General features: G+C 44.4%; 3 protein-coding genes and 1 non-coding gene across 4 annotated transcripts; 3 read left to right on the top strand and 1 right to left on the bottom strand.

Moving 5' to 3' along the window:
• The first annotated feature begins 55,985 nt into the window (after positions 1 to 55,985).
• CHD6 (chromodomain helicase DNA binding protein 6) lies at positions 55,986 to 232,616 on the top strand. Its single transcript, XM_090286413.1, has 37 exons — positions 55,986 to 56,059; positions 103,816 to 103,871; positions 110,220 to 110,740; positions 127,151 to 127,298; positions 129,094 to 129,243; positions 137,233 to 137,295; positions 138,069 to 138,127; positions 138,729 to 138,846; positions 143,022 to 143,108; positions 143,307 to 143,441; positions 143,992 to 144,113; positions 145,323 to 145,566; positions 146,718 to 146,894; positions 147,502 to 147,645; positions 150,537 to 150,792; positions 151,550 to 151,760; positions 162,796 to 162,991; positions 176,128 to 176,292; positions 177,579 to 177,758; positions 178,771 to 178,881; positions 180,600 to 180,802; positions 181,499 to 181,698; positions 182,392 to 182,551; positions 187,150 to 187,239; positions 189,323 to 189,426; positions 193,077 to 193,206; positions 194,755 to 194,815; positions 207,477 to 207,537; positions 208,227 to 208,443; positions 209,882 to 210,090; positions 214,284 to 215,867; positions 217,886 to 218,037; positions 218,425 to 218,634; positions 219,632 to 220,084; positions 221,719 to 221,910; positions 222,868 to 222,987; positions 229,307 to 232,616. The coding sequence occupies exons 2-37, from the start codon at positions 103,839 to 103,841 to the stop codon at positions 230,201 to 230,203; spliced, it is 8,163 nt and encodes a 2,720-aa protein (XP_090142539.1). The 5' UTR covers positions 55,986 to 56,059; positions 103,816 to 103,838; the 3' UTR covers positions 230,204 to 232,616.
• On the top strand, positions 228,852 to 228,960 carry LOC150003581 (U6 spliceosomal RNA). The gene has a single exon (XR_016512835.1). It is a non-coding gene; the product is annotated as a U6 spliceosomal RNA (small nuclear RNA).
• A 27,754-nt stretch (positions 232,617 to 260,370) lies between the features above and the next one.
• On the top strand, positions 260,371 to 266,549 carry EMILIN3 (elastin microfibril interfacer 3). The gene is made up of 4 exons (XM_090286411.1): positions 260,371 to 260,558; positions 261,809 to 261,931; positions 263,108 to 263,331; positions 263,605 to 266,549. The coding sequence occupies exons 1-4, from the start codon at positions 260,392 to 260,394 to the stop codon at positions 265,389 to 265,391; spliced, it is 2,301 nt and encodes a 766-aa protein (XP_090142537.1). The 5' UTR covers positions 260,371 to 260,391; the 3' UTR covers positions 265,392 to 266,549.
• LPIN3 (lipin 3) lies at positions 265,954 to 282,184 on the bottom strand. The gene is made up of 21 exons (XM_090286410.1): positions 282,036 to 282,184; positions 278,363 to 278,514; positions 278,068 to 278,267; positions 276,841 to 276,936; positions 275,640 to 275,905; positions 275,340 to 275,423; positions 274,704 to 274,824; positions 274,255 to 274,531; positions 273,460 to 273,559; positions 273,173 to 273,336; positions 272,740 to 272,833; positions 272,569 to 272,638; positions 270,969 to 271,061; positions 270,848 to 270,891; positions 269,999 to 270,137; positions 268,899 to 269,047; positions 268,635 to 268,721; positions 267,985 to 268,137; positions 267,720 to 267,834; positions 267,540 to 267,643; positions 265,954 to 267,353 (listed from the first exon to the last, which is right to left on the bottom strand). Exons 3-21 carry the CDS (start codon positions 278,257 to 278,259, stop codon positions 267,209 to 267,211), a joined length of 2,493 nt encoding a protein of 830 aa, XP_090142536.1. The 5' UTR covers positions 278,260 to 278,267; positions 278,363 to 278,514; positions 282,036 to 282,184; the 3' UTR covers positions 265,954 to 267,208.
• Between the last annotated feature and the right edge of the window lie 6,174 nt (positions 282,185 to 288,358).

Here is a 288,358-nt window from a genome sequence, read left to right as displayed (position 1 = left end):
CCAAAAAATCATAAAGAACTTGCAAATGAGGAGGACACCGGCAGTGGAAGAGTTAAGTGAAAGGTGTTAGAAAAACCAAACAATGAAAATAGACCATATTCAAACAAATGATCACTTGAAAGGTACTTAATGTGTTTTGATTGCAGATGTGACCAGCCTTTTTTTAAGCATTTACATTACCTGAGGAAGAAGCTTAGAGTCTAATGTTTTTTGTTTTACTCAGGAGAAAACAGGGGCTCAAAGGCACTGAACACCATGTCCAAGGTCATACAGCCTGTTAGTCAGAGGTTCAGGGTGACTCTAAGACGAGTCCTCTTTCCCAGAACTGCGTTGCCTCAAATCATATGTAACAGATGCTCATTTTGGGCTTTTAGTTTGCACACAGGGTTTCAAAATAAAAATCCGATTATCACATAAAAGGGCTGGATCCAGTATGTTTCCAAGGAATTATTACTCTCTGGTTCTGCAGCTGTCCCTTGGCACACCCCCAAAGGGTCAGGATGGAGGAGGTGCTTATGAAGTGCTGGTTTCATTAATCTCCAATGGATGGCTTAAGCTATTAGTCCACAATAAAAAGGAGGGATTCTAGATGCCAGTCACAGTAGCTGAGGAAGCCCTAGCCTGGGGAAGAGAAGGTAAATTCATTCATCCACAGTGTTAACATAGCACCTGCTCTGGGCCAAGCTCCCGGCAGGATGCTGGGCCAGCAAGCCCTACAATGCACTAGTCATATCCAGGAGCCATATACATTCCATCTGTCTGCGCCCTGATGTGTTTGGGGGCAGAGCTTGAGCTACTGTTTGGATCTGCAGGACCTGAAGAGCTAGCCCAGAGGTCTGTAGTCTCAGGATGAGCAGTCTTGGAAACAGCCTGTAATCAGGGACCACTGGGGTGGGGTGGGTGGGGCTACTGTCTAAGCAGAACTTGAGACATATTGAACAGCACAGATACAGGAGTAGAACCATTTCGTTAATCATCTCAGAGAGTTTTTGGACAGCATGAGCCAAGAGTGCCCTTTCTTGGATTTTCTGCTTCTCTGAGTCTTACTGGTTCTTCCAGGCCCTTCAAATACAGACGTTAGCAGAGAGCGACGTGAGTCACTGGTTTCTGGAAGGGGCAGAGCTCCAGTATAATGACTGTTGAAGATCTGATGTACAGAAGTACAAATGACCTACCTAAAATGGACAACATCTGGAGTTGAGTTCCTTAAACTTTTCAGGATCCTATGTTCATAAAAGGTCCAGAATAGGGGCAAGGGGAGCAGAGTGTTGATGGCCTCAACTTTTGACGTGAGAAAGACATAGGTCCCTATCCCAAGTTCCCCATTACCAGTTGGGCAAGCCTTTGGGCAGCAGCTTTCTTGCCAGCAAAAAGAAGCTGAGTCCCACAGTTGTTATGAGGATTACATGAGACAGTGGAAGAGACAGTGCCTGGCTCATGGTAAGTGCAGATTTCTTATTCACCTCTTCTTGCCCTTCCTGATGCTGATCTTCACTCTGCCGTGGATAGAAGCCCAGGTCACTTTCTCCTTGGGTACAAGGTGGAGGCCAGAGATGGCTAGCTATTCCACTCATTTTCTCAATGGATATTTGTTATGAAAACACCAATTGCCTGGCCTCACATTCCGCAGTTCTGCATCATACAGAGCTAGAAAACAAAGCCCTGGGAGGAGGAAGAACTCATTGTCTCATGGGAGAGATTAGTAGGCAAGCCAATAATTACATAGCCAGGGAACCAGAAGTCGAGAGTAACTGGGGGAAGAGCACAGAGGAGAAAATAGTAAGGTTGGGACAGGAAGGGGGAATAAATTTTGCCTGCTCAGCAAACCAAGGAGAGGTAACAGCACATGGAAAAGGGGAACTTCAGGTGCTGGAAAGCAAGATAAACCTAATTATGAAGGTCCTTGAGCACTGGGCCAAAGACTCTGGCTTGTAGGTGACACAAAGCCTCCAAAACAGAGTAAGGTCATCATCATATTTGAGTTTTGAAAAGATTTCTCTAGTACCAGTGCAGGGTGGTTTAGAAGAGGAAAGACTGGAGAAAGGGGAGCCAGTCTCAATTTGGTACACCCTCTCCCAACCTCACTATGCACCAGCCCAAGGGACCTCTCAGTTCTTTGAGTCACATAATACTAAGCTCTCACCAGCTGCAGGGCCTTTGCACTTGATGTTCCCTCTGCCTGGATCGCTCTCCTCTTTGCTGTTACAGAGCTTCCTTTCTCTCTGCCTTCAGGTCTCAGATCAAGGATGGCTTCCTTTCCTTAACCTCCCTATCTAATTTACAACTCCCTCCATTATTCCTTCTTGTAGCAGCACCCTGTTTCTTTTCTCTACTTATCACAGCTTCAAATGCTATTCTTGTGTGTCCTAGGTAATCAATGGCCGCCTTCCTCCCTATTAGATTATAAACTCCGTGAGGGTCAGGCCGTGTCTACCCGGTTCAACACCGTGTCCCCAGCACCCAGCACAACACCTGGCACTTAGCACACTCTCAGTAAATACTGGATGGATGAAACAGAATAGCCAGGGTGTTCGTGGCTTAAATTAGAGCAGTAGCGGCAGAAATGAGAAGAGGAAACGAACGCCACGCGAAGTGGGCAGCAGAGGCTCGAGACCATCAGCATCCGGTCCGAGTGTACGGAGTTCTGACTATACAAACTGTCTGCATAACCCGGGCAGGTCAACAACCCTTTATCCACCACAACCTCAGTCTTCCCCTCCGTGAAATGAGAACGCCGCCTCCGAGCTGGGCAGAACAAATGTCCTCCGAGGCAGAAATGAGCCTTGGGCCGGGGCGGAGGGTCGTGGCGGCTCACGTGGGGCCAGTTACCCGGTCGAGAACACCTGCCAGAACTCCGGACGCCGCTGGCGGGCGGAAGCAACTGCGTGTGAAAGTCCTGACATAAAATAGATCCCCCATATGCGCGGCGCCACGGTTCTCTGTACCCTCGTAAAGCGTCCGATGAGCAGCAGAGGAGGAAGCTAATTTACGGTCGTTATCTTTTGTTTCTTTAAAAAATATTTTCCCCCATTTCTCAGCAGCTCTCTCTAAAAACCGCTTCATCGAAATCTAATGAATTCTCAGGACCGTAGGATAGAAGGGAGAGTCTAGCATGGGATAAGCAGGGGGTGGACGGGTAGATCCTCATGCACGGCGCCCCCTGGTGGGGTGGAGAGGTCAATGCCCTCCTCTTCCCCACCGATCCCACCCCACCCGCGACCCCCAGAGCCGGGGGAAACGCGAGCGCCTGCTAGACCCGGAGACCTCCCTGTTACTACATTTCCCACAGGTCTCTGCGGAAAAGTAGGAGACGAGCCACGGCTCGCTTCCCTCGCCTCCAGAGTGCGGGATGTTTTCATTTGCACCAGCTTGTCCAGTTCCCCACGGATTTGGGGCAAACCCAGCACCGCCCCCATCTAATCAAACAGGAAGAAATAAGCGCCGCAAGACCCTCTGGGAAATGTAGTTTCCCAGGTGACTTCTGGGCAACAGAGGAAGGCAGCGAGCTTTTGCAGCGCACTAGAGCCGGGATCGGTCACGGTTCTGGGGTTTGGCCTTTGCTTGCGCTGCGGTGAGGAGGGATTCCAAGCTATGGGTAGTAGCTGCTGCCACCGTCTGGACTCAACTTGAGGACTGGCCTGCTTAGGCCTTGAGCCGTCCCTGTTGGCCAGCGCTGAGCGTATAATTTACATGTACTTAAACTTACAGCTTCTCTGACCTCGAGTTAACTTGCAGGGTCTTGTAGACCCTCACAATGCTCTTCCACTACCTCGGCCCGTGCAGCAGCCAAACCACTCGAATTGCTTTGAAGCTTTACTAAATAAACCAATAATCAATTATTGTGTTGCCTCATCTTTGGGGACCTTTCCAACTACTGTTCATGCTACACCACCTTGTCCACACCCAGGAGGAGACCCACGCTGTGTCTCCTTGGAAACTTAAGTCCCGGGACCCCTCTCCTTTCTCGCTATCAGCCCCCTCCTAGTTTCATTTCTTTCCGTATCCAGCCTGGTTCCTAAGAATCCTGTCCTGCCTCACCTGCTTCTGTAACAACCCCAAAACGTAGGTAAATACGGTTATGTCCTGTGGGTTTGTTAGGTGCTCCTGGAGGGGGGATATACAACACCTACCTATACACAGGTTGGTGCCACTAGAATCAAAGTCTCAGGAGGATAATAAATGCAGGCAGAGAGTCTGCTGCCAAGCCCTCTGGAAGGAGTACAAGGCTTTGAAAGGGCTATCTTTGTTGCCTTACACCCCATGTTTTTCTGTAAGCATCAGAATGAAATGTAGAGCAACGAAAAAATATTAGTTATGAGAATACCCTCGAATGGCACGTTGGTAAGAAAGTAGAGAATCCTGTAAAGATGCAAACAGAAAAGTTAAGTGACATATAAACAATGAAATGAGAAATAGCAAGAAAGCATAGCAAAGACGCTAAATAGTTATGTTGAAAGAGTTACATTAGCCCAGAAAGCAAATGACAAAGTCCTTTAAAAAACATTATGCTGGAAAGAGATTGGGTGTTTCTGATGGAAAGCCAGGCATAGGCAATGTTTTGTGAGCTTTCCAGAAAGATTTAAAGATTATACAAAAAAAGAAAAAGAAAAAAATCCCTTGACAAGTGGCAGGTGTAAGAGGACTTGGAAATCGGTAACTAATCTAGCTTGAAAATATTTTTTTAAGATATTTTTTGGGCTTAAATAAATGCTTATTTTTAATAATAATTTTAATGGGTCTTTACTTGAGGAAAAAAGATCTAAAAGCAGATATGTTTGGACATTTTAGAGTTCAGAGGAAGAATCTCATGTAGACTGGGCTCCTGCTGTCACATGGACCATTAAACATGCTTTGGAGTCCCCAGGTGGAGACCACACACAATCTGTGACTTCTCAGGAAGATTGCTACCAAGCACTAGAGAAGAGGTTTGGTTTGATTTTGTTCTTTTAACAATGATAATGTTTTATTAATTTATATATTTCGTTCCTCTATGGCATGAAGTCCATTTGTCATGCAAAGTAAGTCCATGACCTTAAAGTATATCTGCAGAGTTTTCACATACCATGTGAACATGGACAACAGTGTGGTGACTGCAGTGAGGAGAGGGGTATAACGGGACTACATGATAATGGGGAAAAATACAATAAAAAAGTAATGAAAAAGGAAAGAAAAGAAGCAGAGTGGTGAGTTAACAGTTAACTGGAAAAGGTATTGTTTTGAAAGCAATCCAATTTATTACACTTCTACATATCAACCTTGCCACCTGATTCTAAATTTACAGACTTGCTGTTTATTACCAAGCAGGAAATTACCGCTACATTGACATGGGTCTCTGGGGGAAATGCATTCAGAGACTAGCCACATCTTTGTATGCAAGGCAGATATCCAGAACCAAATAAAACGATTCTGGAATCCCACACAGGACATTAATATTTTAGGAGTAGAACACAAGATCCCAATGAACAAGAATCACGAAGATATCAATTTTCATTAAGTAGAGCAATGTGTCTCCAACTACTTGTGCACAACCAGTTTGTTTATTTGTTTGTTTTTAATTCACTGCACACCAATACTTTTGTAATATAAAAGTTTATTTCTATAAAAAAATGAAATTATAAATGAATTATAAAATACAAGACCATATCTTTTACTTACTAGATTCAACATATTACATAAAATCACTCTAAAATTTCTCTAAAAGTTCCCAAATACTTAGGCTCGATTTCTTATTTTGTACATGGCAGACCAGATCACCAATCCATACTTGTCTAAGGACTATATTTTGAGTAGCACTGAGATAGAGCATCTAAAAATGGAGATCATCCAGAAACGTATCACATAGTACTGCTTGGCTCAAACTTGCATTATTTTTATAATATTGACTTTTATTTGAGTCATCATTATGTATAGTTGAAAGTCAGCCATAAAAGCAAAGTGTTTGTTCTTTTTTCCTTGTTTGTTTGTTTGGTTGGTTGGTTTCTTTAAATTTTTTATTTATTGATTTTAGAGAGAGACACACACAGAGAAAGAAACATCAATTTGTTGTTCCATTCCTATACCACTTATTTATGCATTCATTGGTAACTTTTTGTATATGTCCTGACCAGGGATTGAACACTCAACCCTGGTGTATCGGGGTGGTGCTCTAATCAACTAAGCTTCCTGGCCAGGTCCAGAAGAAGTGCAAAGTTTTTAAAAAACAAGAATTCTCTGCACCTTCCTTTACCACCCCACTCACTTTTTTCTTTTGCACTTCCCTTTCCTTCCATGTTTCTGAGCAACAAGCATATAATGCTAAGTGACATATTTCATTCTAAGGTACAAATAATAATAAATATCTATCACCCATCTTAAAAAATAAAGAATTACATTTATAGCTGAAACTCTGTATTATCCTCCCTGATTTTATTCCCCCTACCCAAAGTAAACCACATTTGGGTTTTTATTGGTGTTTATTATTCCCATGCATGTCATTTTATGCTTTTACTACATATGTCTATATTTCCAAATCAAGTATGGGTTGTTTTTTCGTGTTGTTTTAGAAAAATAGTATAATACTTTCTGAAACCCCTTTTTTCCCTTAACATGATGTTTCTGAGAATTATCCACAATGATATATGTAGCTGTGGTTCATTAATTTCCTCTGTTGTGTAGTATCTCATTATATGAATATACCACAATTTATTTACCCATTCTCTGTTGATGGACATTTGTATTGCTTCCCCTTTTTTGATTATTGCAACATTGTTTGTAATAATAAACAATGTGTCCTCATGCACAACTGCAAGAACCTAGGGCATATATACCCTTGTGATTCATACATCCATGAGGGAAATTGCTGGGTTCAAGGGTATATGCATCCTCATACACCTTCCCCTTGAGATATTGCCTACTTGGTCTCCAAAATGCTTGAACCAGTTTACACTTACTTCAGCAGTGTGGGTGAGTCCCATTTCTCCATAGGACAAAAAAATGTGAAATTCTCAAGCCCTTTAATTTTCCCAAGCCGATGGATACCAAATGGTACCTCATTGTGGCTTAATTTGCATTCCCCTGATTAATAATGAGATCAAGCATCTTTTCATAGATTTATTAGCCATTCTCACTTCTTATTCAGTGATTTACCTCTTTATCTTTTACTCATTTCTCTATTGAGCTTTTGTAAGTATTGATTTGTGAGTTATTTGTGTATTCTGGGTTTGAGTCCTTTGCCAGTTCTCCCATCGAAGTACTAACCAATCCCAACCCTGCTTAGCTTCCAAGATCAGGCAAGATTGGGCGAGTTCAGGGTGATGTGGCTGTAGACTCCTTTGCCAGTTCTGTATGTTGCAAATATTTTCCCAGTCGGTAGTTTGTCTTTTCACCTTTTTAATGATGTCTTTGGATACTCAAGCCTTTTTTATTTAAATGATGTTAACGTTATCAGCTTTTTTCCTTATGGGTTGTGCTTTCTGTATTTTTATTAAATCTTTGCTCTAATGAAAGATCATAAGACATGCTCTCATATTTTCTTCTAAAAGCTTTTTCTTACTCGGTTCTTGAATTCCACTTAGATTTTTATATTTGGTCTGAGTAAGAGTTTGTATTTTATTTTATTTTTTTCCTATAGAATAACAAATTACTCATCAGTTTTTGAAAATCTATCCTTTCTCCACTGATCTCCAATGCCACTCTCCTACATATATCGCATTCCATCTATAGGTGTGTTTCTGGGCTCTGTATCCTGTTCTGGTGATCCAGTTATCTATCCCTGTTCCAGTGCCACACTGCCTTAATTGTCATATTTTATAATAAGCCTTTTTGTGTGCTGAGGTGAAACTAGCATCCTCTGCTTCTTCATGTATGGCTTACCTATTCTTGTACATTTTCATGAACATTTTTGAATCAGCTTGTTAAGTTCCCAAAGAAACGCATCTGGATTTTTATTGGAATTGTGATAAAATCTATATATTTCTACAGAAAATGACACCTTTATCATATTAAGTTTTAGGGTCCATGTTCATAATGCGTTTTTCGCTTTGAGTCATCTTTAAGATTTTGTGTCATTTTTTGTAATTTTCTTTATAAAGGTTTTAAGAATCTTTTATTTGATTTATGATGAGGTACTTTATAATTTCTTAATGTGGCAAATGACATCTTTTTGACTGTATTTATCAACTCTCTGTCTGAACTATAGGAAAGCAATTGAATCACCTTGCTAAACACTCTTATTAATTCTAATAAACTGTTTGTAAATTATCTTGGTCCTTTCTATGTAAATAATCATATAACCTATGAATGACTGCATGGAAGTGATAGGTAACAGATTGACTAATGCCTTCCCCCAAACATGTACACATCCCAATCTCTAAAACCTGTGACTGTGTTAACTTACATGACAAAATGAATTTTGTAGATGTGACTCAGTTAAGGGTTTTAAGATGGGGAGATTTTCCCAGATTATCCAGAAGGGACCAATACAATCAATCACAGGGGTCCTTTTAAGAGAGAGACAGAAGGATCAGAGACAGTGGAGGTAATATGTTGACAGTATCACAGAGAGATGATGTGATGATGGAAGCGAAGATTCGAGTGCTGTACTTTATTACAGAAGAAGGGGCCACAGCCAAGGATTGGAGGCAGCCTCTAGAAGCTGAAAAAGACAGAACATTCTCTCCCAGAGCCTCCAGCAAAAGCACAGTACTGCTGACACCTAGATTTTAGACCCATGGACTAGACTAATGTCAGACCTCCAGAACTGTAAGAGAATAAATTTGTGTTCTTTTAAGACACTAAATTTATGGTACTCTGTTATAGCAGCAATGAGAAACTAATATGGAGTGCATGTAAGATACACATTTTGAGACGTATCTTATGCGAGCTTGTCTTAATTCTGCTCTCTCCTCTGCAAGTTTTGTGGCTCTAGAATTCTAGATTGGAATCTTGTTCTCAGAACCCCAGGCGTTTTTTTCTTTCTTTACAATTTTCGTATTATTTATTTATTTTTCTTGCCTTACTATGCAGATTCTCCAAGTACAATGTCATCTTCCTGACTGTAAAGGAAATGTTGCTAATACTTAATACTTCACCATTTGAGTATTCTATTTGCTACAAATTATTGGTAAAGAGTTTTCATCATGCTAAAGAAATTCCCTTATTTTCCTAGTTGGCTAATTTTTTTTAAACACAAATGAGTACTGATTTTTATCAAATGCTTTTTCTATGCCTATCGAGATGATCATGTAGATCCTCTCCATTAATCTATTATAATGATTTATATTAATACTTTTTTTTTAAGTTAGACCAACTTTGTATTGCTGCAATATGACCTGCTTGGTTCTGCTACATTCCCCTTGCTAACATTTTAATTAAAACTTTCACAAACGTGCTTATGAATGAAACTGGCTGTAAGTTCCTATCCTCTGCTGTCCTCATCTAGTTTTGGTTCAGGTTTATATAGCCTCACAAATTGAGATGGGGACTGTTCCTTATCTTCTTGTTTTGGTTGGTTCTTTTCATTTTAGAAATTAATCATTTACTTATAGCTACAGAATATACAGATACGATGCTCTTAATTTCACACACTCAGACCCACAAACATATTTCCACTGCCTTCACTCATTTTATATAGTTATATATTACTTTTTGGTTCAGTCAATATTCCGCATTACCTAGATTAAGTAAATATGATATAGTATGAGTCATACAGTATATTACTTTACATATCCTTTTCTGTACTTTGTTTTTTCCCTGCAATAAATAAATGGCCTCTTTTTGTTGGGTTGGTCGTTTGGACTTAGTTTTCTATGTGCCAATCAGTAAATCTTCCTGAAACTCTTGCACAGAACTATAAGTCAATTCACTTAAATATTAGATAACTGGTATTGTGTTTTATGAAGAAATCTCTCCTGGAGTTTTCTTGTTCTCTTGCTCCAAACTGGATTGTGCTGTGCCTGCTTCCTGCTATTTTGGGGTTATTCCCCTCAATGAACATCTTTAATATTCCTTTTGCCTCTTTTCTGTATTGGAATCCCTGAGTCCTTGTTTCCAGGGTTTTCTCTTTCTTGATTTACTGGTTCCCTTTGGTGGAACACATTCTCTCACTCTGAGAAGGGGTGATTGGGAGATAACATTTTTGAGGCCTACCTGCTCTGAGTTTACCTTCATTCTGTTTTCTCATGTGCTACTTTGATAGGGCAAGAATTCTAGATAGGAATTTTGTTTTTTCATAATCTAAAGGCAGGTTGTCTCCTATTTCCAGTCTTGCCAGTGAGAGACCAACATTGTTCTGATTCTCAGTTTTTGCATGTGAGATATTTTTCCTCTCTTCTTGCTTCTATAATATTCTTTTGATCTTTTATCTCTGATGTTCTGAAATTTCATAAGGATATATTTTGGTGATTTTTTAACCGCTCATTGCATTGGACTTTTAATCCAGAAATGCATATCCTCAATTCACAGAAATTTTATTATATTATTTCTGTGTGACTGTGCGTGTGTGTGTGTGTGCATGAGAGAGAGAGAGAAGAGAGAAACATCTCACGTATGTAAAAGAATATAAATAAGTTATGAAACATAGTTGTAAAAAAACACCTATAAACCCACCACCCAACTTAGGAAATAGGATATTATCAGTACCTTAACCTTCCCTATATGCTCTTTCTGGTCTCATTCCCTGCCTTCCAGAGCTGCCCCTCATACTCTTCCCCTCCACCACCCACATGACCGCTGTCCTGGCTTTTTTCCAATGTGCTTGCTATGTTTTATTGTTTTACTACACATGCATGTGTTACTAAACTACACCTTGTTTACTTGTGTTTGCATTGAACATCATCAAAATAGCATCAGATGAAGAAACAGCATTCTTCTGTAGCTTGTATTTCACTTGTTTAGAAGAGTTATCTATGTGCATAGCTATAGTTCATTAACTTTTTTTTTTTTTTTCAGATTTAATGTGTTTTATTGATTAAAATATTACATTTGTGCCACTTTCCCTTCCCTCTGCTCCCCTCCACCCGGTGGCCCCCTCCCTCCAGTTGTCCCCCCCTTTTAGATTATGTCCATTAGTTGTGCATACAGTTCCTCCCAACCTCTCTCCGTCTATTCCATTCCCTCCTACCATGATCCCCAATTCCTATATCATCTCCCTCCCTCTCCCCACTCCCCCTCCCTGTTGACCTCCCCCCACTATGCTTCCCTTACCCACAGTTCCTTTTCCACTCTCGTTGCCTGTTTCGTTTGCCTTTGTTTCATCTCCCTAGCTTCTGTTTTTTAAACCAGTCCCTTTAACTTCTCATATAACAGTGGTTTGGATCTAATGAACTCTTTCAGTTTTATTTTGTCCTGGAAACACTTTCTCTGTCCTTCTATTCTGAATGACAATTTCGCTGGATAGAGTATTCGTGGTTGTAGGTTTTGGATTTTCATTACTTTGAATATTTCTTGCCAGTCCCTTCTTGCTTGTAGGGTTTCCCTTGAGAAGTCAGCTGATAGTCTAATTGGGACCCCTTTGTACATAATTCTTTTCTTCTCTCTTGCTGCTTTTAAGATTCTCTCTTTATCTTTAATTTTTGACATTTTGATTATAATGTGTCTTGGAGTGGTTCTCCCTGGGTCCAGTCTCTTGGGAACTCTCCTTGCTTCCTGGACCTGCAAGTCTATTCCCTTCCCCAAGTCTGGGAAGTTCTCCTTTATTATATTTTCACTCAATTTTTCAAGTTCTAGTTCATCTTCCTCATTCTCTGGCAAACCAATGATTCTTATGTTGGGCCTTTTATAGCTGTCCCAGAGGTTTCTGATCCTCTCATTGTTGCTTCCCATTTCCTCTCGCTGCATTGGTTGACTGCTTGTTCCTTCTCCATATTCCAGTTTGTTGAAATGGACTCTGGATTCCTCACCATCTGTCTTGTATGTGGTTTTGTTCCTTTCGTTATGAAAGTTTTTCGCTTCTTTCATATCTTTTTCCTGCTCTTTTGTGAATTCTGTAAGCCACCTGATAACAATGGCCCAGAACTGAGCCTCTGACAGGTTTCTTATCTGTTCATCTGTCAGGTTCTCTATCTGCTGCCTGGTGAGCTGCACCACCGGGATCTCTATATTTGTCTGCCACATTTTGACAGATGCGTTTTGTTTTCCTGGGCTGGCTGTCGGGGGCGGTGCCTGTGTAAGCGTCACAAATCAGCGACCTGCCGGCGCCTGCCTGTCCGCGACCTATTTCGCAGCCCTGTGGTGCTTTCTGTGAGGGCGGGGGTCCAAGATGGATTCACACAGTTATTCAGCTAGGAGACCGGGATCCGTCCTCCCGCCCCCCTGGGCCTCACTGTTCAAGGCGATGCTGCGGCTGCTCCCCAGCGCCCGAGTCGCGCACGCCAGGGGCTTGATTGGAGTCGAGCACGCCAGGGGCTTGATTGCCTCTGGGCTTTTTCGCCGCCCGGCCCCGCCGCTCCGCAAACAGCTTTGCCTTCTTTAACTCTTACCTGCCCAAATGGCACCGCTGGTTTATAACTTCATATGTTGGGCTTCCGTGTAGCTTTATTTTCTGGAATTTCTAGTTATCCTTTGTTTTGAAGTAGTTGTATTCCTCTCTGGTTGTAGAGGGAGACCTAGCGTGTCCGTCTAAGCCTCCATCTTGGCCGGAAGTCCAGTTCATTAACTTTTCATTGCAGTATAGCATTCTGTTGTGTGAAGATACTACAATTTCTTTATTCTCCCAATAACAGGCATTTTGTTATTTCCTTTTATCATGTCTACTAGTATGATCGTTTCTTTTCCTCATTTTCTTTCCTTTTCTCTCCTGTTTGTATTTTTCTTCTACTATCTCAGAGAATTTCTCAAATTATATTCTAATGCATCTATTGCATTTTTTAATTTCTGCGATCATATTTTGAATTTTTAAAAGCTCTTCATCTGTTGGTGTTTCTTATTCTAGCTTACTGTTCTTTTTTGTTTGTTTGTTTTTTTACAGCAAAAGCAGTTTTTGTTTTTGCATGGTTTTTTTTGTTTTTTTGTTTGGTTGGTTTTTTTAGAGAGAGGGGAAGGTAGGGAGACTGGTTGCCTCTCACATGCCCCCAACTGGGGACCTGGCCTATAACCGAGGCATGTGCCCCAATCAGGAAGGAACTAGCAACCTTTCAGTTCACAGGCCAGTGCTCAATCCACTGAGCCACAGCAGCCAGGGCTACTGTTCTGTTTTCATAGTTTTCATAGATACAAAGAAGGCTGAGGATTTTCTTGCCATTTTACTTTGCTTTCTGCATTCTCTGCTTTCCCCTAGGATGGTTGGGTGGGTAGGTGGTAGATTTATGTCTCTGTCTTCCACGTTAGAAGTCAAGGAATGCTTAGCTATCTGCTCAGATGTAACAGCAAAGGCACCAAAATGCTGATTGGGTGCATGAGTGGGGCATGCCTGCCAGTGGGCTTCCCAATGGGGTGATTAGAGACCCAGCTCTTTCATTGAGTGGACACCACATGCCGGTAGGCGTTTCCTCTTGGCCTGGTCAGTTCTCCAGAGAGGAATCTTCCCTTCTTCCTCCCAGCGGATGTAAGCTTGTCTACCACCATTCTGGCTGCTCTGAAGGAAGAGTGAGAGAGTGAGTGAGTCAGAGTGTGTGTCTGTGTGTGTGTGTGTGTGTGTGTGTGTGTGTGTGTAGGGGCGGGGGTGGGTAGACTTTCACTTAATGCCCCTTTTCAGTACAGTTCTCTGTTCTCATCTGGTTATGCAGGGTGGGAGTGGAGATCTGGGTGTCTCACTGCTGCGCAAACACACAGCCAAGACGTATCAACCTATTTTCAGCCCCACCCCTCCTCCCCACCTCTAGCAGATATTTCAATTAGCGTCCCTGCAGGAAAGGAATCCACTTGCTTCTTAGTGTGCACCACCTTCCATTCCAGGTTTACATTTCAGCTCTCTCTGCTTTTCTGAGTCAGTTACCACTGACTTTCCGGCTTCCAAACGTTCCTGGACATCTGTCCTCTGTTCCTGCATTCTCTCCAATTCACGTTGTCCTTGCCTTTTTGTTATTGTCATTTCTCTCCTCTTGTTTTGAGGCTTTGGGGAGGAGGTGGAAATAAATGCACATGTTTTCAATGTCATTATCCCACAATGCAGAGACGTTAGACTGTGGGCAAGTCTCTGAGGGGAGGAGCACTGGAAACTGCAGGAAGCTGGCAGGGCCCCGCTTGGATGTCTGCGGCAGCTTCTGGGTTTCAGAGGCCTCGGTATGCTGGCCCACTGCCTGGCTCGGTATTCAGTTATGTGGTGAATAGAGGGGAATTCTCCGGGTATGTGTGGAAACCAGTGATGCATTTGCAAAGAGCAGCAGAGGGCAGTGCTATTGAACTGAGGAAAGAGAATCAGGCTCAATTATTACCGGAAAGGGACTGGGCCCAGAGCAGGTCTGCTTCGGGCTGGCCTGTAGTATGTGGGTTTTTGACTTCGTGCAGGGAAGATTTCACAACACAAGTCCAAGGGATTATGTTTATTAAAGCTGGGGACAGTGAAACAAGGAAGGGCTTAGGACAGAAGAAGCAACAGGAGAGAGCCTGAGCAAGGCTGCTTTGGCTTCACTGGAAAGTCAGAGAAAAGGGAGCCTTCCAGACAGGTTCAGGGGGTTAGCCTGGGATGAGCTGCCACTGCCCACTGCTCCCCTGGTTGCAAGTCTCATGGGGACCCTTAGCGTCCAGGAGATGCAGTCCTGTGGGAGAAGAAGGGGAAGGGAAAGGCACAGGCCCATGCTGGGGAGGGAGAGCATACACTGGGTCCTTCATCTTAAGGGTTGTAGAAGCTGGGAGTTTAGGGGAGGTTTTAGGGATGCTCTTAGGGAAGGATCTCAATAGACTATTCATCAGTTTTATCGGCTGTAGGCTTTTAGGGTCATGGTCTTTACTGATGGGTTGGCAGCAGGGCAGGGGGTCATTAGTCACTGAAGCTGGTCCTGGTGTTGCCCACCTGGTTTTGCTGCTTTTCTGGGCCAGGAGCTGAAATACAACTGAGGTTTCTAGGGAGGAAAGGTGAGGGGAAGGGTTTAACCTGAATGACCAGCGACATGAAAGGTCAGAGGGGCTGAGCTGCATGACCAGCAAGCGATATGCTAGGGGAGGAAAGGCCACCCTGGGGGTGAGGCCTGGCACCAGTTTTGCTTGTTGCTAGGCACCCAGGACTTTCCACCCTGGTTACCTTCTGTATCTGGCTGTAAATTGCTCTGCCAGTTTGTTCAGCTACCTGTCTGTTTCCCCATTCCACTTGTCAACAAATTTTCCTTGTTTCTTACTATCCTGCCTCAGTTGGAGCAAACAAAAGTCTATAAGAAGAGCCTTAATGGCTAAGATCCAGATGAATTTCACCCACCCCATCCTCCCTTTAAAAGACTTCATTCGGCGGGAGGCAACATCAGGTGCTCTTGAGGAGCAGCCCAGAGTGGCAGAGTTCACCAGCAGCCAGCCCCCTGTTCAGACTCCAGGAGTCGATAAACATATGGGGAAAACAGCAGGTTTCTCACCCTCAGTCAGAAGACCCTCGCCACCCCCACTCCTGTCCTCCCCGAAAAACCAGGACTTGGATTGCACTGGCTACCTGGCTTCCACTGTGGGCCAGATAGCCACAAACAGGAGAGCTGGGTCTCAGACAGGATACTAACTTCTCCCTCCTGTAACAGAACCCCTGGGCTGCTCCGATTGAAACAGAACCCACGGGCTGTTTAGTCAGGGGTCCGATTGCCCGCCGCCAGAATCATAATTCTGAATACCAGAGTTTGGTGAAAAGGAAAAGAATTGTTTATTTACACAAAGCCCTGCCTCCCCCTCCCAGACCTGGCCAGTCTTAGGAAAGTCAGAAACACCGTTTCCCTACTTCCTAGGCACAGGTCAGCTTTACCAGTAGCTGCCAATCACTCAGTTCTGATTGGGGAGGTCCTTTCTGTGCTGTGGTGCCCTCCAGCTCTCAATGCAGGACCGCCTGGATTCTCAGCCTCCTTGTAAACTGCCTTCTTCCTACAAACCGCATGGATCTCCTCTCCTTCTCAAAGTAGTCTGGCAAGAGCCTCTTCTTAAAGCCGCCTGGAGACCCCTGCTCCAAGCCAGATGGAGGGAGCCCACAAGAGCCAGAGAGTGAGGGCGTGAGGGCCAGAGAGAGCCTGAGAGAGAGAGCCTCCTAGAGCCAGAGCCAGCCCAAAATGTCCGCAGCTGCCCTCTCTCTTCCTCCCTGCCTCCTCTCTCCCCCTGCGTCCTCTCACGCAGTCGGTGTTGCAAACAGTTCTGACCATTCACAGAACCCTACGTAGGCTATTGTCTGCTTCTTCCCTACCAGCCCACAGTCCAAGATCCCTCACATCTTCCTGAGTCTAGGAAGTAAAGCTGATCTTTGCAACAATGTATCCAGCCACTAGCTCCAGGCATGCAAGGGCATCCTGAAAGCTGCTTCCTGCTGCCTATCTCCCAGCCGCAAGCTCTGGGGTTTGTTTTTGGACTCTCCTGTTTCTGTAACACTCCCACCTAGCAAACCAAAGTCAGACAGGGAGGTTCTGAAAGGGGACAGTGCAGTCTTCACCTATGGCTCCAGGGTGCTGTCCCGGACAGACAGCCCACAGCCCTGTTTGATTTCTAAGAGGCAGAGGTAAGTGTTGTTGACCTGAAGAACCGTACAAACCTGAAGACAATTTTTGTGAGTTTATATAAGCCAAAGCTGGCGATAGTTGCTGGAAAGCATGATCTAAAATGCTCCAGAGGTTAACAGTTATGCAGTTTCTTCTATGCATTTGAGATTAAAGAGGGAAAAAGTAAAGATTACCTAAGAGGGGGAGAAAGCCAGGCAGGGATCGGGTTACTGATTAGGTGCTTTCCGAAGAGTGGATACGCATCTGTGGGGTATTGCTTCTGGCATCTCACAGGTGTGTTAACCTAGATGCACAAGAAAAACGGCCAGAGCTGGCTTAAAACCTTTCACTAAAGAAGATACGGGCCTGGGGCATGACTACCCACCCTCACCTGCCCAGTTAGGTATTTATGACTTATTACAGCATCCCTTTTCCAGTCCACAGTACTTACCCCTAACTCCTGATTGTGAGCATCCTGCCGTCATTCGAAGAAGATAAGACAGGCCTGAGAGGAGTGGGAAAATGGGAGAAGAGCCTGGAAGGAAAGCTTCTGCCCTGGAGGGTAAGCAGGCTCTGGACTGTTTTCAACATCACCTAGTCATTCCCCACAGATACTGACGAGTATATGCCGATCTGATACAATTTAACTCAAATCTGACACCATCTACCTAGAGGTAGCCCCAGATTCCACAGGTTCTGGGTTCAGTCCCACAAGACTGCCCCCACTTCAGGTCCAGGCCTAAATCCGGGTTGGCACCTGTACGTCTCATTCATAGGCTGTAAATTGGATGTTACCAACACCCCTCCCGCCCCCCCCCCCAAACACCAGGTTCGATCATTTATTGGAATTCAAAAGCTCAGGGAAACATTTACTTATATTTACCAGTTTATTGTAAAGTTTATTATTATAAATGATCCAGAAGGACAGGCAAATAAAGAGATAGAAAGGGCAAGGTCGGGAAGGGTCCTGAGCTCAGGAGCTCTGTTCCCCATGGATCTGGGGTGCACCAGCCCCTCCCAGTACGTGGATGCCTTCATCCACCCCGAAGCTTATCAAATCTCCTTGTTCAAGAGTTTGTATAGAACTTAAGCTGCAGCACCCAAGCACCCACCCTACGCTTTCCTTAGATTGGTGAGTGGGGCTGAAAGTTCCAATCCTGTAATCACTTGGTCTTTCTGGGGTGACCAGGCCCATCCTGAGACTATGTAGGGACACCACCCTGAGTCACCTCATTAGCATAAACTCAGGGGTGACTGAAAGATCTTGTTATGAATAACAAAAGATACTCCTATCATTTAGGAAATTACATGGGTTTTAGGAGCTTGGTGCCAGGAACCAAAGATGGAAACCAAATATATTTCTTCTTACACCACAGGTGCCAACAGCTATGCTCAATGACAGTTGCTTCTGCTTTCTCCTGGGTGGCGTTACTCACCTCCACACAGCTCCCTGCACCTCACAGAGGGGTTACAGGCAGCGGAGACGGAAAGACTGCAGCAGATGTTGTTGGGAGCCAGCCCATAGCCCCCAAGGATCCCTGGACTGGTTTGTGACCACACCCACTCTCCATGTGATTACACTCCAAACTGCCTGCACCTGCATCTCCTGGTAGAGAGCCTGGGAATTTATGTCCCCTTGTTAGAAACAAGGACATAGTGACTCCCAAACCAGTAAAAAGTCATTAATAACAAAGGGCAAATGTAATTAAAGGGTCTTAAGGGCAAGTGTAATTAGAGGGTCTCTGAGAAGGGAGCTGACATCACTGGCATATCTACAAACCACAGAAGGGGCATTTAGATAACCGTATTAGATTGTAACTCCGGAGTAACCAGTAATGGAGAACCGGGGAAGAAGGAGAGGGGAGGGGGAGTGCTCTCACTTCAGGGCGAAGAGGCTGGTCAATTTCGCTTCGCCTAGGCAATTTCAGGGTGGGGAAGCTAAGACTATAAAACCTGTTTCCTTTGTCTACTTGGCGCGCACATTCTCCTGACTGTGAGGGTGCACCTGGCTCTGCAGACTTGTGAATAAAGGCCTCATTTTACTGCTCAAGTCCTGTGTCCCAGTTTTTATCGTGAGCGTTTCTCACACCCTTAGGGCCAGCCCCTGAGCAAATGACTGACAAGCGTGAGGATACAGTGCTCCAGCTCTCTTGCTTCCTCTTGGGAGCAGTTGTAAGGTGTCTGCCACATTCTTCCGAGCGATTAAGCCATATCGTCCTCTTTGGGACTCCGCTTGATGTCATATCGTCGAATCTTTGCTTGGCCTCATTTTTCCAGGCCCCTCTTCCGCGCCTAACCCCTAAACATTTTTTTCTGGGAACACTTCTTTAAAAAAAATTTTTTTTTACATGACTCCTCTTTTCCAAATCTGCTTCTGGAAACTCAACCTAAGGCAACCTCATACTTTAAAGTCCTTACTAGTGCTTTGCTACTAAAGATAGAAAGACTGGATAGCCATTTGCAGTATAAGGAAGCTGCAGGTGTGAAACGTGTGGACCCTGAGATGAGAAAAGACTGGAGACTTAAATTGTTTCTTTAAACTAAAGGGAGGGGGTTGGGCTTCTGAAGGAACCTGGAGTGGGGAGAGAGGAGGAAGCTGGGAGCTTGGGGTGCAGGAGGGGCTTAGCAGCATGGCGGGATGCAACCTCTCTTCGGGGCCAAGCCTTGGGTCAAGACTGCTGCTCACACAAACACTGTGTGGGTGTGATGTTTGGGGTGAGGGGAAGCCAATGAAAAGGCTGCTTGGGATGCGATGCTGCAGTGCAGGTCAGAGGACATGGAGGTCCTGGAACTGAGCTCGTGCAATGGAAGCAGGAACTCTGAGCCAGAGAAGAGTAAGGATCATAAGCCAGCACACATGCGCCCCCCCACACACAGACACAACATGAGAACTCACCAGGAGGTGGAAAAGGATCGAATACTTCCTCTGGGATCTGAGTTATACACGAAATGACAAACTAGAAACAATTGGAGGATACATTCTAAAATCATCCCGAAGAGGCCCAAAGGCGTCTACAACATCAGAACAGCATTTCTCAATTAAAATCTGTTAGTTGACTCCTGCAGCAAACAGGAGTCTGCTGGAAGGTAGGGGGTACACTTAGAAAGGACAAGCTAAGGCCATGTCATCCAATGGGGGTCTTAGAACATGGCATTTCTCTCCCCACTCCCAGAGGACCTCAGCCCTTTCCTACCCCTCCCTGCCCACGGCAGAGCCAAGGCAGCCCTGAGACGCCCTCCTTCTGCCCTGCTCCCCCTGGGTTTTTAGAAGCCTGTGCTATAGCCCTGCCCCTTCCTCACCCTATCTCTCCCCTCCCCACTGCTGCCAGCCTCCTCCCTGTGTGCCAGCGTCCTCAGGGTGAATAAGGTCGTCTGCAGCCAGGGAGCTGGGGAGATGCCTCTGGATCCACTCCTACCTCTGACTCTTTCTCCTTTCAAGTCTTTATTCCGCAAATGTTTCTTCACTGCATGCTGCTCACCAGGAACTGATATCTTTGTTCTGCCTCCATTCTTGTTTCTGTTTCTCTCTCTCTCTCTCTCCCTGACTCCATTCTTGCCTCTTTCCTCTTCCTTCTCCCTCTTTCTCTCTCTTGACCCGTCACCCTCCCTCTCTCTATCCCTTTTCCCAGTTCTGGTGTCTTTAAGGTAAATTGGCCTAAATCGCTGAAGACAGATGACACAGCAAATTTGACAGTGCCCACGGATACTGACATGTCACAAGGCAGTTGGTGCCACCAAGTTCATTATTTGTGGCTATGAAGAATAACCAGGTAATTCCTCCTTTCCTTTCGGGTGGCGGTTATTTCTTGGTCTCCCCATTTTAGGTAAGTGAAATAAGCCAGGCGGCGAAAGACAAACACCATATGATCTCACCTGTAAGTGGAACCTAATGAACAAAACAAACAAACAAGCAAAATAGAACCACAGACATGGAAATAAGGAACAAACTGACAGCAACCAGAGGGGAGGGGGGAAGGGGAGAAGTGGGGAAAAAAGAGGAAGGGACTAGTCAAGGAAGAAGTATAAAGGACCCAGGGACATGGACAACAGGGTGGGGATCAACTGTGAGAAGGGGGGCTGTGAGGGAGGGTGGGAAGTAGGACAGGGAACAGCAATGCGGGGAAAAATTGGGGCAATTGCAATTGAACAACAATAAAAAATAATTTCAGATCATTTCCAAAGGGGGAAAAAAAAAAAGAATAACCAGGTAACAAACACAATTTTAGATCTTTTTCTGCCTCTCTGATTTATTACTTCAGAACAGCTCCCTAGGGATCATATTTTTAGGTCCAAGGGTATAGACATTTTTAAGGTTTGTGGTTTATTTGGAAAATTATTTCCACAGCAATGTTGTACATGTAGCTAGACTTATTTAAGTTCATACCAGCTTCATATTTAAGATGGGGTCACACATGTTTTCCCAGGACTCTTGAAGACACCCATGTTCTATAATATCTCTGCAGATGGGTTGGTTTGTAGAGAACATGCCTAATCCCCTTTCTGAATACTTGTTCATTGATTTGTTCAATACACACCTATATCAAGCATGTGTCAAGTAAGGAGCCTGGACAAGACCCCAGTGATTTAGAGCCTTGCTAAAATCATAGGTAACTCCTTCTTTCAGATTAGGGTCAATTTTGGCATTTGGTATTTTAAAAATCAAGAATAAGATGGGAGTTTTCTCGCGACAAGAGACAAGAGTGCCATTGAAGGTCATTCTACCACCCATGCATTCCCTACCCAGACAACAGTAAACAACTATCAGCTCTCACCCACACCGCCTTCAGTCTCTGTTGATTGAGGTGCCTCCTTTTTTCAAACATCTGAACAGCTTTGATGTCCTGTAATTTTTAGTCACAGCTTGTTCTAGACTGAATGCTTGTATTCCTCCAAAATTCATATGTTGAAACCTAATCCCCGATGTGATAGTATTTGGAAGTGGGGCCTTTGTGAGGTGATTAGGTCATGAAGGTGGAGCCCTCGTGAGTGTGATTAGTGCCCTTATAAAAACACCCCATAATTCCCTCACCCCTTCTACCATGTGAGGACACAATGAAAAGGTTGTCTATGAACCAGGAAGCTGGTCCTCACCAGGCACCAAATCTACCAACACCTTGATCTTGGAGTTCCCAGCCTCTATAACGGTGAGAAATAAATATATGTTGTTTATAAGCCACCCAGTCAATGGTAATTTTTTATGTCAGCCCAAACAGACTAAGACACTGCTTCAAAGGAGGGAGGTGTTTTAACTCCTTTTATTTCCTCCCCAATGGCTGAATTCCTGGGCCATTGTATATGCATGTATTCTTTTACCTCATTTGAGGGTCCATTGGGCTTGTCTTTCTCTCTGTTACCCATCAGGTACATGAAAATGCCAAGCATCATATTTTTCAGTTGTTGTAATATACGCTCACAGATGTTGGTATAATTTGCTCACTAATCACAATTTTTAGCTGTTAGGTGAGTTTTAAGGGGTGATTCCAGGTCTCCAAAGAGTAATCTAATTAAAGGTCACCCAGAACATTTAGGTACACTTAGAAGCTCATGTTGCATGTTAATCAGATAATCACAATACAGTATGATAAAGGTTTCTCTGAAGTTGTAGTATAGGGAAAGCAGGATTTGAGGGGAACCCAGAGGAGAAGTCCCTAACACAACAAGCAAGGGCAAGAGACCTTATTAACTATGTATCAGTCAGCTACTGCTACATAACAAACACTGCAATAATTTTAGTCTCACAACAACAATTCATATTTGCAATTATTTTTTACTCAGATGACTAGAAGTTTGCTAGGTGTTGACCTTGATTTTGTCTGGGCTTAGATGGGCTTGGCTCAAGGCCATGGATTTGGTTCAAGTTCATTACATGCATTTTGGAGCTCCTTGCACCAGTGGCTACCTGGTTATCATGACAAGACAGGCAAACAAGAGACCAAGCCAAACAGGCAAGCACATTTTAAGCCTCTGCTCATATCATGAGTATTAATATCTCATTGGCCAAAGTAGGTCATATGGCAAAGCCCAAAATGAAGGTGCAAGAAGTACATTCCTCCCATAGAGCTGTAGTGAGAGGTAGTGAATATTTGTTGACTAATCATCTAATCTACCACAAGCTGGATCTTGAAGAATCAAGGGACATTGTCCTAGGGAGCAGTGGGAGGAATGCGTGTTCCATAGAAGAACAAGGGAAGGCTTGGAGGTACAGGATGTCTGGCGCATATAGGGAATTGTGGGTGGTTTGAAGGACAGCATCTTGGGGCACTTGTGAGAGATGTTGAGTATGTATAGGAAACTGAGTCAGCAGAAGGAGCCAGGAGCCAGTATCTTAGGGTTGGAGGAAACCCAAAAGACCTGGACAGACTGGAGCAAGGCAAGAGGCCTATCCTCCCCGTTGGATCTTCAGGGGACTCTTGCCCTGTTCTTGGAGTAGGGGAGCTTCCATCAAAGCCTCTGTGCTCTCTAGGCAATGAATATTACCTTCTCTTCACCATCCAAGGAAAGAACTACACTAACTCTCCCTTTCTTTAACACCTCCATGTCCAGCATAGAATCAAATAAATGTTTATTGTGTGTACCCCAATGTGTCAACAACTGAGAGTTATTTTTTCAAAATTATTATTTTTTGGTCAGGCCTACTTATCAAAAGAATGGCACAAAATGATGACTATGAAAGATATACTGCCTGTGGGCAGAAATAACCAACCTTCACACTTTGATCAATAGCCTTCCGGATTACATGCAATGTGATTACATAACAAGAACCATATTCTATTATGTTTAACAAGCTTTTTTATATCAACTCAAGAAATAAACCCATCACATCCTTTTTCATGGCTGAATTGTATTTTATCATGTGGCTGAGGCATCATTTATTCACGCTCTTAATTTGCATCACTAGAAATAATACTGTGAAGAATAGCCTTATAAATATATTTGCCTAGCGGTCTAGTTATTCGTCTAAGAATAAATTGTTGGAACTAGCATAGTTTGTTCCAATGCATACCCACTTAACCTTTCATACATATTATCAAATACCCTGCCAGGATACTCCTACTAGTGGAATCTGAAAGGTCTTTTCCTCACCCAGTTGATGACACTGGGTATTTTACACATAATATGAACAATTTTGTCTCGTTATAATGAAGCAATGACATTTTTATTTCTTTGAGAAAAAAAATGTTTGAACGAGAATTCTCACAGCAGAACTATCAGCCAATGTGAAGATAGAACACAGATATTATAGGAGAGGGAAACTATTAAGGACAGAAGCAGAAATTCATAAATTAGAAAACAAAAAAATAGATAAACAGACCTGATAAATAAAACTAAGAGATATTTCTTTTTAAAAAGAAGGAGGATGGGGGAGAAGAAAAGAAAAATCTACTATCAGGCATAAGCAAAAAAGAAAAAAGAGAGAGAGAGAAAGAGACAGAGAAAAGAAAAAATGCAGTGCCAGGTTTAAGGAATAGGGTCTGTACTCCCTAAAGAACTAAAAATTATTAGAAAATTCTATGTGAATGTTTATGTTAATACACCTGAAATTTTATTTGAAATGATGGGTTTCCCTTGAAAATGTAAGTTCCTAAAACTGATTCTACAGAAGCTATATACCAGACTATACCAAAATTCATTGGCGAAATGGAAAAGGTCGTAAATAATTTATGCCCCCAAGTGACAGCACCCCAGATGGTTTTATGAATGGGTTCTAGGAAATTTCATTTTAAAATACCATTTCTCTGTGTTATTTAAACTAGATATTTAAACTAGCATGGGAAAAGATGTAATTTATAATACAAAATTACAATGCATTTTATAATACAAAAGTCTAACCAGGCACTTACAGATATGAAAGTCTTAAATAATATATTAGTAAGTTATACCCAGCAGTGTATTAAAAGAACTGTGCACCATGATCAAGTAGTGTTTATTCCGGGAAGAATGATCAGTTCAACATTAAGAAATCTGTGTTGAATCTAGCATTCTGTAATACATCAGATTGAATCTAGCATTCTGTAATACATCAGATGGTGAAAGAAAAAAGCATATCACCATTTCAATATATGCCAGAAATTCATTAATTAAAGTGTAACATTAATTTCAGATAATGATGATAGTGACAGTGATGACGACAATGATGATAATTATATTAATAAGTAAATAACAGAAAGGCCAAGGATACTTTTTGGTTTTTTTTAATCAGAAGCCACGAGCAGCAAATTTAATGCTAAAACAAACATTGGAAGTGATTCCACTAAATGAGATACTCACTATTATTGTTATCAATCAAAATGTTTCTGAAGTTTCAGAACAATGCCATTAGTTAAGAAAAGGAAAAACAAAGGGATAGATATGAAAAGAAATGGCAAGTTATCTTTATTACCTGATTATATTATTTTCTTCCTAGAAAATCCATGAAAACCAACTGAAAATATTATTGAAACTAATAAGAGAGATCATTGAAATGGTCCAGTATAAGAAACACATAGACATACCTATGATGTTCTTATATATTAGCAATAAGCAGTGAGTAAATATAAAAAAAAGGAGATTCCATTCATAATTGCAACAACTGTAGAATACCTGTACCTGACTGACCAAAAATATATGACTTATATGAATATAATTATAAAATAGTTCTAAAGAAAAAAAAACTTGTTGGAGATACCACATTTCATGGTATAAAGATATTTGTTTTCCCTGAATTATTTTATGAATTTAATACAGTTCTAAGCAAAATCCATCCCTATGGGATTATTTTTAAAACTTGAAAGATGGGTTCTAACATGATCTGGAAGAAGGTATGTATAAAGCCAAGAAATTTTGGATGGGCGCATAGCCTCACAGAACAAAGACTATGTTTCCCATCTTTTCCTGCATCTAGACGCGTTCAATGTGACTGAGTTTTGACCAATGTAAGTGTTTTGTTGCTGCATCTAGAAACCTTTTTTAAGAAACGGTTTACCTGCATCATTTCCCCTTCTCTCACCCCTTTATCCATCCTGCTGCTTGGAATATGAAGTCTGAGGATAAGGATGTGTAGGCTGGACTTTAAGGAGGAAGGTCACATTCTAGTACTGGCAGAGCAGAAAGCTGGAAGAAACATGGTTTCCAATTAATCAATACCTGGTTTCATGAAACAGAGAAACCACATCAGTTTCAGATGACTTACATCTGGACCTAAACATGAGGGAGAACAAGAACAAAACTATCTTATTTAAGCCACAGATATTTTAGGTTTTCTTCATCCATAGATGAGTCTAATCTTATTATAAAAGACTTTCATATTTTCCCCAAGCCTATATAGGTATCTTCAGACCTATTTAACACACACATGTTTTATATAGTTCTGTCATTGAGGGAGGAAGAACTATCTTCATCTTGTTTTCCTCAGCCCATACAACCTTGTGGAATGTTATCCCTGTCACTTGGTGCAGCTCTACCTCTTTTTTTTTTTTTTTTTTTTTCAAATTAATAAGAGAAAGTTTATTTAGAAAGTTTTAGAGGTAAGAGAAGTGAGCCAGCTGGGCTGCTTAAGCTTCAGGGGAAAAGTTACAGAAGCAAAAGAAGTCCCCTTGGAGTTTAGGAGAAAGGCAAAGGTCACGCCCCGGGGGGGGGGGGTGGGGAGGGGGAAGAGGGGAAAAGGAAAGGTGCAGGCTTGCTCCTGATGACTTTAAGAAAGGGCCAGAATTTATTCCCCCATCCTCCCACTACTGGGTATTTGCTTTGTTCCCGATTTTTCTCTCACAATTAACAATGAAGTAATAAAAATATGCTTTTGTGTACCAGTGTTCTTGTGTCTAAGGGATAGAATCCTAGGAATAAGCTAGCTGGGAGAAGGGTGTATGTGTTTTAAATTTTAATAAATGGTACGATAGTGCTTTCCAGAAAACCTGCACCACTTATATTTCCATCAGCAGTGTATGAGAGCACCATTTCTCCACATCCCCACCAGCAATAGCTCCTTTTTATTTTTACTTTTTAGCTCTCCTAGTGGATATATAATGTTAGCTCAAGTTGCTTTTCCCAGACTATTAATCATACCTGGTAGCATAAGATTCCTATCTCTTCTTTTCATAGTTAGTTTTCAGGCATTGGTTCTTTCATACCAGATCACTTTATTCAATTCAAACAACACTTGGTGGGATTCTAAATGGAATTACAATAAACTGATACATAAATTTTGAGAAAATTAAAATTTTTTTATTAAGCCTTCCCACCCAAGACATGAGAACTTTCTATTGGTTCAGTTCTTTTATGCCTTTCAATAAACTTGATAGGTTTTTTTAATATAGCTTTCTATGCCTTTCTTGTTAAATTTATTCTCAAATATTCTGTAGTTTTTGAAGCTATTATAAATAAATATTTTCTCATTTTTATTTCTAGGTATTTATTGATTATATAGAGAAACATTATGGATTTTTTGTGTGTATTTATCTTATAACAAGACACCTTATCAAATTATCTTATTCATATAATCATTTTTTTTACTGGAACTGTTTGTATTTTCTTGTTAAATATTAACACCAGAAAAAAAGAGATAGTTCTAGCTCTTTATTTCCAGAGCTTATGCTTGTTACTTCATTTTGGGATTTTTTTTTCCCTTGGCATTTTTGAGAACCTCCAAGACTATGATTAATAATAACAGGCCTAGTTTGTTGGTTTTTAAATTCCTCTTCTTCAACTGCTAGTGTTCCTCCACTTCTAACCTTGGTTGGACCCCTTAACTTCCTATTTGAGGGCAAGAATAATGTCTGATTTTTCCCAACACTCTATCCCTAGCACCCAGAATAGGGCCAGACACATACTATAAAAATGAAAAAAATATACTTATTTATTTCAAGAAGGAGGAAGTAGCCAAATGTTGAGTTCACTAAGTTCAAATAAGAATTCAAAACGTACTTTAGATCAAATAAGAATTCAAAACGTACTTTAGATTTAACAACAGGAAGTCCATTGATGAATTTAGTGATGATATTTTAATGTTGAGAACAGAAGCCACAGGACAGAAACTTTGTAAGTAAGGCACACCAGGCATGAGGGAACATTTTGTACCAACACTGGGGGTCTGAGCTGCCCTAATGCTTATGGGACACTGAAAACATTTCAGGACAGCAGAGTGTGTGGTGCACAAGGAGAGCTAAGAGATGAGCGTGAGCCACACTGAGGACTTTGAAGGCCACGCTTCAGCTTGAGGGCTGTGCATAGCTGTGGAAGAACTTTAAAGAGTCATAACATCAGACTTGCTTTTTAGAAAGATCACTCTTTCTAGAGAAAATGGAGTGCTATTATTTTTGAAGTCACCCATTTCTCTTCATTGTTATTTGCATGACCTCTTCTTGGATCACCCTCCCCACCCCTCCCCACTGGTTGACTGCTGCAACAACTATCTGGTCTCATTCCATTCATTCTTGCTCTTCATCAACTCATTCTTCACATCAGCTTCCAAGGGAATCCTTTTGGTTTGGTTTTCAGAGTAATCTTTTCTAGATTACAAATTTAATCATGCCATACTTCTGCTTAAAATACATTATTGGGAGTTGTAAAGCACCACCTTGGTTTTTATGGGATCCAGCCTTCCCAGGTAAGCTTCGGAGGGTATTAACATCCATCCTTTGGTGGGTAGAATCTTTATCTGAGACATGATCAATTCTTGGGGTTCTTACAGAGAAAGTCAGTTTCCACTCTAGGGAAACAAAACTCAATGAGGATCTAGTGACCATCCTTTGAGATATTGGGTGGAGTGCAGATTTCTTCAAACCTATTTATTCTACCACGATAGAGCCAGTTCAAATTGTGCTAAAGGCTCAAATTATCCCATTGTTCTGCTGAGTATTGCCTATAGGAGGTCCTGATGCCCTTATATCTAATGAGATGGGAGACTGAGTTCTCCGGAAACAGTCTGCTCTGTAGATCTGTGTGTGAGGAGAGAACCAGGAGGATTTGGATGGGGTTTGGGGGAAAGTTCTTCTTGGAAGACTTCACATTTAAACCAGTTCAACACTAGGATCCAGTAATAATAATGAAGATGACAATGTGGCAGGATGGCTGAGCTGCCATATCTTTGCACCTTCTCTTCAAAGCCTGGCATCTCCTGAGGCCCAGATAGTAGGGTAATGAGATGTGATCACATTCTGAATACCTCATGAAGACAGAGCTGATGGGATTTGTTGACAAACTGAATGCAGGTGGGAGAAAAAGAGATGGATGAGGGATGAAAATTTTTAAAAAATGACTTCAAGGTCTTTAGCTTGGGCAATTGGAAACATGGAGTTGCTACTTATTGACATGGAGGAAACTAAAAGATGAGAAAGTTTTGAAGAGATCTGGAATTTAATTTTAGACATGTTATATTTGAGATACTATTAGACAACTAAAGGAGGATATTAAGCAGGTAGTTGAATATACAAGCCAAGGCCTAGGTTAAATTTGGGAGTATTTAAAGCCATGAGACCGGATGAGGTCACCAAGAAGTAAGTGGAACTAAAGAAGAGGATCAAGGACTGAGTCTGGGGAAATCCAGCATTTAGATGGGGAAATGAAGACGAACCAACAAAAAAGACTAAGAAAGGGCAGTCATTGAAGTAAAAGAAAAACAAGGAGAATGGGATGTCATGGAAGCTAAGCACAGAAAGTGTTTCCAGGAGCAGAGAATCATCAACTGTGCCAAATGCTGCAGACAGATTGTATTCGTCCAATAGAACGAGCTGCTATAATAGAGACATCCCCATGTATAAGGGGCATCAGCAGTATAAGTTTATTTCTCACTCATGTAAAGCACATTCAGCAGCAGAGAAAGAATAAAAGGAGACAAGAAGCAGTTCTCTGCTCCATGGTGATACTCAGGGTCCCATGTTGACAGAAGCTGAGTCATTTCCAATGTGTGGCTTCCAAGGTCACCCAGGGTATCACTCTCCCCCTCCCCCAAGTAAATGGGGGTGAGATGTAAGGATGATTCATGGTAAATGTATTGGTAAGAATCTGGCAAGAAATAGAGGGTACACTCAAGCTGGGTAATTTGAGAAAGGTTTGACAAAGAGACTATCTATAAAGGTGTGAGCAGGAACAAGAAAACTATCAAGGGAGTTTTATAACCTTGAAACTGTTGATAGTAGGAGCTGTTACTACCCCAGATCTGAAGAAAAAGGAGAAAATAATGGTTAGTGGAATTGGGAGAGAGAAAGAACTGTGTGGGGAGGCATGCCTGAGTGAATCTTTTAGAATAAAACAGCCAACTCAAAGCTACCTCAGAGGAAGGAGCCAGAGGAGCAGACACCCTGACCTCACTCTTCTCCCTGCCCCTGGTCTCTTACAGGTCTCTCCCACGGACTCAACCCAGCCAAAATCCAGAAGTCTCACTGATCAAGTCCCTAATAGTTAGGCTCCCAAGGCACAGAACAGGGTGGAGAAAGGTGAAGAGTGGATCTGAAGAAGCAGATACAGCAGTCCCTCTCTATATCGCTGTTCACTTATCGCAGCCTCACTGCATCGCGGGACGTTTTAAAATATTATATTTAATTATTTATTGCAGATTTTTCACTATATCGCAGGATTTTGCGGTACTGTATACGTATGTTGTTAAAGTTGCATATGTTTAAGAGTGTAGAATATGTTTAAGAACATAAGTAGTGTTTATAAAAGTGCGGAAAAGGTTAATAAGGGAGTGGGAAAGGTTAATATGGGACTGGGAACAGTTTATAAGTGTGTGGGAAGGGTTTATAAAGCCTTAAAATATATATAAATGCTAAAATAAATGTAAGGTTCCTACCTGGCGGATTTTCACCTATCGCAGGGGTGTCTAGCACGTAATACCCACGATAAGTGAGGGAATACTGTATCTAGCACAAGACATTTCTGTGAATCAGGCTGGGGAGTTGCACACATCTCTTCTACTCACATTCCATTGCCCAGACCTGAGTTATACAGTCACACTTAACTACAAATAAATTTGCGGGATGCTGTCCAGCTGGTGCCCAAGTGGGAGAAGAGAGAGATTTGCTGAACAGTTAACCTCTCTCTGCCTCATTCATGGTCAAGCAGGATAACTGAGAATTGATAGTGGATTTAGCAAATACGGAGGCAATTGATGATCATGATAATCCAATCTTGGTAGAGTGGTGGACGTGAAAGCCTTATTGGAGTGGATTCAAGAGAAAATGGGAGGAGGATAATTGGAGCAATTGTTAAAACAACGACTTCTTTCAGTAAGGTTGCTGTAAAGGGAAGACGAGCAAAAAGGCTGGAAGGCTGTGAGACCCAGTGGGTTTTGCTTTGTTTTTTACAATGAAGAGCTGCAAGCATGTTTTTATGCTGATGGGAATGTTCCAGTGGAGAGAAAAAAAATGATGATGCAGGAAAGAGAGGGAATGTTGCTGGAGGGATGTCCTTGAATAAGCAAGAAAGGATGGAATCTAGCAATAAGCAGAAGGGTCAAACTTGGAAAGGAATACAGGCTGTTCTTCTATAGTAACTGAGGAAAGCAGAATCTATGGAGAGAGTCCTGGTAGGAAGGAAATTCAGTGGAGGGAGTTTGTTGAAACTATTTTCCAATTACCTGTAGTTTCTCAGTGAAACAACAAGCAAGATTATCAGCTGACAGTGAGTCTGGAGGAAGAACAGGGGGGTTCAGCAGAAATGAGACAGTATGGCATAGCTACCTAAGAGAATGTGAGAAATTACACCCAGAAGTTAACCTTCCCAATGGAAACGGCCCGATTGTGTCTGAGATGTTCTCTGCGTTCACACCCAGGTGAAATCTTCGGGCCCTGCCTTGCTCCACTCTTCGCCCTAATCCACTATCAGAACTGGTTAATAGGAATAGATAATGCTCTTTGAGTTCTTACAAGGTCCAAGCACTGCTCTAAACACATGTGTTTAGTCATAATAACTCTAAGTAGGTACTACTATTTTTTATTTTATTTATTTTTATTGAATTTTTAGGGAGTATTGGCTAACACTGGTTAATAAAATTACATGGGTTTCAAGTGCACAATTCTATGATACATCATCTGTATATTGCTTTGTGTGCCCACCACCCAAAGTCAGATCTTTTTCTGCTACCATAAGTAGATACTACCGTCATCAACCCCATTTTTTAATGAGGAAACTGAAGCACAAGGTAGTTAACATAGCAGAAGTGTGAACTGAATTCACACTCAGGCAGTTTGGCTCCAAGACCCTTGCTCTTGACTCCTACGTATCTATCTGTACATATTAGAAGTCTCAGAGTGAGAAGCTCTTGTAGGGTCTAGGCTTGGGGAAGTAAAGGAAATTGTAAAAACTCAAGGGGCTATGGGTGTATGTGTGAGGATGAGATGCTGCGCTTCAGGAGAGAATTGGTAGGACTTTTGGGGGCGGGGGGCGGAGCACACGGTAACTCTGAGAACCTAGGACCAAGAGGCAGAGCCAATATCAGGAGCACAGGGACAAGTTGAGTAGGCTGGAGTAGACTCTGGCTCTGCATCAATCACCAAATCATGCTTGATTTAATCTTGATTTAACATATGCCTGGCTCCCATGCGTGTTTCACTGGCTGAGAGAATCAGTTCTGTTTCCACGATAGGGACACATGGTGCCGTGATGGTAGCAATAATAATGATGATATGGTAAAATAGCTCCCGATCACTGAACCCTTCATCAGTGCACAATGTACTTCATGAAGAATTTTATCAATGAAAAATCCATCAATAAGCCAAGAAGCAAGCATTTCTTGCCATTATATAATTCAATGCTTATAATACCCCTGTGATGGACACACCATTACTCTCACTTTCAGGTGAGGAGACTCAGAGAGGTTGTATCACATGTTTGAGGTCACTAGGTAATAGGTGGTGGAGCTAGGGCTTGAGCCCCAGCTTGTGAGAGTCGGAAGCCTGCCCTGGCTACACTGTTTTGGAATGAAGCACCAGGAGCATTAAGGAACGCTACGGGGCCCTGGGTGAGGAGGACTCCCTTTAATGAAGGCAATTGAGAGACAATCCTCCTCTTTATTTGCTTGTAACAGGGGCTCAGAAAAGCTAATTATCTTCCTGTGAACCAGTTAACTATTCAATTTTCTCCATTTGGGTAATTAATTATCAGAGTCAAATGCAGGATCCAGCTAATTTTAGGAAGATGCAGCTGTAGGGTCATCTGGGGAACAAGCTCAGCTGAGGAAGGCGGAAGCGCGGGCACCGGTCTCTGCGGTGGCGTGGAGCGAGCGGGGAGAGTTGGGAGGCCTTGGGCTGGCTGGAGCAGAGGGCAAGGAGAAGCAGGCAGAAGGCAGGTTGGGTGGGATTCCCTCAGCTCCACAGAGCAGCGGAGTCAGAGTCCTGGGTCCCAGGGAGCAAAGCTGCCGTTGCAGTTGCCAGCAGCACTTGAGGCCAGAGATGGGGACACTTCAAACACCAGCTGCTTTAACCGCCTCTTCTCGCCCTTTGAGGATCAGTGGGAATCCGCCATCCCCTTGGTCCTGTCTCTGGCTATCAACACATATTAACATTGCTAATAAATATCAAAAGCCAGACATATCTCCTAACAAGGAGGTCAATTTCTATCACTTTTCTGTACTACAGGTGAGAAAATTGAGGCTCAGGGAGGTGATGCATCTTATTGAAGATCTCGTGATCAGGACGTGGCAGAAGCTGCTATTTGAACTCGACTCCACGCTCTTGCTGCCTCTGGAAGTGACATGGGGCTTGTGCAATTTTCTGGGCAGCACCAAGGTGAAGAATTGGGATATCCGGGGCAGCGAGGGTTGGAGGAGAACTTGGTTTGCTAAACAAAGTTAACTGGTCAAGGATATTCAAACTCTCAACAAGCTCCCCAGGGGAAGGGGGCATGTTCCTTCCATCTGCAAAAGCAGAAGGTCTAGGAAGGATTCTTGCCACTGTCTACTCCCATGTGTTCTGGGGGCATCAAGAAAGATTGGAGAAGGCTTGCCACAGAGTCTGTCTTCTGCAGTTGCTGGGGTTAAGGGTTGGGTGGGGATCATGATGATGATAGTTTTGCTGAGCACTTACTATATGCCACGAAGTGTGATAATCACTTTTACATGTGTTAACTCATTTAATCCTTACGATGACCCATGTGGTGGTCCTTCTTATCATTCTTATGGAACACATAAGCTGAAACACAAATTTTAGCCCCTTGTCCTTGGGTAAGGAAGCTGAATTCAAACCTCAGTAGTTTGACCCCAAGCTTACCTCCCTGGCAGAGGGTCAGAGAGAGAGCTGGTGAGGAGTCCACCCAAAAATCATGGATAGCAGGTTCCAGAGGCTGGTTTGTTGTATCTCCTGACCACCACCAATGTCCACCTATTGTGAAGAGCTCTGCTTTCTTGCAGAGAGAAATTCTCCTTGGACTGACTCCCAGGGACCAGATGCTCTGACTTGATTCAAGTCCTGAGAAGTCCTGTGGAGTTGGGTCCTAAGCCAGGACACTTCTCAGAAGACCCTCCTCCAGAGACCCATCTCTCCGAACTCTGGTCTGGCCCTGTTCTTCCTACATCTACCATTACTTCCTAAGCCCGTTACTGTGGGCCCTGCCCAAATTAGGTCTTCCTCCTTTTGCCAGTCCTGAAGGGGGTTTCCAAGTTCAAAGCCAGGCTCCTTGGTCCAAGCTTCGGGCTCAGAGCCCCAGCAGGTGCAGCATAGTTGCTAAGCAACATCTCCAGATCTCTGTGTGTTCCTGTCACATGGTTATTGTTGCTAAGGAAACAAGTCCTCTGGCATCCCAGGACACAGAAAGGCCTAGGCAGTGGTGTGTTACCTGAGGCCTAACAAAAATCTTCCTGTCCCACGCTCCTGTTGAGTTGTGAGTCCCTAACTGCTATAAGGGACTATCAGGTTGGTCCTTGTCTTTTATCCTGGCACTGGCTCTTAGCAGAGGGTGCCTATACTGGAGTCTTGGTCACTCACTAGGCATTCCTAGAGTCTAGTTCTTTGGGGGTGGTCAGTAGTAAGAGGGGCTACAGAAGGATGTATTAATATGACAGGGATCAGAAGATAATCTTATATTCCCCAATTCTTCCACTCTTTCTTCACAGGCTCAGCGTAGAGGCAGGATGGGAAATATTTGGATTGGAGGGTGGGAAAACCGACGAGGGGCTGTGGACAAGAGGGTTATAGCAGAGTCCCAGTACTATACCAGCAAGAGAGCCACACAGGGAATTGCCCCTGATATATCACCCCTCTCACCCACAGCGCAAACATTGCAGGAAGATGGATGCTACATCAGGGGATGTTAGTCTCCCAGAAGGACTGAGCTCCTTGGATTCTCCAATCCAGACTTTTCAGGGTTCCCTACACAGGACTGACCTAGAAATGAGGTGAAGGGTAAAATGATAAAGAGATGAACAATATGAACAATAGGAAAGGAAATATGAGAGAATTCTAGCACTAATGAGATGGAATAATTGAATAATATGAATTCCAAAAATAAAGAATGGAGAGAACAGATGGAAGTCAATTATAAAACAAATAATAAAACTAGAATAAAAATAACTGAAATATCCCAGGAAGGATAGGCATGAGTTTCTAGGTTCAAGACCCCAAAGAGTGGCCTAAATAAATATTGAAAATATTTCTACCCTAAATCACATCTTTGGGAAGTATCAGATCTCTGGGGGCAAAGAGGAGACCCTAAAACTTCCAGAGAATCCTTTTTTGTTTTTCAAATATCATATTGGCATCAGACTTTGCAAGATGAAGATGGAAGACCATGCAACAGTACCTTCTAAATATCCAAGGAAAATAATTTCATCCTTTCTATTATAGCTGTTTCCACTTCCAAGACTTGTTTATTGGTTTAATGGACCCCAATTTATAACACTGTTAGGTTTTCATGGGTGGAGTATCTAATCTTCCCTCGATGTCATCTCAAATTCCTTCAAATTACACCTGTTAGTGTGTGTCTCTATTTTTCACAACAGAGGCTTTCCTCAAATGTTTGAGGATGTTTAGTGGTTGCTTGGATGTTTAGCTTAGGTTTCGGTTTAGAAATTTAGATGGCCTGATCACACCTCAGAGTAAAATACCAAAAACTGATCAGAAGCTCTTTGCACTTGGCTTGGGCATGTAGTTTGTGAACTTCACTGTAAGGTGATCCCCCAGGATCTGTTTGTCGGATCTTTCTTCTTCGGCTGCCTAGACTCCCCAGGGAAAAGTGTTGCCCACTCCCCTACCTAGAGGGAACGATCCTGGCTACCAGCATTCAAGCGTGGGTGAGAGAAGAAAATGGTGGGAGTTTTAACTTTCAGTGCGCAAACTTACACCCAATTCCCCTATTTTCATCAATTGTATCTGGCATCCCCCAATCCAGAAAGCCCTCTTTTACCTTCTCCAGAAAATAAACCTTCAATCTTCTGCTGGGGTTGTGGAGAATTGGGGGTTCTGCATCCTAGACTTGTGGACCCTGAGAAAGAAGATACCTACTACAAAGGGCTACCAGTGGCTAACTGGCCTCAAATTAAAAAAGCAAACCAACAAAGAAACAAACAAACCACACAGGACCTAGCAGCTATTTCTACACAGATACCTCTCCTGCAGACTACACTGAACTGCCTACCTGCACTGTGTTTCCGCCATCTGACTCCTTACAAAGGGGTTCCTGGAATCCTATTTCAACCAATAGGACTGAGGCTTTCCCCATCCAATCAGAGCAGGGTAGCTATAGTCTCATCAGCTTCCTCACCAACCAAACAAAGCAGCTCCATTCTGGACAATCAGGATAATGCCTTTTGGACCAATCAAATTTCAAGAATTTGGAGTCTTCATTTGCATTAGGATGGGCCAATCAGGGACCATGGGTGGGGAGTTCTGTATTTGTAAGTCAGCTCACGTGTGGCTATGGGAGCACACTTTCCCTTTCCACCACAGACTGCAAAGTCTGCTGGTTTGGGTCAGAGCTGCCCAGCCAGAGGTGGAGCATGGCAGCCTCACAACCGTGCTGTTTTCACAGCCATGACAGTTGAGCTGTTTTGCACTGAATAAAGTTTCGTTTTTAGCCACACTCCAGATTGGGGATTCCTGTTGGTGTTCAATTGACACTGATGACCATACGTTGACAACTTTAAACGATCTTCCTGTTTTAGCCCCATCCAAAGGTGCTACCAATCCCTGAGCTTTAGGAGTTTCTGCTGTGAAAACAGATTGTTCATGGCTTTTTTCACAGCCAGTCTAGGATTCAGCTTTCTGGGTCTCCTAAATCAGTCATCATTCATTCATCTGTCTTCCAGCTTCTAGTATTTTATTGCTGCGTGGGGATATTGTCTCTTTTCCCACCCTCACAGATTAAACTTTAAAAATTCCTGCGCTATTATTTTAGTAGGACTTTGGGAAAGAAGCTTAGTAATCAATTGCGTGTATTCAATCTTCCATCTAGAACTGGAAGTCTTTTTGCTGATTTATAACCAGGACTACAATGTGCATTCAGACTGCCTGGGTCCGAATGCTGGCTTTAGCATCCTGGCTCTAGCACATAACAACTGCTCAACCATGGGTAAGATACTCTATGCCTCAGTTTCCTCATCTAAGACAGGGATAATAGTACATATTTCGCTTGATTACTACAAGCTCTTAGAATAGTACCTAGCACACGGGAAACCATTCTATCAGAGTTGTTGGTATTATTATCATTATAATGTGTTTACTGTGTGTCAGCACCTGTGGCAAAAAGAGTGGGTCTGGTGAAACCAAGAACATTCCATGTAAAAGTCTATTCTTTCCAGCCCCAAACTGGTATGACCAGTTTTCCCACTCTGGTCTATACCATGTAAATACAGTATGTGCCCTAAGTAAATTACAAGCAGGTGAAAGTTCTGGTTGTGCAAATATATCTGGTAACAATGTAAATATTCAAACGAATTGGAGGCCAGCGACACAGAGCAGTTGTTTTCAAATATGGTTGAATTTTTTCTATTTAAGTAAAATGTTACAAGCATCATTTTCCAAATTACTGACTCACACATTTATTTCTGAGCATTCAAATCATGTTGTCTGTTACTTGTTTTGCAGGGCAAATGGCACCATCTGGACAATGGAAACAGCACATGCTTAGGGCAGTGTCCCCCTCCCACCCCAGAGGCTTCAACAAAGTCTCCTCCTCCTTCCAGTGAGCTCTCCCCATGTTTCCTTTCTTCCTGTCGGCCTGGCTTTTCATCTTGCTCCCTCCTTTCTCTGCCCCGCTGAGCAGACAGCAAACCTGCAGGTTTTGTGATCCTGCTGCTCAGCTTTATAACCAAAACAAAATTTTTAAAAAAACCAAAAAAACAACTGTTGCAATTTGTGAACTTCCCTTCCTGGAAGGCATAAGCCATCAGCCTTTGTGAAAGTCCCTACTACGAGGTCTTGAAATTGTGGAGGAAAAGATTGAAGAGGGAAAGAGAAACAGCGAGAGAAGGAAGGAGGGAGAGAGAGAGACAGAGGGGGGAGGCCAGCCAGCCAGCCCCCAGGTGGAACCGTGTACGCAGCCTTTAAGAAACAGGGCTTCTCTAACTTGGATGCACATACCAGCCAAAGTATTTCCACTGCAGATTCAGTACCAAGCTGAAGATGACTAGCCATTTTTAAAGGGATAGCAGCTGGGCCAGCCCTCGAAGATGCCATGATTCAGGTTATTATTGTCTCCACGCCTCCCACTCCCTCTGCTTGGAATGCCCTCCCAGCTTTAAATACAAAATCCCCACTTCCAGGGAAGAATCTCACACCAGATCCCGCAGGGGCCCAGGAGTGTTCTTACACGTATTGACAAGCTTGGGACATCTGCAGGTACAGCCTTCTTTGGCTCCTGCCACCTCCCGTGGGTACAACTACATCGCTGGGCAATGCTCCCCTCCTGCAGACACTGTCGCTGGTGCTGAGATGCACTCTTGTGCGTGGGAATGGACAGAGGACCAATAGCTGTACTGTGCTTAAGGACAGGGCTTTACAAAGTCTCTAGTTAGGAAGTAGAAAACATCTACCGTCTGCTTTCACTTTACAGAGTTCTGTATTTCCCTCTCTCTATCTCCCCTCGCCCCACCTTAGCATTCAGACACGTCCCCATTGGACACAAATGTAAGTAGAAGCCACCTCTCTGAACTCAGAATTACCCAAGATGAGGGCCTCACTCACGATGTCATCTTGTTCTTGGGCTTCCTCTTTGCTCATGGTGTGTTTTCTCCCAGGAAACTCTTCATACCCTCAGGCCAAGAGATATCTGTTGCTAAACTCAGCAGTTTTCCTGAGACCTAACCCCATGCATGGACACAGCCCAGGCCAAGTCCAGCTGGCTTTCCCAATTCCCTGTTGATTCCAGTAAATCTTTAGTCCCTTTCATGAGCCTCTGCTTTCACCCACCAATAGCTCCTTAAAGAGTGAAGATATGATGATTCTGCTATTAAGTAGGATGCTTTAAGTGCTTCTTCAGGGCTTAGCTTCCAGGGACAAGGATACCTCATACTAAATAACTCTGTGCTAAGCTCTAAGTACAAACAGTAGCTGTTCTAACATACCCTTGGAATAAAGTAAGTGGGCTGTATTCCTGTCCTGTGCTGTGGCTACCTGTACCCACCTCCAGAAGCAATTGGTTTGAGGATCACCCTGCCAGGCCCTGAGTTACATGGAAGCAGGTAGCTATCTTTGGCCCAAAGGTGGAAGGAAGCAAATCCATAAGGATCATCCAGTCCCCAGCCAGTGTCTCTAGCTACAGCCATTCTCAAGATTGGCCTCCATATGGTTCTTGGTCAGTTTCTTGGCTGGTGAAAAAGATTCTCCTTTTTCCTTTCGGGGTCACTTCTTCATGCTTTATTCTTTATTTTTACTGTGGACCCAGGGTGCAAATAACACAGCTTTCCTCCTGCTCTCTCTTTAAAGGGAAACTGCATTGCATTTGGCCTTGGAGTTCTGCTCTCCTTGGGGAAAGTTGAGACTTAAGTCATGATGAGCCATTTGGACCCTTTCCCTCCCTCCCTGGATTTTGAATCTTGAACAGGATGATCCAAGGACAAAGCTACTCCAATCAAGCTTTTTAGAAAGATGGCTAATTTCTGCTCCCTAGATCCTGGAGCTGTCCTTGTTCCTATTCTTTCCAAAAGCTGACTCTTCTGCTTTATTTACAATTCTGGGACTTTTCCTAGTCTTCCACTAAATCCCTTTCATCCTCAAGTTAGCCCAACTCTGTACCTGTTGCTGATTCCACAGGGACAGCCCTCTCTCCATCAACCACTGTCACCTGGGTGCCCTTACCCTGAACCCATTCATTGCAGGACTGGGGAAGCCCAGGCTCATCCCCTGACCACATGCCCACAACTTCTGCTTCTGGTTCTTCGTTACCTTCTTTCAGAAAATGGCCATCCTCAGTTTAAAACACAAACATGGTCCATCCATGATTCCTCTCCATGAGCATTACATTTAGCAGATAATGCTCAACCAGGAAAACAGAACCACACTAAGGATTTAAAGGAGAAGGAAGTCAACTCAGAGAATTGGTTGTGTAAGTGATGGAAGAATCGATAAGCCAAAGAGAGGATGAAGCAGCAACACAGAGCTTAGCAACGATAGGAAGGCACTCCCTCGCCTAAGCTGGAGAGACAAAAGAAGGAGGTGACCATACGGGAGCAGGGTCACTGGGGGAAGCTGGGGCCATGACGGGCACGCCTGATGAGAGCTGGCATCACAGAAAAGACAGCTGCTGCTGAAAATGCTGCCCGTGGCGGAGAGGGAAAGAAACACCCTGGGTTCTCCCTTTCTCCTGCTCTCCAAGCTCCTGTCAGTGACGCCCATGCTCAGCCAGCTGTAACCCAGCTGGCAGAGGTGCCTGAGAAAGGAGTCTGCAGGGTCAGCCCTGCTGTGACACACAGCAAAGCAGGGGAAGGACCAGGGATGGATCTGAGAGCAAACAGACCTCGGACAGCACGCGTTTCCGTATTTGAATTACATTTGTTAGAGTGTTATTTAATTTTTAGCAGTAAATTAATTTAGCATTTAAATAGCACTTAATAAGTATATATCTACGTTCCAAATGTATGCACTGTTTTAATTCCTTATTAAGTACAGTTATTATCACACAAAGCAAGAAAGTCTTTTGTTTTTAATGGGGAGACATGGTATCATTATAGATGATAGTTCTCTTCAAATCGTTCTACAGAGTCAACACAATCCCAATCAAAATCTCAGCCTAAATTTGTGCATAAATTGACAACCAAACTCTGAAAGGTATGCAGAAACACAAATGATCGTATAAAGAAATAGGAAAGTCTCTTCTACTAGAAAAAGTTCTGTATCTTGACTGCGCTCTTGACATAATCAATGAAACTGTTCTTTTCTTTGCTGTTCATATTGACAACACTTTCTCTGACTCGTGAGTCTGTAGGGTAAAGGGACGCAGTAATCCCTGCACAGCAGTGTCACTGGCAGAAGCAGCGTCCCAGAGTCCTCATACCTCCAGGCCCTGGAGAAGCAGAGAACAGGGCAGTGACCACTTGGCAACTTAGTAACACAAATCGCTGGGTTGCTCCCCGCCCTCCCCTGCCTTCTCCACACTTACTTCCAGCTCCCCATGACTGGGAGAAAGACTGGCCTCACATCAGAGCCTGCAGACACGGAAGTGGCACAATGACAATCACAGCACAATGGCAAGACTGGATTTTTTTTTTTCCTATATACCTAAGGAGTTGTTAGACTATGTACAAACATTTTATTAAGGGATTTGTCTTAATTTAGTTTTCAATTTTAACTATGAAAGCAATACAAGTACTATGTGATTTGAGCACTCCATCGTACCGGTCGGTGCTGGATGAAATTGAGGCTCCAGCATTCCGTAGCAGCTTACATAACTCTGAGACAGAGGTTCTGGTGCAGTATTTAGCCTCGGTCTCCCTACGAGCACTGCTGGCCTGCCTTCCTGCAGTTGTAACAAAACAGTGAGTCTGGGGATGGGAGAGAGAAGGGGAGACATCAGGCCAGGACACAAAGTAGGCCCTTAATGTTTATTACATACATGGTTAATGGCAGAGACAGGGCCAGAGTCTGTGATGTGGGGCTTCCCAGAGTCCCAGCATCCAGGGCTCCAGTTTCTCAGCGGGCACTGACCCGGCACTGCTCTCCAGAGGGAGTGCTAAATTTCTACCTATATTCCATCTGGGTGTAGGTGGTTTCTCCTGTGACCTCTCTTGTAATGAACTTCCCAGTGGAAATCTCCACCTGACGGTTCCTGAGATGCCTAAAACAATTTGTTGACACACAAATGTGTTCATCTCTCCCCCAGACCTATTTCTCTGGTGTTTCCTTTCTCAGGTGGTGGTACCCCTAGCCATTCATCTGTCTATGAAAGCACCCAGAATATTGTCCTTGATACCTTGCTTCCCCTGCCAGCATCTCTACAACCCAAGCAGCATCTAATTTATTCTGTCACCCAAACATCCCATGAATCTGACCACTTCCTGCCATCCGCACAGCCATCACTACAGTTCAGGCCACCTTTTAGTTAACATTTGGACCACCTAGTCACCTCCTAACTGATGATTTTCCACAAAGTGGTTATTCATGCATTCATTCATTCATTTACAGCTGTTTACCAAGCACCTACTATGTTTTTGGTGCTGGTCATGTACTGGTAAGCAAAACAAAGTTCTCATCCTCATGGAGCTAACTTCTTACAGAAGTCAGTTGTCCTTCCTAAAGGACAAATATTGTCTGTCGTGCCTGTCCCCAAATAAAAAACTATCAATGGCACCGCACTGCCCTCAGCATGAAATTCAGTCCCTGTACTATTCCTTCTGCCATAGCTCATCTCACCCCACCATTCCCCTTGCTTATCTTCCCAGCCACGTGGGATCAATTTCAGTTACTTAAATGCATCAAGGCTTTGCACATCCTGGAATAAGCCTTTGCCTATCCCTCCCCCATCTCCTACTCACCCCTCGGGTCTCAGCTTAGAGCTCTGAACTGCTAACTGTAATGAGTTAAGTCACATTGGGGATAACAGAATTTGGAGGGTGCCCATGATTTTCTGAGAGCTGGGGCCATCCTGCCATAACTACTTCTGCCCACCCCTTCTCCCCAAGTCTTTGAAAGAGAACAAGGTCAGAAATTCTTTCTCTGAGGTTGTGGCCTTCTGTTGTGCTGGGATGAACAACGTGAGGAATTCTTTTACCTGGGCTGGAGGGAGAACAAACTGACCTGAGAGGAGGACATTTACCATTTTTGGCTGCTCAGCATCTAAGCACCCATTCTATTTGGAGGAAACCAGAGCCCAGCACAATGGAGGTATTTTTCCAGTGGCAGCAGAACTGGCAGAAATGACCTAACTAGACTGTCCCTGTAGTAGGGACTTACCTGGCTTTTCTGAAGCCAGTTTTCCAGCCTTTCTATCAGTTCTATGAGCTGCTGAAGATTCTGCCAATAAATCCCTTTCTCTTTAGGATCACTGGTTATGGCTCTATTGTTGGAAACCAGAGACCCCAAATGGTTCGATATCATTACTTTTCTATTCCCACCATGAACCCCTACTCACTCCCCACTCCACTGGTACAAAGTGACAAGCCCAAGGACAAATATACTGAACAAAATTGAGATTTTAAGTTCCATAGCAGAGCCCTGGCTGGTGTGGCTCAGTGGATTGAGTGCTGACCTGCGAACTTAAAGGTCGCTGGTTCAATTCCCAGTCAGGGCACATGCCTGGGTTATGGGCCAGGTCACTGGTTGGAGACGTGCGAGAGACAACTGATCAATGTATCTCTCACACTTTGCTGTTTCTCTCCCTCTCTTGTTCCCTCCCTTCCCCTCTCTAACAATAAATAAAGAAATATAATCTTAAAAAATAAAAAGTTCCATAGCACATCTTCACTTATCTGCCCACTCCAGATTTACCTTGATGGGCTGGAAACACAGATCTTAAGTAGGAACAGACTCAGGCCATTTCCCGTCTCACCCTTATGAGACAAAAAAAGAGAGAATTTCAAAAACAAGCTCATTGTAAAAGAGGGAAATTAACCCTTAGCCATGTAGCCCCTTTAGTATCCTGGCCCTGGGCATATCGTTAGTGGCATGCTCCCTGCTCAGAGGCAGAGTCAAGGGGAGAGAAGCTGCACCTTTCCCTGGAGCCCAGCAGCCATGGACCAACGAAAAATGCTTGTTGTTTTTCCTGGCATCCCGTGGGCCCCTGAGAAATGGGCACCATTCCTCTCGGCCTTTGTCACTTCACCATGCTCATGACTTCATGCCTTTCTATCTCAACTTCGAGTTCATGGCTTCTCCTTCTGGTGGGTGTATTGATTTCTCTTCCCCCTCTCAGTCATTTACTCTCAAAGGGTCATAGCTTCTTGCCAGGCTCCTTCTGTCTGCCTCATGGTTTCTTCGGCCTGGTGACTTTGCTACCCCGCTTTTTCTGCTCACTGCCATTTCTTGGTGGTTCTCAAAACTTGAAGCCACTCTGCTGTTTAAGTTGATCTCTTAGGTCCCAACGTCCCAAAAGAAGGTGTGATTAGATCTGTTGATCATGATGGATAGAGTTCTGCCCAAGGCGTAGGGTCTATGGCCATTTTTCTCAGAAAGGCTAAAGGTGTGGCAAGCATGAAGAGCTCATGAATTCCACTCTGATCCAGCATTTAAGACTCCCCTTGGACAAACCTAGGATATCCCCTGCACTCCTAGGTGTGTTCTTTCTCCTGTGTTCCTGAACTCAGTGATTGTTCTGCTGTTCTGCTATAGAAACCTGGTCTTCAAAATGAAGTCCTCTTCTGTAATCTACCTTTCCAGCTTCATCTCCCTTCACAACCTCTGTACCACAATCATCTGAACTTCTCAGTAGGTAATTCTTAAAGTGAAGTCTGCTCTCCCAACCCTCTGGCTAATGCTCTCTCCTCTCAACCACACTCCACACAAGGGAGCTTTGTTTGGACTTCTTTGTCTCTACTTGTATTTTCTTTGCTCTACAAGAGCCCAATCTGGAATGCTTTAACATCCTCATCTGCTGGACCATGAACCCTGCCGGGTGAGAATGATGACAGTAATCTTTGGGGCTGGTCTAGAATGGGGGTGGGGGTCAGTGAGTATTTAAAGATCAACTCAGTGATGATCCTCAAACATCTTACCCCTAGAGCTCAGTACACACATCCCTTATTGTCTGGTTCAGCAGCTCATCTTGAGGAGGTGTGCAAAAATGAGGGTCCTGGAGATAGCTCAGTGGGGTCTCCTGGTCCTTCCCCTGAGCCAGAGACTGTTTGTGTGTGGATGGGTCTGTGGGATTGGTGCTGAGAGCACTTCTCTCCAAAGAGTAGCAACAGCTAAGCGGACACAGTTGAGATCTAGGCGGTCCTTTGCCTGGTCTGCCTGGGACTGTAAGCTCCCTGGATGCTCTAAGTGCCTCTCTGTGGAATAAGCTAATTTCCTCCTATTCTATTGATTTTGCTCATGATGGTGATGCCTCAGGAACCCTGGCTCAGGAGTGGCTCAGTTGATTTGCCTTCTGACATGTTTGAAGTGGTGTAGGAGGGGGGCAGAATGGTAGGAGGTCAAGTTGGGACCAAAGTTTGAGTCTTATGGTCATGAGGACACCTGGCCTTATGTTCATAGGACCATGGAGATGGCCAGAGGATTAGGACCATGAGAGTATGGCTGGATTGGGGAAACTCTGCCAACTCAGGTAGGATTTAAGAGGATGCAGTGTTCAGAGTAAAGTCCAGGCTCTGAGACTCTCCCACCAACCAGCCAGATGTAGTGGTGGGGATCCAGCTGGCAGGTGATGCAACACAAGAGTTGTATCAGGCCCTCATAGCAAATTTGAAATGGAAGCAAATCACTCAAAGAAATGAATGCAAGTGAGAGCTAAAGCAAGACCCAGCCCTGTGAGGATCGGTATGGGCTGCATGGGGAGAAGAGACCACTGGTTCAGAAACACTGTCATTCATTCATCACCCTGTGCTGGGCCCTGGAGACGCACAGATGACTGAGTATGACTTCTGTCCTGAAGGAAATCCCTGTTTGAGTTTGGTGGGGAACCCAGACATACAATTTAAGAGGTTGAAACCATCAAAGAACATTTTCTTTTCTAGCTTGACAAAGAGGATAAAGTTTCATAATAGACAGCATGGGAAAGGCTAATCCTAATATGAAATTGCTGGCTAGGGAGTAGCATGGTCTGAAACCACTTGACATTTAGATCTTCTGAGTGTCACTGCTCTGACTCTAAGTTTCTTCTTAAGTATCTTCCTGTGTAGACTTGGCTTCCTACATATGTGCGAGCCCAGGGAGAAAAAAATGCACTGATCACACAGATCTGAATATTCTAATCCTTTCAAAAGCCCTATTTCTTACTGAACATTAATTGACTGTAATCTGGTTTATACACTGGTCTAATGAGTTTGGTTAGTGTGAATCTGCCCTAGAGGTGAATCTGTTCTCAGTACTGACAAAATCAGGTTTCTGAGCTGTGAGGTTGAGAGTCAGACTCCAGACTGTGTTAACTTGGCGAGACCCTTTTGAGAAATGTCAGTCTTATCCCGTTTTCTTAGAGATAACCCCCAACATTTCCATGGCTGTGCAAGTATCTTTCTCGATAAGTAGTGGTGGAGGTGACTAGGCTGGAAAGCTTATAACTAATAATAATTAATAATTATACCTATGCCCCATGAAGCATTTTTGAGAGCCTGAAACTTAATGGATTATTTAATAGCCAGACAATTTATGATATAAATGATATTAGCTACTAATTTACAGATAAGGAAAGCAGGCCCAGAGAGATGGAGTAACCTGACCAAAGTTACAAAATCAGAATATGGCGCTGCCAGTATTTGAACCCTGGACCATCTGCTTTCCTCTGTGCCTGTTGTAATAGCTGATTATGACCCCATCTTGACATCTCTCTATAGCTTACAGATCTTCACTGTTATCTGACTAGTCAACTAACTGTTCCAAAAATAAGTTGAAAACCCCTTTCCCACTAATTTCTTCATTTCAGATCTTCAGCATGAAATTTTGCACATGAGCACCCTGTGGGTAACTCACAGGGACCTCCTGCCAAATCTCTCTTCCCAGGAAATGTAGGCCTCCATTCTTCCACTAGCTTCATGACTGCTGTGTCTAATTTAAAACATAAAGGGTTTCTTGTGCATTGTCTTATAGCCAGAGGCAGCAGCAATAGGCTGACACATTCCACACAAGGTCTTAGGCCTCCAGGAAAATGTCTTTCCCTTACCAGTTTCCGAAGTATTGATTTAGCTCTTTGTTTTCTGAATGTGCGTATAGAAATTCATTTACCAGTTTCAGAAGGTTTAGTAATACTTAAATAACTAAAATTGACCAGTCTATAATTGAATGGAGTTATTTGGAGGATATAAAAATACTGTGCCATTTTGTTTTTAGGTAGTGCTATTTTTATGAGGGCTAGAAAGTGTTCTGTAGACAGAAAAGTGAAAAATAGGAGACTGCATTGTACCTCAGAAAGAAACAAGAGAGAGAAACCTGGAAAGAAAGAAGGGAAATTAATAATTGATCATCACTTGCTATTGCCAGTCATCAGGCTAGATGTTTCATTTATATCATCACGCTTAAGCACCACAACCACCCTGGGACATAAACTTATTGCATCCATTTCATGGATTAGAAAACAGGCTAAAAAAGGTTACGTAACTTGATCGAGGCACACAACTAGTTCATGCAGAGCTGGGATTTTGGGTGCAGCTCTCTCAGGTACAGAAAGGAAGACTAGATCACAAAACTCAAACTGAAGCCTAGCAGATAACTGAAAAGGTCAAAGTGAAACTAACTGGGGACAAGAAAAAGAAGGATAATCACAGTGACAAAGTGAAACTAACTGGGGACAAGAAAAAGAAGGATAATCACAGTGACAGAAGAGGCTGTGCTAGATGTTCATCAGACGTTTAGTCTCTGGATCTGTCAGCCTGGAGCAGGGCAGGGGCAGATGGCTGGAGCTGGCACTGATGGAGGTCAGGGTGGAAGATAGCTGGAGGGCCTCACGAAGTCAGAGAGGCTGCTGGTTCCAGGACCACTGAGTGGGGGAGGGGGGGCTGAGATAAGGCAAAGAGATAGGTGCCTGGCCCAGAGTCCAAGGCTCTGGTCCTCCCTAGGGCAGAGGGAGACCTGAATTCAGTGGATGGCTCTCTCCTTTAGGAGGAACACTCTCCTGGTCCAAGCTTGTCATCGGTAAAGCCAGACTTAGTCACCAGGGTGTCAATAATGCCCCAGCAACCCATCAAGAGCTTTCCTGAAGATCTTAATGGGAATGCCACAGGAAGGTTTCAATCCATTCAAAAGTACTTACAAAAAAGCACACTTTCTATGTGTCAAGCCTGACTTAAGGGACGGGGATAAAATGGTATGTAAAAGTACTTGGATCCACTGGAATAGACATATACTAATCACATGGTCATACAAATAAATGTAAGATTGAAATTTTAACACGTGCTCCAAAGGGAAGGCACACAATAGTATAAGCACATTTGAAGTAAGGCTTTCCTGAGAAAGCAGTGCTTGTGCTGTGATGCAGGGAATGAGTAGAAGTTAATTACTTGAAAGAAGAGTATTACATTCCAGATGGACACACCATCAAGCTTTGTGCTCACTTTATAGTCTATTTGGATGTCTCCTTTTCTAACTGGAAATTTCCCTGTTGGCCAACAGTCCCCATTTCTGATCAAAGTTAGTGCTTTTGTCTTTAAGAATAAGATATCAATCCATATATGGTCCACCCACTCACCAGACAATCATTTATTTATCCATGTGTCTGGACATCTACCTACATTCTATCTCTCCATGTGTTTGTACGTGCACTGATCTGTCCACCCTCCAGCCACTTATTTGTCTATTCATTTACCCACATGTCCATCTATTAATTTATCTGTTTGTGAATCCATTTATTCATTTATTTCTCTGTGACATAATAAGAGATATATGTTTGGTCTATACCCCTAGTTTCTGACACAGGCCTCCTAAAAGCCTTGTAATTTCCTCAGGTGAGGATTGAAAAAAAGAGAGAGATGGCAAGTGGGTTTTACGCTGCAAGCCACTCCTAGTTGCCCTATTCAGTATAGGAGGGACCATGTAAGGGTATGAATCCCAGCACATGGAAATCTTGGAGGTCTATCTTGGAAGACAGCTACCATGTTTTACCTCAGGAAAAACATGGAAATTAGTTAATTAATTTAAAAAACATAATGCTTCATTCCTAGAATGTAAAACAGCATTGCTTCTTTTATTGTCAATTTGCAGATAGTAGCCCCTCTAAATTGTTCAGAAATGCTGATGGTAGCATTGCCCATAAGGAAAGGATTCCACAGCATTTTGAGGTTTGGTAAAAAGCCTCAGCTTACACAAAATTTTATGGCTGAAATTGTCTGACTGTCCCTGCAGGAAAGTACACTGCTGTGTGAGAATGAAGGATTTATGGAGCTGTTTCAGGGCAAGATAACCGGTGTTTTTAAAAAAAAATCCTGCTCAAGAACATTTCAGGTGTGACTTTCCATAAATCATAGTTACTGACAGTATTGTAGATATTTAAAAATAAAAATTGTAGTAGTGTATACATGGGTGGGAGAGCTCTGTAGCACTTTAAGAGTGAAATCAATCAGATTAGTATATCAGGGATGAAGGCCATATATCAGCAGAAGGCCCCCTAAAAGTTAGGTTTCTCAGACCAAAGACAAGAAGAACAGAGACTGACTTCAGCCAAGTTAATGGAATTAATATGTTTCAAAAAGAACGAGTCACCGAAAGGAAGAAGATCTACGCAGAATGTGGGGAAAGGGAGCCAGAGGAAAGGATATAATAATAATGTAGTGATTAACAATTTATTGAGCAGTTATCATGTGCTAAGTAGTTTGTATGAATCATTTAATCCACACAACAACCCTATTATGGGAATCAAGAGACTGTGAGTTAAGTGACTTTTCTAAGGTCACTAGTGGTAGAGCTGGGATTTGAACAAGATTCCTCAGGTTCCAGAGCCTCTGGGTTTAACTATTTTTATCCAGTTTTGTCCTGGGAAAGGGTGCTTTTGGCAGGCCACTGGCTATACACATTTGTTTATTTATTCTTTGAGAATTACCTCCATTCACCATGGGTCACTGTTTGGAATCTTCTCAGTGGCAAATCATAGACACATGCTTTTTGAGCTGTAAGGAAGAATAGAGCTGATATTGTCTACTCTCCTTTTACATCTGTAAGTTCATTTTTGCAAACTGCCAGGAACCCCTCTCCAGCAGCTCTGGGGAACAAGGTCCATGATCAAGCAGAGGAATTTCTTTCTTGGCAATAAGTGAGATGTGATTCTAAAGAGATGCAGTTGATTTTCTTATGTGGCTTGTTATATGAGTCATTGTCTAATCAGAACACCAAACAGTCTGAGAAGTTAAAACAAAAGGATTGTGGACAAATCAGCCTGGGATCGGCACACCAATAAATTGGCTGAGAATTGTTTGTGAGAGCAGCATTATTGGAAATAAATGTATAACCTCATAAGATATTACTTTGAAGACAAAATTCATTGGGGTGATATGGACTCATATCATACTTCAGATCTCAGCTCATGGGCAGCTTTCCTGACCTCCCTGGCCAAGGCAGATTCTTCCACCAAAGGCTCTCACAGCACCACGGGCCCCTCCTTTATGGCACTTAACTGCTGTGATGTTTGCTATATTTGTTTGAATGATTATTTAACTAATGCCTTTCTCCTCCAAAGACTGCTAGGTCCAGGCTGAGTTTGTGCTGAATTTTATTCATCATTACATTCCTAGCACCCTTGTCAGTCATAGACATTCAATAAAAATCCTTTCAATGAATGCATCCAATTTGAAACATCAATCTCTTCAGGTATCTACCCAAGATAAATGAAAACATATGTTCACACAAATATGTGTACGTGAATGTTCATAGCAGCAATGTTCATAATAGCCCCGAAGTGGAAACCCTCCAAATGTCCAGTCGTTGTTGAATGCACAAATAAAAGTGGCATATCCATACAAGGGAAGACCATTCAGCAATAAAAAAAGAATGAACTGACAATACATTCTACAAAGATGTTATGTGAACTGAAATAATCCAGACACAAATAACTACATATTATACTATAGCATATATATGACATTTCTAGTAAAGGCAAAATCACAGAGAAGACAGCAGATCAATGGCTGCCTGAGCCTGGGGTGAAATGGGGATTGATTACAAATGTGAAGAAGAGAATTTTCGGGGTGATGGAAATGTTCTAAAACCGAGTGATGGTTGCAAAACTGTACAAATTTACTAAAAAATCATCACACTGTACATTTGCAATGGATGAATTGTATGGCATAGGAATTATACCTCAATAAAGCTGTTAAAATGTTTTAAAAAATCAATCCCCTTACTTAGTTATTTTATCCCAACTTATGTTCTCTGGAATGTTATTTCTGTGGAAAATTGTGCCAGCAACTGCTAGTTGAATCTCTCAACTCTAGTGACAGAACCTCAATTTTTAACTTGGCACGTAGCCAATCAAAATAAAATAGCATATTTCCCAGCCTCCTTTGCAGCTTAGTGTGGCCATCTGACAAGTTCTGGCCAATGAGGCATAAGCAGAAGTGCTGTGTAATATTTCCAGGAAGGCGGTTTAAGGGACATGACTCAGCTCCACTTTTTCCATTTTGCCTTTCCATATTTCCTTCCAAGGACATTTGGACTGGTGCTTCAGCACCTATCCTGGACCATGGAATGGAAAGGTAAGGATGGCAGAGCGAAAATACTAAAGCCTGGATTGCTCACTATACCACAGAGCTGCATACCCCTCTTTAACTACCTGCTTCCTAGTTATCTTTAATGCAAGACAAAAATAGACTTCAACCTTACTGTGTCCTTGGTTTTATTTATTTTTTTCTTTCCTATTCTATGTAGGTAAATCGAATCCAAATACCAGTTTTAATAGGTATTAAATGAAAAGGGGGTTCTGTGGTCAAATAATTTTGAGAACTACTATGTTAACATTTTATAGATTTCATTGAGAATGATCATGTTAAAGTTTAACAGATTTCATTAACTCTCAGTTTTTAATATGCTACTGAGCAATAGGAAGGGGCTAGAATATACACAACTTACCACACCAACTTGATCCCCAAGCCTGTTTTTTTGTTTTCAAAGATTTTATTTAGTTATTTTGAGAGAGAGGGAAAGGGAAGGAGAAAGAGAGGGAGAAGAGCACCCATCAGTTGCCTCCCACATGCCCCCACCTGGGGACCTGGCCCACAACCCAGGCATGTGCCCTGACAGGGAATTAAACCTGCAACCTCCCAGTTCACAGGCTAGCACTCAATCCACTGAGCCACACCAGCCAGGGCCCCAATGGAACATCTCATGAGATGATTTGGGGCAAAGGGAAATGTTGCTTTTAAAAGTCCAGATGTTTTTAAATCCATCCTGCTAGGCTGCTAAAAAGATTTTTCTTAAACATAAATCTGACATCACCTCCTTATTTAAAATCCTTGAATGAGTCCTGTAGGATATAGTTCAAACTCCTTTCTGTAATGAGTAAAACCTCTTGTGATCTGGTCCTTGTTATCTCTCTAGCCTCATCCCAGCTATCTCCCTCTCACATCAATCATTTGCACTATTGAGAACAATGTATGTCCTCCCCAGTCTCTCTGGTCTTCACATGCCATGCCCCTCTGGATATACCACTTTCTGCCTGCCACCTTGCTTGACATTCTACCTCTGATCCTTAAGACTCAGCTCAAGTATCAGCTCATTCACAGCCCTTTATACTTTGAGCAATGCCTACTATGTGTCAGGCATTACAAAAATACTTGGGTTACAAAGCCACATGATCTCTGCCCCTGAGGGACACAGAATCATATGAAGTTAGACAGGTACTGTATTAGTCAGTGTGCTGACAGCTGCTGCAAACAACCTTCATATTTCAGGGACTCGACACTATGACACTTTATCCCTCACAGCCCAGTCCACTGCAGCAGGTAAGCACAGGAGTTCTGCTCCATACAGTCTGCCAGGGACCTGGGCTCCCTCCGGTGCCATTTTCTGGGGCCTACAGGTACTCTATGGGTATCTTTGCAATTGGCCAGTGGATATGGAGGAAAGTTTGAGGATCACACAGGTGGTCTTAGGGGAATGCCAGAAATGGGATATATTGATCTCTTCTGTCCAAATTTCATTACCCAGAACTCAGTCACATGGACCTACCTGATTACTGAGAAATGTAGTTTTGCTGTGAGCCTAGGAGGAAAATGAAATGGGCTGACGAAAATAGCCTTTTTGCTGCCACAGATACATAAATAAGAATAAAGAAGCTCACTGTTTAATGGAGGAAACAGACAAGTGAACAGAAGCAGGAAGGCAACATGGTCAGGCAGAAGACAACTTGTGTTTATGGAGTTAACATCATAATGTTCTAGAACTGCTGGAAGCCCTTCTGTGGCTCTCCTGCAGGGCTCTTAAGGATTTGCTCTTCTGGGGTCTTTGGTAAGCATGGACATACTATATGGTACAGAAAGTTGTGTATCACTGGTGTCGCCCCCATAGCAGACCTTCAGAGCTTCTTAGTGCCAACCATCTCTTGTTCCAGCAGTTGCTGTGGCATCCAGCTCTGCAAGGGCTCCATCTGATGCACAGCTGCACCCTGATGCTTTACTTCATGGCCCTGAGTTTTGGGACACCACTGAACTCCACCTGGCACCTATCTGTGAACAACCTGAGTAAATCTTTAGCCAACGGGAGGTGAGCTGGTGGATAAATTTCCTTCCCTTCCCCTTCTCACAGGGTATATATGTACTGAGACTCGTTTTATGTGGCTTCTCGGAGGGTAATCCCTTGAGTGGAAGTAATCAGCCACACTTAGTGGAGGCCAGATGAATAACCACCCTGCCTTAGTCCTTTTGCCTCTCAAGCCGGCCTGATACAATCAGACTCTGCATTCTGGGGAGCCCAGACTAAGACATCTCCATGAGCGGATACAGCTAGAAGCCACCTGGCTGTCTCTGTTTCCCCTCTAGTGCCTACCCACAGGTCCCTGGGAGTCATGGAAGTATTTTAAGGGACAGATTCCACTAACCCTTCTCAGTTATGCAGACTTAACTCTTTGAAGGGCAAGCCTGCTGCCTCTCCCAAGTGCAACTTCTCGATCTTTCCTTTTGCTTGTACCTGTTCCATTCATTTGAGAATCATATACCCCTATTGATTTATTTAGTGACATAACTTTTGTATCTGTGTGTGTTTAACATTACATGCTACTGATTTTTCTCAAGTTTAGGAACAGGAATAATTGACAAGTCTACCTTCTCCCTCCCTCCCTCCCACTGCCACACATTCTAATGCTGTTTCTTGCTTTTGTGCCTTGGCACACACACTGCCCTCCCTATGTCTGGATCCCATTCCTCTCCAGCTCATTTATCTCATCTTTTGTGGGTAAAGGACTTGATTGTGCAAAGGGAGGGCCATCTAGGACTCTCATATAGGACACTGTCTCTGAGGTAACTGCACCCAGCCCCTTTCCAGAAACAAATGTGCACTGAACTGAGCCCCATGATCACTCTTGAGAATTTTAGACCCCTTGATCCTGGTGTCAAACTGGAGAGGCTGTGGCTACCAGCTGCCTGGTCCTGCCTTAGCCCCTGTAGCAGCTGGTTCAGGAGGGCAAGTACGTTGTCCCTGTGAGGCAGGGAGGGACAAGCAGCTTCTGCACACTCACTCATCAACAGCTTGGCAGGATTGCAGGTCCACAGGATCCATGTGTAAATCTCCATCTTGTCCTCGACTAGCTTGAGTTCCCTGAGGATAAGGATGTTATCTACCTTATTTAATGCTGTATCCCTTGTGTTTAGAACAATACCTGAACACAGTTGGTGTTTCGTAAATATTTAATGAAGAAAGAGGAGGAAGGAAGGACCATGAACCTTCTTGGCCAGCCTTGAGTCTAATGAGAGACAGACACATGCACAGGTGAGGTACAGGTGGCAGGGGGCTGCTATCTCTGCATTTTCAAACTGGTGAAATCTCTGATGTTTGCCGAGAAGAGAAGTGGTCCTTAGAAGAGGCAGGACCACAGACTGAAAACCACAGGAACCCTGAGGTTTCAAAGACACTAAAAATATCCTCTGGGGGTGGGGGGCACTAAGGCTCAGCTAAAGCTTTTACAGTTACCCCTGACAAAGGCAAATCAAGTTCATTAAATGTATCTGACAAACTGCTCTTGAAATCATCAGGACTCAGATCTTTGCTACTTTAATTAAGATAAATCGAGCCTCTACAATCAAAATCCATCCTTTCTTTTTTAAGTGTGTGCTAAGGAAATACCCATGGTAGAGACAGGCAGGGGTGAGGGGTTAGATCCTAGCAGAGGGGCATTCATAGGATTCACAGTATTCAGCAAGTCAGGGCAAACTCCCCTTCCCTTCCTGCCTCCATCTATTCTCTTCATAACACTTTTCACTGCCTGCCCCCTTGTATTTATTTATTGTCTTTCTTTCCCATTAGCTCCCCTACTCATTGCGGTCTTTGTTCTGCTGTATCCACTGTCTTAGATTAATGTCTGGCATTTAGTGGATACTCTCAAAAATTAACTGCTAACGAACGAATTAAAAAATGTTACACAATTAGTGGAATCTCTGCCATATGCTGGGCCTGTCCTTGAGGAGGCTACAAGGGTGGTGTGGGAAAGAGGTCTGAAAATACAGTATATACACCATAGCTCGACACCTGGTTTTACGTAGGTATATCCAAGGCGCTACAGGATCCCCGGGACTGGAAAACTCCCGGGGGTGTGCGGAGGGCCTTAGGAAGAACAGGGTCGAGTGCCAGGAGTGCCAGGGAGACAGGCGGAGCGGCAGAAGATGCGGCTGGAGACAGAGCATAGGACTCCTTGGCTCTTCGCTTGGCTTCTGGACACCTTTTCTTGCTCTGAGGGACCCTCGCATCTCCTCGATTCTGTCTGCGGGACCTCGGTCTCGGTGGAATCTCTCTGTCGCGGGACCCCATCCACATCCATTCCAATCCCCGGAGACGCCAGCTTCGGGTCTTCCAGATGGCTAGCCCGCTACCTGCGAGACCTCCACCTGCCGGGTAAAACCCGGCCCAGCTCTTGGGCTCTCCAGGTTCCCGCCCCCTTCCTGTGGTCTATAGCGTGCAGGACCCCGCCCCGCCCCCTAGGCCCCCAGGACCCCGGCCCCGCCCCTCCCCCGTGGCTCCACCGCTCTGTCCCGGGGGGCGGGGCCGCGCGCAGCGGCGTCTCCTAGGCGGGGGTCTCGAGGCAGGAGGCGGGGCGGCCCCAGGGATGGCCAATCAGCGCCGCGCTCACATCCATGCAAATATCAGCACAATGGAGCGAGCCCATCACTCGCCCCTGCAAGCAAGCTTGAAATGGGCTTCTACCTGAGCGGCAGCTAGGCTGACCAATGACTCTATGTTTTGGGCTGGCGAAGCCCAATGGTTTGGCCAGGAAGGCGGGTCCGAACCGGGTTAGGGTGTCCTTGCAGGGTGTCTGAGCTAAACTTCACCAAATAATAGCTGTTTGTATTTTGGCTGCTGCAGGAGCCATTTTAGGTAAGTTCTTCTCTTAACTTTTTATTTTCCTCCCCGGCCTCGGGGGGTCGGCCTTGTCCGCAGGTCCCCGGCCCCGCCCCGCCGGCTGGGCTGGGGTGCCCCTATGAATGGAGCCGGGAAGAGGGGCTGCGGTGGCGTCGAGGCCCGGCCGGGCCAGGGTCCGAGCGGGGCTGGCGGCGGGCGGCCTGGCGGAAGGCAGGCAGCGGCCTGAGGCCTGAGAGGGGCCGGCGGCCGCCGCCGCGCCACGCTCGCGCTCGCGCTCAGGCCGCGCTCGGGCTGGGCGGCCGTCCTTGGGAGTGCGCCGCTGCGGACCGCGCGTAGGGGCGGGGGTCCGGGTAGCCCCCGGCCCTAGGCCTGACGGACGGGGGCGGGGCGTGCGGAGGACCCCCCGGGACGGGTCGAAGAGGGACCCCTCCCCAGCCCGGCTGCGCCGCGCTTTGGCGGGGGTGACCGCTATTCCGCCGCCGCCCCCGCGGAGAAGTTGCTCTATTGGCGTCCTGCGTCTGTTTGCAGGGGTGGAGGAGGGTGGGCTGGTGCCAGGCTGCTGCTCCAGGAGGGGGCGGGGGCGGGGGCCCCGGCGCGTCCTCGGAGCGCGCACCCCTTCGCCCCCTTCTTACGCACTGGGGCGCACTGGCCCCCCAAATTGGGACCCTGAAGGTGCCCAGCAACCCAGCAGCCAAGTTTTATGCATTATTAGATTGCATGTTTGAGCTTAAAAAAAAAAAAAGGACGCTTTCCCCTTCAGGGTATTTATTTCCTTTGCTGTTGAGAAGTAACGGAGTCTTTTGCTCCCAAATTTCCAGGGACATGCCTGTCAGATGTGCAGAGGGTTGGCAGCGACTTGGTTTTTTAAAAGACGCTATTAGGAAATCCCCTCACTAGTGAGATAATTGAAATTTGAGTTTGTTTGCAGCTTCAGTTTTATTTGATCCAATTAAAAATACATAAGCAGGCACTTACATTTGTGTACATAAAGTATTCCTAGTTCCAGTTATGACGGATGGGACTGTGGTTTCGATAGTGTGGGACCTAATAAGGCAGTATAATTCAATTTTGAACCTAATAGGCCCGTGTGCTCCAAATTAAGGTTTATGGACCATTAGTAATCTGGCCAAGGTTTTTTGCGAATCCTTGGCATTCTCCAGGTATCTTTGGGGCTGTGTGTATCCATTATCCCTCGCCCCCTCAAAACTGCCTATTTCTGGTGTAAGCAGATCCATGAACAGGGAAAATACACATTAAAATTTTTTTTTTTACAATGTTCAGAATGTCTGCACCATTGCCTAAGATTTTATTGTTTCTAAAATAGCGTAGAGGAATACCATCCAAGTAGGCCCCAAGTTTTGACGTACTATATAGAGATACACTTGTGGCCCTTAGAGAAGTCTGGACAGCAACCTCTCCTGTGGTCCCAAAGCTGATTGTGAGTTGTCTTTCTTACCGAGGATGTATGCTCATTAATTGCATGTAGAGTTTGTTGGTCAGCCAGATTGAAAGATCAGATTGGCAGCCTCAGGGAGGTAGTTTTTGTGAACTTTGTGGCTCTCTGGCAATAAAAAGAAAGTTTGAGATCCATGTATGATAAAATGATTAGGCATGAATTGTCAAGTAGCATGGTTTATGCCAACCAGAACAGGTGGTTGCATATAAACCATGCATGACTGTAACTGCAGGCCTGGGAAAATGTGTAGTGATAAAATTATTAGTTTTGGACTTCTTTCAGTACCAGGGCAATCTCCAAGATGAATTATGATGAATTATTTAAACATTTTTCTTGATTAATGGACTATTAAAAGCTATCCTTTATAATTTTTTTTCCCCCATTTTGCTAACTTTGAAATCTCCATTATAGTAACCAGACTATGATACTGTTTTTGCTGTAGTCTGGCCACAGGCAAAATAAATCTAGACCTTTTGTGAAATTAGCTGTTTCCCACCGTTGTATCACAGTCTGCCTGGAGTCCCCCCCCACCACCCTCCTTTTTATTTTTAAGATTTTACGAATTTGTTTTCAGAGAGAAGGGAAGGGGAGGAAGAAAGAGGGAGAGAAACATCAGTGTGTGGGAGAAACATCAATTGGTTGCCTCTCAGACCTGGCCCACAATCCAGGCATGTGCCCTGACTGAGAATCAGTCTGGAGACTAGGCCCTTTGGTTCGCACGCAGGCTAGCACTCAATCCACTGAGCCACACCAGCCAGGCTACTATTTTAAATACCAAAGAAAATCTGAAGCAGAATTGTATGTCTTTAGAAACCAGATCTCATTTGTGACTATTGCCATTATATTACAAGAAACCTATTAGAAACAGCAGGCCCTTGGGCTGCTGTGTCTTGGAGTTCTCTGATTTATAGAAGTCTCAAAGGAGTTTTTTGGTATTCTTGAAAGTATGGCTTTGCTCCCAGCCAAAGTTTATGGTTATGTTTTCCTGTATTAAACCATGAGGGAAAAGAGTTTCACATCCTCAGCTTGATTCTCACTGTAGGTTCCTGTGTTTTTCAGCTTTCATAGAAATGACTTTGTATTGGTTATGATCAGATGGAGTCACATGTGGACTTCCCACTTTCTGAACTCTTTTTTTTCTTTTTAAAGATTTTATTTATTTTTAGGAAGATAGGAAGAGTGGGAGAGAAATATCAGTGTGTGAGAGATACATCAACTGGTTGCTTCTTGCACACCCCCAACTGGGGGCCTGGCCTGCAACCCAGGCATGTGCCCTGACTGGGAATTGAACCTGAGATACTTTGGTTCCCAGGCCAGCACTCAGTCCACTGCGCCACACCCCCCAGGGTATGTTCTGAACTCCTTTGAACCGGTTTTAGGATTCAAGGATTCTATCTGTCAAAATACCTTTGATCTATGACAATGACAGCATCTAGTGATTTAGTACCTAAATCTATTGAGGAGACTCTTCTCTCTCCTTCCCCCTTCTTCCCCAGTATGGCATGGTTTAACATAGTTTTATTTTTAGTAAATATTTAGTGGTTCTCTTTATACTTTCATTCTTCATACAAAGCTTTCGTTTAATTTAGCGGAAGAGCTGCAGTGAATTTCATGGGACTGAGTTCCCCTGCTGCAAGTTACTGTGGTAGTCCCTTATTCATGGGGATATGTTCCAGGACCCACAGTGGATGCCGGAAACCTCAAATAACACCAAACCCTATATGTACAGTTGACCCTTGAACAACACAGGAGTTAGGGGTTGCTCACCCCCTATGCAGTTGAAAATCCACATATAACTTTTGACTCCCCCCAAACTTAAGAGCCTACTATTGACCAGAAGACTTACTATAACAGTCTATTAACACGTATTTTGTATATGTATCATATACTGTATTCTTATAGTAAGCTAGAGAAAAACATGTTAAAATCATAAGAGAAAATACATATGCAGTATTTCTGAAAAAAATTCTGTGTAAGTAGAACAGTGAAATTCAAATCCATGTTGTTCACGAGTCAAATGTACTGTTTTTCCTTATACATACATAAAATTTATGTATGTTTAATTCATAAAATTGCACAGTAAGAGATTAACAACAACAATAATAAAGTAGAAGAGTAATAGCGATATTCTGTAATAAAAGTTATGTAAATGTGGTCTTTCAAAATATTTTTTTGTACCGTACTCATGCCTTTTGATGATGTGAGATGATACAGTGCCCGTGTGTTGAGTTGGAGTCAGTTGAATGATGTAGGCATAGTGACAGTGTTAGGCTACTGTAAGGGTCACTTGGACACAAGCACTGCAATATGGAGACAGTAGATCTGATAACTCAGATGACTACTCAGCGACTACCATGCGGGCATCACAGACGGACAGCGTATAGAGCGTGTATACGTTGGATGAAGGGATGATTCATATCGCGGGTGGGACAGAGCAGGACAGTGCAAGATTTTTATCACTACTGAGAACAGTGTACAATTTAAACTTATGAATTGTTTATCTCTGGAATTTTCCATTTAATATTTCAGATTGTGATTAACCACAGGTAACTTGAAACCGCAGAAAGCGAAACCGTGGATAAGGAGGGACTATGGTATATTGAAAACTCTTTGAAATACATAAAATAATAGCTAGAGCTTAGATATCTGTTCTCTAGAGAACACCTTTGTTTGCAACCAAATGTGACATACTTTTGAAGAATGTAAAAGGAAGTAGCAGTGAATGAATACCTGGTGTGTGTTTAGTACTCAGCCAGGTGCTGGGGCTAGAGATGAAAACTTATTCCTGTTTTAATAGCCACTGGGTGAGGCTGGACTACAGCTCAGAGAAATGAAGTAACTTATTCAAGGCCATAAGGCTAGTAAAGGTTAGAGTCAGATCATCAGGATGCAAAGGGAATATTCCTTTTACCAACAACCCTCTCTACAGATTTTTCTTCCGAAGCTGAAGTATGCGGTCATGTTTTAGGGGTATGGTGCCAGGTTAACTAACACACTGCCTATATTCTTCTCTACACACTCCATCTCTCCTTCATGTCAAGAATTTGTCACTGAAGAGGCATATTGGCACCCTTTTCTCCCCTTGTCTCTATAGTGCAGGAATGGTCTTCCTAGCACTTAGGAGTTCAGGCATAGCTTGGCATAGTAATGAAATGCAGAGGGAGCATGCCATCACTTTTTCCTTGCTAAAATATTCTAGTTCATTTTGTGTAGGTATTGATACCCTCATGAGAAACTCCGTTACTTCCATAAAAGTCCCAAAGGTAGTAAAATGATTATTTTAAAATATCCATTCCTGTTTTCATTTTAAAATTAAATTATTTGCATAAAATCCAGAGAAAAATATTTATTTTTGCTTATAGTACTTATATTAGTTGGTTTTTATAGCTCATAATAGTGATTCTTTACATCATCCTACATTTATTTCTTATGTCACTTGCCATTATGGAAACTTTTAGAATCTTTGAGAATGTATATGACATAAATAGCTTCTATTTTGAGGAATTTTTAAAAAATTGATGAACCTTTTTTTCATTATGATAATGATGGAGGACTTAACATTTTTAGCAAGAAAAAGAACCCCTGATTTTTCAATAGACTTCCATGGTGCATTTATCTGCTAGTTATTTCAGAAGAACTTAATATACTTAGGATGTAATTTCAAAAAAACTGGAAAGGAGAATTCTAAGATAGCTTCAGGAAACAAATCCAAACATAAGTACAGAGTGATGGATATATGTTTGAATTTTTAAAATAAGTAAAGGGAGGCTTTTTAATTTTTCTACTCCTTTATTGAAGATCCTTCTAGCCTTGGCTGGTGTGGCTCAGTGGGTTGAGCACCAGCCTGTGAACTGAAAGGTTGCTGGTTCGATTACCAGTCAGTGCACATGCCTGGGTTGTGGGCCAGGTCCCCAGTTGGGGACGTGTGAGAAGCAACTGATCAATGTATCTCTCACACTTTGATATTTTTCTCTCTATCCCTCCCTTCCCCTCTCTTTAAAAAAAAAAAAAATCTTAAAAGGATTCTTCTAGAGAGTACTCACTGATTTAATATATTATTCTATCAGTACATTTTTAATGTTTTGAATGATCTTGCATACTATGTGACCGAGGTATTTTATTTTTTAATTCTTAAGATTCTCTATGTAAAAGGTCAGGCTTCAGATGAAAAGAAAGTCTAACACTGCAGTAACATTGACCTTTAGTTCCTACCTATTTAGGTTGAGACTCTTTATCCTGTGCTTCATGAACGCCTAGGGAGTCTCTGGTCTGTGAATTCCCCCGAACAGTATGCAACCTTTTTTTCTGGTGTGCATTTTTATGGGAAGCGGATCCTTGCATTTTAGGATTCTTAAGAGGGATCTGTGACTCCACTTTCCTTTCCTCCCCCACATCTCTTCTCACCTGCACACAGAAACCATATTAAGGATCGTTCCAAAACATGCTTTGTATAAGCGAAGCCTTTTGCCTAGAGGCTGACTTCTTTGGGCCTTGTTTTGCTCTCAGTCTGGGTCAGTTTGGCCTGGGCTTAGGAAGTACTTCTGCAGCCCTGCTGGCAGCATGCAGGCGAGGGTCATCCCCAGAATTGTCTTGTCTTGTTACACTTGGGACGTTGTTCCACACCCTTGCCCATGCTGCCTGATGAGTGGGAGGCACGAGGGCAATTGCAAGACGGTCTTAGAGGGGCCTGGGCCTCAGTTTCAGCCATCTGCCTCCGCAGGTGGGTCTGAGGGATGGCCAGGCAAAAGCTCCTGACGTTTTCTTGCTTTGAATACCATGTACTTCTTATTCATTGTTACTGCTTCATTCAATGTGTTAGGAGGAAAAGGGTTTTCTTTCATACATTGTAAGAGGAACAATGAAAAAGAATCCCTCCATTTTTATGCTTTCCAGACTTTGTATGAGATACCATGCAACTTTTCTGTCAATGCTTTGCATTTTAAGTGGAATTTATCTTAAAATAATGTTTAGTTGAATGTGTAACCTTATTTTGTAAGCAAATAAGTCAAGTTCTATTGAACCAGATGTTACCATAGGAAAAAAGATTACATATTAAATTTCACTGAGCTGCATTTTCTAATTTACTCAGGTAAAAGTCAAGCAAATTGATAAAACAGATTCTAGAGCGACAAGAAAATGCTAAGGGTGGTGTCTCTAGGAAGTGTCTGAACTTGAAGTTATCTTAGGGATTTTCATAGAAGTACATTTGTGGGACTAGAAGAGAAGTTGAAAAATCTGTTTGTTGGGTTTGATATGTAAATTGGGGAAAACACCTAAGCTCTAGGCAGTTTTTTTCCGTAATTGAGAGTCCTTCTTTACTTGGGTTCAAGGAAACCATCAGTATTCTAAGAAATCTTTTGCAAGATTAGGTGTGGTAAGCTAGGTCCAGATCATAGATTTTATTTATTGAAAGAAATTTTACATAATTTAACACAGAGACTTTATTAATGTTCATTGTGTATTTTGGCATAACACCTCTTGCAATGTTAGGAGCCTAAATTCAAGGGTTAGCATGAAAAAGTCAAGCTATCATGCTTGTTTACCATGTGACAAAATTGGATCACATTATAACTGATGACACCATCAGATTGCTTCTCTAAGCAAACCCTGTACAGTGTCGTTTTAAGGGACTCAGGGGTATTCTGCATAATGGAAATAACAGTTTTGCCTTGTTGTAAAAATCCTCTGAGGAAATGATAGCGGATATGAAAGAGATCATTAATGACCAGCTCCAAAAAGATTATACTAAAAATATAAAACAAGCTCTTCTAGGTCAGGGTTACTTAAAGTTAGTCTGCAGATCTGTGCAGGTCTGTGGACTGTTTGTGACCTATCTGTGACAGGGTAAGTCCAGAACTTGAAAGGAAGGGTTTAGATGCTTTTGTAGCCTTTTTTTTTTTTTTAAAGAAAAAATAATTTGTCTGTTGAATTTAATAACCAAGAATATAAGTTTATAGTGTGGTCCTTGTTATTTTTGTTCTTGTTTAAAAAAATTTTTTTTTCTGGTAACTCATTTTTCTAGTATTTTATAAAAGTATTGGTCCATGATGGAGTGGGAAAGAACAAAAACTACTCCTTTACCATAGAGAGCACTACTCAGGATAATAGGCAACACCAACATCATCTGAGAGCTTGCTAGACAGACATTTTTGGCCCCCACCCCAAACTGAAATAAACTACCCTGGATGGGGACCCGGTAATCTGTGTTATAACGAGCTATCCTGATGATTTTTGTGTGCATTAAAATTTGAGAAAGTGTTCATCTAGATCAGCACTGTCCAGCAGAACTTTGTGCTGTGATGGAAAATGCCATATATCTGTGTGGGACTTAATAGTCACATGTGGCTTTTGAGCCCTTAAAAGGTGGCTAGTATGAGTGAGGAACAGAATTTTTAATGTTATTTACTGTTAGTTAAATTTAAATAGCCACATATGGTTAGTAGCATTGGCATTTGCCAGCAACATTCTAGACCGTTTAGCTGCCCCAACCCCTTTTTTGGGCGGGCAGGGTGTAGAATTTTTTCTTCATTTAGAAAGGAAAATAGAATATGGGACAAGACTATCCTTTAGCCTAAAATGAGACTAAGCAAATAATTTAATAAAATTTGGTACTGTTTGCCCATTTATAGTTACCTGTTTGTTTTTTATGTGAAAGTTAATTTGATGTTAAGAAAATAGTATGATCAGAAAATAAATTTAGATGTGTGTCTTGTAAGGCTTTGCAAACTACAAAATAGCTATTCCATTGAGGGGCCTTATGACCCTTTATGGCTGTGACTAACATGCATGATGTCTTTCAACATGACTTCTGAAGCTTTTTTCTTTCATATAAAGATTTAAGACAGGCAGGTTTTAAGTGCAATACTGTAGCTTTTCAGTTCCAAGTATAAAACGTTGGTTTTTGAGGGCTCTCATTTCTTTAGACTAGTTAATGGAGATTCTTCTGTGTAAATTATTTCTGGTTTTTCAGCTTACTTAGAGGATGGTTTTTCAGGTTATAAAGGTAATCTTTGTTTTTAATTAATATTCGTGAAGTCTCCCTTGAAAGATTGAGACTTATCCTCTGTCCCCAATACATTTAAAAATTGATTTGATAAAAGAAAGGATTTCTTTTACTCATTTTACTTCCCTGCCTCCAGCCCAATCTACTTGTACTTCAGGTTTCAGACTCTAAATAAAGGATAACATTGATTCTAATATATCGATCAATATCTATTGCAGAATTGGGAATTATTTTGTAATAGACAAGTAGAAGGAACATGGCTATAGAAGTAAATGAAGATCCACATGTGTTGATAGAATCTTTGCTTTATAAAATGCTGTCAGGGCATACTAAAATGCATCTAATCGTACCGTAATTTTATTAAATACATTTGCCATGTTTTAGGTTTTCAGGCAGGAGATTGTTAGTCATTTCGGCATTGATTCTTGAAGCATGAGAGGCAGTAAGGGGTCCCGTGTGCTTTATAAACTCAGAGAATTTAGGGTCACAAGTCTTCTTGAAGATTGTGGATAGGGCTGCAGGAATAACAAAATTATTATTATTATTATTATTATTGTAATCGTCACCAGGGGATATATTAATTGATTTTAGAGAGAGAGAGGAAGGTGGGGACGGCGGTGGTGGAGGGGCGAGAGAGAGAGAGAGAGAGAGAGAGAGAGACAAGACATCGATGGATTGCCTCCCCTACCTGGGATTGAACCCATAACTTAGGTATGTGCCCTGACTGGGAATTGAACCTGAAACCTTTTGTAGTATGCTATGCTCCAACCAACTGAGCCACCTGGCCAGGGTGGAATAACAAAATTATTAATGCAGCAGTGTCTTTTGCTTTGTTTATGGCATGAATTAATGTTACATTGTCTTTCATTGGTGTTCATTAAAAAACAGCACTGTTACCCTGGCTGCTGTGGCTCAGTGGATTGAGCGTCAGCCTGCAAGCCAAGTGTTGCTGGTTCGATTCCCAGTCAGGGCACATGCCTGGGTTGCACTCAGGTCCCCAGTTGGGGGCGCGAGTGAGAGGCAACCACACAGTGATGTTTCTCTCCCTCTCTTTCTCCTCTCTCTAAAAATAAATAAACAAATAAATAATAATTAAGAAAAACAGCACTGTTTTTGCTTTAATTCTGTTGTAGGGACAGTCTTCTATGCTCAAAGTGAGTGAAGCTGTCTTGGTACGTTGTGTGAGCAGAAGCTTATGTTTAGCTGAAAATGACACAACGAGCACTGATGGGGTTGCTTATTGTTTTGTAATATGCTTTGGGGTCCTTGTTTGACTTTCTCTGAAGGATTTCAAGTTATTTATCTATAAAGGCATATATTTGGATTACTGTTTTGGGGTCTTAAGGACTTGGAAAACCTGGTCTTTTGGAATTGAGAACTGATAGTTGACAGATCCCAAGCTTAGAAGGTGTGGAAGTTCCTTGTTTCAGGATTGTGCGCATCACTGTCACTGTCTCCCACAGTTGCGACTGGAGTGCGGTATGAGATGGTACTAAAAGACTGATTTCATAAGCCACGCCCCAATACCAGTCTCCTTATTTACACGTGATAGTCATATTCTATTCACGCTTATCTGCTCTGACTGCAGCATTTCACGTTAAGCAAGGCTCTCACTGGGTACTCCTGCCTTTCTTCTGCATTCACTCCAACTAGCTTTGTTGCTGCCATTATATCTGTGGTCATGGCAGTTGTTTCTAGTCAAGATTTTTAAGCATTATCAGGTTTCACAATTCAGCATATTAACTAGGTTCTTCTAAACCAAGGCCTCTTTCTGGCATCTCAGACTTGCAGAAGAGTAGAGTTGGGAGGGACTTCAGAGGCATCTAGTGCCATTTTGTCATCTTACGAGTAATGGGACAGAGTCCTAGTTATGTAAATATGTTTTGAGGCCATAGAGCTGGTCTATGGCCAAGTTAGAGTTGAATTCAACTCTCATCTTACTAATAGGACTCTTTCCCTACTGATGGTTAGGGTCCGAAAACCCACATAGAAGTATTTCCCTTATGAACTTTTGGGGGAAAATATGGGGAAGGGGTGTTCTGAGATTAGAAGTGAATTTGTGAAAGTCTGCATAATCTTTTTTTTTTTTTTAATATATTCGCCAAAATAAAGATAATTATCAATGAAATTTTACATGTCTTGAATGAGTAAAAATGAATGGTACTATTCTGGTAACTCTTTGTTTACTAGAAATATTTGGCATGTCCTTCCCTTTTGGAACTGTTTACTACTTTTTGCTTACTAGAAAGTTTTTGGCATATCCCTCTGTTATATCATGGTGAAATGCTTATAAATTCACCTTTGCTTTATTGCAAACAACATGCATGATAACTTTTTTACACATTGCATATTCATTTTAGCTTCATGACTTAGGGTTATTAGAATAGGTTTTTCCTAGACCCTTCAATAACCACGATAATAATAATAGCAGCTACCAATCATTGAGTGCTAACTGTGTGCCAGGTATGGTCCTAGGCTTTCATGGTGTGGTAGTTGTTAGGGCTGTTCACCAATATTCTGGGTCCCTTCTGGGTGCATTGTCTGATTGCATTTGTCCATCATCTTGAAGTTGAGCATGGCCGTGTGACTTGATTTGGGTATTGAAATTTGAATGAAAGTGAAGTGAGGTACTTTTAGGCAGATACCTTTTTTTTTTTCCTGAAAGAAATCTACAGTGGTTACCTAAACTAGTGCTTTAAACCACTGAGTTTTTCAAAAGGAGTTTCAGCCGCAGCACAGCCAAGTAATCCTGATGAATATAAATATACATGGATTATTATCAGTTATGCTCATGGCTAAGTGCTGATACTAAGCCCATTTTACGATTGAGGGAATGAGAAAGAGAAATCAAGTTGTCTATAATTGCAGAACTGTTAACCCAGGCAGTTAGAGCCCTGCATTCTTAAGCACTGTAGTTTTCTACCATTCTCTGTCCTGTGTTCACTCAGTACCCACTGTTAAATACAGACTGTGGTGTCTGCTGATGGAAACTTCATGCCAAAGCTTATGTTTACCTCTGTTCCATCCCTTTGTACAGATGCTCCTGAAGTTGTAGTTCCATGGGTGATGGTCTCTCACCAGCATTTGTCCTCCCCAGTGTTATACTGTAAAAATCGCCATTCCTTTTCTGTCATCTGTTATGTACTTCTGCTGCCCTCTGGGATTCCATCTTTCACCCAGTGAGGGTAGTTTCTGGCCTTAAGTATATGCACATCTCTAATATCTTCTAAGTAAGTTTCTCAGAAGGCCACATTTAGCTTTATGAATAGGAGGCTGCCCAGCAGTCATAAAGGCAGCAGAGCTAGTGGTTAAATGCATGGATTCTGCAGCCAGACCACCTGGGTTTGAATGCTATCTCAGCCACTTACTGACTGTGTGAACTTCTTCATGCAAAGTTTGCTCATCTGCAGAATGAAAATAAAGAATAATACCTATCTCATATAGTTGTTTTAAGGATTAAATTAGTTCACTTATGTAAAGCCTTGGAATATATACCTGGCACATTACAAGCATGGTATAAGTGTTGGGTGTTTTATTTTATTTATTTTAAAGTGTTGAAGATATATATATGTAATTATACATAAATCCTCACTCGATGTTTATTGATCTTAGAGAAGAAGGTGGTGGGGGAGAGAGAGAAACATCTATGTGAGAGAGAAACAGAGATTGGTTGCCTCCTATACACGCCCTGACCAGGGATTGAACCTGCAACCTATGTTATATGTCCTGCTTGGGGATTAAACCCTTAATCTTTTGATGTACAGGATGATGCTCCACCAACTGAACCACCCTGCCAGGGTTTAAGTTTTAGATATTTTAAAGAACCAGGTATCATAGAGCCAAGATGAATGGAGATAGGTCATTATTGATCTTAATCTTTCTGATGTGAATATTAAGATACTAAAGGTTTAATACTGTCTTTAATTTTTCCTTTTATTCCACAGGGATTATTGAAAAACTCTAATGTACTATGCTCCGTAAGCCTGGAAGCTGCGGACAGGGGGCGTGGATGACCTAGAGCTTGCCCTCAAAGAATTCACAGTAAAAAGGGGGAGATAAGATATACTTGTACATAGATAATTGTGCTATTACAGTGCAGCCTGTAAAAAGTGTCATAAGACAAGAATGATAAAGGGAGCTCAGAAGAGGGGGAGAGGGGGAGTCAGAAAGGGCTTAAGAGTCAGACAGGATATTATTGGGGTTCGGAAGGTTAGGCAGGCTTTGGATGTGTGGAGACTGGGTGAGATTGGCAGGAAATCTCTAGGTGAAAGGAAGCATTAGAGCAGAGACCCTTAGTAAAGATGTTCATTTACCCATTCAGCGAATGTGTGTTGGACTTTTGCTAAGCGCTAGGCACTGATATAAATCCTGGGGATACACAGAAAACAAAATGAAGTTTTGCCCTGTCTGGCGTGGCTCACTTGGTTGGTTGGCTGTCGTCCTGCAAAGTGAAAGGTCACAGGTTTGATTTGGGTCAGGCTACATGCCCATGTTGTGGGTTTGGTCCCCAGTAGGGACATGTATGAGAGGCAGCTGATTGATGTTTCTCTCCCTCTTTCTCCCTTTCCTCTCTCTAAAAATAAATGCAAATTAAAAAAACAAAAAAAAACGAAGTTTCTGCTCTCATGGAGAACTTATGTTTTAGTGAGTATTTGAATATGCAGACCCATAATATATCAAGTGCTGATAAAGCAGGATAATAAAACAGAATATATTTATATAACTCAGAAAAGCACAATTAATTTCTAAAGTGTTTTTAGGGTATCTTTTGAGGAAACTCAAGGCAAAGCTAAATGGTTTTTTCCTGGGCAAGGGGATATATCTGAGCTGTTATCCAAGCTTCTAATTCTCTGACCTTTGCTCTTGGCTTATCTAGATATTTTCCTTCTTTTGAGACTTGAGAACAAGTCCCAGTGTCTCCATGGGGCCTTCCCCTGTATATCTGCCAGAAACACTTTCCCCTCTACACTGCCTATGTACTTAATTTGGCATTTCATATTGAAGTGCTTTTCTCTTCTCATGTTGTTACTTGTTTATTCCACAGTATGTGATGGCTATTTATTTAGTAAATAATTATTGAACTTTCATTTTGTTTCAGCCATTACTGGGCACTGAGAACTTGGTCTCTTGTCCTTGAGGAATGCACAGTTTATTAGAAGAGATAAAAATGTAAACTGCTACCACAAACATCATGATAAATGTCAGGTTAGAGCTATGTCCAAAGTTTTGTTGGAACGCAAGAAGAGGGAGCAGCCATCTATCTACACAGGCGAGTTGGTTAAGGCTTTGGGAAGGAAGAAACTTAAATTGTTTTTTTGAAAGTTGATTTGGAGTTTAATAATTAAGAGACTGGGTTTGGTGTCAGAGTTTGGAGAGTCTTTTATTCATAGAAAGTATCCTGCGAAGAGATGGAGGCAAATGGTAAGTTCGTTGTGTGGCTGGCGTACAGTGGAGAGCTGTGGCGTTCTGGTGGGCAGTGGGGCTGGGGGAGTAGCTGGGAGAAGTTGCAGAGCTTTGAAGGTCATGGTAAGGAGTTTAGAGTTGTTTTGCCAATGAGGATTCATCAGAGGTTTTAATGTAGGAGAGTAGATTGTATTCTACACTTGGCCAGCCCAAGATGGTTCAGAACAGTGGTGCTCAGACTTTCCTGTATGTTAGAATTACCTGAAGAGATTTAAAAAATACCAGTGCCCAGGCTGAACACAATAAAATGAAGTTCTCTGGGGGAGAGACCCAGGTATTGGAATTTTGCTTAATTCCCTCATGTAATTCCAGTGTGCACCCAAGTTTGAGGACCAGTGGTTTGGAGAGGCCTGACAGCAGGTTAATGAATTCCCGGGCTGTTGCAGTGGCCTGACTAGGATTTAAATTTTTGAATTGAGGCATTAGGAGTGGGGAAAAGGGAAGATGGAGCCAGCCACTATTATTTTTCTTTAATATTCTGTATGTTTGTCATTTCCAACAAAATTGGACCACCATGGGTACAAAGTTTAGTCTTTGTATAGTTCCTCATAAGGATTTGTAAATAGCGGGTTCTCAATACATATTTGTCTTGTCAGTTTTCTTTTGTTCAAGTACTCATAGATGCATACTTTGGGCATTTTAATTTTATTTGCTTCTTTCCTTTTTATTATTAAATAGAAATTCCTTTAGGGATGATGTAGATGGAGATGAAACTTTTGGTTTTATTTCTTCATAATCCTGATTAAAGATTTTGAAAGTTAAAAATCAATAATTAAAACAATATGTCTGCCTGTAAACTTGGTTTATCAGTACTGCCTATCAAGACTGTCTCTCCTAAGTAAGTTTTGCTGTTAGCATTTGTGTAAAACCCATTAGTACTAATGCACCCTTAATAAATAAGAAATCCAGATTAAGTATTTAGATTCTTAAAATATTTGTAAGGTTTATCTTCTACAACATGTGGAAAGGTAACTTTAACAATAATACCTAGATTCTGTTAATGTATGTAGTAACTCAGGAACTTGTCAGTGCAGAATCTAGACTGACTTGGTTTGTGTACTTGAAATAATTTGTCTTTGCCAAATAAATTTATTTACTTGTGAATGGGGATAGTATTTAAAAATGCTGTTTGTGTCAACTCTTCATTCTTTGTTCTAATGAAGGGGAGTTGGAACATAGAGAAATTAAAATTTTTTTTATATTTGAAGGCATTTCTCTCCTCCCTCTCAGCCACTTTGTATCTTAAAAAATACCAAACCTACATAAGGTTATGAGAATAGTACCACACATGCATCTCTTCTTTAACCTAGATTCACCAATTATTAACATTTTGCCAACTTGCTTGACAACTCTCTGTCTACATACATATACCATTTTTTTAGCCGTATCCTTTGAGAGGGACTTTCAGACATTGTCACACTTCACCCCTAAATACTTTTGCATCTTTATCCTGAGAAAAGTGCTACATAACTCTACTATAGTTTATATTACTTGGGAAACTTGACATGAAACATGTAGTCCATGTTTATAAATTTAGCTTATTTTTCCTGATCTAAAATCCAGTCAAGGCTCATACATTGTATTAAGTTGTCATGTGGCTTTACCTTTTTTGGTGGGCGGGGTGCTGCTCCAACCCACTGAGCCACACGGCCAGGGCTAGTTGATGGGTTTTACTTTTTTTTTAAACTATTAAGGACCTCTGCACCTCTTACCACCCACCCCCTTTAATATTCCAGTAATTGTGTCCTTTTGGTCCTTTGCCCTTCTTGCTTTATACTCCTTCCTTGCAAACAACTTCTTTCCTATTATTTCAACTCTCGATGGGTCTAAAATCTCTATTTCTAACTCCACCCACTTTTGTGCTCCAAACCCTCATTTCCAACCACATGCTCAGCACCTTTACCTGCGTGTCCTACATGCAAAACTCATCTTTTAGTGTAAACCTGAGCACTGGTTTGAATATTGGGTGGCGGTGAGGATGAGATGGTGTTCTACCAGGGGGCCAGGAACATTAGGCCCCTGTCCTTTACCAGCTCCTGCCCTCCCTAACAAGCCCCAGCCTGCCAAGGGGAACCCAAGGCAGTGAGGCCTTGCTAACAGCACCTTTTCTGGTTAAACATGGGGTCTTTGGAAGTTAGGGTTCATGAAAGGAGTTCTTTTAACCCAATATTTCCCAACCTTCTTTCCCCATTATTATTCCCCTTAAAGTACCTTTTTAGACTATTTTTGCATTATTGCCCGTCTACCCATGAAATTTTAATACCACAATATAGTGTATCTGTTTATGTGTGTGTATCTGCTTAATATATAAACAAGTAAGATATTTTAACCCCCAAGAACCAATTCTTGTCTCTTTGGGATGATATTTCCCCATTGAAAATGCGTGTTTTAAGCTAGAGACAAAGCAGGCCAGAGTCTGCTTGCCCTCCTCCTTGCCCACAAACAGTTTTACCTCAGGCTTATATCTGACTGCCGAAACTAGAGTTTTGTAATCTTGTTGGGACCATAACTCACAGTAATAACAATGCTGTATTGTGCCCATTATACACACATATGTGATACAAAGGTTTTGATACTCAATATTTATTCTTCTACTTGTAATATATTCTATTTTTATTCTGTATTTTAAAAATAGCTGTTGAGATAACTTCCACATCATAAAATTCGCCTGTTTTATTGTATATATATTTTTAATTTAAAAAAGAAATGCTGGTCTTGACTAACTGACTTGTAAAAGCATGACAGCCAGCAATAAGCGCAAGGCCTACATAGGCATAGCTGGTCTAGAGACTGCCACTGTCCACCCGAGAAGTGAAGAGAAAGGGGTGGGCAGGGTCCTAACCTTGAACCACTACTCACTGTAGTCACTGGACTTTGTTTTAGTAACACCCCTGAACTCCTGACCAAACTGGGAGTTTTACTCCATGGGATGGGGTAAAGGATGGGGCTCATGGCAGTGGAGGTCTGCAGTGAGCTTTGTAAGCCCACAAGTAAAACTGCTCTGGTGCACCAAAGGGCTTGCCTTCCAGGAAGGTGAAATGGACATCTTCGTTCTGTGATTTGTAGTACCAGCACCCTTCCTCCCTTATGAAATCAGAAAGAAAGAGATTAGAGGGAGGGAGGGAGGGAGAGAGAGAGAGAGAGAGAGAGAGAGAGAGAGAGAGAGAGAGAGAGAGAGAGAGAGAGAGTGTGTGTGTGTGTGTGTGTGTGTGTGTGTGTGTAGATCATTCTAATGTTAGATATTAGAGCCTGAAATTCTTGAAATCCTTGTTACTTAACTGGCTTTATTCATAAGAATATTTGAAAGTGACTATAGAGATCTGTGTATTTGGTTAATTTATTGTGATTAATCTGTGAAAAGGGGATAGAGCACTGGGGAAATGAAATAGGAAAGTGAGTTTTCCTTAGGAAAATGCAAGAGGAGAGGGTCTAAAAAATGAGGCGTAGCTTTGCTTTGTTGGGGTGTATTTGTGGTGAGAGGGAGGCCCTGCATGTAGCCAGGGGAATTGGCTGTGTGAAAATGGCATCGAGCGGTAGAAAGGCCCGGAGAGTACATTGGCCCCAGTGCCAGGCAGGACAGGACTGTGACGGGACCAGATGAAACCCAGGCATCCCCATCCCATCCTAGAGCAGCAGAATAATTAGAGCAAACATTCATTGAGTGGTTACTGTATGCTAGTACTAAGAATTTTATATTTATTCTCTCATTTAATCCTTTAAAACTGTGTGAGGTTGTAGGTTGTGTTAAATCTCCTCTCCCCCTACCGGTATGCGCCTCGCCCCCATTTTACTGGTGAGGTAACTGAAGCTGAGGCACAAGGGGGTAAAGAAACTTGTTCAGGGTCACACAATTACTTGTTCTTACGTGTAATATAAATGCAGGACCTTGGAGGATCTGCCTTGAAGTGAATGAACCCACTGCTTCTGGGACAATGCCCGATACCTCTCTTCAGGAGGGTAGGCTGTGGCAGTCCCATGCTCTTCCCTTAAATCCGTTAGTCTCCAGGTTGCCTCTGAAGTTCACTCTTAGAGGCTGGTGACTACAATACTAAAAATAACATTGTCCTAGAGAATATTTATAGTTTTTTTCACTCCCTCTTCTTGAGTACAGACTGTGCCTTATCTGGGAAATAGCACTTATTTTAGGACTCTGTAGTTGGACATTTAAATGGTAGGGCTTGTTTGGTGGTAGTCATATTTCAAGTCAGTTCAACAGATATTTGCATGCCTCCAAAGTACCCTGCCATGCACTCGGTGCTAGGTGAGAAATGTGATCACAGTCTAGAAGTGAAAGAATGTCAAAATAAACATGACCAGTATTTAAACTGCACTGAAACAAAGTCAGTAGAACAGTCAAAGGAACATAGAGGAGGGTGGAAAGGTTCAGAAGAACTTCCCAGAAGAGTTAGCATCTGAATTTGGTTTTGAAGGATGAATAGGAGTTTGCCAGGTAGGCAGACAGTTGCAGAATAATTGAGTGATAATTGCTAGAGAGATGAAAGAGGCTTCTTTCTGATGTTATTGCCAATGTTTCTAGATTCTTAATGTAGTAGAAAGGGCTTCCAGTTGCAAACATTCCTTTTTTCCCTTCAGTATCTTAAAATGCCATTGGGTTCCTGAACCTCAGCAACAGGGCTGGTCACCTAGGGATTAGATTACGCTTTGGGCCAGTTTTCAGAGGGAAAATTGCCACTCACTTAGCACTTGCTGGCACGCTGCAACTTTGGGCAGAGTGAGTTTCCTCCTTCTATGAGGGGATGATGGAGTTCCCTAGCCTAGCTCCTCCAGTTTAAGACTTGGGTTGTAATTGCTTGCTGAGACTTTTTTTCTTTTATCTGAAAATAGTTGAGATTGATAATTGTTATTCAAAAGGTGTTTAGGCATTCAGCCACCAACATTAATTGAGTACTGACTTTTTTGGATGGAGAGTACATTAGGACCATATGTAGAAACTTTTTTTCAAGTACAATATGCATTCAGTAATGTGTACCAGACTCAAGTATGCTGCTCAATGTGTTTTTGACGTGTATATATACCTTTGTAACCACTGCCTTCAAGATTAAGATAGAGAACATTTCCAGCTCCCGAGAAGATTCTCTTGTGCCCCTTCTCTGATAATAACCCGTACTTCCATCCCTCCCTCCCTCTGCACTAGTCTGACTTCTGTCATCAAAGATTGGTTTTGCCTGTTCTTGAACTTTATTTAAATAGAATCATACAGAATGTATGTTTTGTATTTGGCTTCTTTACTTAGTTTTATGAGATTCATCCAAAGAGCTGGGGAGCACTGATTACCAGGAAAACTGTTAGGAAGAGACCAGAATAATCACATACCGGTTATTCCATTGAAATTTAGTATGAATTTATTGGTGGCATTCATTTACCCAGTACACATTTACAAGGATCATACACCAGGTACTCTACAAAGACCTGGAAATCAAAGATGAGTAAGTTTCTGCCATGGAGGAGCTTTCGGGCTAATGAAGGAAATACCACTTTGGGAAGAAACTGGGAGGAAAACTTGATGTATAAATTTGAGGTCTTGGGTTGGAGCCATGGGAGATGACCATTTTAGCGAATGGTTGTAATGAACGCATCCTTGTGGAGAAGGCAAGGAATGGAAGTGGGTTTTGGTGATGGCTGTGTAGCTGAGGAAAAAGTGTCCACCAGTGCTTTACTGTTGATGATGTGGAAGACTTTTATGAGGTTAGATAAAACTATAGCGATGCTTATTATGAATGTGGTATTTTTTCCCCCAATAATTGAGATGACTCCAGATGTCTCATTAAGTCATCAAAAATTCCCTAACAGTAGTTTTAGATGCAGCATCTCCTCCTCAGTCAGGGGATTTTGTAGCAAAATGTGTTTCTGGTGTACTGGTTTGCTCAAGCTGCTATAATAAAATACTAGGGACTGGGTGGCTTACATAGATATTTATTTTCTCTCAGTTCAGGAAGCTAGAACTTTAAGATCAAGGTGACAGGTTTGGTGTCTTCGGAAGCCTCTCTCCTTGGCTTGCATCTTCCTCCTCACATGTTCTTACTTGGTCCTTTCCGTGTCTTCATCTCTACTTAAAAGGATACCATCTATTATTGGATTAGGGCCCACCCCTAAAAACCCTATTTTAGCTTAGTCACCTCTTTAAAGGCCCTATCTCCAAATACAATCATGCTATGAATTACTGGGAATTGGAGCTTTGCTTCAGCATATGAATTTGGTGGGGACACAATTCAGTTCATAATACCTGTGTTTCAAAACCTGCCATAACATTGTTGGGCTCTCTGAGGGTGCAGAACAGGGTCAAGACAGGCAGGTAGCAATAATGTAAACCAAAGTCTGGTGTGACACTGTAGGGGCTGGGCTTGCTCTGTAAGTGCCATCTCTGAGTTCATAGTATCTTGTCTGTGTACACAAACCCGTGAGCCTTGGGTAATATGTCTAACACTGTTAAGACTATGTTTTGTCAATTAATAAAGATTGAAAATAGGGACTAAAAAAAAAGAACCTAAATGATAAAGACATCATAAGGAAGATAATTGCATAACTCTTAATAACCTGAACAAACCATATCCATCTCTCTTGCTATTTAACCCTTTTCTTAGATTGGGGCAGATGAAAACGGCCTTGGCATTCTCCTTATCAAAAATTTGAATACCAAGAGCTGTTTCTAAATCAGATCACATCAACCTTCCTCCTCCATGTGGGCAGGGAACTGTTTTCTCTATAAGGATTTTATTTTGCATTTTCTGTTGCCACGGCCACCTGGAGGGTAGAGGCTGGAGATTTTTCTGTCATTTAAGGGAGTCTCTTTTTTAAGGAGGTGATTTTAGGTAGTCTTAACTTGTTTCAGTGGGGACAGGAACTTGTGAGGTTGAATTTTGGAGGGACTGCTTTTGTTTAATCTGCATTGGAATTCTGTACCTGGAAACTGGAAATCTTTGGTTTTCAGTGTAATGGTGTTTGTTATAATGCTGTTAGTCCTAGACTCACCATAAGGCCCTTTTCCAGAATGAGAACTTTAAAGCTTCTGGGCTGTTAACAGAACTCATGCAGAGCAGAAATAGATGGCGTCAGCTCACACCCACTCATATTAGATCCAGCCTACTGTGAACAGGGGCTCTTGGAAAGTCCGGCATGCCCATGTGTTTTCACGTTGTATTTACATTAATGCCAATGCAGATCCATTGCCTTTTTGTTCCTCTCTTAACTGGGCAATAGTTGACCATGAATTTGCCGGGATGGTCTGGGTCAGAAGTAAGCATTTAAAAAATCTTTGAACAACAGTCAAAGGTAGTGTGTGTTGTGGCTCTAATTTCTGTTTAAGTTAGTAATACTTGTATTGTCTTTGACTTGCCTGGCTGTTTACTGAGGGATGAGGTTTTTTTAACAGATACTACTGAGACATTATTAATTCTTTTAAGGTAAGTTCCTTGTTAGAACTGGGTCACAATTCAAAAGCATACCCAGAGTTTTACTTAATTTTCGAAGAAACTCATTTTCACATTCTCTCTGTTTACTACGGTAAACAGTATTTCTTATACCTTCAGCAAATTAAATGTTTTAACTTTGCAAATTTTTCTGTTTTCATTTCATTCTCTTTTCTACGATTTTCTTACCTACCTTTAGATTTGACTCTATTCACATTGTTTTTGTAATTTGTTACCTTTTTATTTTTTATAAACTAGGTAAATAATACTATTCTAGGAAATTGCTTTTTAACCATAAATATGCTGACAGAGCTCCAAAGTTTTGGATATAGGAACCTGTGACCTTTGGACCTGCAGCTCACTGATTTGAAATTCTGTGTACCTTGGTAGAGTGGTCTGATGTTTGTTGGCACCTTCTATCTGTGGAGCTCCTTAAGCAGCTGCTGCTATATTTTTTAGGCATGCCTCCTGACTTTTGTGATCCCCTCCTTTTTAATTAGAAATATTTCAACAGAATAATTCAGATGGTATCCTACCTCTGAAGCGGAGAAGGGAGAGATGGGATTCATAGGTAGCATTGCATTGGGGAGTGGATGCTCCCACTGTAGTGTGCCTTTGCTCCTAAAGAATTTTCTAATCCCTGTGTTTTAGTTAGATTCTTTGAGTTGCAAGGAACAGAAATTTAAGCCAAGATAGTTTAGACAAGTGTGTAGTAGATTGTTACTGGCCCCAATTCTTGACTGTCCTGTAGTAGTATTTCACATTCATACCCTGGCCGTAGACCTCATGGTAGATGCTATGGTGTCCCTACCCCTTGATTTTGGGCTCGGCCATAGGACTTGCTTTGGCCCAGTAGGATGTTAGTGGACATGATGAAAGAAGGGGTTTGCAGCGTGCTTGAGCTGATGGACTTGGCCTCCTGTGCCTTTGCCATCACCTTGAGAAGAAGCCTGAGTAGCTGCAGCCTTTTCAGGGTGGGCCTCACAGTGAGGCCATAGAGCCAAGCCACCACAGCAGACATGTAGCTTAAAGTAGAGCCGACCTAACTCAGGTGCCTGAGGGAAGATTAAGTGCTTCGGGTTGAATGCTGTTGTTGTGGCAATAGATGACTAAGAGGCATTCTGCTGGATCCAGGGCATCTCCAGGCCTTTAGGAGCCGGCTTTCTTGGGCTGTCTTTACTAGTCCTTTGCCCTTTACGTGATGCCCAGTGGGTCTGCCCCACCCTTCTCTTCTCACCCTCTAGCTTCCTCGTCCATCCTGTTACTCTCCTCTATTTGCAGCTTCTGTGTACTTACGTATCGCGTTGTCTTAACTTTTCCATATCCAGGGCCCCCAAAAGCTCCTCCAGGCTTTCTCAACCTCGCGACTTCTCAGCTTCTACTCTTGTTGCTTAATATCTTATTCTTTTGCTTCTTTCCATTTCAGATTTCTGAGAAAATTGATTTTGCCAAGCAGGGTTCTCCTTACCCCCACCCCAGAAATGTTGTGTCCTTGGTTGTTGGCCTGTTTTTAGGCATTGGCCGCCCTTGGGTTAGGGGCCCACCTCTGGTCCAATTAGATATGTCTGGGGGTGTGCTGGGAAGAAGGACACGTCTTGAAATGCATGTGTGCGTAGCCTTATTGATAGAGGCTGTGAATGTGGGGAAGGCTTAGTGATGAGGCAAATTTTTTACACTGTGTTGTATTTCATCCAGGGATTTTAGTGTTAAAGCTTGTCAGTGTCTAGTTTCATCAGTTAACTAGAATGGAAGCTTTTAACTTGGCTTTTGCAAGCTTTCAATTTTCTGGGGCTGCATTCCATTTTCTGTTTCCTAGTTCCAAGATACCAGCTTCACAGCATGAATTCTCAGGATGAATCTCTTCTAAGGGAAAATGTGAGAAGGGACCATCTACTGGAAGGAAAGCTTACTCATGCAGAACCTTCCAGTGAGTCAGGAAGAAAATAAGACAGTCTACTCTGAAGTTTTAGGTTGTGTAGGCTTATAAGGTTGTGCTTAATTTTGATTTATCTATAAGTATTTCAAGTTTTGGGGTACTGTTGTAAGTGGTACTTTAAAAAATGTTAATTTATAGTTGTTCCTTGCTAGTATATAGAAATAGAATTTGTTTTTGTATATCGATCTTCTCTACTATGACTTTTGTTAATTTACTTGTTCTAGAAGCTTTACTTTTTGCAGATTTTTTGCACTTTTTCTGCATTGATAGTTATGTCAAATAGAGACAGATTTATTTATTCCTGTTTTAACCTGTGTGCCTTCTTTTTTTCTTTTTTCTTGTCTTGTACACTGGTTAGAACTCGTCTTATGTTGAATGAATGTGATGAAATTAGACATGCTTGACTTGTCCCTGAGTTTAGGGGAAAATAATACAGCCCCACTAAACTATATATATATATATAAACTATACACACACACACACACACACACAATTTTTTTGTCAATGCCTTTTATCAGTTTGAGGAAGTTCTCTTTTATTCCTAGTTTGCTGAGTGTTTTTCTGGTAAATAGACCTTGGATTTTGTCAGATACTTTTTGTATATCAATTGAGATGGTTCATGTGGATGTTTTTCTTTAGTCTTTTGAATTACTTTAATTGTTTTTTGAATGTTGACTCCCTCTTGCATACCCAGGATGAAGTCCCACCTGGTCTTGATATATTATTCTTTTTATATATTGCTGGGTTCGGTGTGATAGTGTAGTTCACCCTTGAACAACATGGGCTTGAACTGCCAAGGTCCACTTATACACAGACTCTTTTTCCAATAAGCACAGTTGGCCCTTTGTATCTGTGGGGTTTTGCATCCACAGATTAAAGCAACCACAGGTCAAAAACAGTATTTTGAATCCATGGATGTGGAGGGCCTACTACATGCATTATTCTATGCCATTTTATATAAGGGACTTGAGCACACAGATTTTGGCACTCCCAGGATTCCTGGAACCAATCCCCAGCGGATACTGAGGGCCAAACTGTAGTTAAGTTTGGGGGGAGTCAAAAGTTATATGCAGATTTTTGACTACCTGGGGTTGGCACCACTAATACCTGCGGTATTTTGTGAAGGATTTTAGTGTTTGTGTTTTGACCTTTGTCTTTAAACCATGGTTTCTTGTACTGCCATTGCTGGGTTTGGTTTTGGAGTAATGCTGGCCTTGTAAAATGAGATGGGAAGTGTTCCCTTCTCTTCTATTTTCTGGATGAATATATGCAAAATTGGTTTAATTTTTTTCCATAAAAAATTTGGTAAAATTTGTCATTGGAACCTGTCTGGACCTGGAGCTTTCTTTGTTGGAAGGTTTTTAACTCTACAGTCCCCATTTTTAATAAATGAAGAGCTGTTCAGGTTCTCTTAAGTGAGCTTTGCTACTGTTTCTTTTTTGAGGAATTTACCCAGTTCATCTAAGTTGTTTAAAATTACAGACATAAAGTTAATACTATCTTTTTAATGTGTGTACAGTAGTATCCCTAGAGATGTCTTCTTTTTGAGTCCTGATATTGGTAATTGGCATGTTTTCTTTTTTTCTTGATAATTTTGGCTTGAAGTTTATCAGTTGTATTGATCTTTATAAAGAACTGGTTTTTAGTTTCATTAATTGTCTTTTTTTGGTTGTTCTCGATTTCATTGATTTTTGTTCTTAATGATTTTTTTCCCGCTTCTGCTTGCTTTGGGTTTAATTTGTTCTTCCTTTTTAGTGTCTTAAGGTGGAAGTTTAATTCATAAGGAGGACTTTTTCTTATTTACTAATAATAAGCTTTTAATGCTGTAAACATTCCTCTAAGCACTGCTTAAGCTACATTTCATACACTTTGTGGTGTTTTGATGTCCATTCAATTAAAAATACTTTCTAATTTTTCTTGTTACTTCTTTTTTGACCCAAGCTTGTTTATAAGTATGTTTTATTTCCAAATACTGTGGATTTTTTGCATATCTTATTAATGATTTTGAATTTAATTTCTTTATGATCAGAGGATATACTTTGGTGTCATTTCAGTTCTTTTAAATTGGATGAGATTTGTTTTATGGCCAAGAATATAGCCTATATCAGTGAATGTCCCACGTGCCACATACACTTAAAAACAATGTGTATTCTGCTCTTGCAGGGTGGAGTGTTGTATGAATGTTAATTATATCAAATTGGTTGATAGTGTTATTTATATCTTCTATATCCTTACAGGTTGTCTGACGGTTTCATGCATTATTGAAAGAGGAGTGTTGAATCTTCAACTGTTTTACTATACATTATCTTAATTTTCTATATATATAAAAATATATATTTTTTATTTTGACTTCTATCTGGTTTTGGTTCATTTGCTTTGAGGGTTTGTTGCCAGATATATAGATATTAAAGATTATTATATCTTCTTGGTGAATTAACCCTTTTATCATTATGTGAATGGCTCTCTTTATCTCTTTTAATATTTCTTCTCCTGACATCTACTTTGTCTGATACTAATGTAGCCTATCTGCCTTTCTTTTGATTAATATTTGTGTGACGTATCTTTTCCTTCATTTTACTTTTAATCTGTGTCTCTAAAAGATTTTTTTTTATTTTAGATATTTTATTTATTTATTTATTTTAGAAGGGAAGGTAGAGAGAAAGAGAGGGTGAGAAACGTGAGTGTATGAGAGAAACAAACATCGATTGGTTGCCTCTCACATGCTCCCCAACTGGGTACCAGGTCTGCAACCCAGGCACGTGCCCTGACCAGGAACCAAACTGGCAACCTTTTGCTTTGTGATAAGACACTCAACCAACTGAGCCACGCCAACGCCAGTCAGGGTTAAAGTAGATTTCTTATGGAAATCTTATAACTGGGTCTTGTGATATAATCTGCCTTTTAATTGGGATGTTTGGATCATTTTTATTAAATGTAATTATTGGTATGGTTGGATTTAAATCATCTTGCTAGTTAATTTCTATTTGTACATTTTATCTGCTCTCCCTTTCCTCTTTTTATTCCTCCTCTTAGATTGAGGGTTTTAAAAATTCCTTTTTATCTCCAGTATTGGCGTATTAGTTATACCTTTCAAAAAAAAAATTTAGTGGTAGCCTTAGTTAGTACTTACACTGCATATCAGTCTACCTTCAAGGAATAGTTTACTTCACATTTCACATACAGTATAAGATTCTAATAACAGTATATATATTTCTAGTTTTTCCTTTCTATCCTGTGATATTGTTTTAATACATTTTACTTTTATGTATTTTATAAGATGAATGATGTACTGTTATTATTTTTGCTTTTGATGATTATCTTTTAGAATTATTAAAAAGAAGAAAGATCTTTTTTTTAGAAACGTTATTTTCCGTCAACCTTATTTCCATTAAGCTGTGGAAGAACAGCTTAAGACCACTCAGTGGTTGTTCCCACCCATTCAGTGCCCTAGCAGTGGGGGCTGCAGACTAGTCTTCAGTGTCACCTGAGTGCTCCGGTCTTCAGTGGGAGGCTGCTGGAGTGGGCGCAAATGGCACCTGCACGCCCTCATGCCTGGCTGCGCCCTCAGGTTGAGCAGCAGTGACCACAGGAGCTGGAGCAGTCCGTCCACCCGAAAGGTTTTTTTATATTTACTTTCATTTTTCTCATTTCTGGAGCTGTTAACTTCTTTGTGTAGATCCTCACTTTTGTCTTGTGTCATATGCGTTCTACTTTGGGAACTTCCTTTACCGTTTTTGTAGGACTGGTATGCTGACATTGAGTTACTTCAGCTTTTGTTTGTCTGAAAAACCATTACTTTACCCTCATTTTTGAAAGATTTTTTTGCTGACTATGTAATTCTGGGTCGTGGAGTCTCTCTCCTCCCCCTTTTAGTCCTTAAAAGATGTCACTCCATTATTTTTTGGATTGCATAAATTCTGTTGAAATTTTTATTTATTTTTTGCCTCAGAGGGTAATGTCTTTTTTTCTCTGGCTGAATTTAAGATTTTTTTTCCTTTAAGTTTTAGCTGTTTAACTATTTAAGTTTCTAGGTGTATGTTCTTCATTGGGTTTATTTGTTTCCTTATTTGTTATATTTATTCCATAGCATTCTCTGAGCTTCTTGGATCTGTGGTTTGAAGACTTTAGTTTTGGAAAGTTCTCGGCCTTTTTTTCTTTCAGTATTGTTTTCTGCCTTGTTCCCCTCTTCCCTTTTCTGGGACTCCAGATACGTGCATATGAGATCATTTGATCCCATCCCACAGCTCTTCAGTGTTCTTTCTGTTGTCCCTACCTGCCACCCCTTTTCTTCCCCTCTCTTTGAGTTTCAGTTGGGTAATTTCTAGTGAACTATCTTCCAGTTCATTGATTCCTTCCTTGATTATGTTTAGTCAGGTTACATCCTGATTTTATTTTTTTAATTGTTTATTTTTTCCCCATTATCCCCTCCCACCTCCTCCCACTTCTCTTCCCCTCGCAGGATATTTTTAAATCTCTGATACCCTAAAAAAAGATAGCATTTCTGTTTGACTCTTGCATATTCCATCTTTCTGTTAAATTTACTAACTGTTCATGCATATTGTCTACTAAATTTTTTTACATATTAATCATTGTTATTTTAAATTCCTTAATAGTTATGGCTCCTGGGTCATGTCTCAGTCTGGTTCTGTTAATTGTTTTGTCAACCCCTTCCGCCACCCCTTTGCTTTTTTTTCTGTTTTGTAATTTTTTTGGTCAACTGCTGGACATTATTGTAGTACAGTAGAGACTGAGGTAGACATTAAATATTGATGTTGAGACTACTATTACATTAGGGTAGGTTTTCGGTGGAGGGAAATCATCACACTTACGCATATAGAATATAAGACTAGGAGTTTAATTTTACTGTATTCAGTTATAAAACTTCTCATTTCTATACCTTGTCTCTGTATAGCATCCCTAGAAGTCATCTTATCAGGACTTCCCCTTGTAGTTACTTCCTTCTTTATTTCTGTTCCTGCTGTGTCTGAAATTCTGGATTAGTTTCTGTTGTCTTCCACACCAAATGACACTTGGTAGCAGGTTTGTCTTTTCTTGACTAGATGTGATTTCTTAAAAGTAAGTAGTGTCTTACTCATATTTGGATCTCTATGGTCTTTTTAACTACTTAGATATGTCTTTTTCTGGTTAGAATTGAATTGAGATAATTGAATGATTTTTATTCCTTAGCCAGGAATCCATACTCTTCCCCCCCCCCCCCCCCACTCCCACCCACCAGTTAGTGGGAAGACTGTCTCTATTTTTCCACAGTCAGCTGTGATGTATCTAAAAAATGCACTGGGGTGAGAGTAGGAGCTGGCCATGGATGAATTTATGAAGCGGTAACTTCCACAGGAATTGGACACATCTTCTCTACTAGTTTAATATGTACATTTTTGTCTCCCTACCTTGACAGTGAGGTTTTGAGAGGCAATAGCTGTTTTCTGCTTTTCTAGTGTCTGTTAGTAATTATTAGTACAATGTTGGGCACACAGTGTAGATGCTCGGCAAGTATTTCTTCATAAGGTTTAATGATACTTAATAGATTTTGGACTAAGTTACTAATAGTGTACTTTTTCTGTTTATCCTTAAAAAACATTGAGTAGTGACAGTGGTGATACTATTCCATTACTTACTAGCTCCACTATTTTGCCAAATTACTTAACATTCCTGTGCTTTGGTTGCTTCATTTATACAATGGGAATAATAATGGTACATGTCAGATGACATTATTATTATGATTTAGAAAAATAGTGCAATAAATGTTAGTTGCTGCATTCCAGTTTATTATTAACTGTATTTTATATAGGCAAATTCAATGGTGAGTTTTTAGAAGCTAAATACTTTCAGTAGGGAAACTTCTAATATCCCCAAACCATCTTATCTCAGTGTGGATAAATATAGCTACTTCTGTATTAATTAAGGAAGTAACCTGTGCTCAGAATATTAACAGCAGAAAGGGAGCAGAGCTAATTAATTTCTGCCTTGCTAGCAACAATATAATGTTGTACCTTCTCTCTTACTCTAGGAACAATGTGCCCTATTCCCAGGGGACTAAGATCAATACAGAAGTAGATTACCCAGATCAGATTTCCCTAGGACCAAAGGTACTTAATTTTACAGTTATTTTTCAATTATATGTTAAATCTGTATTCATCCTTACCTTTAGGCATTGCTTATTATTGCTTTGTTTCTATAGTGTCTCTTCTTTTTTTACTACCATATTGACCAAATCACGTTCAAAGATATGTAAAGCCCAGGGGAGTCATGGAAAGGTGAAGATGGTCTGGTAAGAGTTATTCAAAATATTTGGCAGACAGCTGTTGGGGAAATATTGTTAAAACTTCTAAGGTGCGATATTCTGGATTCACTGTTTTTCTTACCCAATGAGAAGGGATATAAAACGGTGACAGAGTAAAGAGAATTGTTCCTTGCATAGCTGTGACATCTGTATTACTGATCCCCCCTTTTGTTAGATTAGTGGTTATGACATTTGAATAGTACCCTCTTCTGTAAATGCAGTATACTGCTGTTATATGTGGGACAAGGATGATTATTCATATATTTTTTAAGTTTTGGAAAGAAGCAGGTAATATATTTGATCTGTAAGTCTGTTGTATAATCAATTAATGTTTTAGATACTCTGATACCAAGTATAAGGTGGCAATATGATAGCATGAATTATTTTAGGAGCCATGGGGATGGAGAAGGATCGGAAGAAGGGAAGTTTAAATAAACTATTTTTTAAACCACATTTTTTCATTGTACTAAAAATTATTTCTTGAACTTGTACAAAAATATTTACTTATGAATGTTTGAGAAATGAAACAGTATAGAGACAAATTGCTAAAGACTTAGAAACATATACAGCCTGTTAAAAATATGTTTTGGCAGTCAATTTCCTCGAATATCTTTTCTCAGGCTAGAACAGTTCAGTTTAGTATCAAGCCATCTAGTTTACACCTTGGTAATAGAAGGTGGCCTGATGGAAAGCACACCTCCACAGGAATGTTGCAGGGAGAATCTCTGCTGAAAAAGAAACCTGCGAGTATCTCACATACAGTCTTTAGAGGTTACTACTGTCCGACTTTTTGGGTGTTTTTTTTTTTTTTACATACAAGTTTCTGCGGTTTTTCATGTCTCATGGATGGTGTCCATGAATTCTTGTCTCTTCTTTCCCTTAACCTTAAAAAATTTTTTTTATTTTACAAAATTTCAAAGAACAAAAAATTAGAGAGAATAATAACAAATCTTCATGCCATTCTTGTTTGTGTATCTTCTTTCACCTTCTTTTTGAGCTACAGTATTTTAAAGAAGATCCCAGACAACCTGTCGTTTCACCTGTAAATCTTTTAGTATGCATATCTATCAGATATGAACTTCATAAAAGTACATTATCATACCCAATAAATTCCTTACAGCTTCATTCCTTTTATACAATCTAATACCGATTCTCTTCATACTCTCAGAAATGGATTTTTATAGTTAACTATTGGACTCATGTCCACCTAATGCATTTGATTGATACATCTCTCTAATCTCTTTTAATCTATAATAATAATTTACCCTCTTGGTGGAGGGTGGGTATGGCATCTCTTTTGAAGAAACTGGGTCAGTCCCTCTCCCCACATTACAGATTTTGCTGGTTGTATCCTTGGGTTGTACAACATGTTACTCTTTTCCATATTACTTGTAAACAGGTAGTTAAAGGCTTAACTGTTTTTGTGATTACTCATATTTTTGATTACTCATTGGTGGCATATTGTACTTCCTGTTCACATTAGAAGACCATAATGCTTGATTATCTCACTTTGTATACTAAGATTGTTTGATGGGCCCATTGTGACGTAACTGTTTGTGGTCAAGTTGTGTTTCCTCTATTTGACCAACAAAATCCATGGAGTGACATCCTGACAACCTGTGGATTTCCAGGTCTGTCTGCTTTTTGTATAATAGTATTAACATTCCCTGATGATTGTTGCCCAAATAATTTATTTCACTACTGTTGCATTTTAAGAAGACTGTAGGAAATGAAATGAAAATTTTTGATTAAGAACTTTTTAAAAAAACTGCATGTAAACTCTGAGGTGCCTGGAATATTCATTTATGCAAAGTATTTTTTTCTGTGATTATGTCTTGTTAAAGAAGTTAAATGTCTCTTTGGTTTTGAATGAGTTGTCTTCAAAAGATTTTATGGGATTATCACCCATTTGGGAAATAATTTTTATCTACAGTGGGGCTTGTTTTAAGGTTAGTAAAGTTCTAAGATTACTTTGGTTGGGGATTATGGACCATGGGCTCATAGAAATCACTTGAATTGATGTAGGTCATTTATTTTCACTGCTGTGATTACATATTTTTCCTGTAATCCTACCTAGATGGCTGTTTTATATATGTCAGTAGTAATATGATATTTAACCTTATATAGTCTTCTATATGCCAGACACTGTACTTTGTAATTTGCATGTACTAATTTATTTAACCCTCACATGATTATCATTCCTGTTTTACACATGAGGAAACTGAGGTAGAGTAAGTGATTTGCCCTGATCACACAGCTAATAAATGGTGAGCACTAGGATTTAGACACAGTTTAGTCGCAACATTTCTGCTCTTAGCAGGACAGAGTGGGTTATGTAGTCTCTGTTACCAGAAAAATACCTCAAGTGTACTGTCCTATTAGCCCTGGAGGATAATCTATTTATATTTGTATGTAAATAATCTACACGTATATGTATTTGTTTGCTTGTGTGTGTCTGTATATATAGAGACATATACCAATGTAATGTGTCCACATGAGGAGCAAGTATGTAGGGTTTTCCCTTTAGGGTAGTTCCTTCTTATTGTAAAACCATTTTTTGAATCTCTTAATTTGACCTTGGATAGAGGCAGAAACAGCTCCCAGACTCTACTAATATCATCATTTAGAGGGACTTCCGAGAGCTTAATAAGATTGAAAGGTCATTCATAAGGAAACTTAGCAAACAGCTTGAGGTCGCAGATTCACTCATAGGCACAGGATAGTATTCTGGGCTGTGGACCCTTACTGCTTGCTCTCTAAACAGTCATCCAGATCTTAGCTACACAATTTCAGGCTGTTTTTGAAGCAGAAAGCCATATAGCTAGTATCCAAAACCATAAAAACAAAAGTTCAGATTCTCTTAACCACAGTAAATAGCAGCCAGAGGTCTTGATTACAGAACCAAGAGTCGGGAGGCACTATAGATAATCTCGTCTCGTTTATCTCTGCCATCTCTTTGCAAAGTGATTTTTTTAAGATTGAGGTAATGTGTCTCATTTTAACTATGAAGTAATTCTCTTCCTCTCTTTTCCCGTCATTCTGTTTTTATTTTAGCAAGTGAAGTTATTACTTTCACCAAATGTCAGTTCAGATGGGAATATTAAATAATTTGAGTGATCATGTTCTTTCATTTAAAAAAATCTCCATTTCTTTCTCTTTATATATCTGAATTGTGTTTATTTTGTAGTGGTCTGATAAGAGATTAAACTATGTGGATTAGATAATGACTAGATTTTCAAGAATGGGAACATTGTTGTAACAATTGGATGGTTTGTATTGAACAGTTGGATATCATTGATAGGGATAAAAGGAAGCTTCCTCAGGTCAGGAGCTGAATTTGATAGATTTATCTAGTTGTCTTTTAGTGGGTGTTTGAAGCTTCAAGTTGGTGTGTAACAGTGGTAAAATGTAACAGGAAAGCCCTTGAAGGGATTGATTCTCTAGGTAGTGGATTTAAAGATACCACGTTTCTTTATTTTATTCTATTTACAGATTTAAATATTGGCACTGTATATAATTTTGGTAATCATTATTGCGTGGTTATTTTTCTCAAATTTAGAGTTTCTTAAAGTACTTAATGCTTTTTTAAAAAGGAAAGCTGTTTATGCCTTCTAACAGAAACAGATTTCCTGAATCATCTTCCTGACTTCTGTGCAGCCCTTCTGTTTTAGTAAGTTTTTTCTTTTTTTTTTTTTTTTTGAGAAAAAAAGGAATTTATTACCCTTCAATATTAAAAAAAATTTACTTATTTACCTAGAGAATGGGTAACTCTGTAAAGTAGGGACCATATTAATGTTTTTATGGGATTCATAGGTTTTTTTGTACTGAAGTCATAGAATTATAGGATTTTAGGGCATAAGATCCTTAGGAAAGGTTCTTTTAAAATCTTAGGTCAAATACCCTCCTTTTATAGTTGAAGAAACAGTTCTTTAGTAGCATTGGTGAAACCAGTTTCATTGGTTCTGTATATGTTCTCTTGTCGCCTGCTGAGTGCGGTGGCAAGCTCCTCGGATATATGGTAAACCATAAAATGAGATGGAGAAATTTGAGAAATGGTTGAATTCAGTGTAATAGAATTCAAGATGTATACTTGCTGGGCATATACTAATGCAATTCTCTAGAATTGTGTTAAAGACAAGTTAAACATGAGTTAACCTTGTGTGGTCTTTTCGCTGATAGGGTCCATTCCAGTATGGTGATGAACTATACTATAGGAGGTTGGCTCTCGTGTCTGGCCTGTGTAAGTGGGCCTTTGCCTTGGCTGGCACCAGCCCCTGAGTAGGAAGTCACAACCAGAGTAGGAGAATTGGTTTCACTTGGTATGCATGACATGAACAGCAGCAACTGCATACATGAAGAAAGCTTAAGGTTTCTTGCCACAAAGTTATTGATGTTTGCATAAATATGTATTTTTTTACTGATCATCTTATGAACTCTTTTTCTTGATTCTTATAGTTCTCAAATTGTTTCTGAAGGGCTTAAGTCACATTACATATAAATAATACTTTTGTACCTGTCTTTTCAGTTTATACATCCCATAATTTCCTCCCATATTCTCTAGAATGTCCAGAGCAGACTTCTTAATAGGAGTGCCTTCAGCATCTGACCACAAGATTTGACCAGGTTTCAGTTGGTTATTTATAAGGGTTGATACTACTTTAACCAGATAAAGTATCTTAGTTCAGGTTTTGACTTTGCAAATAAAGGAGGATACAGAACATAGTAGGTTCAGGAGAGAGCAGAAAGTATATAGAGTATTAAATAATATTATTAAATATCTTGAGATATTTATCCTAGAGAAGGGGGAAAAAAAACCCCTATGGGATGATTTCATTATCCTCAAGTATGAGGAGGACCTATATTGGCAAATTGAAGCTTCCAGGTCATCTTTGAGAATGATAAAACAGTCTGATGCACTTGGCTTGTGACTGGACTAAAGCACCACCACACAGATTTCTCTACACACTTCACTGGTGACGGTGGAGCAGGAGCAAAACCAAGCAAAGGCACTGCACTAGCCTGAAAGCTAAGCTTCCTTCCTCCTGCAACGTCCCTCTAGTGCCCTCTACCGACCGAGCTTAGCATCATACTCTTGGTAAAGGAGAAATGCTTCAAGAGCCCAGTGCATTATCACAGGACAGGTACTGAAGGGTGAATTAGTAGATAACTTTTTCAGAAGTTTTTATTTATTGATTTTAGAGACGGGGAGAGGGAGAGGAAGAGAAAGAAACACGATTTGTTGTTCCACTTACTGATGCATTCATTGGTTGATTCCGAGGCGTATCAGGATGATGCTCTATAAACAACTGAGCTATCTGGCCGGAGCCTGAAGGGTGAATTTTGGAGTTGAGAGGCGATAAATGGATAACTGGCACAGAAGCCAACCAAGAGTCCATAATATGTAATTCCATTTTTTAAAAAGGTACGGAAACAAGCAAAACATCTGTACTGCTGGAAGTCCAGCTTGGAGGAAAGTGGTAGTGAGCAGAAAGGAGCACGAATAGGGCTTTTGTCGTGTTAATAATATTCTGTTTCTGGATGTGGATGCTGGCTACATGGATGTGGGGTCAGTTTGTGAAGATCTATACTTTTGTAAATGCATATTATGTTTCAGTAGAACTTAGAATGTGGTACAGTCTGATTCCAAAAGTCAAACTTAAAAACAAGATTCTCTCTAGAATAGGGGAGATACAAAATAATCCCTGGTATCTAAAACCTTGTTTTATTTTTGAAACCAGTTTGAGGACTGTCACAGGTATCTCATTCATTCAGCAAAAATATTAATTGCCAGACTACTTTTCTTTTCATTCGGGATCAAATTGTTACTACTGAGGTCTTCTGTGGAGCAATTTATGCTTCCTTTTGCAGCTTCTGAGTTGTTTTGTTTTTTTTTTAATGGCCTTTCAGATACCTCTGTTCTTAGTGTAAATAAAATCACTGCTCTCTGAAAGCATTATCTTCTCTTTTATCTTTGTCATGATATACCCTTCTGTATCAGCTGATGAATCACCGGATCTCTTTCCTGGCTAAGAGATTAGGAGCTCACAATGGTAGTGTCCATGTAAGGGGTTAATGATAGTGGGAACCATGACGTTTGGTTCAGGAATTAGTGCTAGGAGGTACTCGGTGTGTGTTTTAAAAGCTGCGAGCGGAAGCAGCTCAGTAGTCTGACTTGTTCAGGAGCTGGTAACTCTGGGTACAAAATCTAAGGAATCCACCATGTTGGGAGTTGAACCTGGATCCAGGAGGTGAATATGGAATCTAGATAGGAGTCTCATTCCCAGAAATCAAAGGTTGCTAAAAAAAACCAAAACTCTGGCATTACACTGTGGGTAGAATTAAGGGTGAATTTAAAAGTGGAGCCCAGTATTAAAAGCCCAATTGTTGTTAAAGTGAATAGCAGTAATAAATAGATTTGGAGTTACCTATGTTTGTATACAGAGCCTAGTATCTCCACATCTATCTATAGGATGCAAGGTTGCTTTTGCACTTTAATAGCTGGTGGCTTTGGCCAGGGCAAGAGTTGCCACAAACTTGAACACAGAAGGGTGAGAACCTAGAAATGAGTCCCTGCCAAAGTTGTTTCCTTGTATTTTTTCACCCTTAAGTCATTTGGGAGTAAAGGGAATAAAATAGTATGAGTGGTGAAACTAGCTAAAGTGGATTTTTTTCATTTACAAATTCAATCCATGTACTCACACAACCAGTAAATGGTTATTTACTATATTGCAGGCCCTGTCCTGGGCATTGGGGACCCCAAGCCGAATCTGGTGCAGTCCATTGGCCCTCTGGAGGGTTATTATTTTTTATTTTTCTCTTTGAGGGCTGCCATTATTATACTTGTCTGTGACATGTAGCTTTGTCGCCAACTCCTCTAGGATTCTCTTGAGCTTTTACGAACTGATCCTTGGATTTTATAACCAGGCTGAGGAGTTTCCTAGCTTTATTTACATCCTGTTATTACTAGCCTGGGCTTACACTGTGCCACCAACAAAGGGCTTCATTTGCAAATTTGACATCTTAAGGAGAGGGTATCTGTGATTGAATGTATGAATCTCATTCACTGCCTATAGTCCAGAGTAGCAGTTTGAAAATTTGCTGTCTTCCAAACTGGTCATCTGTATCTAGAACAACCTTAAATTACATCACTGTAGTGGTTCTCAATGCTGGTGCTATTGCTGGAAAGGAGCATTGAAACAGGTAATATAAATGTAATGTAATATAAGCAGGAGATTGTAGGTATTAATAAGTTAAACTTATATTTCAAAATGGTTGTCTTTTCATCTGGGGATTGATACTAATTACCAAGTAAACTAACAGGCTCTTTCCTGTGGTTCTGTTGCTCATTCTGGGCTTGAACTGTGTCATCTGTCACACCAGTCTTTCTAAAACACTGTCACGTGCCAGTCTGAAAACTTACTGAGTTTTAATAGTTAAGTATTTATTTAGCTGTTAGAAGTCAGTAGTTTTAACAATATGGTGTTTGCTAATATGGTAATTTAGAGTAGGCATATAAATGAACCACATATAATGTAGATGGTGTTAACAGATTTTAGCCAATTGGCTTACATTTGCCTACGGTGGTCTCTTAAGTATTCTCCTTATTGCCTACAGTTTCTGCTCTTGGTGTATTACGACCAGAGTCAGAGAGCCAGGGCATTGTATCGGGAGGGGGTTCCTGCTGCCAGCCACTGCCTCGTTTTTCATCAGGAGAGCCTTTCACATGTCCGTGGCATCCTGCAGCAGCGTCCTGCAGCGTCTTGCTTTACGTGTTCCCACAGACTGGTTCTGCATTTCTCACAGCATTCTCTTCCTTTCAGGTTTCAGGGAAGGGGGGGATTGAGGGTGAGAGAGGATTAGTAACTGTTCCATTTTTTAAAAAAATCCTTCTCAATTTTTATTAAACAAAAATTCCTAGACCTTAAGGGAAGTGCAGGTAGGACTGAAATGACCATGAACTCCATCAGGGTGCAGCATCCTCCTAGGTTTGCAGCAAGCAATTCCTAAGATCCATGTGGAGTTAGCCTTTCAGGATTTCGCCTTATATTTGAAGGGAAGGAAATTCGTGTCAGACTCAGAATACATTATTCATCTTGTCTTTAAACAATAGGGAAAAATACTTCAGAAAAATCCTGGGTTTTTATTTTACTTCAACAAAACAGAGTTTGTAGAATGAGGGGGAAATCACATCTTTTTAGTACTTGGAATTCCACAAGTTTAGTTGATCAAATATTTTCAGATTGTACAGTGGTTTGCAGTTGGGCTGGCTCTTCTGTTTCCTGTATAATAAAGAGTGCAAAGCCTGCATGACAATAAATTTATATTTTTCTTTTATTATTTATCCCAAAGTAAAGACTGCTGAGTATTGTCCTTATTATGTGTTTGCTTTGTTTCCTGCTGTCTTGGATAGCTATCAGATAAGACTTTGTTCTTATCAGTTGCCCCCAAACAATTTTGTTTTAACAATTCAGAATTCAAATGGAAAACTTTTTCAAAGTAGATAATGTAAACAGAATTACTTATAGTTATACACCTAAAGGTTTTATCTATGTTTATCGTATGAATAATTTGTACATTTTGTTCTCTTGCTTGTAATTTTTTTTTGTTTTCTAAAGTGCAATTTATAAACTACAATTGTTAAAACCTTTACCTTGTAAATAGCATTGAGTTAACATTTGAAATAAACAAGCCTTTTGATCACCGTTTCCAGCAATGTATCCTTTCAAACTGAGAAACAGACTCTAGTTAAGAAATATATGTACAGTTCATTACATCACTTGTAATCAACAATTTTCTAAAATCTATGAGGAAGATATTTCTAGAACTGCGTACTTATAGGCCTCAATCTGCTTTTCATTCTGTGAATCGTATAGTTCGGTGTTTGGGCAAACTTAAGTTTAATTCATACTAAGCAGGATTTTAACAAACTTTTCAGCAGAGGATATAACTTCTTATTTATTTATTTATTTATTTATTTATTGTTTTTTGTAATATTATTTGAAGGTTTCATCCATCTTGTCTAAAATGTGCTTAAAAGGCCTTCCATGAATGATGGTTTTATCAAGCTCTTTTAATTGCTTCTTGTTCACCCTATGGATGGATCAAATTCTCCCTCTGCTACTGCCTGCGTTTTTCTGTTTTTGTTTTACCCCAGTAAGCCACCCCCCCTTTTTTAGACTGTTGTAATTTATGTACAGAGTAGCTTTCTAACCTCTGCCCACCCTCTGGGTGGCTCAAATAGAGCATCTCCAAATCCTGACCTCTCGTGCTATTTTCCTTTTTCTGCTAGGCAGCTTGATGTGCTAGGAGGGCGGAACTGGAACCCAGGGAATCTCATTCTTGTATTTTTGAGTAATTGTGAGCTTTTGGGCAACCAGGCAGCTCTGACTCTAGTTTCATTGTCTTAAGGTAAAAGGATTGCGTTGCCTGAGCTTTTAAGTTCCTTCCCTACACTATGTTGTAGTCTGAACTGTTTCTTCAAACTTAGTCTGTCCGAAATAGAACTCTTCCATCTCCTCACCCAAAAGATGGCTTTGTCCCTATCCTAAAAATGAAGAAACTGAGACCCAGGGAGATTGAATAATTTGTACAAGTAATACTACCCGAGCCTACAGGTATTACTTTTCCTCCACAAAAGGCATTAAAATATAACGAGTCCAAAGTTTTATGTTACCGGTGAGACCTGTTGAGATTGAATATGGAGTGTCACCTGTAAAACCTCCTGTCTTCCTACGTATGGTGACAGCGTGAATCGCCCGGCTCTGATCCGTGAGTGGGCTGGACTGTCAGGAGACTGGTTCTTCAGTCCTGTGTTCACAGATGTGATCGTTCCTGTTCTGGATCAGTTGACATTGTGGTGTGTAGGGTCCAGTGACAACTTTTTAAAAAGTACAGTCAGGTTTTACTTTACAATGTGATATTTGATAGCTCTGGTAGTTCCTGGCCACTTGCTTCTACTATCCTTAATAGTGATTCTTATCAAACAAGTTGATTTTTATCACCAGAGTAGGAGTTAAAACTATTCTCTCTGATTGAAAAGATGAACTGGAATTTAGAGTTTATTTTTCTTCTCCTGTATTTATGCAAATGTGTCTCATTCATTATTAAAATCAGATATTTGGCTACAGGAGCCCAAAGGTCCCATTTATTTCTGATTCTGTGAAAGCAGCATTGTTGAAATGTTCTAGTCAATAGAGAGCTTCCTGAGTGTACACCTTTTCGCCATCTCAGGCACAACAGGTTAAAGTAAGGAATTATAGCAACGCAAAACATTGAAGTCGATAGTAATTTAGTTTAAATAACCAGTGGAGATTCATTTAGTTAGTAAAAGCCTTGTTATTTTGCAGTTGACTAGTAAGCAGCCTTTCAAAGAGACTTTTCTGAAACTCTTGATCCAGTGATGAGTTTACTAGAAGGTTATTATTATTCTTCTTCCTGCTGATTATGTCTTCTCACAGACAAGGATTAAAATTACTAGTCTTGATTTGTCTTTGGCTTGCATCACCCACATACAGCGTAACAGAGCTTTTACTACAATGCATTAAATGTTTAAAACACTTTTCTTTTGAGGAGCAAAGTATTTAAGTTAATGTTGAGGGTGGTAGTGTACTTTCCAGCCAGCAAAGCAGAGCTGCCTCAGTTTGGAAGTTGACAGTACTGTGCCCTCTCACTGGTAATGTTTGGCAGATATTTCAGTTTAGGCATTTACATTTTTGGAGAGAATGGTTTTTAGTTCAAGCCTGGTATATCTCCCTTACCAGTATGATCCTTCTCTTTTGATCCTCCCATATTGATAAATTAATGTTTAATATTAATATATTGAATTTATTCATCAAATATTGTACTAGGAATTAGCTGTATTGTGGTAGTCAAAATAGATAGGTCCCTGTCCTCATGGCCCTCCTGGTGTTACAGATGTGGATGCTTTTCACCTGCAGTCAGTCATGAGACGAAGGTGATGTGTTATCTCTAGCTTATAGTAGAGAGCATCAGAGATCAATCTATGCAGATTTTGCTCTAGTCTAAACTACACAGAAAAGATAACTTTTCACAGAAGTCGAAACTTTCAGGCGCCAAAGGGGGGGGGCAGACACACAGACACACACACACACACACACACACACACACATACGCCACCCCCCCACCCCCCACCCCCTTAATCCTCAGTGTATTTTGGTGCTTTGCCACCTTTAATGGAAAACTTCTCATCCAGAGGCTTGAAAATCCTTTAAATTATTACAGAAGCATTTTTGTCACACCACTTTGAATATTCTAGTTGTGTAGAAGTGCTTCCAGTAGATCACAGGGTCTTCCATTTGTCATTTGAATTGACTTTCCACTGTTGGTTAGTTGGCATGAGGTTAGGAAATAAAAATAAACAAAACATCAGACTACACCCCCCCCTTCAAAAAAGGAATTATTGAATGCTAAAAATGTTAGTCTAAGAAACCTAGAGAGACAAAACAGAGGAGCTCACTTTTGAGAGGCACAAAGGGAATGAATCCCCAGGAAGATGGTAATGAGAAGTCCCAGGAAGGTAGCTTTAAAGCAGATAAGACAAAATTAGACTCCAGATAATAGTGACCCAAGGAAAAAAATTGAACTTAGATTGAGAGGAGTTTTTAAAAAGCATTTTGAGATAAGCTAGTCGTCGTCGTCGTCGTCGTCATCGTTGGCAGCCGTCCGTCTCGAGAGACGATAGTGTAGCTTCTTAAGAGTCTATCTGCACCACCGAGAATGGCTGTGCAGTCCGACTCGGGAGTGACACGGTATCTGTCTCCTCCCGTGTTGAATCGACATCTTGCGATGACGCTGGAGTGTCCTCTCCAGTGAAGCTGAAGCTACAGAGCCTGGGCAGGGTGATATGGAGGGTCTGCTGTTGCCCATGCAGCAGACCCCCCCTCTCTTCGCAGCTGAAGGGTCCAAGGGAAAGACGGAGTCAATACAGCTTGGCTTCAGGTGCGCCGCAGGAGTTGCCGGTGTTGACTACAACGTCAAACTGCCTTAGGGGCTCCGGCTCCGGATTTTCTGTGGGGGTTTACTCCCTTAGCCTTTCCCCTGAAGAGGTATGCCGCAAGGCAGCGGAGGTGTTTTGGAATCAGAGTTTTCCTTCTCTGATGTGCCCTGACTGGAAGATCGAACCAGCGACACTTAGCTCGCAGGCCGACGCTCAATCCACTGAGCCAAACCAGCCAGGGTTAGATAAGCTAGTGATTCATAGAAAACAAAACAAATTTTAAAATGAGGTACTTAGTCTTTTTAGGGGAAAAAAATTACCAAAAAAAGGCGAAAATTTTTAGCATAGTATAGTTCATGGCTTAGCTGTGAATTTGAATATTGATTTAATAAATAATGGTGATAATAACTTGAAAAGATAACATTTCCTCTTCCAGAGCAGGGGGCTGCCTATTTTTGTGACTACTTATTGGAACACAGCCAGACCCATTTGTTTGCATGTTCTAGGTTGTTTTCGTGCTACGGTGGCAGAATTGTGTAGCTGCAACAGAAACCATATGGCCCACAAAGCCTATAGTATTTATTACCTGGCTTTCCATAAAAATATTTGCCAGCTCCTATTCAATAGGAAGAAGCCAGTAGAATAATGTTTAAAATTGGGGTGGTGGTGGTCTAATACCAGTATTAGCATGCTTTTAAAAAATATTATGGGAAGTAGCAGAAGGAACAGCTAAAAATCAAATGATTACCTTTGGGAAGAATGAATCATGGAATGGGAAGGAGTAGAATCAGAGGATTATTGTTTTTTGCTTTATGCTTTATATTATTGAATTCTTAAGCTAAGTACATGTATTTGAAAAGTCTGAATGAAGAATGAACTCAGAGTAAAGCCTAAAAATGTCTGTTGGATTTGGCACCTAGGGGGTTATTGCTAAGAGCACTTTAGGGAAGCAGTATGGGAGGAAGTGAAAATTCAGGTGTGCGGGGGATTTGTTAGTATAGTTACTGTTTTAGGATAGAGGTGAATCTGTTTCTTTGTTGAGGAGAGAATAATGGAAAAAGAGAGGTTTCGTGATACCTTAAGGCAGTGGTTCTCAACCTTCCTAATGCCACGACCCTTTAATACAGTTCCTCACGTGGTGACCCCCAACCATAAAATTATTTTCGTTGCTACTTCATAACTAATTTTGCTACTGTTATGAATCATAATGTAAATATCTGATATACAGGATGTATTTTCATTGTTACAAATTGAACATAATTAAAGCATAGTGATTAATCACAAAAACAATATAATTATATATGTGTTTTCCGATAGTCTTAGGCAACCCCTGTGAAAAGGTCATTCGACCCCCAAAGGGGTCACGACCCACAGGTTGAAAACTGCTGCCTTAAGGAGAGGAAGTGATTTTTCCATTCAATAGATGTTTACTGAGGACCTGTGATGAGCCCAGGGCTGTTCCAGACTCTGGGAGCACAGCATGAATAAACAACATGTAACAGTCATGTGTCTCACAGCCCATGAATTTATAATCAGCTAGATGTAATATGTCAGGTAGCAACTAAATTAAGGGTAAAAGATAGTAGGGTTGGGGATGGGGGCGGGGAAGGGAAGAGGTGCATTTCTATAGGATAGCTAGGGAAGGTATCACTGATAAGGTGGCATTTGAGGAGAGACCTGAATGAAATTAAGAAAAACTAACTGCAAAGTGATCCAGGGTCTGCGGTGGCTGGGAAGTGGGAGAGGATGGATCCCAGCTAGTTGTTCCCAGGAGAGAGGGCCACCTGCCTCTGACATTGGAGGGAAGCTCGTAAGGACAGGCACTGCTAATGTTCATTCACCATGTGACAGACACTATAGATTCTCACCCCTTTTAATTCTAAAACCCTATGAGGTAGCTGTTGTCACCATTTTGCAGGTGAAGGGGGAAAAGTCTGGAAGAGGTTTTACCTGCCTAATGATTATTAGAACCTGGATTTACACTCTGACTTTAAGTTAATTAATTAGTTAATTATTAGAGAGAGAATGAATATATATTTGTTGTTCCACTTACTGATGCATTTGTTGATTCATTCTTGTATGTGCCCTGACGAGGGATCGAACTCACGACCTTGGCATATCAGGACAGCTCTCTAACCAACTGAGCTACCCGGGGTGGGCTACACTCTGATTTTTGACATTTTGAACCCTTGCTGTTATCCTCTTATAGAATGTTCCAAACCTAGCAAAAGACATAGACAGATTTGTCCAGGTTGTGAAAGGTGATGGAGAAGCGATCATTTGAAAGATATCTTGCCCATTGCACCCTCTTTGTCGTCAAGAATGTCTGTCAAGAGTCTTGGTAAGAAATGCTTGGAAAGGGGTTTAAGGAAGGTGGCGTGCCTTCTAAAGTAACTCTTCCCTAATGAGATATTATTCCCCATGTCCCTTTCTTATTCCTTTCTGATATCCCCACCCTGTAACATCATGGGATTGCCTTATTTTTGCCTACTGATGTTAGAGTAGTTCTTAGGAACCATCATTGAGGTTGAGGGTGGGCATAAATAGAGTATTAAAATGTTCATTGAGGAAAATTTGAGGTGTATATGATTTTTACAGTTGCTTGCCACATATGTTTTGTCCCAAAGGGCCTGACAGAGTGGAAGGGATGGGGGCCTGTTAACAGCAAAGGTCCCCATTCTTCCTCCCTTCAGATGTGTCCTCTGCTGTTTCTCTGAATATAAAGGACTGTGGTGGCAGTCTGCTGTGTTGTGTGCACTTCTCTGTGTGTGCATAGACACATTTACTGTGAAATAGACCCCTTGGACTGAGCAGGCATTGTTAGGGTGGCAGAATTCTCAAGGTACAGTAGATGAACGTTTCTGGGGATGAGTGGTGGAGTAGTCTGTACCTGATATTTTATTATTTTTAAGTGTCCATAACAGCACCGAGGAATTGAAATGGCACACACTCTGTTGCAGAATTTTTGAAATGGAGGGAGCTAGTAATAAAAATAACTTTCAAAATGTTCTATTTGAAACCTGGCACCCATTTTTCTTAATGAAAGTATCATTATTAGGTGGGCAGGAGTAAGAAGAAATGGGAATTTTGTATTGTTTTCTTTTCACATTATTAGCTTATCTTCTTGTGAAGGTGATTAAATGCTGCATTCATACATAAGCACTGAAATGCAGTGACGAGGCGAGCAGGAGTCCTCCCAGTTTTCATATAATCTAGAAGTTACACACATTTTTCCCTTGCTGACAAATTTCTTGGTTTGCCCACACAGGAATTTCAGAATATGCCTGTATGATGTTTCTAATTAAGTTGTGGGATGTTGAAATTACTGTTTAATTTTTTCTTTATTGAGCCAAAAGGATTTAATCACAACTTTTGAGCAATGACGATGCAGCAACAGAGGCTATAAAACCATTTCCAGTGTTGTTCAGAAGCATATGCTTTAGGCTGCAGCTATTCATCCACTCCTGTTATATAAAATTTAGCCTTACAAAAAGATTGCGTAGTTTTTTATTTTTTAAATGTGCACCATAAAAGAGGTTAAAAAAAGGGTAATTTAAGAGAAAGTGCTTTGTAAATTATTAGGTACTATTTGGGGAAATAAAAGTCAGTAAGTGCGTATTCAACACCTATTGATGTTGATGACATCTGTTATCCTGTGGAGTGGCAGCATGCTGGTGTGTGTGACAGTCCATCTGGTGCTATAAATGATTTTGCAACCATAACATGAGGTTTGCCAAAGATTGCTTTCAGTGAACTAGAGCAGTTATTCTTATGGCAGCATCACTCCCACTCCCTCGGAATTCACACACACAGTCACACACACACACGCACGCAGAGTGCAGGACGGGGTTATCTATGCAGCATCAGTATCGCTGAAGGTGCAGGTGAACAAATTGGGGGGAAGATACTCGTCTTTACCCATCTCTTTTCCTCCAGGCCTCCTCTCTTTGCTGAGTAATCAAATTCAAGACATACTTGAGTCAGCCCCACCTCTTTCCCAGTCTTTTCAGTCTGTTTATCTGCCTTCTCCGATCTTCTCAGGCCCTCTGATGACACAGGCCCAAGGAGTGGTGGGCCCGTGTGACCTCTCCAGTGTCCAAGCTCTGCTGGTAAGGCGTTTTCACACCCCCACCTCCTCCCTGAGCGCCCTCTCAGGCCCACGTTTATTTCCTCCCGACTTGCGGAATTGGCAGAGAAGGGGACTGCAGCCATTTACAGATCTGTGTCACGTGGCCTGCGTGCTCTTCAGAAATCTTGAGGGAATCAAAACTGCCATTGGCAGCGATAAATTGGACCTGGTTCCCCATATCCCTGGCAGTGGCCCTGCTTATTTGCATGCTAGTTTGTGGTGCTTCACCGAAATTGTGTTTTTGATGTCTGTACTGCGTTATACTTGTTCTTTTATACATTAAAAGGTACATTTTTATTAGGATTGGTTTGGAATTTTTCTTTAATTTTTGAATGATTGATTTCCTTTTGTTGGGCAGAATTTTATTTGAGTACATATGTCTGATTATTGATAATATATGTCCCTTTTTATTAGCTGGATTTCTTTTTCAAACTTTCTTTATTTCAGAATTTGTGACAGTTTGTAACTGTTGAGAGTGTTGGTTTTCCGGAGTCTGACAATTTAAAGTTGAGAAATAAAGAGATAAACTTGTACTGACATATTTTACCTAGAACTCACTCTACTATAGTGAAGATTGGGGGTAAAATTCATTTAACTGCCCTGATTTTTAGCACTTATCATTTCTCTGGTATTTATAGTTTTCTTGAGGTGAATAATTGTTCCACCAGTTGCTAATCCTCACAGTGATTCTTAGAAGCATCATTAACTGACTTGCTTTCCCTTTTCCAAATTCTTCTTTGCCCTCCCCTCTTTCCCTCTTGGTCTAGGTTCTGTCTGTGCCCAGTTTGAAACTTGTTATTACCTCTTTGGCTGCTTTGCACTTTGCGAGTAGCAGTATCCTGGCAACATTTTAGGGTCCTTTTTACAGAAAATGCCTTTGACTCTTGGAGGAAAAACACCCTAAATTGACAGACATCGAACTGACAAACTGTAGGTGTGGCCCCAAGAATGACTGGAATTACAAATACTTCATTTTTCTCAGTTTGCATTAAACACTACAAACGGAGAAAGTGGTACCATCTCACTTTAAAGTTCTACTTAATTGCCTACATGGCATATTAATTTGGATATGAGAATTAATAATGAACGTAAGGTTAATTATGTGCCTCTGTGATGGCTGTCCGAAGGTGTGGTGTTCTGTAAGCTCTCTGGGATGTCTAGGAAGTCAAAGTAAATAATCAATAAGAGGTGGTGTTTACATCTGGGGTAGAACGAGCAACTGAGATTCTGTGACCCCCCCATTGCTTGTATATGAGGAAAGGGAGAGCTTCAGACCAAGGCAGTACTACTAGTTAGTGATTCATGCAGCCCCACGTTCCCGGTTTTCTAGACTAGGGTTCTTTCTGTTCCTTGGGATGCCTGCTGCACTTCTAAGACCTCTAAAGGCAGTTGCTGGGCTCTTCCTGCTATGGTGCCCCCAAGTCATTTGTGAGAAAAAAGGCCATTGTCATCAAGGGCATTGTAGTTGGAAACGGGGTCTTAAGTCCAGTCTTTTAAAAAGTCATATGAAATATTGGAATGGAATTTATATTGTCAAGTAATATATACACATGATTTTAAACATCAAATAATATAGGAGAGCATATGATGAAATGCAAGAGTGACCTGTCCTATCTCACCAATTCCTCTCTTATTTTTTCAGAAGAACTAATTATAACTCTTAGCTCTCTTTTTTGTGTATATTTGTATTTCTCGACTTATCATTTGCTGCCATCATTTATTGATTTTCTTCCAGAGGAGATGAGGGCTTGGCTTATTTCTATCCCCTCTCCTCCACTCATCTCAGTATAGTCATGCCATTATTTTTTGTTTCTTTTCTGATTTTCTTTGTAGTTTAACATGCCAGCATCTTCTATAACTCATCTACAAGGACAGCATCTTTTTAACTCTACCCCATCTGGAGCAATAAATTAGGGTTTGGGAAAGGGTTAGGTAGGATCGGGGCTATATACCTAGGACTCTGGGGTTGGGCTAGAAGACTGCTCATCACAGTAATCCCTTATTCTGTGTTTTTTTCAAGTGTCACAGTTAATCCTGAGATAATCTAAAATGTTTTATTTTGGATTTTACCAGAACCTTTGCCCTTTTTTTTTTGTTTTACAGAAATAAGTATCTTCCTTCAATAGATGATAATGAAAATACAGAAGAAAGAGAAGCAGGTAAGTGACCTCACATACTTTTTAAGTGAATGCATCCAAGCATACACTGGTGCTTTTTTACAAGAGAAGAGCTGGCAGTCTTGGCTCATCTCTTAGCCTCTGGTAGTGGCCCTGCTGCCTCTGTCTTCCATTCTCCATGTGGTAACTGAGAGGTCCATGCCGAATGACTTAAAAGACGGGTTTTTACTTATGTGCAGGTCAGCTCTATATAGGAATGAATGCAATGCAAACTATAAATCATAATATTATTCAAAAGTAACTATGTGGAAAAGAAAACATCCTCCCTACCCACCCCCAAACAGCTTTCTAAGTTTTTATGAACAGCAATGTGATCAGTTCTTTATAGTTTATATATTTGTCATTTTGGATGTTTGGTTAGAATAAAAGGATTCTCACTTGTAAAATTTTTATTTATGATGATTTGTAGAAGTTTCCTCCTGGAGAAAATAGTGAACTAATTGAAAGGATGTAAACACTGGTACTTAGTTTCTACAAAAGAGAGGGGAGTTGATAAAACCATTTGTCCTGTTGACACTTCCTCCAAGATCTGTTCCCTTAGTTGGTACTCCCTGCTCTAGGTGGTTACATATTCAAAGGAACCAGTGTGGCACCAGGAGGTGAGATTAGGGTACCTACCTCTATCTTTTGGAAACAGACTATCTCTAATGAACTGGTTTTCCTTTTGTAGAACCAAACGACAACCGGGTAACTACAGAGGTCCGAAACCCTGCCCTTAACTGGCCCCCTGTGCAAATATGCTGGGTGGGACCAGCCAACTTTCCTCTCCACTCTGCTCCTAGGGAGCACTGACCAGTTAGATAAAGGGGACTTAGGGATTTGGTTACAAGGACTGCTTTCTGGTTTGTCCCCAGTGGATAGGTCCTTGTGAATCCAGAACAAACAACCTGTTTTGGGAAATTAATTGACTCATCTACTGCCAGTTCTTAAAAGGAAAAGTAGTGATTAAATACTTTCTACACACTGATTTCTTCCTGTCTTGGCCCTAAAGAAGCATCAGCTGGTAAACAAACACTGATAGAGGATGCAGTTCCATCTATCTGGCATATATCCTATGGATATACTTAGGTATGCAAAACTGTATATACTATGGCTTTCATTGCTGCTTTGTTTAGAATAGCAAGACTGGGAAAGAATCACATGTCCATCAAAAAGGGGGCTATTTAAATCATAGCATATCCACCTAGTGGAATATTATGCTGTTAAAAAGATTACTGAAGAGAACACCAAATCCTCAAAACAATCTCCATATTTAATTTTTAAGACATTCTTCAGGTAAACTTTTATTTTAATAGAAACATTCTTTGCCAAAATTATCCCAAAATGAATTCAAATTTTTTTCTTTTGAGATTTTAGTCGTTCATATTAAGACCTTTCGTCTGTCAGCCAGCTATTAAGTAGCCTCAGTTAGAGGGGTTTTCATTTTAGACCTCACAGTAGTGTTGATGAACAGGGCAGGGTTTTTATTTAAAAGTTAAAGAGGAGCAAGTTAATTAAGTGGAGACATTTTCAGGAGAAATTGATCCTGCTCTTCCTATAGAACTGGTGATAGGCCGTACTGATGACCGAACCACAAGAAGTTGCAGAGCATGAAAACAGAAAATTACAGTCATATTAAAGCATTCCACAAACTTCAGGACTGAGCGTGTGTGTGGAGAGCTCATTGACAGGGTGGAGGCCCGTGTTCTGGAGTGAACTTGGGCTTTGATTCCAGTAGAACAGGATTGAAACTCTTTAACTCTACCACTTAGCTTTATAACTTTGGACAAGTTTAGCCTAATTTTTTATCACTTAAATGGAAGTAGTCATACATGCCTCATAAGGTATTGATAAAGATTAAATAAGGTAATTCATCAAGTACTTGGCATTCAGTATGTCAGTGGCAGGAAATCTTTCAGTATAACAATAAAATTAACCATCAAACTTTGTCCCCTCTTTTACCACAATTCTAAGATGTTAGAAGTAGCAGCAAACAAAACATCCACTCTTTAAAAACCCTCGTTATTATTAATTTATTTTTTTCCTCTTCTTTGGAGAAAATGGCATTTAAATACATTCTTGTCTTGAAAATTCATCATTTCCTTGTCTGAAATTTTATCAAGCTAAATTAAACTAAGATGACAAATTTTACGAGTTAATCATAACTCAGTAATAAATAATCATGCTTCTTATTCACCAGAAAGAGCATAACAGAAGTAGTTTGCCAAGAACAAAAGAGTTTAGAGATTGCCTTTGTACTGCCGAAAGAAGTATTGCAAGGAAAAATGGACTTTAATAAAACATTTAAAAATGAATCACTGGCTGTAGTCTTATCTATATTAAAAAATAACCTTCTTAAGAAGTACACCTGTACCCGCACACACACACACACACACACACAAACACATACATTTATTTTCATTTCTAAGGTGACCAAGTAGCATTAGGCAAGAAAAAAAGTAGCTAGAGAAGTGAAATGTGAACTGTTATTATTGAAAATCCTGTAGCACTACAGATGTATAATAGTACAGCTGAAAATAACATCCTGGTGTTAGCAATGGAAGAAACCTGTGATATAAAAATATTGATTTTTATTCCAACCCCTTGCTTGTTACTGAGAGAAGTACAAAATATATAATTTTTTGTGATATATGATAGGTGTTATGGTCTGCAGGCAGACTTATTATTCTTAGATGCCTGAAACTGAACTCTCCTCCTCCTGGTTCTACCCCACTATGGCTCAATGAGGAGCCACATCGGAATCACCAGTTTCAATGTGGTGATTTAATGTTCTTCTCGGTAGAAGCTAAAATGAAGATTTTATTTAGGTTCTTTGCCTTTTCCCCCCACTTACTTTGAGGCACGTGGAAGAAATATTTTTTGTCATATTTTTAAATCCTCAGCAGATATCTTTTTCAAGCTCCCAGCAAGGTGCCTTAAAAATTAAAAAATAAAAATTTCTCATGCGTTATCAACAAATTATAATTTTATATTTTTTATTACTAACATCTGCCTTTTGGGAACAATCTCCCTTTTCATCACTGACTAATTGTGCTTCATTTCTTGGGTTTCCCTTCTCCCTGTAGGATGTCCTAGCTCTGTAACTCCTTAGGAGTGTAACCTTGACGAATTGCTTTATCTCTCTGAACTGATGATCTTATCTATAAAATGAAGGAGTAGACTAGACTATTATCTCCATTCCTGGGAGTGGAATTGCTGGGACATCAGTTATATATGAGGTCTGTCCTGGAAGGCCAGCCATATTAATATAATGAGAATGGTTTGTGCAACATTGATGTAGCCTGGCAACCAAGGTGAGTGGACTGAAATGCGCATGTGTGAACAATGACGACTTCACTGTACTAGTCAGTGGGGGCAGTAGATGCTGTTGAGTTAGCATGTGTGGCTGTCACATTCAAGATGACTGAGCAAGTAGAGCAACGAGTCTGCATCAGATTTTGCGTTAAGCTTGAACATTCCTCCATGGAAACTTCAGATGATTCAGAAGGCTTTCGGGGATGATGCAATGAGTGCAGAGCAAATAAAAGTGGGGCACAAATGCTTCAAAGATGGTGGAGAATCTGTTGAAAGTGGTCCACGTTCTGGAAGGCCTGCAACAAGCAGAACACCTGAGAATGTTGAATGTGTATGGATGAGATCAACAAAGATTGGTGACTGGCAGAAACTGATTGATGATTCCAAAAACTACTGTGTCTGAGATTTTGACACAGCATCTTGGCATGAAAGATATTGTGACAAAATTTGTTCGCAGTTTCTGCTACCAGAGCAGAAGAAACAGCATGCTGCAGTTGCTAACCACTGATTCAAACTGCTACCAATGGTCAGATTTCCTCAAGAAAGTCCTAAGTCTGAAGGGGACTGAGGCGTCATTGTCCTATGTACAATATTTCTTGTATCTTGTATCTTCTTCAATAAATGTCTCTCTTTCATAGTACATGGCTGGATACTTTATGGACAGATCTTGTATGTTTACTTTTACAAAGAACAATCTGACCTTTTCCTAAAGTGGTTGTCTATGCCATCACACATAACACTTCTAACCAGGTCTGATAATGCTCGTCCAGTGGTCCATCCATCATTATGATTCCCTGGGATGACATAAAAGGCTCAGTGATACGAGCATTAGCTTTTGGCTGGAGGATTCAGGTCCAAGCTCACTTACTGGTAGTGTATGGCCTTGGGCACATCATGTAACATCAATAATCTTCCATTTCTCTATATACAAAATGGCATCCTTGCACTAACCTTATAGGATTGTTGAAAGATTAGAGACATCATGAAACATGCTTTAAATAATAATCCATAATAATATGTGTCCAACAAATGTTAGCTCCTGCTGTTGTTACTGCTGGTTCCCTTGAATTGAATATCTAGCTGCCTCCACCCATCTTGCTTCATTAGAGAGCCCTACCCTTCAGAAGAGAGACTGTGACATTAGGTATGAGTTGAAGAGAGGGCTCTACTTGTACTACAGAGAGCTGCCTTGTTGGAATGAAGTCTAGAATGTGTTGCTTTTGAAAGCTCCCTTAATAAACAAATCTGTATCTCTTGCATGCTAAGCAAAAACTTCCTACAAGTGTCCCTGGCACAGAATCTAGTAATGTACCGGGGATGGTTATGCACTCACAGGATTCAGGCTTTAGCCGGGCACCTGTTTCTGCATTGCTGGGTTTCTTGTTGCCTTGTATATTTTTCTTGTTGTGGTAAAAAAAAATAATAATAAAAAATGCATAACAAAATTTACCATTTTAAGCATTTTCTTGTATTTGATTTTAAATTCCTCTTAAGTATACTTAGCTCCTCCTTTTCCTAAGCCATCTCAAGTATTGAAATCAGCAGTGAGGTAGTCAAACTGAATTGTTTTTCTCTTTTTAAAGTAGTGAGTTCTGCCAGAATGAGCAGATTCCTCTGGATTTAGGGCTTGTTTATAATGCTGGACTTTAGTTATGCTAAAGGTCCCCCCCAAAACTTCCTTTTCTTTCGTCCTTTTTCTCCTGGGAGTTTCAGTGTTATGTTTGGGAGTATCAGATGAGGGGCGGGAACCGTGAACAACAGAGGGGGGATGTGCTGCTGAAGTTTGTACTCTCCATCGCTGCGGAGTCGGCCGGAAGTCTGAGCACGGACTGGGTAACCAGCACACTGGTGGTGAACCTGAGCCCCCGGCGCAGGTGTCTGCCCTTTCGCACAAGCCAGGCCTCTTGTTAGGAGAGCAGGCTACTCACATAGGGGGCTGTTCCTGAGCCACCCAAATTCATTGTAACCATCTTTCTGAAACCTGCTTGACCCTCCCAGACTCTGCATAAGTTAATTTCTTTATTCCTGACTCAAAATAAGTGACTTGTTTTGGTTATTACAGGAGAGTGTGTTCCTCTGTGAAACTGGTATCCACGTTATTATCATATTGTCAACCTTAGCTTAGTTATGAAATGACAGATGTCCTTTGTCATGCCAGACCTGCAAGTATGAGCTGTAACTTATGCTTCCAAAGGGATGTTTCCTTAAAAGTAGTAACTTTAGAAGACTTCACCTTTATTTGATGGTGCTCAGAGAACAGCTGTGAAACTTCCTTTTTAGGGTTGCCTTCAGCACTGATGACATTCTTTCTAATGGCATCCATCACAATAAAGCTTTCTCCTTTACGGGTAGCTGGTTTTTCAAGTGGCCAAAGGTGCTGAGTCTGGTGAATAAGTTGGATGGTCATAGAGCAGAACACTATTTGTAGTTAAAAATAAAAGGCGTAGTTCTGAATGATCCAGATTTTCTTGTTGAAAATCAAACCAGCTGAATGTTGATCTGCTTGATAATATGTAAGAGCAAATGTTTGGGGAACAGAAATCAACCTACTGAGTTTCACCCTGCAACCTTATCACCCCAGTAATACCATCTTTATTTGTGAACACATTTGAACAGAACTTCTGTTTATTAGCATGATAAATGTGATTCTAGGTGAGAACACTGTGCCGAGGGTTTTGTGTCTGTTAGTGACATCTACAGGTATTTTTGTGGGAAACTGTTGTTATCTGTTGTAGACATGGAGCTTAAAAGCTGTTTCAGATTTCTGTACATACCATGGAAAATCCTTGAGGTTTTTACATATGAATTTCTTACATAATATTATAGCAACTTGGTGTACCTTCACCAGGGCAAGGGGAAACACAAATAATGTGTGTCCTGTTTGCCACCATATCCCCAAGGTCTAGCCCAGGAGCAACTAACACATAGTAGCAACTCAGTAAATGTTGAACAAATCCATGCCTGCAGACTTAATACTGCTCTTTTCATGAAGTGTGCAGGGGAAGAGTAATACTCTTGTCTCTCTCTTTTTTACAGCTGTCACATTTAAAAGTTCTGAATCACTCCCCAATGTCTGATGCCTCTGTCAATTTTGACTGCAAATCCCCGTCCCTGTTTGAGCACAGCACTGATCAGGAAGAGAAAATTGAAGATGTTGCCAGTCACTGTCTGCCCCAGAAGGAACTGTATGCTGCGGAAGAGGAAGCTGAGACCCTTTTTCCTAGGAAAATGACATCTCATAATGGGATGGAGGACAGTGGAGGAGGAGGCACTGGAGTGAAGAAGAAACGGAAGAAAAAGGATCCAGGAGAGCAAGAGGGGGCAGCCAAGGGAAGCAAGGACAGGGAGCCCAAGCCAAAGAGGAAGCGAGAACCTAGAGAGCCAAAGGAACCCAGGAAGGCCAAGGAGCCCAGGAGGGCCAAGGAGCCCAAGGAGCCCAAGCAGAAGGACGGAGCAAAGAAAGCGCGGAAGCCCCGGGAGGCCTCGGGCGCCAAGGAGGCCAAAGAGAAGAGGAGCGGTGCCGACTCTACAGCCAGGACGAAGTCCAAGAAGGCCAGGTGTGTCCCTTTCGTCCCCGCTCTGAACGCTTGGCTCTCTCTCCACAGGGCAGTTTGCCTTTGGGCTTACTCCAGCCCCTGGACACAACTGTACTACTTTCAGCCAGAATGAAGCGCTTTCTCACCTCCTAATGAGAGAAGGATAACCTAGTACTGGCCCTGCAACTTCTTGCCATTCCTTTTGAGTTAAGAATTCAAGTGTGTTGGCCTGCACAGGGTGTAAAGGAAGGGATGTCACAGGGTGATTCAGGGAGGGCAGCGGGTTTTGGAACAGCAGGGGGTGTACAGTGGCAGAGGAGGGTGTATGGTCCTGGGAATCAGTGGCGCAGGTGGCCTGGGAGAGCCACGGGTGTGCGCAGATCCTGGACAGAAAAGCGCTGCCGAGCTTCCCGAGGCTATGAGCTCTCTAGTGCATGACTCTTTGTTCCTGGTCTTTTCTCTCGTTCAGTAATTAACGCAGTGCTTGACACATCCGTAGCTGCTCAGGAACTGTGAGTAAATGAGACCACAGGAGACCACAGTAATTGTAGAAGGAGGTCAGAGGACATGGATACAGATTCCGTGCAGAGTGAGTGATAACTGGGGTCCCGGCTGTAGATCCTATCAGGATCCAGGTGCAGTCTTTACTCAGGGAATTCAACGTTTGTGATCTGTATACAAAATGTATTGCTTTACACTTTGTTTCTTTCTCAGTTTTTGTGCAGAATGTATTTTGAGGATGTACAAAACCAGAAATATATAACTTTGTATATATTTAAGAGAATTTTTAGTTTCTAAACTCTTAAGTGCAGAGGCAGAATATAGACCAAGAGCACCCATATAAAGTACAGAGATGTGAATGCTAACAGAACATGAAGTAACGAAGCCATCAGACCTGTATGGGGTGAGGCACAGAGGAAGTAAGTTTTAAATAGAGAAAGCATTGTAGCTGTTGTCTGCTGGGACTCTGGTGCAGTTCATTTTCAGAAGGACGGTTGCTTGGGCCCAGATGGATAATTTCATAATCCAAGTCAAGACTGTCTTATCATACTCACTCCCTTCTGCCTGGTGGGAGATTTCATCTTTTGTCTATCATGAAGGCTTGGGTGGGATCCTAGGAATGTAGGATCTAAAATACCTTACAGAAGATCAAGAGAGAGAAGTGAAATCAAGATCTTGACTAATGAGAAATGTGTGGGCTGTTTCTCCTTGAACCAGTGAGTATAGTCTGATCTCAGATGTATGCAGGGGGTGGCAGACTGAGTTTGTCTTCTGCCAGTAACTTTCCTTTCAGATTACTTTGCAGAAGCTGCAGTGGTTCTTCAGGTAATAGCATGTGTGAAGGAGACTCAAGATATGAGCTAGTAGAGTGACTTATTACTTTTATCCTCACCCAAGGACATGCTTATTGATTTTAGAGAGAGGGGAAGTGAGGGAGGAGAAAGGGGGGGAGAAAAACATCTCTTGGTTGCCTCTTATATGTGCCCTGACCTGGGAGCCAAACCTGCTTCCTGGGCATGTACCCTGACAGGGAATTGAACCCATCACCTTTCGGTTTACGGGATGATGCTCCAGCCAACTGAGCCACACCGGCCAGGGCTGATGTGATTTATTTTTATTACAGAAAACAAAAAGGAATCCTTGAGGATAATGCTTTAGAATTAGGGTAATTGGAGGAGAGTTTCACAGCTCTAATAAGGCATTTGGTTTGTGTATAAGAAGACAATAGAAAGCCATAAATATTTCAGCTCACTTTAACCACTGATCTCTAGTGCTTACAGTTTTCTTCTCTATCTAAAAGGAATTCACATTTACTTTGTGTGAAATGTGAAACAAGGTGATGAGTATAAAGGCATTACAAAGTTCATTTTGGGGCAGTGAGACATTTCCCAAAACAAGGTTGGGTGTTAAATATATATGTAGCAATACTGAAGGCAACTGGTTTTGATCTGATTAGTCTGTATAAAATATAAGGGAGTTGGAGAGGTGCTTGGTACAGTTTTCAAGGGCTGCTCACTTAGAATACATAACTTCTTGTCCTGACTGGTGTGGTTCAGTTGGTTGGGCATTGTCCCACAAAGTGAAAGGTCACTGGTTCGATTCCCAGGCAGGACATGTGCCTGGGTTACAGGTTCGGTCCCCATCTAGGGGTGTACAAGAAGTCACTGATTGATGTCTCTCTCTCACATTGATGTTTCGCTTCCTCGCTTCCTCTCTTTCTCCTTCCTTTCCTCTCTCTAAAATAAATAAAAATGCATACATACATACATAAAAGAGAACAGAACTTCTTGAGGTTTAGAAATTCAGAAGACATCCTTTGAGTGGGTGCAGACAGATAGGCTAGTTATTCCTTTAGAAATGTGGGCAGGTTCCATGAGGTTTGATTTGGGGGCTATGTAAGAGTGACTTGTAACATAACAGAATAGCTCAAATAGGGTTCTGGACTGGCAAGCCTTTTACTTCTTGTCTTTTATATATTTATTAAATTGCTATGGTTCCTTTAATTAATGACCCTACTGATCAACAGAAGCAATTTTAGTTATGACAGGATAACATTAACTGATACAAAAATATATGTTGGTAATTAAGTCTCAATTTTTTGAGCTCTTTGATTTATTCTCTTGCAGATTGACTCAAGTACATGTTTTGATGTGAGCATGTGCTTGATTAGCCCCCGGATAATACTTAATGGTTAGAAATAATTCACTGAATGCTTGGATTATTGTAGTTGCTCCACAAATGATTTAAGGGCTTCTAGCCTTTTCCTCCTTCAGTCCATCTTGGTAGCTGCCACCTGGCTGATTTTACTGAAGTACTGCTGTTTTCTTATTTACATTTGTGGTTGATGGTGTAAATCAAACCCTGGTTCTCTCTTCATTCACACTAGTTGGGAAATAGTTAGTAGAGACGGAGATGCAATTATCAGCTTTATTATTGGTAAAATGAATTAAAGAACTTCCATTGACTTGTGGCCAGAATCGGGCTTCTTTGTAAGTTATTCCCTTAGTTGAGTTTATCCACCAGAGCAGAGAGGATGCTGGGCTGTGTGTCCTCCCTTCTTCCTTCCAGTCTCGCCAGTCTGCTAGGTCCCCAATCAAAGTGACAGGAGTTTGAAGAAGGTCAGGAAATGTGTTTCCAATATTGTTCCCTTCTTGGGAGTTAAACATGATTTTTCTCATGAAAACATGGGGATCGGGAAGTGAGGGTGCCCTCTGAACAGTTGATGCCTGCTTGGAAACTTCTGATTATTCCTACTACATCCAGGACAAAATTCAGAATCCTTTCTCTGCTATTTAAACCCTTTGGGGTCCGACCTCTCCCTCCCTTCCTGCCTCTGACAACAGGTACTTAAATCAAGCTCTGTACATGAGTCATTTCTCCTTCAGATTGCTCTTCGTCCCGGCATTATGCCCGTTGTCCTTCTCCCAGTATCCCGAGCCCTCTCCGTTCTTCAGCTCTCAGTGCAAGCCCCAGTTCCTCCACAGCTTCCCGCTCTGCTCTTCCATAGCACGTGGAGCCTCACTTTGCACTGTCAGTCAGAGACTTCTACACTGGGGGAGACTAAGAGAGACCCAGTCCGACCCCACTGTACTGAAGCCAGGGAAATGGAGACGCACGGCGCAGTGACTTGTCTACCAGTGGCATGAACTCGGACCTCCTGATTCCCAGTCTTGCTCCCTTCCCTCTGGTGGGCTGCCTCTCACGGATATGCTGCTGTTTTCCTGTATGCATTTGTCTCCTCAGCAGAAGTTAAGTCCCTGAGGTCGGGATCACCATGCTTTTTATTTTTCATGGCTCTGGGGGGGTCGGTTACCAGAGAGGGTTGTCAGGTTATTGGATACATAGGAGGCATAAATTTTATTTTATATAAATATATTTAATTTATATACAATATATACTCAAGCATATCTGTCAAGCCTGTGAGCATCTTTATCACCAGTGTTTTGAATTCTGCATCTGTTAGGTTGTCTCCTAATCTTTTAGGTTGGCTATTTCCTTGTCACTTAGTTCTCCCACTCAGAGAAGGAAAACTCTGATTCCAAAAAACCTCCGCTGCCTTGCGGCATACCTCTTCAGGGGAAAGGCTAAGGGAGTAAACCCCGACAGAAAATCCGGAGCCGGAGTCCCTAAGGCGGTTTGACGTTGTAGTCAACACCGGCAACTCCTGCGGCGCACCTGAAGCCAAGCTGTATTGACTCCATCTTTCCCTTGGATCCTTCAGCTGCGAAGAGAGGGGGGGTCTGCTGCATGGGCAACAGCAGACCCTCCATATCACCCTGCCCAGGCTCTGTAGCTTCAGCTTCACTGGAGAGGACACTCCAGCGTCATCGCAAGATGTCAGTTCAACACGGGAGGAGACAGATACCGTGTCACTCCCGAGTCGGACTGCACAACCATTCTCGGCGGTGCAGATAGACACTTAAGAAGCTACACCATCGTCTCTCGAGACGGACGGCTGCCGACGATATACAATATAAAATTTAATGTATATATAACATATTTACATATTATAATGCATGATTTATATATTAACATACATTATATATATATATAATTTAATTGTTTTCTTAGAACAAATGGATAGAGCTCTTCTTCCTGAAAATAAGACCCATATAAGATATCATATAATAACTTCCATAGTTAAATAACATAGGTGGCATCTCTGTTTTATAATTAAAGAAAATGAAAACCTTGAAAGTAACTTGTCCAAGGCACGAAGCTAATGAACTGCACTGCCAGGATTTCACTCCAGGCTCACCTGCCTGTAAGGCCTAAAGAGGCACCCACAGCCTTGCTAGGGAGGGTCAGGAATGGGCGATGACGGGGAGAGTCCAGTGTCAGAGAAATTGCTTTTTTATTTGTAGGATTTGGCCCATCTTCTGCAGTTTCCATTTGCACACTCCACAGTGTTCTCTTAAGGATTAAGGTGATTCCAACTTTTTCCTGTGCAGTTTCTCTTTGCATTTGAAGCAACAACTAGATAATGGAACATGTCTCCCCTTTACAAAGGTGATAGGTCAAATCTAGCACATTTTCCTTTTCAAGAATGTTATTAATACTGATAAATAGTCATTCATTACTTAAGGGATAAAAGACCAAAATGCCCAAGTGGGAGAAGCCTTTTTTAAAAACTACCCTCTCTTCCTTTTCTTTCAAATTATCTTGGAGTGTGAACTTAGTTCATTTCTTTATTGAATTAAACTTAAGAAAGCTCCTCTAGGAAGCCAAGGTGGGCTCTCTATCATTTCCCTGACTCTGAAATTCACTTAGCGTAGCTTGTTTGCGTTTATGGTTTTTTACCTTTTCCCAAAGAGGATGAGGCCACTGGCATAAGAAGGTACACACAGATTTACATGTGTGTCTATATACAAACATATGCACAGACCTATACACATGTAGGCATGCATGCTGTAGCAGGGGGCAGAAAGGAAGGCAGGTGTTGGATCATGTGGGGTCATGTAATAATGATATGGGGTTTGGGAAAATGCTTTAGTATTAGAAAAGCACCGTGCCAATTTCTCAGGGAAGCCAGATTTTTATTGACTGAGAAAAAAGTTTCACTCGGTGAGGAACATTACATGATGTAATGGATATTGTCCTCAACAACAGATTTTGGATCAAATGCTTTTATGTGCCTATGAATTGCACGTTTCTCTTTCTTGAAGTAGCCTTTAGTAACCGTTGGCTTCACTTCATTAAAGCATGACTCTGTGAGCATGAACGACGACCCTTGGCAGTGTGTGTGGGGCCATCTGGTTGGTGCTCTTAACTCTGTGTCTGGGGAGTACCTGAGCAGTGGGTTGACAGCCCTGTAGGTTGTACCCTCTTAAATCCAGAGCTGAGCATGGAACTGAGCTGGAGGTTGCTTTTGTAAGCTAGGGTCTTGAGTATTGGTGTTCATGTTGTTGGTTAAGGGTAGAGCAAAAGCTTTGAAATTTCCACACATGTCAGAATGGTTTATATTCTCTCTTGAAAGTCAAGAAATTAATTAGCATGCTGGTCCAATTGGAGGCCTGTCTACCTGGATCCCTGATTCTTGTACTTTTCTGTGCCTGAGGAATCACCTGGACAGCTTGTTAGGAAAGTAGATGCCCATTAAATCTGAGGGGGACCCCAGGAACCTGCAGTTCAAAAATCGGCCAGATATTTAGTGTAGCTAGTTCCCAGACTATCCTTTGAGAAACAGATGAAAGATTACTGGGAAGATGGAGCATATCTCTGTTTTCATATTTAACATCTGCTAGGAATGAAAAGCCAAAAAGTGGAAAAGAAATCAATGGTGTAATTAGCTCTGTGAAACCATAAGAAATATATGTATTGGTTTCTGTCCCTGGTTCCAGCACTAAGCTCCTGAAACCCTTGTAAATTCTTAAGTGAAAAGAACGCTGGGAGCATCTCTTGTTCTGATACTTGTTCTGACCCTGTGCCTTATACAAGGCTCCATAAACCCTTGTAATTTCCTAAGTCATAAAGGAGCATCTTTTGTTCTAATGAAATGACACTGGGCGGGTTTCTGGATGGCTCCTGAATGGGGGTTGGTCACCAAAGACTAAGCCATGATCAGAAGCTTGGTTTCAGCCCTACTCAACGCCGGCATTCTTCAGAGAGGGGAGAAGAGCTAGAAACAGAGTTAATAATTGATCATGCCTAGGCGATGAAGCCTCCATAAAATCCCAATTGCAGGGCGTTGGGAGAGCGTTCAGGCTGGTGAACACATTAATATGCCGGGAGGGTGATGCACCCCAGCTCCACAGGGGCAGAAGCTCCTGTGCTCGGGACCCTCCTAGACCTCCCCCTGTGTAAGATCTCCACCTGACTGTCCATCCTTATCCTTTATCCTATCCTTTAGCAAACTGATAAGCATGTTTCCCTGTGTTCTGCGAGCTGTTCTTGCAAACTAACTGAACCCAAGGAGGGTATCATTGGAATTTGTAGTTTATAGCTGATGGGTCAGAAGCATGGGTGACAAGCTTGGCTTGTGAGTGGCATTTGAAGTGGGGTGGGAGCAGGTGTTTTATGGGATTGATCCCTCAGCTTGTGGAATCTGATGCTGTCTCTGGGTAGAGAGATAGTGCCAGAATTGAATTAAATACTGGTGTCCGAGAATTACTTGTGTGTGGGGAAGACCTCCATACGTTTGGTGACCAGAAGTGTCAGAAGTCAGTTGTTTTGTGTGAGTGGTACAGGAGACTCACAGGAAGGAAACATAATGAAAACCGGGTTTTTCCCCTACACACGAAGGTGGAAAACTGAGTTTTTTCCAATACAAGCACAGATTTCTGTGCCTTAACTTATTACCCATTTGTTTTGATTTGTCAGCTCAGCGCAGTTTTTTCTCCCAAATCCAGTAAGTTTAGAAACATCCCAGTAGAAAGGTTTTCCCTTTTCTGATTTTCTTCTTTGATGGTTGCTTCTAGACCTTCTGATTATATAACCATCTGAGCTGTGAGTCAGCTGATAACTGTGATGCAGGAGGAGGAGGAGTAAAATTGAATCAGCTCAGCTCTGCCTCCCTGTTTGAAGGTCAGTCCAGCATTTTAGTTTAGAGTGCAGGTCTTCACTGAGGTGGTCTTAGGCTTCAGAGCATCCATTGATCAGCTTCTTTCTATTGGGAGACTTGTTTTTACATTCTAATCGTTTATTAGAAGACAGAAGACAATGAATAGAGACCCTGTGCTTTGAACCCACTGGGCTTTATGTTAAGTAGGGAAGGAAGGTAGATGGTAATGGCAGAGGCCCACCTCTGAAGTTTGGGACTAAGTCTCCTCTCCTGGTTTTCTAAGAGCGCCTGGAGTGCTTTGGCTGTAATCCCCAGAGCTTTCTAAATTAGGGTCAGGTATGTGGTGGATTTTTACCTAATCTGTAAGGAATCAGTTACTAAATAATAATGCTTGATTGATTTATCCAGGACATTTTTAGTGCCTCCTGTTTGCCTTGCTTTGTTTACGAGTATTTGTGTTGACGATGGGACAGTGGAGGAAGGAAGGTGTCACAGAAGCTTGTCTGTGGGCCCTACCTTTGAAGAGTTTTCAGGAGTTAGAGAAACAGCCTTACAAGTATTCAAATAATAATAAAAAAAAAACAGGCAAAATACAAGCAAACAGAAGAATTCAGTATAACTGTATACAGAACAGCTGAAAGCATTTACAGGATTAAGGGTGTTTCAGTTCTGGTCCAGTGAGTCCCTAGGAAGAGGTGAATATTGAGCCAGGTAGTAAAGGAATTAACACATGAGAAAAGACAAATCAGAAGACCAAAATGCATTTAAATAAATATTCTTTGGGGGGCATTTTCAGTTTTAAGACAACAGACTGAGCATACTTTATTTTCCCTTCACCAAATCTTAATGAAATGACTGGAAGGACGGAGGGGAGTACATTCTCCTAAGATAAGCCGTGTTCATGAATGTTCCGGACGAGGAAGGCCAGTGGTGTCACACCAATGGTTAAGTGCTGTGGAGGGAGTCCCAGTCAGAGCACGAGCAGGAGCTGTGTTTGCAGCAGAGGCAGGAGTGCTTCCTCCTCCTGGTAGTCCTGGCAGTCTCCGAAAAGAGCCCGAGGCAGGCCAGGAAGGGACTCTGCACTGTGGCTGTGTGGGTGGTTTGTCAGCCCCAGGCTGAAGTCAGGCAGTTACTCGAGTGATATTGAGCAGTTGGCTCTCGGTAGGATCTAGGGCTCCAAGTGGAGACTGACGTCCACAAGAAGGGAGCCTCGGGACACTAGGGACAGCCACCTGTGTGTGCAATGCAGAGTCCCAGGCCAGGCCTCCCATTCAGGACTGAAGCTTGTTGGAGAAAGCAACTTACCAGGCAGCAGAGAGCCTCATCAGCCACCTGCGTTGTCAACCTCATTCATTTAAAATAGGAACAATCCACCGACAATCACGAGACTGTGGAGGAAAACAAGCAGCCAAGAGGAGAGAGAGGAATGAGCAGAACAGCTGTCTTCAGAAGAAACAAGTCAAAGAATAGAACTTACAAAAGATTTTAAGTTAGAATTCTCAGATTCAAGATGAGACTTGGTCTGCAAAACAGAAATGGGTTATGAAAAAGGAAGAGTCAGGAAACAAGAAAAATTAATGAAAATTTAAAATATGGTTGCCTTGACTAAAAAATTCAACAAAAATATTGAGTAGGGGAAGGGGTAGGGAGAGAAATAAGATCTAAATTTGTTAACTGTCATATCGGGATGTCAGTAGCTGTTGCTTGTGGATAAATGAAGGACTAGAGGCACGAGCCTATTTGGGGTCAGGGAGGCATCAGTGAAAGGTGATTCGGGCTGGAAAGTGGAATTTGGTGCAAGTAGGGATAACTTGTTTGTTTCATTTGAAACCTCTCTGTATTTTTTTAATTTTTATTTTCATTTGCTTTTATCACTTTTAATAACATTTGTTAAAACTCTGCTTTTTCGTCTTACAAGTACAGAATGTTTTTGCTTCCATTTTTTTACTAGGATAATATCATAAGCTTTTTAATCCTTGTCTTGATGGTTTTAAAGGGACCGAAGACAGGGAGATTCGGTTTTCTGTATCTGCACCAAAACAATTAGGGTTTTGTTTTTGTATTTTAAAATTTTAACCAGTATCTAAAATCTGTGCTGCCCAACTCAGTTCTCTGCGTATAGGGTATAGGCTGAACTAATTAGACATTAAATAAAAGCGGGATTAAGTGCGCTAATGAACTCTGTGTGGGCAGTATCCATGGTTTCAGTATTGTACTTCCGGGAAGAGGATCAGAGCCTGGGGTGAGGCCTGGACTGGAAGCTTCCAGGGAGTATTGTTCCTAGAATGGAGCAGCGGCTCTTGGGCTGGACTCCCCAGATGTGTGCATGTCTGTGAAGGCAGTGATGGGCATCATGAGCTACTTCCAGTTACTCTGGATTTGGGAATTATGGCAGCTCACTGTGGAGTAACTGATTCTTTCCTGCTAAGACTTTGATGGATATGTTATAAAATTTAATTTTAAAATGGGAAGATGAGTATTTTTGAAATAATACAGTTTGTTTGATATTTTCTTTCTTTCTTTTTTTTTTTTTTTTTAAAGATTTTATTAGCTTCTACAGAAAGAGGGAGTGAGGGAGAAAGAGTGGGAGAGAAACATCGACTGGTTGCCTCCTGCACGCTGCTACCTGGGGACCTGGCCCACAACCCAGGCATGGGCCGTGACTGGGAATCGAACCAGCAACCTTTTGGTTCACAGGCTGATGTTCAGTCCACTGAGCCACATCAGCCAGGTCTCTTTGATAGATATTTTCAATACCTAGAATCCATGGGGGGCAAAGTAATAAAAAAATCATTGTAGTACAATATTGTGACACCCAGACTTTCCTCCACATCCTCATATCCAACACCCAGTTTCTATCTTATCAATTCCAGTAAAGAAACCGGGGGTTGTGAACTGGAGATAGGGCTTGTAGAAAAGTTCAGGAAAGTCCATCTGTCTAGTGCTTTAATACCATTATGTAATTTCTTATTTGGAAGTATTTTAAAAAAGTACTTATTTATCTAATAAAAACTGTGGAGAGTGAAAACTGCCTAAAATCTTGGTTTATGAAGCTGTGTAGAAGGTAGGAGGAGAGATCAGTAAACTGTTGATCATACCTGATATTGTCCTGCTTGGACGGTATAGTTTATATATTGGAAGTTTCTTGAACGTCGTAAATTCATGCTTGCTTTAAAGTGTATATATGTTTTATTATAAAATCAAGTTTGATTTTGTTACTAAGAAAATACTTTGAGCCTAAAAAAATCTTGTCTGCCACTTTTTTTCTGTCCTGCAAGTTAGTTGGTTCTAACTCTGAAAGCTAGAAAAGGGGATTATAAAAATAAGATTGCTTTGACCCAGCATCAAGTGCCATTAAGTGGTAAGTGTATTAGGCCTTGTTGTATTCAGAACCCTCTTGATTACAAGTGACATAAGCCCAACTTGAATTAAGTTAAAAAAGAAAGAAAAGAGGGGATTTACTGGCTTAAGGAATCAGGACCAGGAGTATAGTTGAGGATCCCACTAATTCTTTATCTGCAGTCCTTCCCTGCACCTCTCTGGGTGTCGGTTCCATCCTCTGCACCTGCTTTTATTCTTGAGGTTGAGTTGTGGGCTCACAACTTAACAGCTTTCTAACCTAGGAGGGACAAGATTTATTTTCCTTCCTACTTCTGCCAAAAATTTAACTTTTTTTTTTTTTAAGGAACTACTCCCAAGTTGTCCTGGCTAGATCATTTGTCCCTCCCTGGACCAGTCACTATAGTAAAAGGAATAGGATACCATAGCACAGGCTGACCTTCTGCAGACTCTTTTAGTCTAGGGAGTTAGTACTGGTTATCAGCAAAAAGGTACTGAACAAGCGCAGCATCCGTTTCAGCTGTGGAATAGGTATATATCAAAATAAATTATATGTATATATTTTTTTCTGTCCCATTTGATAGTAGGTTGCATATATTAAGCCTTTTTATCCCTAACGACTCCAGTGTGCCTTTCCTTAGAGTAAGGTCATTTTCTTAGAGAACCATTGTGTAGTTACTGCTTTTGTTTGTTTGCAACTAGTAAGCAATCTGTGGGGAGAAATTTAAGATCATGCAATACCTTGCTCCTCTTCAAATTGTTCTCCCTGAATTTAGCATTCTTTGGTGATTCTGGACTGTATTCATGTTTTCTACAGTAGTTACAAAATGATTTCCTAATTTCACCACTTCTACATTTACCATTTGGACTCTATGGTAAGCAGGAGCTCTCCCATGACGCTCATTTATTCATTATCTCTCTGTTATTGGTATGGACTCCTGTTGTTTTCAACGACTTATAATTCATTACTGTCCTCAATTACTTTGGTGCTTAAATTGTTCCAATTTTGACCAAGGAGCTCTTCAAGCACACTTCTATGTCTTTTTGACATGCTGCCTTTATTTTTTGGAGCACTTTCTTACTTTCAGATACAGCAAAACGTTTCAGATCCACCTTTATATTGTCTCTGCCTTAGCCTTGGAATCAGCCATTTCTCTGAGGAACTTTGGTATTAGAAACCAAAATCTGTGTGCAAGGTGTGCAATTGCTAACGCAGCATCTTTGTTTTTTGGGTTCTTTCAGTTGTCAAAGCTGGTGGTGGGGGACATACTCATGCACATATGTGCACACGTGTGTACACACACCTATAAGCACACGTATTAATATATGTGTGCACATTTGTATGCGTGTGTTAATACATACACTTATTTTAGAAAACATGAGTTCACACTGATGCCTCCAACTTAGATTCATCGCACAGTATTGTCCTGGCCTTACGTTTCATATTTACATCTTCCCTTTCCCCAGGGAGAGCCCCAGCTCCCAATGTCAGCAACATCTTTGCATGTGTGCTTAATCCTGTACCACATCTGAAGTGATTTCAGAATTGTTTTATCTGTGTGTCTGCCGAAGAGGCCAGGATTTGTTTGCTGTTCTTTCCACTTCTCTCAAAAGCTGAGAGTATTTAGTCAAATATTGTCATAAATTAGGTACTTTTTCTTCCCATTCAATGTGGTTATGTTATTTGTTTGAAACACACTTAAATCCATTTATTTCAGGTTGTTTTCATCTTAGTTCTTTATTTTTAAATTTTAATACGGAAAATTTTAACATGGTTCCAAAAGTCAAATTTCTGTAAAAAGATATATACTCAGAGAAGTGCCACTCCCTTTCTGTATCCTTTCCACCCCATTCTTTCCACCTGTCCCTGTGGGTAACCATTGTGTTTTGGTGTATCTTTCCTGAGTTTCCTTTTGTCGTACAAATAGACATATGCATGTTTTTTTATTTTCTCTTTATCCTTTCACAAAAAGTCACATGCTGTTTTGCACTTTTCATTTTTTAACACTTATAAATCATTCTGTATCAGTTTGTAGAATTCTTAATTGTTTTTATGGCTGCATGGTACTCCATGATGTGTATCTGAATTTATTTGATCACATATGTTTGGACATTTAGACAGTTTTCATTATTTTGCAGTCACCAAATAATGCTCTAGGGAATAACCTCATGTATGTAGATTAATATTTTGGAGGGCGTCTATATTCCTATAACTGGAATTGCTGGTTCAAAATGTATATGCATATATAGTTTTGTTACACATTATTTGGCCACTATTTTTTAAAAACCTGGAGCTTTAAGGATCAAGCAAGCATTCGTGGACCAAATCCAGCTATGGGTATAGCAGAAGTTAAAATATCTTCATTTGATAAAACTCTCAAGCATAAGGTTTCAAAACTTATTCCAAAGAGGAAAAAATCATGTTTTATCTAGTCTTCCTGTAGGATGAATTCAGGTGATCCTTTCTTGATGTCCTATTTGAAAATCCCATTTATAAGCTTACACAGAATCTTTTTTTCCTGACATTTGTCTTTATCAGAAGAGCTCCAGGAAGAATTTTTGGAACTCAGAATTGATTTTGTTGCCAAAAGTAACCTGCAGAAAATCACTTTGAAGATTTCCCAAGTGGAGTATCTTCTTATTTATCCCCAAATAAGTAAGCAGTTTCACCAGTCATTTTCCTATTTTACTGACATATATTTGAGAAGATGTTCCCTCTACTCCACCCTGCCCCCAGCTTTGGGCTAAAAAAATCTAGTCATGCCCCAGATTTGACTTTGGAAGTACCTCACTATGGCTTCTTCTTACTTCCATTATTTAATGGATTTCTGAAAACATGGAAGGCAAATATATACAAATCTGGTAGTAAAGTTACATATTTTCAGGAGATTCTCTTCCTTAATTGTGGCTTGAGCTTGTTTAGTATTGGGTATGGTGTTTCACAATGAAGCACATATGTCTAGCATATGAAGATTAAACATATGGTCAAAGCTTTCTAATATGGTGGAGTTATAGTTATTAGATAGATGGAATTGATTTCAAATGTTGTGAGGAAAGATTTAAGATTTTATGGTTAAATGGGACTCTGAGCATGTGATTATTATGGTGACTTTTGGTATATTAATCAGCTGTCTTTCAATTTGTGTCCAAAATTTAAGTAGAAACCTGCTTTTGTTAAGAGGTCCATAAAATCCATCAACAACTTTGGATTTGTGGACTTGGGATCTTTGGAATGTTTGTTGCTGATTCCTCTGGTCATTATTTTGAGATTCAAATGATATTAAAGGAGAGTTGAAGTTTTCACATTTATCAAAAAGGAGTTGGGTTTAAAAAGAAGAGACAGGAAACACGGTATGGCGTGAAAAGCAGTGCGCCGTGAGTGTGAGTCAGACGAGCCCCTGCCGACTCGGGTCCTTTGCCGCTTTGGAGCCTGTTTCTTCGTCTGGAGTATAAGACTCATCCGCTCTGGCTCCCTCATGGAATCGTGGTTTTAACAGTTAAATGAGACTCGGAATGCCAGAGTGCTTTGTAGAATAGCCATTGCTATACGGTTTTCTCAGACACCATATAACGTGACATAAATATTCCTGTGAAAATATAGCAACTTTTAAAACTGTTTCACATAAATCTCCAGTCCTGAACTGGTAAGTGGAAGAAGTTTTGCTTTTTTCTCTTGCTTGAGAGTGCAAGCCTCTTATTAAAATGTATACTCCTCTAAAGTGGCAGGACCCCTTGAATTTCATTGCCTCAGATTGGACCAAAATAGTTTTCATAAGGAACTTTCCTGATATGTAGGCCAGCCAGTCTTCAGTTTGGGGAATTGCGGGTGGGCTGTTTGTGCTCACCTGATTGGGGATTCATGATGGGTGAAGAGTGTTCTAGAGAGGCTGACTAATTCATCACTGGCTGGTATTCTTGCCACGAATTCGTCACGCTGAATTTCCCTTCTCCAAACGAGGCCTTTGGTTCTCCACTCCCCCCACACCTTCCGGTATCTCACCTGATAGAAAAGACCAATAATTTTGGCCCTTCCTCGTCTTCCACCTTCTGTCACTTGCCAAGAATTACTGGTTCTGCTTCAGCTGGATGTTTAAAGTCATTTTCACCTTTTGAGTTTTCATTGATTATGTCTAGCCTCGGTCTTCATTCCCTCTTGTGTGGGCGTGCCATCATGGCCTTTCCACACGGAACGAAGTCTAAACTCTAGGCTGGTGTACCTACTCCTGATTTCTCTCCAGCTCTGTCACTTAGTACTTCTGTTCACTTCCCTGTCACCTGGCAACACAGGCTGTCTTTTACTAAACGTGCCCTTAACATTCTTCCATTCCCTGAGAACGTCATGGTGGTTAAAAGCATGCCTGGGTTCAGATTCTTTCTCTGCTGTTCACTAGCCATGTTACCCTAGAAATCTAACTGAACCTCGCTGTGCCTATTGATACAATGAGAAAATAAGACTATCTGCCTTATAAGGTTGAAAAGTAAAGGAGGTAATCCATGTAAAGGACTTAGAGAACTATGCCTGCTTGTATTGTCATATAAGTATTAGCCATGATGATGATGAAGCTCCGATGTGGTAGTGATTCCTGTCTCCTTTCTGTCAAAATTCTATGGGTATCCCCACTCAAATGCGTTTTCCCATGTCTCCCCAGTGAGAAGTAATCTAATCCGTATGTCTATATTTAATAAATAGTTATTGAATACTTACTGTGTGTAAGGTATAAGACTGCTCACTGTGAGGAATATAAAACTCTAGGAAAAGTCCAACATGGAATAGTCATTCATTCAGCAGATGTTTATTGAGCAACTGCAAAGGACCCAGGCACTACACAGCTCTGTGCCTGCTGTCGTTGTTTAATGACTAACCTTGGTGACAGGTCAGAGTTTGAGTTCCTTAAGCAAAGAACAGTCGAAGTGCTTTGGGAATGTAGGAAAGAGATTCTCTCAGCTAGGGGAGTCAAAGCAGGGTTTTTAGAGGCGATGTTGCCATCTTAGCAGGGTTGCAGGATGGATGCACTGGGCCCGTCTTCACCTCTCTCAGGAAGCATTCATCTACTTCTTTGAGCTGTGGCTCTTCATGGTCTTTGGAATTTTCATAATTGTAACTTCCTCAAGGGCAGGGACAGTGTTATCTTCATTTCTGAGTTTTTATTACTCACTTCAAGTCTTATACATAGATCGTTCTCCATAGAGGATTATGACAGATTAGAGAGGTGTCACTTCCCATGTAATTTAAAAGGAGATTGAACTTTGGTGATTTTCACTCTCCGCAAAGCAATTACATTTCCTAGAGAAGGCATTTATATAAACTGAAAGTGTGATTTTTGGCAGTGTTCATACTATTTTATTTTTTACCACATTAATCATAGCCATAGTAGTCATGGTAGGGGTATAAAAAGTGAATTCTGCATCAATTCACGTAGCTGTTTCTTTCTATGTATTTATACATTTCTGGGAATAAACTTTTCTGGATTGCCCTTTAAAGCCTACCCTGGTCCACGAATTCCAGGATGTGATATCATTACTTTGATTACATGAGAAATATTAGTTTTAAAAATTGCCCAACAGTTTTAATTCTGAATTTTTCCTCGTAGCAAGGAGCAAGGACCAACCCCAGTGGAGAAAAAGAAGAAAGGCAAAAGGAAAAGTGAAACCACAGTGGAGAGTTTAGAGCTGGATCAGGGCCTGCCAAACCCGTCTCTGCGGAGTCCTGAGGAATCCACTGAGTCTACAGACAGCCAGGTACCGCTGTGACTGGGAGCCCTTGTGGAGGTCACGGCTGCCGGGTGGGGTCTTGCTGACACTGACCCTGTCGCTCCTCTCTCCCTCTCTCAAGTCTGCATCCCGTGTGCACAAATTGGGGCTGGGCTTTCCCTATTTTGGTGGGTGAGCACCAAAAGACCACAGGCCTTTTCCCTAGCATCCTGAACTTTAGTATAAGATTATTAGTATAAAATAATCGCCCAGTTTTTTAGTGGTGCTTGCTTCCTTCTTGGAAAGTAGCATATTCGGCAGCGAGAGAGCGAATGTGGAAAATGGAGTTGTGAGCCAAGCTAGGTAAGGCTCAGGGCCATTTTGCCATGTAGTCAGTGCGTTTAGGACTCAAAGCTGGGCCATCTGCACAAGAGCATTTTCATAATCTCGGATGCTGGAAAAGTCAAGGATGTATTATTGTGCCAAAACAGGAAGAAAAGTTGGGCCAAACATGAAAAAAAGGGAGTTGCCCACCTAAATGAGTTTCCTAAAAATATGCCAAAGTGTGCCCATGACATTGGTAGGAATGTTCTCCCTGAGTTGAAGCAACCTCTCTTGGACATGAGTTCTAATGGTTGAAAGTGCTCTTTCCTCTGATATCCACAGCAGTTTATCTGGGTTGTGCTGCTGCAATGGGGCCGTTTAGAATAAGACCAATTCACTGCACCTTCAAGTATCATCTGGACCCTCATAGATGTCTAGGTGACATTCATTGTAGGAAGGTGTCAGCTCCTGATGTCATAGTGGTAATAAGTAGTAGCGTCTGGGTGTCAGAGCCAAGACCACCGCGCCACCCCCCCACCTCCCCCCGCCTATAAATTTGGGCTTGTGGCTGTTAGATATCTTGATTGGCACACCGGGTTGATGGCAGTTGGCAGGGGGTTAAGTATTTCTAGGGTGGTGTTCTGTACATGGGATCGGGGAGCAGGTTTTTATGTAGAATCCCTCACGTAAAATTAAATGTTACAGAGGTGACATAGTAAAGAAATGGTATGAACACCGAGAGAGGCCCAGGAGATACCTTTTAGAAAATAAGGGAGGTGGGGTTTTGCTTTTATTTTTGCTTTTTAAGGTTTAAGTGTTTGAGAGTGAGCTAGCTGGTGAATGGTTCCCGGTGTGTTTCTGCTGCTTGCTATGGTGTGTACATAGAGATGAACCGTGTGTTTTTCTGTGGAGGAAAGCCACCAGGCTGCTTTCTTGCAGAATGTTGTCTCTTAAAGGTCATAAGCTTCTTAATTATAGATGAGTCCTCAGATGGTGACTCATGAGTCTTGTTTTGTCACACTGAAGATGTCTCCCTGCGTTTCAAGGGGTATTATGAGATTCTAATTAAATTGGTATTATTTTGTTTTTTAGGAGTTATGTGGTAAGTATGGTGAACTCAACAAAACCAAAATGAACTCTCATACCATTGTCATAAAACCTGGAAAGCTATGCTAGAAGCTACCTCAAAGGTGGTGGAGTTTACCTCCCATCTCTGTTTTACTGAAATAGGTACCGGTTCTAGAAAGAAGGTGAGAAGTCACTGCCATTGATGAATAAAACAGGTCTCACTGGATTCTCAGACTGTTCCTTCTCAGTTCCTGGCACTTTGGATCCCCTCCCTCAGCTAGGTCCCATTTTCAGTGGATTTAGTTCTTGAAGAGTTGTGTTTAAGGAAGATCCCTTTTGTAAAGTAAGAAAGGTCTCCTTTGCACGTTAGTGGGTGCAGTTGAGGGTCTTGTACAAACTTTTGGCTCTGACTTGCAGAGCTTCTCTCTCTGATGGTGTGCTTGTCCTGCAGAAACGACGCTCCGGACGGCAAGTGAAGCGCAGGAAATACAATGAGGACCTGGATTTCAAAGTGGTGGATGATGATGGGGAAACAATCGCTGTTCTGGGAGCTGGCCGGACGTCCGCCCTCTCAGCTTCTACCCTGGCCTGGCAGGCGGAGGTACGGCCTGGGGATGGGCTGCTGGCCTGCACAACAGAGCTGCTCTGTGGCTGTTTGCTAAAGCTTAAGTTAGATCATTTAACTACTGCTCATAACCCTCAGATGGCTTCCTGTTGCATTTAGAATAAAATTCAGACCCTTACTGGACCAAGCAGGATCCTCTACCATTGCACTCTCTCTTTCGCCAAGCACATTTTTTCAGATAAACAAGTTTTCCTCAGCTTTCTAATGACTTTTCAGCCGAAAGACTTGCCGTCTTTTAATGCCTGAACTAGCAGTTCTTTCCCACCTGCTGGCCTTTGTGTGTGTTGTTCCTTCTTCCTGGAATGCTCCTCCCCACGGGCTTTACATTTCACATGACCAGTGGGTGCACTGTCTTAAAGTAGGTCCCTGCCCCTCAGCCTGATGGGCCTCTGTCTCCCTCCTTTGTGTTTCCCTCGTAGCACTCACAGCAACCAGTAATTTGGATTTTTGACATCATTTTATTTGTTTATTTGTCTTTCTCATTAGAATGGAACAGTCTGATACATGGTAAATAGTTGTTCAATGAATAAAATGACATGAACTAGTAATTACAGTCGGAACTTGGATTCTGTAAACGCTTATTGAGAGTCCACTGCATGGTAGGTCCTGGGATACAAGGATGAGCATCCAGGGATGGTCCCTGCCTCCCAGGAGCTTCCTCTAGGAGAAGGAGTGTATGGCTATACTACTGCTATGATAAGTGCAGCTCTAGAAGTGTGTGCTAGATATTTGAGCTGCACAGAAGGAGGCATGGTCAGGAAAGGGAGGTTGGTCAGGCTTTTAGGAGCAGTAATTTCCAACATGAATTAAAGCCCCAGAGCCTGAGTGGTACCGCAGGTTGTGGTATGACAGATAGATGAGCTTGGCTGGATATTGGGGTCTGATTTGAGGAGCGGCAGGGAGATGAGCCCTGAGTGGTAGGAAAAGTCACATAATGCAGCAGATTCTTGCATGTCAGCTAAGGTGTGTGGCCTTTAGACTGTAGATCGGAGACAGGTAGGAGGCATTGATGGGTTCAAGCAGAGAAGCAGGGTGGCCATGTTTCTATTTTAGGACTTTTCCACTGGCAGCAATATTGAGGAGGAAGAGCATAGCGTTAGGACCTGACGCCCAGATGCTGGAAAGGAGGAGCAGTGAATGTTGAAAAGGAGGTCTGTGCCGAGGAGCAGACAGAGAAGAAATGAGAAGTAAAAGGAGAAGCAGGCTGAGCACATAGGAGGGGCGTCATTGCCAGCAGCACATTCTGGGACACAGGTGTCTGTAGTTACGGAGTCACCGTCGCTGACTCGGCAGGATCCACAGCTCTGCCTGTGCAGCAGCAGCACAAATGCCTGTCCTTTCTCCTGGATGCCAGCGCAGCTTGCTGAGGCTGATAATACTTTATCTATTTAAACCTCTTGGCCTCCAACTTGAAGCATTTTCACCTAATATCACATGTCCTTTCACTCTGTTGGCATGGAAGGTAGCTAGGAGCAGGGGTCATTGTCCCTCTGTTAACAATCAAGAAACAGGCACAGAATGATCTGGGTTATAGTTATATAGTAGTGGTTGATTAGTGACTAGCGCTAAGATTTGATTTCATGTCTCTGTGCTAAGGGTTATCCACCTGATGCGTATAAGACTTAATAGGAATAATTGATATATTGTCATTGCAGTACTTCTCAAGCAACTAGTTAACAGTAGCCCTCTCAGACTGCCGTGAGTTAATGGGATTATATTGCTTTATAATAGTTTCTCCTTCCTTGGAGATTTTATGGTTGGCTTGGTATTTTAAAAACTATGAGGGATTTTATTTTTTTCTACTAGCCATTTAGCCTAAGTCATTAACCATATTTCAATTATGACTTCTCCCCTGGTACCTCAAAGGAAGAATTAGCTGATCTGACAGAAACAATTCAGGAAATGTTATGTATCTTAAGGCTCTTGTTATTCTTATAAGGATACAGCAAAGAGAGGGCCATACATACACACACACATACACACACACACAGACACACAGTGAAGTACAAGATAGAATCTGAATTTGCATTAATCATGCCTCAAATATTGTTACTAAATTTAAGCAAGAAAGAGGCCTCCTGATGTCGTTCTGGTGCTGATGTTCAGAAAAGCAGCTGGTCCACAGGCCTGGCCCAGTATGCAGGGCAGAACAGACAGTTTGCAAGGGGTTGAGTGGGTTTCAAAATCAGTGCTCCGTGGAGCCCTAGCTGCCGCAGAACCAAAACAGCTTCACTTTCATCTCTTGGGCTTCCTAGTGAGGTGTGAACAAAGATTTCCCAGGCTGATGCAAAGCTTGAAAGGCTTGGATCTCATCTTGGATTCCAGGCAATCCTCAAAGCATGAGGTGGCACAGAAAATCAGTTGAAGCTTGCTGGCTGGCTTTAGGTTGGGGCAGACAGAGAAGGGTGTGGAATGCGCATAAAAAAGGCCCCGCTGCCACCACTTTGCAGTTCTGTGCAGTGTCTTAGCGCGCTCAGCCCAATTCTGTGGCTGCTGCCCCTGTCCCAGCCCCAAATTGCAACCCCAGCATTGGTAACCTAGTGGTGAGTTGCTAAAAACATCTACACATGGTTCATTCTAGCTCAAGACTGGCAGATTCTCTCAGCTGCTTCAGAGTTCAGAGGACAGTCCCCTGACCGGGAGCTGGGATTCGGGGGCCGAAAATGTTTCCATCCTGATGCCAACTCCTTGCTTTCCTGTTCTTTGTCACAGAGTGTTGGTACCTGGAACAGAGGCAGCTTTTACAGTTGTACATTTAACAATGTATAGATTTTTACAAGGTTGTCTCAGTTTTGCCTCCTACAGTTTGTGTGGTTTGTATGACTTTGCCTTTTGGAACAAAAGGATTTGACATTAAATGAAGTTCAGCTCCTGGTGCTCTCTTGTGCCTCGCTGCTTTGTCTAGCCTTTTCCTGTGCCTGGCAGGCAGAGCTCAGTTATTACCTCCCTCAGGAAGCTCCCTACTCATTCCCCCTGAGCTGGGGATAAGTGCCCTTGTATGAGCCCATAGTACTCGAATATAATTAACTCTTTTGTTGTCTTTATTTTTTGTTTCCTTCTAAACCATGAGCTACTTCTATCTCTCAGGCATAATAGAGTTTTAATAAAGTAAAATTAACATTAACTCAGGAACTTTTCAGACAACTCACTTACCTCACCTTTTCATCCTCTTGTTTTGTAGTCTTAGGACTATTGTATCGATATTTGTTATTCTCAAAGTTAGGAGTCAGCTGGAACCCTACCTCCTGTGTGTTCAGAGCCTGTGACTATTCTGATTTATCAGTGCCTCTGAATATCACTCCCCTTTGTTCCCCTCTAAGAAAAAATGGATAATTATATGAGTCTCTGACATGAACGTGAATGAATTAAAATGGTCTTCTTTGAAGGATAAATTGAGAAAATTCCAAGCAGTTGAGAACAGATGGTTGTTATGGAAGTGTGTTTGGTGAGCAGATTTAGTTTATATCTGTGTGTATCTGTATACACACTTGAGTGTTTATACACATATGATCATGCTTGAAAAAAATAATCTTAATTTTCCAGTTTTCTTCCTATTTTGATGTGGGAGATATCAACCAGTGGATGCAACATCAGGTTACTCCCAAGTAGGAAAAATATAAAAAGGAAAACCATACCTAGGCATACCTTAAACTGTAGAAAACCAAAGAGTGATAGAACTCATCTTAAAAGCCACTAGATAAAAACTGACAGCTAATGTTATATTAAATGGTGTAATATTGAATGCTTTTTCTCTGAATTTGGGAGTAAGGAAAAGATTCCACTATTATCACTTATATTTAGAAATATTCTGGAGGTCCTGGCTACTGCAATAAGGAAAAAGAAGAAATAAAAAGTTTAAAGAAGCCCTGGCTGCTGTGGCTCAGTGGATTGAGCGTCGGCCTGCGAGCCAAGTGTCGCTGGTTTGATTCCCAGTCAGGGCACATGACTAGGTTGCAGGTCAGGTCCCCAGTTGGGGGCCTGAGTGAGAGGCAACCACACAGTGAACTTTCTCTCCCTCTCTCCTTTCCCCTCTCTCTAACAATAAATAAACAAACAATTAAAAAAAAAAAAGTTTAAAGATGGAAAAGAAAAAGTAAGACTGTCATTAGTTGCAAATGACATGATTATGTGTAACAAATTCAACAGAATTGACAAACCATTAGAATTAATAAATGTGGATTTAACTAAATTGTTGGGCAGAAAGACAAAAAATTATTTTTATAAACTAGCAAGATGAAATCAGGGAAGGAAAATTGTAAGATGTCATGTATAATAGCATCAATGTATTAGATACCCTGGAATAACTCTCAAAAGGTATACAAGCTCTCTACATGAAAAACATTGTGAAAAATTGAAGAAGACATAAATAAATGGAGCAATATATTACATACATGTATTCAGTATTGTTGAGATGTCTATAATTCAGTACCAGTCAAAATCTGATTAGGGTGTTTTAGGGTGGAAATTGGTAGTGGAAATGCAAATGATTTAGAATATCCAAAGCAATCTTGAAAAAGAAGAACTGAGTTAGAAGATTTACTGTATTCCTGGCTTTGTAATGAAGCTACAATAATGAAGTCAGGGTAGTGAGGTTAAAGAAAAAATAGAGCTAAGCTGCCTACTATGGCTGCTATCAGCCATATGTGGCTATTAAGTACTTGAAGTATGGCCGGTCCAAAGTGAGATGTGCTGTAAGTATAAAGTGTGCACTAGATTTTAAAGATGTCATATGAAAAATATGAATATAAAATGTTTTTTAAATAATTCTGCCTTAGCTGGTATGGCTCAGTGGATTGAGTGCCGGCCTGCAAACCCAAAGGTTGCAGGTTTGATTTCCAGTCAGGGCACATGCCTGGGTGCAGGCCAGGTCCTCGGTCAGGGGCATGCGAGAGGCAACCAGCTGAGCTATATAGCTCGGACATTGATGTTCTTCTCCTTCTCTGTCTCCCTTCCTTCCCTTCTTTCTAAAAATAAATACATAAAATTTAAAAAATAAAAAATAAATTAAAAAATTTCAATATGATACATATTGAAGTGATAATATTTTGGATATATTGGTTTAAATAAGCTATATTATTAAAATCAATTACATCTGTTTATTTTTTTAATGTGGCTACAAGAAAGTTTTGATTTACATATGTGGCTTATGAATGACTGTGGTGACAGCAGGTATTCCTTAAACAAGACATAAAAATACATAAGAAAATATTGATAGGTGGATTATATAGAACTTTTGTTCATCAAAAGACAACATTTACATTATTATAAAAAGACCCATAAATTGGTAGAAAATGTTTATAATCTGTATACCCAACAGAGAACTCTTATTTAGAATATATAAAGAACTCTTGCAAATCAAAACAGAGGGCAATTTTTAAAATAGTCAAATGACTTGAACAGGAGCTTCACAAGATGATAGCTACATAGCCAATAAGCACATGAAAAAATTTTCAGCATCCTCAATTATGAGGGAAATGTGAATTAAAGAGATAATACTACATATTGACTAGAATTGTTAAAATTTTAAAGACTGACAAATGAAGTCAACTGAACCGCCCATGCATTGCTGGTGGGTGTAATAATTGGCTACAATCACTTTGGGACAAACTTTTGACAGTATCTGTTAAAACCAAACATATAACCAAACTCATAGTCTAGCAGTTCCACTCTATGTATGTATCCAGGGTAGATGAGTGCATGTGTGTAACAAAAGACATACATAAACATCGGAAGCAACCCAGTATCCCTCAACAGTATAATGGATAAATAAATGGTGGTGTGTTTATACAACAAAGTACTACACAGTAATACAGAAGAATGAACCACATGCTATGTGATTCAATTTACACGAAGTTTGATAACAGGCTAACTAAGTAATAGTGGTAGAAGTCTGAATAGTAGTTACTGCCCTTGAGAACACGAGGGTCTTCCACAATGTTAGAAATGCGGTATTTATACAAGTATGTATGTGTATATGTAGAAATCTATCAGTTGTACTCTTAAGGCCTCTGCATACTGTTATATAAAGCATTATATTGGCATGTCTTGTCATTGCTTGATGATAAAGACTATAGCTCATTTATTTCTGTAAGACCAGTGCAAAAGCCTAAGACACATCCAATAAATAGTATGGAAGAAAATTAGGAGGGAAGTAGGAAGGAAATTGGTTTATTAATCTAGTTTCTCTTGACCTGGTACCTGTTCCTTTGCTCACTTCACACTTGCCATAGAATGCTGTTTATTGGATGCAAGGTCAGGGTAGTGACCTTTACTGCTCAAGGAAGCACACTGAGCTTTGGCTTTTTGCTCTTAGCCGTTCTGATAGGGTAGGATAGGTCTGAGTATATGGGGAAGGGGGAGACTTTAATTAAGTGATGCAGATTAAGAATAATAACTCTCCGTTCTGTGGTCCTGGTGAGTTTGATGCTTCATTACCTTATGTATTTCCTTGTCATTTTTCCTTCCACTTGTTATTTAGCATTCAACAAATATTTGTTGTTACTCACTGTTTTCATGGCCTTTTGGAAGCATCTAGATACATCAGTGAATAAAACAAATAAGGATCTCTCCCTCAAAAAGTTTATCTCAAATGGAAGAAGACAAGCAGTAAACAATAAACTGCCTCCTTTTTTCCTAACTTGTGCGAACGAATCAAGCAGAACAAATACTTAAATAGAAAAACAGAAGCTTTCTCCTGCCGTATGGTAGGCACAGTTCACCCGTTTCTTGTTGAGCTGTGGGAAAAGACTTGTCGTTTTGGATTAACTTCTGCATGGCACCTAGCACAATGCCATGTGTCTGGGGAATGTAATAAATATCTGTAACCTTTGGGGGCATCTGTCAGCGCCTGCTGATTTCCATACTTCTTTTCTGCCATCTGCCATCATCTTTTTTATTTTATTTTAACTATCACTTTTCAAAGAAAAGCTTGATTTAAGATCTTGTAAAACATAATGTTTTTTTTAGTGGTATGGCTTTGTGACAGTTGAGCCCTAGAATGGGTAGACTGAAGACAATGATGTGCAGAATAAGCCATCCTTTTTGGGAAGATCTGATCAGGCACTCAAATAGTTATTTTGAGAATTAGGATTATTGTGATGAGCATTCTTTTTATATTCAGTTCTAAGTCTCGTATCATGATAAATATTAGATCTGGAAAGGTTCTATAGTGCATAGGAAACCTGACTCAGTGCATCCTTTTCTTTAAGTTTGTCATTTTTAATGCAGATTTTAAAAAATCACATACTCAGTAGAAAGAGATTTCATGCAGATTAGAAGCCTAGAAATGTTAATGTGTATCTAGGGAAGGAAAGGAAGGAACTAATTTGTTTTCAATTGGGATTTATAGTCAAAGGATGATCAGTGAAACAGCCATTTCCAGGTACAGAGGAGAAAGACGGTACAGTTTAGAAGGGAGTAATTACACCTATTTTCATAGTGCTTACTCTCCGAAAACGTTTTCATGTACCATTTTATCCTCCCATTAACCCAGTGAGATAAGAATTTTTAACTCCTATATTAACAGATTTGCAAACCATGAGGTGTTAATTGACTTGCCCAGAGTCAGTAGGTATTAGAATTGGGACCTTTTGATTCTGAAGCCCCAGACCCTTCTGTGTTACACCTTGCTGAAAATTATGAGCCAATGCATAGGCAGCTTTGGCAGAGGAGGGAAGCCCTGGGACCAATTTTAATGATGCTAAAGGCAGATCTGAAATAAAAGTCTGAAGAGCAGAAAAGCTTCTCAGCCTATGTGTGTTGGGGAGTAAGAGGGAAATGTGGTTGTGCCCAGAAGTTAAAAGACTTTCTATATTTTGATCACTCTGTGGTCCAATAGGAGGGAGGCCTCGGTATTCAAAAGTGAACTTTTGGATGCAGTAATATCTGCTGTAGTATTTCTTAACAATTATTTCTCGGATTCTGTGGTACTAGTAATTCTCTTTTCTTTTTAACTTCCATCTCCAGGAGCCTCCAGAAGATGACGCAAACATAATTGAGAAGATCCTGGCATCTAAGACTGTCCAGGAGGTCGGTGGCTTTTATATCACTAGCACTGATTATACCCTCTGTGAAGAGATATTTGGCTAGAGAACCCAGAGTGGTCATTCTTGGCTGGACTGAGACCTACGCATGAACATTGTCTGGCTAGTCAACACTTCCTTATACCCACACAGAAGATTTTAGGACTAAAAAGTTTAAATATTTGAGACTGGCCCAAACTGATTTTTTTTTCTCCACTGTGATCCTAGCAAAAGCTCTCATCCCTTAGTTTCTATAGCTCATTGAAAGTCATCAGAGGACCAAGAAAAGATGGCAAAAGAGTCCTTATGAAAACATGGGGCTCTTTTTTTTTTTAGATATCCCAGGGCCATTGTAGGGATCCTCTAGAGAAAGTCCCTGAGTTAAAGAGTCTGTTGATGCCAATATTGATTAAAGTAACCCTCCTAACTTTGAGAGTGAACACTGAGGGGCTCCAGAGATAGTACACGTTCTTACTTCTGCACCAGGCTCTGCTCCTGATAGGTCCTGGGCCAATTGGCACTTATCAGCTGAACTCTCTTCCAGCCTGGCCCTTGGAAGGACACCAGGAGGATCTCTTTTTCTTTTTACCTTATTGCTAGCTGATATTCAGCCTTGATAAACCTGCTCAGTAGCTGTCAGAAAAAGACCTGGAAAAATGAAAATATCTCAAGAAATCTGTATTAAAACCAGGTAGAGGTGTTGATTTACCTGTTTTCTTTTGGCACATAAAGGTCATCTGCAGGGATCTGGACTGAGTAACTTGCTTGCTTTGGTTATAGGTTCACCCGGGAGAACCCCCATTCGACTTGGAGCTATTCTACGTTAAGTATAGAAATTTGTACGTCTATTTATTATTTGTATTTGAATATTATATGAATAAAACTTCCTTTCCCTATCACATCATCATCCATGTTGTCCAAGAATAGCCTCTAAGGCACGGCTCATGGATGTTAGTTGACTCATGTTCACCTTAGATGGTAGTGCTCAACTTTAGCTGCTCTGCATCTTCCCTCCCTCTGCTCTGAGCCAGTTTCTTTTTAATTAATTTTTTTTTGAGAGAGAGAGAGAGAGAGAGAAATACCGATTTGTTGTTCCACTCGCGCATTCATTGGTCGATTCTTGTACGTGCCTTGACTGGGAGTCGAACCTGCAACCTTGGCTTATTGGGAAGATATTCTAACTAACTGAGTTACCTGGCCAGGGCTCTGAGCCAGTTTCTATGGAAGCCTACAGAGTGCTCCATTGCTTGGAATGGCTGCCTTGTTTCTTCTGTTTTTGCGCTTAAGGGCAGAGCCCTTCTAGGCCCAATCTCTATCAGTTTCACACTAAACCACTGAGTTGCTTCTGTGTTAAATGGTTACCCTGTTTATTGGAACACTTTAAAGCTTAGTGATTTGCTAGTTATGTGCTTGTCTCACAATTTATGTGTTGTTGCATAGTTCCTACTTACACTGTAAATGGGCCACAATGGAAGAGCTCGAAAAGGATCCTCGCATCGCACAGAAGATCAAGCGATTTAGGAATAAACAAGCCCAGATGAAGCACATTTTTACTGAGGTGAAGCATTATTTACTGACTAATTTGACCAGTGTTTTTCATGCAGTATTAAATACTGGGTGTAAGTTTCTTAAAACGGAAGTTTTGAGCAGATCTGTTGCTGAGTTCACATTGCTAAGTGTGCACTGATTTGTAGCAAAACTAGTCCGGACTTAAGCCAAAGAAAACAAATTATCCATCAGACTATGAGGAGCAAATCTTAGCGTGCATTTTGGTGAGAATACCAGAACAGCTAGGGCTGGAGCAGTGTGCACACAATTCTTTCATTTCCCCTCCCCCAAAGGCGATTCCAACGAGGCCTGAAGTTTGAATGTAAAAAAATAAAAGCAAAGCCAACATGCTAGAAAATAAATAAAATTATATAAAATGGGAATTTCTAAATATTGTGCCTATATCAAGAAGAAACATTGGTGGATTTGGATATTAAATCTGTAGTATCTATACATTAGGAAATACCACAAACCTTAAATATATGTATACATATTCCCTAATTGAGTATATATGTGGCAAGTAGATATACATACATAGTGATTAGAAAGTATGTATATACATTATGTATACATATTATTTCCTAATTATATACACGCATGCATACATGGTATACCTTTTTTATCTAGTCTGAGAACCTTCCTATTTATATTTTTACATGTATATATATATATATATATGACCAGTAGTTTAATAAGAAATGCTCTTATAATTAATTAAGAAAAATATAAAATCCAAACAGAAAAAAAATGGACATATTAACCATACAAAAATGTAGTCAGTTTCACTAATAGTCATGGAAATGTAGATTAAAATGGGAACCTTCTAGCTTTGCCTTGCAAAGTAAGTATTACCCATTGCTGGTGAGGGTGTGGGAAGAACCAGGGCACATCACGGGCTGGGAGTATAGCACTGGGTAACCTGTCAGAAGAGCAATGTGACAGCAGACATCAAATGTCTCAAAATTTCCATGCCTTCTGTCCCAGCAGTTCTAATTCTGTCATTTGTTTTAAGGAAGCTATCAAGGCTTTGTGGAAGGATTTAATAATGATAATAGTTGTTTATACTGATGAAAAATTGGAAACAAAGTGTTAGATAACAGATAACTGTTAAATTATGATACATCCCATATAATGGAATACTGTACAGCTAGTAAAAATGGTATTGGAAAATAATTACTAATTACACAGAAAGTCTTATGTGGTTAATGGGATTATGGCAATTTTTATTTTCTTATTTTTTAACATGTAGTTTTCAGTTTTACTTAGATAACTTTTGATGAAAAGAAGCAGTACAAATTATTCTTAAAATGTAGTCCTAAGTATTAGACTTTGAGTGCACTCAGATGCCATCAAGTGATAGTAAATTGCTGCACATACTTAACAATTCATTCTTCATGTTGTACTCCCTTTTCTCAAGTGACAAAAATTTATGTTAGGATAATGGCAATAAGCATTCTTCTTGTCTCAGTGTGGGGCTCTTCCTCTTAAGCCTTTGTGGTAGGCCCCTGTCCTCTCCACAGCTACTCTACAACCCGTGAGAACTGCTTCCCGTGGCATTGCTGCTCTGATAGAGAATTAGAGAGAGGAAGGTGGCAACTGGGCTTAGAAAACCATCTTGAAGCCCCATTGGATGCTCTCCCTCTGTTCTTGGAGCATTTTTTTCTCACCTCTGTTTTAGCGAGTATTTGCAGTGCAGTACCTTGTTTACAGCATGTCTGTATGTTCCCTTTTGAGCCCTGTGAGATGGACAGGGCCCATGTCGCCCTCATATTTCTATCAGTAGTATTAGGCACAGGGTCAGTGCCCAGTAATTACTTGGCTCGTCCCAGGTAAGTGAGGAGGGTTGCCATAACGCTGTTACCCTGCTCCAGAACCTTCGGCACTTCCCGCTTTCCCGGAATAGAGTCCAAGCTCTGTAATACAGCCTACAAAGCTCCCTGTGTCTGTTTTCTGATTTATCTCCAAGGCAGTGAGTTTTCTTGGGACTAGGGAGAGGAAATTGTGTTAGGACTTACAGAAATAATGCATCAGCAGCTCATGCTGTTGTGGGAAGGAAAGGCTTTGTAGAAGATTGGAGTACATCACAAAATTAAGGAGTGGTAGTGGGGAGTAAGTCCTATAACACTATTTTTGATTTTGACCTAGTTTACATTTTTATTAATAACTTAGATAAATGATATTCTTATAAAATAACTAATAGCTTAGTTTTGGATAGAGCATCTTCATATCCATTATTTCCAGTCACTTTATGAGGTAGGCGAGAGGGTAGTCATGTGAAAGAGACACTGGCTTCGGAGACATCAAGTTCCCACACTCCACAGAGGTGGAGACCTTCTAACTAAAACCCTAATTCTTTCTGAAAACCAGACCCAAATCCGGTGGTATAAACACCAAAATCAAAGTTCAGGTTTACCTAGACAGGTCAGAATGAATGAAATATAATGGCAATAAAAGGTAATGCCATGCATTTGTATTTAAAGATGTTTACAATTTGCAGTGGGGAGAGTGACTGGGTGGCAGTCCTAGGGAGAAAAGGTATTTATTGCCAGTTTAATTACAAGTTTACTATGAGTCAAGAATGGGGTGTGGCTGCTTAAAAAGTAACATTAACCCTACACTGCACCAATAGAACAGTGGTGCTGTGCCTTGCTGTTTTCATTCCTGAGTGTTAGGTTTATTTTGGGGTACCAGGTTCAGTGAGGAGTTCTGCAAACTTGAGAGGCATAGCTGAGCGATTGAGAACAAAGGTGGAAAGCAAGCTGCACGATGTTAGGGGCCTGGGCTCTGGAGCAAGACTACCCCCCGGCCCCCTCTACACACAGCTGGGTGGCCTTGGGCCACTTGCATAGTCACCTGCAGACTCAGTAGCCTTGTCTGTGCTAAAACCAGAATTTCTAATAGTATCAGCCTCACAGAATACCTGGGAGGATTAAATGACACTGTTCATAGACGTGCTAAGCACTGTGCCTGACCCATAGTCGCTGTTCCACAAGTGCTAGCCCTGTGTCGTTAAGGGATCTGGAAACATGGCATCTGAAGAACTGTCGAACACCTGCGGTTATTTAACCCAGACAGGGAGGAGATTGTAGAAGAGCCAGCAGCGCAGAGAGGAGAGAATCAACTTGGTTACCGCTGCTGTAGAGGAAGCAGTTCACACCAGCGAGTCACAGTTACAGGATGGAAATTAGGCTGTAATTTAATAGTAATAACAATAAGGATCATGCCGCTACTGCTGAACAGGCAGAGGTAAAGCTGTCTTGCCAGTGGGTCAGGTCTTAGAGTGCAGTATATTCCTAAACATGGGAATAACTGAATCTGAGGGTGGATTTGCCAGGAATGCTATAAAAAGTATTCCTGCATTGATTAGAAGATGAAACTAGATAGCATGTAAGGAGCCTTCCAGCTTAAGGGGCAATGAGAACATCCCAGCAGTCAAGGAAGAGGGCTTCTGGGTAAGAAAGACCTGGTAAACATTCCAGTTCCCACAGCTGTGTGACCTTGGTCATGTTACCTAGCCGCTGAGTCAGTTTGTTCACCTGTAATTATAGCATCTACTCCATAAAGTAGTTTTGAGACTTAAGTGAAAGCATTTAGCCTAACTCCAGGCGCACATTAAATATTTCTAAGTGCTGTTTATTATTTTGTAAGTACCCTTTTTTGAAGCATAATGCATATAAAAATAAATCCAAGGGTACATGCAGCTCAGTGAAATTTTACAGAATAAACACACCTGTGTAACCACCACCTAGATCAGGAACTAGAACAGCATGTCTACCCCAGAAGCTCCCTCATGGCTCCTCCTAATGTTAGCTCTTACTGTTGGTATTAAGAAGAAAAAGAAACCATAATTCTGAGCTTCCGAGGGTGATTTTTAGAACAGGGAGAGGTGAGAAGAGAATACGCTCTCCGTGCTGGTTTCTGCACAGTCCTGCAGTGATAACAGGAAAGTCTTGCCCTGGCGTGGTGCAGCCTGTGAGTGTGAGGTGTGGTGGGTTCCTTTACATCTAGTCATGGGGGTCAGGGTTTAGGGACCGCGAAGAGTGTCTGCGAGGAGACTTTCATTCTCAGGTGAGCCAGTTCATGTGTTGCCTGATAGGGCCCAGAGTAGGGGTGACTTAAAGATAAAACACTGGAAGTGGGATTTGAGGGCAGGAGGACACTTAAACTCTTCTCTGTTTGCATTAGCCTGATGAAGACTTGTTCAACCCAGACTATGTAGAAGTTGATCGCATCTTGGAGGTGGCCCACACCAAGGATGCAGAAACGGGAGAGGTGGGTGTTTCGCTTTGTGGACTCTCCAAAAGTGTCTTCCCTTCTTACCTCACATATTACTTGGTTTTGTTAACTTGTCTCTGTTTTAATGGCATCCGTGTGTTGTACTGGAGGGTGGTTTTCCACAGTTGGCCAGAGTAAGATCACCTCCTTTAATCTAGTAGAAAGCACCTAAGTTTCGCTACTGTTTCCCACCAGGAAGTGACGCATTATCTGGTGAAGTGGTGCTCACTGCCTTACGAAGAGAGCACGTGGGAGCTAGAGGAAGACGTGGACCCTGCTAAAGTTAAAGAATTCGAGTCTCTTCAAGTCCTCCCTGAAATTAAGCATTTGGTAATCTATCAGTTATATGTAGAAGCTGGTATCTCATGTAGAACAGTAAAGTAATAAGACTGCTGTTGTGTTTATGGAGAATTTAAGGAATTTTCAATTTTGATCATACAGACTTTTTGCCTGATGTCCTGACTCTAGAAACTAATCAAAATATTTAACCCACTGTACTTTCCTGAGCTGATACCACAGGCACAAAGAAATAAAAAGAAATCCTGTTTATAGAAACCAAAAAACTGGACTCATATTGGAATCCAGGGAAATTAAAATGTAAGTGGGAGGGACATCTAAGAGTTTAAGTAAAACAATATAATGCAAGATTTTAGGCGAATCTGTTTCTCTTCTTCATTAATTTCTTGTAACTTTTAGAGGTGTTCTTAGTTTAATCCAGTGAAACCTAGAAAATGTAGGGCCTGCACGTTAGTCAGAAAAGAGTCATGCAGTTTGAAGCCAGCTTTAGAGCAGTGTCTCGAGATTTACTACCTTCTCCATTCTTGTTATGCTTCTAGAACGTTATTCTCTGCATATTGTGCGTTCTGCTTTTCCCCACTAGGAGCGGCCTGCTTCAGACTCCTGGCAGAAACTCGAGAAGTCTCGCGAGTATAAGAACAGTAACCAGCTCCGGGAGTACCAGCTGGAGGGAATGAACTGGCTTCTTTTTAACTGGTATAACAGGTGAGGATCCGGAACCATTCCCGTCTTCATGGATGCTTTTCTTACCGAACGCTTGTACCTGGAGGTGGGTAGCTGCCTTGGCCCGAGCAGAGTAGCCGCAGCAGAGTGCTTGGGAGCGCAGCGCAGCCCAGCCCGTGATTGAGGCCGGCAGTCTCGCACGTCAGTCACACCAGCACTTGGTTTTTGTGTCAGGTATTTCTCCAGCCAAAAGAAACGGTCTTTATACATCATCGACTTTGTACTCTTTGCTCTTCTTTGTCAGTCTTTCCAAAAAGTTAGGTTTTACCTAAGTTTACACTCGAAAGATTCTTTAAATCTGTTTTCTAAGTCTTTAGCAACAATTGGCTTTAATGGGGAATAGATCTGGATTCTAGCCCCACCACGACTACTTGTCTGTGAGTCACAGATGTTCTGGACTTGTATTGTAATGCTCAGTCAGTTCCTGTCAGAATTTGATGAAACATGAAATTTGAGAAACATGGGTTGAGATTTTCTCAACATTCTCGAATGTATCCCTAGTATTGATTTTAAAGACAGCTTATTATAATGGAAAACACACCACGTGAGGGCTCTGGAGACATGTGCCTCCAGTGTAGTCTCTGCCACTTCGTCACAGTGCCACTCAGGGCACAGCTGTCAGTGTGGCTTTCCAGCTCTTAGGGCGCCATCTCTACAGGGAAGGGTGAGACTGGGTGGAGTCACACCCTTTTGAGTGTCATGGCTCTGAGCAATCTGTGATCTTGGATCACTGAAGAGACCAACATTTTTACTCTGATTAGGAATTGATTATGTGGATTAAGTTTGACTTTTGATAACACAAATAATAAACAATGAGAATCATGTAACTTATTTTATTTTTGCCTTGGTTTCCATGAAATTTGTTAGGTACAGAAACTGGCTTCAGTTTGAGGCCAGTGTTTTATCCTCTATTAATATTTTAATTTTTAGAATTTTTAGTTTATATTTAAATAGACCCATTTCATGTATTTTCTCACAAGTTGCCATAGTTCCTTTTTGGAAGAATGCAGGATATAAATAATAATAATAATAAAAACTTGCCTCAGTTGCATGTCTGGAAAATCCTGATAACACCTTTATTGGTGACCTTACAGGTCAAGGTGTGCTTCTGAAGTATCTTTTTAGTTACAATCAACTTCTGCCTCTCTCCTATATTGATGATGAATTACCTGTATTTCTTCCTCTCTACAGAAAAAACTGCATTTTGGCTGATGAGATGGGCCTAGGGAAGACCATCCAGTCCATCACATTCCTTTCAGAAATATTCCTTAGAGGAGTTCATGGCCCTTTTCTCATCATCGCCCCTCTCTCCACTATCACTAACTGGGAGCGGGAGTTCCGGACGTGGACGGAGATGAATGCCATCGTGTACCATGGCAGCCAGATCAGCAGGCAGATGATCCAGCAGTATGAGATGGTGTACAGAGACGCACAGGTGGGCTCACATGTATCACAAAGACCCAGTGGCGCCCTGATGTCTCCTGGAGTTGTAATGCCTCGTGTCTTGGGTCACTATTGACTCACTTTGTAGACTCACATGGTTATTGGGGTAGACTTCTTACTCTTCCCTGGTAGTTTAATTTAGGATAAAACACAGAATTATAGGGCATGCTTTCCACTGCCAGAGATGTACCAGAGGTTCTTTTTAGGACTCTTGAAAGCTTGGTTTCTTGGTTGGCTTATGAAGTTGCTTTTATATACAAAAATTTTATCTGAATTATTATGTTCTCAGTGAAGAAGGTGAGCAGAAAAATCAGTGTATAGAGACTAGGTTTCCAGCCAGAGAGAGGAGGTTAACAGATCTGACAGGGAAGAATAAAGAGAAAAGAAGGTTCAATGTTAAAAGCACAGTAGAATTTTTAGAAAGCTTTTGTTAAATATAAACCCTTTGCTGAGTATGCTTGTATGTTTGTCCTGGCCACTGGGTTTTATAATTAATCAAGGTGAAAATTAAATGAATCTAATCAGAGGAAAGCCAGCCAGGAGCTTCAGAGACAGCAGGAGACACTGGAAGAAATTTTCAGTGTGCTCTAACGTGCTGCAGCTCTGCTCTTTAAATGTGGCCACACTGAGACAGGCTAAAAGACAAAGATATGTCCTGCCTGGTAGCACTTGTCCCAGGTGCATCAAGATTATTACTTTGAATGTCTACTAGAACCCAAGATAAAAGTTGAAATTAATTATACCTGAAAAGTAGCAAAGAAGGTTTCCCTGGGCGTTCAAGCTATGCATAGTTTAGACAGACTCATGACTGGGAATGTGTGAATCGACACCCATCTGCTTTCCTTATCCTGGCAATTAATAAATGAAAACCTTCCCTGCTGTGCCTGCACTGCTCATCTGTCTCACCTTTATGACGGCACGTGCTCTCTCCTGTTTCATCAATGTAATGAAGTCTGTCTCTTGTCTAAATAGCTGGTTCATTCTTGTGGTCTCTCTTTTCTCAGATGAGGAGGAGCAGTGCTTATTGGCTTCTCACCTGGGTCCTAGCATTTATAGTGCTGTCTCCTCTAGTCCAGCTGGTGCCCATTAGCTGAATTCTGTAGCCATGGTGTCAAGCTTTGCCTGCTGTTGTATCATCCTCAGGGAAACCCCCTTTCAGGAGTCTTCAAGTTCCATGTCGTCATCACAACATTTGAGATGATCCTGGCAGACTGCCCAGAGCTGAAGAAGATTCACTGGAGCTGTGTGATTATTGATGAGGCCCACAGATTGAAGAACAGGAATTGCAAACTTCTGGAAGGTCTAAAGCTCATGGCCCTGGTGAGAGTTGTGAGCTCTTCATATGAATATAGGTTGCTTCTCTTCACTGTGGAGGAAGCCTTCTTAAGCCATTCTGCATGTAGCTTCCTTGTGCATAGTCTGTTTACTCTAGATTTTCTTTTTGCCCTCTATGGCTGTGATAGAGTTGGAACCAAACGTTTTTTAGTTGTAAACTGGGTTAACATTTTGACTTTTCCCACAGATCGATTCCCAAAGGGACTCAGAGGAATTTTAAATACCATGTAATTTGTGGCCTGGAAATGTAAGGTGTTCTGGTTTGTTTCTAGGTCCCTGAATGATTTGCTACCAGAGATGATGGCTTTTTAACATTATTATTTTGGCACAGTGTCTAGTATGTGGTGGGAAGTCACTCAATGATATTGAGTGAATGAATGAAAGAAAGGTTGCATTAATTAACATGAAATTGCTGCTGGAATTAGTAATGTGAAAGGAAGGTTGATCTTTCATTTAACTGTCCTCCCATGAAATGTTGGCACCCTGTCTTTTGATTAAAGCAAAATAGAATTGCCCTGGCTTCCTTTTTCCACCGAAGCATACTGCTTTGGGAGCTCAGCCACTGTTCATCATGTAGTGTTACTTTGTGCAGGAACACAAAGTGCTGCTCACTGGGACGCCCTTGCAGAACTCTGTGGAGGAGCTCTTCAGTTTGCTCAATTTTCTGGAGCCATCACAATTTCCTTCAGAGACTGCTTTCCTGGAGGAGTTTGGAGATCTGAAAACAGAGGAACAGGTACGTAGGGGCCTGAAGGGTTGAGGGTACATTGTGATGATTACCTTCACCATCAAGGAAAGAACAAGTCACTGGGGGTCCAAGAGTTGGAAAGTTCTAACTTCCTTTAGTTGATGTGTTTGTTGGTTTATGTTGAGGAGGGTAAGCTGATTATCAACAGTTCGTATTACTCCAAAGAATAAATGAGCCAGCATCTAAAATATCTTCTGTTACATATCAGGCCTCCAGCCTTCACTGATATCACATGTAAGTTTGATGATTTTGCTCATAGCTCTGGTTTCAGGATCATGGTACTTTCTTCTGTTTCTCTCATCCTTCCTCCTTCCTCCTACATAATCTGCAACATAATTCCCAGGCTTAATTTTTTGAGTACAACAGAGTACTCACAAGCAGTGAGGAAAAGAAGGCAGTCATACACTATAATAGTTGGTAAGTCCAGCTTTGTCCATATCAACTAAATTTCCACAGTTTTCAAAGATCCAGAGTCTGGCTTATTGGACTCAAAGCTGATTCAGAACAACTGACATTAATAAATAGCTATCTACTGTGGGTAGAAATCTCTCCTAGGGATTACAGAAGTAAACCAGGCAAGTTTAAATGCCACAAGGGGAACAAATAATAGAATTGGTGACTTTATAGGAAAGAAAGGTCACCTCTGACTGGGAATCAGGAAAGATTTCATGAAGATATTACAATTTGGAAGTAGACTTGGAAGAGTGGGTAAGTTTTCAGTAGGTGGAGAGAGAAAAGATGGTGACTACTTTACATAGGAAATATTGGAATTTATTATTTATTAAATGAAACTTATTCGGGAGCAGGGAATCATCTGAGTAAGCTGGAAATAGGATGGGAGATTATGGAGTGTGAGGGCAGAGTGGTTTAGGGTTATATAATGTGGAAAGATCTGGAAAAACAGGATGAAGAATTCAGTAGGTATTAGAGAAGCAATGCAAGGCTTTGATTGCAGGAGTGATATAATTAGTTCTGCTAAATCTAGCAGTGGCGTGAGAGTGGGTTGGGGCAGAGAATTTGGGGACTGAGAAGGCTTGGGAATTTCACTAACAGATGTCAAGGGTACACTCTGTGTTCCAGTCTGTTTCCACTTCTGTGGCAAGTCAGACTTTGAGAGCAAATGAATCATCAAATTGAATTCCACGTCTGTACATGTACAGTAGCTGTTGGTCCTTCAAAAGCCTGCGCCAACTCTCCATTTTTGGACCGTTAGAAACTCATCCTCTTCTCCCATTGCACTTATTTTGTGGTATGCATTTTTTCTTCTTCCTAGACTATGACCTTCTTGAGGAAAAGGCCCACATCTTCTCCAAAGTTGTGTTTGTTGTATTGACCAGCACAGTGTCTGGCACATAGTATACTCTAAATGATCCCAGGTATGAACCAAGTGAAGGGCAAAGCTGAACCCAGCATGTGGCAGACTGGCATTTGTGCCTGTCCGTAACAATTATGTATCTAGCTGTGTCTTTTCTCCTTGGGTTCTTATATAGTAATTCCTTATCCATTTGGGGGGTTAGATTCCTGGGTACATTGATTGGTTGGTAAAATGAAAGTCTCATAAATGGGTTAGATTTAAGATTGGGGTTAGTTAGGAGAAAAACCACAAAAATGACATCAGGTGTCTGTTTTAAATCACAGTAAATAAGAGTTCTGGAAAGCATCTGCTTCCAAATTAAAGCATATTCATCATTATTTAAAACCTGCCCCAGTAAATAACTCTTCTAAATCACTCTTTCTTCAGGAAGCGTAGGCACAGTTCACATCTTATTTATGCAGAATCTACCCTTTTTAAAAGTTTTGAACAACTCCTTACGACTTGAAACTTGAACTTTTGCACTTCCGTTTTTTCTTATTTTATTGTCCCAGTGGTATTAGTTTTACTGCTGTGATGTATTAGCTCGGGGTTTAAATCAGGTGCCTTGCCTTTGAATCCCTTCTCCTGGTTCTCTTCTTGGGAAAGGGAGCACGTGTCCTGGCCAGTGCAGACAAGTGCGCAGAGACCTGCTCTCCAGGTCTGGGCTGTTAGAAGAACAGAAAAACCATAGCAAAGAATACTGTTGGGCTCCAAGTGCCCCTGACGTGACAGCTGCACTGTGCAGTGGCACAGTCCTCTTACAGCACCGGCTTTCTGTGTACTGCGACCCCACACGTGATGTTGCTGTCGTTTACGACATGTGCGAAGAATCTGTTCCCAGACGCCTCTACCTTTTTTCACTTGAGATATAATTGACATGTTAGTTTCAGATATACATCATAATGATTCAGTGTATGTATGTATTATGAAATGACCACCACAGTAAGTCTAGTTTAGTTAAAAGCCATCACCGCAGTTAAAAATTTTTTCCTTGTGATGAGAAATTTTAAGATCTATTCTCAGCAGCTTTCAAAAACACAATACAGTATTATGAACTAGGGCCACCGTGCCGTACATCCTCAGGACTCACTTAGCTTATAACTGGAAATTTGTACTTTTTGACTACTTACACCCATTTCACCTATCCCAGATCACCTCTGCTTCTTATTCTTTCAGCATCTAAATCGTTTCTTTATGTCACTTGTACCTCTTAACATGGCTTAAGTATTCCTTAGTTGTTTCACATGTATGAATGTTAGAGGGAGAGAGAGAGCTTGGTTTTCTCTTTGCTAGAGAATAGGTACTGTCTTTTGTATCTTTCTTTCTTTATGTCTTATGAACTTGCCACATAGTTTCTCAGTAAATACTAGTGAATGAAAATGAGATCCCTTTTTTGCTTTCAGCCTCATGTTCAGGGATCAGTCATGATCTTTCATTTAGTCTGCCGTCACAGTACTATGCCCAAGAGATTGTAGTGAAGGTTGGAATACCCCAGTAATCATTAAATCAGGATTTTCCTGGACAGGTGAAGAAACTGCAGTCCATCCTAAAACCAATGATGCTTCGGCGGCTGAAAGATGACGTGGAAAAGAACCTTGCTCCCAAACAAGAGACCATCATTGAAGTAGAGCTGACCAATATTCAGAAAAAGTACTACCGTGCCATCCTGGAGAAGAACTTTTCCTTCCTGACCAAGGGGGCAAATCAGCACAACATGCCTAATCTCATCAACACCATGATGGAGCTGAGAAAGTGCTGCAACCATCCCTACCTGATCAACGGTGAGTGGGGGAAGCAGGGAGCCCCTCTGGCTGGCTCAGTGCCGCTGCCACAAGCTAACGAGAACCAACAATCTTAGGTACTGAGTTCCCGTTAAATGCTGGGATGTTTGTAGTCTCTCCTTTCTGCAGAGTAAAACTGAGGTTCAAAGAGGTTGATAGATCTACCTAAGCAGTCTTACTGTGCATACACAGAGCCAGGCTTTTTGAACCTATCTGCTTATCAGAAGATGGGGATATTACTCACCAGTCTGCTGACCCATACCTACTTGTTGTGGTTCAGCCCACACTGCGTTGACTAAAATGGTCATGATGCAGTGAAATAAAAACTGCAAATAAATGAACAGTCGCTTCTACTCATCAGAGAACATGATAGAACTTTTTTTCGTACAATAAAACATTGTGATAACATTTTAAATAAATATGTGGCTTGTATTTGCTATAGCTAAGTTTTTATGAGTTAAAAGATATGTCTTTTTGTCAGCTTTCTGTGAAGGTTTGTTTACTTACATGAGTCAGCTTTGTATCTCAGATCCTCTCTACCTGTTGAGACCTCCCAGGAGAGCAAAGTACCTGCTCCCACTGCAGAGTCCTCTGCCGGGGGCACGGACCAGGGATATGCACACAGCAGTGCCTCACTGGACTGTGGGTTTGGGACCCAATAAGTCACTTCATTTCTTGTAGGATCTGTAAAGCAGAGAGCAGTTTTACCCTTAAAGTTTGTTCAAAGAATAGTTTTCTCTCTCTTATTTTTTTTCAGGGGCAGAGGAGAAAATTCTGGAAGATTTCCGGAAAACCCACAGCTCTGATGCCCCCGACTTTCAGCTGCAGGCCATGATTCAGGCAGCAGGGAAGCTGGTGCTGATTGATAAACTGCTCCCTAAGCTGATTGCAGGTGGCCACAAAGTACTCATCTTCTCCCAGATGGTGCGCTGTCTTGATATCCTAGAAGATTATCTCATCCAGAGAAGGTGAGACTTATGTCAAAGCTGCGTGTCAGGTGCTGCAGGCACCTCCTTTTCTCTGATACCTTTTTGATTAATTCAGAAATTATGTTTCCACAACAACAAAGTATTTAAAAAGGGAAGAAAGTCTCTTCTTAAAGATTCACTAAAATTCAGAGTTAAATCTTATGACCAAGTATATCCAAGTTTAGCTCTCTAGAATGAATTTCATAGCCTATAAGGTAGAGCCCTTGCTTTGCTTAAAAAAGATAGTCTACATGTTTATTTATATTTTCCTTAGTTGGAAGAAACAGTTCAAACAGCATTAGAGAAGGTTAGGAAAATAATGTGTTTACTTTTTTTATTTTGCTCAATAATGGTGAGAGAAATACTTCTTGGAAAGCTTCCCTGTGTACCAAGTTACTAAAAGACCATGGTCTGACAACTTGCAGAAAAATAATCTGGGGATATTTTATGTCTTTTTTCAGCAAACCCTCTAAGGTTGTATGATATACTAGCTATTTATTTTCTTGTTCACACTCCTATAGTTCTTGAACCTAAATCCATTTCTTTTGAAGCTGAAAAGTCTATGGTGTTACCTGGATTCTGCGTGGGTACTGCCTTTGTTATCCGTTATGTGCTGTACCTTACTTTTCCAGCCCTTGGGATACATCAGTGATCTGAAGATGATAAATGGATTTCTAAAAACTCTTAATGATAAAAGACTTTTCATAGAAACTTTTAGCCTAGGCATTGCTAAGTGTAACGGAAATTTTTGTTCTCTTAAAAGTTAAATTATAGCCATTTTAATTGTCTTAAATATTCTTGTCCTTGAAGGTTCTGTATGCTCTTATAACATGTAATTTATAGAAAGTATTAAATGACAAATTTAGCTATGGGATATGCTGACATTTAATGTTACATAAATAATTCTCTGAAATCAGATTACACAATAAAAGAATTTCTGCGAGCCCTAAGGTTTTTTAGGTAAAGAATTCAGACTTGTGTAATTTTTTTCCTTTGAAGAAATTATAATGAATAAATCAAAACTAGTAGTGTCATATTTTATAAAGTCACTTTGGATTAGGAACCCATTGTCAGAACACTTGCTTCTCATAAATATATTCTCTTTTCCTTGAAACTATACAGCTCCTAATGGCAGGGTTTTTTTACCCCCGCCCCAAATGAGTAACAGTATAATTAACACAGGTGTCTTTGTTTAACTCCCTTTATGCTATTTTTTATTCATTTATTGCTCATTTTGTTTTCAGATTACTTAAGTATTACAGTTTCTTGAAAATATGGGCACATATAGCACCACCAGCTGCAGACTTGGGTGTTTATCTTTTCAGTCTTTCTTTGTACATACATACGTTTAGTTTTGTTTGTTTGTTTAAATATTCTACATTCTTTATTTAATATATGGTGAAATTTTTTCTTTAATTATTTTTCTACAACACAGTTTTGGTGTTCTTCATGATATTCTATCTTACAGTTTGTTTTCAATTTTTCAGCATTTTAAGGAACTCTGAATATCTCTTTACATTCATTATGAATATTCCCAGTAGTTTCCTTAGGATAAATTCTGATGTACATTTTAAAAGCATTTGGTACATATTTTCAAAAGCCCTGTTGAAAGATATTCAAATTATGGTCTCTTATTTTAGTTTGTCTTTCTCAATAGTAACAAATATTTTTTATATGTATTATCTATTCATGTATCTTTTTTAAGTGAATTGTGTATCTATATTCTCTCTCCATTTTCTGTTGTTCTTTGTTTATATTTTTATTTTTTAAGTATATTTTGTTGATTATGTTGTTACAGTAGTTCCAATTTTTTTCCCCTTTGCTACCCTCTGCCCAGTATCCCCCTTCTCTCCTGCAATCCCCCACCCCCTTAGTTCATGTCTGTGGGTCATGCATATAAGTTCTTTGGCTTCACCCTTTCCTATATTATTCTTAACTTCTTCTTGTCTATTTTGTACCAACTGATATGCTTCTTAATCCCTGCACCATATCCCCATTTCTCCCCCTCCCCACTCCCAGCTGATAACCCTCCAAATGATCCCCATACCTATGATTCTGTTTCTATTCTGGTTTGCTTAGTTGGATTTTGTTTTCATTTTTTAGATTCAGTTGTTGGTAGTTCTGAGTTTGTTGTCGTTTTAGTGTTCTTAGTTTTGATTTTCTTTTTCTTAAGAAAGTCCCTTTGACATTTCATATAATAATGGCTTGGTGATGATGAACTCCTTTAGCTTCACCTTGTCTGGGAAGCACTTCTTCTGCCCTTCCATTCCAAATGATAGCCTTGATGGATAGAGTAGTCCTGGTTGCAGGTTGCCTTTCATCACATTGAATACTGCTTGCCAGTCCCTTCCTGCCTGCGAAGTGTCCTCTGAGAAATCAGCTAGTAGTCCTATAGGCACCCCCCTGTAGGCAACTCTCCACCTCTCTCTTGCTGCCCTCAGGACTCTGTCTTTATCTTTCACCTTTGGCATCTCAGTCATGATGCGTCCTGGTGTGGTCCCCTCTGGGTCCAGCTCACCCGGGACCCTCCGTGCTTCCCAGACCTGTATGTCCATCTCCTTTGCAAAATTTGGGAAGTTTTCCGCATTTTTTCAATTCTTGCTTCCTCATTCTGCACTAGTTGACAGTTTTTTTCTTCCTTATGTTCCAAATCATTGATTTGAACCCCAGTTTCCTTCCCTTCACCATTGGTTTTATGTGGATTTTCCTTCGTTTCACTTAGCATAGCCTTCACTTCTTCCCTTATGCATCTGCCATACTCAAGAATATCTGTCAAGCCTGTGGGCATCTTTATCACCAGTGTTTTGAACTCTGCATTTGTTAGGTTGGCTATTAACTCATTTGTTCAGTTGGCTACCTCCTCGTCACATAGTTCTCCCACTGGAACGTTGATCCATTCCCCCTTTTGGGCTATACTTCTCTGTCTCCTCATTCTGACAGGCTCCTGTGTTTGCCTCCACGTCCCAGGTAGAGCTGTCGCTCCTGTTACGTTGTAAGTGGCGGAGGCTTAGGGATACGCCAGTACAGGGTGACCTGTTTCACCACGTTGTGGTGCTGTATGTGGGAGAGGGGTCCGAGAGGGAACAATGCTGCCTGCCCAGCACTTACCCCTTTTCCAGGCACCTCTCCCACTTCCACACCAGACTGTTGATCCTCTAGCTGCTGCCCTGGCCATCATTCCCAGAGTGGGTGGGTTTGCGGATGTTCTAGGACCGTGGGTGCCCTTTAAACAAGCAGACTCTGCTGGGAGACAGCAGTTTCTGCCTCCGCCCCAACCCCCACTGCTCTGCACAATCAGAAGCAATGAGGCTTGATTTTCCCCCGTGCTGGGACTGTGAGCTGCAAGGTCCGGTGAGGAGCCGGGAACGCTCCCCAGGTGTCCCTCCTGACTTTAAAATGGGTGACTGCGCTTTCTGCCAGTATTCCACTGTGGCCTCGGCTGTCTCCACCACACCGCGTCCTCTCTGCCCCGGCTCTGCCCCTCCTACCTGTCTGGATGAGTATTTCTTTTTTATGTCCTTGTTTGCTGGACTTCCATGCAGTTTGATTTTCTGGAACTTCTAGTTGTCTCTAGTTTTGAGGTAGTTGTATCCCTTCTTAGTTATGGAGGGAGATCCAGCATGTCTGTCTAAATTTTATAATAGTCAAATCTCTCAATCTTAAAAAAAATTATATAAAAATTTAAATAAACTTAAATGCTTAAATTAATGTGCTTTAAAAGACTTCTCTCGTAACCATTGCAGTCATATAAATTTTAAATATTTTCTTTTATGGTTTCTTCACCCCAATAGCATATTACAGGGTTTTTCTGGGCTTAATATCACCATTACTTTTCCTTTAATTCAGTTTTTTAAATTTTCATTGAAGTTATGCATGCGTAACTTAGAGTTAAATGATTCTATTAGACTTATGAAAAATTGCATCTCCTAATTTACTCCCCAGCCAGCCCCCGAGTTTTCCCACCCCACAAACAATTAGTTTAAATTCTCTGCTATTTCTTTTGGTATTTGTAGCTTATCTAAATAATGTTAGTAGTTATAATTTTTTAATTTTTATTTTTTTCAGTTTTAGGTATTTATCTAATTTCACTATGGAAGATGAATGTCTTTCAGTACCTCTCGTAAACACCTGTGTGCAACTTCCTATCCTCCCATCTTCCCATAATATTTAGGATTAGATTAATATTTAGTGTTTATTAGGACTTACATAAATACCAGATTACAGCTTAGTCATGTAGTATGCTGTTATTTCTCTATTGAAGAATTTTTATTTTCTCTGAAACCAAAAATTATCTTTTTTTTTAATTGCTTAATTTTCTATATGGTGGTTATAATTCAGCTTCAGAGTTTAGCCTGATTGTCTAAGTCTCCTCCTGTTGCATTCAGGCACATCAGTTTCATTGTCACAGGGCTGTCTCTCCTGGGCCCTTCTGACGTGCTCCTCTCTGTCCGGGGCCTCTTCCCACCTGGTACACATGGGCAAGTTTCTTTTCTTCCCACTTGAATCAAATCTCCTTTTTGGTGGGTCCATGTACCTCTTCTGGGAGCTTCTGAGAAAGGGTGAATGATAAGTGAGATGTTTATAGCCTGCTCTCATTTTTGAATAGTAGTTTGGCTAGGTTTGAGATTCTAAGTGAGAAATCATTTTCCCACAGAATTTTGAAGGGTTAGTCCATTGTCTTCCAGCCTCCAGATCTGCTGTTTAGACATTCAGAGCTTTTCTGGTTCCCAGTCTGTATAAGTGACTTTTTTTTTTTTTTTTTTTTTTTTTTTCTGTTTAGAAGCTTTGAAGTATCCTCTGTGTCCCAGTACTGTGAAGTTTTACAGTGAGCTGGGGTTTTTTTTGTTTGTTTGTTTTTTGTTTTTTGTATGGGATTGATATTGAGTTGGATACTAAGTAGTTTTTTCCCATCTGAAATCTAATTTCTTCAGCTGTGGGAAATTTTCTTGAATTTTATCTTACATTATTTTGTTTGTTTTGTTTTATCTTTGTGCAACTTCTGGATTGATCACCCGATTTTTTATTTTCTCTTTACTTTTTATTCTCCATCTCATTATAGTTTGTTATATCGTCTGATAGAATTTCCTTACTCTCTCTTCCAACTTTAACCGTAGGTTTTCTTTGTATAATTATATTTTTCATTTCCTAGACCATTTTCTTCTCTAAATTTTCAATTCTTACGTCATTCAACTGGTTACTCATATTTCATAGATGTGGTGTCTTCTTTCGTCTTTCTGAAATTAACCATAGAAGATTTGTTTTCTTCTTACGGTTTTCTCCACCTCAGCGTTTTCTGTTCGTTTGTTTATATATCTTTTATATTGGAATTATGGGTTGGCTTTCTTTTTTCTTCTTTTCAACATTTTAAAGTGTTATTCCAATGTGTTCTGGCCCCATGGTTTCTGATGGGAAGTTCTGTAGTCGTAAGTCGCTTTTCTCTTGTATATAGTGAGTTGATTTACTCTATCTAGTGAGATATTTTTTCAGTTTTTGCTTCTCAGCACTTTGACTGTGATGGGTAGAATTCACCCTGTGCAGAGTTCACTGAGATTTTTGAATATGTAAACATATATCATCAAATTTGGGAAGATTTGGGTCAGTATTTCTCTATTTCTTCTTTCATTTTGCTCCAGCCTCTTGTTTCTTTGTAGGACTCCCAATTACCTGTATGTTTGACCTTTTGATATTGTCCCAAAGGTGATTAGGCTGTCTTCCTCTTTTATTTTTTTCCCCAATCCTTTTTCTTTCTCTTGTTTTGATTTATCTGTTTTCAGATTCTCTGACTCTTTTCTATTATTTCCTACATGCTTATTAAACCCATCCAATGCTTTCTTTTTTATAGAGATTGTATTTTAGTTCTAAAACTTTCATTTGCTTCTTAGTTTGATGTTTCTCTGCTGTGATTTCCTATCTTTTCATTCATTGCATACGTTGCTTCACTTCACTGAGCATAATTATAATAGGTGTTTTGAAGTTCTTGTCTGATAATTACAACATTTTGGATTTGATATGTGTTGGATTTTTTTTCTGCTTGAGAATGGGTCACATTTTTCCTGTTTCTTCATATGTTACATAAGTTTGGGTTTTTTCCTGGACATTGTGAATATTTTGTTGTGGAGATTTAGGATTCTGTGATATTGCTATATAGGTGTTGATGGTTTTTATTTGGAGACACTATAGGAGCTGTGACTCAAAATGCAAATTCTGTCAATGCCTCTGGTAGGTAGCAGCTCCATTCTCAGCTCAAAATACTATCAGTCTGCTCCAAGCATGTATGAGTCAGAGGTCAGCCAGAGACTTAGGTAGAGTTTATAGCCAGAGTTCGGGGTACACTCTCTGTCTTCCTGTTCTCTGGAGATGTCTTCTCACCCTCTGGCAGTCCTAGTTGCCCCAGGTTCCTTCCCCTTGTGTCTCTGGTTAGAAAGACAGCAACTTTTTATCAGATGTGTAGCTGCCCTGTACCTCTGCCTCCAAACTGTGACTTCTCCTCTGATCAAAACAGCAACTTTCTGTTCCTCTCCAAAATCTGCCTGCTTTCTTTAACTCTCTAGTGCCCTCCAAGAAATTTTCCTGTTCATTTGTTTTGTTTTCTGTATTTCATCTGGATTTTGTGTTATTTGCTGAGGATTGATGTGTTAGCACCTTACCTCTCCGTACCAGAAGCAGAGGCTCTGTGTTTCAGATCTGAGACTTTCCTCTAGCGTCTTGCCTGAACCCTCAGATGGTGGGCTCCATCAAGCTGATTGGAAACTCTGTGGATGTGTTCCAGGCTTGCTGGCTCTGGGCTTCACTCTCCTTGTGTAAACACTAGCCATCTGGGCGTGGACCATGCTGTTGGGGGACCTCCAATGTCAGTACTTCTGGGTGTTTCTCTTCCTCTATCCAGTCTAAAGGATGGGAACTTGATTGTACCTGGAGCTGATTATGGGGAAGCAGGGTGGAGAGAGGTAGGGAGGTCTCAATATCTGTCTTTCCCCTTTTTTCAGTCTAGTACTTCTATCTTTTAACTGTGATTAGTACCCTCTAGGGTAGGGAGGGATACTGGTCTTCTGTTTTACCCTCCTAAGGCTGGGGTGGGTGATCTATAGACTGATATTCAACCAGTTCCCCTGGTTTTGACTCTTTGCATCCCCATTTTCAGAGATACCTGGTGCCACGAACACCTGCTCCCTTTGAGTATTCTACAATATTGAATTAGGTTGTTGCTCACTTGGGATTCTGATTTATTTAAATTAAGTACCATTTGGCTTCCTTTTTAGCTTCTAGAATTTTGTTACGACTTCTCCTGTACTGTTTGTGGGTTTATTTGGGGGAGGGAATTATTATGCATTTTTAAAAAATCCTTCTATCATTTTACTAGAGGTTTAGGAAGATAAGATAATTAATTAAACATATGTTCATTCATAATTTGTAATTGGATTGCTTTGGGTTTTTTAAAAATTTTAATCTGTAATACTATAATTTTGATAAACAATATATAATGGGCATCTAATTAATTTATTTCCAAATATGCCTATAATTTTTTATTTATTAAAATAGTTCATCTTTTCCCACATTTATCTAAAACACTATCCATAAAATATGCTGAGATATTACATATGCTGAGTGTATCTCTAACCTTTTTATTCTTTTGATCAATATTTCTAGTCCTTTGCTCATATATTATTGCAGATGAACTTCATAATTATTCTTTTCTAATCTATTCCTGACTACTTCAGTCCCTCGCTATAGTTTTATACACCACACACACACACACTTGCACACCTGTGTTTATGTACGCATATATCCATTTGTTGGGATTTTGATTGGCTTTTACACATTTAGTAAAATGTAGGATTGACATCTTTGCAAAATTGAAGAACATTTATTCAGGTATTTTATATGTACTGTTGATTCAGTAAATATTTATAAAGCATCTACCTGTACCAAAACCTCTATAGGTGTTAGGGAGATGGTGAACAAACCAACATGGCTCCTTGTGTCATATTGCCAAATCCTTCATATTTCTTACTGAGTTCAATCCTAAGTATTTATATGTTTATGGCTGTTGTGAAGGGCAGTTTTCACTCTTTATGTTTTCCAGCTGGTTATTGCTGGGAGGCCAGAAAGTCATTCATTTTCCTTTTGGCCTTGTGAGAACATTTCCTGCTGAGCCAAAACTTGTCACCACACCACCCACTCCACCCCAAACAAAGCACAGAGCACACAGAGGTCTTACAGAGTGCCACCTGCTTCTTGTTGGTGTTTGACAGTGACTCAGAATTACAGTTTGGTGAACTACATCGACTCTTAAGGATTTTGTTCAAAATACACTTGATGCAGAGGGGTTAATTGCTGCACTGATGTTTGGTGTGGAAAATTTCATAATGTCTGATTTCTTCATTCAGACTTACTAGCTAGCCCTCAAAGATTTCCTTTGTTCTTGAGCATCGTTGCCTCTCCAGCTGTCAGTCTGATTTTGTTCCCATTTAATTTCATGCCCCACTCTCATCCAGGGGTGAGGGCATAGCCAAAGGATCTGGCTCGAGTGACGGGGATGAGAAACAATTTAAAATAACTCAAATAATTTGATTATTTTAGTTTTGTGTTCTTTGAGAGCACGCCCTCAAAACTGAACAAGTGATGGAAATGAGAATTAATGTTCCGATCACCCTGCACAATTTCTAACACTATTGTTAGGTCATAGCTGGCAGAACACAACTAATTTTATGGGAAACTTTTTCCCTAGGTGATGGCTGAGCTATAGCATCACTATTCACTGGTTCTTTTTCCTCCTCCCAGGGCTATGCTAATTCCCTGCCTCACTCGGCTCCAAGGGCGCCTTACTCCTCTCTGAGGGCTGGAGGTGTCTCATCAAGAACATTGAGTTCTCTGCGCCTGTGATGTCAGTTGTTAGTTGTTGGCGTGTGTGACAGTGGGTGTGGTAGCTGCTATTGTTTCATTGCGTCAGCCCTGTCTCCTGCCTCCAAGCCCTGTGCTGCTCCTCCACCATCACATAAGTGGCCACAGTGCTGTGAGAGCCCGCCCACGCCAGGTCTGGGCGCATTGATTTGTCAAAATCACTTTGATACCTACCATTTCTTCTTTCATCTTCCACCAGAGCTACAGGTTTTCTAAGTTTACTAGTGTCTCCTATTTAACTTTCGCTTTTAAGTTCTTAGGGAAATCTTTCTGTCCTGCTGCATTGAAGTTAGAGTACAGTATGAAGGCAGCTGGTTAAGAGTGTGGATTTTGGGTCAGATGGATCTGAGTTCAGCTCATTTACCAGCTAGGTGACTGAGCAAGTCATTTTGCTTATATGGGTTTTGTTGTTGTTTGTGATGTCTCCTCAAGTGTAAAGTGGGGACGATAATAGTAAAACCACCTCATAGGATTTTTGTGCGAGTCTAATGTGATGATGCACATAAAGCATGTGTCATAGTGTCTGCAACAGAGCTGGACACTGAAGTTGCTAATACTGCTGTCATGGCTGTTACTGATAACAGTGATAATTATATCTAACTGCTTCATAGTTTCGTGGAATTCAGAATATAACCCTTAGCTTTTATCTTACAACATAAGATCTTCTTAGTCCACCTCATGGCGATCCTGTCTTCAGTGGTCTCTCTCTCTCTCTCTCTTTTGCTACTGTTGTTTCATATATTATTCTTAAGTTTGTTACATTAAAATAGAAGAAGAAAGGAAAAGTCTACACCTGTCATTCACTGTAGCTTTATAAAAGAAAGACATATTTTCAAACTTGCTCCTTTGCTGTCTTACGGGTCCCTTATGAGTCTGAGTTGGTCTGTTTCCTTGGGTGGTTTCTTTGCATGGATTTTCCTTTTCCTCAAGGAAGTCAGGCTTGTGTTGCCAAATGTGGTTTTCTAGAGTCATCCCCACACAGTGTCATCTGGCCCTAGACTGTATCCTTATTCTCTTGCCAATTATTTATCTGAATTTTTAGAGATCAGATTTCCAACTCTAGGCAACTGGTAAGATTTTCATCAGGATTCATGTTCTTGGCTGTGTGACTTGGTCCCTTTCTCACGAGGTTCTGTTACTTACACTTTACCAACTAGTTCGCTCAGACGTCAAAGTGGACCCAGGTTGGCACATTCCCTTGTTAATTTTTGTTGTCAGGGGGTAAATGAGAAAAAGACTCTCAGCAGTTGTCTAGGTTGCTGTAGTATTTTAATTCCCTGTTAATCACACGATCTCCATCACAAAGGTACCATCTGTGTTTTCTAGGATTCCATAGCAGTTTTGTTTCTTATTCTCCCCCCCCCCCCCCCGCCCCATTATTTTGTAACTTTCCACACAGGTATATATGCCTTCTTAAGGATATGCAGCTTCACTTCATTTTATTTTCCTTTAAAATTTCTTTAGTTTCCCCCACCCCCAACACCACACAAAACATTTTCTGTGATTTATCCCCACTTGCTTGCAGTAAGCTTCCCAGAAGACCTTGGTTTCAGCTCTAAACTTGGAGGTTTTGCTGTGCACCTCTAAAGCTTTGAGGAACTATTAGGCTAAAAATGACCAGCCCAGACGTAAGGTGCCTGCCTGTCAGGATAGTCTTCTTCCCATTTTCACTTGACCAGAGAGCAGCTGCAGACTGATTTGAACTCTGATTCCTTGTTATGCGAACTACTGAAAGTAGGTGGTTGAGGCATTCATTTGCACTTCCTGGTCTTATGATTTAGCTTCAATGCAAGTAAAAACTAGGAAGTAACTTGAGAAGTTGCTCCGGCAGTGGGGATTGATATTTTTTATGTTTACAGCTCTTCTAGTCCTCCTTAGTTCGTGGCTGGTTTTTTGTTTTGGTTTTAGTTTAGTTTTTTTTGTTTGTTTTTTTGGGAGGTGGTGTATTTTGCAATGCAGTTTTAGGTGTCTGCCCTGCTGCCTATGTAGAGGGTGGATATTCCTTTTAGACTGCTGACATTTAGTTCAAATTTAGAAGGGAAGGATTTAAGGCCAGTAGCTTCCTGCGTTGTTTGCTGTTCTCCATTGAAGTCATGATTAACACCTGGGCTTTCGTTCGTTTGGGTCCCCTCAGATACACCTATGAGCGAATTGATGGGCGAGTACGGGGAAACCTGCGCCAGGCAGCCATCGACCGGTTCTGTAAGCCGGACTCAGACCGCTTTGTCTTTCTTCTGTGCACCAGAGCGGGAGGCCTGGGGATCAATCTCACAGCTGCTGATACCTGCATCATATTTGATTCAGACTGGAACCCACAAAATGACTTGCAGGTAACCATTAGGATGATTGCTATTTGCCTTAGGCGCCCCTGAATCCAAGAACACCATGACCGGGCCTGGCTTGGCTATAGAGTGTCTGCCATGCTTCATGCTGTGGTATCAGTCAGATGGCAGGCTGAGGACCTTGTTTCGGGGGGGCAACTGAATGAAAAGTAAATGTCGCCCCTTTCCACTAATCAATGGTCCTTTCCTTTTACTTTAAATCAAATGGTATTTCACAGTGGTAGCCTCCAAATACAGAATAGAGCTATTTCTTAATTATTGTTATTATCACCATCATCAGACATAAAGTGATTAAGCTTGACTAGTCCTCAATTCTGGCATTTTCACTCGGCTTATTTGTTAGATGGTCATATGTCTTATACAGTGGGGGGGATAATTCAGAGGGACAGGAAGGTCCCGTGGTGTGGCCAGGTGACAGGCATCCTCCCTAGTTCATTTGTTCTGCACTTAAAGCAGAGCTTATACATGCCCTTTTAAGCAGATTTGCAGATTTTATTATCTAGTTTTAACCAAATTAAATAATGGTGGCTTTAAAAGATTATTGTAAAGATTCAAGTTATTGCAGAGACTGAAGTTAATACATTTAAAAAGCAGGCATGAACAAACAAGAAAATGGCAGAGCTAACATTTCTGGTTTAGAGTTCTTCATCAACTCTGAAAGTAAAAGCAATGACAAGATTGTACAGTTAGTCAGCCAAAGAGATTCTAACTTGTCAAGAAGATCATTTAGAATGTAGTTTACATCCATTATCATTAACGAAGGGCTTCCTACTGAGAGTATCTTGGGGCATCTGCTATTACTGGAGAGTAAGTGTAGGGCAGGGAGAGTCATTGCTGCCTCACAACCTTTTTCATGACACAGTGATTGGTGAAGGTAGTTTGGAAGCTGCTGTTTCCCAAGACTGAAGAGGTGCCCTAGGGGATGGCACAGGGGGAGGGAGGCGGGGAGAGGGAGCTAGGCCCACGAGTGTCAGGGGCTTCCTCCCTGGCCACCACTTCACACGGAGTCATTCTGCTTTGTCTTTTTCATTTAATGAGTTTCCAAATAACGTTTTATTTGATGAAAGCAGCCTACCAGTTGAAAAACCATTCCTTTAAGTTATAAAATAGGTGACAGTTGACTAAAACTCAGGGGGGAAAGTCATTGTAAACCAAATTGTGTGGCACTATGATCTGTAAACAAGGAAAAGTACACGAGTTACAGATAGCTACTTAATTGCAAAGAAATAAAACAGCGTAAGAGGATAAGAACGATGGGAGTTGGGTGCCCTGATTTCGATAGTGGTCTGGGAAGCATATTGTTGTTGTTAAAGACTTTATTTATTTACTCTTAGAGAGAGGGGAAGGGAGGGAGAAAGAGAGAGATACATTGATGTGACCTTTTCTAAGCGCCCCAACCGGGAATGAACATGCAGTCCAGGCATGTGCCCTGACTGGGAATTGAGCAGGCGATCTTTTGCTTTGTGGGCTGACACCCAACCAACTTAGCTACACCAGTCAGGGCTGGGAAGCCTTCTGAAGACAGTGACATCTGAACAGAGACCTAAATGATGGGGAAAGATCTTAAATCATAAGGTCAGAGGAAGAATGTTCCAGACAGAGAATAAAAAGCATAACCACCTAGGGTGGGCATAAGCATGAGTGGCACCCCTGAAGCAGGTGGGCCGGGCACGTACTGGACAGCATGAGCCCCAAATAAAGTCAGTCAGGTTCCTTTTGAGTCCTCTCCTGCCTCTCTTTTCAGTGTCCTCTTTTTCACTCCCTGCTCGTTTCCTTCTGCTGCTCAAAAGCATCCTTTTCCATGTCATCTCCCCTCTCCTTTCTGTTCTCGGCTAGCTCTTGACTGACTTACTGACACATTTATTGCACCCTAGACAGCAGGTCAGGCCCTGGGGTAGCAAAGGTGCTCAGGACTTTGGTTTGGGTGACTAAACAGAATCACAGAGTAGAAATAGTGGTTTTATTTCTGTGGGCACATAGTTGTCCCATTTCCCAAAGACGTTTACATTTTAAGAGGGGATGATACCTTTCCCCAAGGAATAAATCTGGCTGGAGGTAGAAATTTCAGATTACAAACTTAGGTCTGCAAAAGACAAGGCTGCTTTTCAGTGCTCCCTGATTCACGCTGTAGAGGGCCCGCTTCATGTTCTGCATGAGTAGGTAACCTGCATAGGCAGACTTTTAGATTGGCAGAAGAAATGTAAAATTGCTGGGCTTGAAATAAAATGTGCATAGAAACCAGGCTGGGACATTACACCGGCACGCTAGAAGTGGTTGGGTTCAGGCGGCACTGTAGTAATTTTTTTAACCTCTCTGATTATGTACATTTTTCATCAGGAAACAAGTAGTATTTTAAAGTATTAAAGAAAATGTACTTTTTGAATGTAATAGAGCTAATAATGTGAAAAAGTAGCACAAGGATCAAGAGAAGAATCAACATTATGCTTGGTTCTTTGTACCAGCTTTTTTATTTTCACACAATTCTAATGACATACTGTAAGGTTTTGCCAAGTTCTGGACTTGAAAGTGACAATAATAAATTAAAGACCTCAATTAGAAATCTCTCACTGTTTGGGCAACTAATATACTCCCCCTTTCTTCCCATTGCAGTCACGGGGATCTGAACATCACTGCTTGTTTCTCATAGGCCTTTGTTCATCTCAAATACATTAATTAAAAACTAAAGAACAGACTGTGGGCCTGCAGCTCGTGCAGGCGCTCAGTAGAGCTCCGTAAGTTTCCCAGTGGTGGGGGGGAGCACCGCTGCCCCTTCCTTGCTTACTCCGAAGTTCTGTATTTATGCCTTTGCTGATGGATCTTGTTTGGACTTCATCTCCATTGTTCCCCTCGTTCTGAATGTTTCTCTCTCAACCACACTTTTTTGTATGTGAGTTCTGATTAGGAAAATTAGGAATATATGATTAACTGTTTAAAATTTGGCTGCAAAATGGTCAGTCTTTTAAATGTGGCAGGACTCATCTTGTTACCTTTCAGGTAAGTTACCTTGGTAGAGAGTATGTTTATCTCCTGGAATCATTTTGCTACTTGTGACAGTGGCCCTCAAAACAGAGGCTTGTTTTTTTCAGGTAACGAGAAGTCCAGAAATGTGTAGTCCAGGACTATTAAGGTGGCTTCATAGTGTCATCAGAGTCCCAGGATCCTTCTGTCTTTTTGCACCACCATCCTCAGTGAATGTGGTTTACATCGTCTTGGTTCCAAGATGGTCACATTATGTCCCAGGCAGGAAGGTGTGATGATTTTTTCAGGAGAGCAGAATCTTTCCAGATTTCCCCAGTAGACTTCTGCTGCATCTCACTGTCTAGAACTGTGTTACCTTGCTATCCCTGGGAGACTGGAAGTGGGCTCAGTTGAGCACATTGCTGCCCTCTGGTAGTGAGGAAGAAAGGGGATGTGGATACCAAGAGGTAATTACTGATGTCTGCAGAGCTCTCTTATTAGACCTTTGCTCAGAACATTTCTTGAACTTCCTCTTGTAATTTACTCTCAACACTAGATGAGCCAGAAAAAGAAAATCAATGTCAGCGCTTATGGCTACATGTTGCTGCTGCTTTAAAGATCCCATAAACCATATATTACTTACCTTGATCCCTTCCTTTATTTATCAGAGTTATCCATCAAATCTTTTCCTAAGACTAAAGATTTACTATCACTAAAGATATGGAAAGAAGGTGTGACAACTAATTGTCATAAGCCAAAGACTAAACAACTTAGTTGTCCAATAATAGAAGACTGATTGACTAAACCATAATATGAAAAAGAATGAGAAATATTTCTGCCAACTCCTGAATATAGTGTTGGGTAAAAAAATAAGGTAGCATTTATCGAAAAAGGCTGTCTCTTCCTCCCCACCCCCACCATGGAAAAAAAAACAACTTTATTTTTAAGTAGTTATCTATAAAGGAAGTGAGGGGACAGGATGGAAGTAACAGGGATAGAAGCTAGTTTTCCAAATATGCCTTTTTGCATATTTGACTTTGGTACCATCCTAAGTATTTTATAGCATTATTAAAATTAATTCTGAAATCATTTTAAACTTTAAAAATGTTGCAGAGTAAGTGCAGAGTTCTAGGACTCTTCACCCAGCTTCCCTTAATGTGAATATTTCATATAACCATAATATAATTATTGAAACCAGGAAATTATTATTGATACAATACTCTTTATCTACAGACCTTCTTCATATTCCTTCAGTTTCCTGCAAGTGTACTTTTTCTGGTCTGGGATTCAGTCTAGGATCTTAGAAGTCATGACTCTGTAGCCTGCTCCCATCTGCAACAACTTCTGTCTTTCCTTATTTTTCATGACCTTGACACTTTTGAAGGATACTGATCAGCTGTTTTTTAGAATGTCTCGATTGGTGTTTGCTTAATATTTTCTTATGATCTGATTTTGAAGTTATGCATTTTGGGCAAGACTATTGTAGGAGTGATGTTATGTATGATCTTTTCTGTGTATCATGTCAATATGTCTTATTACTTGGGATGTTAACCTCAATTACTTGGTTGAGTGGGATCTGCTAGGTTTCTCCACTGTAAAGTAACTATTTTTAACTTAAAATTAATATATTGGAAGGAGATAATTTGAGACTCTAAATAACCCATTTCTGATACTTTTGCCTATTAATTTTGTTAGCATCCACCAGTGGTTCTTGCCTTCAGTAATTATTATTATGGTGTTTGGCTAATGGTAATTTTCTGTTTCAGTCCTTTATTAATTGGGATTCTACTATAAAGAGCTGTTGACCTTTGCCCACCATTTATTTATATCAGTATGGACTCAAGGATATTTATTTTATTTTGTGGGTTATAATTTATTACTCTTATTTATTTTATTGCTCAGATTTGGTTGTTCAGAGGTCTTTCAAGTTGACTTCTGTTTCATTTAACAGACTCCCATCAGTTTTTAAGCACTTGTTTACTTTCTAGCCTTACAAAATGTCCAGGTTCATGTCCCATTTTTCCTGCCATAGCCATGAAATTGACCATTTCTCCAAGGATCTTTGGTTCTTTTCATTCAAGAATGGCATTTAGAAACTAAGATTTGGCTACTAGATATGCCCATTGCTTCTAGACTCTCTGAGCAGACAGAGCTAGGAAATCGTCGTCGTCGGCAGCCGTCCGTCTCGAGAGACGATGGTGTAGCTTCTTAAGAGTCTATCTGCACCGCCGAGAATGGCTGTGCAGTCCGACTCGGGAGTGACATGGTATCTGTCTCCTCCCGTGTTGAATCGACATCTTGCGATGACGCTGGAGTGTCCTCTCCAGTGGAGCTGAAGCTACAGAGCCTGGGCAGGGTGATATGGAGGGTCTGCTGTTGCCCATGCAGCAGACCCCCCCTCTCTTCGCAGCTGAAGGATCCAAGGGGAAAGACAGAGTCAATACAGCTTGGCTTCAGGTGCGCCGCAGGAGTTGCCGGTGTTGACTACAACGTCAAACCGCCTTAGGGACTCCGGCTCCGGATTTTCTGTCGGGGTTTACTCCCTTAGCCTTTCCCCTGAAGAGGTATGCCGCAAGGCAGCGGAGGTTTTTTTTTTTTGGAGTCAGAGTTTTCCTTCTCTGATGTGCCCTGACTGGAAGATCGAACCAGCGACACTTAGCTCGCAGGCCGACACTCAATCCACTGAGCCAAACCAGCCAGGGCACTACTACTAAACAAAATCTTCATTGGAATAACAAGTTCTTCTCTATGAAATTTCCCATGTAAGTGAAACTAAATTTCTCCCTAGAGACAGTTCCTTTCCCAGAATGGCCTAAGCTCCATAACCTACTGCCTAGAACACAAAGAGACTAATCAAACCTTATCAGCTTACAATACTCAAAATTTGACTTTCATGAGAAAAGTTCATAAATTTATATTTGCAAATGTAATTAATATCACTAAAATCAGAGGTTATGGCTTATGTTCACTAAAACTTAGATTACTTAACGGTCTTATTGAAACTATTTTCTTATAGGACATTTGCCATAAAACTATATATTCCAAGAAAGATATCATCCAAAGAAGCAACACATTCCATTGTACAATTTTATGGGTTTTAAAAATGTTGTTGGTAGCAACTTGAAATGCTTTTGTCTAAAAAAATAAACAGACAAATAGGTATTCAAAGATGATTCTGTGTGACAGAACTTCTCAGTAATTGAATAAATAAAAGATCATACTATCTCATCAATAATTTCTAAACCGAAAGCAGGACCCAGAGATTGAACTCATGACCAAAGCATCACGACCTTCCTCTAAACAAACTTTGGACAAATCAAAAGAATTAGAAGCTACTGATTATACCACAAATTATTACTCTATTGACTTTGTCATTAAAAAAAATCAGCCACCATGGCCAGGTGGGCCCCCGTTGTACTAATGCAAAGTGGGAAGAACACGCCCTCCCATCACGGGAGGGAAGTTGTAACCTGCCATAGCATCACCTAGATTCAGCACAGGTAGGTTCCAGGTTTGAAATACAGTGCAGCTACAAGTGTGTCTAAACACAGGGATGATGCTAAGACTTGCAACAATAATGGCTGTGACGCAGCCAGAAATGCCCCCAGTGGTCTGACAGAAGGTGGAAAGAGACATGTCTCATGACATACCTGTATTCTCCATGGTGGTGGCTGTTGCAAGTGTCGGAGATCTTGCACGCCAGGTGGACTGCAGGTGCACTGGTGGCAAGCGTGAACACTAGTGCCTGTGATCATGGGGAAGGTGTTATACTCTGCAATGAGGTTGTGGATGTTCCTCCTCCTGCAGCAGCCATGCTGTGGCCAGATGGATCCCCAGTTAAGAAAAGAGGTGGTGACTTTAGCCAAGGGAATGTTGCCACTGGGTGGTATGTGGTCAGAATTAGGAAGGGCAAGGACAGGGGGCAGTGGTTTTCCTATGGAGCAGGAGTGGTGTCCATAGGCTCCTCGGGGTCCATGGCAGGGATTTGGTGAACTGCCATGGATCTTACACTGCCACCTGGAGATGATACGACTGTGGTGGCATAGTACGGAGGAGTCGTGTCCATTTCGGTGTCATCATCCTGTAAAGCGGGCCGAGAGGTCAAACGTGTAGATGCTCTGGCAGTGATGCTAACAGGGGCCTGCCCCATTTGAGTGGCCAGGGGAAGGGTTCCTGCAGGCACCGAGGCAGGTGGGGGCAGAGAAGCAGCAGGCTGAGTGACCTGGGTCTTGTCCCCCGCAGTCTTTTTCCTTGGACCCTCAGATCTTTCCATGGTGTGCAGCTTTGGGTCCATGGCAAGGCAAGGAAGTTTAGCAGGCGGGGGCAGCTCACCTCGATCCCACCGCAGTGGTGGCAGTGGAAGCAAGAGCGGCCCAGACTGCTTTCTTTTGCGGGGCCTCCTGCTGGCAGAGGCCGGGGGAGAATTGCTGCTGGATTGCTTCTCCTTCCCTACACATACTGAATCTGGAGTGCTGGGCAGATGCCCACTGCTGTGGGGGCTGTCCCCATGATCCTGCCCTTTTTCCTCTACCTGGCTGGTCTTGTGTGCCGGGCCTTTTGGGGACTCTTCCTGGACCTTCCCCACCACCTCCTTTGGGAAAGGAAGTGGGACGATTATAGAGGGTCCCGGCTCCTCAGCCTTGACTGCCTGCTCAGGTGGTGAGCGCAGGCCAGAAGATCTGCGACCTGAATGACGAATAGGGCCCGGTCTCAAGCTTCCAGACCTCCCGGATGTACAAGCAGGAAGCACAGGCTTCTGCGGGGGGTCCTTCCATTTCACCAACCGGTGGACTTCCATAGGGAAGCGCACTGTCTGTGGGAGAGGACACCGCCCTCTCGGGACAAGGCCGAAGGCCGATGGACCAGCAGCATGACAGAAATGAAATAGTGGGTGGAAATGGCTGACAGCAGGGTGGTCCCAGCCAGGTGGGCCATAATCACGGGTGACAGTGTGATGGCCACCAGGCAAGGGATGGTGGCCGCGGCGGAGGCGGCAGAAGAACAAGCGAATCCGAGAAAGGAAATTGCCCATGTAGAGGCAGTTGTGCGCCAAACGAACTCAAATAAGAGTGGAAACAGGGAGAGTCTCTCCTTTGCTTCCTCCTCCTCTGGGGTTCTAGCACACACTGAACTGACTTCAGCCAGGACCTTCTGATGTCTCCATGGAAACATCAATGGACCTTGAGAGGTCACAGAGGAAGGGGCGGGGCCTCCCTGAATGGCCAATCCCATCATGACCTTCTAGCACCTGGGACCTGCATCTCTGTGTAGCAAGTGTTTGGCACCTGCCTTGCCCTCCATGAGGCCTTTGTCCCATACCACTGAGGCCCCACCTGCCTGACATCACCGTGTCTGGCCACTGGCTCTGTGGGAGCTTTGGCGCCTGCCCCACTGTTGTCCCAGGGGCCAGGTCCTGCTCAAAGTCAGTACGGGAGCCACCCGGCTCCTTCCTGGACGTGGCCCACCTCCTCAGGGGACCTTTTCAGCTTCTCTTGGAAGCCCGAGGCAGGTGCACTTTCTCCATGTCTGCCCTGGCCACCAGCCTCACCAGTCAGCTGTGAAACACTGTGAGGTGGAGTGGACACAAAGCCCTAACCAACAGGCTGCTGCACCTGGAGACATCCCAGAAAAGAGCTGGCAGCTAGCAGGGGTGTAAACCCAATGTGCTGAACTACTAATGAATAAAAAGGGAAGGAACTAATGGAAATCAAAGCATACTGAATTGCTCAGAAGGAACATACATATATATTAACTTTAGAATTTGTTAAACATGTGAAATGTTTAAAAACGACTATTAAAATGAAAACAGAAGCCTGGCTGGTGTGTTTCAGTGGAATGGGCGCCACCCTGTGAAGCAAAAGGTCACCGGTTCAATTCCCAGTCCGGACACATGCCTGCGTTACAGGACAGGTCCCCGTTTGGGGGCATGCGAGAGGTAAAATCGGTTTTACCTCTCGCATGCCAGAGCTAGGAAATAAATGTATGTATACTAACATAAGCACTCATACCACACATCTATATTTATTCCGTTTCTGTCTATCCATAATGAAGTTACTGGTTCCAGTCCAAGATCACAGAATTCTTTCTAGCCTTCCTCTTCTCTTTATTTGTAACTCCTTTCCCTCGCTGTGAGAAGCCTGGATCTCATTATCATAACAAAGTATATTTACTCATGTTCAATTCTAGTAACCATATTCTGTGAAAAGTTAATTTACCAGCCTATAATATTGGGCTAGTATTTTTTGTGGTCATTGGTATTTTCCAAAGTTACTGGGTCTAGCTTTTTTCTTTCCCACCCCCTTCATTGTGGTTAAATTAATGTAGGGAAAAATAAATTCCTGAAATCCTAAAGCAAAATGAATCAGTTGACTCTGGCTGTCTATCAAGTAAACAGCATGATCCCAAGAGAGGAATTATTTCAAATGTTTATATTTAATGTTTTTTACATTGTCATTTTGATATAATTTCAGTTTGCAGCTCCGTATACTCTTGATCTATATTCACCAACTGTTCACAACTTGTCCCATTGACGTTGTAGTTTTGCCCTTTTTGACCCTCTCCTCTTTCTCTGAGTGTATACGTAGATGTACACATGCACACGTACACACACCATCCCTCTCCTCTGTCTCTGAGTGCATACGTAGATGTACACATGCACACGTACACACACCATCCCTCTCCTCTGTCTCTGAGTGCACACATAGGCATGAACATGCACACGTACACACACCATTTTTTGTCTGAACCATTTGAGAGTAAGTTGCCCCCTGAGTGCTTTGGTGTATATTTCCTAAGTGCCAGGACATTCTCTTATATAAACACAGCTCAGTTCTCAGAATCAGGAAGCAAGAATACTATCTTAAATTCATAGTCCATATCCAGATTTTATCATTTCCCTCACCATTCTTCTTAGCTATCATTCCCCCTAAGATCCAGTCCAGGATCACCCGTTACATAAAGTTCTCATATCTCTTTAGTCTCCTTTATTGTGGAGCAGTTCCTCGATTTTTCTTTTCCTTTCATGACCTTGATGTTTTTAAAGAGTACAGGCTAGTTGTTTTATAGATAGTCCCTCAGTTTATGTTTGTGTCTCCTCAGGTTTGGATTCAGGTTTAGTAATACCACTGAAGTGATAATGTCCTTCTCAGTATATCACAACAAGAGAAACATGAGGCTTGTTTGTCCAATAATGTAGACTTCGGTCTTTTAGTTAAGTGGTGTCTGCCAGATTTCTCCACTGTAAGTTGCTGTTTTTCCCTTTGAAACGAATAAGCAATTTTGGAGAGACTTCTGGAGACTATGTAAATGTCCTGTTCTTCATCAAAGTTTCACCCATTATATTAGTTTCCTTTGATTACTTTTACCTAAGTCAGTCATCACTATGACAGTCGCAAAGTTGTGGTTTTCTGTCACCCTACATTTTAATAGTTACATTCTACTGTAAATAAGAAGAATTTTCCCTTTTCTTGCATTTATTTATTTCAGTATGTACTCATGGGTTCTTTTTTATTCAGTGGGTTATATATTCCATTGCTATGTGTATTTATTTTGATGTTGAAATAGTCCTAGACGTAGCCAGTGGCAGCCTCAAGTTTCAACTGTTATTTTGATATGTGTCCATCATTCTTTGAGTACTTCCTTGCGTTCTGACACAGTGATGTGTTTCAGGCTCATCTTATACTTTGTCTCTGCCCCAGCCCTGGAATTAACAGTTTCTCTTAACATACCTTTGTTCTGTCTTATGGACAGTGGTATTTAGAAACTAAGATCTGAGTTAGCTGTATTCTTTGCCACTGGTACGCCATTGCTTCTAGATCCTCACAGTGAACATAACTAGAATACACACACAATCTAAATATACATATATACAAAACATGCTTTCATGTGTGTGTGTAAATGAACACGTGTATAGATAAACTTAAGCATGAATACATATCCACATCTATTTCTATGTATATATGCATGTTTATATACACACATACGCACACCTAACCTTGAATTAATACTGATATCTCCAAATCCATTTTAACACCACAGAGTTATTCTAGTTTTTCTTCTTTCCATATTCATAACTTCCTTTTTCAACAGTGAAAACACTAATTCCTATTAACATTAATATATGTACTAATTTGCTCAATCATAGTGCACACAGAAAGTAGTTTTGAAATTGCTGACCGTACCACTGTGTAAAAGAAACCTATCTGCAAGTGTGTATTTAAAACATTATAATTAGACTGTATATACTTAGTGGAATATAACCCTAAATAGGAGAAAACAAAAATCTTACATAGTTTTTGGTAATTATGTTTGGGGGGGATTATAATGGTACTGTTTTTCTGAGACTGTTACATATATATATCGTGGGATAAGCCAATGAGTTGTGATTAAAAACTGAACAAACACTGTTAAAAAGAGATAGAGATACATGGCTAATGGAAATTAAATCTCATAGTTCTAAATTCAAATTTAAAATATCAGTATGATCTCATGTATTTTGTCTTATATATGCATATGGCTGTATATACACAAACACTTATGTGTTTTGCCCACTGAATAGGCCTAGAAACAATGACTAACCTTGTAGCAGTGAGCACCTCTAGAGTATCCAGATTGTTGTCTAACTACCATTTCCTGATAAAAGAAACTAGGACTCCTTGAAAAAAATGGCTAAATCCAGTTCTGGGCAAGAATATACAGTAGAAGCATGAAACATGTTTTCATACCAGAAAGCAAGGGAGCTATCAGAGACTCCTGGCCTTTGATATAACATGCAGACATAAACATAGACTTACCCATACCTTTTTCTCTATCTGTACGTGTATGTATGTTTATATACACACACATTCTAACCATGAGCTCATCCTATTCTAAAACCAGAGTTTATTCTAATCTTCCTTCTTTCCATATTTGGCTAGATTATGTCAAAAGAACTCAGGAGTGAACTTGAAGAGGTTCTTACAGGCCATTTTTGAACAGCAATAAAAATACTAAGATCAGTGCAGTAAAACATAGCATATATATTTCAATGCAACTTTATTGTGTTCCTTAAAAAAGTCATAATAAAAATCTTCCTTGGCCACTTTTGGAGGATATTACTTTGGAAACTGATTAAATAAAGAGAAAGAATTAAACATTTAGCTTATCTCCCCTATATGAACTGTACATCAGGGTAACCAAAAATTTCATGAGGGGAATTGTAGCCCCTAATGAGTTACTCAGTCTAGGCAATGATCATCAATTCAAAATAAAGACAGCCAGACATCATGTGCCTCTTGATGGAAATTCAACACTACCTATGAAATACACTTGCCAAAAATGAGATCTTAGCCTAATTAAGTCTCAAGATATAGTTTTCAGTTTAGAGGAGATACAAGGAACCAAGGAACCGAATCCGTGGCACAGCCAGAATGAAGATGGCAAAATACAGACTTTGAGAAACCATAAGACAGATAATCTGATGTCTTTAAAAAAAAAAAAAAAAAAAAAAAAAAAAAAAACTCACTGCATTTGTAAAAGAAGAGATCAAAGGCAGGGAGTATCATCCACTTACAATGCATGGTCTTTATTTGGGTCCTGGTCCAAACAAGCAAGCTTTAAAAAATATATATGAGATAAGTAGGGAAATTGGAACAAAGTCTTAATTTAAGTACTTACCTTTAGAAATGCATATTAAAATGTGTGAGGATGACACAATATGGTGTCCAGAATTTGCTTCATAATCTTGGAGGGTAGAGGTATAATAAAGATTGAACAGGAATGTCCGGAAGAGGTTATTGTACTTTTGTCTGTATGTGAAATTTTCTCTAGTAAAATGAAAAAAATTAAAAAGTGGTGCTACCAGCTCCAAGGCATTTCCCAAAAGGGCAGGACAGCGTCCGGGAATGAGTGCTTCCACTAAGGTCACAGGCCAGGAAGGGGAGTAAACCATGTTCTTCTCAGTACTTTACCCTAGTATATGGCATCACTCAGTAAATAATGGGTGATGAAATAAGGACTTCAAAAGGACAGCTGACATTTGGGTGAATTATGTTCCTAAATTAGTCCAATGGCTCATAACTATGAGATCTGACCACTTATACCACATGAAATTTGAGTATTTCCCTATTCTTTGGGCTGCTGCCATTATATCAGGTGACATGATGCACATGACCCTCCTTCCTTCCCAGGCTCAGGCCCGATGTCACCGAATAGGCCAGAGTAAAGCTGTGAAGGTATATCGCCTCATTACTCGGAACTCCTATGAGCGAGAAATGTTTGACAAGGCCAGCCTCAAGCTGGGTCTGGACAAGGCTGTTCTGCAGGACATCAACCGCAAGGGTGGCACCAATGGAGTGAGTATGACAGTCCCTGCTCTGGAGCCTTAAGCAGTTGTCACATAGCTGGGGCCTCTAGATTCTTCCTTCCTACAGCTGTTTTAAGATAAACTTTCACGAAACTGAGTCAGGACTTTCACTAAACTGAGTCAGGCTGCACAACTTTGTTGGGTAGTTCCCTACAGTGGAGGGTAATTCAGGGTCAGATCTCTGTATTTGATAAATTGATACAGGAAATCTGTAGGAACAATTATATGGTAGGATTGCCCAACGTGTAGTAACATTTTAGTAAACAGTATTTTTTTACAGTGCCCATTGGAAGTCAGTAGATCTTAACACTCTTAACTCTAAATTATCTATTGTCAACACTCCTCCGGAATTTGAACTCCCTGGGGGTACAACGGAACCTGTTTTATCTGTATTCCCCAAGGTCCCTGTTGTTGGTCCTTGGCATATTAAACATATTCAGTGCATGATGGTCAGTGAATAAATGAATGAAGACTTAGCAGCTTGAAATATGGCTGTTACTAAAATATTTTTTCCCCTCTAGGGGAGATAAAAATTGCAGATAAGATTCTTAAATTTTATTAAAGTATAGGCAAACAAAGAGGAATATCTCCTTAATTCCTGGGCTTGGGACATCAAAGGTTGGGAATTAAAACCTTCTAAATGAGTTGCTTTAGTCCAGATGTTCTATATCCTCTTAGCTATGCATATGTTGCTAAGTGTAATACTTCATGTTACCAGTGCTGCGAGTCATGGAATTCCCTTTGTGATTGATATAAAGAGAACCAGATTCTTAATTAGAACCAGGAAAGGGTGTTTTGAACTCCCATTTCCTGTTTTCAACAAGCAATTGGGAAGATCACACTTGGCAGAGGATCCTTTCTTCAGTTAAAAAATGACATCATTTCCAATACTAATGTATTTATTTAATAATGAAGAAATCATTATTCTTTAGCTTGTTTGGTACATCTGGAGGTTTTTAAAGATACAGACTCAAATGAAAATACAAGATAAACATTAAATATATCCTCTTCAATGGTGCATAGTTTTAATGGCTTGTGACATTTGATAATAACCAATGTCCCAAAGAATGTTAGGGCCATTGGGTCACGTGCTGGGTTTTATTCCTGAGCTCCCTATACCGGATCGTCTGCCTGCCTTCTCTTGAGTGTCTTTTTCTGGGTTTTCATTTTCTTAAGCTTGTTGTCCATGTCTTTGTTCTTCTGGTGTGTGCTATTAGTGGAGGGAGCTGTGTATGCATTTTCTGCTTTTTGAGTAGCCTTTGGTGACCTGTCCAGGTACAACAGCTTTCAAAAATGGAGGTAGAGGACTTGCTCCGGAAAGGTGCTTATGGAGCCTTAATGGATGAGGAGGATGAAGGCTCCAAGTTCTGTGAAGAAGACATAGACCAGATTCTGCAGAGGCGAACTCATACTATCACCATCCAGTCTGAAGGGAAGGGGTCCACTTTTGCCAAGGTATAGGACCTTCTCTCCAGAGTTTGTGTTGGGGGGAACAAGAAGAAAGTTGTTTATGTTTTGACCCTCATTATCCAGGCTTCTGATTCTCTTAAATACAAACCACTGAGATTGTCTGGCTGTACATTTATTCTGTGTGACTGAAGATACAGGTTCTTAGAGGGTGTGTCAAGGATGAGTCAGAAGCTACAGAGAGAAAACGCCACCCCTAACCTTTGGGAGCTGGTGTTCAGCAGGCAGGATAGGCACCTTAGTTTGCAGTTTGCACTATTCACTGTTCCCAAAGACTGCGCTGAAACCCCTGAATGGTCACCTTGATTCCTTTGCAGAGCACTCCTTGATCAGTATTCCAGTGACCACTCCAGTCCTCACACTCAAGCAAGTATTCCGTTCATTTCATGAGAAAATAAGATTCTACTCAAGAATCCCAGCTTCTACTCTAGGTGCCTCTTTCCTCTGCCCTGAAGGTCACTGGATTTAGAATCCAGCTCATCAGACCACTTATCAGATCCCTCTCAGGTTTCCCTGACCGTAGGCTCCTTGAGCTTTGTGACCTGTCTGATTAAATCTCCTGTTTGGTCACTCATGTGGGTTGTTTTCAGTAGGACATTTTGTGCTTTATAGCCATTGCTTATCTTTGTCCACCTCATACTGCCCACCCAGTGCCTTTTCTGTAGCGGACATTTGGTAACTGGTGAACTGAGGGAAGTTTTGAGAATTAATTTTTTCACAGGGAACCAGACATCAAGTAACACATTGCCATTGTCTTCCAGGGCTTGTCTTCCTTCTTCCAAGTTTAAGTTAAAAAAAAAAAAAATGATCCTATAGATTGAATTTGTAATTTCCTCACCTAATCTTTTACAAAAGAAGAAGAAGAAGAGGAATTTTCAGATTTTTTTACATTCATTTTGGAGGCTGTGTTTGAGTTTCTGGTACATTTAAAATAACATAGTAGTTTTATTAATTTGCACTTTGTTCAAGCACAGCTTATTGGCTCTTGTCTTCTTCACAGGCCAGCTTTGTGGCTTCAGGAAACAGAACAGATATTTCCTTAGATGACCCGAATTTCTGGCAGAAATGGGCTAAAATAGCTGAACTGGACACTGAAGCAAAGAATGAAAAGGTACAACATTAAGAATGTTTTGTTCCATTGAGCATTTCACTGGTTTCTTACAGAACCATAAATTCCCACACAGCTCAGGTCAGTATTTACTCCTGAGCCTTAATTCTTAAATGAGATGCTAGATGTAATACACTTAAAACATGCCTAGCACATAGTCAGAGCTTCATGAATGTTAACTGTTAGAACTTAAAAGGACCTAATGGGACATCCTAGATTGGGCACCTGGGAAACCACGCAAAGGCAGTTAGAACTGGAACTGGCCAAACAGGCCACATTTAGCCTCTGGCGCAGGCCAACATCCTACCCTCAGCATGTGGCCGTCTTACCTCTGTTCCATAATCCCTGTGAAAGAAGCCACCTCTGAGGACGATGGGAAGGGGAAAAGAGCGTGTAAGGAAGGCTGTTGGCTTCACTTCCGTTCTTCTAGTATCTTGAATTTTTCTATTTATGTACATAAGAGAGAAAATGGTTTGGGGATAAACCCAGAGTTTGAATACTGGCTTTGTCCCTGACAGGATGCATGCCTTTGGGCAACACACTTGACCTCACTGAAACAAGTGAGCACAGGGGTTGGTAATACCCACATTGCCGAGTTGGAGAAAACACTTGTGAATATAAATGCCCAGCCCGTTGTGAGGCACCCGCTACATGTTAGTTTCCCTTCCCTCCATCTCTGACCCTGTCGCATCACTTCACGATGAGCATGCATCACTTTTTACCTATTTTCTCACATGAGTATTGAACTCTTGTGGACCCACAACCCCCCGAGACAATTCCTGCTGTTACCTAGCTGATTTGGTAACCAGTACCCAGCATTAAGTCTTCTTCTGTAGGCTCACCACAGGTTGCTTAATTCAGCCTCCTGTCTCCAGATAGGAAGATTCTGCAGTCCTTTGTAACCTGTGTTTTACCAGGTCACTATCAAGAAGTCACTGTGTGCACGACAGATGGCAGAGGAGGGAAAAAAAGGTCATGCCTTTACTATAGATAGTAAGAAGCAGTTGGAGCATTCCAAGGTGGGAAGTAAGGTGATTGAAGTAGGCACAGCACTAAAAATTTATCTGGGCTGCATAGATTAGTATTCAGGAGCTCAGCCTACCTTCGGGACGAGGTATAAGGGGAAAGGGTGAGAAGCATGGAACGATGGAGAGAAGAGGCGATGGTTGTGGCCCAGGGGAGCTGGCAGAATGAGTGAGGTTCCTGAATTATGTTTTCGGTGAAAGACGAAAGGTTGGTATTTAGTGCCAGTGGAGGGCAGAAATGGAACAGCAGGAATATGTGTTTGTCTTCAGAAAATTGCTTAGCAGGTGGAATTCTCCAACTGATCCTGTCTCCAGAGCGTGAACTGCCTCTGCCTGCTGGGCAGAACAGCTGGGGTGCACCACTCCACTCTTCACTGGCCAGAGCAGACTGCCACTCTGGGCACTGGGTGCGCCTTGCCTGTCCACACCCATTAGAATGACTGCAGAGACAGCAGATGGTGGCGGACAGCACTGGGAGCTGGGGAACATGTCAACTCCAGCAAATCCCAGAGAACTCCCTCTGCACATTGTAGACAAAGCAGGTGTGCTGGGGAGCGTCTTTCCTGCTGGAGGATGAGACCAGGGTGTGGTTCTTTCCCAAGTGTGTCCTGAGGAATGTCGGCAGGATATGCTGTGCATCACGATGGGGGTTAGAGAGAAGCCGGGCTTTCTCCCCAGTGTCCTCTCTGTTTCTAGGAAAGCTTAGTGATCGACCGGCCTCGCGTGAGAAAGCAGACCAAACACTACAACTCCTTTGAGGAGGATGAGCTCATGGAGTTTTCAGAGTTAGACAGTGACTCTGACGAAAGGCCCACGAGGTCCAGACGCCTCAATGACAAAACCAGACGCTACCTCCGAGCCGAATGCTTCCGGGTAGAGAAGAACCTGCTCATCTTTGGGTGTGTATTGGCTTTGCCTGTGTGTTGTTTTCTAGCCCCTGAGATTCGTCCAGTGTGTCTCTCCAGTTACCTCTGGAGTTATGGGTTGATGGAGGCTCTGTAGAGCGAGAGAGAACTGTGCTTTCTGCCCATGTCCCTCCCCAGCCAACCCCCCACCCCGCCGGCATTGTGCGCTTCGCTGCCGTATTGTAGACATGCCATGATTTTCTCATATGCTTGTCACAACAAATCTCTGCTACTAATTTGCTGCCTGGTACTGATTTCCTGCTTTTTTGCCCCAAGGATATATAAGGAGTCAGTGCAACAGATGTTACTGTTAAGGCATGATTCGTGCAGGGCTCTGGGTCTGGTAGAAGTAGATTTCACTTCCAGGAGCTCACCATTGCTTTTGAATACTGCAGCTGGACTCTGTTTTAATTCCAAATTTTTATTCCCGCTCCAAATATTTTTGTTCCTCTTTTCCTGACAACCTAGTGACCCTGTAAAGCTCTCAGTGTCCAGTGCATCTGTGACAAGTGGCCTTGGTGACACTGGGTACGCTGCAGCGTGCAATCCTCCAAGGCCTCTCAGGACAAAGCCCTCGGGGCAGTTAATAGACCAGACAGAGGATGAGACAATCTTGCTCCTGTTTGTCCTGCGGTGTTGAGGGCACACGTGGCCCTTGCCCCCTCCAACTCCCTCTGTTTCCACTCTCAGCTGGGGCCGATGGAAGGACATCCTGACCCATGGGCGATTCAAGTGGCCCCTGAATGAGAAGGACATGGAGGTGATTTGCCGTGCCCTGCTGGTGTACTGTGTCAAGCACTACAAGGGGGATGAGAAGATCAAGAGCTTCATTTGGGAGCTGATCACACCTACCAAAGACGGGCGGGCCCAGGCGCTGCAGAACCACTCGGGTGAGAGGCGGCCTGAGGAGCGCGGGCCCCTTGCCTGGCCCTGGCTTCCTGTGCTGTTCCATGTTGCTGTGCTTGGAGGGGCTTCTCCTTCTCGGATATATTTCAGAGTGTCACCTGTGGGAGAGGAGGATTCTTTTAGTCCCCCCTCAGAATCATCCAGTGCTACTGTGGTGCTTTGTTTCAGTATAAAAACATTTCCCACGCCCTAGTCCTGCCCACTAACTTGAGCGTCACAGGGGCTCCTCTGAATTGGGGACTCAACTGTGTCCCCGTGGTTTGTCTTTTGCACTTCACCGTGCTCTCTCAGGTCCACCTCTGTCTGTGCCGTGTCTTGTTCTCTGCTCCTCCTTCCCTGTGCTTGGCCGTAGCTCACCTTCATGTTCCAGCTGGACTGTTCCTTGTACCTGCCTGGGTTGTAAGTTCCCAAAGGACGCAGGTTAGGGTACACGTTTCTTGACCTTCACGGGTTGCTTGGTAAATTCTTCCTGCTTGGCTGAACGGTCCTGGGGTTTACTGAGTTGGGGACCAGGCACATCTCATACCATCACTGTTTGGTGGCCTGAGGAGAGGAGTGCGGTCTGTTGTCCAGGGCCACCAACACAGCCCAGCTGCCGCCCTGCAAATCCAGCACAGCCCCATCCTAGCACCCCTGTTTAAGCGGCCTTGTCTCATCGGCCTGCCTTTCTGTTTCAGGACTGTCTGCCCCGGTTCCCAGGGGGAGGAAGGGGAAGAAGACGAAGAACCAGCTGCTGCTCCCAGAGCTAAAAAATGCAGACTGGCTGGCCACCTGCAACCCTGAGGTTGTCTTGCATGATGATGGCTACAAGAAACACCTCAAACAACACTGCAACAAGTGAGTGTGTCCCCCGGCATCCCTGCTGGCAGCTCCACCTACTGTCTAGGTGCTGGGATCCCACAGGAGCGCTCCCTGTTCCTGTACTGCCGTGCAGGGACTGGAAAGACAGGATGTGGGACCGAAGTTGGGTCATTATTCATTAACTTTAAAGCCTCTCTTATCCCTTTAACAATATCTCTTCTCCCCCAGAACCTAACCTCTCTACCAGCACAGTTTGTACCCCTGAGGGTTTTTTTAATCTGACTCTCAAAATCCAGTGAGGACACTGGTGGATTCACTGGTCTCCTTTTCCTTTGCCTCCCTCTGCCTCTGAGATCACATTAGCGTGAGCGAAAGACTGGCCTTAGTATCTGCTGCTCTCAGTCCCCCATGCCAGATTACTTCCTCCTCTCATTCCCTGTTGCCATTCATGGCCTCCAGGAATTTGATAGACATGCACATGAGATAGTATTGTTATATCCCTAGGCTGACATCTGGGGTGCGGTAGGGAGAGACAGAGGAGTGCTAGAAAATGAAACTATTCTTGTGAAGTTTAGTTTGGAGGAGTTAAGGCACTTAGCCACAAAATCAGTCACAAGTTTGCACGTGGATATTTGAATCACTGTACAGTATATCTATTAGAATCAAAGGGACCCCTGGACACCCACTCCAGCTTCCTAGGGCATACAAGAATTGTATCTCTGGCATTCTGGTAGGCAGTGAGAAGGCCTCTGCTTACACACCTCTGATTATAAAGAGTTTAGTACCTTAGCCCTGACCAGTGAAGCTTATTTGGTTGGCCATCATCCCACAAAGCAAAAGGTCACCAGTTTAATTCCTGGTCCGGGCACACACCTGAGTGGTGGGTTTGGTCCCTGGTAGGGGCATGTGCGGAGAGGCAGCTGATCAGTATTCTCTCTTACATCGATGTTTCTCTCCCTCCCTTCCTCTCTCTCTAAAAATAAATAAAATCTTTTTTTTTAAAGTTCCTCTCTCTCTAAAAATAAATAAATAAAATCTTTTTTTTTTTTTTAAGTTTAGTACCTTATAAATTAAGAGGTTTGTTGTTGGGTTGTTTTTTTTTTTTTTTTCTTACAATACATGAAGTCTAGTCCTTTCCCTTCATTCTTCCAAATATTTGAAGACAGGTTTCATGCCCGATACTATAATAAAAACTACTGTACACAAAAGTCCAAGCTCTTTGGGGACAGTAGGTATCAATTGCAGATATAAATGTCACATGCTATTGGTAGTAGAGCCTGACTGGTGCAGGACCCACTGCCATGTTTGATGTGACTGAGTCAGAGTCACCATGTGGGACACAGAGGAGGCTGGCTAAGCACGCGGAATCGTTGATGGCGGACCTGGAATGGCAGGCTACCTGACGATTCTGTTGTAAATATTAAGCAACCATTATTTCTTGAACAAGTGAGATGTCTGATATAAATATGGTATTTGGGGAGAAAAATTAATCTAGAAATAATTTGCAAGATGGAGTAGGTAAACCTAGAGCTGAATGGCCAACTAGAACTGAGTTCTGTCATAGTTTAAGTGTTGATCATAAGGACCTCGATTAGGGTGCTTACTGTAGAATTGGGGAGAAGGGGTCAAATGTCAGACACATGCCTGAGGAAGAATCTGTAATGTGTGATGATGATTACAAAAAGCAGCTGACTCCAAAACTGTAAGCCTTATAGGCTGGGAGACTGGCAGTGCTCGTGGCCGTGATGGAATGAGAATCGTTATGTTCACTGAAAGATGAAGAGCAAACTGAAGGGCTCAGGCTTTGCCTTGTTAAGTCACAGCAGCAACTTTGGGCTGTTCCACCCACAGCTATAGATGTGGGTCTGGATCGCTGAAGATAGGCTGAGCTGGGAGGCTGACATAGAACGGTCCTCTGTGCCTGCAGACATGATCACACATGACGACCAGAACAAATTTTGACCTTTGAGGAATTCTTAATGTTTCTAATCACCACCCCCAAGACCTTTCAGGAGTCTTCCAGCCTCTGCAGAGCCTTCCTGCTGATGGGAGCTGCCATTTCTCAGCAAGGCTCATTTAATTACCAGATGATTCTAATTAATTGTCTTTCTGTATATTAAATCTAAAGTCTGCTTCCTTGAAATGTCCACCCTTTGATCTTGGTTCTATCCTGAGATGCAATGGAAAACGGGGAGAAATTCTCCAGTATAACTGGCCCTTGAGCTTCTAGATTATGGGTTCTCTTAATTAGCAACTTTACTGCCACCCCTATAGCAGAAAAGGGCTAAGACAGGCTCTGGGGTCAGGACTGCCTGGATTTAAATCTTGACCCCATTGCTGACCAGCAGGTGAATTCTTTAACCTCTGTGCCTTTTCTTCACCTAGAAAATGGGATTAACAGCAGTTCCTACCTTGTAGCATTGTTGGGCTTAAGTGAGCTAATACATTCTGGCACATAGTAAATACTCAAAGCATTGTTTGCTCTTAGTAGCATAGTATTTAGGGACGTGAATTTATCATCTGAGAAACTTTAAAAAGTTAAAAAGCAGCTGCTTCAAATCTAAGCTAAGTCAGGACAGAGATTACTCATTCAGGGTTGGGGGTAGTGACTGGAGGGGCTCCCAGGGGCCTTCGTGGGAAATTTTCTGCTTCCTGATCTGGATACTTCATGCATGTGTGTGTTCAGTTTGTCAGAGTCCCATCGAGCTTTAAGTTTATGCAGAGTGCATTTTGGGGAAGTATATTTCATATCAACAATTTTTTTTTAAAGAGATGAAAGAGAAAGCAGTACTGCTCCCGAAATACCAATGGGTCTTGTTTGGCTAAAGTAAGGGTGTTACAAACCAGCTTCAACTGGGATTATCATCTCACTCTGGGAGGAGGTGGCTCTCCAAGGGAAGCTGTCCATCTGTTCTGTTGTTTCTCATATGAGAAGAAGTGAATACTATTGAATTTAAATTATCTCATGCTATAGATACTACCAAATATTAACACCTTGGCTTCTCTTTACTTACATAGAAACAGATTTCTGTATCTTACATCTTCAGGAAAGCCTTACTCTGAGCTAGATCTCAGCAGACAAGAACTCTTTGCCTAACACCCTCGTTCTGGTTCCTGCTAAGCCAGGTGATTGACAGTTGAGGGTAAGGAATGTTGTACCAGAAAAGTAAGCATTCTTTCTGATCTGAAAGTCCACACTTTGTGTATTGCCACCTACAACTTGAGCCCACAGTGGCACTTTCTGCCGGCATCTAAGAAATTATGCTTCTTAATTTTTTTATTGGTTTTGTTTATTTTTAGAGAGGGGAAGGGAGGTAAAAGAGATGGAGAGAAACATTGACATGAGAGAGAAACACTGATCAGCCCCAACCGGAAACTGGGCCCACAACCCAGGCATGTGCCCTGACTGGGAATCGAACCGGCAGTGCTTTGCTTTGCAGAGTGATGCCCAACCAACTGAGCCATACCAGTCAGGGCAGAAATTATGATTTTTCAAAGGCCTCCGTCCTTTGCTATATTAATGTCTTTTGACTAGGTAATATATATGTGTGTGTGTGTGTATGTTAAAAAACTTTTTCAAAACTTAGGTTTTCTCCTACCTCCAATGTCCCTCCCTATTTTTCTCTCCTAAGACAACCTCTGTTAACCTGATTCTTCCAGAGATACTCTCTGCATGGATTAGCACAGGCAAATGTAAACTCCTTTTATCTTCCCTAAAAGAATACACTTTACATATTGTTTATGCTGTCTTTCTTTATTTTTTTATTTCCAGTTCCTATATCAGTATATGTAAATGGACTTTTATTTTTAATAGCTAGCCTTCATTCTTGACTGGTATTGAGCAAGTTACAGGTATTCTTCCAGACATCTTTGCAGCGCAGCTGTGAATATGAAGCATGCCCTGGAACGTGGCCAGCTTTTCTGTGCGTCCCGCTCCTCTCACCCTGTTTCTGCACCAGAGTGCCTTCCTCCCTTGACCCCACCGGCATCCTCTGTGCTCTGATTCTTCCTCGGGTGGTGCCATTTCACAGTTAGACTGGTATGGGCTTCTCAAGAACAAGGTTAAATTGTCCGCTTCTGTTGCGTACCTCACAGTACCCAGCACGGTGCAGGGCACCCAGTAGTCTCCCAGCAGATACTCCTTGATTGCCTTGTCACAAACATGTTTGGTGCGTGAGCGTGGCCCATGCAGAATCACAATGAACTGAGCGTCTCAGGAGAGGAGACATTACTCTCTGACAGTATTGCCGTAAGGACTTTAAAATGTTCCTCTAACTATGTACAAGTGAAACTGTTTAAAAAGCAGCATCATTCAACATGACTCACTCTCCCGGAAACTAGTGAACTGGTGACCAGCCTCTTGGAAGTAGCTCTGCCTAAGTGGTATGTGTGGCCATAAGAAGGGGCAAATACTCTTTTAAGGACCAGGAAGAATGGTGTTTCTCCCTCACGTGGCTCACAGGGTCACTTAACACGTGACTGATGAGATACATTTCCTTGTGTAAAATGGAGATAATCTTATCACTAATGACATGGAAAAGCCCAGAATTTCCCCGTGTCAGCTGGGGGACGGCAGTTCACAGGCAGCTCCGGCTTCTCATGTGTTTGCATTATAATGTGTTCGCCTTTCATAGGGTACTTTTGCGAGTCCGGATGCTCTACTACCTAAAAGCGGAAATCCTGGGAGAAGCAGCTGATAAAGCCTTTGAAGGAACTCACGCCAGGTAAAGCAAGTCAACCCCAGCTCTCAGTGGAAAAGAGTTGCCATGAGGTGCCTTTTCCTGGAAATGGGCAAACGTGCCTGTGCCTCCGGAGGCCTGTGTTCCCACCTCGCCCAGTTACCTAGGTGGGAGAGCAGACAGGTGGGGTACGGGCAGTTCAGTCAGGTCGTCTCCAGGAATTGGAGAAAACACTTCCTTGGAAACACAGCTTCTGGTGGGATTTCAAGTTAATTTTTTGTCCCAACAGTTGTTGTAAAACCTTGTTCAAAACAGTCATTTCTCTACCTTAACTAACCGTTGTAGAATGAGAATTACTTTGATATGCTCGGTCCGATAGGTATACACCAGAAGTTCTGCTCAAAATCCCATTCTTGGTCTTAGTACTCTTTGGCATTTGATGCTTCGCCTTAATTTGCTAATCCTCTCACCTCCGACATGTTTGATCTCTTGCCCCTTGGTCTTGTAAAGTAGTGTTTCCAAAGCTGTAGAATCCTGTGGGAACCTCCCAAGATTTGGGGGAATAAGGCTGCCATGCTCTCAGCTTCCACTTGGTGAAGCTCTCAGATAGCCGCAGTTTATAGGTGGAATTGCCAGGCAGCCTCCTTCACCTGCCCCACATGGGCAGTTTGTGCCAGCCCTGTGCGGTCCCTGTCGGTCCCACAGGGCACCAGAAGCATTGTTGTTTGAACTCTGAGGTTACCTGGAGCTGTGTTTTCTGGACATTGACAGTTCTGTCCATGGGGCAGTTTGTAAGCCAGAGCAACAGTCATGATGACTGTTATGACTTGATATGTTTTCTGTAGTTACTAGAGTCATTTTTAGGAGAGAGAGGGAGGTTGAGTGTTTCGGTGAAAAGGTTCAACTTGTGAGTCATAAATGCAGCAGAATTCAGTCCTGTCATTTGTATTATGTTACCTGCCACAAGTCCCCATGATATGCTTTCTTAGACATGTAGATAGATGCGGAAAGAAGGAAGCCAGGTAGAACATGGAGAGTGTGAACCCATTGCACATACTTCCCTCCTTTCCTCTGCTTTCCTCAGTCCCAGCTCTCCCTGGTCTCCTTCAGCTTCATGTCTTATTGCAGAGAGGTTGCCATACGGAATAAATGACAGTTCATCCCAGAGAGTCATTGAGCCTGTGGTGCTGTGCAGCAGAGCAGTGGGCCCTGCAGTGGCGCCCGATAGGGAGCCCTGCCTGGAATGGTGGGGCCAGGGGGCACCATCCCCACAGGGGGCGGCGGGCCTGGGCCTGGCAAGGGGCAGTTAGCCCTGTGTCCCAGTGAGAAGAGCATGATGGAAGGAGAAAATTCAAATGACAAAGAGGAACCATCCCAGGAGCTGGGCGGTGAGAGAGAGGAGCTATGTTCTCCCCTGTGTTCACACAAATGAAGACAGTGAGCTGAGGGTCCATGTGAGCTCTCAGAACATGGACAGAAAGTCACAGAGGGGCTCATTGTACAGGTCTGCTAATGCCTTCATGTCTACTCTGTAGGGTAAGCTGTCATCATTGCTTTGGCCAGGAGCAGAGCAGTGTGTGATCAGTTTTGACCCTACAGGCCTATTGTGGCTCCTGTCTTCTGAAGGCTCTCTTCACATACCTGCGTGTACCAGACCCACCGTCCTGTTCTCAGATCAGGCTTGAGATCTCTACATGTTGTATCAAGATGATTTGGACACTTGTCTTCTCAGCATTTGATCATGTGTAAATTAAACCATTCGAAGGGTGTTCTTCCTTCAGATAATGTATAGTTGGATTTTGCTGTGGTTCTCAACTGAAGATGCACATTAGAACTACCTTGTACATGTAGACCCCAAGGCCCCACCCCAGACAGACTGACAGTGAGTTCTCAAAGGGGTGTGTCAGTCAGTCTGAGGTGGAGCCTGGAAGTCAAGTACACACGCGGGGCTAGCTCACTGGGCGAGCCTGGCGGAAAGCCTTGGTTAAGAAACCTTGGCCCACAACCCTCCGCATCCTTGTTACTTTGTGTGTAAGCATGTAACTAGGCATGTGGCTTAATACCAGGGTCCAGCCAGTAGTTCTTTGTGTTAAAGGAACTCTTTGAGTTTACACCCTTCCTTCTACAGGGAGCTGGACGTGCCTCTGCCCGACATCGACTACGTGGAGATCCCAGTGGATTGGTGGGATGCTGAGGCCGATAAGTCTCTTCTGATTGGTGTATTCAAACATGGTGTGTATGTCAGTGAACGTTCCCCTTTCCTGAAAACTCCACAGTCCCATTGCACGTCTCTTAGAAAGCAGAGCCTTACCTCTGCCTGCTTGGAATTTCAAGCAGGTGAACGTGAGAGTCGTGAAATTACAGTGAATGTTAGTGTTCGTGGGGAACTTTGAGAGGATGACTGTGGCCATAAAGACCTTGTGTCTTCCTCATACTAGTCTGTCTGTGCACGAGGGCCTGGGGCTGCCTTGCGTCCTTTACTCTGTTGTCCCAGCTTCTGGCTGGGTGCCTGGCACGTGGAAGCACCTGTGTTTCTTTCTTCTTCTTCTTTTAAATTGTGTTTTATTGTTTATGCTGTTACAGTTGTTCCTGCTTTTTCCCATGTGCACCTCATTTTTCTTTAGTGATGGAATAAATGAGGGAAATGTTAAGGTTTTAGCATTTCATGTATATGCAGAATTCTAAGGTCATCAGATTACCTCTGTATTTCTGGTTTGTTCTATTGAGACTTGAAGATAGCATGGGCATCCTTTTTTTTCTTTCTTTCCTTCTTTCTTTCTTTCTTTTAATGTGGTAAGCAAGACATTAAGGGGACTGAGAAGTCTTTGAGTAGCTTTGAAAGTGAAATAAGTGCCCCTTTTCTCGCTTCTGGCACTGTTGTAGCATCTACCCTTGCTTTCAGCCAACAGTTAAAATGAGTAATGGAAATGGCAGGTGATAGTCACTGTTACATGCTTGATCCACACCTTTTCTGCCAGGTGAAATAACTGAAATTTTAAACTGGATAGCAGGGGGTGAAGTGGGAAGAGTTTGTTACCCCTGGCTTTTGCTGCCAGCTCTGCCACTTTCTGAGTGTCTGACCTTGGGCATGTCATAAATATCTCTGACCTAATTACTTACCTATATGGGGGAATGCCATCAAAACAGCCGACCTGGAGAGTTGTTGGGAGATTAAATAAGACAATAGAGGTAAACTGCCTAGAACCGAGCTTGGTACATAGCAGATGCTGGATGCTGTTCCGCTGTCATTTATTACCCTGTCTTTGGAATGTAAATTTTCTAACACATGCCCTATGAGTAGAATTCTTCAACTCTTATAGGATTACCAGTTGCATTTCCTCCATGCCTGCGGGTTTCACATTCACAGATTAACCAAGCACAGTTGAAAAGTACTAAAAGAAAAAAAAAAGTCCCAGAAAGTTCCAAAAAGCAAAACTTGAATTTGCCATGTGCCAAATACTACACTGAGTCCATGTGACTGAAGTGTTACGTAGGCACCCCTGCTGTAGCGTCTGTATGCAAGTATAGCTTATATGCAAATGCTGTGCCGTTTTAAATAAGGGACTTGAGTGTCTGTGGATTTTGGTATCTTTGGGGGTGTCCTAGAACCAAGCTTCCCTTGATACTGAGGGATGATATTTTAAAGAGGAATCCCCTCAAAACTTGGATTCTGGTGTTGAAGTGCAGGCTTCAGGAGGTCCAGGGCTACCGGGAGCTCTGTGTCAGACCACCGGGGTTAGGCTGGCCCAGTGCTGCCCTAGAACTGCCTGTGGCTGGGGAAATGTCCCCTTTCTGCGCTGGAAGTCTGCTATAGAGGAGCCTCATGTGGCTGTCGAGCACTTGAAATGCAACCAATAGAAATGAAAATCTTAACGGCCAAAACAAAATGAAAACCTGCTATAGCAAAGTCCGTATCATGTAATAAGTCTTTAAGGTAAAAGACATAACTTGGGATATAAAGGGTTGTTACACAGTGATGATAGGTATAAGTCAGCAGGAAGATGGGACGTACCTTGTGACTTCAGAATATGTAAAAGAGGACAGGACTCTAAGGAGGCCCGAGACCCTTTCTCTCCTTGGAAAGGCAAGTTAATATTGACACCATACCTACTAGTTTCAGAATCCCTGATCAGGTTGTAGGGAAGTGAGATCAGTTTATCTCTCTTATCTGTTAGTCTCATATCAAAAATGGTGAAGGGTCAACTAAATGATGTCTAAGGTCACTTCTACATTTAAACCTCTTCTGCTCTTTGAACCAGTTTTTTTGTTTGTTTGGTGGGGAGTAACAAGTAAATTCCTAGGATTTCCTGAGCACACCTGTGAGACCTTAAGATGATACATCACTCATTCCATTCACATTCTCCCAGACTGCTGGTTGAGGAGAACTCAGCATTCAAAGTCAAGGCTGAGGGTCAGATGCCAGGAAGGTGCTGTGTGTTGCACCCATTGTGGCATATGATGAGTTGAGCAGATACCCTATAAAGATGGGGAAAACCCATTGCTAGGGGACAGACAGGTCCTGAGCCACACATGTGTACTAGCTCACTCTTGGATAGGACCAGCCCTGTTTAATTGCATGGTAACATTGAATCAGCCTAGACTTTGTTAGACAGATGCCTCTGGTTGGCTTCATGGGCTCAGTCTCCTCCAGAGTCTAAATCAGATCTTCTCCTGGCTGGATGTTGCCCTTCGGACATCCCATGATCATATATCAGTAATCGCCCTATGGAATAAGTGACTAAAGAAGAAGATAAAGCACCCCAGTGTCTCCTGTCATATGCCTCATGTGGGCAGCATCTGTCATCGAGATAGAACTGTCACTTGGATTAAAACCTGAGTACCATAACTCCTCAGAGAAAAAGCACCAGGTACTGCCTATATGGTGAAGGATAGAGCTACATCAGTAGTGATAGGACAAAGACCAATATGAAAAGGACATCCAACAAAGTAAAACAAAGTCTGTTATTTGCACCCACACGAGCTGGTTCTCATGTTAGATACAACATCTTCTATCACCTGTGAAGGGGTCTATGTATGTACATGCTACCAAGCCAGAAATGGACTATGTTTGCTAGGAGCAGCAGGGAAGGGTTTTGATGGATCACGAAGGAGTTCGCACCCAGGCTAGTTTGATAAAATAGATTTGGATCTTTTACCTGACCAAATCCTGTCTCATAATTATAAGATTACATTAGATTGAATAAAATAATAAGTTATGCATGGGCTTTATCAAAGTAAAAGTGTTTGTTTTTCATTGTTTTACTTCCCTTTTGAGGTCTCTTCTGAGTCAAAAATTTTCCATCTTTTTTGACTGGAGTTGATGATAAGGGGCAATTCCAAAGCCCTGGCCAGGGGATTTAGGATTTTGTACTGAGGTGACCACAGAGGCGCCTACCCTGTTTTAATCTAACTGGCCACCGCAGTCCTCTTTGTCCTCTTTATATTTTATCTTTTGCATCCATCACTATGTTCAGCTTCCATTTTTAACACAGGATAAAATTGAACTATAAGAAAACAAGGCCCACGCAGGAAGTAATAAGATACCCAGAGTTCAGGGATGAGGGGAAGAAATTGTAAAACCAGACTGCCTGATTCCCTTTTCTGTCCAAAGAAGCCAGCGAGTGAGAGTTGTATCTGTACTGTGTTTCAGACACATAGGACTGATAGAAGCTTTCCTTTTTGGTCAAGCACTACTCAGAGGTATTTACTTTTAGCTCAAGAGTCTTTACCTGAGAGGAAATCTTAAAAGGTCTAGTTCAGCTTAAATAAGTATTTTTGTTTTGTTTTTACTTAATAAGGGAAACAAAATGACCGTCTAGGGCCCAGGACAGATTTTGTGAATTCTGACCTGCCTACTGTCATTTCTCATTACTCCTGATCAGGGTACGAGCGATACAATGCCATGCGAGCTGACCCAGCACTTTGCTTCCTGGAGAAAGTCGGGATGCCAGATGAGAAGTCCCTTTCTGCAGAGCAGGGTGCTACGGATGGGAACTCAGACGTTCCCGAGAGGTGAGAAGCTGCATAGGCCAGCTGTGATGTTGCATGTCATGCCACGAATCTGGGACCCTTTCCACATGTGTCCAGCACGCTGACAGTCTCTTTATCATAGTCTCGCTTCTCTGTTAAACCTGGCCATGCTGGGACAGCCTTCCATAATGGCTGCTTTGGTTACATCCTATTACACCTCATGCCTTTCTTTGACTTGTAAGCACTTTGAACCAAGTACCAGTTCCTGTCTTTCATGGATTCCCCAAGCTACTCACCATCTTCATCTCTTACCTGGTCAGACGACTCTCAAAGAAAAATTCAGACCTCAGTCCTGGCAGAAGGTTAAAAAGAGGCACAAGTACAGGCTTCCTGACCTTGGAATTTCTTAGATGAAAATCCAGCATTATTTAAGGATTGTATGGTCCGTGACTAAGGTGGAGTTAGAGCCACTGCTTGATGGCCATGACATTTAGGTCTTATCCTTGGACTGTGTGCAAAAAGTATGGAAGCATCCTCTTTGCCTGAATTTTATTTATTGTTGGCATAAGCTCCAAGTGTGTAAATTCATAGGAAACCTAAATAAACAGCCCCAAACTGGTTCTTATACTTTGTGTTTGGTAAGCTTTTGACCTGATCTTCTCCCCCAAAGTGGCATATCTTGCCTTTCATTGCCTTGGGCTGTGGCCAGGCCCAGACGTGAGAGCATGACACTGCCAGGAGCCCTTTACTATCTGTGAAGGCCAGGAAAAGAGTGAAAGTGTTTTCCATCTGTTCTTAACCCCTGATTAACACTTCAGCTACCATAACATTCTCTATCCCTGAGGTGTTTCCTATGGGCAGATAATAAAGATGCTCCTGTTATAGATTCACTGGGTCAGGGGAAACACTGCCCCATGAGGTACCTGAATGTGGCATAAAGTTCATTTTTTAAGGGATGGCTGTTCTTTCTGTGGTTAAGCAGTGAAGGTAGGGGGTTCTCCTGCCTCCATAATCTGAGCAGCAAAGATAATATTTGAGACAGGATTACTTCAAAGGCAATTTTAGAAGGAATCATGAAAAACAGGTGGACATCAGCTTACAAGAGCGAAGACATTAGGCAGCTAACCCAAAGGCAAGTGATTGATGAGACGGGCAAAATGTCCTTTCTTGGAAGTTTGAGCAGAGCTCCCTTTCCAGGAAGTGACAGCTCCTGAAAGTACGTGATTCTGTGTGAAGATTCATCCTACTGGGACTTGGAGGTTGGCACATCAGGACTGGCTGGGTTTGCACAGTCTTCAGTCTCAGTCTTCTTTTATCAAAGCCACATATCCAGATAACCTTAATGGGTAGAAGTTACTTCTTTATGATAGAGTCACTGTTGATGAGCTGGCTTCTCAACTTGACTGAGTAGATGCTGAAGTCTCAGTTGAGTGGAGGTCCTTGCCAATAGAACTTATGACATTGGAAAGGGATCTGCTAATATTCTTCCTGTTATGTGATTTAGGGATTTTCTTGCAAGCACCCTGGTTGCCAGATAGCTCCTTGGTGGTGTGTGATGCTTTTTTTTTTTTTTTTTTAACTTTTATTTAGAGTCAACATGGATAAAGAAGACCACACCGAAGACAAAGTAGATGGCCTCCAGAAACAAACAGTGAGTCAAATGTGCTGTCTTGGTAATCCCCATGATCTGTAATATGAAGAGAGAAACCCCCATCTTAGCAGTGGTCTTGGGGAACTTGGCATTGCATTTTCCCCAACATTTTATTGTACAAATTGTCAACATACAGACTGCATTGTACTTTCATTCTAAAGAAACTTTTAATTTTGAGATAACTGTAGATTCTAGGTGTGATTGTAAGATACAATACAGAGTGATCCCCTGTACCCTTTATATCCATTTCCCCACCTGGGAATATCTTATAAAACTAGAGTACGGTATCACAACCAGGATGTTGACATTGATAAGAGTCTTGACATTTCCATGACCACAGAGATCCATTATGTTGCCCTTTCATAGCCACCTCCCCTTCCCTCCCGCCTTCCCCTCCTTTTTAATCCCTGGCAACCGCTAACTTGTTCTCCATTTCTATACTTTTGTCATTTTAGAATATTATATATATAAGTGGGATCATACAATATGTAATCTTTGGAAATTGGCTTTTATCACTAAGCATAATTCCCCGTAGGTTGTTGTCCGTAACAATAATTCATTCCTTTTTATTATTCTCTGGTGTGGCTGTGTCACAGCTTGTTTCACCATTCATCCAGTGAAGGACATTAGGTTGTCTCTAGTTTTTGACTATTACCAATACCTCTGTAAACATTTACATACAGATTTTGTGTGAACATACGTTTCTGTTTCTCTGGGATAAATGTCCAGAAGTATAATTGCTGAGTAATATGGTAGTTACATGTTTAGATTGCTTATGAAACTACTGCCCTTTTTCAGAGTGGCTGTTCGATTTTACATTCCCACCAGTGACATATCCTCATCCTCACTAGCTTTTGTATTGTCAGTGTTTTGTAATTGAGCCATTCTGATCACTGTGTAGGGTATCTCGTGGTTTTCTTTTCATTTCCCGAATGGCTAACGATATTTAACTTTTTTATGTTTAAAGACCATATGTATATCTCTTCAGTGAAATGTTTCTTCATGTCCTTCACCCATTTTCTAATTGCATTGTTTGTTTGTTTTACTGTTGATATTTGAGAGTTCCTCATATATTCTAGATACTAGTCTTTTGTCAAATAGATGGTTTGCAAATATTTTCTCCAACCCATTAGTTTGTCTTTTTATCATGTTCACATTGTCTTTCAGAGAACAAAACTTTCAAATTTTGATGGAGTCCAACTTAGCAGTTTTTTTTCTTTAATGGATCATGTTTTGGGTGTCAGATCTAAGCACTCTGCTGAGATACAGCTCCTGAAGATTTTCTTCAATTTTTTTTTCTAAAAGTTTTTTTAGTTTTACATTTAAGTCTATGACCCATTTTAAGTTAATTTTCATATAAAAGAAGAGGACTAGATTGAGGTTCATTGTCTTTACGCATTTACATCCAGTTTTCTGGAAACTTTTGTTTTTAAAAGCTGTCTTGTTTCAATTGAATAGCATTTGCACCTTTGTCAAAGAGTCAGTTGAACGAATTTGTGTGGATCTGTTCCATTCATCTACTTATTATATATTCCTCTGCCAACAGCATATATATTGATTACTGTAGCTATATAATAAGTCTTAAATTGGGTAGACTGATTCGTCTAACTTCTTTTTTAAAATTACTTTAGCTTTTCTTGTTCCTTTGCCTTTCTATATAAGTTTTAGAATAATCTTACCTACATCTACAAAAATACTTGATGGAATTTTTGATAGAAGTTGCATTAAATCCATATCCCTTTGGGGAGAATTTACACCTTTACTATATTGGTCTTTTTTTACTATATTGAAGCTTACTATATATCTTACCATTTATATGAGTTAGTTCTAGGAGGTTTTTGTAGGTTTCTTGAGATTTTCTATGTCAACAAACACGTCATCTGCAAAGAGGGAGTTACATATTTTCCTTTCTGATCATATGCTGTGTGTTTCCTTTTTTATTTTTTTGCTTTATTGCACTGTCTAGAACATCCAGCATTGTGTTGAATAAGACAGATGAGAGCAGACATTTTTGTCTTGTTTCTGATATTGGGAGGACGGCATTCAGTTTTCATCATTAAATATAATGTTAGTTGTAGAGTTTTTGTAAATGTTCTTTATTGAAGATGAAGATATTCTCTGGTATTTCTGATTTTTTGGGAATTTTTATATGAATGTATGTTGAATTTTGTCAGATACATTTTTTTGTACCAATTAACATGGTCATCTGAGCTTTCTTATTTAGCCTATTAATATTGTAGATTACTTTGATTGATTTTCAAATATTGAACCAGCCTTACATCCCTGGATAAACTAGGATAAACTCCACTTGGTCATGGTGTATGCTTTTGTTGTTGAATTCTATTTGCTAATATTTTCTTTTTCTTTTTTTTTAATGTGTTTTATTGATTATAATATTACATTTGTGCCAATTTCCCTTCCCTCTGCTCCCCTCCACCCGGTGGCCCCCCTCCCTCCAGTTGTCCCCCCCTTTTAGATCATGTCCATTAGTTGTGCATACAGTTCTTCTCAACCTCTCTCTGTCTATTCCATTCCCTCCTACCATGATCCTTAATTCCTGTATCATCTCCCTCCCTCTCCCCATTCCCCCTCCCTGTTGACCTCCCCCCAATATGTTCCCCGTACCTATAGTTCTTTTTCCACTCTCGTTGCCTGTTTAGTTTTGCCATTGTTTCAATTCCCTAGCTTCTGTTGTTTCTTATGATGCAGTTTTCATTTTAGATTTCGCTAATATTTTCTTAAGGACTTTTGTATCTCTATTAATGAGGGATATTGGTCTGTGGTTGTCTTTTGGTACTGTCTTTGTGTGGTTTTGACTGAGGTAATGTTAGCCTCATGACGTGAACTGGATGTGCCCTTTCCTCCTGCTTTCTGATGGAGGTTGTCCAGAATTGATATTAATTATTTAAATGTTAAGTAAGATTATCCAGGGAAAAATCTGGACCTGGAGAGCCCTTTTGGGGGAGTTTTTAAATTCTAAATCCCGTTGTCTATTTTATATTGAATAAGTTGTGATAGTTTGTGTTTTTCAAGAAACTGATCTCTTTCATCTGAGTTGTCAGATGTATGTGTGTTGAGTTCATAATATTTTCCTATTATCCTTTTGATGTCTGCAGAATTTCTAGTGAAATTCCCTATTTCATACCTGGTATTGGCACTTTTCCTTCATTCGCCTTGTTAGAGATTTGTCTATTTATCTTTTTAAATAATCAACTCTTTATTGCATTAATTTTCTCTATTGTTTTTCTGTTTTTAATGTCACTAATTTCTGCTCTTTGTTATTCCCTTCCTTCTGCTTGCTTTGGTTTTATTTTCTTCATCTAGATTTTGGGGTGGATGCTTAGATTACTAATTTGATACTTTCCTGCTTGTTTAATGTATGCATTCAGTGCTATATTCATTTCCCTCTCAGCATTGCTTTAGTTATGCCCCACAAATTTTACTGGGTTGTAGTTTCATTTTTATTCAATTTAATGCATTTCAAAAAAATTCCTCTTGAGACTTCCTTTTTGAACCATGGATTATTAGACTTGTATTATTTAGTTTCCAGTGGAGACTTACCCATTATTTTTCTGGTTTTGATTTCTAGCTTGATTACATTGTGTTCAGAGAGCATACTCTGTATTATTTCAGTTGTTTTTTGTTCAGGTTTGTTTTATGGCCCAGGATATGGTCTATCTCAGTATATGTTCCACAGACACTTGAAAAAAAATGTGTGTCATGTTGCTATTGGGTGGAGTGTTGCATCAATGTCCCTTAGATTCTGTTGGTTGGTACTGTTGTTGAGTACTTCCATATCCTGGCTGGTTTTCTGTCTTATCGTTTCATCAGTTTTTGAGAGCAGAGTATTGAAGTCTCCAACTATAGTTATGGCCTTGTCTGTTTCTCCTTTCAGTTCTGTTTTTGCTTTGTATGTTTTGTGTCTCTGTTGTTTAGTGTATACACATTTAGGATTTATGCCTTCTTAGTGGATTGACTCTGCTATTTTTATATAATCATTATATAATGTCTCCAGTACTTTTCTATGCTCTGAAGTATACTTTATCTGCTATTATTATAGCTACTCCTGATTTTCTTGATTAATATTTGTACGATATCTTTTTCTATCCTTTTACTTTCAGCCTGCCTTTATCATTTTATTTGAAGTGAATTTCCTGTAAACAGCATATAATTGTCATATTTTTTAGTGCATTCTGCCAGTCTCTGTCTTCTAGTTGGTGTATTAGGCCATTTGCAGTTAACGGCTGAAGTCTCACATTTTGTTGTTTTCTCTGCTTTTTAATTCTCTCTTTTGTTTTTCCTGACTTCCTCTGGGTTACTTGAATATTTTTTATGATTAATTTTTGATTTAGTTATATTTTTATAGCTTTTTGGTGGTTATTCTAGGTATTTCGTTATATATACATAATATATCACAGACTACTAGTATCTTCATTTTACCAGTTCAAGTGAAGTGTAGCACCTTACTTTTAGTTTCTATCTTTCCCCCTCCCAATTTATAATATAATTGTGTTAAATATTTTTTCTATATACATTTAGAATCATATCAGACATTGTTTCAATTTTTGTTGCAAACGTCAAATATAATTTAGAAAATGCAAGAGCAGAAGTAAAGGCTACTTTATTTACCCATATTTTTGTTTAGTGTGTCCTGTAGCCGTTCCTTTAGGGTATGTCTGCTGGTGACAGTTATCTTAGTTTTTCTTCATCTGAGAATGTTTTAATATTCCTTTCATTTCTGAAGGATATTGGGTTGGTTGAAAAGTTTGTTTTTTTCCATAGGATGGCTCTAGTTGCATTTAGTTGTCTTTAACTTCATTTGAAACAATTTTGTTTGATTTTATTGTGACAACTGTCATATCAGCACGCATTTATAAAAAAAAATCAAAATCAGTTAATTTTTGTGTAGCCATTTTAATATTAGAGATGGAAGAAAACACATTTTTGGCAAATTTAAATTTGTTCTTTGGGTTTTGTTTCTTTGCTTAAACTGTTTTAATTAGTGGCGAGTGTGTTCAGGATTACTCATTGATTGCTGCTTTAAATTCTTTTGTCAGATAATTATAAGATCTCTGTCATTTTAGTGTAGCATCTGTTGATTATCTTTTTTTATTCAGTTTGAGTCTTCCCCGTTCTTGGGATGATAAGTGATTTTTGAGAGAAACCTGGGCATTTTGATTATTATATTGTGAGACTCAGGATCTTATTTAAAACTTCTGTTTTAGCTGACTACCTCTGACACCTCTCTTGCGGGGAAACAGTGAGCAGGTACTGCACCACCTTGTTACTACCAGGTGGGAGTAGAAAAGTTCATGTTCTCAGTCAGCCCCTGATGACACCCAAGGCAGGATTTCCTCATTACTGCTGGGCAGGAATGAAAGTTCAGCTCTCCGTGTAGTCTTTGCTGACATCATGAGTGGGGTAGGCACCTCCTTACTATCAGGGATGAAAGTCCCACTCCCTGTTGGCTTTTTTGACACCACCCCAGTAGGGGGATGGAGTTCCTTATTAACTTTGTGAAGATGGAAATCTAGATTCCCCTCTCAGCCTTTGCTGGTATGGGCATGCGAGCCACAGCTTTGTCTTTGTAATCGGACTGGAATATAGTGGTTATTGTCATAACATTTTGTGTGTTTCTAACCTGCCCTTTTCCTGGTCCTTTGCTAGAGCAGGAGGGCCTTTTTTTTTTCTTCCCGTCTGCACCATTTGTCATTTCCAGGTAGCTAGCTTCTTTACTTCCAAATCTAAGACATATAAGGCGATGGAAAAAACTCAGAGAACTCACCACTGTGTCATTACTTGGTCCCAAGATCCCTAGATGATCTGCCTTCTCTTTGCCTTTCAGTTTTCTTAGGATGTTTGTTTTATGTAGTGTTAAAGTATCCAGGGATGTATAGTTGTACTTAGAGTGAGGAATGAAGAAATGTGCATCTTCCCAGAAGCACAAGTCTCCATTGCATTTTATAAATGAGTTTCTGGGACTTGCATAAGACGACTGAAACCTTACCAGGACTCAATCACTATTTACTGTATGTTCTCTGGCTTTGAGGAGTGGAGCAAATGAATCTGTTAGAATTTCATGGGTTCTGGATCCCAGAGGTTACTATAGCATTGTCCCCAACTTACTCCATTGCCAAAATAATCTTTCCTCTTCTCCTGACCACCACCTAAAAGTTATCTATTCTGTTCTTTTTGGAGAATGTGTGATATTTACTTTGGCTTCCATCAGCTCTGATTCCTGTAATAGTAATAATGACATCACTTTTCCCAAAATAGGAAATAATTATTTTTCAAAGCTATGTTTCCATATCTCCCCCAGGGTTTGAGAAGTAGTGGATTGAAGCAAATCAGAATGCAGATTCAGACCCTGGACCTGAAGGAAAATTGGGTTCTGGTCTTGACAATTAAAATTCCAAATTCCGCCATTTGCGTTCCAGCTTATACTGTTACTTCTTTTTGTCTGGAATTTGTATATGTTTTCCCATGGAAAATGACTGGCGTACCAAAGAACTGAAAGTAATACCTTATACTTATGTAGAACTTTACTCTTTCCAGAGCACTTTTTCCATTTGTTTCATTCGATTTTCATCTCAGCCGTGTGAGGTAAACACTTCAGATGCCACTGCCCTCCTTTGAGAGTTGAGCAAATTTAGGCCCAGGAAGTTAAAGGGCTTTGCCACATTCTCACAGCTACTACAGAGTTCAACTAGACATGCTCTCAATAATCTGGCATTCTTTTCATCATCAAGAAAGTGCAAAGTATTTCAGCTGTACATACATGTGCCTTTCCCCCCAGCAGCAGCTTTTATGAAAAGGCAGCCACCAGACCAGCTGCTGGCCAGGCCCTGCTGAGAGCTGGTCACAGTAAAGTTTACCTGCTTAACTGGTCAGTCTGATCTTGGGGAGCTCTGGGCACTGGAGGAGTTGTAACAGAACTGATAAAATAACTTGTTTTCTTATAGTAAGGTAAAATTCCTCTGCAACTATGTTTTGATTCATTTATAAAATTAATGCCTGTTATTTATTTTGTTCTTCAAACCCCTAAAACCTGGGCTGTAAAGAGAATATGATCAAAAGCAGATTAAATGGAGAGTGGCTTCCCCCAGAATTAGAGGTGGACAGATTATGTAACAGATTAAGCTTGACTTTTAGTCCATGTGCTGACGTAACAAATATAGAAGAACAGCTCACATCTGAAGCAGGCCTGCTGTCCTGTCCCTGGTCGCCTCTCACCCGACACCTCCTGTGCTGAAAGCACTGGTTGGGTATTTCCTTCTCCCATTTCTGTCCTCAGGCAGAGCAGCAAGCAGGATTAAAGAAGCCCAAAGAGCCTGTCGTCCATAACTAGGGTAATTTCTCTGAATTAGACAGACCTGGAATCTCAGCATTGTGAGGAGCCCTGACACACATGTGAGTGGTCTCTGAGTGTTCCATCCCCTCTACAACTTCGCTGTCAGGGGGTCATTCCAGGTAGGGTCAGGTTCTTCCAGGAGTCCATGGGAACAAGAGGAGGAATGTGCTGCCTTCCAAAGAAGCCCATTTCATTGCTGGGTGATACTTCCTTATGTTGACCCGGGTATCTGGCTGCCAGTTGGCTCCATAGATTGTGTCAAGTTTTCTTTGGTACTGCAGAGAACAAAATTCTTCTTTCTTTCCTCTCTAATAGTATTCTAAATTCTTGAGGCCAGCTAGCAACCTTGATCTCTTTAAATCTCTTTGCAGGTAAAGTATCCCTAGTTCTCTGCCTTTCTTCATATCACATACATCTCCAGACCCCTCACTACTCTGACGCCTTCCAGGGCACACTGTGACAGTTGTCTTCTTAAAATGTGGCGGGCAGAGGATCCTAGAATGTTAGCGTTAAAAGGGACATTTGAGATGATCTGGCCTACTCCCTTTCCCCAACCTCTGTGTTTTAATACCAAAAGAACTTTGGCAAACAGATTTCATGTGCAGCTGGAGTCCATGAACTACAAAGACCTTCTAAAGCAGTCTAAAAGTTACTTGTGTTTGGAATAGTTTGGAACCTAGAATTACAAATGAAATCTTTCTCTTCCAAACCTTGTATGTTGCGAGATTAACATCTCTTTGAACAGAAACAGGAATAAGTACTGGCACAACTTTCATTCATATGGTCTTGTTGTTATAGTGTGTCTTGTCCTTCCTCCAGAGCTGTTCCTACTCCAGGTGCCTCTGAAACAAGGTCTCTGTAAGTGGGGACTGTGTCATCTGCACAGTAAACTTGGGAAAAATTCTCACAGGGAAATAGGCCTGAAATGGTTTGATCCCATTGTGAGAAAGTTTTGGTTAGGGACTGGAAAATCACTCTTTTCTTAGGAGTTAAGAGTTTAAGGGTTCTCTGAACTCAAACAGTGGTGTTTGAAGATAAAGTACTTAGAAGCTTATAAAACATTGGTTAGGCATTATTCTGATCACTGTACTAGGAAAGAGGAAGCTAGGTCTGTCTTTTTTTTTTAATCTTCACCCAAGGATATGCTTTTATAGAGTTGAGAGAAAGAGAAACAGCATATCAGTTGACTCCCATATACACCCTAACCAGGGATCGAACCCGCAGCCTAGGTATGTGCCCTGACTGGGAATCAAACTGCCCACAACCTTTTGGTGTACAGGGTGATGCTCCAACCAGTTGAGCCACACAGCCAGGGTTTAAATAGTTTTAATCAGGTGCAAAAAAGTCATACTTGCTAAAGGACACAAGATCAGGGTCTCTCATGCTTACATCTTTTTCTAATCCCATGATCTTTCCATTTTATGTTACTGACATTTGATGTATATTTGCTTTCCACATCAAGTTTATGCAAGAGTAGTACAATACTTGATTTTCGTGTAAAATGAAAATCGCTGTGGGATCTTTTTAACTCCACCTTTGTACCTCCTGTTACCTCTACGCAGGGAGCTCTTCTCCTGGCAAACTCCTCTGTGTTGTTCCATCTGAAGTTCATATCACCTCTTGGGCGTCTTTTCCCCTGCCCAATTTGGATCTGGTAGAGTAGGTGGCACTTTCTTGTTTCTCCACTGTGTTTAGGAGCACTTATCAACTGCATGGCCAGTATTAATGTCTTTTCCTAACCATCAGACCATGGGCTATAGGATAAGGGTTCCCTCTTTTCCACTGTTGTAGCTCCTGAACCTAGCATAAGTCCATGGACTGTCTTTGTTTGCTAAATGTAGGAAGATCACTCATCACCCTTACGTTGGCCTTAGGGTTTTGTAAGAGCACAGAGGGAATTCTCTGGGTCTGCAGGTCGCACAAGGTCTGTGCTGCCACTGCCAGCCACCGCCACCACCTCTGCCTACACCCAGACCAAATAGGGAAGGCAGCCAGGCCTGGAGGATCAGCCACAGCATGGGAGATTAGACCTTACGTAAGGAAGCAGAGCCTCATACCCCCAGTAGAGAAGTGACGGCGTTGAGTTAAGTTCCCCTTAGTACTGACATGCTTTTGACTCAGCCCAGTGTGTCTTCTACCCACCAGAGGCAATCCTCTGGAATCAGACCTTCTGGGTTTGAATTCCATTCACCACTTAATAACTATGTATAACATTAGATAAGATTGTCAGCCTCCCCATTCATGAATTTCCTCTTGTCTAAAATCTTCATTATAAATGAATAGGTGAAAAATGCATATAAAGTACAGTATCTGGCAACTTAACTGTGTCTCTGCAGACCTTTGTTGCTGATATTGTTGCTATTTTATTATGTTAGGACGTCTTCCTTAGAGTACACATTTTGTTGGATTGGCCAAAAAGTTCATTTAATTTTTTCCATAAAATAAAAGATGTATTTTTTCATTTTCACCAGTAACTTTATTGATTTGGATATTTTGAGTATGTAAGGTATCTCCTACATGGCATAACGTTGATTGTTCTCAATTAATGTCTCAATTTGATTGCTGTCAACTTCAACTGGTGTACACAACCGTGGAGCATCATCCAGTGAGAAATATCTAGCACAAAACTTTGCAGGCCACTTTTGACATGTTCCATTTTTCACAGCACCTACTCCATACTCTGTGCAAATCTTTTCTTGTGTTTCAGTTGCATTTCTACCTTTCTTGAAATAATAAAGCATTATATGCCAAAAATGTTGCGTATTTTCTTCCATCTTCAATATTATAATGGCTACACAAAAATCCACCAATTTTGATAAGTTTTTTTTAATACACACTAATATGACAGCGGTCACAATAAAATCTAACAAAATTGTTTCAAATGAAGTTAAAGACAACTGAGTGCTATTAGAACCATCTTAATGAAAAAACAAACAAACCTTTAGGCCAGTCCAATAGTTGAAAGATAGAAATATTGAGTGATTACCTAGGAGTTGGAACTGCTATTAGTATTTCCTCAGTCCCAGCTACCATTTGGTGGGCATTTGCTTTGTACCAGCAGATTAAATGCTTTACGCAATTGACTCATTTGCACCTCATATTCACCCTATAAAGTAGTATTATCTTCATTTTACAAATAAAGAAATGAGCTTGAGAGAGCTCAAAACATCTTGCTCAAAGCCAGAGAGCAGTGAGTGGACTGTCAGACTCCAAACCACATGTGCGCTCAACATGGAGGAATTGCCTGTTGTAGTCAGTTTCCTTTGCTTTGACATTCTCGTTCTTGCCCCCTTGGGGACGCTTCACTTTCAAGTGATTGGGACATACTTCCTCGAAGATGAATGTTTCTTTCAGAGTGCTTCACATAGACAGAACTTGAGGTACCAAGCATTAAACTACATACCTCAGGCGCTGGGCTTTCGATGTGCTTCTGTGACCTCCGTCTGCCACTGCTGTGCGCACCACACACTCCCGTGAGTGGTTATTCACTAAGGTTATCGCCTCTTTTTCACTCGGGTTACTGGTAAGCCAGCTCTCCTCCATTCTGTCATTTCTAGAGAGAGGAAGTACCTCCAAGAGAGGGCAGGGTTCAGAAAAAGGCACTTGATGTTTGCTTACTGGGCACCGGCAGAAACTGTTAGATGGACTGGAGGGAAAGCTGGATACCACGTGTGTCTGCCTCACACCAGGCTGGGCGCCAGCCCTGCGGGTTCGGGGTGTGGCGATGCTTACAGCAGCCTCCCATGTGTCATCACAAGGAGCGTGACAGCTCTGGCGCCTGACTCCCACATTTCATGGGCTGTAGAACTCTTTTCAGTCCGAAAGTGCCTGTAATTATAAATTTCATCAGTCAAAGGCTCTCCATAAATACTATAAGTATATGAAAAACATTCTCTGTGGCAGGGACGGATAGAAGGCATGGCATGGTCGGTTACTTTTTGCTAATTTTTTAGCTGCCTACACAGTGGAAGGGGATGAGATGGCATACTTAAGTGTACCTTTGAAAGGGTGCAGTAGGCCGCCATGAGGTTTCTACTCCTAATGGACGTTAGATGTCAGGAAGCGGTCTGGGCCAAGGAAGGGAGATTAGATGGGTGTCCTCCGGTTCTAGTGTGGTTACCGCTCTGAGACAGATGTTCAGCCAGACTCTCTTTTCATAGCTAGTGGCTGAAAGTGTAGGCTCTCATCAGACGACTGTTTGAAACCCGGCTCTGCCATGTGACCTTGGGCAGGCTACAGAACCTTTCTGCGCTTGTCTTTAAAATGCGGGTAATATAGTTTCTACCTCATGAAGCAGCCCTGGGAAATGAATGAGATGTCATGTAACAAGTTTTGCATGGTGCTTAAGTAACACATAGTTCTCAGTAATGTTAGCTGTTCTCACTATTCTGGTAAAAGAAATGCATTCAGAAAATGTTCCTCGCTCCTCTTTGCCTTCTCAAGAGTTTTCTCTCTTGGGTCGTTCCATGGTTTGAAGGGCCCAAGACAGTGGTTTGAATTTTAACTATTGCCCGTCATAGGTGTCCATCCATTCCCACTGTCCCTGGGCAACTGGCCCCTGTGCTGTGTGCTTGTCTCAAGAGGCCACAGACATTTTCTGTGAGGGACCAGAGAGTGACTATTCTGGGCTGGGGGCCACGCACAATCTGTCACACATTCTTCTTTCCATGTTCCATTCCTGAGGCCAAGAAGGGGTTCGTGAGGGAACCTGTTACAGCCAGTTTGACAAATGCTCTGACTTGGATAAGCTCATGGCTGTAATATTACTCCAGATTCATTCGGAGCCTCAGATTGTGATTTTAATTTTAAATTCCTGGGACTTTGCACCATCAGGTCTCGTGCCTGGCGCAGTCATGTTTTAGGGAAATAGTGTCTGTTGCTGTGAAGTAAGCTAACCATAATGAACATGAACATAATACTCGTTCACAACAAAAATGCAGGCACCACCTTTGTGAAATGACTGTTCAGTTGTGAGTGGTGATGGTAAAGCAAGATGAAACGGTGCTTGTAAAATGTAATTGCCAGGGAGAACATTCAAGTTCATCATTCTTTAAGCTGTAATTCTCTACAGGCAGAATCGTTCCACATAGTTCCAGGAAAAAAAATGTTTATTTTAAATAAACTGTTTTCTGGCTCTTGTAAAACTGTGCATAAGTGAGTTTTATTTCTCAGGGGCCATTTTGGTCTTTGAGATGTTCATGGATAGATACCTCTTGTGCATGTTGACTCCTTCTGCATAAGGGCTGCTGTCTGAGGTGGTTTATTCTTGATCTGCAGTTTTGCTGATGGCATGGCTTCGTTTATCCCTAGGAGAGTTCCAGTGATGGAGGTGATGGCGTTTTTGTCGAAAAGAAGGATGACAGCCAGGCAGGTGAGACTATGTCCTTCTGAAGGCAAAGTAGAGTAAGGTCCAGGTTCATATTTATGGAACTCATACGTAATCAAAATGTTGATCTTTAAGGAGGCCCTTTTAAAAAGCCAAGTAAGTTGACCTTCATCAAACTCTCCTGGAGTCATACATGGAACTGTAACATGGCTCTGGCAAGCTTCCTCCATCTGGCACTAAAATTCAAAAGTGAAACCAGTGACAACATTTGAAGTCAGGATGGAGTCTGAGAAACAAAGGAATCATAGTTTTGTTGATTTTCTTTTTTTTTTTTTTTTTTTTTTTTTTTTTTTTTTTTAATTTTTTTGGTGAGGGAGAAAAGTTAAGGGGGGTTGGTTTGCTTTGGTGTGGTTTTTTGGTTTGGTTTTCTGAACTCACACTTAATTGAGTCTTTGGCAATTGGAAGCCCCAACTACACAAAAGCCCATAGTTCTCTATGGAGAAGACCGCAAAGCGTCTGCCTGTGTCCAACCTGGAGCAGGGTCCTCGAATCCGTTCTGCAGACAGATACATGTGTATTTGAGAGACCACAAATGTAGCCAGTCACAGTCAAGCTGTTTCTAAAGCAAAATTGAAGTCTTACCAGCTGTGCCTAGCTCCTGAGCTGGTTAAGTTACTGAGTCACCTCTTTTGGTTCTGTTTGTAAATACTAATGTCCTCACTGATGTTTGAAGCCCAGGATGGCTCCGACCCAGACAAATCGCCCTGGCCAGTTTCATCTGCGCTCACAGCTCGACTCCGGCGGCTGGTCACTATTTACCAACGCTGCAACCGCAAAGAGCTCTGCCGGCCTGAAATTCTGGGACCAAGTAACCAAGGATACTGGGTCCAGGAAGAGATGTTTAGGAGAACTTCTGAAATGGACCTCATCAACAAGGAAGCCCAAAAGAGGTAAAAGCCAGTAGCTAAGAGGGCATGCTGAGCCGCCCACTGGGTGAAGGGGACAAACGGGTAAGCTGGGAGCTGGAGGACAGGTGTATGCCAGAATTAATGAGCTCCAGCCTCCAAATGTTGCTGTTTCCTACTAACGGGGGAGTCTGGTGAGATCAGGGACTCCCCCTGTTCACAACTCCCAGACTTCTGTGATTTTCCCACTTGACCCTCTTTCCTAAGTTGGACCCCAGTCTCTGAGGGTGGGTTTTAAAACCCCGTGCTGGGTAAAAGTGACAAAAGGCATCTATCAGACCAAGTTCTTTCAGCAGCCAGGTGAGTAGTGTGCATTGAAGCTGTCTTCTTATAGCTACCAGTCCTTGCCAAGCCTTTGAAAACAATCAGTACCATAAAATGCCAGCCTAGAAGGAAGATGTAAATTGCCAGGAGGTACTTGCCTGTCTGAGAATGAAGCTAAAAATGGCTCAGAAGGCCGGCACAGGCTAGGAATGATGCCACCCAAAAAATTAACCAAGCTGCAATTCTGAGTCTTTATCTCTCTCCATTCCTCAGGTGTAACATCTAGTGAATTAGAGCAACACATAGCATATTCAGTCACTTCTTTGCACTCCTTCTGGCTTTATGAAATTCAGTAACTCGGGAAATATCTCTTCCATCTTTCACAACTCCAAAGAAAAGAGCCAGAGCCCCTTCTTGCCTGCTTCTCACTCTTCCTCTGACCCCCTTGCCATACCGCTTGTCTCACTTCTTCGGGGGATGAAGAGTATGGCGCCCAGACCCCTCATAAAGACTGGTGGAGTATAATCATTCAGCTCCCTGAAGTCGTTATCTTAATCCTACAGATATAAAGACTAGAGGACCTTTGTGTTCTAGAGAAAATAATTGGTAGGGCCAGCCAACCTGCATAATCTGGAAGAAAGCCAGCGTGCAGTAGGGGAGCAGGGGAGGGGTGCGGCTGAGGGAGGCGCTTCCCTTCTCTGGACCAGTTTCTTGTTCTGTAACATGAAGGAGGTGAATTTAATGGTCTGGAAGGTCGCTCTAGGCTTCTGTGATTCTAGGATGTCATACAGGAGGGTTGAGGGTGGGAGGATAAGGCAAAATGTTTTACCATAAATAGTATTACAAAAATATCTCCCACAGGAGGAAATAAACTAGGTAATTTCTCAAGCTGATGAATCAGGAGAGCACAGATGTGCAGACATGGTTTAGAAATTGAGAGGTAAATACCAGAAGAAAGGCTGAAGGTTTGCAAGTGCTGGTCAGATGATAGGCTATTTTCGTTATAAGCCTCTCAGCCCAATTTAACTTAAATAAAAATAAACAAGCCCTATCTGCTTTCTTGATTCCACAGGCACTTGTAGTAAGCATTTAGTAAGTTAGTTGTTGGTTTTTAAAAAAAGGAGAAATAGCTCACCGTTTCTTTCTGATTAAATCTCAGGTGGACAAGGAGGGAGCAAGCAGACTTCTACAGGACAGTGTCTTCCTTTGGTGTTGTTTATGATCAAGAAAAGAAGACGTTTGACTGGACACAGTTCCGCATCATTTCTCGTTTGGACAAGAAGTCCGATGAAAGCCTGGAACACTATTTCTATAGTTTTGTAGCCATGTGCCGGCACGTCTGTCGTCTGCCTGTGTGGAACGATGGTGGTGAGAAAACTCTGTCATGGTATCCCAGATAAGACTAGGGAAGAACATGCTTATTTCCAAGGTTCAGGATTATTTTTGATGTAATTTTGAAAGTGGAGTCTAGCTGAAGACTTCAGGTAAAAACAAGTGGGTTTTCACAAATTTATAAATTTCATATTGGGTCCACCCTCATAAAATAAAAGCTTTCTCCCAAAATGATGTAACTCCAACAGAAACGCAAATTCAGATTAAAACCTCACAGAAATATTGGGGCTACTATGAATTACCTTTTCCAAAGTATAGTAGGGTTTTCTTAAATTCTCATGGAGATTTGTCCTTCTCTGAACTTTGCACCTTCCTTAGATTTTTTTTTTTTTTAGTATATTTTATTGATTGTTGTTACAGTAGTTCCAATTTTTTTTCCTCTTTGGTCCCCTCTGCCCAGTACCCTCCTTCCCTCCAGCAATCCCACCCCCCTTAGTTCATGTCCATGGGTCGTGTATATAAGTTCTTTGGCTTCACCCTTTCCTATATTATTCTTAATTTCCCCCTGTCTATTTTGTACCAACCGATTATGCTTCTTAATCCCTGCACCATTTCCCCATTTCTCCCCCTTCCCCCTCCCAGCTGATAACCCTCCAAATGATCCCCATACCTATGATTCTGATCCTATTCTGGTTTGCTTAGTTGGATTTTGTTTTTATTTTTTAGATTCAGTTGTTGTTAGTTGTGAGTTTGTTCTCATTTTAGTATTCATAATTTTGATTTTCTTAAGTCAGTCCCTTTGACATTTCATATAATAATGGGTTGGTGATGATGAACTCCTTTAGCTTTACCTTGTCTGGGAAGCACTTCTTCTGCCCTTCCATCCTCAGTGATAGCTTTGCTGGATAGAGTAATCTTGGTTGTAGGTCCTTGCTTTTCATCACATTGAATACTGCTTGCCAGTCCCTTCTTGCCTACAAAGTGTCTTGAGAAATCAGCTGACAGTCTTATAGACACCCCTTTGTAGGCAACTTTCTGCTACTCGCTTGCTGCTTTTAGGATTCTCTATCTTTCACCTTAGGCATTTTAATCATGATGTGTCTTGATGTGGTCCCCTCTTGGTCCAGCTCACCCAGGACTCTCCATGCTTCCTGGACTTGTATGTCTATTTCCTTCACAAAATTTGGAAAGTTTTCCTCAATTACTTTTTCACATAAGTTTTCAATTTCTTGCTTTTCCTCTTCTCTGGCACTCCCATAATTTGGATGTTGGCACGTTTAAAGTTGTCTCACAGGTTCCCAAGCCTCTCCTCATTTTTTTCAATTCTTATTTCCTCATTCTGTACTGGTTGACTGTTTTTTTCTTCCTTCCAAATGATTGATTTGAACCACAGTTTTCTTCCCACCATTGGTTTTATGTGGATTTTCCTTTGTTTCACTTAGCATAGCCTTCACCTCTTCCCTTATGCATCTGTCATACTCAAGCATATCTGTCAGGCCTGTCAGGATCTTTATCACCAGTGGTTTGAACTCTGCGTCTGTTAGGTTGGCTGTCTCCTCATCTGTTAGGTTGGCTATCTCCTCGTCGCTTAGTTCTCCCACTGGAACCTTGATCCATTCCGCCTTTTGGGCCATACTTCTCTGTCTCCTCATCTTGACAGGATCCTGTGTTTGTTTGCCTCTGCGTCCCAGGTAGAGCTGTCACACCTGTTACATTGTAAGGGACAGAGCCTTAGGGGTTCATCAGTATAGAGCGACCTGTTTCACCACCTTGTGGCCCTGTAGGTGTGGGGGGGGGGTCTGAGAGGGAACAGTGTCACTTTCCCAGTATTCACCCCTTTTCCAAGCACCTCTCCCACTTCTGCACCAGACTGGCACCCCTCTAGCTGCTTCCCTGGCTGTTGTTCCCAGAGTGGGTGGGTCTGTGGATGTTCTAGGACCGTGTGGGCCCTTCAAACAAGTGGACTCTGCTGAGACCAGCAGTTTCTGTCTCCACCCCAACCCCCACTGGTCTGCAGTCAGAAGCAATGATTTTCCCTGGTGCTGGGACCATGAGCTGCTAGGTTCGGTGAGAAGCTGGGAACACTCCCCAGGTGTCCCTCCTGACTTTTAACACGTATGACTGCGCTTTCTGCTGGCCTGCTGCTGCCACCACCACACCGTATCCTCTCCACCCTGGCTCGACCCCTCCTACCTGTCTGGATGAGTATTTCTTCTTTTTTTTTTTTTTTATTTATTTATTTTTTATTTTTTATTTTTGGTTTTTCAATTACAGTTGTCCCCTTTTTCCCCAATTTCTCTCCCCGACCCAACCCACCCCCTCTCCCGCAATCATATCCCTCCCCGTTGTCCATGTCCATGAGTCATTTATACGGGTTCTTTGACTAAACCCTTCCCTTACTTATCCCCCTTCTCTCCCTCTCCCCTCCCCCCTATTGACTGCTATTCTGCTCTTTGTTCTATTTAGTTCCTTTGTTTGTGTTGTTCTTTAGTTTCCTGTATTAGGTGATATCATATGGTATTTTTCTTTCTTTGCCTGGCTTATTTCACTAATCATAATTCTCTCTAGTTCTATCCATGTTGTTGCAAATGGCAGGAGTTCCTTCTTTCTTTCTGCTACATAGTATTCCATTGTGTAAATGTACCACAGTTTTTTGATCCACTCATCTATAGATGGGCACTTACGTTGTTTCCAGCACTTAGCTATTGTAAACAGTGCTGCAATGAACATAGGGGTCCATAAGTTCTTTTGAATTGGTGTTTCAAGATTCTTCGGGTATAATCCTAGTAGTGGAGTCGCTGGTTCAAAAGGCAGTTCCATTTTTAATCTTTTGAGGTAATTCCATACTGTTCTCCATAGTGGCTGCACCAGTCTGCATTCCCACCAACAGTGCACTAGGGTTCCCGTTTCTCCACATCCTCGCCAGCACTTGTTTGTTGATTTGTTGATGACGGCCATTCTGACTGGTGTGAGGTGGTATCTCATTGTGGTTTTTATTTGCATCTCCCTGATGGCTAATGATGTTGAGCATTTTTTCATGTGTCTATGGACCTTCTGTATGTCCTCTTGGGAGAAGTGTTTGTTCAGGTCCTTTGCCCATTTTTTAATTGGGTTGTTTGTTTTCTTGATGTTGAGTTGTATAAGCTCTTTATATATTTTGGAAATCAGTCCCCTGTCGGTGATATCATTGGCAAATATGTTTTCCCATATGGTTGGTTTCCTTTTCATCTTGCTGATGTTTTCTTTTGCTGATCAGAATCTCTTTAGTTTGATGTAGTCTCATTTGTTTATTTTTTCCTTTATTTCTCTTGCTTTAGATGTATCCTTTATATCTTTGTTTGCTGGACTTTCATGCAGTTCGATTTTCTGGAACTTCTGGTTGTTTCTAGTTTTGAGGTGGTTGTATTCCTTCTTAGTTGTGGAGGGAGACACAGCATGTCTGTCTACGCATCCATCTTGGCCGGAAGTCCAAATTAAATCTTAATGACTATTTTCTCATGTGTTGACTCGAAGCTAGAGAAAGTGAGTGGCTGTCATTTAAACACCCCCTGATCTGGCAGAGACCTTTTCTGAGAAGTTTCTTCCTGACTGCAATTATTTGCAGCAGCTTCCTTCGAGGCCCTCTTGAGCTCCCTACTTGTAGATGCACTTGCTCTGGGCCGTGTGACTATAGTTTAGGAAAGCTAAAACATGCATTGAGCCTACCCAGCTTGGGTGCTGGGCTGTTGGCAGCATTCATAGACATCCCAGCTGTTGCCCCTGTGTGGCATGGTTAGTATGTTTTCATTAAAGCCGGAGAGCTGAATAGATTGGGAAGGTCTGGACCTGGATTTGAATCCTGGTTCTGCCACCATGAACAGGTTAGCTGGGTATCTTCCCTTATTCTTAAAACAGGATGATGTTGGTATATCATAGAGTTGTTTGTGAGAACTAATTAACACGTGTAAAGTATGTAGTGTAGAGGGCACATAGTACATGCTTACTGACGGAGAACTAACCTTATTTCCACACCTGAAGTTCTTGTGCTCTTCTTTGACCCTCACTAGGCCTGTCTTTGTTTCATAAAAACTTCCCATCCTCAGCTTTCCGTTTCAGCAGGGGCACACCTGCCTGGGCCTGCCGTGCTGAGGAGTCAGGGCGTTAAACTGTTAGACCGAAGAGCAGGGACTCGGGGGTAGCAGGTCTCCAAGGACTGCCTGAAGTGATGGGCTCTTTGTTTTCCTTTCCAGGTCCCCCAGACCCCACCGTCTGTGTTGAACCTATCACCGAGGAGCGGGCCGCAAAAACCCTGTACCGCATTGAACTGTTGCGGAAGGTCCGAGAGCAGGTGCTGACGTGCCCTCAGCTGCATGAGCGCCTCCAGCTCTGCAGGCCCAGCCTGTACCTCCCTGTGTGGTGGGAGTGTGGGAAGCACGACCGAGACCTGCTCATCGGCACCGCCAAACATGGGCTGAATCGCACTGACTATTACATCATGACCGACCCCCAGCTGTCCTTCCTGGACGCCTACAGAAACTACGCCCAGCATAAAAGACCTCATGCCCCGTCTCCAGAAAGTCTCTGTTGCCTTTACCAGACCAACTCCAAACTGTATGAATCTCTCACATACACACAAATGAGCAGGACTTCGGAGTCCCTTGAAAATGAACCTGAGAATCTAGGGAAAATGGAAGGTAGAGATGACCCCCTCTGTCCTCCTGGGGCCAGCTTACCTGACATGACTTGTGAAAACTTTATTTCTAATGTTCAGGATGTCATCTCCCTCAGCCACGATGAAAGTCTGCTGCCGGAGTCCTTGGAGAGCATGATGTACGGTAAGAAGGTGCTCGGCCGAGAGCCAGGTTCTCTTCAGGGGAGCCCAAGGACCACCATGGAATCCAGGAGAGATGCTGTTGCCATCTCAGTAAGCCAAGACGCCAACTGCCAGCCTGGGGGCCATGAGGCAGAAGGAGCTTCAGGCCCCTCTCTTATGGATAGCTTAGAAGCAGGAGTAGCTCAAATGAACATTAAAAATGGAAATCATTTATTGATGTCTCTTGCAAGAGAAGGGGACCTCTGCTGCAGGGAGGCAGGGCAGAGACCCGAGAGCATCGGGCAGCTAGAAGCCAAGTGCTTGGCTTCCCCGTCCTTGGATCAAGGAAATGAAAGTGGGTTTGTCGATATGTGTAACCTTAGTGTCTGTGACTCCAAAAGAAACCTGTCTGCAGAGCAGCAATTAATTGATTTATTAGAAAACAAAAGTTTAGAAAGTAATCTGATTTTGAGTCGGAACCACAGTGATGAGGAGGAGGAAGAGGAGGAAAACGAAGAGGAAAACTTGGACATAGCAGCAGGCATGAGAGGACGGCCAGAGGTTTTGCCTCTGACCCAGCCCACTGCCCATATACCAAGTGAGAAGAGCCGCGTCCTCCATGTAGACGGAGCCAGGAAAGGCGTCCTGGGGGCTGGAAGCCGGAATGCCAGGCTGCAGGGGGCTTTTCCTTCAGCAGCCTGCCAGTGTCACTGCAAACACTTGGAGAGGTGGACACGTGGCCTCGAGGATGATGAATTTGAAGTGGAGAAGCCTAAGGGTTATAACCCAGAGCTGTACAAAAGCAAAACCAATAACGTCACAGTAGAAGGGGAACTTACTGCTCTTCCATCAGAGCCGTTTCAAGTGAAACACGAACTTGTAAAAGATCCTTGGAAAGAAAGTGCAGAAGGGAAGAAAGGTTTTCCTACACATCCTCCTGAAGGAAGAGAGCTCAAGCCAGAAGACATGGATTTTGAGAGTAAAGACGATTATGACAGAGATGGGAACTGCCACAGTCAAGGTACAGCGTGTGAGGTGTTGCAGTATTTTGGATAAGCCAGTTCTCGCATGGCAGGGAGCGGGGATGAGCAGCCAGTGCTGAGGGTGTTACAGCGTCTGAAACAGACCTGCCTACACTCACCGTGTGTTTAAAAGCAGAGATCCCAGGCCTTGGTCTGAAAATGAGACAGAAGTAGCTTGACTCTGGTCATTCCAGAAAAGGGAGGAGGGTGGCAGACCATCACGGCACCTTTGCTGCATCAGCCGTGTGGCTGGGGCGCGGCTGTGTGCTTTTGATATGATAGATGCTAGAAATGGCACTAGATACCGTGCTTCAGACTGTAAGTAGAACAGCTGGAGAACCTCAGGAACTCCACAAAAAGTACAAATGTGATTTTTATTAAGATGAAGAAAGATAGCCCCATTTGTTCAGGTCATTGTCAAAACCCTGTGACGTAACGTTGGTGCATTAGGCTTAGAGTCCTTTTAGTAAGTCAACAGAAATTAAAATTATAAGTACCTTAACAAAGATAGAAATAGATTCGATCTTTTTAAATAGGGGACTCTTAGATAAGGGTTCAAGTTAGAAGAAATTTTAAAATGTTAAGAATCTACCCAACCTTTGGTTTTAGTCATTGTGATGAGTGATTATTTTGGAAAGTCCTCTGAACCCCAAATTAAACTTGACACCCTAGTTAGGATAAGGACAGAGGCGCTGAACTGAACGTAACTTCTGCCCAGCTGACTCAGGAGGAGCCGGTCTGTGGCCCTGTCGGCCCATCCTCCTCGCCCCAGGCCACGAAGGATGGCTGTTCTGTGTTGAATTATAAAACCCACTTTGCTTTTTGAGCCCTGGAGTGGAGAAAATCACCAAATAATCAGTGCGTGGAAACCCAGACAGTCCAACAAGTACAGGGTTTGGAGGAGAGCTGTGGCGCACTAATGTTTTTTGGTGGCAGTGTCAGCTTTGCTAAGTTGAGGTAGAAGGTGGCAGTGAACTTGATAAACTTTGATGAGCTTGCACATGTTCGTGGGTTGGGGGGGTTCCCTTGCATCGGTGCTTTTAGAAGTGCTGCTGTAGCCCCCGGAAGGGGTCCTCCGCCTGTGTGTGTTGTGGACTGGAATAGGAGAGGCAGGGAAGATCAGCCCTGTTTCTGAGGCTGGCAATCCCAGCTGAAGGAGCAGCAATGGGCATGGCTGTTGGAGCCAGCCCCCATCTCTGTCTCATGGCTCCTTTTCCAGGGTTTCTTCTCATATCGTTCAGCTTTTTCGAAAACTTAAATCCAGCTCCTCTGCTTAAAACCGTTCAGTGGTACTCTCCATAGGATTTAGAATAAAAATCGCATCTTCTTTCATGGCCTACAGGACTTGACATAATCTAGAGGATTCTGCCCCTCTGGCCTCATCTTTGTACCTTTGCCGCCTCATTTTCTCAGGTGTTCTTTCCTTTGGGAGGCCCTTTCTACCAGCCTTCCCTCTACCAGCAGGCTCTTCCCTCTTACTTCTGTCATGGCGCTCTGTTTCTTTCCCTTTATAGCACTCGCCACATCAAAGTATTTTAACATTTAATTTCCTCTTACCCACTCCACCAGTTAAAAGCCTCTTCGTGGTCGTTCATCTCCTCTCACTCTTGGATACACAGAAAACGTCCTTTCTCTTTTATTTTCTCATTGTTTTTATTGGGGTATGGATGCAAGCTCTTCTCAGATGACTTGTATAGGTAGCCCTCAGGCAGCATCTACCTTTATGGCTTAACTGATGTGGTTATTCTGGAGCGAGAATGCGTGGTCATTGATATTCAGGGAGGAATTTGAGCAAAAAGGACTCACGGACGTGGACAACAGTGTGATTACTGGGGGAGAGGGCGTAAGAACAACAAATGGTAATGGGAAAAATAAAAACAATAAAAATTAAAGCCAAAAAAATTAATGAATTAGCACAGGATGGGCTAATTTTATAAAGACAGATCAGAGGTCCTGATCTTGCAGATGACTCTTACCTCCCAAGTATCTAACTAGTGTTTTTAACCTTTCTGTCCAGATTACCCAGGGAAGTACTCGGAAGAGGAGAGCAAGAGCTCGACGTCAGGCCTCACAGGGGACGTCGGGGACGACCTCCAGGAAGCTCGGGCCCCCACCATCGCTCAGCTGCTCCAGGAGAAAACCCTCTACTCCTTCTCCGAGTGGCCTAAGGTAGCTCCCAGGGCTTGCCTTTTTCATCCAAAGCATTCTCGGCTTTGAAGCCTTTACTCTTGCCTTTCAGAGTATTTCTGAGTAACAGATTCAGAGAAATGTTTAATATCTTTAAAAGATATTAGTATTGGAATGTGTGAGCATTAAAAGCATATGCACTGGACTAATTAGACCATAAGACAAAAGTATCAAGTTGTCTTCATATTTACAGCACTGTGGCTTTGTTTTTTATTGTCCAGACTGTGAAATTTATTTTAAAGTGAGTGCTCTTTTGTAATTAGCTCATTCTGGTTAGAAAATGAGATATCAAGGGATTTTGTGAACTTGGGTGACTTGGTACCTGTTCCTCAGAGATCCTGTCCTTTATTTATTTATTTTTCTTTAAAGGATCGAGTGATAATCAACCGCCTAGATAATATCTGCCATGTAGTGCTGAATGGGAAGTGGCCTTCCAGCCAGCAGTATGAGCCCTCGGGCACAACGCTGCCCGCCCCTGTGTTGACCAGCAGCGCTGGTTCCCGGAGCAGCCTCTCAGAGCCAGACGCATCAGAGCACAGCTTCAGCAACGGCGCGGCGCTCGTGGCCCAGGTCCCGAAGGTGAGGCCGTGGCGTTGAGGTTGGCCCTGAAACAAAGAGCAGGGCCACTGCCCTTCTCGATGAGCCATTCATTCAGCAGATATTCACTGAATGGATGGGGGGTGTTGCTGGCCCTTTTGTTTTATTTTTTGGTAGAGCCATTCGTGTTAGTTGAGGAATTTGGATTTTATCCTGTAGGCAGCGAAGAGCTGTCACAAGTCTTAGAGCAGGGGAATGCATGATGAAAGCAGGGCTTTGCAACTCAGCTGGAGTGGTGTGCAGGTTTATGGGAGGTGAGGGCCAGGAAAGAGGAGAGCCTCAGAAGCCGGGGGCCACGTGGGGATCTGAAGAAGAGATGGGGTTCTAGACCAGGTTAGCAGCAGAGTGGACAAAGAAAGGTGAGGAAATTGGCAGGCATGTAAGGAAAGGGAGGCATGAATGGAGTCATGTGTTCAGCACTTGGAGGGCCGAGAGAATGATGTCACCTGATAGAAATGAGGGAAATCAAAGCAAGAATGAGTTTTATTTGAGTTTTATGAACTCAAACATAAAAGTCAAGTTTAATTTGAGCCACACTAATAAGCACACTGGCCCTCACTCTTGATTGCATGTTGGAATCCATTAGGGACCTTGAAAAGCTGCTGATTCTGATTTAATTGGTCTGGGGTGTGGACTGAGTATTGGAATTTTAACTTCCTAGTTGATTCTGATATATAGCCAAAATTGAGATTCCCTAAATTATAATCTTGCAACTCTGTCATTCATGGACAAGCAGCTTTAGCAACATCTGAAAACCTGTTAGAAATGCAGAATCTTAGGCCCACTGAAGTCGAATCTCATTTTAACAAGCTGTCCAGGTGATTTGTTACTAAAGTTTGAGAGGTTTGACTTAGAAGAACTTCCGAGATGATGATTAGAAGTCGTACTGGGCCCAAGGAAACGGGGCCTGGAGAAACAACTGGCATTCAGCCACAGAAGTGGCATTCACACCTCTCTTGCCACATGTGTGTGTTCACAGGACAGCTTCTTGGCTCCAGGTTTCACAAAGGATGAACAGAAGCACAGACATCCTTACGAGTTTGAGGTGGAGAGGGATGCAAAGGCCCGGAACCTGGAACAGTTCTCTGCCACCCACGGGCACCCCTCCATCGTCCTCAATGGCTGGCACGGGGAGTCAGCAATAGACCTCTCCTGCACATCTGAGGGGTCCCCAGGAGCCACATCCCCTTTCCCAGTGAGTGCCAGCACCCCTAAGATTGGAGCCCTCAGCTCACTTCAGGGAGCCCTTGGCATGGACTTATCTGGGATTCTACAAGCTGGCCTGATCCACCCAGTGACTGGACAGATTGTCAACGGAAGCCTCAGGAGAGATGACGCCGCCACAAGGAGGCGGAGAGGGAGGCGGAAACACGTTGAAGGAGGGATGGACCTTATCTTTTTGAAGGAGCAGACACTTCAGGCAGGGATCTTGGTGGGTATATGAGGCCTTTAAATGAAAACATTGACCTTTCTACACTGAGCAATAAACCTTTCTCCCACAGACACAATGTTTTTTGGCTTGTGGCTCTTTTCTCCCTATTTTAGTTGTTCTACTTATTTCCGTTATATGTATCCTCATTATAGGTTGCCCTCAGTCTTTTCTAGAAATAGAGCTCTTAATCTTCAGGCCACCTGTAGAAATGAGCCAGGAGGTCTTGCCATTTCAAATAGAAACAGTCCGGATCCGCCAGTGTTTTGGAAGAGCCACTGGTGGTTGAATGAGCAAAGCAAGACTGCAGGGTTGGGCTGGTGGCAGGGTGGCTCTGGGCTAATGGGAGCAGGGATTGGGAGAAGGATCGGGAGTCAGGACTTCCTGCATGTTGATCCTGGCTCTCCTCCTTGACTTACTGGGTGACATTGGGCATGTCAGCCAGCCTCACTTTGCTCCTCTGTAAGGTGGGGGCCGCAGCACCTCTGGCAGAGGGTCACTGTGAGCATCCACGAAGATCACACTAAGACATTCTAAACTCAGAGGAGAGCCTTGTAAACAACAGAAGGGTACAGCAGCCGAGGGCGATCCCCTTAGACTTTGTTTAATGTGTCAAAGACCTCTGGCTTCTCCTCCTGTTTTGATTTTTCCCACTTATTGATTTTTGAGCTCCAAAACAGGAATCACGTTTTGTCTTTTCTCATTTTAAGAGGAACAGTAATAACCAGTATTTGTTGAGAGCTTAGTGTGTGCCAGGCACTGTGTGCAGGGTTTCACGTGATTGTCCTGTGTGATCGTCAGAGCAGACCTGTGAAGGTGTTATTGTTCCCATTTTGTAGATGAGAAAACTGCCTGAGATTACTGAACTAGTAAATGCAGATCAGGGATTCAAACCAAAGACCATGTTCTCGAGAGCTTTGTTACTAAGCTGTATGGTTTGGGATGTGTCCTCCTCTTAGACGTCCTGTGTAATTTGGGAAGGTGAAGTGGCGGGTCCTTTCCCTGCCCAATCCTACAGACTTTTAAGATGGTTGTCTCTTTTTTTTTTTTAGAGGTACAAAGCCATAGATTCTCTGTAATGATGGTAGAATTCCAATAGAATGACTGATGAAATTTTTTTCCTTGACTTCAGAGTATTTTTTAAATTTATTAAGCAAACAGTTATATAGCATTGACATTGTACTTTATCAGCAGACCCAATTATAGGCATTGGGAATACAGAGATGAGTCAGGCATTTGAATGACAGAGGGAGAAATAGGCAAGCAAATTGCAGTGAGTCATTTTCTGTTACATGAGAAACCTGCGATGGGACGTGGAGTGGCCAGTGTTGCCTGGCACCGCCAGTGACAGTGACAAAGAAGGTCCCATTGATCCCGAGCAGATGGAGTGCAATAAAAGTTGACCAGGTAGACAAGACAGGCAGAGGCGTATTTTAGGTGGAGAGAACACCCCACATGGGCAACAGCTTCTGTGTGGGTCAGTAGTGTTTAGGGTTCTTACTCAAGCACCCAGCAGAGTAATACGCAGGTGGGAATAGTTGGGAAGATTCAAAGGACACCTTATGCGCTTTCCTTTTAGATAACTAGTTGTTATTCTCTCACAATTAACTGCACATACTTGTTTTCCCTTCATCCAGGAAGTCCACGAAGACCCAGGGCAGGCCCCCCTGAGCGCCTCACACCCTGAAGGGCCAGTGCCTGCCACTCCGCCCCCTGAGCCCGCGCCCCCAGCTGGCAGCCAGGCTGAGAAGGCCATTCCCAGCAAGAGTCTGCTTGACTGGCTGAGGCAGCAGGCCGACTACTCCTTGGACATCCCTAGCTTTGGAGCAGTAAGTGTGTGCTGGTCCTGCCTGAGATTGCTGCTTGTTTCCTGCTAACTTGGTGCTAGTTTGAGAAGGAGTTTGCTAAGGGAGACCAGGAAGTTTGGGAGAAACTGTCAACTGAGAACATCATTTTTAAGTAAGAATATAAAAATTATTATCCATGTCAGAATGCTGTGCCAAGATGGAGGCGTGCACAATCTTGTGAGGACAGAACTGCTCTGAGCTCAGCCCCTCCCCCTAGAATTACCACACAATCTTCTGCCCTCACAGAGAAATCGTTAGATTGCATAAGCACGGCCAGTCCACGAAAATGTGCCTGTGTGTTCCTTCCAAGTCAATACATTATCACTTGGTGGGAGTTGTGTCTGTTCTTAGTTATACAGTTACTGCTTTGGGACTTTTCTTCAGGTCCTCTTACTGCCTTCGCCCTAAGTCCTTCAGGTTAGAAATCTGCAGAGGAGGGCTGCTGAGCACAGATGTCTTCTCTTGGTTTTTCTTTCCTTATTTGCTCGTCTACCCACCGCCACCTTTGTTTTGGGTACATCTAGCTCATAGGAAATGGAGGTAGAGAGCTCATAAGAAAAGGCAGGGCGTGCATTCGCAGATGCACACCCTCCAAGGACAGGCAGAGCCTGCCGGGCAGGTAACAGTGGGGGGAATCTGAGAAAGTGATGGCGAGGAAGGGGTTAAGGATTTAAGCAGCGCCCTGGGACACTGCCTGGACAGCCCAGGGGCTCTGGTCTGCAGGGCCAGGCCACCTGCATGGCCTGTTTTCCATCTTGCTGTTGCTTCAAGAAGAGCCTAGGTGAGAGCCAGGTGGCTCCTTCCTTCAACATAACCTGGCTGGGTTCTTGGCAGAGGGCCATTAATGAGAAAATAGCAAAGCCAGGTGACAAGCACCACCCTCATCGGAAGAATCTGTGACAGAATGTTGTGTAATGTTGATTTCCATTTGTCTCCCAGAATTTTTCAGACAAACCAAAGCAGAGGAGGCCACGCTGTAAGGAACCTGGAAAATTAGATGTCAGCTCTCTGAGTGGGGAAGAGAGGGTTCCTGCTGTCCCCAAGGAGCCAGGACTGAGGGTAAGGAAGAGGGACGTGTCCCTGTAGAACCCAGCCTTGCGGACTCAGAGAGAAAGCCCCTCTGGGAGGTGGGTGTCGCAGGCATTTCCCAGAGGACAAAGGGTGCTGGGGTCCTTTGTTTTCAGCCTTCACCTACAAAACTTCTGGTTTGTACTCAAACCATTCCCAAAGCTTGGTATTTTTTCCTTCTATTTATAGAGTTCAGGGAAACGATACCTTGACTCATCAGGAGTCTCTTTCCAGTGTTTAACAAATCTAAGCTTTTCTGGCTACCATTTAAGACATCTCCTGGTCCATCCTCCCTGGCAACAAGAAACAGCTGACTGCAAGCCAGGCCCTTTCCTATTACAGACTCGTGAGCCTGGAAGAGACTTCAAAGACATCTGCAAAACGCTTCTAATATAACAAATATGACTTAATTATAGCTTACAGATGAGTACAAATTTGGAATAGAAAATTTATAACCTCTAGAGGGCGGCAATATTGTTTCAACCTGAAAATGCGTTGAACTTGGGCAAATTATACATAAATGTGTTATTAACCTTGTATGAGTGCATTCTGCCCAATGGGGAGCTTCTGAAGATGCTCATGGGGATCTTCACTTCCTGGGTGTCCCCTAAACTTGCAGGCTTTCCCAAATGCCTTCTCGGTGCTCTGCCAGCTGCGGCTCTCCTGGGGTCCAAATTCCCGGCTTAGTGAAATTGCCTGGATGTGATTTCCTTTTTTAGCTCCAAAAGACCACCCACCCTAGTCATTTCCTCCTCGTGCAGAAAGCCGTTGTTAACTGAATGTTCTCGGGGAGCTTGTTACTGACTTGTCACCCGGTGCTTCCCCTTCTTTCTAGCAAGTCTGCACACAGGACTGCGCCTGCTCATCTTCCCCCACCGCAGCCGCTCTGGGAAGGAGATCGGGCCCAGTCCCTCAGGGCCTGCTTAGTAGAAAGTTTGTCACATTGGAAAAGCAGTTCTTTTTCCAGCTCTCTTGCTTTCTCCCCAGAAAATAGCCCTCTCACCCCTTTTCTTAGACGTGCTGTGTTGGGCGAGCTGATTCTGCATTGGTTCTTGTCCCATCTGCCTTTCTCCAGCCCTCACGCCGCCCCCCTCCTCCCCCACCCCCACCCCATTCGGCTATCGTCACAGTGTGGTCCTGTGGAGACCTCCAGTTCTTGCTTTGTTGTAGCTCAGAGCTCTTGGTTGAGACACTTGTCAAAAAAAACCATGTGGTTTCCCCCTTGGCCCTCTCATGTCTTTCTACATGTCTGACAATTTCCCTCATGTTCTCTGGAAATTAATGTTCATAACTCCCTGCAGACACTGACCCCTTGCCAGAAAACCCATTTCTAAGCTGTTCTCGTAAGCCAGCCTCTTACCAGAGATGCACTTTCCCTCCTTTGTTAAATAAACACAGTCCCTGCCTCAGAGGCCCTTTTCCTGCAGTGAGGCAAGAACAGGAAGCATTTGTCCACCTGGTCCTCGGGGCTGCATGGCCTTCCCAACAGGGCAGAGCCGCCTTGGGCCTGACAGCGACACTCTGCTTGGCTCCCAGGACAGCCCATTTCCCAACTGTCACCACGGCTCCCACGGCTCCTCCTGGGACAACAGTCCTCTGGAGAGACACGACCCCGCCCCTTCTAGAAACAGGCTCAGATCCCACAAGGGGCTTCTCCCTTCCTCCAGCCCCTTGTGCTCTGTGTGCCGTGGCTCCGCCACAGACTTAGCATCACGCTCTGCGGTGAGGCCTGGGCTTTCAGTTCTCAGAAGCCCCGCGCAGAGTGGTCGCTCATTAAACGTGTGTGTGCACACATACGTGCTTCATGTATTTTATGTGCAAGTTACATTTGTTTCACATTAAACACACACATCTGTATGTATAGTTTTTCTGTTTGTTTCTGGCTGAGCCATTTGACATGACATGTCACCCCTAAATACTTCAGTATGCGTCTCCTAAGAACGTTTTCCTGTGGAACTATTTCCGTTATCGTGCGTGTGAATATCAATATCTAATATCTAGTCCGTATTCAAATTTTTCCAGCCATCCCAAAAATGTTTTTTACAGCTAGTTTTTGTTTTGTTTTATATTGTTTTGTTTGTAGGCGTTTTAAAATTGGGATCCACGTACTGCACTTGGTTGTTAGGTCTTTCCACTCGGTGATGTTTGGGAGGAGTAGGGAAATCTGAGTTACCACCTTCTCCTCCTCTGCCCAGAAATTAAGTTTAGAGTTGGTATGCGCGGGCTTTGGAATAAATGCTACCGGGTACTGATGAAGAAAGACGTTCTTCTCAGGTTGGAACGCCCATTGCAAAAGCGGCTTTGCCTCCAGTGTTGCTTCGCGTCTGCCTCTCCTCCTTGCTCTCCTCGCCGTCTCCCCAGGCCTCCTTGGAAGAGGAAGCAGGTTTGCTCCCAGGGCATAATTACCAGGAGGGAGCGCTGCCAAAGCCCGACTTGGCCGCTGTGTGTGGTCGCAGAGCTGCTGGGAGGGGCATCTGACGAGGGTGGGCAGCAGCCGGGTGGCTGGAGTGACTCTCCCTCCCAGCGGAAGCGCGAGAGCCGACTTCCCCTGCCGGCGCGCCTCCGCCTCTGCTGTGGGTGAAGGGCTGTTCTCGGCACGCCTGGGGCCTCTGCCGCTGCCCTCCGGTCTGAAGGGGAGAAGGGGGCCAGGCCAGCCTGTGCCTTCCTGGCAAGTCCCCGGTTCTGAAAAGGCACAGCATTCTCTCAGCATCAGGGGTTTGTGACATCCTGATGCCTGAGGAGTGTGACGTGCACTTCGGGGCAGGGCCGCAGAGACCACAGGGCCCACAGGATGTAGGCGGCTTAAGGGCGCTGTCCCGTCCTACGAACCCTGAGGAGCTCAAAATCAAGTGCATTAAAGAACGTCTGCTTTATAGCAGATTGTTTGAAAATAAGATGGAGGCGTTATTCATCGAGGTCTGGGTTTGTTTTCTTCCCCAAAGAAAGAATTCCCCGCAGAGTTACGGGGAGAATTACGAGGGAACACTTGTGGGTATAAAGGGAAAGACACGCCCCAGCACCTTCCCCTGGCTCTTGCCGTGGGTGGGCTGCAAGGGGGCTTGGAAAAGCCTTGTGGTTGGGCTGTGGTTACCCTGGCCAGGGCCCTGCCTGTCCCCAGCAGGAGCCTGAGACTCCAGTGCAGTCCACAACGAGGACGTTTTCCTTAGCGGGCCCACAAGAGATGGGCGAGGAACTATGCTTGTAGCCTGGCCCCAGCCCATCGAGTCCCAGGGCTTTGTTTAGAAACAGGAACCCCGAGCGATCACCCCCAGAACCAGAGTGAGCAGTTGCCCAGCACGCCCCAGGACGGAGCAGACATGCAAATCACAGGTAGCCACCTGTGGGACAAGATACAGGTGTGTTGTGCTTCAAGCAGAAAGCCCTGGGCTGTGACCCCAGGGACAAACCCTGCCCCTCTCAATTTGTAAGAAAAGAGGGGGTACAACATGTGACAGTATCGAGGTTTCTCCCTCTTCCATTCTAAACAAAGGCCTTTAAGGAGAATTTTCTCCTCAAAGCTGACCATCATAATGCTTTTTGCCCATGGCTTATGATGACCTGGTTTTTCTTTTATATTCTTAGGGAAACAGATGTGGGACTTCAAAACTAACATTATTTGGGGGGACTTGGAAACATTCAAGTGCATGTTTTCACATGTCCATGAATTTGTAAATGCCCTGTAAAATGGCTAACAGTATTAGCTCCAGAGGGTTGGTGTGATGATTATCGCAGTAATGCGGATAGAGCCCTTAGCATAGCACCTGACGCTGGTGAAGTGCTTATTTAACGTACTGGAAGCACTCTTGCTGTTCCTCCTATTGCCCCCGTGCCCTGCATGAACACCCGATAGCCAGTGTCCCCTGCTGCTGGCGCTCCTCACTGTGGGAATCCGTGTGTCTCCGCTGCTGCTCATGTCAGAGCCGCCGCACATGCGTGTACTCACAGCTCGTGGAGAACCTGAACCAGCGTCACTAACTCACCTTGTCTCTTTGCCCCTTACCCAAAGGTCTGTTGGATTTGCTAGTTTGACCTGACAGTTAAGGGAGAAGGGAGGCTAGGGAACCAAATGGAGATGCCAGAGCAAGTGGGTTAGAGTTCAAAGTAGATGTCCTTGGAAAGGTTGTAAAGAGATTTCTTAACTGTTCTCAGGCCTGGCACCTGTCTCAGCCCTTCGATGGCCTTAGCTTCCCTGGCTTCTTTCTCCACACTCCCTAGGACCTCTGGCACTAACAAAAGGTTTTTCTGGCCTGTCTGGTGTCTGTCTCTTGGTGAGACCTGTACCTCCTTTCTTGCTCCGAGTATGCTCCATTGAGGAGTGCAGCTGGGTCTCTACCTTTGAGCCTCAGAGATAAGGAGGTACAGTTCTAGGTTGGTGGTCCCAGCTGCTTCTTGCCAGATCCCTGCTCCCTACTCACTCCAGACTTGCAGGAAAGCAAGGGGTTTACACACCCACCCCCGAGAATCCTGAAAAGGCAGCAGAGAAGCGTGGGCTCCTCCATCCTCCCAGAGGCTGAGCCCAGAAGCCTCACTGTGAGCCTGCCCCCTCTCCTGCCCTGTCTCCACACTCCAGCCCTAACTGTAACCCATTGTCCTCGGGGCGAATCCGGGGTCGCAGATCTCAGGAGGCCACACTGCACACTTTTAGCCTTCCCATTGCTGTGATCAAAGAGAATATTGTAGAAGAACACCAGCTTTGTGACAGAAACCAAAAGGAAGAGAAGCCAGGGCAGGTAGAGTCACTTCCCTTCAGTGTGGCTCAGAAAGAGATGACAGCTCCCCAGGGACCTGCAGGGAGGGCCTTTTCCTTCGTGCTCCTGAACAAAGAAGACTGATACTGCGTAGCAACAGAAGTGTGGTTGGCCTTGAACGTGGTGGGCACGCGTCGCCTTGATACACGTAACGATAGCAGTAAGGAGTGGGAGTAGGCATTACCCAGCGAGTATAGGTATTTCAGATACTGAGCCCTGAAAGAAATGTCTCCCATTACTGGGGATTGTTCTGGCCAGTTTCGAAACACATTCCAAGTTCGTTACATTGGAATGGCAGTAGTTGGTGTCATACACTCTGCAAGTGGTTCTTGCATCCTTGTTTCCCGCAGAGCTCTGGAGCCGTGGTTGCAGGGAGGAGCACGTATGGCTATGCAGGCCCTTCCCAAGCGGGCACTTTCTTCCCCCCATCTGCCTACCACTCACTGATACATTGGGGCAGTAGGTCCTCCCCGTGCTTCTCTGTAGCCGAGTCACCCAGCTGTGTCCTGGGGACGTGTTCAGATGTACAGTGCCAGTGCCAGGTGGCCTGTGTATAAGCGTAGCTGTGAGATCCAGTGAGTCACAGTTCAGTCCTCAGGGCCAGAGTGCTTAATTCTGGAGCTGCCCACTAAGTAAGGAAAGTGGAGAGTAAACCTCTGGACAGGAAAACAGATCCTCGCCCTTAAGGGAGATCGGAACAAGGGTTGCTGCATTCTGACACATTTCCCCAGTGATCATCAAGACACTTATTTTCTCAATAAACACGTGGGCCTGTCAGAGTCATTGTCCTCCGGGAGCTCTGATCCAGAGGGACGTGGGTCACACACAGCCAGTAGTGTTCCTTTAGCGAGACTTCTTCCCGTGGTTGGGCTAAACCCTACAAGATAGGTGTCATTGTCCTTTCTCACCAGAATTCTGTCTTGAACTGACTCGGCCCAAGCCCCACAGCCAGGGGGTTGCAGAGTCAGGGTGGAAAGTCTGGCCTGTCGGCTCCAAAACCCTATCTGGCCTACTCTGCTTCGTGGCTATAATTGAAAACCTTCCTGTGTCATGAGCAAGACAATGTAGAGGTCTGGTCACGGTGTCGCAGCCACAAGAGTCGTGACTGTGTTCACTTCAGCAGCAGCACATGGACTAAAATTGGAACGATTCTGAGAAGATTAGCACGGCCCCGCGCAAGGGCGACACGCAAATTCCTGAAGTGTTCCGTTTGGTTTTTATGTTGTGCAGCCAGCCTGATATCATGTTATGTCAGCTATATCTCCATAAAATGTTTTAAACGGGTCTTGACTAAGACCTGGGCATCTTTAGTACTGGCCTCCAGCTCCCGGCACACTTGACAGCTTCGCCACGGGTGGACTGCCTTTGCACAGGGCGCATGTTGGAGGCACTGCTTGGTGGTGGCAGGCTGTCGGCCTCCGAGGGAGAAAGGCTTCGGGAGCAGGGAGGCAGGAGGCAGTGCCATCTGGGGAGCCCATGCGGAGTTGGGGCGGACGGCCTCCACAGAACCCCCAGCTGATCCCATAACCTTCAGCATCTTGTGTTTCTTTGTCCTTTTTCAGGGCTTTCTCCCAGAAAACAAGTTCAATCACACCCTGACTGAGCCTGTTCTTCGAGATGCAGGCCCCCGCAGGAGGGGGAGGCGGCCTCGGAGCGAGCTTCTGAAAGCTCCCGCCATGGTGGCGGACTCTCCCTCTGGAATGGGGCCGCTGTTCATGAACGGACTGATCGCTGGGATGGACCTGGTGGGACTGCAGAACATGAGGAATATGCCAGGCATCCCCCTCACGGGGCTGGTGGGCTTCCCGGCCGGCTTTGCCACGATGCCCACAGGTGAAGAGGTCAAGAGCACCTTGAGCATGCTGCCCATGATGCTGCCGGGAATGGCCACTGTGCCCCAGATGTTCGGTGTTGGGGGACTCCTCAACGCCCCCATGGCCACTGCCTGCACTTCGACTGCTCCTGCGCCGCTGTCAAGCACAACGAAAAGTGGTCCCTCGGTGACCGAGCAGACTGCAGAAGACAAGCCAAGTGGCCATGATGTAAAAACGGACATTTCAGCCGAAGACAAGCCTGGTCCTAGCCCATATTCTGATCAGTCTGAACCTGCAATAACTACGAGTAGTCCTGTGGCTTTCAACCCATTTCTCATCCCGGGAGTGTCTCCTGGACTCATTTACCCGTCCATGTTTCTCTCCCCCAGTGTGGGCATGTCTCTGCCAGCCATGCAACAGGGCAGACACTCTGAAATAGCAGGGCTGGAGAGCCAGAAGAGGAAGAAGAAGAAAGCAAAAGGGGACCACCCAAACCCCAACCCAGAGTCCGTGCCCGGGTCGGACAGGGAGCCAGGCAGTGACCAGAACTGCCCCGAATCCAGGGCGCCTGTGCCCTCAGATAGAGAACATGCAGCTCATTCCGGGGACAGGGGCCTCAAAGACTCCAACAGTGACACCAATTAGAACTTTTCTTTCATTTAAGAAATGATGTGACTTGTAAGTTTCTTATCCCATAAAGGTTTGTTACTTCCCTCCCTTCACCTTCATAAGAACCTGTGTTTCCATAAGTAATATTTACCTACCTAATTTCCTGTCTGAGAACTATGGTAACAGGTGTTAATAGTTGCAGGGTCTTGCCACTTCATTAGATAAGTGTCGTCGACCTAGTCTAGCAGGCACAGAATTCTCACTCTGTTATCCAGTTGTTCATTCCAGCAATCGTAGTTAATACAGTACTTGGTGACACACCCTGCCCCCTTCTCTTACACGTTTCCCACTTACCTGAGGAGGAAGAACGGCATAAGAAAGCTGTCTAGGGATTTACCATTGAAGGGCTGAAGAACAGAGACAGTGGCTCTTTTTTTTTTCGTGAGCTGTGTTGAATGAGAGGAATGTCATGGGGAACCAAAAAGCACAGGAAAAGGAAGTGCTGGTGCACATTTTTTAGTTAAAATATTTCCCTATTTTATCATGATTACTAAATGAGTAGTATAGACAGAAGTATATAACTAATGGCTGAAAATGCATATATTCATTTCTTTATACAACAAAAACCTTACTGATAGTAAATTAACTTCCCCCTTTGGGTTTTTCAGACACCTGCAGCAAGAAGAAATACTGACTAAGGCATTATTTTGTGTATGTATGCTCTCTCTCCCACGGTGAAGGATGATTCTCAGTACGAGGAAGCTTTACACACTTGAGTGGGTGCCGGGGCCGGGGCTGGCGAGGGGCTCGCCCTCCGTGGAGCTGCATGCTGCTCGCAAGCACATGACTGGCACTCCGCTCCCCTCCTCTTTGCTCTAGCCATAACCGGGGCCTGATAGGTTTCTATTTTGTGCTCTTGTTCACCAAGAATCAAGCTCCTTCCAGAGCCTGTGAGAAAACAGTCACTCAGCACTCCACACTTGCCAAGGTCCTTTTGTCAGAGTTTTCTGAGGTGGTCACACATGGGTGTACCATCTTTTCTATGATTGTGAAAAGGTTTTTTTCATCCATTTTTTCTCTATTCGGTTTTATATTTTACAGTTGAACCCAGATTCCAAATCACTGAGTTAATCAAGACTATTGCAGATAAACCTCATCTTTCCTTCCTCCTGCCTGAGCAGCACTGAAGCCCGTTTCCGTTGGCCTTCCACTCGTGTCCCTTCCCCTCTGCTCTCTCACTCTGCTGACAGTCCACACTCTGAGACTTGAAATAAGCTCGTGGGTCGGTTTTCTGGGGGCCCAGGGCAGTGCAGGACCGCTGGAAATGTGGGAAGTGTTACTAGTACCAGTTTCACTGTTTTGTTGTCACAATTTACTGTATTTTTTTACTTTTTCTGTTACCGTTTTACTAATTTATCAGAAGGTCCAAAAGTTTGACATAACTATTTCAGTTTGCATTATTTATTTATGATGGTTTTGTCATTGTCTTTTATACATTTGGGATTATAAATTATGTAAATGTTAAAATGAGCATCTCAAAGAAGTCTGTTAAACCATGACCGGAAAAATCAATCAAATGTCTTTTCCAAAAGTGGAGTCCCAGTTTTGTGAATCAGAGCTCTAAATCAGAAAATCTATAACTGGTCATATAAGAAGAAATAATCCAGTAATTGAACAGATTCTATTTAATGACATCTTTATAGCATAGATGGTCTATAATGCTGACAACAGATTTCTTAGAAATGCTGCTCTCTCTATTTAACTAACATTTTGTTCAGTTTTGCCTCCAGTGGAAGCAAAAAGGGTTTTTTCAGCTGTTAAATCCTAAAAAATCAATATAATTTATTTATGTAAAAAAAAAAAATCACTCAATCAATATATTTTTGAACCTTTTAAGTACTAATTTTCTTTTTACCAAGTAGAAAAAAAAAATGTATTTGCCCTAAATCCTTAAAATACAAATGCTATAAAAATTCATGTATCTTGAAAGCCTTACTGCAAATGAGTATTATAGACGCCCAGCAGAGCCTGGGCAACCCCCGTTGTCTCGTCCTTGTCTGGTATGGAAAAGCTGCTTTCCCCAGATTCCACATAGAACCTCCAGGAGGTCACAGGGTTCAGTATGGATTTGATTTAAAAACCCACCAGCATGCTCTATCCCCTGTTACAGCTTATCAAACCTGTATGTTAACTCTCTGGGTGTTTAGGCTTATATTTGACTGCTATTGTGTCCCTGTTTGCAAAATGAAAATGACACTTTGTGGATTACTTTCTCTGTAAGGCATAAGTGCTTCTTATGATTATTTTGACGTTTTCAAGAGCAAAAGCCAAATTTAAACTCTGCAGCCAACTTGAGCCTTTTCATCAAATTCCATGTCACTCACAGCCATAACTTCCCTTGATCATTCCTCACCCCATGTCTTACATAATAAATTGTCTGTGGTCTTGATCCTGGATTTAAAAAAAAAAAAAAGTTGAAAAGTCAAATGTGTATGTGAGGACGTCAGTGGCACTTGAATGTCTCTTGCTGCCTGGGCACTTTTTGAATGAATCACTTGCACACAAGAATTCAGTCTTTCCTAGGTGAACCCTATAGGGGGCCTGTTAAATATTCATTCAGGAGGATTGACTTGATCTGTTCTTTGACCTCCCAGAGCACCTGGTAAGAAGGGGTTCAGCACAGCTCCCCAGACTCGACCTGAAGGGCTTGGTGATGCCACTCCCCTCAGCCCCATTCCAGAAATGCCACCTCCCACCACAGAGTTGGGGTTCAGGGTGCAGCTAGACCTCTTGATTGGATCAGACAAATAAAACACAGGGATGCCTCAGTAGCTGAAGCTTGTTGAGAACTCTACAGCCCTTAGTTTTGGGAAGCCTCGCTTCTCCAGCCCCAGAAAGGCTGTGTCAGAAATGATCAACAAGGCTGGCAAGAAAATGCTGTAGTCTCGGTGGGACTGAGCAAGTGACGACTGCCCCCCTCCCTTGCTGGGTCCGTCCCCAGTAAGTACCAATAGATGGCGGATGAGTAGCCTGGAGGGTGGGTGGGACATTGTTTTATAAGGCCTTTGTGTCCTTCTGCCATTTTCTAAGGATGTCATACAGGCTTTGTAGACCCTTAGGACTGGGGACGCTCTCCTGGGTAGGGGGATAACTTAGGCAGAGTAAGTAGGAAAGAGTCTTGGTTTCACTCGAGACCTTAAAGCCTGCCCCAGTAAACGCTACCTCCTTGGCCAAGGTCAGAGGAGTCTAGGTCCCCAGTACGTTGGGTCAGTGTGTTAGTGTTTTGTGTGTGTTCTCCATAAGTGACCTTTGTCCTCACAGTATCTTGGTTGCTGGGTAGAGAGACACTGGCCTGCAGTCTGCCTAAAGAAGGCCAGCAGAAGGCTGCAGAGCTCTCGTCAGTCATGGAGAACAGAGCTGGGGTTAGGCCCCTCTGTCCTGCCAGCCCGAGGTTGGAACACTTTAGCCTTTCTGATAGCCGGGTGGGCCCCCTCAACCTCAGAAACCAGCTCTGACCCAACCACACTTGAAAACATTGGCACTGGGAAAAACGGAACAGCTGGGCCACACCCTCTGGGAAACTTTATACTTGATTCATTTACACCAGATTTCTTAAAATGGTTTCTTGCAACAATTATTGTTCATCCGTCTGGCCTACGAATCCCAGAAGGATCTCTTTCTTAGGTCAGCCAAGGAGGACTTCACGCAGTCCGTGACTAGCACCTTGGCTTCTCAGGACCCAGTCTCTGAGGTCCAGGAGCAAGAGGGCAGGTCCAAGGACAGGTGACCTGCGCTACCCGTGAGCGTCATTTTCCAGACTCAGCAAAGTACCTGTGGAATAAGATAGGAAAGAAGGCAAAGGGGTAAATGAGGTACTGGCTCCTACACAGAAAGCATACCATGAGATCGGTTTGGAAATGAAGACCTGAGGATGGTGGTAACCAAAGTGGGTCTGAACTCTGGCCCAGCACTAGCCCAAGGCCTAGAGGACAAAGGGAGAAATAGAACAGGGAGAAGGAGATAGGGCGGTGGAAGCTGGGGCCAGGGGGTGGGGGGGGAAGGATATGGCTTCCGGGGGAGGCAGAGCAACCTTCCGTCCATAAGCCTCAGTTCCTCATCTGCAGGACAGGGATCACTGTAACTCAGACCTCTAGGGTGGCTGTGGGGTTGATTGAAATGATCAATGTCAGGTGCTTAAAGGCGTGCTGGATGCATTTGATTTGTCTATCTTGAGTCCTTTGGAGTAGCTGGGGAGGTGAGGATGACCAGCCCCGCTGCCCCTGGGCTACACCTGCCAACTCTGCACCTAGGGGAGAAGGTATCCTTCCCATCCTGCCGCACAAGCCTAGGAACATTCTCAGTGTCTGGACTCACCAGCTCTGGTCCAAGGGGCCATGTGAGAAGCAGCGTCCACTCTTAAAAGGTGAAAAAGGAGGCTTAGGGGGTGGGGAGAACTGCCCAGCTGAAAGGGCCTGGAGGAAGGGAGAGGGGGTGAAATCCTGTGGGTCTGAAAAGAGGCAAATGACAAATGATGTGAAATGGGTCTCCCTGACAACAGGTCATCTCTTAACGTCCAGAGCCTAATTTCCACCAAAAGGTTTGAGTCATGACCCAGGAGGAGGCCCGGGCATCCCAACTGGAAGAGTTTTGAGCCAGCCTTTTGGTGTGAAAACTGCTCCCCTCTCTCCCTAGAGTGTTCATGGATCACCCATCTAATTCCTGTGCTGGGTGCTGCAGGGGTTTCCAGAAAGGAGGCAGCAGCAGGCCCAGGCGGGGACCTTCCCTACGTGGTGTGGCTCAGCCATAGGGCCCCAGCTCACCGTGCCAGGCCTCAGCAGGCATGAGCTCATCCCAGAAGGTGTCCTCCGGGTGAAGACGAGGCTCAGGTAGGTTGTCACCTGCCTTCTCATCACAGTTAGCGAGGAGAGGAACAAAAATTTAGATCCACAAAGCTCAGGCTCTGCGCCATCTCCCTCAAGTGACGTAGGCAAAGCACAGCCTATCACCTTTGTGCAGACTGCAAGCCAAGGTCGGACTCCACATTTTTAAATAATGGAAAAATCAAAAGAAGAGGATTTCATGCCACATGAGTATCATACCAAATTCAAATTTCAGAGACCATGAACAAAGCTTTATTGGACCCCAGCCACACACATTCCTCTATGTATTGTGTGTGGCTGCTTCCACACCGCAACAGCGGAGTTGAATAAATTTGTCACAGCACCACGTGGCCTGCCTGCAAAGCCGGAAATAGTTATTGTCTGGCCCTTTCCAGGAAAAGTTTGCCAACCCCTCCTTTACAGCATCAATTTTATTCATAGATTCAGTGCAAAAGCTAAGTTATTTAAAGTATTTTTTTATATTAACTTAAACATGGTTTTGTAGAAATAGGAATCATACACTAGTATGTAAGAGTGACATCTACTTTTAAGATGATACAAACTTCCGCCTCCAGACCCACAGAACATCCTTTCACTTTGGAGGAAAAGTTGGAGCTGCCCTGCCCTACCCTCTCCTCTTCACACCACATCCTGTTTGGGATGAAGAAGGAGAGCCAGAGGATTGATTCGAAGCTGCTGGTGAGAGAGGAGGCAGTTTTTAGAAGACTCAAAAGGGGCAGAAGGACCCAGGTAGGGGAGACGCAGGATGTAGGTTTAATGACCAGAAGGCAAAACCGCTCATGCCCTGGGAAGGGGCCAGCGAAACAGCCCTGATCAGTCAGGGACTGTGGGCTGGCTACCTGCAAATGGGCGGAAGAGGGGTCTCCCAGGAAACAGGCCCAGAGGATGAGCAGATGTTGGTCACTTTCCCACCTGGAGCTCAAGCAACAGGAAGGCCCAGATCGGAGGGAGCTGAGTACAAGGAAGCAGTGGCTGGGAGCCCAAGGCAGGTACCCTGGCCCTGGCTGACTGGTGGCCACATCCTGGAGGCAGAGGTCAAAGGAAGACAGGGAAGAGCAGCTAGGACCAAGTCTGCAGGAAGAAGTGAATTCCCATCTCATCCTGTCTCAACTCCTGTAACTACAGGCAGCAGGCACACCATCAGACCGCAACCCATGGCCTCCCAAAGGCACTGAACCCTTGGACGCTGCCTGGGGACTTGAAGTCTCTCCTGCTGTGCTCCATGCTGGGCTGGGCTTGAGGAGACACATCAGACACCACCCTGCTGTTGGGGATCTCAGAGTCCAGTAGGGGGACATCACCAACCCACAGGACCACAAAATCTGCTGAATGTTACCTTCTCCTGACTCAACACCAGACATTGAATGGGTTGCTGTTCCACATTCGAGTCTCCTGCAGCCAGTGAATTACACACAGGGAGCAAGAGCGGCAGTGGTAGAACCAATGTGGGTCTCCGAGCCGTCGTGGGTGACAGTCAAGGTGGGGTAGACAGGCGGGAGGAAGTGCTGCCATTTTCCGGAAATGAAAATGAGCGACTCGGCTAGTACATCAACCCTAGTGGATGAAATTATAGGAGTAATCTTGAAAGGGTTATGTCAAGGGTTTACCAAGAACAAGTCAAGCCAGACTTCCCTCCATCCCCGACGACTGTTGGGTGAAGAGAGCAGCTCGAGATGTTTTTTATGGTGGTAGACAGAGTGGGCAGCTGTGGGATTTTTGTCCTGCCTGAATGGCTGAACACCCACAGGGGACTAAGAAATCAGTCTGGGTCCATCCACCTGGGCACACCTCGGTGGCTCATGGCCCCTTTTCTCAATACAGGGCAGTGTTTGTAAATTCACACCTTCTAGGTGACGCAGGTGACACACATGAGTGACATGGCACTAAGAAGCGGTGAGGACTGTGGAAACTGGAAACCTCTTGCCCTCACTAAAAGGGACAGCTGCCTGCGGCCGTGTGGGAATGTGGCCCTATGTCACCCGACACCCTGATATTTTTCCAACAGAGGATGGACAGTCAGGTATTTATGTAAAATCTCCTGATTTTTAAATGCAGGCACTAAATTCAAATTTTCAAGAAATCCTCTAAGCAGACAGGTATCTGCAGGTTGGATCTAGTGCACAGAGCACACATTTGCTACTTGAGTAATTGGAGAGCCGTGAGCCGTGGCAGGTGACACGTGAGAATATGGACTCCTGTCCCTGACTAGGACGTCCAGCCGACTCTCAGAAGCAGAACACTGGGAGAGGCTCAGGAGTTCAGGTCAGTGCAGTGCTGGCAGCTGGCAGCACCCACAGGGGTGAGCTCCCCACCCCAGGAGAGGGTGTCCAGAGACATGGTGCAGTCCCACATGGGGGCGAAGCCGGGCACTGGCCCAGATCAGGCAGGAGGGGTGACTGAAGCAGCTTTGCAAAGCCCCCTTAGCCTAATCATTAGACCCCCGGACTCTACAGCCCCTGCTGAGTGTATGTGCCTGTTACACCCCCTCAGAATGATGCTTGGGCCTTAACCCTTCTCTGTCCCCAGCACCTCTGGGTTCCCCGAGAATCCTCAGGGACTTCCAAAGTGTGGATGAGCTCACCTACGGCCCTCTGCAGGTGTGAGTGGGGGAGGAGAACAAGATCCGAGAGGGGTCCAGCCTGAGCAGGGCAGGCAGTGACTCGGGACTCTTTCCTGGCTCAGACCAAGAGGAGGCCAGACCAGGGAAACTCAGACTCTGCTCCCATCTACACCCTGTTCACCCCCATCCCCACGCCAGCTCTGATCCAGGCTTTTCCATTCACAGATCCCAAACTTTCCAGGCCGACAAAGAGCCAGAAGGGCTGCCAGGGCCCGGGGAAATGCCTTCAGCAGAGCAAGGGAACATGCAAGCCTGTCGGGTGGATTATTGGGGCCTGAGGAGAGCCCCCAAACCCAGCCTCTAGAGCCCAGGGTAGGAAGACCCTCCTCTCCTCGCAGTCCCTTGATGAATTTCCCCAACAGAGAGCAGGGTGTATGTATATAAGGAATGGGTACTCCTGGGGTGGGTGTGGATCTGAGAGAGAGAGCTGGAGGGCCATGGGCCGGAGAAGTGGGTACTCTTGCTGGCTAAGCTCCAGCAGCCACTATCCCCAGATCAGTTAGAGATCATAAGCATCCTGTTCAGGGAGGGGATGGAGAGGCACCCCCTGGACTGGATTTGGAGCCCCTGCACGACCACTCTCAGTGCACAACCCAGCACCCAAAACAGGCCCAAGGGGCAGGGGCCACGTTCCAAGGCCAGACCCCACTGGCCCAGCCACCTGGCCTCTCTGAAGAGCAGGAGTTGAAGAGATTAAACATCCGCTCAAAGTGGTATTCTCTCTCAGGAGTCCACTGCGGTCGGTGGCACAGTGCACTGGGGACCCTGACCTTGTGTGTGGCAGTTTCCAGTTATTCCTGTGCCCTTTGGTGCCACTCTCTCTTTTGCACTATGCCATCAGCCAGTCTGTGCTCGTTTCTCAGGGACAGCGAACACTGGAAAAAAAACCAACAAGATTTTCTGCCTGGCTTTTGAGTTTCAAAAGACGCCTGTAGCCTGGACACATGTGACAGGTAAGAGCAAAGCATTCCCGTGCCACCCGCTCCCCCATCTAGAAAAGGGCTCCTGGAGGGAAGAGGAGCAGGGGTACTGGTTGGGGCCAGTGGGGTTTGGGGGAGCTGGCCTCCTGGAGCATATCCTGTTCAGCTCCGACACGCGCTACGCCACAGGCCTGCCCTCCTCACGTGGTGGTGGCATCTCTTCCAGAGCGGCTCCCAGGTCCTGCGGAAGGGCCGGTGTGAATGACTGCCACCTGTGCCCTGAGCTTCACTTGGGACCAGCTCTTCTTACCCCATGGGACAGCCCTCCTCCCAACAACCCAGGATACCTGCAAGGCCCCTGTGCCATTACAGGGGAGCCCCGAGTATCCGTGGAGAGAGAGCAGTGCAGAAAGCCCACACTGCTGTGCTTTGGGTGGTGGGCTGGACAAAACCCACCCTGTGGTATCAGTGCTGCTCACACACGGATTTGCTGATCTGGAGTCCGGAGGCTTTGGGCTCTGTGCAGGCCCGGAGCAGGGGCAGCCAGGCCTCGGAGCCTCACGTGAGGCTGTGACGTGGGTAGCAGTACCCACCTCCCTGCAGGTGGGCAGACCCAGGGCTATCCACAGACGGGTCACCATGGCCAAGGGCAGCAGGGTGCCCTGGAGGGCCTCAGCTCCCTGAATGGCCTGACGCACCTTTGGGCCTCACCTTCCTTGTGCTCAGTCCCTCCCAGCTCTGCCACCATGGGCAGGAGACCCTGAGGTGCTGTGTCCCCTCGGGGGTGGAGGGTCCTCAGACTGAGCTCAGCCTGAGGGCACAGAACCCTTCCCTGGTGAAGCTCTGCTGACCGATGCTCCCTTTTCATCTTGGGGCTTGGAACGGAGGTCCTGAACCCCCTCAACAGGGTCCCCACCTTCCTGTTAGGCTATTCCCCGCGAGCCTTTTTGCAAAGAGTTCGGCCGAGAGCCAGGGAACTTTTGGAAAGTGTATGGGCCAAGCCAAGCTGTGCAAACCTGTCTTCCTCCCAGAGCTGAAAGGGGCCAGGTTGTTCTCAGACAAATGCAGGGGCGGGGGGTGGGGTTCGAGAAGAAAGGGACAACACTATGAGGCCTTGTGAACTGCAGAGCAGCAGCCAGGGGTGGCGAAGGGTGGGAAGGAGCAGCCAGAGGCAGCAGAGGTGGGGGCCTGGTACCAGGTGTCTCATGTAGACACACACAAAACATACATGCACACCTAAAAGCACTTAGGTACAGAGGTAGCTACACAGATACATAGGTGTGCAAATGTGTCGTTGCATGCTGGTGTATACAGAGCTATGCACAGGTATATACAGATACCTAGGCAGTCACATATACAGCCGCAGAGGCATGCTTAAACATGTTCACACATACCCACAGACACGTATGCACATGCATACACACCCAAAGACATATACAAAGGATGCAGACTGAGGAATGCTGGGCCAAACCCAGGAGGCAGGGCGAGGGCCTGACTGCCCTGCTGACCTAGCTCCTTGGGGCACACGCGCGCCCGCACACACAAACACCCATACACACACCCTGGAAGGGAACCACTTCCTTCATAGGAGCTTTTGGATCCAGGGCAACAAGCAATCGAGACCTTGTGCTGGGAAAGAAAGCGCCTTTGTCTGCTGGGACCAGGGCTGCGGGAGCAGCTGCAGCCTCCTCCAGGATAAGGGCCAGGCCAGCTCCTCACCCCAGGGAGGAGGTCAAGTGAGGCCAGGGATGGGGGCGGGTGAGCTAGGGGCTCTGGCAGGCCCTGCCACCACCCCTGGGACACTGTCTCACAGCTGGCTGCACAGAGCCCAGAAAACCAGCTGTTCCCGGCCCCAGCCACTCTGCCCCCTGGCCCTGGTCTGGCCCTGTCCCCAGACTGACCCCCTGCCCTGGTGCTGCACTGACCCAGACGAAGGCCCGGCTGTGGCCCCAGGTACCACGCCTGTCTTACGCCAGTGGCCTCACTCTTTTTAGCAGAGTAACAGAAGGTCAGACTCTGGAGTTAGATGTGAGATTGAGCCCTGGCCCTGTCACTCACTCGCTGGGTGACTTTGAGAACAGACCTGACCGTTCTGAGCCTTCCGTTCAAGCCCCTGATCTGCAGTGCTCCAAGCCCAGAGGCACGTCCTCCTCGCTGAACCCTCAGAGCACAGCGGCCTTCTCTCTATGCGCACGTCACCTCTGGGCCCGGCCCACAGAGCCTCCTGCTGTCCCAGGGCGGCCATCTCTGGAGCTCCCTCCTCTCTTTTGCCCGCTTCCCCACAGGTGCCCGGTGCCCTCTGAACCTTTTCATCACTCCACTCTCCGTTTTCTAACTCAAGTGTTGAGCCCAGAGAGACCCTCCAGAGGTGACTTCATCTCCTTCTCCAGACACTGCCCAGACTGATTGCGGTCATTCAGTGAACGAATATTTACTGAAGGCCCACTATGCACCACGCCTTTCCAGAGGCTGGCCATGCGGGGTTGAACGAAGAGACAAACCCCTACCCAGTGGGCTCATGTCCCAGTTGTGCGGTTGGGGGTTCTTGAGTGCCACACATTCCCCCACATCTGCCCCAAGAGCTCTTATCATACTGCAGGCACATTGCTTCCTTCTTTGTGTCCCCACAAAACTTGGGAATGTCACTATCGTAGCTCTGCATGCCCCCAGAGAGGATGGGCATCTCAGGGCAGGGATGTGCTGGCACAGAGCCCAGTATGAGGCCATTCCTGTCAGGCTCAGCCATAGCTGTCTGTAGTTCAAGTGTATCCAGTGCCATGGCCCTTACTGTGTTCCTTTCTTTTGTCCTAACTGTAACTTGGCACCTCTCTTCTAATGTATTTCTCATAATGACGCAGTAGTCAAATAACCTGCGTCTTAATAGGTAATGAGCTTGTATGGTTTTAAGAAATGACTGGATTAGCCCTGAAACTCAAACAACCAAGTGTGGAGAGTGTCATTTCAAGTGCCCTGCTCTGTCATCCACAGTACGAGCCATTTGTTCATGCAGAATTGGTTGAACACCTGTCCCATCCCAGCCCTGAGTCAGGGAGGGGAGCCCACGGAGGACTCTGTCTAGAGAGGCCCCTATCTAATGGGGCGACCAGGTAAGCGGAAAAGTGCAATTGGGTGATAGAATGATGGGCAGGCATTCTGGGGGAGGGTGGGTGGGTCAAAGCTGGGTGTTGCAGAACAGGGGACATTTGAGCTAAGCCTTCGAGGAGCAGTTGGATCTTTTTCTGGTAAAGATGAGAGAAGTGAGCCAGGCAGAGACTAGCGTTTGCAAAAGTCATGGAAACGGGAAGTGCCTGACATGTGTGAAGGAATGGGAAAATATTAGATGTGTCTGGCAGGCGTGTGTCAGGCAGGGCTGGAGAAGCTGGCACCACACAGGATTGTGGATGCCAGGGAGAGTGGGGAACCCCTGCCATACAGAAGGCACCCAGCCCTGGCCCTGAAGCTGCCCCAGTGGGCTCTCCCCTCCCACTCTGAACCCTCTGGACAGCCCCACCCCCAACCTCAGCCTGCGCTAGGAAACTCAGGGCTCACTGTGGTCCCATTCTCCTCTATTCTTGGCTTAGAAAAGAAATTAGGGGCAGAAACTTTTGTGAAAACTCTTTATATATCGAAATTCTCGATTCTTTGTTACATAGGTCTCTTTATCTGTTCTTTTTTCTTTTCAATCTGACCTTTATTTTGTTTTGATGGAAGGGGGAAACCTAATGTATTTTTGTTATCAAACCCAACGATCTGTTCACTCAAGCTCTCCTTAGAAAATGGTTGCCTGTCCTAAAATTGTATACGTTTCAGGATTCTTTCATGGTTTTAGCTCCAACATTGAAATCTTTCAGCCAGCAGAGGCTATTTTGGTGTAAAGTAGGAGTCTAACTTTAGTTTTTCCAAATTGTTAGCCAGTTGTTCAGTCCCATTTGGTGAGTAATCCATCATTTCTGCGCTCGTTTGTTTATTTTGTTCAAAATTCATTCCTCCTCTTTTTGATTTTTAAAGTCATAGTTGGAATCAGGGAGAGAGAGAGAGAGAGTGAAAAGTGGTCCAAATGTTATGGAAATATATGCACAGGAGGTGGAAAACCCCCCTGGGGCCCACCTCTCCAAGGTAACAACCACCGCCATTTTGTTATACATTCTTTCATTATTAATGTTATAACACTTATTGGGTTTTTCTTAAATACAAAGAGATACAAAGGAGAAAATCCAAAAGCAACCAGGTGATATATTGACATAAAAATATGTTGATGTTAAAAAAAATTAAAACATATATGAAGTTGGAAAAGTCAAACAATATGAAAGATGCAAAATGAACAATGAACCATCTCTTCTCTCACTACCGTCCCACATCGAGCCCAGAATCCCAAAGGTACCCAGCTGACATGGCTATTTGTTTTAGTTTGAAGTGAATTTCTCTACCATATTCCACATTCTCATCTTTAGATGGGTCTATTTCTGGGCTTTCAGTTGTATGTGCCTTTTAGTTCTCTGCTATTTTAGTGCTAGTACCATACTGTTTAAACTATTAGAGTTTTGCCGTATGTTTTAGCAGCTCATAGGGTAAGTCCTCCCTTACTGTTCTTCATTCACAGAGATATCACGACCATCTTAGTCCCTCTGGGTTGCTACAACAAAATATCATAGGCTGGGTGACTTAAACAATAGGAATTTCTTTCTCACAATTCTGGGGGCTGGGAATCTGAGATCAGGGTGGTAGCATGGGCCCTGGTGAGGGCTGTCTTCCTGATGGCTGACTGCCAACTTCTCACTGTGTCCTCATGCTGTGGAAAAGGAGTAAGAGAGCTTTCTGGGGTCTCTGCCATGAGAGCAGTGACCCCATTTGTGAGGAGGGCTCTACCCTCTGTCCTAATTACCTCCCAAAGCCCTTACCACCTAATACCATCCCATTGGGCAGTAGAATTTCAACATAGGAAGTTGGGGAAGAGGGGCATTCAGTCCTTTATAATGACTATTCTATAGTTAGTTTTCCTGTCACCTTTATATTGTACCTCCCCCAATTTGATTGGCAGTTCATTGGAATTGCATTGTTTTCATGCATTAATTTGGGAATGGTTATCTTCCTTACCGCAGTGAGTGTTCCTGTTGTGGACAAGGGTGTGACTGTCTCCTATGATTGCATTTAGGTTCTGTGATCTTTCTCATTCAGGACCCTGAACATCCTCCTCAGGGCACCCTTGTCTGAATCCACTGGATGGTGTAGCTGCAGCCAGCTGAGAGGAAGAGGATCCAGAGACTTGGCCACTTTCCTCCCACAACTGAGGGCCAGCAGGTAGGAGAGGGAGCAGATGTGCTCAGCAAGGCTGTAGAGAATGAAACTCCGACCGGCTGGGGGTCACCCAGAGACTGGGCACTCCACCACTGGTGCCTTCCCAGGAAAGTGTTGCCTCTGCTGCCCAGGGACCCCCCCTGGCCTGGTGGGGACAGTGGGGTCATGATGGGTTACAAGGGCCCAGTCTTACCACTGACCAGGGCTCATCTGTGACCCTCACCTCACTTCAGTCTTCACAGCGAGCCTTAGAGGAAGAATGGTGTCAATCCACTCCACCTCCGAGGACAGTGGGGATCAGCAAGGCCCAGAGACCTAACCAAGGTCACCCAGCAGCACTGATGCAACCAGATTCCCAAGTGCACGCCCCTCAGGTGCTCTTTCTGTCATTGTCCCCTGGGAGGCCCTGCTCAGAGTCAGGACTGACCGACAGGAGGCCAGGACACCATCCCCACTCCCCCAGTCAGAGGACAGCTGCTGGGCAGGTGAGCGGCCCAGTGGGCAGCAGGAAGGCCCCACCAGCTCCTCTCCTGTGCCTGGCTCTGCACGTATGTCTGCTCTCTCCCCCGGGCCATTCTCAGCTTGGCTCACGGTGTCCCCAGGGGGCCAATGGGCTTCTTGATTCCAGGCTGCACATCTGGAAGTTGACGCTATTAAAACAAACCCCATTATATAACAAACGGACATCTGGAACCCGTTAGCGCTGAGTTTTTAGAAAAAGAAATTGTTTTGGATGTGCTCTCTCCTAAAAATGTGGCAAGGCGCCCTCACCCTGGCTGTCCAGGAACCCAGAGACCAGCAGCCTCTCCTGGGCCCATTTCTCAAGGTATCTCAGGCCAGGCCAGAGGTGGGCCTGGGCAGAGGCAGAGACAGACTCCCCTCTAGCCCCCCGCCCCGCCCCCCCTGGACAGACAACTTCACTGTCTCCTGAGGATTACATCCTGGGAAAGTCCCTTCCAATCCCATTAAATTCAGTACTTGTGTGCCTACTATGTGCTGCCAACTCCATGTCTTTCACGTGTCCACCCCAACACCCTCTCTGAGCCTAAATGGAGTCATCATGGCCTTCGGACTGCCCTGGATTCTACAACACAGTGTTGACACAATTCTGCAGCTCGGCTTCCTCTGACACTGAGGCTGCACACCTTAGCCAGGCTCTAGAACTTCCCAGAACCCTCCAATCTCTCCCTGAATCATCTTCCTACCCTTCCCTCCCTGGACACAGGTGTCCTGGGGCTAAGCACTGTTGGGCACTGACCCACACATGACTTGGCATGAGTCATGGTCACTGCCTCTGTGAGTAGACCTGGATCTAGCAATGAAAAGGCTTTATGAGAAATGTGTGGCTAACATTTTTAAGTGAAAATTTTATTTTTTTAAAATCCTCCCCCCCTCAACATTTTATGATGAAAAATTTCAAACATACAAAGAGTTGAAAGACTTATACAATGAACACCCACATACATGCACCTCCTAGAGTCTGCAGTTGTTACCATGCTGCCGTCTCTGTCCCTCTAGGCACACATCACACAATTCAAAAGCAGTTTTTAGACATCACCACACTTCACCCCTAAACACTCTGCATGCATATCATTAGCTAGAGTTCAATATTTGTTTCTGGTTTTCTTGGAGGTTAAACTGACATCCAAGGAAATACACAAGTCTTCAGCATACTGTTCCAGTAAGTTTGATCAACACAGATACCTGTGTAACCCAAACGCCTGTCACCGTATACAGTTTACCATCAACCCCAGAAAGTTCACTACGGTCCTTCCCAGTCAGCCTCTAACCCCCTGCCCTCCAGAGGCAACCACTATTCTTTCTGGTTATGTTCATCATGGACTAGGTGTTACGGGCTGAATTGTGTTCTCGACAAATTCCCATGTTGAAGTCCTAACCCCAGGACCTCAGAATGGGAGTGTATTTAGAGATAGGACCTTTAAAGAGGTGATTAAAGTAAAATGAGGTCGTATGGGTGGGCCCTAATCTAGTATAGCCAGTGTCCTTATAAAAAGAAATTAGGGCACAGACATGTGGGCATACAGGGGAAAGCTCATGTGAAAACACAGGGAAAAGACAGTCATCTACAAGTCAAGGAGAGGCCTCAGAAGAAACCAACCCTGCCCGTACTCCATCTCAATCTTCTAGTCTCCAGAACTGTGAGAAAATTACTGTAACTTCTGTCGCTTATGCTGCCCGCCCCCGGCCCCCCGCCAGTCTGTGGCAATCAGTGCTAGCAAACTAATACAATAGGTTTTCCTTTTCCAAAACTCTATAGACAAAACCGTACACTGTTGTGTTTTTTTTTTTTTTTTTGTATCTGTTTTATGTTAGTCAGCACAAAGCTTTTGGGATTCATCTGTGTAGCTACATGAATCAGTACTGTGCCTCTTTTCATCGCTGAGTACTATTCCATTATACATACATTCCACCGTTTGTTTAACCAGGGCAATTTATTTTTTAATGACAGAGGAATTATTTCATAATATTTCACTCTAATGTACATCCTTTACATCATCCCAGCAACAAAGACATTCCACAGCCAGCGCCACTCAACAGAGAGCTTCAGAGCTCTACATGAATGTCTAGTCATCCAGAAATGTATATGAAACACATTATACCTCCTGAAATGAAAAGGTCTTAGAGATGAGATGGAAGTAGTAGCACATTTTTATCTCAGCGAATGCAGAAGACTCCATGGTGTCATCTGTTTGCTCACAAATAATGTGATTCTGCCGACTTTGGTGTCTGGGGCTCTGGGTTTGAGGTTTACTTTGCTGTGTGACCTTGAGCAAGTCAATTAGCCTTTCTGAGCCTCATTTTCTTCACCTGAGAAATGAGGCAATAATCCCTCTCCTGAGGGTTACTTGAAGACTGAGTGAACTGATGAGTTCAGGGTGTTCCCTGTGGCTCAAGAAGTAAGGACCTAGGAAGTATTCAATGTTGTGATTTGTCCTGCTTGATGGCCCTCAGAGTCAGAACCTCCCTCCTGATAGGGCAGCAAAAGAGATGTGGAGACCACGAACAGTAGGAAATGAGCTTTCTCCCCTGCCATGTGCCATGGCTGAGATGAAGGAGCAGGGTGGTGAGGACCATGTCAGGTCAACAAGCCACCATGATCCATTGGACGGAGGCAGTCACAGAAGCCGTGCAGTTGGAACTTTACAACACTCACCCTCAATTGTGGGATCAGAAGCTGCACGTTTGACCGTTTCTATTTATTATTTCATGCCATCTGTATGGGGCAGTTGAAAAATTTGTTTCCCTTTGTCATGACTGTTTCTAGGGAAGTGTAAATTTAAATCAGATAACCTAGGAACCCGTCCTATAGACCAGGTAGGTATTCATTTAGTACTTTTCGTCTGACAGAGCAGAAGAAATGCCGAATCCAAATTGCCATCATTTATTTTATTTCAGAAGTTCTTTTCTTTGGAAAGAAATATTTTTCAACTTTGAAGTCCTTAGGAATTGTTTTTTGGCATAATTCATCTCCTCGGTCCCAAGGGGCTTTGCAGTGTTCGTAATTTCTCTCAGATGACGATCCTCGTTGGCTTTTAAAGACAAAGAAAATGTCTATACTGTAGTTTCACTTTGAAGCTCTTTAGAAAAAATTCCCATGACACTTACCATGTGCTAAAGAAATTTAAAACAAAGAGAAATTCAAATTTGGAAGCAGGCTATCATGCGGACCCCCCGCCCCCCAGCAGGATGAGAAGAATCCTTTCCTGCAGCTGCCCGTGGCCCAGGGCAGCTGAACACCCCCTCGCGGCTGCAGGTGGTTTCCGGAAATCACCTTGCCATCTGCACCCCGCCTAAAAGGTTTGGGAAGCTCTCTTAGTGGGTGTCTTGTGTTGTGCGGAGAACAGAGCTGGGAGCCTCGGAGGTCCTTTCCTTCCCTCACAAAACTTCATCGTTATCAGAACTAAGAGACACCGACTCCTCTGACTTCCTTCAGTTACAGTCAAGTCAATCCCACTTTGCTGGTGGTTTTTTTCTGTCTTTCTTTCTTTTTCTTTTTCTGATATGTTTTTATAACCCCGCGTGAGATGACTGATTCCATTCATCTCTTCAACATCCATGAAACCTGAGAACCTCTCCTTAATTAAAACTCCTGGGTGAGGGCTGCCCCGCTTCCCCGCACTAAGCGCGCTACTGCGGCAGAGCTCCGGGGCCAGCCAGCGGCGGGCCTGGCCGCTTGGGCAGTGCCTCTGGACTGAGAGGGCTGGCTCCCTCCCAGCCAGACAGTGGGGACCCGCAGCAGAGAGAACCTGGAGTGGCAACTGGATGCTTGGTTTCAAGAGGGAACTTGGTGCAGGGATTTATCAGAGAGCTGGGCCTACAGCCTTGGGTGCTGCTGGAAGGACCTCAGAACCCATTCACGTCCCTGGAAGATAAGGACCCAGGGTGCGCCCTCTGGGGGCACCGCCAGGGACAAGCCAGCCTGTCAGCTGGACCAGAGCCTTGAGGATTAAAGCCGTGAGAAGGCACTGCTTTTGCTGCATCCCATAAGTGTTGGTATGTTGTCCGTCTCAAGATATTTTTTCAGTTTCCTTTTGATGTCCTATCTGACCCAATAGTTGTTCAAGAGTGTGCTGTTTACAGTCCAGCTATTTGTGAGTTTTCCCATTTCCTTACTGTTACTGATTGCCAGTGTCATTTCATTTTGGTCAGAAAAGATACTTGGAGTGATTTCAGATGAACGATGGAAGAAAATGTGGTATATATGTACACATGATGGAATATTATTCAGCCTTTAAAAAGGATATCTTGCTGTTTGCAACAAGGTGAACGGACTCAGAAGACATTCTGCCAAGTGAAATAAGCCAGACATAGAAAGACAGACACTGGGATATCGCATAGATGTGGAATCTAAAATAACAGAATTCATAAGAGCAGATAATAGAATGGTGGTGGTCAGGGCTGAGAGGCGGGGGTCGGGGGAGATGTTGATCTCAGGGTACCACATTTGGGTAATGTAGGATGAATGAGTCCTACGGATCATAATGCACAGCAGGGTGGCTACAGCTGATAATACTGTGTTATATACCTGAAATTTGTTAATCTTCCTTGTTGTCACACAAAGAAGTTAACTGTGAGGTGAGAGGTTAATCAGCTTGATTTTGGTAATCACGTCACAATGTATCAGTGTAAACATCATGTACAGCTTAAATAGATGTAATTTTATCTGTTAATTATACCTCAATAAAGCTGGGGAAAAAATGGAACTTAATAATGAAATTTATATTGACGGTCTGAAAAAAGACAAAGCGAAGACAAGAGGCACCTGAGGGAACTCAACGGCCAGGAGAAAGAGCCTGACGCTCACTCTGAACTGCAGGAGGAGACAAACCACGGCCTGCACAACCGCAGGAAAAAGAAAATAAAACAATAAGAAAGAGCACTTCTTTTTTTAAAAATCCTCACCCAAGAATATATTTGTTGATTTTGGAGAGAGAGGAAGGCTGGAGAGAGAGAGAGGGGCGGGGGAGAGGGAGACACAGAGCGAGAAAGCATTGATGTGAGAGAGAAACATCAGCCGGTTGCCTCCCATACACGCCCAGACCAGGGATGGAACCCAAAACCTAGGTACCTGCCCTGACCAGGAATCGAATCTAAAACCTTTTGGTATATGAGATGATGCCCCAAGCAGCAGAGCCACCCAGCCAGGGTGAAAGAACACTTTTATAAAATCAGGTGCAAAAAAAAGAAAATACTTTCCTGAACTAGGAAATGTGATTTTTAATTTAAAATAAATTGGAGGAGAGGCTGGAGAACTGGAAAATCGAGTGGAAAAGATAATGCAAAACCCAAAGCAAAAATAGAATAATACAGAAATTGTGTGGAGAAAAGAAGAGACTAGGAGGAGAGAGACCCAGGGGATACAATATATGAATAATAAACCTAGAAGGAAAAAAGCAACAGATGGAGGAGAAGCAATAACTTTCAAACAAGAAAAGGAGAAAGAAAAGTTCCCATGGTTTGAAGAAAAACTTGGATTTGAAAGGGTTCATTGACTTCTCAGCAGGAATGGTGGAAAAAACAAACACCCAGGGACAGCCCAGGAAGATTCCTGAATTCCGTGATTAAAGGGAAAATTCTTATAAGCTTCCCAAATGAACAAGTTACATGGAAAAGAGAGAGAGAGAAGAAGACCAGAACCGCATATTTTATTTTCTAGAAAAGAGCAAAGCACCCCATGCCAGCCAAGGGTGCTACTCACCTACCCAGGATAGAAAAAAATACAAGGGTCCAGTGAATTCCCCAGTACAAGGAAACACCTGAGAAAGGAACCGAATCAATTCAGCAAAAATAAATCAGATTGGAGGCAGAGTAGATGAAGAAAAGCGGAAGCCATTCCGAGTGAGCAGAGAACCTACCATTCATATGTAGTTAGCTCCACATGGATAATGATAGATTAGCTGGAATTTGTAATATAAGCACTAAATAATTTTTTTAAACTGAGGATAGGCAATCAGACCTATTGCTAGCCTACAACTAAAAGTGCTAAATGATCTTGGCGAAAGGTTGAGGAGGGGAAGGGGAGCCAGCAAAAGCATTTTAAATATCTCTATGGGGGAGGGGAGAAGGGGAGGGAGCCCCTCAATGGGAGGAATTGATTGATACCTTGCTGACAAGTAACAAAGTTTTTTCATGATGAAAACCAGAAAGGGGCAGGTCAACACTAGTGGAAAATAACATGTAGTGGAGCTTCCAAAGCGAGAAGGGAAAAAGAGGAATGACCAGCAGCGGTGGTCAGTTGTTCCATCCTTTTCCCTCTCTTTTTCTCATTTAAACGATCTTTTATTATGGAAACTTCTAAATATACGCTGCAAGATGGGGGAATAGCGCAAGGAATCTCCGCGGAGCCAAGACCAGAATTCATTACTCATTTTCTTTTAAAGCTGGGGAAAACATTTATTGTCACAAAATGCCACAACATTTCAATTTTTTTTATTTTGTCCAACGATGTATTTAGAATGTATGCGCTTTTGTAGAAATCGGCCCTCCTTCATTGATCAAAAGAGCCCTTCTTCTTTGGCTCTTTTTCTGGCCTCCAAAAACTCCAAAAATAGGCTTTCGTAAAGTGATTCACGAGGTACGGTCTTTTCCAGGTGAACGTTTTGGCTTCCCATCCGTTGGCTTTTTTATGGCAGACAACTGGGAAAAAGTTGCAAAATGCTAACTTTTTCTGATCACTCAGACTCTTTAAAATCCTCCAGTTTGCACAGAACTCTGCGTTTCTTGATGGGCCCTGCCAACCAGCCCACCTTCACTCAGGTTCACCTGACTTGGAACAGTATCAGTCAGTCTCTTTTGGTGCCAGATGTTAATGATTGTGGAAAACTCTGCACCATCACTTAATTCCCTGCGAAGCCTCTAGATCCTTGGTGAAAAAAAAAAAAAAAATGGCAGTAGAGTAGCTTAAATCATCACAATCACTGAGAAACCACAGCCAACTTTGGTCAAGACATGGAAAACTCTCGTAAGAAATGTTTGCAAGTGGGCAGGCTGGTGACCCCCAGCCAGAGAGAAAGGGCACACGGAAATGCCAGCGTTAGTCAAGCTGGTCCCAAACATTCATAGTTTCCTTCGTTTTTTCTCTTCTTTCTCACTGAGTGTGTGATTTATTTTATCGCCACAAAACAAGGAGTTGAAGTCCTGTTAAGTCATTTACATATCTGGTTTCAGGTCATTTTTAAGGCACCTTCACATTTCTTCTGATCCACATCTGTTTTCCTCTGGGGAGCTGGGTTGGGTCCTCCCCGCTTTCCCCAGATCCTCACCTACAGCCCTGGATAAGCCCTAGAAGTCATGTTTTGTCCCCACCCTCAAGCTGCCGAGGGCTGTGTCCCATTCGAAGCCACTGGGGCCTTGCAGCCACCACACACCCAGCTACCGCCCACCCTGTGACCTCACCTCTCCAAAGCCCTTTCCCTACCGCCTTCCCTCAAACCCACACTTGGCCCCAAAGCTCTGGAGAAAACCCCCCCTGCCATTTAGCACAAGAAACCCTGGCCATTGGTCAGAAGTCCTTTCTTCTCCTGCCTCCTCCTCCACCCTCCAGGGCACCTACAGGTGCTCAGTTCCCCAGGCCTTCCTGCCTCTCCACATCCTCTCTTCTCCCTTGGGCCTGGGTGCAGTCCCTTTGGTGGTGGGGGAGGGGGGAAGGGGGAGGGATGGTTTCCCCGCTCTATGTCTCCAACCTCTCCCTCTCTGCTTAGAAACCCGCTCAGCTCCTCCCTCTCAGAACCCCAGCCTTTTGTGGTCCCCATCCATTCACCTGCCTTTGTCTCCCCCACCCCCTGCCCCCTGCCACTCTCCACCACAGTCTCTCTCCACTCCCTCCCCCCACCCTTCCCCTGTCTGAGCTTAGCTTGGTCCCCGAGAAGGGCTCCACTGCCTTCTCTCTGGGTTGGAAAACCCACGTCCTTCCTCACCTTGGCCTTCTCTGAGTTCTCTCTCTCCCCCTCTCATCCCTGCCGCCCTCCACTGGTCTCTGCTCCTCTGACCACATCTCCTCCACTGACACTTCTTCCTTGTCACCTTGGACATCCCCAGCTTTCCCCTCACACCACCCGGGCCCCTCAGGAAGTCTCTTCAGTCCCGTGGTCTTAACTTGTGCCAGTGAGTTAACACCTCTCTAATTGCAGATCATCCAGGTGGGGCAGGTTTTAAACCTTCAACTTACCTTTGTCATGCCAGCTTTTTTTGGTCTTGCCTTCCCCCTGCATTAGGAGTCATCAGCCCATTCTGAGGAGGGTGACCCTCTCCAGGGCGCAGCATAGACATCCCTCCTCCCGCTAGGAATGCCACATGACCGGCCCTTGGATGACCAACCTCAGAGCCCTCAAGGTGGGGAAACCTGTTTTGTTGCTGACAGTTTGGGCCCTGGATATAATGGTCCATCAAGCATCTTCCTGATTATGGGGAAAGGAGAAGAATGAGGTTTGGGGAAGAGAGGGGAGGGTGTCTGGGCAGGAAGCCTAGAGAGGCTGGGGACATAGGGGAAAGGATAAGACACACCAGGGACCCAAAGCTGAAAGGTGGATGGTGGTGGAGCAGTTGCCTGGGAGGTGCCCAGCCAGTAGAACAAGGGAAGGACCACCTCAGGGGCAGGAGGGGTCCCAGCACCTCACCCAGCTGCCCAGATAGAACCCTTGTGCCCTCTGAACTGGTGGCCTCAGCCCACAGTCGCGAAGGCGTGAGGTTGCCAGGACCCCAGCTTGGCCAGTCCCTATGGCTTCAACCAGAACTCTGGATACCAGTGGGCTGGTGAGTGTGGGGTGGGCCTAGTGGCCTCACACTAGAGGGCCACACTGAGCACACCCCAGCCCCCCAAGCTGGGAAGGGACAATGGGCAATGGGACCCTTCAACTCCATATCCTGGCTATCCACCTCCTCCATGGTGTCTGCGCACACCTTCAGTTTAACATGGCTTCCCTTCACATGCATGCCTCCCCTCTTTCCTTGGCACAGTGAAAAGAACCCCCAGGCTAGAAACCTGGAGCTTACCAGTTCTCCTAATCCACCCAGATGCTTTCCACCGCCTTCCATCCATCCGCACCCGCGTGGCGTGGCGGCAGCCTGGCCTGCACCCTCGGGCCCCAGCACAGCCTCCCACCCAGCGGGGCTGCCCTTTCCTTGTCTCCTCCCATCATGCTCGCCACTGTGGGTGGCTGAGGGGACAATGGGGCCCTCCCACAGATGGGAGGAGGAGGAGTGAGGGAAGGAGGAGCTGAGAGAGCAGATGCAGACAGTGGTGGGGCAGGAATGAGGCACATTGAGGGGGGGGTGCCCTAATCCCTGTGCAGCAACCCCCAGACCCCCGGGGCAGGGGAGGGGAGGGAGGGATAAAGTCCGGCTGTGGGAGCCTCCTGCCTGCCCTTTCCCAAAGGAGCTGCGGCTGCTGGCCAATGCCAGTATAGCCAGGAATGAGGGGGTCACTGGCTGCAGAGACTCAAGCTGGGGAAGGCCCCATTGGTCAGATTGTGTGTGGCAGGAGCAGGTGGGTGGGCTGCTCCGTGTGGGGGGGAGGGTCAGAGTGGTTGGGCCTTGGCAGGGAGCCCTTGGAATAGATGCCAAATATATCATCTAGACCTCAGCCTGAGATGGGTGGGGGACACAGAGGCCTGGCGCCCTGCCAGGCTGCAGGCCCCATGACCCTGACCTTGGCCCTGACTCATTTCTCCAGCCAGCTCATGGAAGGCTGGCAGTCCTCCCTGCACTTGCCTGCCTGTCTATTTCCAGTGTCTCACGCCTAGATCCTGCACAGCCTTGGCAATGCCCCATCCTCATGACTACAGTGACCTGTCCAAAGCCCACAGGTCATCCGTTCAGCAGCCACAAGCAGTAGGTGGGCCTTGCATCAGGCAAGGACTGTCCCTTGGGAGGAGAGCTCGCTGCAGAAGGACAGTGACATTGATGTAGGAAGTGGCAGGTGACTGGATTCAGAGGGGTAGACAACCAAGGGTGTCTGTGTACCACCTCCTGAGGCCTCAGCCTGCACCTGTCCCTCCCTGATCCAGCTGCACCTTCTCCTAAGTCACTTCACTGTCATTGGAGTGTGCCCCCCCAGGGAGTCTCCTGACCCCTCCTGGGATATCTCCCAACTTTCAGCCACCTCTGCCTGCCCCTAGTCTGTGCTTCTAGCTCTGAGCAGGTGCCCAGCGGATGTCCTGGAGAATTAAGGAATTAAGCCAGAGGAGGTCTGAGATGAGGGCAGTATCTGGGCAGGGGTCAGGTCCTGCCTATCCAAGCATGAGTTTCCATAGCAACCACCTGCCTCCACCCCCACCCCAGTGGAGAAGAGCCCCCTCCCCTGCCTGGCTTGGCTTGGTTTCTCTGCCTCCGCCCACCGCATGCCTGCCTCCTCTGTCACCAGCGGTAATCCTGTGTGGTTTTTACTCCACTGCCCGTGAATAGGAGAGTTAGAGGAGGGCGGGCATAAGCCCTTCCCAGGCCTCATACCCCTCCCCTCCAGCGGGAAGCAGCTCCCTGTTCCTCTGGAGTTAGGCCAGCTGTGCCACCCACTCTTGTCAGCACCCGCCTTCACGGAGGCCTCCCCACTCAGGACTCAGCCTCCTCAGCCTGGCGGTGGCTGCCGCGTGGCCGGCGCCGGGCACACAGACCCGCCCTGCACAGCTCTCTCCCCACACTTGCCCACACATGGTAGGCCCTGTCCTGATGTTTTGTCTCCCCTCCGCCTGGCACCTTCCAGAATCCTTCCCACACTCATAGCCCCCAAATCAGCCACCAAGGCCCATCAGCTCTCTGTCCTAAAAGCCTCTGGGATCTACCCCTGGGTTCTCTCGCCTGGCCGCCGCCCACTATCCCTGTCAGCAGCTGCTGCCTCCCTGGCACCCTCCTCAGTGCTCTGTGCAGTGACAGCCAGGGGACATTTTTCAAGACAGTTCTGGATGCATCAGTGCCCTGCTGTACAGTTAGACTCTTCACTGGGGTAGCAAAGGCCCCTCTGGTCTGGTCCCCACCGACCCCTTCCTGGGACCTGACCCCCAGAGGCCTGCAGGGTTCCCCAAGCACATTGGACTGTCCCCTGCCTCCTGGCTTTGCATGTGCTGTGCCCCCACTGGGATGTTTCCTCCCCACAGGGGAGCTCCAGGAGATATCTCTGATGCAATCCCAGGCACTTCTCCCCCTGGGACCCCATGCCTCCCTGTGGTCCTCAACCATAGTGAGTGTCTCATGCATCATCCCTCTCTGCGTTCCAGTGGAGTCTAGACAATGCCTGATCCCGGGAAGCCCAGAACATGAACCCCTGAGATGAGGCAGCCAGCCTTTTATGTCTCGTATCCGCAGTCACGGCTGTGGGGTGGGAGGGTTCGTAACTCCCCAGGGGAGGTGGCTGAGGGCAGTTTGCAGGAAGGGCAGCATGAGCATCAGTAGTCATCACTCCCATGGTGGGGGCATGGTGGGTGCCCTGCCCGGTTAAGGGGTCGGCAGGGCACCAGCAGCGTCTACCACGCCCCTGTGGCAGATTTCTGAATGAATGAGGCACATGGAGATACTTGGTTCATCAACGCTGACCTTCCCCAAGCCCACAGCTGTGCGTTGCCCTGGAGAAGGTCCTGCCCACAGCAGTCCCCACTTCAGTGAGTGGAAGGAAGCCCAGATGTCCACTTCTCAGAGAAGCACTATGAGTCCTGCCTCCTCACTGAGGGTCTCTTACATGCCCTACTGTGTGGATAGGAGCTTAAGCCCATGGTCTCATTTAGTCCTCGTAGTAACCATTTTACAGATGGAAAGACAGAGGCTCAGAGCGGTGACGTGACTCCATGAAGGTCAAGCAACTTGCAGGTGGAGGAGAGGGGATTCAAACCCAGGACCAATGAACTCCCTGTCTGGTCCCTTCCCCTGCTGTGTGAACACCCTCTTGCCCATCATAAGATACTGGAGTCCAAGGTCATCTCTGTGCCCCACAACAGGGCTTAGCTAAACTCAGGTCCCCAAGGGCCACATCTGGCATTTGCAGAAGTTGGGAGGCCCATGCATATATTTTGCATGCCATTTGCATAGTGATTGCATCTGGTTTGCATGTGTCCACATGCAGCACCCATCAGCACTGCACAATTTTTAAGTTCCTTCTAAGCAACCCTCACCCAATGGCAGTTCATCCCGGCTTCACAAAGTCCAGGGTCCATGATTTCCAGACTCTCTCCCAGGGCCCTCCCTTTGGGGCTGCACATCTACACACCCCAGGGTCCAGTTGGAAGGGATCACTCCAAACCCCTGCCTCAGAGCTGCATGTGGATTTGACAGTAACGGTTTTTGAAGCTGTGGGGGTCTAATCAAAATGCCGGCTGGGCTTTGAGCGTGCTGGTGTTTATGTTGAGGAGCGAGTGAGCCGGGCAAAGAGCCTCACCGCCCAGAACTTCCCAAGGTGCAGGGAGGTGGGCTGCGCAGGCTCAGAAGAAAGGAAATAGGGTGGGGGTAGTGGGCAGGGACAAAGGGCTGCTGGAGCCTGGAGCCTGAATCCTAGGGCGGGTGCCACCACCAGTTGGCTCTGGGGTGGGTGAGGTTCTCCAAGGGGCAGGGGGCTCTTCTGTGGTGCGACAGGCTTGTGCCAGAAAGCGAGCCGGGTCAGCGCCGTCTACTTTTGTCTCTTTTAGGGGAACTACAGTCCACAAAACTCTCTGAGGATCTCGTGGTCTTGCATGGTGGGCCTCCATAAAACTCAGAGAACTTCCTGGGCGAGGTGGAAGGAGCCTGGAGAGGGGAGAGGAACCTGGGATCCTGAGAAGTACATGGAAGCCCTCAAGGGCTGTTTCAGGTGAGTGGGCCCCCAGGAGCCCTTGGAGGAAGGCGGGGCATTCCAGGGTCTGGCAGAGGTTCCTATTCATGCCCTCCACAGTGCCACCTACTGATGGCCCTAAATGCAAGATTTGACACTCCCTATCCAGGATTACTTGTCCTGGTGGCATCCTCTGTTCTTCCTGAAGAGAGAGGCGGCACATCTGTCACAGGGGGCTAGTGGAGGTTGGGAAAGTACGCCTCTGTTTATGTGTACAGGGCACTGGTGTGGGGTGGACCGAGTGTGTCTGGATATGGCCGGGCATGCTCCCGTGAACAGAAAGTGTGGCCCTGTGTGTGGCCCCTCAGCCCGCCTCCATCCAGGTGTGGAAACTCCAGTCTGAGTGTGGGGGGGTGGGGGTGGACAGGACCGCCTCCCTCACTGGCCTCTGGCCTGCATAGGTTTTCTGTCTGGCAGATGCAAGGTGGCCTCATTGTCTGTGGGGGAGACCCCAGCCTCTGGCTGGATCCAGCCAAGACCCTGAGCATCTCCCGCATGATATCCTCCACCCCCACTGGGAAAGCGCCCTGGTGCTGGCTCCTGAAACTGTTCTAATTAAAGAGGGAACATGGTGTTTGATGTGAGCCACCTGGGGAAGGGGGAAGTGGGAAGTGGGGTCCGACTGTCCTTTCAGCCCCTTGCTGTGTGGACTTTTCCATGTTCAGGCAGGATCTAGCTTCCTCCCTGTGAGCCCTGGGCCCCACATCTGGGCTGGGGAAAGGAGTGAGAGGAAAGGGCGGGACTCTTTGGAAAAGGATCACAGTTTCTAGGATGAGGAGGGGTGTTTCTTCCAGAGGTGGCTGGGCAGTGTGTTGCCAGGCAGTCAGAACCCAGCCTAGGGTGAGGAGCAGAGTTCTGTTCCTCTCCCACTCAGACGTCCCTCACTTTCCGAGAAGTGGAAACGCAGCGGTTACCAGATCAAGAGTGTGTTGTGGACACTGTGTATCCTGCCCTCAGCAAAATGGCTTGTGACATCTCTGTTAAAGACTGGAGATTATAATAGCATACCCAGTGGATTTGTGGCGGAGGATGAAAGACTGTCTTAGACGGGCATCATTTGGTTGCCAAGGTCTGAAGCCCATTCAAGCTAGTTCAAATGAAGCAGGTCATTGGAAGCAGACCGGGGAAGAGTCACCCAATGGCCGCGCACTACACTTCTCTGAGTGCCATGGGCCTCTCAGCTCTGTCCCACTCTCCTGGCGAACCACCCCCTACCCCCGGCTTCCCCACAACTCCCACAGTGCTGTGGCTGCAGCATGTCATGATTGTCCGCTCACCACCCCTCAGGGTTGAATGGTGTCTGTTCCCCAAAATGTATGTCCACCTAGACCCGTATAATGTGACCTTATGTGGAAATAGTGTCTTTGCAGTGTAATTACTTCAGATGAGGTCACTCTGGATTAGCCTGGGCTCTAAATTCAATGACGAGTGTCCTTATAAGAAGAGGGGACACACAGAGAAAAGGCCACGTGAAGAAGGCCATGTGGAGACACAGGGAGGTGGCCGTGCGAAGACAGATATGGATACTACAGTGATGCAGTGATGAATCAGCAGCTGCCAGTAGCCCCCCCAAAGCTGGAAGAAGAAAGACAGGGTCCTTCCCTAGAGTCCCTGGAAGGCATGTGGCCCTGCTGACACCGTGATTTCAGATTCCTAGTCTCCAGGATTGGGGCAGAATGGGTTTCTGTTGTTTTAAGCCACCACGTTTGTAGTCATTTGCTATGGCAGCCTAGGAAGTGATTACAGTGTCCACCCCGAGGCTGGGTCCCTTCAGCCTCCGTGTTCCCAGTTCCAGGCCCAGGAGGAGGACCCATAACCACTAAGGCTGGGACAGAACAGAGGCCCAGACATGGGTTTCAGGACTGCCCCGTTCTGTCACCCTCGATATTGTGGCTTTACCCGAAGGGTGTGGGTTTTCATCTCACAGTCCAGTTGGCGTGAGGTCTTTCCTGGTGTGTTCAGAGTCCCTTGCCTTCTGTGTACCTACCAGCTACTTGGGCAAAGACACAGAAGGCTGCGGTCACCTGTGTGGATAAGACAAAGCCAGGAAGAAGTGCCACTCTGTTGGATGACAGAATCAGGATTCAAAAGGCTTTTTGCAGGTTAGAAAGTCAACAAGATGATGAATAAATAAGGATGACCGCAAAGGCCAACGCTTGGGTTCCAAGAGTCCATTTCCAAGGGAAATATGGAGGAAGCCTGGCTTAACAGCAGCTCTTTGTGAGAAACACCTAAAGCTTTTCTTTGACCAGATGCCGGTACTAAGCCAGTGCTGTGGTCCAGGTAGGGAATAGCTTTGGCTGCGCAGAAAGAAGCAGAGCATCCTTGGCTGGGCGGGCAAGGTGAGGGGCGTTGGGGGATCAGTGCAGCTCATATCTGAGAGACAGAGATAACACGGGACTCCACCAGGAAACCAGGGGGACAGCCTAACCACCGCACTAGGTTGCAGAGGCTTGGCAAGGAGGAATGAAAATGCCCTGGGAGGGGACAGCAGAGTTATCAAATTTCCTGGGCACCCCCGGACAATGCTGGGTACAAGGAGGCAAAGCTAGCCAACGGGGACGTCCTGGGGCCTATTACAAGTAGGTGGCTGCGGAGGTGTTGCTGGCACGCCGCAAAATACTGTGATCTCAGCCCTGGAGCGCCGGACCACGGTCCCCAGGTGCACACTGGATTTTAAGACCAGTGTGTAGGGAGGGTGGATGGGCGGCTGCTGGATAACCCCAGGGGTTTGACTCGGCTTCTCGCCGGTGCACGCTGGCCCCAGCGGTGGATGGGTGTGTTTGCGGAGCCTCCCAGGGCGCGACGGCCTGCGCCTCCGCCACCCAGGGGCTGCTCGCTTCTTAACCTCTTGCTTGCGGGCGGCCCCTCGCGCGTCAGCTCGGAGCCGGGGCGGGGGGCTGGCGGCAGAGAGGGGGCCGGCGGAGGAGAGCGACGCAGCCCCAAGTTTATGCTAATCCGTGCAGAGCCCGCCTCCCGCCTCCCCTCCGCGGCCCTAGCCGCGAGCAGCGTCGGCCACTCCGCGGGACGCAGCTGCTGCGAAGCGCCAGGCGGCGGGGCCAGCGAGCTCCGGGGGCCGCGAGCGGCGGCGGGACCTGGGCAGCGAGCGGCGGGGCGGCGCGGCGGGAGGACACCAGCGGGGGCCCCGCGCGGGGCCAGGTGGGGACCCGGGAGCGGCGATGGGCCACTGCCGCCTGCCGGTCTGGCTGTGCGCCGTCGCGGCGCTGCTCTCAGAGGCACAGGCCAAGGGCACCCCGCTCCTCGCGCGGCCAGTGCCGCATGGTGCATCCCGCTACAGCCTATACACGACGGGATGGCGCCCGCGACTGCGCCCGGGGCCGCACAAGTAAGCTCGGGCCGCGCAGCGGCGGGAAGCGGGAGGGACGGGCCCCGCGCCGCCGCTCCCACCTGCCCAGACCGCGCGCGGGGGAGGCAGGGTGCCGGGCATCGAGGCCTCGGCTCGGAGGGGGCGGCTCCCTGGGGCCGAACCTCTGCCGGCCGGGCGCCCCACGCCTCGGGATGCTATGGGACTGGCGAAGAAAAATAAGCTGAGGGGGCCTGGCGCGGCGGCGGGGATCCTGGCAGTGCCCGCGGAAACCTTTCCAGCGAAGTAACATTTTCCAGCTGCGCTGTGTGCAAACCCCGGGCGCGGTGGACCAGGTGGAGGGAGGAGGGAGGGCGGTCCGCACACGAGCACGCGGGGCTCTCCCACACACGGTGCCCGGGCCTCCCATTGCTCCGCTGCCCCACCAGGTAGGAGCTGGAGCCCTCAGCGGCCCGCCCTCTCCCAGTCAGTCTGGCCCCAGCAACTCCTTGGTAGCCCCAATGTGGCTGGGTCACAGAGCTGGTGGGGGCTCCTGGGTCTTGGGTTCTTGCTGTAGATCCAGAGCCCAACAGCAGTCCACAGGTGGCTGGTTAATGCCAGGCAACCACCACCCCAACTCTGTGGCCTGCCACAGCATCTGGTCGTTAGTAGGCAATGGCTTGCCAACTGGCCTCCATCAGGTGAAATAGGGGTTCCACCTGGAGTGAACCCCAGCTGCATTTGAGAGGTACTGTACCAGGAGAGAGTCCACCCCACAGCTGACACTTAGTGGGCAGGGGCACGTCAGAGCAGGCTTGCTGAAGGAGGCAGTAGGAGAAGTGATCTGAGAATGAGGAACCAGGAACAGGGGCAGGGGCCAGAAACTGCCAGGTGGGGCTCATTTCCCAGGAGCAGCCAAGGGAGGGAGAGAGAAGGCTGGTCTCAAAGGCACTAGGCACTACATCGAGACCTCAGAAGCCTCAAATGCTGCAATGAGGAGGTGAGAGCCAGCTCTGGAGTTGGGGAAGGGGAATGTGGCAAGGCCCTTACTGGAGAATCCAGGGGAGCTTCTTCTCCAGGCAGTGGGGGCAGAGGTCAGGCCAAGAAAGGGCAGCTGTGCCAGGCTCCTGGTTTAGTACAGGTGCAGCCCAGAGATCAACCCGTTGGGGGAGACTGGGATTAGAGAGGCCAGCAGCAGGACCCTGGCCAAGGGCCCTGTCTCCCAGGAGCAAGGAAGCTCCAGGGGGCCTGGGCCAGGCCAGATATTCCAAGGATGCCATTCTCTCCTGCAGGGCCCTCTGTGCCTACGTGGTGCATAGGAATGTGACCTGTGTCCTACAGGAGGGAGCAGAGAGCTACATAAAGGCTGAGTACCGGCCATGTGGATGGGGGCCCAAGTGCCCTGGGACAGTCACGTGAGTGCATCCCCCATCCCACCCACTCGGGATCCCTGGACACACGCCCCGGGCCTGCCTTCAGCTGAGAGCAGCAGCCAACTCCACAGGGTTGTAACTCCTTGGACTCTAAGGGAGCCTACTCTGGCCCCCACACAGGCGGGTTAGAGGGGCCCAGGGAGGAGTCAAGGGCAGGCTCCCCTCGGAGCCCACCCTGCAGGGGAATCAGGGGAGGGTTTCTAGGGGAGAGGCAGCACCAGGCCAGGAAGCAGTGGCAAGAGATAGGGGTGGGGGGAACAAGGGAGAACAGAGGGTCACACTGGCAGTGGTCGATGCCAAAGTGACCCTGGGCAGGCTCAAGCAGGGCTGTGGTGACTGTGGAGAAGCCAGGTCAGGGGGAAGGGATGGGAGCCAGATTATGGGGCTCAGGCTGGACAGATGGGGCCGTATGAGGACGTGTAGTAGTTGCACATAGGTGGGACGCGCAGCTCTGCCCTTGGAGAGGTTCAAGTGCAGATCTGAAAACAAACCTGTTTGCTTGGGACCCCTGGGCACATGCCCTGGGTCTTCCTTCAGTGGGTGAACAGGTACATGCTGAACAGGGGCGACAGTGGCCCCTGCTCTGCCCTGCACCCTTGGCCCTTCCCCTCTGTGCTCAAAATCAAAGGTGCCTTCTCACCGGTCTCTGTGACCAGAGCTGAGTTTCCAGAGTAGGCTAGGGAGGAGTGACAGGGACTAAGCTGATGGGAGCCCAGAGTGCCCCCCCCCCCAGGCAGGGAGAGGGGCTGCTTGCCCCAGTTACAGGGCAGTACCCCTCACCTCACCCACCTAGCCCACAGGGGAGGGGCTAGGGCTTTGTCAGAATTCTTCAAGGTGCCACCAAAGCCAGAGTGAAATTTCTGATGGCAGTATGAGCTCAAGGAGGTCCAGGTGGTCTTGAGAGCCTTGGGGCTAAATTCCTGCTTGCCTTCTGCTCTAACCCATCTTTGAGCCTGGGCAAAGCCTGCTTCCACCCCATGGCCCTGTCACCTTAAGGACAGAGAAAGGAGACCCTTGGGGGTCTTGTAGCGACAGGAAGACATATAGACCATATCCAGGTGTCTGAGAGTGGTCCTGAATACCAGCCAGGGGGCAAGGTCACCTGGGCACCTCAGCCTGCAGGTACAGAGCTATGCCCTCCTCCCATCCCTGACCCAGGTACCGCACATTGCTCAGACCCAAGTACAAGATTGGCTACAAGATGGTGACGGAGCTCTCCTGGCGTTGCTGCCCTGGGCTCAATGGGGAAGGCTGCCCTGAGCACCTCACAGACCACGGGGCCACCCCACCCCAGCCGGAGCCTGAGCCTCAGATTCCCTCTGGGCAGCTGGGCCCAGGCCCCAGGCCCCCTCCTTCCAGCAGAGCAGCCTCCAGTCCTTATGGTGAGTCTGCCCATTGAGACCCTACCGAGGTGGTTGGATTTTATGGGGGTGGTGGGAAGGCCACTGACCTGGGCTAGCTGAGCTTGGGCAGGGCTAGGAAGGGCGCATCTCGTGCTGGGCAAAAGGGTGAGTCCTCAGGCCTCCTCCTGAAGCTGACAGAACTATGCCCAGCAGAGCTGGCTTAGAATAGAAAATCTCTCAGGTGGCTTGGCAACAGGACAAACTGAGAGAGCCAGGCCAGGGACACCTCTAGGGTTCTCTCCTCTTTCCCAGGAAGAAAAGGCCCAGAGTTGTTTGGCGAGCGGCTGGAACGCCTGGAGGGTGAGGTTCAGCACCTGGCACAAGCATATGGTACTCTCAGCGGCCTGGTGGCCAGCCATGAGGACCCCAACAGGATGACTGGTGTCCCCAGAGCTCCTGTTACCCCTGTGGGCTTTGGGGTCATCCCTGAGGGGTACGTGAACCCCAGAGATAAAACTGGAGGGCCGCTCACACCTTCGCTGGACGAAATCTTGAGCAAGGTGACAGAGGTGAGCAACACGCTACGGACCAAGGTGCAGCTGCTGGATGAGGTGCACGGGCTGGCCCTCGGCCACGAGGCCCACCTGCAGCGGCTGCGGGGGGCACCCCCGTCTCCACTGACCTCCCTGGCCCTGCTGGACGAATATGTGGACCAGCGGCTACACCGACTCTGGGGGAGCCTGCTGGATGGCTTCGAGCAGAAGCTGCAGGGCGTCCAGAATGTGTGCGACCAGCGGGTGCAGGAGGTACGGCAGCAGTGCGAGGAAGGTCAGGCGGCCAGCTGGAGGCTGCACCAGAGCCTGGATGGCCGGGAGCTGGCCCTGCGCCGGGAGCTCTCACAGCTTGGGACCCGGCTGCAGGGCCTGAGCGTGGCGGGTGGGGGCAGCTGCTGCAGCCAGCTAGCCTTGATCAGTGCCCGCGTAGGCAGCCTCGAGAGGAACCTGCAGGCCGTCACCGAGGCCCAGAGGGGCCATGGACCCACCACCAGGGATGAGCTCACACGGCTCTCTGCTGCTATGCTCGACGGGGGTGTGGATGGATTTCTCGATGGCCTGGAGGCCCTCAATGGGACGGAGAGCGGAGGGAGGGGCTGCTGTCTGGGGATGAAGGAGGGGGGACGGGGTGTGGGTGGCTTCAGGACCGTGCTGGAAGAGCGTGTGCAGAGCCTGGAGGAGCGCCTGCTGACACTGGCTGGGGAGCTAAGCCACGACAGCACCCCTCCAGGCAGGTCTGCACGGCCCCTGGTGCAGACGGAGCTGGCAGTGCTGGAACAACGGCTGGTCTCACTGGAGACCTCATGTACCCCCAGCACCACCTCAACTGTCCTGAACAACCTCATGGCAGAGGTGAAGGCTTGGCAGAGCCAGATAGAGGCCCTTCTACACCAGGTGGCCAGCCATACGGCCTTGCTCCAGCAGCTCAATGGCACCATGGCTGAGGTCCAGGGGCAGCTGGCGGAAGCAACGGGCAGCTCACTCCAGGGCGAGATTACCCTGCTCAAGGTCAATCTGAACTCTGTGAGCAAGTCACTCACAGGACTCAGCAACTCTGTCAGCCAGTACTCTGATGTCTTCTTGGCCACCAACACATCCCTGGATGAGCGGGAACGCAAGGTGGAGGCTGAGGTCCATGCCATCCAGGAGCAGGTCAGCAGCCAAGGTTCACGGCTGCGTGCTGGCCACAGGCAGGTCCTGAGCCTACGGGGGGAGCTGGAGCAACTCAAGGCCGGTGTGGCCGATGTGGCTGGCGGGCTGAGCCGCTGCCAGGACACAGCCCAGAAACTCCAGCACGCAGTGGGCCACTTCGACCAGAGGGTGGCACAAGTGGAGGGTGTGTGTGGGAAGCTGGGCCTGATGGCTGCAGACCTGGACAGCTTGCCCACTGAGTCACTGAGGCCCAGGGAGGGCCTGTGGGGCTATGTGGACCAGCTGAATCGCACGCTGGCTCAGCATGCACAGGACATCGCCCGTCTCCGGGATGACCTGCTAGACTGCCGGGCCCAGTTGGCCGAGCAGGCACGGCCAGGGCAAGCCAACTAGGCAGGCTGGACGGGACCCAGATCCCACCAACCCGGGGGCATCACCCTAGAGCCCAGACCATGCCTCCCAGCCTCCTCAGGCCAGCACAGATGCCACTTCAGAGGCCACTGAACGAACAGTCTTGGTCCAGCTCCACATGACTGTCTCTGACATGAACACCTATGTTCTATGCTGCACCAGCTGGACAGTTCAGAATAGTGGTCAAGGCAAGTATGACATGCTTGAAGGCCAGGGTGGACCTGAGAGACCTCACAGTCCAGTTCACCAGTTGCTGTTCTGCGCGGACACAGGAGCCGGCACCTGTGCAAAGACTGCAGGTCCACTCTCAGCAGCCTATCCACACCTCCCTTTGCCCGCAAGCAATAGGCCCAAGCCCATGGAGGCTTCTGGTTCTTTCGTCCCCTTAGCTTCTCTCCCCAGCCATCTGGGCTCAGTTTCTGCAGGCAGGTGCCGCCCACTGGCACTGTCCTGATGTGGCAGCTTCATAGGTGCTGTTTCTGAACCAAGGACTAGAGGTTCCCACCACCTCACAGGCCCCTCAGGACGGAACAGAAACACAGACTCAGCCAAGACTTGTCTTTATTCCTTTTGATCCTCCCGCAAGGTGAGGCTTAGGTAGCTGTAGATTCCCAGAGGAGGGGATTGGGTCCAGGCAATCTGTCTGGGGGTCCCCTCCAATTTATGTCCTTCCTTTCTTCCCCAAAGATGTTTTCAGGGCACTCTGGTCCCCACATAGTCTTCCCTTTCTATTTGAGGGGAAATCTTTAGGGCTGCTCTCTGTATGTCATGGTCCAACTGAGGCCAGGCCCTGGGCAGGGGGCCATGGCTGGAGGGAGAGGGCTCCAGGCCTAGTTTCCAACGTCCTTGCACACCTGGCCCCGCCAGGATGATCATGACATCATGAGAAATTCAGGTAGGACACTACCGAGGAGCAGTCTACAGATACAAGTATTCATCTGGTCTACGCAGTCCCAGAGACCCGGATGCCTATCTCTGCTGAGGCCCCTGGCCTCAGTTTCCCCACAGCAGCACGGGCCCTCCTGTGCTGTTGTGCAGGTCCCTGCCTTCTAGTTTCTCGACATCTGGTATTCTGCCCTTCACTGTGGTGCTATTGGGGGAGGGCGGGCCGGATTAAAGCTTTTCTCCTCTCCAAAGGTACTTTCTTCCCCAAAGACAATGGGAGGGAAGGCGGCAGTGGGGTGTCAGCCCTGCTTCCCACAGCTCCTCAGGCAAGAGCTCACTCAGCGGCTGTGTGGGCACTGAACTGACCAGCAAAGGCTAGGGGAGGGCGGCAGGCCAGCCCCCACCTGTCTGGCAGGGTTTGGGGCTGCATCCTCAAGGGATGTGCTGAGGTGTACAGCTCAAGAGCTGTGGGGAGGGGCCAGGGCTATATAAGGGTCTGGACGCAGAGGGCATGGATGGTCCAGACTTCCTAGAAGAGGGCAGGGGGAGCCTTGTGTTCTTCCCAGGTGCTAATCAACTACTCACTGCAGCCACCAACCTTCCCTGCGCCTGCAGCTCTCAAGCCTCTTCTCTCTGTCCTATCAGGAGGTGAGGCAAAGTCCCAAAGTGAGGGCCCAGGTGATGATCATTTAATTAGCACAAGCCAGGGCCATGCTGAGGCCTGGGTCAGCTGCCCCACCCCCCTGCAGCTCTGCTGGCAGAGGAAAGAGGAAGGGAAGAGAGAGGCTGCCAACTGGTCTGCCCCTCCTCCCTGTCAGCTTCGTCCTGTGACACCTAACTTCCAACCCCCTATGCCCTGGGACACCCAATCAGTTCTAGGCCAGGCCAGGGAGGAGGGGGCAGCCAGGGCAGGCTCAGGCCAGGGCGTCGAGGTCTACAGGGGTCAGTGGCTCCCGCCAGTAGCAGAAATTGCTGTATTCAGGGTTGGCCAGATCTGTGCTGGGGCCACGGGCCACAGGCGGGAAGAGGAGCTCGACCACTTCGCTGAGCCGCTCGTACCTGTGAGCAGAACAGGGTCAGTACTGAGAGCCTGAGGTACCACCCGGCCACAGCCTCTCTCACATCAGGCAGACTGCACTGTGCCTGGGAGCCGTGGGCAAGGAAGAGCGTTCCCAGTGGGGCAGTGGAATTGGGGCCCAGCGAGAGGATGGGTGTGCGGATGTGTCAAGGCATGAGGGACCTTACGTGGATTTATGGTTCTTCATGGGCTCCTGGATGAGTTCTCCCCGGGGGTTGACTGTGAAGATTCGAGATTCAGGGAGGCCCACGTGCCGGTAGGCAGTGATGTCCTGTGGGGGTCAAGAAGGGGTTGGTGGGCTGGGAGGTGGGGACAGGGGCCCCAGCCCTTGGGGAGGAGACACTCACGTTGGGCCTGTTCCCAAAGGCGGCATAGAAGGGCTGTCCATGGGGCAGAAACAACTGCTGGATGTCGCTCAGGCAGGCGATCTTGAACACCTCTGGCTTCTTCTCAATCACCTCCCTGGGGAGCCAGGGCCGTGGGCAGGGAAGGCAGCCGAGGAGGGGCAGCCATCAGAGGATGGCAGGGTCAGGGGACACAGGCCTTGTGCTGGGCTGGCACTGGGCCTGCACTCCCCCCGGGGTGGGTACTCGTATCATATAGGGGGGTTACCTGTGCAGGGCAGAGAAGAGGCTGCTGGGAGACAGCAGGGTGGGGCCCTTGGGGAGGCTGCAGCCCCGCTCGCTCACCCACTGCAGGTACCCCTTGGTGAGGTCAGCCATGCCAATGGCCCGTGCCGAGCAGTACAGGAACTTGTATCCATTTCTGGGGGTGGGGGCAGGTGGCACAGGGCCATCAGGGGCAAGCCATTGCCCATCCTGCCCTCTTGGCTTCAGCCAGTTCAGCCCACCCTGGTGCTCTGCCCTCCAAACCCAGAGGCCTTTTCAGGGAAGGGACTTGGGGAGAACCGCCGGGCTGGGCTTGAGAGAGGCGGCCACAGTAGGAGGAGCATGGACAGACTCCCAAGGCCAAGACTGACCAAGATAGTTAAGGGTTTGAGCAAGTCTGTGGACTTCCTCCATAGCCTGAAGTTCAGCAGTTAGATTCAGACCCCAGACCACAGGAGATGAGTCTGCTACAGATGGAGGACCGGTGGGTGGCTCTCCTCTCCAGGGACATGGCCTGGCTTCTTCCCTTGTGGGCCCGCTTGGTGCCCAAGCCTGGCTTCCCAGGGCTGAGGCCATGGTGACCTAAGATGTCCTGTCACCCACTCCCTGGGGCCCTGCCCCAGCCCCGGCCCCGGCCCTGGCCCTGGCACTCACAGGTGGATTTTGTGGTAGAGACTTGTGATGCCCTGGTGTGTCCAGTCTTTCCCCAGCTGGGGCAGGATGTGGCCCAGAGCGTCCGACCTAGGTCCCAGAGGAGGGGTCACTGAAAGCAGCCTCATGTGGCCCTCCTGTTCCATGCATGGGGCCCAGCCCCAGGAAGGTGCACTGGGAGGGCCTCTCTCCCCATCCCCAGTCCCCCAGCACAGAGTGAGGCAAGCTCCCAGGCCCTTCCTCTCTCCCCCACCAACCGGGCCTCACTTGGTGATGGTGCCGTCGATGTCTGAGATGACCACTTTGTCATCCCACTTCCACAGATAGATGGTGGCCCTGCAGCGGCAGGTGCCCTGGTACTGGGTTGTCACGCTGAAGACCACATCATTGGCACCTTCTTGCAGGTTCAGCTGCCGCTGGGGCCGGGCAAAGGCGGGGAGCTGTGATCTGCCACAGCCAGGCACTGTCTACCCCCTGCCACCCCAAACTGTGGCCTCTGATCCCCAGGCCTCTCATTCCCCTCTCCCTCCCAACTCAGAGAACCTGCCTGAGTCCCTCAGAGAGCCACACACAGACACATCCACATGGGCAGAGGGCGCCCACGAGGAGGAAGTGAGGGAGTGTTGGTGGGGCCTGCTCAGTGCCAGGGTGAAGCTCAAGGACAAAGCCTGGCCTGTGGCTCCCACTCACATTTCCCAGATCAGCCCCAAGGCTGGCATTGCCCTTGGCAGGGAGACATCCCACTGCACAGGAGGGGCCCTGTGGGGAACATGATAGGCAGTCCTTTGGGGGCTAGCATACCTGGGACATCTTTCAAAGAGAGACCCTAGCCCTGTTCTTGGTCCATAGAGAAGGGTCTGGGCAGCTCTCGGCCACATCGGGTGTGAGCCCCAGGGTACCAAACGGGTGGCAGCTGCTCTGCACCAGACCGGCCAGACTCCCCTGGGCACCTCCATGACCATGCAGTCATACTCAGGGAGAAAACATTCTTCTTACAGGCACCACCAGTTACTGAGCTCAAAAACATGACTCCGGGGCCAATCTGAAGGCCACCATCAACATTTGATTCCTTTAGTATGGCTTCCAAGGGCAGACCCAGAGCCAGCCAACCCACTGCAGCTTGATATTTTAGGCATAGAGAGAGCTTTTCCAGTTAGAGCATTTGACAGAGAAATAGACTGGCACATAAAGAAGTGAGTCCCCTGCCCCTGGAGGTAATCAAGCAGAGGTGGCCAAGAAGATGGATCCTGGGCTTTGGTGAATGCATGGCTCTGCGGGGCCATTCCTTAGCAGGGCCCTGTGGGGCTCTGCGATGGAGCTGTCGCCAACCCATGCTCCCCCCCCCCCCCATCTGTGCACGCACTTACAATCTGATCAGAGGAGAGGCGGAGGGATTTCTTGTAGGCCGGAGTGTAGGCTGGAGGCAAGGGTGGCAGGGAGGGAGCCTCAAGGATCACAGGGCTGTCTGGGGCATCATCCTCACTGCTCAGGACATCAGCCTTCTCTCTGCAGGCAGCCCAGCTCTCAGGACACCTCCCCCAGCCAAAGGCCCTACCTACACTCCCAGCAGACACCCTTTGGACCCGGCTGCATGGAGCCTCGGCCTGTCCCTGCCCCTCCAGAGGCTGCCCAGAGGATCAGAAACTCTTCCCTCTGGGTGGCAGCAGACAAAGTATTCTTCCTGGCAGTCTACACCCAGAAAGGGAACAGCAGAGCTGGAGCCAAGGGCCCGGGCTCTCAGCCCCCAGCCCTCTCTGTGGCCAGCATGCCAGTGCCTGATTTGGAGATATTTACGAGAAAACCTAGAAGTGTGTTCTAGGGTTTATTCCCAACCTCACCTGCCTTGGCTTCAGTTGATTCATCCTTAGTCATCCCCCCTGACCCCAAACTTGGGCATTCTGGGTCAGTTCAGAGGTAAAAGGGGAAGCAAGGTCAGAGGGCCCCTGATGGAGGAGGGAGGCCCTGCCACCCTTAACGTGGTAACCCTTTGTCTGGGCACCTGTTCCAGCTTTCCATTTCTCAGCAGTGGGCCTTTGGTATAAATCTCTAAGTCTCAGTTTTCCCATCTGTGAAATGGGGGCATTGCTCAGGAAAAAGAAAGGGTGTAGAAGTGCTTGGGCAGTGACAAAGAACCATGGCTGGGGGAGAGGGGCTGGCTCCGCCCCTGCCCTCCAAGGGCAATCCATCCCTGGCTCCCAGATGAAAGATCAACTCACCCCCTTGGCTCCCTGTCTGTGGTCTTCTCCCTCTGGGCACTTTGCTGTGGGAAGAATATTCATCTACTGAATGATCATCTCCTGCCTGGGCTGGCCCCACCCTGTGACTGTGACCACCCACCTCCTTGGCCGGGAAGTCCCTGCGTCTCCAGGAAAACCACCACCGCCCACCCTTCCTGGGCATCTTCTCCTTCTCCAGCTTGTCCACGGTGCTCTGTGTGCAGAGAAAGGCCATGGCATTTTTTCCCTGTGTCACACAAGCCCACCTTCGATTGTCCTCGGGGTTACCATGAGCCCAGAGTCTGGGGCTGACCATCAGCAAGGTGCTGCCAACATCTGGAGGCTGAGGAAGCATACCCACCTCCATCCCGGGACTCACGTAACCAAGGACTACTCCTGACCATCCCTGTTCCATCCCAGCCCCGACCCTTGACCTCTAGCCTAACCTCAGCCTGGCCTCCCAATTTTGTGAGTCAGTGCTTTGAGTTTCTCAAAATCTGGTACTCCCTGCATGATGCCACCAAGTGGCAGCAGGAAGGACAATCTATAGCCAGTATTCCCTTCAATCTCCAAGACCAACACAAGCAGCTCCTAAGGTCAGTGATTCTATCCCATGAACAGCTTCCTCTCTGTTACCATTACTGTCTGGTGGGGGCAACATGACCTTGTGAAAAATACCGATTAGATCTGTGCTTCCTACAAACACAGAATGGTCCACCCAGGTTAGGAGGACATGGGCTTGGGGTGCCCACTTGAGCTGGGAACAGACTGGGGGAGTCTCCCAGGGGCCTCGATGGTGGGTCTGTGCAGATGAGGATGGCCATGCAGAAGAGTGACCCTCTTCCTTCCTACAGGCTGTGGTCCTAGTTCAGACCCAGAGCCAGCCAGAGGATGGAGCTGAGCATCACCGAAGGGAGGCTCCAGCTGTCTACCATCTGGTTAGTGATATTCTTTGGGCAACTCTAATCAAGTGCAGAACAAGAGACCAGGGCAGGGCCCTGGACCACTTCCACAAGGGCAGAGGGGGCAGGGGCAGGTCAGCACTGGGTGGAGGCTCTGGGAGGGACTGAAGGGGCTTGGTGCCTTCCCACATCTGAGCATCTACAGATGTTCCTGCCTCTCAACTGCTTAAGGCTTACTCATCCTTCCATTCTCTGCCCAGTGGGCACTTGCTCAGCAAACCTCCCTGTTGCAGCCTCTCCTTCCCAATGCTCACAGTTGAATTTTACATTCACTTGTCCGAGTCTTTGATTGACTGTCTTTGAGGGCATGACTGTCCCTGGCACGCAGTAGGTGCACAACAAATGTGTGCTGATAAAGAGCAATCACCCACAGCCCAACCTGGAGAGGTTCTCAGGGAAGGGTGAGGAGAGGGACCCCCATCTCCCAAGCCTCGTCTCTTGGGCTGAAACCCCCTGTTGAAGGCATGCTCCTGTTGAATGTTGATCCCCCTTCGGTTTGTCCTGAGCTCCTTTGAAGTCAGGTCCAAGTCCAGTGGGATTCAACTATGCCAGGAAACCAGGGAAGGCTATGGCTTTGTCCACATAGCATGGAGGAGGCTTCAGGGGGACCTCAGTCTCCTCTCTCAGAGTGGGTCTTGCAGCCAGTCAGCTCCAGGCCCAGGCCTATCTCTGCCCACCCCCCACTTCCTGGCTAAGGGTCTCCTACCCCAAGGCCATGGCCACTTTCTGTGGGAGGCCCAGCGGTGCTCTCGCCATTACCTTGGGCAAGTTCTTCTGGAAGGCTTGCAGGGAGAGGACCATGGGGGCAGCTACGGCCCAGTTATAGTGCCTGGAGGGACAGAACATGGTGTTGGGCTATAGGAGGTACAAGGCCACGAAAGGGGCAGGGGGACTCTTTGTGGCAATCAGCAGCGCAGCCCTGGTACTTACTTCTCGTTGACTTTCACAACCAGGTTAGGGTCATCCAGGAGGCCAGGGTTTTTGGCGAGGTCCTGGTAGGAGACTAGGTGCTTGTTGAACCTCTCTGGGCACAGAGGCAGAGAGTGAGGGGGCAGGCGGACACCTGCTGCTCCCGTCCCTCCGCACTCCACCACTAGGGCCTCCCGCAGGGCTCCTCCCTTCCTGTGGTCGTGCACCTGCTGTTCCCACCCCAGGAGCTGGCTGTCCTGGATGCACAGGCTAAGTCACAGCTGAGCACAGAGCCTTTGCTTCACGGGGCCTCGGCAGGGCCCCCCTTTGCTGGCTGAGTGTGGGCTCCACAGGGCAGAGAAGGCAGGGGAGCCTGGCCTGCCTCTCACCTCTGCTGCCCACCCAGCCCCCAGGCTCAGCGCCAGTCCTAAGAAGGGCCCATGGGAGGACATACCTAAGGAAATGTCCCGGCTGTCAGTCAGTCCCCCACAGAGAGACAGCACTATCGTGTCCACTGTGTCTGGGGTGGGTTCTGGCTCCTCCTGTTCAGGGTTGGGGTCCCCCAGCATCTTCTGGCTACTGGGTTCACTCCACCTCCTGGGCCCCAGCCCACGGTCACTGGGGGAAAGGGGCCAACAATGACATGAATACAAGGAGGCTGTGAGGAGGGGCCTCTCGCCCCCAGGCCCCTGATAGCAAACCCCTGGTCTGATGGCCCCCTGTCCCAGGACACCCTGGCACCTCTGCGGGAAGTAAAGAGCTGCATTCTCAGAATCCAGAGAGGACAAGTCATCCAGGTAGATGTCGCTGGGGCCCAGGTGCTGGCTTCTCTTCATGGAGCCTGCAGGCAGAGGAGGGGGCACCTGCAGACCTAATACATGCTCAGTAGTGTGAGCAGTACCTGACCCCCTGGCCTGTGGACCCCCTAAAGCAGTGCTGTCTGGCAGACTTTCTACAGTGACAGAAATGTCCTGTGTCTTCACATCCAGAACGGTGCACACTTAAAATGTGCTGTGATGGCGAAATGGAATTTTAAATATTACTTAAGTTTAACTTTCCACAGCCACATGTAGTCAGTGACTCCCGATCTGGGCAGCCCACGCCCAGTGCCCCGCTGTGCACTCAGGATAAACCCCAACTGGTGAGCCCAGCTCCCTCTCCTAACCCTCTGACCTGGCTCACCAAGACACACCAGCTGCCTCGGGTCGCAGACGTGAAACCTCTCTCCTTCCTCATGGCCTTGACACATGCTCTCCCTCTGTCTAGAATTCTCTCTCCCTGATCCTCCCCTGGCTAGGTCTTCATTGTTCATGTCTCAGTTCGAACATCACCCACTCACAGAGGCCTTACCTGACCATGGGATCTGAACAGCTCCCACCCTGCTCTTCCTGGCTTACGTGTGCGCCCTCTGTCTGCCCCACTGCACTGTGAGCTCTGTGACGGCTGGTGCCAAATACCATGCCTGGCACACAGTAGGTAATGTGAAGCCGGCTAAGCACTGGGGGAGGTGGGGGAGAGGGTCCAGCCATCACTCACCTTTCTTCCTAGAGACCCCCTCTGGCTGCCCGGGGGGAGGTGGACCCTCCAGAGCAGCCCAGCTCCATGATTTTGAGGCAGGAGAGAGACCTGCATCCCTGGACCTCTGAGTCTCGGTTTTTTCTTGCTCAGGGGCAAGGAGAGGGGGACCCCCCCGAGCAGGCGCCTCTGTGTCAGGCCGAAGGTCAGGGGTGCTGGGCCCTCCCTGAGGAGGTAAGGCTGCCCCGGTGCTGCCATCAGTGACCATCGAGGACAGGAGCCACTCCACTTTGGCCACCTTTAGTCAAACAAAAGGGGAAAGGTGGCAGCCAGGCCGATGCAGGGCCTACCTCCCACACCCCACAAGGCCTTGGGGAGGTGGCCCACGTCTTAATAACTCCAGTCCTTATCCGCAGGGGCCATGGAGCCCCTGAAAGGCAGGGGTGGGGGGCTGACACAGAGGAACTCACCTTGGGCAGCCTCCCCCAGGACCACTGCATGTGGGTCTCAGCTCTCAGGGGGCTGGGCTCAGGGCTCTTCACCTCCAGCTCTGAGTCACTCTTAGGGGATGTTAACCCACCCGATGAAAGGCTGCGGGAAACAAGAACTCAGAGGTCCCCCCAGGCCAGCCTGTTGCCCACCCTAGCCTGGGAAAAAATGTTTACAACACATATTTTTGCTTGTATTGGATCCGGAATATATAAATATATAAAGAACGCCTATAAATCAATAATAAGAAGGCGGTCCAGTTAAAAAAAGAGGGGGATAAGTTTGTGACTGCTTAATGGGTATAGGGTTTCCATTTGGGGTGATGGAAGAGTTCTGGAACTAGATAGAGTTTGTACTAGATGGTGGCACACGGTGAATATATATTCAGTGCCACTGAATGGTGCATTTTTACAATGGTTAATATGGTAAATTTTATGTTATATGCATTTTACCACCATTTTTTTAATGGGCAAAAGACTTAAACACTTTACAAAGGAGATATATAGATGGCTGGTAAACACATTAAATGTGTCCTAAGTCATTATTTATTAGAAAAATGGAAACCACTCTGAAACCTTGGGCTTGGGTCCCCACCTGCAGCCCACCTGGACTCTCACCTGGCCTGGGAGGGCCACTCGCCGTCGGAGTAGGGGTAAATGTCTGTGGGCTGTGACGAGGACTCTCCTTCCAACTGGATACTGCTGAGAGGCCACATTGAAATAAATGTTCACTGATAGCACAGGGCACCCTGGACAGGGCATGGGCACCTGGACATCCAGGGCTTGGGGAGGTGAAGCAACCAAAGCCCAGAGAGGTCAAGCCCCTTGCCCAGGGTCACATAGCACCAGCAGATCAAACAGTGCTTGAAGTCCAGTTGGCATCCTCCCACCCTTCGCCTCCAGCTGACCCCTACACACCCTGGGGGCTCCAGCCTTGGCTTTTCCAGCAGGGACGGCTCACTCTCAGGGCCTGCCTCCAGATCCTCAGAACTAGAATCATCTGCCACCATGTCCTCCTTCCGCCTCGGTTTCCTCCTACGAAGCTTCTTCTTCCTCCCCGTGGAGGCCACATGCGAGACGATGGGCTCTGGTTCGCTGGTTGTACCCAGCTGGGAGTCTGAGGGGAACCCAGACAGGCCTCCCCAAGGTAAGGGCGACGTGCACAGGCGGGGAGGCACGTGTTCCTATGGAGAAAACCAGGGGCAGGACTGCAGGGCTACGGCTTAGGAGGTTGCTGTCCTCACCAGGCATCCTGGGCCCTGGAGGGAGCGCATTTGGGGTCAGGAGAACAGGCCTGGAGGCTGGACAGAGGTGGCGGCAGCAGCATGGCCTCAGAGCTCCCTCAGAGATAAAGCATCCTCAGCCCAGCAGCTGCATGAACCACACTGTCTGGGCAGAAGTCTGGGCATCAACCTCTCATCTTCTCTGCCCACACCTACCTCAGTAGACAGCTACTTCCCCTTTAAGACTCAGCTAGCCATCACCTCCTCCAGGAAGTCTGCCCTGACTGTCCTCAGTGTCAGTTCCAACCCCCTTCACTGCAGTGATCAAAGAGTTTCATCACCCGTTGTTTATGTGTCTGTCTCTCAGACTGGTCTGGGAACCTTCTTTGAAGGCAGGTGTCGCCCCTCATCTGAGTCCACCGCAGTGTCTGGCATACATAGGGGCTCAGTGCTTGTGCCAGGCCTGCCTCCCCCCTGCAAACACCTCTCTCTTCACCCCCCACCCACACACTTCCATGTTCCAGTTGCACTAAGCCGGCCTCAGATCTAGAATGAGCCATCTTATGCTTTCCAGCACCTACCACTCCTCAGCAACTCCTCTCCAAGCTGCCTGAGGAAGGTCCCCTTCTCACCCTTCAGGGGACCAGCTCAAGTGTCCCCTTCTGAGAAACCTTCCCCAACTTTCCCTGGGAAACGTCAGCCCTTGCCCCTGCCACCCCCCAACCCCCACCACCAAATTCTACCCCGGTTCCCATAGCGTATCATGAATGCCAGCATTACCCCAGCCCGTGCATCAGACTCTCGCTGACGGGGTACTCCCAGGGGTGGGGACAGTGACAAACCCCAAGGCCCCGCCCAGAGGGGGCACCAGTGAAGGGGCAGGGGCAGGTACTTACGTCATCACTCTCCAGCTCCTGCACGAAGAAGGCCTCCCCGCTATCCCCCAGCTTCATGTGCAAGTCCACAGGCTCCCCATTGATCTCGATGTCTACCTGTAATGGGGCATGATGGTGCAAGGGGGGCATGACCCCCGCCACACTCCAGTCCACTGGGGCACTGGCCTCCCCGCTGATCCAGGAGACATGGGCTCCCTGCATTTGCCGGAACTGTCTTCTGAGCCCTCAGTGTACCCGGCTGCCCCCGACGCTGAGGGTCTCTACTTCCTCAGAGAGCTTGGCTGAGCTCGCGGGCCTCTAGGCTTTGTTACACCATCATGGTCGCAAGTGTTCTCGTTTATGCCTTGGTTTCTGCATTCCTCTCTCTCCCACAGCCCGTAAGAACAAGGACTGATTCATCTTGTCACTGTTGAGTCCCCCGCCCCAGGACAGTGCTCAGACATTGGCTGAGTACACGGACAATGGCAGGAATGACCATCCCTGGGGACTTAGAATCGTGCTTCATCTAGACTCTCTTGCTAAGCTTCACAACCACCCCTGGCAGTGGCTCCTGTCATTATCCCCACTTTATAGATGAGGAAACTGAGGCTGGGAGGGGCTAAATAGCTCTCTGGGAAGTAGCCAAATGAGGCTATAAACCCAGAGTTTGAGTTCACAACCCAAGCTCTTAACCACTTAGCTACACTGTCTCCAACAAGGTTAGGCTGTCCTATTTGGATTCCGGAAAGTTCACAGCCGCCTCAGTGTGCAGGGAGTCTGGACCCCTCAAACCTCTTCACATACCAGACCTCAGTGCTGACAGAAATCTCTGTCCTACTCGCCTGAGCCCAGTGAAAACAGTAGTTTTCCTAAGGGGGAGGAGCTAACCCCTGAGTGTCACCGGCAGGCCTGGCCTGAGAGTCCTCAGCTCCTATTGAATCACCAGGAAGAGGAAAATGTTTTGCAGAGGTGAAGCAACTTGCCAAGACCACACAGGTGGGGTCTTAGTAAGATGGAGCCGGGTCTGATGGTTCCACTGAGCTGCTTCCTGGGGAAAAATAGGAACGCTCTCGGTCTAAAACCCTGAGCAAACTGCAAACCATCAAAGAAAACACGAAAGAAGGGAAGCTTGTCCAGACGACAGACCCCCACCTAAGGGAGACGTGGGTTTTCTCCTGGGACTGCAGTGGCGGCCCTGGCTTCAAGGCCCACCCAGCAGTGGCCCCTCGGCCGGCCGCCAGCACTCACCACCTTCTCCCGCGACCGCAGGACACCCAGCTTGCCGAAACGCACGTGGAAGGGCGAGCATCGGAAGGAGCCATCCACCTGCTTCACCACCAGCACGTCGATGCAGCCACTCAGTGTGGCTGGGTTCAGGCCCTGGTACAGCTCCTTCACTGTCCCAAACACGGTCCCTGCCAGCTGACCCACGTAGTTCATGGCTGTGGCTGGCAAAGGGAGGCAGGTGGTGCTGGGACCCAGGCCTGGTCCCCTTCCCTCTGCGGAGAGGCTTTGCAGCCTGACCCCCAGTCCCCGGACTTACGATGTATTGCCCTCGGAACGCCTCCGAAGATGGGCAGCGTCAGGAGACGAGAGGTGTGCCGGCAGATGTGAGCTCTAGCTCTGGCTCACCCACAGACCACCTGCGGGACTCCTGGGCAGCTGCCTCCCTTCTCCAGGTGCCGCTCCCCACATCTGTCAAATGAGGGCACAGGGTAAGGCAACTGGGGTTCTCTGAGCCTCTAAATGCCATGAGTAATAAGGGCCACAGTGTTCAGTGGCGGGGCTCATTTTCTCTTCACAACAACCTACAAGGCTGGCTGAGTGGGTGTCATTACTCCTGTTTACAGACAGGAGAGGCGGAGTGACTTGCCCAGGATGTCACAACTAGGAGGGAAGGGAGCCAGGATTTGAGCCCCGGCCGCAGAACCCTATGTGTGAACCACTGGGGAGGCCCAACTGTGGGAACAAGAGGAGGCAGGCACCCCTCCCTGGGGTCAGTGGGGGAAGCCTCGTGATATATCAGGCCCTGGCCCCTGCTGGGTAACAGGCTGATATCTTCCCAGGAAATGGAGAGGCAGGAGCCTCAATTTTTCCATCTCAGACTTGGATTCAGCCGTCTTGCTGCCTCTTGGTCTTAGGAGATAGAAGGGGCCTTGCTGGCCCGTCGTGGCTGATGTGTGAGGAACCAGGGATGGGAGTACTCCGGTGCCCGAGGCTCTGCCCAAGTCTATTCCTGGAGTCAGATACTCAAGGCAGGGCATCTCTGAGAGCTGTGGGTGGAGGAGGCACCCAGTTCAAGGCTCCAAACTCCAAAGTCCTTCCCAGTTCCCGTGGGAGAGTGGGCAGTCCACCCATGGACCCCAGAGTCTCTAGGCCATAGTTCTCAGCCCCGATCCCCAGTCCTCAGACCCACATTCAGGCCTTGGGCTGGCCTGTGGTGCCCAAAGCTGCTCCTCCTCCCCCAGCCAGACTGGTCCCCACACCAGGCGCAGCTGGGCGAGCCAGAAGCAGGAGGCTGTGGCCGCCACAGAGAAAAGCCAGAGCCATGATGAGAGCCGCCTCCACGCTGGCACCGTGCCCGCCTGCCCGCTTCAGCTCATTGCCCCCCCCCCCCCCCAGCCTGGCCCGTGACCCACTGCCCCTCTGGTTGCCCAGACACAGCCCATCCACTTCCACAGGGCACTTCCCACTCTCCGCCCCTGAATCAGAATCCCTGGAGAACAGCCTGCCATGCAAGACCAGCCCTCGAAGAAGTTAAGTGACTTCTCCAAACTCTATTAAGCTAAGAAGCCATAGATGGGGGTAGGGATTGTTGACTCATATCCTGGTTTCCTGACTCGATACCATGGTTCCTTCCACTCCACAGTCCCCAAACCACAACACACTTGTCTGCAGAGAGGGCAGCCCAGCCCACAGCCCCCTCTGCATAGCCCTGCAATACCGTGCCACTCAGTGGGCAGTCCATGCCCAGCCACACCAGCAGCACCTGGGAGCTTGTTAGAAGTGTGGAGCTTCAAAAACATAAGGCACAATTTCAACTGGTAAAGTGAAAACTGGGATAAAATGAAACTCTTTGGACCCTGAACACATCAATCAAATATAATAAATATTTTATCTGCAAGGCACCTACTCTGTGCTATGTGAAAATTTCCACTTTGATTTCTCCCTGCCTAACACCAAACTCTCTGAATATAAGTCTGGGGAGACAGACTCACAATGGCAGACATGTGGTGGGTAGGACTCTCTAGACCACTGTGCCCAGGAAAAGCAGAGAGGACTCTAGAAGATTCCAGGAATAAAGGAGTAATCCTGGGAGGGGCAGGCCAGGGGCAGAGGCAAAGGTCTGCCCTGCTGGAAGCCCGAGCCTGAGCTATCTGCCCTGCTGAGGGCAAAAGAGCTTGGGGGGTAGAGGTGTCACGCTCAGCTTGACTTAGTACAGTGTTCCTCAACTTTGGAACCATTGCTGTTTGGGGCTGGATAATTCTTTGTTGTGGGGGGACTGTAGGATGATTAGCAGCAACCCTGGTTTCTACCCCCTAGATCCCAATAGTACATTCCCTCCAGTTGTGACAATCAAATTGTCTCCACACATTGCCAAAATTGGCCTTGATTGAGAGCCACTAGGTACTAGAAAGAGCTTAATGGCAGAGATGTCACCCAGGGGTCCCTGGGTCCTATACTGATCCATCCATGGATTGTCCTCAGGCAAGTGCCAGGCTGGCCTCAGTTTCCCCTTCTGAGAAACAAAACTTCAATTTTTCAAACCCTCCTTAGCTTAGAATTCATTCCTCAACCTGTTCCCCACCCCCACGAGTGGCTGCCTCCACGTCTGTCTGCTCATCATTTGGAGGGACTTCCTGTTAGCCAGGCCCTGGGTCACCCTTCTCTACCTGCACCCATCCCTGCAGGCATCTCCTTTCCCCAGGACCCAGCTCTGCCTCCTTGGTCTTCTCTGGATGGAGGGAAGCTCTGCTTGGCTCCCCTATGCCATCATTCTCACCAGACTAACATGTCTAAAATCAAACACCTCATCTCCCCTCCAAAACCCGAGTCAGGACTCATGGATCGCCCTACCCCCACCCCCACCCCCACCCCCAACTCTCTGAATCCTAGTCCCCAATCTCCTGCTCATCTGGTCCCTCCTTTCTCCTCCTGCTGTTCGAGGTCGAGGCTTTGTTACTGGATGCCTAGATGCTGGAGGACAACAAGAGGACCCTGCAGGTTAGGTGCCAGACTGGATTCTACTCCCTCCATGACATTTACTAGCTGTGACTTTGGGCAAGTCTCTTCGCCTCTCTGAGCTTCAGTTTCAGCCTCTGAAATGGGGATAACCTAAGGGATGCATGAGTAATTAATGACATAATCCGTGAAAAGCACTAGCCTGCAATAAATGCCCATACATGTCACCTATCAGCAGTAGCATCTTTTTTTGGCATTGTGACAGCCCCACTCACCCAGGCTGGTCCTGATGACACCACAGGTCAGAATCCAGTGCACTGTCCCGCCCCATAGTTTAGACTTCTTAACTCAGCATTCAAGGCCCTGAATGATGGTGGCCCCACTGTTTGCAAAGTGAGCCAAGTGGGTTCCAGGCAGGCCTCACAGGGTGCCCAAGCCTCAGAGCCCACTCTGGGAACATCCACAGGCCTCCCAAGCCAGCACACAACTCCACGCAGGGAAGCCAGAACGAGCTGCTCTGGGTGGGAGCTTTCAGCTTTCCTAGGAGCCCAGATTTAGGGAGAGATGGGGGGGCAGGGCTCTCAACCTAGATCGGAGGGAGCAGGAGGAGAATTGCTATAGCTCTGGCAGAGAGAAAACCACCCCCAGCTCCCCAGGAGCCTTCATAGCTGCCCCATCGGACCATGCCAGTCTCAGCGCAGGCACGGCAAGAGTCAGATCCTGGTTTCCAACTGAGAATACTCAGTACCAGAGAGGCTGGGTGTCCTCCCCAAGGACGGACAGTCAGCCTGGGATGATGCTGGACCAGACTTCCCTGAAAGGTTGTTGCATCTCCATAACTCCTGATCCTACATCCTGGATGTCGGGGGGCTCCCCCGCAGTCTCTGGGCCAGGAACAAGGAGGAAGTGAGTTCCTCAACCCCTGAGAGTTCCCTTTGATGTCTAGAGATGGGCTCAGGCCAAAGAACAGGAAGGAATAAGGGTCGAAAAGCAGGACGGATGGGCGGGGCAAAGCGGGACGGGGAGAGGGGTACCTCTTCGCGGGCCCGGGTTGGGCCCTACCTTTGAAGCTGCCCACCGGACCTCCGGGACCCAGAGCCGCCGCCTCTACCTGAGTGCACAGGGTCAGCCAGTAAGCGTCCTTGGCCCTGTACTCACTTGGCGCTTCCGGCTCCTTTAGGACAGGGTGAGATCCCGGCTCCGCCCCTTCCACGAGTCAAGGGAGGGCTCCACCCCCACCCTGAAGAGACCCCGCCCCCGCCCTGCCTTCCACGCCCAAGGCCGCCCTTTCACCTATAGAGTCGGGGTAGGGTCAGACTTCAGGCTCCACCCCACGCCGATTCCACGCCTGCCCCGCCCTGCGCCGTAGAGCGGCTAGAAGCAAAGTGCAGGTGGCCTGCCACCTGTCGCACTTCCAGGAACGCCGGTAAAGCGGGGCCCTTCGAATACGGTGGACCTAGGTTCTTTTGACTTTGCTTCAGCTCGCTATGTGATTGGATAAGTTTTCCCCAATATGAGCCCGTTTCCTGCTTTGTCAAAGGGGATAGCCACCTTGCAGGATTTTTGACATTACGTGAAATGACTTTGTGAGGCACCTGGTGCTCAAACGTCCCCTACTTGGGGGCAGCTTCCCCTGACCCCTCTATACTAACCCAGCCCGCAGACTGGACAGGACCCTCATTATCATACGCTCACGTAGCCCACAGTTGCAATTTTATATTTGCTTGAATGACTATGTGATCATTGTCTGCCTCTCCGTTTGGATTTGAACTCTGTGAGAGCAGGTCGCGTTTATTCTTACACTAACCTTAACCCCATTCAGTGCCTGCCATACAGCAGGAACTCAATAAATGATCTCTCGCTATCAACTCACTGGTGGAGCGGCAGCGGGCTCAATACCGCCATTGGCCAGCAGAGGGCAGGCAGACACCAGCCTTCTAGCCCAGCTGAGCATCTTCTGACCGGCAAGCTCCACGGGACGGAACAAGTGAGTCCAGGTGAGCTCAGGTGAGCGCACTTCTGAAAAGATCGGCGGGCGAGCCACAGGCGAGGCTCGGACCAGGGAGCGTTTATTTCCCTCTGGACCTCTGATTCGCGTCTCTGTATCAAAGATGTCCCTGACAGCTTGTGAGGATGTGACCCCTGCAAAGAAGATGTGCTGAGAAGTCTCAGAAGGTGAGGGGATTTACTGTAAAGAGGTCTGCACTGAGAAAAGACTTGGAGGGGTGGGGCTCAATGGCAAAGAGCCAGACTTAGAAAACACATGGCAGTGAAGAGTGAGGGGTGGCCACCATTGTTCTGTGACTCAAGAAGACAGGACCTGGCTGGAACCTCAGTTTGTCTTTGCTTTAGCAAAAGTCATTTGGTGTCAGTCCTGAACTCAGGCAGTGTCTGGTTGGTATCTCAGAAGAGTCCTATTGGGAGCAGGGCTAGCTCAAGGTGGCCCTGCCATGCCACAAACATTTTTGTGGAAGCATTATATATAACTATTATATGTAACAGTGAAGCCCTGGAAACCTCGGCAATCCCTCCAGTGAGCCTGGGAAGGAAGGAAGGAGAGATCAGAGGTTGTGCCACAGTTACTCCTCTTTGAGTCTCAATTTCTTCATCTGCAAAATGGAGATAAAACCTCCCTTTCGGGATTGTATTGTGAGGATTAACCAGAAGGAATTAAATCATGGGTTCTGACCTGTGGCTGCACATTGGAACAATTGTGTCTGGGGCAAACACTGATACCTGGGGTACTGGAATTAAAACAAAACAAAAACAAACAAACAAGCAAAACCTCTCCAGGTGATTGCAATGTGTGGCCAAGGCTGAGAACTACTGAGCTAAATAAAATGCCAAACACAGCACAGGGCATGTAGTAGGTGTTAAATAATATTTATCAAATATTTTTTTAAGATGGAGCTCAAATTGTTTTTATCATTCTTTGTTAGAGGGGGAAAAAGTTGTTATAAAGTTTGTTGCAGAAATTGAATTTCTGACAGGCTTGTTTCTGGAACTATGAGTCATCAGAGATTTGGTGGTTATGGGGGTGAGGCAGAGACAGACTCTGGTAGTATAACCTCTGAATGCCCAACTGAGCTGAACGAGGCAGGGCCCACCCTGTTCTAACCTATGGTTTATATCACCATCTCCAGTGGATCCTTTTAGCTTGGAAGCAACATGGGTGCTTGTGTCTGCCCCTTTCAGGGGTTAAGGATAGTGGCTATTTTCTCTTCTGCCAGGGTATGCTCCCCAGATGGGCCTATACCAAAGACAACTGTTGGTTTCTTGATTAACCCATGAGTGCAGGTTGCACTTCCTTCTTTATGGACCTAGGCAGTCTTCTGTGCTTTAAGTCACAGACCCAATGATTATTTACTCTGTCCCAGTACTTTCTTGCTGGGTGAACCTGGCATGAAGTGGAAGGACCCACTCACCCAGGCCTGCAGCTTTGGCCACTCCAGATGGCCTCATTGAAGGTGGGAAGGGAGGCAGAGGAGCCCGAGACCTTCTTCCTCCGGCATGCAGACTTGGGCGTTGTGGAGGAGGCAGTTGGTATCTGGCTAAAGTTGTCAGAATTAGCAAATAAAAATAACTGATGCCCAGTTAAATTTGAAGTTCTGATAAATAACATAGGGTTTTTTTAGTGTGAGTCTCATGCAATACTGGGATGCACTTAATACCAAAATTATTTATTATTTACCTGAAATTCAAATTTAACTAGATAGCCTTTATTTTATTTATTTATTTATTTATTTATTTATTTATTTATATTTATTGAGAGAGGGGAAGGGAGAGAGGAAGAGAGGAAGAGAAACATCTATGTGTGGTTGCCTCTTGCACACCCCCAACTGGCAACCTGGCCTGCAACCCAGGCATGTGCCTTCACTGGGAATCAAACTTGGCAGCCCTTTGGTTTGCAGCACAGCACTCAATCCACTGAGCCACACCAGCCAGGGCATATTTTTATTTGCTAAATCTGGCAACCCAGTGCCTGATCAAATAGCCAAGGGAAACCCAGTATGTGGAATTTACTGCCAGCAATGGCCTCCACCTGTCACTGCCTTGCTCCAGAACTCTACATGGCTCCCAGCTGCTTCCATAATGCAACTTGGACTGCCTGGCTGCTGTGCTTGGCCTTGGCTCTCCTGTCAGCCCAGCTGCCCTGCTTGGGCTCTTTCCTCCTCTGCTCCTGCTCATGTTTTCTCTGCTGGGCGTATCGCCTGCTTACTGCCGTTAGCAACTGCAAACATTTATTGGGCACCTACTGGGTTCACACACGATGCTAAGTTCTTTATTTGCATTGTCTCATTGTTCTCATAAACCTAGTATGGTAGGAAGAGCAGTTATCTTATTTTAGCAATGAAGAAATGGATGCTCTAAGTGATTCTTACAGTTGGTCCCTGGGCTAGCAGCCCATGGGGACTTACTAGAAATGAAAGCTCAGGCCCTACTGAATCAGAAAGTCTGGGGATGGTGCCTGGCCATCTCTATTTTATACTCTCCTCCCCAGCCAGGCAATTCTGATTCATGCTCTAATCTGAGACCTGCTGCTCAAAGACATGAAGTGACTGTAGGGGTCTCCCATCCAGGCAGAGGTACAGATGACCACCAGGCAAGGTGTTTATGCTCTTACAGAGCACCACGTCGGGGCCAGACACTGGAGATGCTGCAGCCACAGCACAGTCTTTGGGGGAGGAGGAGGGAGGAAGAAGGGAAAGACAAGAACAGGCAGGCAGTCAGGCCACTATGAAGTGAAATGAGGAGGGCTGAGGTAGGCCAAGCCCTGGGGCCCACAGCAGGATGGGAGGGATCAAGGAAAGCGTTCCTGACTAAGCCTGAAGAAGGAGCTGGAACTTATTAGGTGAAGAAGGGTGGGAACAATGTTTCAGGTGTAGAGACTAGCTTGTACAAGGTCTTGGGTAGTTCACTGTTGTGGATGGAAAGTGAGGTGAGGTGAATTGGGGGGTGGGGTGGGGAAGGAATCTGATTGTGTCGAGGTCCTTGAGTGAATGATAAATGGGTATTGAGCAGAAGCCCCCTGGCTTCTAGGAGGAGTGGGCACTAGGGAAGATGCAGGGGGTAGGGGGAGAGACTGAGAGGGAGCCAGGCTTTCCCCCACCCCTAGAGCCAGGCTGCTTCGGCTCACTGAGACATCTGCAGAGATTCAGCTTCCTATAGCAGCAGCGGGCATGTGCCTGGGTCCAAGGCTGGAGTCTCAGGGCCAAGGCTAATATATTCTGGGGCTAAGAGTCGGGGCTGGGGAGGCAGCGCCGGACCCGCTGGCTCCGCCCCCGGCCCCACCCTGCTGGCCGCTGGTCCCCGGCCAGCTTACCTCCCAAGGAAGCCAGACTCGGAGGGTCGCTCGCCCGGGTTCCTTTTCCCTTCCCTGCCTGGTCCCTTTACCTGTTGGTTTGGCTAAGATCGCGCAGCTACTGAGGTCTCTTCACCCAGCCTTTCAGGGACCAGCCCTAGATGTGGTCCATGATCCCCCTGGGCTGGAGGGAAGGAGACTTCTCTTGCTGTTCCTTACTCCTTCCAACGAAGCCGTTGGTGCCAGCCAAGGACTGAGCCCGCCTGGCCAGGTTGCCTGGCAGCGTGGGCTGCCGCTGGGCAGTTCCCACTCCAACTGTCCTTCCCGGAAAAACGTCAGTTTGACCGAACTCTTTTGGAAACCGCTTATGATTTCCAGCCTAGGGAAGAACGCTGAAAGATCATGAAGCATTATATGAAGTGGAGCTTTCTGTGCTTCTAAACTCCCTTGTAGGACTTACCAGTTGCTCCATGACCTTAATCTTCAGTAGAGGAACCTTTTCTTTTTCTTTTTATTTGAGTTGACCTTCTGCTCCCCACCCTGTGTCTGACATTCAGGACCATGTCTCCTTATGCTTTGCAATTCAAGTAGGGTCTAGCATGGTGCTCTTCACTTAAATATATGTCCAAAAATATTGTTTACGGAAGGTCAATACATTATGCTCAGCCTTGAATTACATGTAAGTTTTGGAGTATATACAGGAGAGGCAGGGGCTGCCTCAATGGGTGGAAGTGGTAAATGAAGGCATGGATGGGTACTGGAGAAAGTGACTGCAAGGAGACAGCCTGTGTGGCCTCGAATATGGGGCAAAAGCATGGTAACTGAGGAAACAATTGCTGGTTGTTGAGCAAAAGAGTGACACAGTATTGCTGGTCATTGTACCAGATCCCAGCTCCATTGTTACTTCCTCAGGGAAGCCTTGGATGGCTTGGACTCTTAGGTGACCCTCTGTATCCCTGCATCCTGGAGTTCATCCTTTTGTGCTATCCCCTTCTCTTGAGTGTGGGCGGGACCTGTGACTTGATTTTAACCAACAGATTATGGCAGAGTTGGGGGGGTGGCTGTCCCTCCCAAGATTATATTACAGACTAGCAGGGCTGCAGACTCTCCTTGCTGACTTGCTGAAGTAAACAGCCATGCTGAGCAAGCTTATGTGGCAGGGAGCTGTGAGTGGTCTCTAGGAGCTGCAATTCTTCCCCAGTTCAGCCTCCAAATGAGAATGCAGCCCAACTGTCACCTTGACTGCAGCCTTGGGCGTCTCACAGCAGAAGACCCAACTAGCGATGCCCAGACTCCTGACTCACAGAAATAGTGAGATAATACGTAGGCTGTCCAAAGCCTCTAAGTTTTTAGTGATCTGTTACACAGCTATAACTAACTAATACACCTTCTGGCTAGGTTGACTTTCCCTTACATAGGCTCTCATAGCATTATATGTCTTCTCCTCTTAGTGGTTTATGTGACACATGCTCATCGCTGTATCCTGGAACCTCATTTAGTCCCTGGTACAAAAAAGTATTAGTTGCATGTGTTAGTGAGTGAATACCCTTATTTAATCTTTATAACAAGCTGGCGAAGTAGGAGCCATTATTACATATGAAGAAAAGGAAACCATTTATTAACTTATACTTAAAAGTATACTGAACCAAATCTTATCCTATATTCAACAAAAATTTTGGTTATGTGTGCCACCCTATCCTAATTTTTAGTGTAAACCAAGAATTATTTAAATAATTTGAGAGCAGGGGGTAGATTTTGTGATTGTCTGGTATGACGTCCTTTATATAGCACTTTTCCAGAAAGTACAACTATCCAAAATTATTCCAGGCTCCTTTGGTTTTCCCAAAGGCTTATCTTTTTTTTTTTTAGTTGGATTTTGTTTTTATTTTTTAGACTCAGTTATTGATAGTTGTGAGTTTGTTGTCATTTTAATGTTCATAATTTAGATATTTTTCTTAAGTAAGTTCCTTTGACATTTCATATAATAATAGCTTGGTGATGATGAAGTCCTTTAGCTTTACCTTGTCTGGGAAGCACTTTATCTGCCCTTCCATT

Source organism: Furipterus horrens, unplaced genomic scaffold (assembly GCF_987537825.1).
Source record: "Furipterus horrens unplaced genomic scaffold, mFurHor1.1.pri manual_scaffold_8, whole genome shotgun sequence".
NCBI lineage: Eukaryota > Metazoa > Chordata > Mammalia > Chiroptera > Furipteridae > Furipterus > Furipterus horrens.
The sequence above is the reverse complement of the archived record's forward strand: the minus strand, read 5'-3'. Positions and strand labels throughout refer to the sequence as shown.

Excerpts from the sequence above, each read along its gene's own strand:
- EMILIN3 (XM_090286411.1), top strand. The coding sequence starts at position 260,392 with ATGGGCCACTGCCGCCTGCCGGTCTGGCTGTGCGCCGTCGCGGCGCTG. Across the intron at positions 260,559-261,808 it reads CTGCGCCCGGGGCCGCACAA|GGCCCTCTGTGCCTACGTGG; the intron begins GTAAGCTCGGGC and ends TCTCTCCTGCAG. Across the intron at positions 261,932-263,107 it reads AAGTGCCCTGGGACAGTCAC|GTACCGCACATTGCTCAGAC; the intron begins GTGAGTGCATCC and ends TCCCTGACCCAG.
- LPIN3 (XM_090286410.1), bottom strand. The coding sequence starts at position 278,259 with ATGAACTACGTGGGTCAGCTGGCAGGGACCGTGTTTGGGACAGTGAAG. Across the intron at positions 273,560-274,254 it reads GGGGGTCTCTAGGAAGAAAG|GCTCCATGAAGAGAAGCCAG; the intron begins GTGAGTGATGGC and ends CTCTGCCTGCAG. Across the intron at positions 272,639-272,739 it reads GTTGTGAAAGTCAACGAGAA|GCACTATAACTGGGCCGTAG; the intron begins GTAAGTACCAGG and ends CTGTCCCTCCAG.
- CHD6 (XM_090286413.1), top strand. The coding sequence starts at position 103,839 with ATGATAATGAAAATACAGAAGAAAGAGAAGCAG. Across the intron at positions 138,128-138,728 it reads TACGTTAAGTATAGAAATTT|TTCCTACTTACACTGTAAAT; the intron begins GTACGTCTATTT and ends GTTGTTGCATAG. Across the intron at positions 177,759-178,770 it reads AGGGGTCCACTTTTGCCAAG|GCCAGCTTTGTGGCTTCAGG; the intron begins GTATAGGACCTT and ends TCTTCTTCACAG.